Source organism: Anguilla anguilla, chromosome 6 (assembly GCF_013347855.1).
Source record: "Anguilla anguilla isolate fAngAng1 chromosome 6, fAngAng1.pri, whole genome shotgun sequence".
In the NCBI taxonomy this organism is placed as follows: domain Eukaryota; kingdom Metazoa; phylum Chordata; class Actinopteri; order Anguilliformes; family Anguillidae; genus Anguilla; species Anguilla anguilla.
Window position 1 is genome coordinate 47,141,472 of NC_049206.1, and position 282,110 is coordinate 47,423,581.

Here is a 282,110-nt window from a genome sequence, read left to right on the forward strand (position 1 = left end):
AACATGCAAGTGAAAGTCTGAAGTTTTCAGCAAATGTTTGAAGTCTTTCTTTACTCTGAAAATAGGATTAAAATAAACCAGATATCTGAAGAATTTTTATTAGTTGGAATAACAATGCTTATATAACCAGGCAATTTAGAGCCTGGTTCATCTGGAACTCATTAGAGGTAATAGGTTGCGCTCGCTGTTCTCTCTTTAATGCCATGTTCATACAAGATTGTAAAGCTATATGCCCAGTTCTAGTGTAACACCGAGTAAGAAACTAAGATTTAGAATATGCAGTTGTAGAAATTTAATCAAGGTCACTAAATCAAAAATCTACATATATAGAATTTACCATTTATATTCGGCAGATGCTGGCCAAAGCACCAGTCCACCAAGTTTTTTGATCATTATTAAGTGTCTCTGGAATAATTTCAGTGGAACTGAAAGGAAAGGATGAACACATTTTCTATACGTTTTTTGGTGTATTAATTTCGGTTATGTTCATGTTATGTAAAAGCTGTATGTATTTTACTACTTTCCTTATGTATCATAGGTGAAAATGTCAAACGACTTAGGACTTACATACACGCATATATATGCACACACTTGAATATGAGAGAAAATAATGCTACAAGCAAGGATCACTAGCCTACATCAGATTCGTTGTTTAAGGACTGCTTTGAAGTTCTTGTGTGCCTCGGGTGGATTCAGCCTTTTAAAATGCAAAGAAAGGAAACCGCATATTTTAAGACGGTGAAACAAATGAACGCGTTAAAGGTGAACGTTTCAACATCTCATAGGCTAGGTTCGCGGAGCTGGATATAGATGACTTATCTGGAGTGAGTTACAGCGACGAATCACGTGAAACAGTGTTGCAGCCAGTAATGAATCAGAACGTTACGCGCTTTATACGACCCCTCGGCTAGAACAGTGCCTGAGCGAGGAGCCTGGACACCTCAGCTGCGCTCTTAAATCATCAAGTGCGGGAGAATATAAATGACCTTATTACTCCCGGTGGATAGCAATGAAAAGCATTCTTTACTGTTGCCTGTCAATAGTGGAGGGTGCTCGGCTCTTTTAGTAGTATATTTAAAAAAAGAGTGCCTGCTTCCACAATAGAAATGAAGAGAAAAAAAAGACGAACCGTCCACTCGCAGGTTTCGAAGAGCGATTGATGGCGAAATGGATTTTAACACAAGCGTGGTCTGATGCGATTGATGTGATTGAATGAATTCTGTGTTATAGGTCCTGTCACGGTTATTCTTTTCTGCCCCTTTTTCTATGGTAATCTCCACTGCGCTGAAAGCCTATCCAATGTTCCGATAAGAGGTTCCCTTTCGCCGACGGATTCCAGTCATCCCTGCGTGGTCAGGAAAGCGGCATGCCCTGACACTACGGTCGCGCTACAGCCTCTTTCTGGCAGCATAAATCCTACGCCGCGGCAGCGCCAGCAAAGCAGGGAAAATACAGATCAAGGCAAAAGGCAAGTGCTCTGGACATTTGATTTACCTACACATATAATGTATTGTGCAGTTTCACTGATATTCATTGCACTGCTAGATACGGACTGGAATGAGGAACCATGAAAGTACCACATGACCCATGAACCTCTGGTTCAGCGTTGAGTGCTCCAGTAGCCTAATTACACCACATCCCACTGCTCTCCCAAATCCCAACATGTCAAATTCAACAATGAAAACAGCACAGTTTAGCATTTCACAGACACGTACACACATGCACACATACATTCTACTTGCTGTAGGACCTGCTCTACCTCACAGCACCTACCTGAGTACTGCCTGGCCCTCGTCCCTCTGTCCCACTGTGTGTTGCCGGGAGATGCTGCAGCCGGGACAGAAACTCTCTCTTCCTCCTCCCCTCTGTGTGTGCGTGTGTGTATGAGAGAGAGAGAGAGAGAAAGAGAGAGTGAGAGAGAGAGAGAGAGCCTGTGTGTAATGGGTTTCCTTGTGTGTGTGTCTGTCTGTGGAACCTGTGAGAGCCGGAGCTGGACCTGTCTTCCAGGAGCACGCAGGGCCGGAACGCGGGCGCGACACTCACCGGGCGCCCGCGGGTCGAACGCGGCGAGGTCCACGGGCGGGAGACCCCCCGGCGGGCGGGCGAGCGTTTCCCCGAGCTGCGCGGCGGCCGGGCTCCGCTGTAGGTCTGCGTGCGGGAGATCCTGGCAGCCGGGCGCAGATGGAGAGACAGCTGTGGGGCTCCTGTTTTGTGTTGTGCGGACCCTTTTGTTGCGCGCAAATCCCTTTATTACCCAAAGTGAAAGGGAGAGAGAGGTGGAGGAGGAGGAGGAGGAGGAGGCGAAGGCTGCGAGGAGAGTCTCAGCGGCGGGCGGCGAGGGGTTCTGTGAGCGTGGGGGGGAGGAGGTGGGGGGAGGGAGGAACTAGGCTCAGCTGGGTCTGGCACAATTACTACTTCAACAGTTTGTCAGATTAGCCTAGCGCTGAAAGTAGAGGGAGGGTGGGTGGTAAAATGGAAACAGGACCCAGCGTTCAGTCAGGGGAAGGAAACCAGGCCTGTCCAGCCGTGCCCTGACCATAGCATCCTATTCCAGCAGCCCCACAGTCTGCAGGGTCCTCCTCGCGCTCAGAGACAGATGCTCTATCACTGAAGAGCTACAACGTGGTGCTGTTTGACTGTTTCTTCTACTGCCATAGTGCTGTTTGCACTGCTGTAGTAGTGCTTGACTGTTTCTCAGTACTGCTGTAAGACTGTTTCTCTGTACTGCAGTAGTACTGTTTGACCGTTTCCCAGTACTGCTGTAAGACTGTTTCTCTGTACTGCAGTTGTACTGTTTCACTGTTTCTCAGTACTGCTGTAAGACTGTTTCTCTGTACTGCAGTTGTACTGTTTCACTGTTTCTCAGTACTGCTGTAAGACTGTTTCTCTGTGCAGCTGTAGTGCTGTAATACTGTTTCTCAGTACGGCTGGAGCGACTGTTTCTCTGTAGTGTCGTAACGCTGCAGTGCTGTTCTCCCTGTAGGGTTGAGCGTTTTTGCTCTGTGTCGCTGTACTGCAGGGTCACCTCTTACTCCAGAGGGGTAATCTGCTGTGTGAATGCGTGGTATTGGTCTAATTTCACCCGTGGAAGCCAGATAAGAACACAGGGCTTGTTTAGTGGTGCTCTCGTATGAAGGGGGGGGGGGGGGCTGCCTTTATGGTCCTTCGCAGACCGGTTACTGTGGCAACCAGAACTGGCTTGCCATCGCATGTTGCGTCACCTTTCTTTTTTCTCCCCGGAAAATCCACTTAAACCCAGTTCTACATACTAGCCGTAACCACCTGCTGACGTTCTCCTGCGCAATGTGTCTGTCTTAGTCAGTCTGCGAAAATAGGCACGCGTGTTTTGTAACCGTTGTTCGAGGGTGTATGTGCTTTTTTTTTTTGGTGGACGGGGCTGTATGTGCATTCCAGCCGTGTGTGCGTACGTGCGTTTGTGCCTGGTTTATTTTGGTGTGTGCGTTTGTGTGTATCTATTCACGCGTGCGCCTAAGTGTTTAGGAAGAATCACCTGACTGGGGTCAATCCACGAGGCAGCAGTATCATACGCAGTGCTGCACGCTCTCTGAAGAAAGGGCTGCAGACTATGGATTCATTAGCATTTGTCCTCCACACACATCATTCTCATTATGTCCTTTGTGTTTCGAGGGGTAACCTTCGGTATGGCCCCGCAGCCCTCACTGACACACACACACACACACTGACAAACACACACACACACACACACACACAAAGACACACACACACACACACACACACACAAAGACACGCACACACACGCACACGTGCACAGAACATGATTGCCTAGATGACAATAAGGACCGGGATAAAAAAAAAAAAAAGCAGCAACTGTGACTCATGCTGGAGAGAAGTACTGAAGAGAGAGAGAACCAACCTGTGCCGCTGCAGTGGCTACACTGCTACCGTTTGCATTCGTGATGACAATCCAGAGGAAGTCTCCGGAACAAGAGGCTCAGATCCTCGCACTGCACGAGCCGGCAGCCAGGGCGACATTAGCCCGCTGTGCTCAAGGACCGGGGATTAGGGTGTTCAGGTGTGTTTCCTGTCCGTTGCTCCGCAGTCAGAAATGGCAGTGCGTTCAGGCACGATTCCTGTACTTGCAATCAACTTCAGTGATCAGTTATATTACACTCAAATAAGAAACGAGACATTGCATCAATACTCTCTCAAATATGCACAATATGCGGTGAAGTAATCTTCATATCTTCATCTTCATTCGGTCAAATATGAAATATTAAAAGAAAAATTCTCATTAGACAATATACATATCAAAACGTATTACATTTCCCCCAAGAAATTCCAGTGAACAAATGTATGTATTTTTTTCTATGAAGACAATATACTTGAAGAAAGAAATTGAGATCAGATTAAGACAAAAAGATTGCCCTATAACTTCCCCATTCCGGAACATTCTGTTGCATTCTATGAAGTGCCACCTGGGGAATATACAGTAAATACATCAGCAAGCACTTTATTCCTGAAGCGTTCTGGTTGGCCCAAGGCGCAGAACCAGTGTAGAGTCTGGTGAGGAATCTGATGAGACAGCCACAAAAGACAAGCAGTAACATTCTCTGCAAGCTACTCCAGCACTTCAGCACAACCAAATTACAGTGCCGTTCATCTGAACTGCTTTGAGTGCCTTTTTATCAGAGCTGTGGGCAAATATTTAGAAGAAAATGCCCTTTATGAAATTGAATATACTGCAAAAAAAACTATCGAAGCATTTCAACAATTCACAAAATATGAGCAAATATACAAATATGAAACATGTAATACAGCACATATACTGCCATAAAACAGCAATTTATTTTTAAAAAATGGATCATTATATTCTTGTCCTCCACATACATGCTTACAGAGCACAAATGTATTCATAATAATATTCAATAAAAAAGAAATTTAAAATAAATAAAAAGGGACATTCACATTCATTGGTATGCTAGCTTTAAAGGCAGTTTTACAGTGAGAAAAGCACAAAGCAGTAAAAAAAGGAAACATTATTTTATCTGTACATTAAGTGTCTAAATAATATGAAATGCTGGTATTAAGTTACAGTACAGTACAGTTAAATATACACTTTATCCTTCATTTTTGAAGAAAGATGAATAAATCCTTATCCTTCACCCTAAAAGAGGTTGTACTCCTTCGCCAAGCAGAACAGAAATTTCAATCATGTTGCTTTGAAAAAGCAATGCCTCGGAAATATTGAGAATGTGTGAAAACAACACAAAATGCTATACAAATTCTTTTTTATCAAATTCTCCTATTTTTTTCCCCCACCTCAATGTCTCCTCAGACAATCGGAGTGTAACACTTTCTTCTCTAAGTAAATAACAAATATACCTATCAATAAATAAAAAGACCTTGAAAAAAATCTGAATATATATATAAAAAAAATGGATGTTAAAAAATGCAGGCAGATAATGCACAAGGTGCAACAAGGCAGAGTCTAGGGAAGAGCAATGTGCTTCCTTCAGTTCAAAAGCAGAGAAGCTTCCAGCCCTGGCCCATCTGCGAATACGCTGGAGTCCACAGAGCCAAGGTGCGTCAACGCTGTCCAGCACAGGTGCCTCCTGGGATAGGTGACCGGTTGAGTCTCTGAGCGTCGTGACGGCAGCCCCTGCGGTGTTCAGCCCTATAGGGTGGGGATGGTGGCCCTCTCCAAGCTCTCGGCCGTGCTAAAGAAGCAGTCCTCGTTGATGACGGACGCCAGGCTCTGAACGCTGAAGTCCCTCTCCAGCAGCGCGTTCAGGTCCGCGTAGGGGGCGTCGTCCTGGCCCCCTACGCACGGGCTGCTGCTCCGCCTGACGCCCCCCGGTTCGGTCCGTGCGTTAGCCGGCTGCGGCGGCGGCGGCGGCGGCTCCTTCTCCGCGATCTGCAGTCTCTGGAGCAGCGCCTCGATGGCGTCCGCCTCCTCCTCGTCCGCCTCCTTCGGGCCCCGTTCCGAGGCCGGGCTGCGCCGGGGGCCGCCGGGGTCGTCTCCCGGGTGACCGCCGCTGCCCAGGCTGCCCTCGTCGGAGTCCCGCTGGCCCCCCTTCGCCGCGTCCGTGTGGGAGGGGTTGCCGGGAGACGACTGCTTGGACAGCCAGGAGGACCGGGAGGAACCTGAAACGGCACAGAGGAGCATGGCTGTACCACACTGCCAAGTGTAACCTGGCTACTCAAATACGGCAATGTGACCGTATGGTTGCAGGTTTAAATCCTTTCGGTACACCTCATGTTGTGTACTTTTACAAGGCATAGCAATCAATCAGTCAATTACATTTCATTTATATGGCCCATTTTACAAAGAATTTGTCAATATATGGTTCATAGTACACCGCACAATCTGGCCTCTCAGATCTTTCTCTAGTGGCATTTTGACACAGATAGTACACTCCATAATTTCCCTGAATGTATATCCAGTGGTATAAACGGGTGAAAATATCTAAAGTAACCTGAATGTCTAAGAATGTCTAAATAACTTGATAAATAATATAGCTTTGTATGAATACACATCTGAGCAGCGTCCCGGGTGGCTGATGTGAGGGGAAAGCGAAAGTCTCGCGGGATTGGCCGACCCGGGTCAGCGCGGCAGCGGCGAGGCGGACTCACCTATCCTGGCGGACGTGGGCACGCCGCCCCGCGGGGGCGCGAAGCGCTCCCTGCACGCCCGCTCGGCCGGGACGCTCCTCCGGGCGCTGTCGCGGAGGAGGCCGCGGATCACCCTGACGATGTTGGCCTTCGATTCGGGGGCGCTGCGCGGAGGACACAAAGACGTCACGGCGGAGAAGGAAGGAGAGGTGGAGCCTGCTCACGCACTACAGTCACACCAGACCTGGGTCAAATACGTATTAGTTTTACTTTTCTACGCTTTACTGATCTTGTCTGGTGTATTGGAACCAATGAAATACTCTCAAAAAGTACAAACCCCGCCTTCTAGTCATATTGGCAGGCTCAATTACACCAGGCAAGATCAAAAGAGCACAGAAAAGCATTTGAATACAAAACAAATACGTATTTGACCCAGGTCTGAGTCATACTGAAGCACGCTCAGTGACTGTGGGCCTCTGTAAATGGCGATTGCTGGAAGAGAGAATCACTATCTGGGCTCATGTACGAGGTGAACCTTCACTGTGTTGACGCTGACTCAGGGGACTTGAAACCTGGTTCATAATTCCAACAATAAATTGCAATTCCTGAAAAGTTACAAGCAGTTAATTATTCTTAACGAGACACTTCTGATGTCTAATTAGGGCTGATTTGCCCTCTTAAGACCACATTAGGACAGAGATAGAAACGCATGCGTGCATCATATTCATCATATGCAAGCGTGCATTTTAATTAGATGAGTTCTCTGATAACTATTTCGGAAACATGCCCAGCAGTACATTCCTTCAGTTACGGTTTTTTAAACAGAAAGAATCAGGAGACCGGCAGGTGAAATTGTACTGGCCCTATCAGCCTGGAAAGCTAGGACACGTGATTACAGAAACTAACAAACTAGTGGAGTTCAAAAAGGACACAAATGACAAAGGTAAACCTGAACCGAGTTAGCATCAGGTTGAGGACAAAATTGCGGAACTACGTTAAACACCTGTTTTCAATAAACCTGTTTTCTAAAGCGATTGGCTGAAACGAAACCCAGCGCACATGGGTAGGCCCCGGAACCTGTCAATCAGCTCACTGGGAGTCGAACAGCCCCTTTCCCTCACCTGCTCATCAGCTGGAATGTGGTCTCCGGCCTGCCCTCCAGCTCCGACTTGGTGTGGATCAGCTCCCACATGCAGTTGCCCTCCGTCCCTGCAGCAGTGGAGGAAAAGCGCTTCACTCAACAGAGATACGCGAGGATGAAACACAACCAGCAGTTAGCGGTCGGCTTTGAGCCAGTTTTAATATGGCTCGTGGACTCCGGGTTCTCCCAGGCCAGAGGCTAACTGTTCGCGGGAGCACTGACCTGTGGCGTTCCCCAGTCGAACCTGCAGCGCGGACTGGGGTATGAGCCAGCGGAACTTGAAGGGGTCGAGGTCGCCGTTGGAGAAGGCGGATCGCGTGGTGGCCTGCGCGTGGTCATACGGAGAGGAGACTTTAGCATTGGAACAGGTGGCGAAGGGGGCACAGCGAAAGAGGAAGAATGCAAGCGAAAGAGAAGTGCAGGCTCACCATCTTCTTCTTGAGCTTGTTGCTCTCCCGGTACACCAGTATCACGGCTTTCTTGAACACTGAGGGGAGAGATGGCCGAGGTGAGCTCTTTCACACTTACTGCAAACTATGAGGAGCTCTGTTATAGGCTAGGGATCATCAACTCTGGCCCTCGAATCCAAATCCGGCCCTGGTTTTCTTTTCTCCCGGGTAATTAGCGCTACTGATTGGCCAGACTGTCTTCACACCTGACTCCCAGGCAAAGGGAGGGTGGAAAACCAGCAGTTCTCGGCCCTCGAAGGACCGTGAGTTGCTGATCCCTGTTATAGGCTGCATTAGTCTCACAGGAAGACCCTGGAAATTGGCCAGAACTTCCAGGACTCCTGTAATAATTTCAGAGAAAGGCTGGCAACCCTATTACTGGAGTGCAAGTGGTGATTCTGGTTTTACTGCGTTCAGCCACTTAACGACAAAACGGAATAAATTATTCAGATAAACGAGTGGACACGTGCTTACAGACTCACCAAAGTGCAAGACAATCTGCTGCTTTAGCACTCCAAGGAGCTGCCATTAAATCTTTTGTAACACCAGTATCACCGCTACAAACGGAGCAACAACTGCTATCGGAAAACGACATTCATCGACATGCCACAGCATTGTGGACCAGCTACGCAAGAGGCTCGGAAGGCACACAGAAATGAGTTAATACTGGGATCTCTTGCGCAACCGCGCAATCTGGCCCCTCAGATCTTCCGCTAGCCGAATTTTGACACGGATCCAGGTTACCGCCACTAAATAAAGCCAGCCCTTCTGCGCCGAGCGGTCCTGTAGTAGTGGGCACGGTGCCCCGCTGGCAGCCGCTGTGGCTGCGTTCCATTTCCCATGATGCCTCTGGGGGGCCTCGTCGTACTCACCGAACACGGTGAGCTCCGGATCCTTCCTCATGCGGCCCAGCGAGGGGAGGGGGTTCAGCCAGACCACGGAGGAGTGCAGGAGGAACTCTCCCATGGAGATCTCCGTCACCTGGAGGGGGGCAAGGGTGGGGGACAGAGACAGACCAGGACCAGAGTGAGACCAGCACTACCTGTACCTGTGGCTGGCTGGGTGGGGGGACAGAGACAGACCAGGGCCAGAGTGAGACCAGCACTACCTGTGGCTGGCAGACCTGACTTTCCCTAAAGCTGGCCCAGAGTCCCCACGGATGCCCTCAGAGCAACAGACTGGGTCGTCGGGGATGCTAATCCTTCTTGCTCAAGAGTTTCTCTTTTTGGGGGGGGGCGTGTGAGGCGCATGGGTGATTTAAGAGGATCATAGGGGCGAGCGGCGTACCTCCTTCTCCGCCCCGCTCTGCTCCGCCACCAGCTGGTCGAACACCGTGCCGTAGTCCTCGTAAATCTTCTGCATCTCGTTGATGTGGCTGGCCACCTTCTCCATGGCCTTCAGGGCTTCTGTGGGTGAGAGGGATGCCTCAGTGTGTGTTGAGTGTGTGTGTGTGTGTGTGTGTAAGTGGGCTTCTGTGTGCACATGATTATGTTTCTGTGAGTGAGGTGTGTGTGTGTGGTTATGGTTCTCTGAGTGTGTGTGTGTAAGTGTGTTTCTGTGTGCACGTGATTATGTTTCTGTGAGAGAGGTGTGTGTGTGTGGTTATGGTTCTGTGAGTGTGTGTGTGTAAGCGTGTTTGTGTGTGCACATGATTATGTTTCTGTGAGTGAGGTGTGTGTGTGTGTGGTTATGTTTCTGTGAGTGAGGTGTGTGTGTGTGGTTATGGTTCTGTGAGTGTGTGTGGGTGTTTGTGTGTATGTTTCTGTGTGCTGTGAGTGCGAATGGCTATGTTTCAGTGAGTGAGGTGTGTGTGTGGTTATGGTTCTGTGAGTGTGTGTGGGTGTTTGTGTGTATGTTTCTGTGTGTTGTGTGTGCGCATGGCTATGTTTCAGTGAGTGGCGTGTGGGTGGCTATGTGGGCATTTCTACTTGTGGTGGTATGTTCTTCTGGTTATGTTTCTGTGAGTGTGTGTGGGCAGTTATGTGTATGTTTCTGCACGTAGTGTGTAAACCTGGTTATGTTTCTGTGAGTGTTTTTTTTTGTGCATGTTTCTGTCTGTGTGTGTGTTTCTGTGAGTGGTGTGTGCGCGTGCTTATGTTTCTGTGTGTGGTTTGTCTGAATGTTTCTGTGTGTGGTTTGTTTGCATGTTTCTGTGTGCGGTTTGTGTGTATGTTTCTGAGTGAATGTGTAAGTGCTCGTGTGTATGTTACTGCGTGAATGTTTACGCATGCGGTTTGTACGTGCGTGGCTGTGCGTACCTGTCAGGTGGTAATGCTCCTCGCTGTCGCTGTCAGTCAGGGACACCAGCTCTCTCAGCAGGAGGGGGTACTTCAGCACTCTCTGGACGGGCTTGATCAGGTACGACTCCAGAGTGGAGGAGTGCTGCTTCGTCGGGTTCTTCGCTTCCAGGAACTCCTTGAAGGCCCTGTCCGTCTTGGCTTCAGACGCGAAGAGACGAAAAATTAATGCGTCTGAGTCATTCTCAGCGACTGTTACTCTTACTCTTACATCACAGCCGCGGTCTCAGAGCAGCAAATTTCGACATCCCCCTCGAGCGCTCTCTGGAGGTACGATTCGCTGCGCGTCCGCTGGCGGCGGGCCTTCACGGGCCCCTTGAAGTTTTCGAGGCCGAAGAATCGCTCGGAAGACTTAATGCTGCTCATTAAAACCTTGGCCGCGTTCCAAAGCTCTCCCTCGCGCCCTCAATCCACAACACCAGAGACACGCTGAGCACTGATTAGACATTATTAGCGAGGGTAGCGGGGAGTACGGTTCACAGGGCCAGTCTCTGTATTATGTTACTTCAGTTCCAGTTTCCACGACCATTGGCACAGACGCGGACGTAAATAATGAATGCTGGCGGGGGTATTCCCTCTGCAGGGAAACTTTTCAGTCAGTGCAGACAAAACAAAATGTCTGAAAGTGGGAAGCGAGGCCACCGAGAGGCGGACTGAATGAAGGTCAATGTTTACAGCCAATAATATTCTCATTGTACAGATGATTACCCTGCCATGTTTAAGTGCTTTGCCCTTTACAGGCTGACAACTCTGCTAGAGCTGTTGGACAGCCAGGTGCTTTATCGTGACCGACGATGGTGTTTTAGGTGATATGGCAAAGATGCTCAACCTACAGAACATCTGAACATCTCAAATGCAAAAGTGTCTCCAGCAGTAAGGGTCAGCTTATCTGAAGAAAGCCATTAAAAAAGTAAGAATCTGAAACAAATGTTGCCACAGTTTCCATAAGTCAAGACTCAAAGTTCTCCACGTTCTTCCCATTTCCCATTCTGTTGACAGAGATCTGTAGGTTAAGATGTACACTGAGGCGAAAGAAATTAACCAAGGTTTGGAAGAGGAAAGGCAAATGGTGACTCTGTACAAACCAATACAACAGAACCTAGACTAAAGAGATTTGCGCCTGTTCTATTGCAGCACTGTCCGTACCTCTCTCCAGAACTTTCTGGACCTTGATGTGGTTGGCACAAAACCCGCTGTAGAGTTTGAAATGATCCGCGTAGTAGAGAAATGATCCGCCCAATGAGAAAAGCAGTTTCTGGAGAGGGAGAAATAAAGACAGACGGAGAGGAAGTGAGACACAGAATATCAAATCCTGCTGAGAACATGCTCACATGTAGATAGGATGCTCAGATAAAATGTGAGGGGAACCTGTTAGTTTAAATGTACTGTTCATGACACACAACTTAATTTTTTCTGTAATCTTTAACAGAGAACAACATTTTTATTCTGGCCTTCAACCTTCACACATCGACGAACCTTCAGTAGCTCTAGCATACAGCACGGATAACACACGATCAGATGTAGCTTTTAAGAATGAATCATCCACGTGTGCTGTACAGACAGAAGTCTCTGGAAGGCAGGAGCTCCACAGCGGCCGGTACCTTGAACTGGCCGGGGGTCTCCAGGGTGCTGAAGTCCGGGGACGAGGCGATGCGCTCCTCCAGCGTCTGCAGGAAGACCCTCTGGAACTCCAGCATTTCGGGCAGGCTGCCGAAAAGAGACTCCATCTGGGGAGGGGGAGATCGCAGCTGACTCACAATCCACCACAGAACCACAATGTGGAAATGTGTGCCCACAATCCCACAAGTCTTCTGGCTGGTATATCTCAATGTACCACAGAGTGCTTTCAGTGCGATTTTATTTCCTAAATGCGCAACTGAGCAGTTCAGATTGGCTTTTATGCCCGCTGCTGTGTGGTACCTCATTGAGGGAGATCTCTCATCTGTACATTTTTTTTTTTTTTTAATCCATTATTACATGCTGTGTTTGGGAATGTACAAGTCAGACTATGATGAGTCCGTATCTATGCAGATGTGTTGTGTTTGGGTTCTTATGGTTACGTCTGTCCTTGGATGTCTGTCAGTGACTTCAATTCCTCCACTTAGAAATGAATTATTTCTGTCTTTCTAAATCACTTACTGGTCTCAGAGGAAGTAATTTATTTTTATGTAAGTTTTTTTAGATCTGGGTTTTTTTTTTTCATTTATGTAACTTCATTAGAACAGCACAGGTTAGCTGAATCTCGTACAATTCATGGCAACAGTGTAGCTAAATGTGTTCAGAGAGTCACAGATGAAAATGAACATTCGAGCTAACTATGGTGCAATGTCCCGCATGCACCAGCACCCCTGCTGAAAGCTACATATTTGTCCCTATCAAACAAGCACACAAAAATGACTAAATGAAAGGCAGAAAGACACACCTCATCCAGGCTGAGAAAGGGCTCTTCTTGCAGGGGCTTCAGGTAGACCTCAAACAGGCAGCTCAGGTCCTGAGAGACAGAGGAAAGAGGAGAGAGGCGGAGTCATCACTCACAGACGGACGGACAATGCAACCGGGTGACCGTTTCGCCGCTCAGTTCCACGCGCCCTCCGGGGACGAACCGAGACCCCGTGCCACGCGTGCCCATTATCTCCGTTCAAACAAAGCGGCACACTCGCGAGGAGAGATAGCCGCCTCGGGGCCAGAGAGGCCCCGTTTCAATTAAAGCGCAGTGCGTCTCCGGGGTCTCAATAGAGCGCCGTTTCTCAGCGGGACAGGGCCGGGTTCGGCTGCCAGGGAGCCGTCTGAAGACGGCAGCCGGCCGCCGCTGATAGCCCTCATTTACGCTCCGATTCTCTCGTTAGGCTGATTAGCGCCGTTAGCGAAGCTAAAAAAAACTGACGCGGCGGCGGCGGCGCGAACTGTCAGCAGGTACGCGGTGTGCGGAGAGCTCTCCTCCCGCCCCGCACGGACGCGGACGCGGACGCCTCGCACAAAAGCCGTCAGCCGAAGAGCGCTTAGAGGAAGAACCGGCCTCTTCTTCCACGGCTACTTAGCACGACTAGCGACGATCGCGTCGTCGATCGAGAGGGTGCTGTGTAACCAAAGTAGCCCACGGATCCACACACGCCTCTTATCACAAAAACGCTAGACACCGTTTGTGCTGAGACAGAGCGGGACGGGGGCAGGGGAGGACACGGAACGGGGTTTGGAAGGGACGATACACAGGACAGCCAGGCGGCGTTAGCCGTGGCCGACGCCTCACCTTGACGTAGGACTTCTCGGTATCCACCAGCTCCTGGATGACCTTGCGCAGCCTCTCGGTGACGGACATGTGGCGGGGGCAGGGCCGCGGCGGGTCCGGGGGGGCCCCCTGGGCCTCGGCTGCGCCCGCTGCGCCCGCTGCGCCCGCTGTGCCCTCCTGGAACGTGTGGTACAGGGTGCAGGCGGTCTCGACGGTCTGCGGGCGGAGAACAGCACGACGGGCACGGTTACTGCGGGTCACTCTCCGGAACGTTCCAGCACGACAGGCACGGTTACTGCGGGTCACTCTCCGGAACGTTCCAGCACCCTGCTGCTGCGTGTGATTTCAACAACAGCAGCTCACATTTTTACGCTACGCAACACAGCATTCACTTGCGGTTCACGCGGCTTTGAAATGGCTTCACGGTTCTCAAACACTCCCTCCGCAGCAGAACCCACACAGAAGTTATGTACTAATATTTCGAGGGCTTGAACTGCAATTGATCTGTGACAGTTTAACGGCCAGCAGTGGAGCAGCAGAGTAGAGTAACAGGGGTGAGACCAAACCTGGCACGCTACGACCAGCTAACGAGCGTAATCGCTCTGGCTGTCCCAGGCTTCAATCCCTGTTTATGCGGGCAAACAAACCAAACCACGGCAAACAAATCCAGTTACAGCAGCTGAAAGCACCTTAGCTGAGCCCAGGCAGGAAATGACACGGCGTGCGTGTGGAGAGGGTGAGCACAGGCTACAGGGAAACTCACACCCTCTGACTGAAGACCAACGTGTGACCTATTAGCTCACATTTAAACAGCCAGCTAATTAAGAATGACAAGACTATCTGTCAGAACAGAGATACGATGAAAAAAAAAACTAAAATATTTTGAACTGTCTGGCAAAAAGAGACTTCCCCCAACATCCAGCTAACACACAAGGACGTGAACTTACGTGATTCCATAATACTTAGAGGAATCTTTGGACAAAGCAATATGATTTATAACAAGCTATTTCTCAGGAAACCAATGGAAAAATGATTAATATTGATCTCTAGTCAGAGATACATCAGAAACTGACAAGTATTGAAAACACCCAGCAAGACAAATGGTACCGAGAGACCTTTGCTTCACTAAAGAGTATAGCTTCAGATATAGAAAATAAATAAATAAATAAATTTTAAAAAAGCCAAAATGCAAAAACTCTTAACTCTTAAACATTTTTAAGAGTGTATGACTAATGTGGCATGCTACTGTTCTGTTTTCAGTGCCCGAATGAATAAAGGTTACTTCAAGCAAAACACAGACCACGCCATGCAAAAGTAAGCTATTTTTACAGTCCAGCTTATTATTCTCCAAAAATAGCAAGTATTCCTCCTGTCAGTGTCAGAGGCGCACTGAAGTATGTGTCTGTTCCAATAACAAAGCTCTCAGGTTTAGCATCCACTCAAGCCGGAACACTAATGGAGCATTACACCGCTAACAGCAGCAACAACAACAAGACGGACACGCCGAAACGCAGGCCCGGTCCTAGCCCTGTAAGACGCCTCCGAATCGCGGCGCCTCGTCCCCCGGGCCCGAGCGTTACCAGGAGAACGGTCCCCTCCGAGGCGGTCTGCTCGGCCACGCAGTCGGAAACGTCGCCCAGGAGACGCGCCAGCTTGTCCTTCAGCCGCCCGAGGAAGAGGACGGCGAAGCCGAAGAGTTCCTCAGCGCCTTCCTCGCCCCCCTCCTCCTCTTCCTCGCACCAGAGCCAGCACATGGCTGGGGGATGGGGGGATGGGGCGGGGGTTGAGGGGTGGTGGTGGTTGATGCCCCTCGGTAGGACCGCGGTTCGGGACGGCGGTCTGTTTCGGGAGCGAGCGCGAGCGATCGAGCAAAGCCGGTCTCCTTCGGTCCCCGCTGCCCCTTAATCCAGGCCCAATCCCCCCCCTGCATGGGCGGTTCCCACGCCGCCTCTCTCTCCCCTCCCCCGCCCCCCCCGCCAGTCGCGTGGCTGTAAGCCCGGATTACACGCACGCTAAAGGCCATATGCTCGATCCAGCGATTTAGGCCACCTGACCTCGATGCGCGAGCCTTACTGGGCGGGGCCCGAAAAGGGTGTCAGGAGCTTCTTTTGGGAGCCGGCGGCCAATCATAACGGAGGAGAGATCTAGAGGAGCCTAGAGGGTTGAGGCTTTCAATGAAAGGCAGGGCACTGTATTAAGATCTGCTATGCCTGTCCTGGCATATAATGAGCCAGGAAGTTCAGAGATAGCAGCTTCAAAATGACCAACTTTGTTTCTGAGCGATTTCTCATTATTATCAAGAGCTTTGAAGATCTGGGTTTCACGTGATGCCGCAAAAATAATGTTTTGGGAGTTGAAGCCGTGAGGTTTTAGGCCACCGTTTTTTAAACACCGTTCAGACAAAGGAGGGGGGGGCTGATTTGTTTTTTTTTTGTTGTCAGAACTTGACAGAAAAGTCTCCCCCGACGTGGGTATCTTATCCTCTTCGACAGGCCATTTCAGAAGCCCTCTTCCAGGAACGTCCTCTTTCAACTCTTTCAGTCCACCATGGAGGGACTGACTGGCCCGATAACAAACACAGCCCCAGAACGGGGCCTGTACAGTGGGGGGGGGGGGGGGGGGGTGGGGGGGGGAAGCAGAGCCTTTCCCCCTGACGCCTCCGCTTCCTCCAGCTCTGGCCGTCGGCTCCGTCTGGCCCCGCTACGCCCAGCCCGGGGAGCCCAACAGGAAGTGATGTAAGCGCTCTGCTCCATGTCACTGCTCCTGCGCTCTGTGCAACACTAGGGCTGAGCCGCAGAGCGGCGGCATGTGTTTTACTCCAAGGGTGAGAAACTGAAAGTGCCACCGCCCCTGCTTTTAGATGTGTGGCATGGTTTGGACCGCCCTGCGTTTGGGTGCACTGCCTTGTTGTAGCTCTGCTGCGGTTTGGTCATACGCCACTGTTAAATTAGTTTTAAAAAAGCTAACAAAAGATCAAAAACTGAAATTTTTTTACGTTCGTTTCCTAAGAATGCTGGCAGACACGCAAACAAATATGCACACACACACATGCAAGCTAATACTCACACGTACACACTCAAAATCCCACTCAAACTCACACGCAAGCCCACGCATCACTCTGAGGAAGTGATATTTCACACGGTTATGATTAGCCCTGCTCAGACCTGTACTTTGTATCCAGATATATCTAGATTGTGTCTATATTCAGTCAGGATGGATGTCAGTTCACACCTGGCATCAGAATGCGTCTCCAGTGACCACTTGCGATCGGACCTCACTTCCCCGCTAAGTACGCAAATAAACTCGTACGTCATTTCCGTTTGCAAAGACCAAATGCGTTGTTGTTTTTAAAAGGCAGGAGGCAGCAATGCACTACCTGTGCCTAGTCTGCCGGAAATTAAAAGAAGTCGTCTTGAGGTGTTTGATTTTACGTTGGCATTGCTGCCATTTCCCCTCCATCTTTTTCGAAAATCTCCTCATGAATCGCCCCGGTTGCGATATGAATCATCCAGTTTCCGTCGTACTGACTCTTCGGCCCGAACGGAAATCAGACGACGTGTTTCGTGCGTACTCATCCATTTTGACTGTTGTTGTGGCTTCTTTTTCTTGTTTCGCACTTTAATATAACGCCGTTGGCGAAACGAATGAGTACGTACTTCCGCTTACTCAGAGGACATCGGTTGACTAGGCGGTCCTTCAATGTGGCCCAGGATGCATTCGTGTACACACCGCTAAAAGAATGTGGCCATATGCGACCCAGACCACCTCCGAATGTGCTCTGAGTGATCGGCTCTCATTGCGTCCTCAATGCGTCTTGGGCGCATTCACACCTGTAGTAAGAGCTGTGATCGGATCACCCAAGACGCATTTTAATGCCAGGTCTGAACAGGGCCATTGATGCTGTTCTCTACGGACAGAGCAGTGCTGATTTCGGTCTCATCTCCCTCGTACCTTCTTGTTGGGGTCTGTCCCGTTACCGGGTCGAGGATTCAGCTGGCCGTCCTCAAAGCTGGGCCCGACCGATCCGCTAGGGACGTCTGTGACACGAGCCATATCTGGAGCGAGAAAACCAAAAGACGCAGTTTATTTACCATACTTTTACCTCTCTTAGCTGTGAAGACCAGAGGAAAAAAACCATACAGGAAACGTATAATACATAGGCTGCACCAATAAATGACCAAAAACCATCTTTCGAACCCCCCTTCCTAATGCAACGCGGGGTCATGTTTGCGCTACTGAGCTAACGTAACACTAGAGCGCCTACTGGAATGTCGAGCTAAAATGGCTGGCTACCAGTCGGTTCTCTTTCTTTCCTAATTTGGTCGCGAGCCGTACGCAGTGTAAACGAGCAGCGCGAGGAGTTCAAACGCGGTGTTGAGGCGCGTCGCGCGGAGCGCTACCAGTGGCAGCAAGCACAGGGACGTACAGCGCTGTGGGACAGATTGCAGAGGAGGCACTGACACACAGAGCACACTTTGGGAAAACAGACACATCGGTGGTACAGTGCACCACCAGTCCGGATTAAACGAGCACAGATCTAATTACACAGACTGCCCCCTGCATGTGGGAGTCCTTCATCGGCCTTTTCCCCTCTCCTCGGGGCCTGGAGAGAGAACGGAGCCTCACGCCTACACGACAAGAATCTGTGGACAACTCTATTCACTCCGTACCAACAGCACACTGCGACGTCTTTAACACACGAAACAATGAGTGATTAACACTTTGCGGTCAACAGCCAGAAATGCGAAACCACGGCGCAGTATGAGACCGTGACCGAAAAGCTCGCCGAAATCCAATTTTGGAGCACAGCGTGATAAACGTGGAAATGCTTCGGTCTCATTGTTTAACACAACTGTTAAACTCCCACTGCTTTTGCACGACACTGAAGAGGCAGTACCGCGGTTCTACACAGACCACGGAGACAGAGCGCACGTACTGCCCGCTTCTGCGATTAGCATGAATATGTTGAGGTCTGATTAGTTTATCGTATTAATCCCATATTCTAAACAGAAAAATTCCCCGGGCAATATTTTGTTTCCAGACCGAACTGTCTAGCTTTCCGTCCCAAGGTCCTATGAATAGCCACATCCCTCGAAAGGCCATTTTGGCAAAATGATCCAGCGGTGTTCGCGAGAGAAGCACGCCGTCCGTCATTTCCTCCTCATAATTAAAACAGCGGGAGCAATTACATTCTGCTCATCCAACCCTAGCCAATCACAAGCTGCTCATTTTGCTGTTACAGCCCAATGAATCTCTGGCTGCTACATGGACGAGGTGTGCAGTGCAGCTGTAACATGCCCTCTGGTGGCCAAATAGATACACTACAGGCATATAACACAGGTACATGACATTTAACACAAATATAACCGTAAAAGGGGTGAAACAAAGGCAACCTGTTCCACCATATTTTACTACAAGGAGTACGACAGGCAGACAAGGATTGGTCACTGGCTTTTCTGTCTATCTCTGTCTGTCTCTGAATGTGAAGGTGGCATAAGACATCACACTAGCTGGTCAAGCGTCCACCTAATGGAGGATTTTAAAACAAATTGTTCTAAGTACCATCTAAGGAGTGTGGAAACCTGTCCCTTATATCCCACTTCCGCAGTAATAACAGCAGAGTCCTTACATAGGACAACTTGCATCGCTTGCCTTAATTTAATACAATCTCGCTCTCTCTTTCCCCCATACACTCCTTCCATCTCTCCCCCTCCCTCTCTCCCTCCGGTACATTTAGTACTTTGTCCAAAAGTACAACAGTGGTACACCAACTAAGAATCAAATCTACCATTTTTAGTTTAGATGGCAGGGAAAGCCAGCTGTTTAACCACTGTGCAATACTGCATCAAGACTATAATTACCATGACATGCACAATTCACTTCATTAATTATTCGTCTGAATCTTTCAGATGGTGTCTGCAACATACTGATACTTTCATATGCTATGACTGTGAATTAAAAAAATTGCTTTTCATGTTGTTTGCATATGCCATTGCAATAAGCAGACATTGTAAGCATGCAAAAAACTGACACTTTCCTTTTTTTAAGAGTTAATTTAAAAGATGAAGGCCAGTGTTTAAAATAAGACGTTTCAAATAACATATTTTTGAAGCATTTTAAGTTTTCATCAGCCATCCTTTCACCATCATGCCAAACTGGGCACTGAACAATGCAAAACAGCTCTTACCTTCAGTATAAATGAAATCTGTCCTCTTAAATCATGTATTTTCATAAGAAACCTATGTCCTTTTAGCTTTTACTCCCTGCAAAAAGCTGACAGTACATTACTGTTCCCGAAAAGAAAAGAGTTGCCAGTTTGTGGAGGTTTGGACTCAAACACCACGCGGATCCGACCTCTCAGGTCTCACAAAGCAGTAGGTTATCAAGTCAGTCCACAGCCGGAATTCCCAGACACCAGGGAACTATGACTCATACTTCAGACAACGAATCCTGCACATTATGATAAATAATTACTGTGTCAAATGAGCAACTCTCAATGCATCACACACGCCGGTCCACATCAGTGTGGAAGAGACTGATGAAATGTTTTCACTTTTAGATACGCAGTGTGTGCGTATGTGACGGGAAGGAAGTGGGCGGCAACTCGTCTGTTTCCAGTGAATGTTCATAGAGTGACAATGTCCATCCAGGTTCTTTATCTCTCGCCCGCTCGTAGTTACCATTATCTTTGCCACAAGGAGTGAATTCAAATGACCATAAATATTAAAGTAACTGTATTAAAGTAACTTGTCTACATAGAAATGTTATTTTTAATTATTTACTTTCATTTTGTCTAAAAGCTATTTTCCAAAGAAAAAGAGGAACTAAAACACCGCTGAAATAAACAGTACTGTGGTGAGCTGGAACCATCAAACGAGACAGGAGAAGTAGAACGTCAAGCAGAGCAGGTTTACCACATGAGCAGCTTTTAATACACTGGAACTCATTCGCTGAAACCTCTCAAAACTACGTCATGTTGGTTTTAACAAGGCTGAGTTTGAGTCACTGACTGGAGACTACACAGACCTTTTTGTACCAATTTCCATGAACAGGAAAGTAAAAGGATTCCATTTTTCTGTAAACTCACAATGATTATTGTAACAATACAACTGCAAAAAGGGGGAAATATTGGGCTGCGTTTTTATAACCAGTAACTGCAGGACTGCGTTATGAACAGTGCGTAGCTGCACGGCTACATTATGAACAGTGCGTAGCTGCCTGGCTACATTATGAACAGTGCGTAACAGCACCAGGGTCAGAGAGTCTAATGGCGGAGCCCCTGTCGTACCTGAGGGTGTGTGGTTGCCGTGGTGCTGGTCCAGGAACTCCTCCAGGAGCTGGGATTGGCTGGGGGGCGGGGCCGGCGGACAGAGGTCACCGGGGTCGGAGCCCCGCCCCCCGGGGACCGGGTCTTCCCGACGGAGGGTCAAGTCGAGCGTCCGCTCGCCGAAGAGCGCCTGCATCAGGCCCAGGTCCAGCGTGGACACGCCCTTTCCGTTCAGGACCGTGACCTCATCTCCCGCTCGCAGTCCTGCAGAGGAGGACGTGCTCAATACCATGTAAAAACAACACCACCAACCCACCACCCAACAACACCACCACCACCACCCAGGCCCAGCGCCGAGGTCTAAAGCCACATCCCCCTCTCTTTACACCATCAGTGCACTCTTGTGCTCAGGATATTGCGTAACTGCCGGTCTGCATCTCTAGTGTCAACAGGCCGTAACATTTAAACCCAATATAAAATAATAACATTATAAAACAATTTGGAATAAAATGGAAAAAGAACGATTCCATTCATCGGCTGGAACATACATTCCACTTATTGGCTGAACATACGTTGCATACACGCTAAGGTCAGAGATCTCAAATTTTTCAAATGGCGGACCCCTGACGAATCCCTCCATACACAGGAAATCGGGATTTCAGCGCGGAATCCAAAGGGGAAATGAACGCGAAGGCAAGACGTACCCTCGGCGAAGGCCAGGCCCTCCGGGAGGACCTCGCTGACAAAGACGCGGCTGTTCCCGAATCCGTCCACGTGGCCGGTGACGGCAAACCCTGCCACACAGAGCGCGGGACGGGTGAGGTCAAAAGTCAAAGGTCAAATGACATCACTTCATCTGTTACACTACACTCTTTATATGCTAAGCAGAAAACGACCGTGTTGGATTAAAACCCCTACAACCACGCTGGATTAAATATACACATTCACTAGCTTTAACTGGTGCACGCTGGAAACAAGCCTAAACCCCAGGCACACACGCATTCCCTAACACAAAGTGACCTCACAATGTTACTGGAACGTTTCGTCAATGTTATAACATTGCCGCTACATGGCAGCAACATTGTGAAAACGTTTTGTGTTAGCTGGGCACCCGGTCGATCCCGTTGACTCACCAAAATCAGCTGCGCCGTCCTGTCGCGACATGTATAAGGTGCACACGTTCAGGGGCAGGACCTCCAGCTCGTCATACAGCTACAAACAGGAAGTAGTCAGCGGGTGAGGGGGTTCACGGGTGAAAGAGCACTCATCAAGGCTTTGCCAGGAAGTGAATTGCATAGGAAGGGCGGAGACTCCTCACCAGCTCTTGCACGAGGTCCTTGGGCGCAGGCGTGCTGACTTCCGTGTTCTGACCCACCCGTCTGCGCAGTCGGAGGCAGTGCTGGCTGGGGTCCAGCTGCTTCAGCTGCAAAAGGGGACAGCACCTGGGTTTAGCCTGGTCTCGTGACACACAGTAACTGAGAGCTCTTACCGGGTTGAGCTAAAGGTAGCAATATCCACCCCGGTAGGGACTGCTGAAGTTACACTACAGAGAAGAGACCTTCATGACATACACAGCCTGACCTTTGTGGTCCTGTGAGGCACAGGAAGTGACACGTATGGTTATACTGAGACAGTGACTGCAGAATATAAAATTAATGATATAATAATAATAATAATAAAGCTTTATTTATATAGCACCTTTTATACATAAAATGTAGCTCAAAGTGCTTTACATTCAGCACTAAGATCAAAGAAATTACAAAGAATGATATGAACCCATAAAAATGGAGGCAGAACAAGCACTGTACTGGGGATGTGTGCGCGCGTGTGTGTGTGTGTGTGTGTGCGTGCACGTGAGTGTGTTTCTGAATTACAGCTGGAACAAAGCAGCACTTTTTCCATTTCACTCGGCACAGACAGGTGATGAGGGACAGCCTGCTGCTGGGTGAGTCATCACAGCCATTGTGCCCGAAGACACCTGAGCTGTCAATCAAGCACACAGCTGCTGTGCCTCCGGAGGGTGGCAGGGTGATGAAAGGTGCGGGGGTGGGGGCGGGACTTCTGTACATGTCATCCTGTCCGATCAATCGCCTCAACAGCACAAAGAGGACTGGCACAATGACACAGTGTTCTCTTTCTCCCACAAGGACTAATGGGCCAACTGCGTCAAAACGAAGCACGCTGCACGTACCAACAAAAAAATAACCAATCACAGAAATTAGCCAAATTAAAAAAGGAGCAATGTTTTCTGGGAATTTTTCAATAGCGACGGGAACGACAATCAGAAAAACAATACCAATTTGTCACAGTGGGAGCAGTAATGAGACGCATAAGTGAGCTTGAGAACAAGCCTCATGATTAATGGTCTAATTAGGACCCATTTCTAATAAGTCTCCATCTCGCCGGTCATACCTTGCAGGCCAAGGACAGCACATCCTCCACGCTGTGCTCCTGCTTCACGGCCACGGACAGGATCTGCTGGTCCGGCGTTAGCACGCAGGCCTGGGTCTCCGAACTGATGTCCCAGTGGCTGCCATCGGGTGGTGCTGTTGAGCACTGGTCGGCCAAGCCGTCCAATCTCTGCATCCCAGGGAGAACGAGACCGCAGACCCATTCAGCGATGTTAAAACGTCACATAAATCCACTTATGACCTGCGTGCCTCACAAGGGTTACTGAACATTACTAATCACGCAATCTTTTAATTTGCTGAGTGAGGTCATGGTCTGTGTAATAATTTACTAATTTTTGACAGTCAGCTTTTATTAGAAAGGTTGAGGATAATGTTCAGAAAGCCACATTCAGCAACCTAATTTGTGAGCACTTCAACGCCATCTTCCTCTGGGAATTTGAACAGTATCTATTCTCAGGTACATAAAATGTTTCCAAACAAAGCCTTTCCACTCCGGGAAGGACTACAACAATGGAGCCCATGCGAGCGGCCATGTAATCCGGGGACATCGGTAATTTCAGACTGCTCCTATAAATATCTGTGTAATGGAACTTGGTTTTTGTTTGGGGTTCAATGGCTCAGAACGCTTAACAAAGGGAGCACTTTTCAGGCTTTTGATACTAAGGGAACACAAAAGTGTGCTATGGAACAAATATATATTCAAACCATCTAGCAATGAACCCATACAGAAACAAGAGAAAATAATGCAATGAATATCATTTAAACAGATATACCAAATATTACCATCGTTTTTAAAAAAGATGGCTTTTTTTAATAGTCATTAAAGGAGTATATATTCTTCAAAGCAGAGTATGTTCCTTTGCATAGCGTGAAGCCAGCTTGTCTGTATAAGTCACAGCCATAAGTAGCCTAAGAGGATTTTGGATTTGGCAGGGGTGAGGGGCGGGTGGGTGGGCGGGGTGGGGACGGGGGTGCGCACATAGAGGCCACTGTTCCTGGGGTTCCTCCTGGAAACCATTTGTGGGAGCAGTGCCCAGGACTGCCCAAATTCACTCCTGTGCAGATCGGTGTTGTACCACATCTATAGCAGCTCTTTGATTTTGGCCAGAAACTATTGGGCACAACAATCTTAACAGGTACTGCAGGTAGACCAGGGTACTCCCCCCCCCCTGTGAGAGAAGGCCTCTGGATTGGTCCCGTGGTTTTCAGGAGCCATCCTGACTCATTAACTGGCAAGAAAAACGAAGCCGTAAAACGAAGGAGTTGAACAAACTCCATAAAACAGACGTTCGGCTCTCGTGACATCTGTGCCGACGAGGTAAAAAAAATAACCCTGAGAGACTAGCGCTCTGTGAACGCCGCTGCTGTTCGGCCGAGAGCGTCTAAACAACCGCTCCAGATACAGACAGAAGGCAGTTCATTCTGCTCGTTAATTTCCACGCGCCTGCTTTCTGAGGTAATGGGCTTTTTCGTAGCGCCGTTGCGAGGGGTTTCCCTGGGAGAGGTTACGCAATGGGCAGCACGTGCCGCCGCGCCCCGTCCCTTTTCCGACACGCCCCGGCGCGGAGCATCCGGAACGTTCCGTCGCTACCGTCGACCCCCCCCCCCCTCCGTCTCCAGCGGCGGCCAGGGATACCGTGCGCTCATTCATTCACGGCGCCGTTTTTCCGCCGGGCCCCGCCAAGCCCCTCCCACCCCGGCCCCAGGTGTGCGCGCGTCACATCCGGCGAAGAACCCGATTGGAGGATTCGAAGCCTAAACCTCATCCAGCCTCGGTCCCTTCCCCTCGCCGGATGAGAGGGGCCGGTTTCCAAACGTTCGCTTCGGTTTTTCTCCTTACGGAGGGAAAGAAAACATTTCGGGAAGATTTAACCGCCGGTCCCTCGGGACGCTGGCTAACGGGCCCGTGAGGAGCGCCTGTTCTTCGCGAGCGCGGGGAAAGGGGGGATACGCGGGGGGGGATACGCGCAGAGAAAGTGAGGAATCCCAGTGACATAACAACCCCCCCGCCACCCCCCCCCCGCACCCCTCACCCCAAAACCCCTGTAACCCCTCGAACCCCAGCCCGTACACGTGGCTGCCTTGTGCCTTTATCCCCTGAACACCGTCAACAAATCACTCGCCTTTCGAAACAGCTGCGGGGGGGCTTATTCGCTCCATACCTAGGCCCCACTAAGTGCGCCCCCCCCCCTCCCCACACACACACACATCAGAAAACAGGGGACCCACAAGATAATTAACTTAACTATAATCTCCCTGACACCTGGGCCCTTGGAACAGAGCAGTAAAAAAAACATGCCCTTGGAGCGAGGAGGAGTTCTCTAACGAGAGAGGACGGGGGGGAACAGTCGGGCTTTAAAAACGGCCGCAATCATCGACTGATCAACCGCCGCCTTTTCATCCGGGGCGGAGAGACGCTCGCTGGGGCGACCGTTAAGATCTAGCGGGAAAATCACAAGCTTTTCATTATGCCTGAAGGAAGACCTCATCCCGGGAGAGTTAGAATCACCTCCAGGAAAAAAACAAACAAACAGGGGCCCGCCTCTGCATCGCAGGCAGTTTAACAGGCCATAACTGCATTACAGCCGGTTTGTATGAAAGGCAAGCCTTGTGCTCGCGGTAATGCCTGTTTGTACTCAGCGTGAATCGGGTTTAGAGACTGGACACCCTCTCCGTATGCCGAACCCAGGGCACCAGCCTACCTGCTAGGGCAGCCCCGTGTGGTGATGCCCTGACTACTACTACAGCCTGAGCTACTATCAACATAACATAACATACACGTCTCTCTGCCTTGAGAAAAAAAAGAACACATTCTACACAGAGCCACCACCAATTACGTAAGGGCAATGTTTTACAAGGGAACATGCTGTGCCTCATGCAGCGTGCTGCAATAATGCCTAGGGACACGAGTTCAAATCCCTACTACGCATATGACCCCTGAATGGAGGTACGACCCTCAGACCCTGTCAGTCAATGGCTGGCCCGGTGTTAGGGACAACAACAGCCGATAATCCTGGTATACGCTGTTGCAGAGTTCTAATTCTTCACCACACGGGTGACTCCTGTGATTCTAGATCTCAAAAGGACACAGTGGATGGGAAAGGTCCTGTGCAACTATAGATCCCAAAAGGACACAGTGGATGGGAAAAGTCTCTTTGGACTGTAGATCTCAAAAGGACACAGTAGTCCCATAGTAGGGATGTAGTAGTTCCTGCAGGAAGTCCGACTCACCTCTGAGCTGCTGGGGGGAAGATGGCCGAGCTGTCCCCCGCCGGTACCCTCGAAAATCTGCAACACAGGAGGGGAGAAAAAAAAACCACGCTCAAGACCCATAAAACCCTTCAACCCGGGACAGCGCCGTAAATAGACGCCAGTTCCTATTCTCTGCGCTTAATTAAAAACCGTCCATGTCAGCCGCCAAGCTTTGATACTATTCTCATCCGGACTGAAGTAAAAAATAGCGTCCGGGGTTTTGCTGGATGTAATAAGCGGCGCGGCGAGGGTCGAAATTACAGCTCCTGGCGACGGGCGGATGAAACTGGCGGTTGGGGTAACGACGGCGGGGTTTGGCCGACCGGGGCCTTCCCCCAGCTCGGGGCCGCCGTCCGTCCCGCTGCGGTGGGCACGCGCGCAGACGTTTAGCCTCCGGCGCGGGTGACCGAGCCGATAAAACTGGCGCTAACTCGGGGCTCCGCGGTCGCCGAGCTTTCGTTTTTTTCGGCGTGACGGAAAGCGCGAGGGGGGAACCCCCCGCTGCAGCCCCTTCAGGGCTACGCCTCCCCCCCCTGCGCCCCCGCCCCTGAGAGCTGCCAATCCAGCGTCGCCGCGGAAACAGCTACGGCGGGGAAACGAATTAGAGCAGAAACGTGCGCCGCGGAAGCTGATGGAAAGTAGCGCAAAAGCATGTCATGTCTGAACCGCAGTGGACACAGAACGAGAGAACCACCCCTGAGAGAAGAAGTGAGAAAGTTCCCCTCACTGCTAATACAAGCCCCTCTTTTTTAAAAGCAGGGAATTTTCAGGAGCAAATCGTCGACGTGCGGAACTGCGCGCCGCCAAGACTCGCTGGACCGTGCGTCTGGATGGAAAGAGGGGAGGCGCAGCCAGCGCGGAGGCGCGGGTTCGAGCGGGTCTCTTGTTCCACTGGCACGCGCGCGCACGCGGCGGTACGCGTGCTCTGAGGTATTCTGTGTGGGAGCGCTAAGTCCGCGGGGGGGCTTTCCCGGGGACTGTGGCAGATTTCCCAGAGGGCAGGATCGGCTCATCGCCCGAGGGTCGAGTTTCAGGAGCGCGTGCGGCTCAGCGCGGCCGAGCGGACGCCCCGAGACGAAGAGCGGCATGATGGGAAGGAGCGGCTTTTGTTCGGTCGTTGTACCCACCATCAGGAGAGCACACCTCCCCTACTACACCCCTCCCTGAAAGGAAATAAAATATTTCCATTTAAACTTTTCCTATCACAGTTATGCAAATGCATAAACAAAGCCCTCCTGACGGAAAAGCGGAAACGTGTTCCGAGGCTCTGATTGGGCGAACAGGCAGCGCGGTCCGCGCGGATCGTCGGCTCGCTCCTGAGCGGAGACGCAGGCGGTGGCGGCGAGCGCGTTTCCTTTACCCCGCTGCGTTCGGTCACGAGCCGTCGAAGCGGGCCGGGGGGGGAGTCCCCCTCCCTCACTCAACGTCAGAGGAAACAAAACGGCGTAAGACTCCCAGACGGGCCTGTCCTGAAGCCCAACGCTCCTCCAAACACTTTTTACAGACGCCCAGACAGGAAGCGGGCCTCCCGGTACGGGCGTCACCTCCTCCGCTCACGTCCACCCCCCCCCCCCCCCCCCCCGAAGGTGATCAAAAGGTATTTTTATTTTTAGTTCCGCTGTGTCAGAAACCACCCGGACGCGGAAAACCGGAGCTCCAGGCCCCTGGCCCCGCAAAGCGAGGGTCCCTTTGATAATTAGCGGACACGGCGGCCTGCGCAAACCATCTGCCGGTCCCCGCGGAGACCGACGCAGCTTTCCGCAATTTGCCGCACGCGGCTCTTAATAATTCATCTTCAATTTCTGTTTGCTTTCCCATCGCCGGCTCCGCGCGCGGCGTGAAATTATGCGGCGGCTAACCGGGTCTCATTACGAAGGGTCACAGCTACCGAGGGATCTCTAATCACCCGGCATATGCCAGGAAGCAATGCCGCATGCATTTTTAAAGTGGGGGGGGGGGGGGGGGGGGGGGGGGGGGGGGGAAGGGGGGATTCGGAGGTGGGCGAAGAACATTTTGTGCGTTTCTGGATTTTGGCCAGTCATCTCTTGGCCACCGGAGACGGGACTGTTTTGTTTTGTTTCCGTTTGTTTTTTTTTTGTTGTTTTTTTTTTTTACATTTCTTTTTCAAATCCACAGCAGAAAAAAGCCGGTTTTCATTGGACGGGAAACGGGTGACACGCTAGGGAGGGAATGACAGCGCGCGCCAGCGTTTCGTTTGAGAGACGGACGCAGCGAAGCAAAAGCTGGCTACTCCACATCCTCTCGCTGGAGCGAGAGAGAGAGAGAGAGAGAGAGAGAGCGAGAGAGAGAGATCTGGGAAGCGGACGGTAAAGACGACAACGCTGACCATCTATCTCCGGGACTGTAACACAGAGGCATTAACAGGGATACCATATGCTCCCTCGGATCCAAAAATAGACACCCTAGAGCCTGCGAGGAAAATGCTGTAGAAGGCAGAGGAGAAGGAGGAGGAGGAGGAGGAGGAGGAGGAGGTGGAGGTGGAGGAGTAAAGAGGGAGGCTGGAAAACACATCAATAACAGACGATGGCCCTCGCAAAAAAAACCCGACTGGAAAAACAAGTCTCTCTCCCCATGCGCCGTTTGGAGCTTCTGCCACTTCGCGTGAATGATGGCTTTACAACTGCCCCCTGCTCTCAGCAATCAAAAAAGGGCCCAGGCTGGGTAACTGCCGGGCCACGGCTCTCGTGAGCCATTCACCGCAGCACAGGGAGCGGTTAAAAATAAAAGTTTATCAAATGGCTTCTGTCCACAACGCAAGACTCTCAACTACAAAACCGCCTTCAGGTGGAATTGCCTAATGCGGAACACAGACGTTCTCAAACTAGGCACGGGCTTACCCCTTCGGGGTACGTAGGATACCCCTCGGAGGTACTTAAAATACACTTTGTAATGGCATTTTAGGACAAGCTGTTCTCCAACTTAACCCACTGAAATATATGTTTATTTTATTTTACATGAAAAAACAAACAGGAGGCCAGGTTACAACTAAAATACATGCAACTAAATAGCGGTCGGTGTGGATTTAGCAGTTTGGTCTCGCACGATTGCAGAGAAGCTATTGCATTCAGCAGCAGCAGTGGTGGTAAAAAAATAACTTTAAAAAAAACTGGTGACTAAAACTTACAATGTTTTTTTTAAACAACACAGTGCCTCTCTACATACTGATGGAAGTAATAACATATGCTTGCATATGCTCCACTAAGCAACCTCATCCATGTTATTATTATACTTATTATTATGATGTTATTATGGCAGAATATGCATCACTCCGCTGCTGCTCTGAGCGTGTGCAGAGGGCAGGTCCCGTACCTGTGAGACGGGCTGCCTCTTGTCCCGGCCTCGCCTGGTCAGGCTGTCCAGCCCCTTCAGTGAGGAGAACAGCCGCCTTTTGTTCCGAACCCCCTGGGAGACGGAGCGGGAAGGCTTCCGCAGCGTGGCCTCGTCCCGGGAGCAGATCTGAGAGCACGGACACACACACAGATAGACACACACACACACACACACCACATAGACACACACACACACACACACACACATAGACACACACACACACAGGCACACACACACACACAGATAGACACACACACACACACACACGCACGCACACACACACATACACACACACACGCACACACACACACACACACACACACACATACACACACGCACACACACATACACACACGCATGCACATGCACACACACACACACACACGCACGCACACACACACACACACACACACACACACGCACGCACACACACATAGACACACACACACACACACACACACACACACACACACACACACACACCACATAGACACACGCACACACACACACACCACATAGACACACACACACACACACACACAGGCACACACACGCACGCACATGCACACACATAGACACGCGCACACACACAGACACACACACACACATGCACACATGCACACACACATACACACACACATCCGAACAGAGTGAGAACAGGATTCACCATTGTGCAAGAGTAACACTTTTTCCTTCAGAGGTACAACACGAACACCATGACCTAACTAAATAATGTCACATCCCATTTAAACGTCACAGCTACATAAACACAAAGGTTTTCTGTACGAACTCCTTCACTGAGAGCCAGGGGGATGTATTCCTCTTAAAGGGCGGGCCAGGACTCACCAGGGCGTGGAAGGACGACACCGAGAAGATCCCCAGACGGCCCAGGGCCATCTTGGAGGGCCGCCCGGCGGCGGCCAGGAGGCTCTTGGGGTTGGGGAGCTCGCCGCCCTGCAGGCTGGACAGGTAACAGCGCAGGCGGAACAGGTCCACGTTGAACTTCTCCAGGTTCTGCTCCCACTGCTGGATCTGTGGGCACGGGGGAGGGGCTGTAATGGCTTTCAGATGTGCCCCTGAGCCTGGCTGCGATGTAAGGGGTGGGGACGTGGGGGAGGGGATATGGAGATGGGGGAGGGGCAGATGGGGGGGGGAGGGGTTCTGAACCCTTCCTGACATGTCTAAGAAGGAGGAGGACAAGGAACAGGAACGGCAGCAGAGCCCAGCTCAAACCCAGTAAAAACCCGGGAAGTCCGGGAACTCGCTCGCACGACGTAAATTAACTCAAGGGGGCTTACGGTCCTGACTGGGCTCTGTTTTATGAGAGAAACTCACATTTTTTCCCAAGCAGGAGTACATCCATTACTATTGTTCTTCATTACTCATTTATGGAGTATGTATGAACCTCCCTACCTTTTCTACATAAACTCCATCAGACATAACCTCCGGGCCCGTCCGCATTCGAAGTGCAGTTCGGCTGAGAACGCTTGACAAACGCCAGTACAACGCAGATGGCGCGATCCCAACTCAGGACCCCGGCATATCAGGTGAGCTTTGCCGTTAGTCATGTTTCACGATGACAGTGACCTCATTACTAAGCATGGCAGACTTTATTTAGAATTGACCACATCCTGGCTTCGTGCCTCTAATTTCCCCACTGAATCGCTGAGCAACGATCAAAATCGAGGTAACCTAAAGGATGCGAGCGCAGGGAAATACGGTAAGATAACACCGGGAAAGGCACCGGACCGAACTCGACAAACGCCCGCCTCAGGCCAACCGATGCCAGCGTTGTTACTGCGAGAGGGCTGAGAATGTCACCTGGTAACCGTAGGATTTGGGTGCCCCCGGGCGCGCTGGTGATCACGCCAGCGCAGCTCAGACATGATGGATCATGAACCGCGAGCGCTTCCTGTAACTGGACCTTTTCCCGCTTCTCTTAATGATTCATGGTTTTTCATCGGCCATTTAAGAGCTCATGAAACAGCTTTGTGGCACAGCACAACATCTCTCTCTTCCTCTCTCTCTCTCCGCCCTTCCTGCTCTCTCTCTCTCCGCCCTTCCTGCTCTCTCTCTCCCCCTCTCTCGCCTGCTCTCTCTCTCTCTCTCCTATTAGCTCACGCTTTTACCTCTTAAGCCCTTTTTCTTCTCCTCCCACAGAGGACGAATTGTTTCAAATGCAAAGCGATGAAAATTTAATTCGCCAGACGGGGCAGAGGTTGACTTCAAGCAGACCCCCGATGCGGACGGGACTGCAAAGTGTCAGAGGGGGGTGGGGGGTGAATCCTCACTTCCTCCTCCCCCCCCCTGCCGCCCCCCGATTTAAAAAAAGCAGTAGCAGTCACCAAATGGGAAGGAGGATTGTGACTAGGCGGGGATCTGGCAACCCATGTGGAACGTTGCCAGTTTGGGAAGAATTCTCCTTCTCGGGTTTTGATCTCGCTCTTTGCCCTGGAAGCTAACATGACAGGGTTCCAGGCCTTTAATGTGGAAGAAAGGGACAGATGAACCTCCCGCCATGTCCCTTCCTCCGTACCCTGCCTTTGTTTTCGCTGCTTTAGGAAGAACTGTTGATACACGGGCTTCAGAGCCCCTCTCTGGCACAGACACACAGGGAAAAAAAAAACTCCCTTCTCACTGCGCAGATCCATGACTTCATCTGGTTTTCTCGTCAGGCTGGAACGCTATGAAAGTGGATAATGTGCAGCAAGAGCCCATTACCACAAACATCTGGAATACAAACTCAGTGCAACGTGTAGTGGCTCTGTGCCTGTGTGTGTGCGTGCCTGTGTGTGTGTGCGTGTGTCTGTGTGCGTGTCAGCATGTGTGCCTTCATTTGCATCTGTGTGTGCATCCGAGTGTGTTTTTTGTGCATGTGTTCATGCGTGAGTGTATGCATGTGTGTATTGTTCGCATGTCTATACGTGTGTGTGCTTTGTCTGTGTGTGTTGAGTGTGTGTAGGAGAGAGGGAGAGAGACGGACAGACAAACCTCCACTCGAAATCTTGCCTCAACACTCAAAACAAACCGGTATTGTATTTCTTATTTTATTCCATAAAAATTTAAGTTTAATCCAGAAAGCCTCATGAAAGCATGCAGTGCCGGATGGTCCTGCAATCAAAAGCGTACTGGGCATGAAACAGAGAGGGAGCACGGCACCAGACCTAAACCAAACCGTAATGTCCCTTCCCACACTCATCACATGAAAAACCCTGGACCTTCTCTGAGGGCGGGGGATCTAAAAGGAATGGGCGAGGGGTGGGGTGGGGTGGGGTGGGGTGGGGTGGGGTGAGGGGGGAGTTTGGGCCCCATGCGCGAAAGCCGCCGGTCCCCTCACCTGGCTCTCGATGGCCTTCCTGTTCTTGTGGTCGCTGACGACGGACAGCTGCAGCTCGGCCATCTTCTTCATCTTGCCGTCCATGTCGATCTTCTGCAGCAGGCCCTGCGTCTGGCTCCGCAGGAGGCGCACCGTGTCCTCCTTCCCGTGCCGCTTGGCGAAGAGCGAGGCGCTGGCCGAGTGGAGCGCCGTCACCCAGTTCTCCAGGTCCGTCTGGCTGGTGGCCTGGTGAGGGGTGAGGGGTGGGGGGAGGGGGAGGAACCGGGAACCAGCGCGTCAGAACAAGGGAGAAGGAGCAGGACGTGTTTCAGCTGAGGGTTTGTCGAGTTCTGAGGGTCTGGGTAAGACTGTGGCTCAGTGTGTAGGGGAGCTGACTCTCCTGACCCCGCATCCGAATTCCCCGCGTGGTTGGAGGTTCGAGTCCTGACTGTGACAGATTCAGCACTGCAAAGCTGTCTCCTATCTGTAACCCCTTCTGATTTTCCCCGTCTGAGAAAATACGAAAGGTGGACGGACTGCCTGCTCTTCGTAAAAAACATTTTTTGAGGATCTAAAAAAAGCATCAATAATTTCACACTCTCACAAAAATACACGGCCTGGTTCAATTTCCTGTACAGGAGGCCGATGGTAAAGCTATTAAAGCACATCGGACAGGCACTACTTATTTCCCCGTCTTGCGTGCGGCGAAGCTAAACTGACAGCGTGGCCAATGTTGGAAGGTTTTCATGCTGTTTTGTATACAGAGAGCAGAAATGAGATCAGCCACCAAAGAGCCAAGAAACAGATAAACATCCCAAAACAAAACAGAAAGCTGATCCCTGACGATGCTGCCGCTCGGCTGGGAATGAAGAACAGCTTTATTAACGCCCCGACAGTCGTTATCCACCTATAGCTACCAACTCATAAAAATGAGAATGAAGACAATGCATGAGATTGCACGCGTGTGGGTGTATGCGTGTGCGCGTGTGTGCATGTGCGTGGGGGTGTGTGCATGTGCGTGTATGCGTGTGTGCGTGTGCGTGTGTGCATGTGCGTGTGTGCGTGTGTGCGCGTGTGCATGTGCGTGGGGGCGTGTGTATCCCGCACACCTGGAACAGGTACACGTCCCCGTAGGCGTTGCTCAGGCAGAAGACGTGCTCCTTTTTGGGGTGCTCGGGGACGGCCTGCACGACGCTGTCCTCGGCGAACAGGGCGTACGACGGGGAGAGCTCCTGCTCCGCGGACGTCTTCCCGTAAGTCTCGTAAAACAGGAGCGTGCAGCCTGCAGGGGCGGGGAGAGAGAGACGCAGCGCACGCAAAGACTCAATTACACTCATTAACAGCTTCATTTAACCAGTCACAAATGACACACATAATCCTGTAACAACACCAACGTATGAGGCTGGTTCTCGAAATATTTTAGGATATTTATGGTTGTAAAGCATTAGGAGAATCTCTTGTGAATGCAGCATTGTGGTCTGCGTAACAATTGGACATACTTTAGTTATGGAAAACATTTTGCACTCTCTCCACACTTACTTATTCTGGTGGGATCTCACACATCAAAGGTCAATACATAATCACTAGTCAGGAAAACCACTTTCTAAATGTGAGATACAGGCCTGGATTCAGTCAATAAGTGACTTAACACTGACTCACGAGCAAACGCCAGTGAGCTAAAGCATGTAGCTTTCATTCGCAAGTCCGAGTTAAGGACAAATGGCCTTGCGCTGTAAGATGCAGAGACCCCCCCTCTCTGACAAAGTGAAACTCGAGAGGCTGCTTTGACGGCCGTGCTCGGCCTAGGAAGCGCTGCCTGGGTTTTATGGGGCTATTGTGTCTGGGCCAGCTGCGGTGGCTGTGTGAGCAGCCCCGCGGCGAAGCGCTGGTGACTAACGTTTCCACAGCGGCGTCCAGGAGCAGCGCTGTAGGTGGGACGGCCTCTTTTGGCGGCTCAGCCTCCCGCAGCCAGACGCGCCTGTGGGCGACGCGCTCAACTCCGGGGGGGTGAGCCAGGCCGGCCGCCTCCCGCCTCGCTGACAGCTCACGGCATTCGCAAAGACAGGGACGCAACCCAAACCGCAGGCGTGGCACAAACTCCCCCCCCCCCCCCGGCGCCCCGCGACAGACGCTTCCCAGGCACCGCCCGCATCGCGTTACCGGATTTAGACCCGGATTCGCGTCCGGAGCGATAGGATGTCCGCACAGTTCGGAACGGACGGATACAAACCGACATTCTTTTATCGCCGCCCCTGTCGTTTTTAATTAACTCCCATAAAGCCGCGGAACATTTTCTTTTTGGCTTCGGCGAATTTTCAAAGGGGAAGAACGACGGCTTCGGGGACGAACGTAATCCCGCGAAACGTAAGGGGCGCGGGGTCGCCGTTTCGAGATTCACGGCGTAACCGTACAGGCGAGCACGTAATTCCCAGAGGGGCTTTTAGGATATGAGATCACAGTACGCTGTAAATGTAACGCACTGAGCAGGCCTGACCTTGGATAGAGTTTATCACTGCGCCCCCCCCCCCCTCGGCCTTCAGAACAGGCTCCTATCAGCTCTCTCACGGAGAGAGAGAGCTCTTCTCCAGTTACACTGCTACATACACTGTGAGCAACGCATGACTCAACGTCTGCATTAAGTCACTGGAACCGAGACGCCGATGCCGACCTTTGAAGCGAGCGATCTGCGTTAGCTTAAACAAAAATACTGTCTGTTTATTATTTTGCAGCGCTAACAACATAATATGCATTTCTAGGATTGTTTGATGGGAACATAGCATTATGAACACACGGCCAACACACAGTCATCCAATGGCTATGACTCACTGCGTATGACACATCGTGTATCACGCAAGTCATCAACTGCACTTTTATAAGCAGTAGTTTCCACAAACAACAACGTTGCACCATTATTCAACATTAAAATTTTTGAAAATTTAAGCACCTAAGTGCCCAGATCCTGTGTATAAAATCTGTCATTGGTTGCACTAGGTTTACTTAACTGTTATACTACTAAGGCTACCATATCACAAATATGATAGCTATCCATGGGCTCTAAAATACAGTCTGGGAACTGAAAACCAAGTGTCGACTTTCATGCCTGTAGAGCAGTGACTCCCAAACCTGTTCTGGGATACCGTCCTGTAGGTTTCCACTCCAAGCCTAACAAAGCACACCTCATTAAACAGCTAGAGATATCGTTGAGTTACTAATCAGTAGAATCAGATGCGCCAGATCAGGGTTGAACATATAGACCTACAGGAGTTCGGAGAACAGGTTGGGAGGCGCTACCATAGAGCTACTGTGTCCCCAGCTTCCCTACCTTTGAGCGTGACCCAGTACTGCTTCCACTTGCGCCGGGCGACCAGCTCCAGCTTCCTGTCCTTGCTCAGGGTGAGGAGGGGTTTGAAGGACAGCCAGCCGGCCCGCCGGACCACGCCCTGCTCCTTCTCCAGCAGCAGGTCCAGCTGCTCCAGGGAGCCGCGCGACTCGCCGCTGGACCCCTCCGCCGTGCCCCCCTCGGAGGGCTCCGCCCGCTCCTCCGCCCCCGGGCCCGCCTCCAGCTCCCGCATGAAGCTCTCGTAGATGTTCTGCCGCAGGGCGTCGCCGCTGCCGAGGCTGGCCGCCGGCCCGTTGGACGACCTGCGGCGGGTGGGCGGGGCGGGGGCGGGGCCGGGGCCCGGGTGCCACAGCAGGCTGGACATCTGGGAGACGGAGCAGGTGTCCGCCGTCAGCCCGTCCACCCCGCTGTCGAAACAGTCGCCGGCCTCGCTGCCCCTGGGCTCCTGGGAGAAAAGGGGGAGGGGCAAAGGGAAATGGTCAGGGAGCTTCCAGCTGGCCTTCTCAGGTAAACGTATTTCATTGTAGTCTGTCCAACAGCCAAAGCATTCACGATACCCTAAAATAATTAGCCAAAGGTAATTATAGGGAGAAAGTGTACACTGAGCACCACTAGCATGAATATTGTTATTGTCGAGATTCAAAATAAGCCATTTGGGATGTTTACTCAGGGTGCTGTGGAATTCTTAACACAGTACAGGCCTGTAATTAATCAGCTCAACACAAACAATTCGCTGAACTATCGCTGACCCCGGGCCTGTTCCTAATCCAGAGTAAGAAACACGCTTGTCAAGTCTTTGAATTTAAGAAGCTCAGTGCACACTTGGGGGTTGAAAAGGTAGTTCAATGTTTTTCAATGAAGATCTGCAGGCATTCACAGAACAGTAAATACCTGCACTAAAAGCACAGTTCAGCCATTAGTCTGTTCTTTAAGCTCAGTGGAGCTTAGCTAGTGACTAATGCAAAAGATCACTTGACATATTGTACTGATTTGACTTCATCGCCCCAGTATGTGAACTGAGCTGGCTGAGGAGACAGCAGTTTAGGCTGAGCAGACAGCAATTTAGTGTAGTGTCATGGTTGGTAGTATGATCACAGCAGGTAAATAGGACGCGTTGAAGGGGCACAGGTTATTTTGTTCTTTACCGACACAGTACATAGTGTGCATAGAGTGCCCACACCAGAGAGCTGCATCAGACAGCAGCTCAAATACAAAGTTTTAATCACAGGAGCATCCTTCAGAGCACTCTATGCCTCCAACCACAGTATAAACCGATAAGCAGCCTTTGCTTTTAGTGTCCATTTTACACGGAGGAACTCCTTATTCTAACTGTAATACATTTGGCCGTGGAAAGTTGGCACTCCTCACCTGCAGCTTCCTCCTCTTCCTGCTGAGACTTCCTGTCCAGTCGCTGATGCGCCTGATGCGGCTCTTGAGCGCGTCCTTCCTGCTGTTGCCCTCGACGACGGGCCGGGCCTTGCGGCAGGGCAGGGTGTAGGAGGCGTAGCGCCGGGCCCCGTGGCAGTCCTCCTCCGGGAGCTCGTCCGGGATGGACGCCACCGAGGAGCGCTGCTGGGCGTACGCGGCGCCCAGGGCCTGAGCCGACTTGGAGGCGGGGAAGGTGGAGCTCGAACCCGAGCCCCCGTGGAGGTGGGAGCGGGAGGCCGGCGTGGACGCGCACTTGTGGAGCCCCCTCAGCTCCTCCTGCAGGCCCGCAGAGTTCCCCGCGCCGGGTTCCTCGTGGCGGAGGGAGGATTGGGCGCCGCCCCCGCCGCCGCCGCCGCCGCCACTGTGGTCCGCGGCCTGCCCGGAGGAGCCGGTGTTGTCGGCGTCGCTGAGCTCCGCCCCGTTCCCCCAGGGCGAGTCGTACCAGGAGCCGTCCGAGCTCAGGGAGCTGCCCTGGCTGGTCCGGAGGGCGGAGTCGGTGGGGGCCTCGGGGCGCCCGGGCGCGGCCGCCATCTCCAGGGCGGGGGAGTACTTGAGCAGCTGCACCGGCCCGCCCGACTCCTCCGAGCCCTCGGAGCCGCCCCAGCCGCAGAAGCCGTCCGGCGCCGGCTTGGAGCCGCCGCTGGTGGTGAACTCCACCCGCAGGCTGCCGTCCTCGCTCAGGAGCACTTTGGGGCTGCTCTCGTCCTCCGCGGGCTCCCACGCGCAGCCCGGGCCGCCCCTCCGCTCCGGCGTCCCGTACCCGTTCAGGGCGTGGCCGTTGACCGCCGCCTTGTACCCGTTTCCTTGGGACAGCTGGTCGCAGCCGTGGCGGTAGCCGTTCTCGGGACGCAGCTGAGAGCCGCGCCCTTGGGTGCAGCCGGCCCACGGCCTGCCATTGGCTGCGGCCTTGCTCCCATTGCTTACGTATTCGTAGTGGTGGGAGGCGTAGGGCTGGCTGTTCTTGTGTTGGGTTAGGCAGCCCCTCCCCGCGGCCCGGGACTTGTAACCTTCCCTGGTCTTCCACCAGCTGTGGGGGGACAGGGCCTCCTCTTTGGCTGAGCGGAACCTTAAGGAGCAGGACTTCTGCTTCCCGGGGAAGATTAAACTGTTACCCTTAGGCCCCGGAATGCTGTATATGCTATCAGAGTTTCCCATCTCAATCTGTAAAGGAAAATGGAGACTTACTGACATTTCACATATTTTCTGGGGAACATTATGATTTTAATCAACTGCAACTGTGGAGAGGAAAAAATTTAATGCAGACGTTTTGAGGGTTGTGCTTTTACATGACTAAAAGGATGAAGATACAGAGAGGGACTGAAATCTTTAAATATTCACAGGTGTTATGACTGCAGCATTAAATGACTTCCAGACAAAGAAAGAAAAAACGTCTGTCAATAATTATGCGCTTTAAGTTCAAAGAACACATTCAACTGAACACTGGAAATGGAGGTTCAGAAGGCTGGTAAAACAGTGTGTTTTGTTGTCAAACTCGTTCGCTCTCGTCCGAGTGTAAGAACTCAAAAATGTTTTTCTGTGTCTGCGATGTAACCCCAGGCTTCTAATGAGCAGAGCAAACGCAAACAAAAGAAGCCGGACGCGGATGCTAACGGCTACTCCCCGCTGCGCGTGTGGGAGTTCTGCTCCTGGCTACGGCGGTTAGCCACGCTCGGGTACGGCGCGGTACGGTGCGGTACGGTGCGGTACGGCGTGGCGGCGGTCCCTTACCAGTTTCCACGCTTTTCCTGAGTGAGAACGCCAGCGGTATGCATGGTCTTCCTCCCTTCCCTCGGCTCACCTGCAGGGACACAGAAGGGCGAAGGCCAGGTATCAGACACTCGGCCAGTGCGGCGCCGGTGGGGTGGGCTGGAGTCCGACTCCCCGTCCGTACCCTGCCCAACTGCCGGCGCACGAGCCTAAACGTTAACAACGGCTTTCCCTGCTCCGCCGCACGTCGCAGTCTTCAGCTGGTATGCTGTTTATTTTTAAACTCAAGAATTCCATTACAAGTTTCCTTTTTTATCTTTTTTTTCCCCAGGACTGCTAAATTTAGCCAACAGTGAGGACTAAGGAAAGTGTTTCCCATAAAAAGTGACACCCCTTATTCCAACGACCTCGGTCAACAAGTACTACCGCTCCCTACACGTGCGATTGGGTCTCTCTGAGAAAGACCACTAATTATCTGAACAGCCCTACAAAAGTAGCTGGGCTCTTGTCACCCACAGAACTGAAGTTAATGCCACACAGTCTCCCCGATAGAGTAGGTCTTCCAAAAAAAAAGTACACCAAAAAAAAAAGCCTCAGCCCCCAAAACCCTTTCTCTCTCTTGACCTAGAGACTTTCAGATTACAACTGGTCGCTCTCAGAACCACATTAGTCCTAAAACACTGAGCGGGCCGGTCGAGTGCATTCACACGCACGTCACTCTCTCCAAGTTTCTGGAGGGTTTTTTCGAGAGGCCAAACAAACGGGCCTGTCATACGCTGGCCGGGGACGGCTCACAAAAAGGCCGCGGGACGGCCGTGTCATTACCGCGAGCGGCCCTTTCGGGGGGGCAGGGGCGGGGCGGGGGCGGGGTTTAAACCCGCGGCCCGACGGGCCGCCGCCTCTTCAGCCCCAGACAGCCGGCTCCTGCCGGGGGGCGGGGCTGCTTTTTTGTCACACGTTTGTCGCCTTTGCGCTCGGACAAGCTGTAGTGAAAGGCCGAGGTGCGATTTGAACCCCCCAAACCCTCACGCATGCATGCGCACACTGACACACACACACACACACACACACACACACACGCACAAACATCTGCAGCCGACTTTTGTGTGTCTCTCCTATAGGCCATCTGCTCCCTGTGAGGGGGGCCCCCTATCCCGGCTTTCTTCGGCCGTACACAGACTCCCACAATGCTTCAGGGCAGCAGAGAGGTCACACTTCGGGGACCAGAATGCATTTGTTTAGCGGGGGCGGTGGGGGGGGGGGGGGTGCTGCGGCTCTCCTGCCTTCAATACCGACATGTCTATGGTGCATTTGCGCATACAATTGGAGCACTGTGGCAAGAGTGTGTGTGTGTGTGTGTGACCATATATCCAAACACTTGTTGAATTAGCCATTTCTGAGTAACAGACGCTAGTCCTTGAACTTCAACTTGAGGAACCACATCTTTAAAAAAACAAATCATTGATGAGGCTGAGGACAAGCCCTTCTTCTCTTTGTTTGGGAGGACACTGGCCTGCTATTCTGAACTTTTTAAAATAAATAAATATAATAATAAATAAATATGCTTTTGTCTCAGGCTGAAAACAGACTGCTTGACAGGTAATGCCCTTCAGTCAGGACCTACCGCTCTCTCTCTCTCTCGCATCATTCCAAAGCGGCTCTCCTCAATCCCCACCTGTTTACACCACCATTAGCACCGCCGCGATCTTGATTAACAGCTTTTACGAGGGGCTTTTATGAGTCAGAGCCAGCGCTCTCCTGTCAGCATTCTTCCTAATCAGGAGAAGTACAGTAACGCCGTAAATCATTGCGCTTTCCTGCAGCATTAAAAGCAGGCAACGGACTGTAATCGCGGCCATACACAGAGCAAGTACAGGACCTCATCAAAAGGAGCTTAGTCTGTGAAATTATGAACTGGATCAAGTTTATGACAAACTGAACTATAAAAAAAACGAGGTGGAGGAACGGTGGACTTAATTATTATAAGACTGATGCACTTGTTTATTACGTGTGACATGGAATCCATTTAAACAGCTGGACGTTCAATAAAGCAAAATCTGTTTAAAGCGCCTTACTTGAGAGTGCTGTGCATCAGCATTTTCCCACCTGAAATTCAAACCTGCAGCCACCTCAATACTGCTGTGTCTGTTTAGGGAAACACATACATGCAAAATGTGACATTTATGGGGTAAAGCCAATATACTTATATCCTCATTTTTGATCACTGTAGCCATTCATAAGAAACTGCAACGCTTGCTAAACAAAAGACTGTGTTGTGTGTCCGCACAGAAGTTACCCAGAAGCAATAGCACATTTCTGCCAACACAAACTCAGCTAAATGTTTTTTTTTCCCCCGCTGAGAATGAAAATAGTGTGCTCCACGATGGCGACATTACTACACAATCACATGACGCCACCGTCCCCGGTTACGATTTCCTTACCCCCCCCCCCCCCCACCGGCTTTCCTGTTTCGCCTGGCCGGTGTTTCTTAAAGGAGCGCGCGGCGCGATCGCACCGCCGCGCCTTTCTAACCGCACAAAGACCGAGGCGAGAGGTGGCGTGCGTCAACGACCCAGACAGACCACCGCCGCCGCCGCCGACACAGACAGAGGCCCCTGTTTGGGTTAACTTCTGTCTCGAGCGTTTCGTTTAGGAGACTGCGGCCAAGTCAAAAAAGTTTACGTTTAAAACCTGGACCGAGGCGGTGAGTTTTCTATGCCGCCAAATTCGACCCAGCGTCAGTCTAAAACCCCGCTTCAGAATTATGTCCCTCTCAAAAGAATCTGGAAGTCTCCTGGGCATAAAGTCATTAATCCTAATCTCTCTTCAGCCGAATACAAAAAGCACCGCAGTAATGCTGAACTTTGAGCAAAATAATACATAAATAACGCTAATGCTAATAAATAAATTAGCAGGGCGTGTATCAAATCTGTCTCTCTTCCCCGTCACCTTCAACTTTCAAAGCAGCAAACAACCAAAAATACCATGCAAGTGTCAGACTGTTCGATCTAAAGCAGCATAAAAATATTGAAAAATTCCACACACTGTGAACTGGCAGTAACTAATGCCCTCATGACACATTCAAATAAATAACCACAAAATCAGTTTGGTCTGGACTGATTCATTGAGAAGATACGTCTAGCTGCACAATAAATTCCACAGACAGTAATAAAGCAGGCTTGGAAGAGGATATTAGAGTGTGATAATTCACAAAATGGCTGTCATTTGCTAAGGAGCAATGCATATTGGAGACTGAAATATGCAAACAAAGACATAACTTGATAGTCTGAAACCAAGAAGCCATGTAAAGGTATCAGTTCCCTACCTGTAGTCTTGAATAAAACAAACACATTGTATCCTTCTCCCTGCTACACTATCCGACAAAGAGAGAGAGCGAGAGAGCGATAAAGAGAGAAAGACAGAGACAGACAGACGGACAGAGAGAGAGAGAGAGAGGGAAAGAGAGAGAGATCCTCACCTTACAACAGAGCTTTCATCTGCCATGTGTCAGAAGCGCATGCATGGAGAGTGCGCTGGCCTCTAATCTCACACTGCACTCTAAGAGCTCGAGCGCAGCGCGGACACACAGTCAGACACACACACACACACACACACACACACATGCATACACACACACACTGCCACATGCACAGACCTGTACATGCAGACTCACACACATAGTGTCACATGCAGACACATGCAAACAAGCACGCACACACCCAGACTTAATTGGAGGCTGAAACACACACACACACACAAATTGGCACAGTCAATGCTCCTGGGGGAAGCACATCTCACCAATCCGGACGCCGGGTTAGCGACTGCCCTCGTGTGAAGCTTAGAGACGGATGGTGTAGGATAAGAGACAGGTCGAAAAGTCAAAGCTTCGCTCGTTTCTTGCGCTTTCTGGCTACACCCTCAGGATAAGCTGGCTGGACTAAGCAACTCCACACTTCCTGCATGACTACTCTGTTATGATGTCACTAGCGAAAGTTCCCCATGCTGTGTGTTTTGTTTGTGACCTACACCCTCAGAGTCCTTTTTTTGTATTTATGTAATCCACACCCTTAGAATTCAGTGCTTGTGACCTTTACAATTTCCTTCCATTGGTTAAAACAGGACTGTGACAGCCTAGCCAATGTGGTTTTCCACAGGGGGAAATGATGGAACGACTGGGCCAGACTAGGAGCCGTAATGGCGGCAGACCACCGGGGAGATGCACTCAGACTGCTGCTCTCCTTTGACACTGCATGCCACCATAGAGCCAGGAGCAAGACTACCGCACCACACAGCATGCTCATGGCGGGGGGGGCACAGTCGGCAGAAAAAGTCAAGGGAGGGAAAGAATGCAGAGAAAAAGAAGGAGAAAGGGAGAAGAGAGAAAGAGAGAGAGAGAGAGAGAGGGGAGATAGTATTGTCAGCCACAGTGGCACTGCGGTGTTCAGCCCTCAGCCAAGAAATCTAATTACGGAGGGAAGGAGGCAGAGGACATTCTGTGGTACTGACGTCCCTCACGCGGCAACCAAATGTTATGGTTTCCATGCCTCCCTTCCCCCCCCCCACACACACACGTTCCTGCCATGCGCATATTTGAGGTTTGAGAGGGAACCGTGTCCGCGGCGTGCCTCCCTGACGCCACGGCCCGGGGTGCGCCGCCGCCGCACGCGATCGAAGAGCGCCAGACAGCGAGGAAACTCCTTCCCCCTCAGCCCTGCCGCTGCGCATTTACCTCTCTCTAAATCCTCTCCGGCCATCAGGAGGAGGCCCGGGGTTCTACGGTTGCCAGGGGACGGGCCAAATCCCCCCGAGGAGGAGGGAGGGAGGAAAAGGGGGAATAACAGAGCAGGTGTCTGCCTGTTCCGCAAACCCTCCGCCAGTGACAACCGCAATTAATGGTGTCGGGGGGGGCCCGGGAACAATCTTCTTTTCACACAATCCTATGGCCCGACTTAGGAGTCCTACAGTATGTGCTCTGGTTTTATATTACATCTTATCACCTCCCGGAGTTTCTGAACGACCGCTGATTACTTCATTAAACCAGGACCTTTGATATGCCGGCGTCTGGCTCGAAATGCAGCCGGAGATTAAGCATCACGGAAGGGGGAGGGGTCAGACCCCACATCGTGCCGTCCCTCCCTAATTACCCCCTGCCCCGCCCTGGTAATGACCCCCCGCGTCCTCTGTCCTCTTTTTCATCTCCGACGTGCAGGGCCTGTGCGGCAGCCTTGGCACTCTCTCCTGCTCCTTCGCACCTGCTCTGACGTTACAGGCCCGAGGTAAAAAAGCCGCCATTTTCCCCCTCGCGTCGACTCCGTAACATTACAGGCATTTACATTACAGGCATTTAGCAGACGCTGTTATCCAGAGCGACTTACACAACTTTTACATAGCATTTTTACATTGTATCCATTTATACAGCTGGATATATACTGAAGCAATGCAGGTTAAGTACCTTGCTCAAGGGTACAACGGCAGTGTCCTTACCCGGGAATCGAACCTGCGACCTTTCGGTTACAAGCCCAATTCCTTACCCACTGTGCTACACTGCGTAACGGCGAGTGCGGGAGGAACGGGGCTGTCCCAACGAGGGAGGTTAGGAGAGGGCGGCGTGCAGCCAGGCCTGGATGAAGAGACGGCCCAACAGCCACCGATCTGGCAGCGCACTTCTGCCAAGTCACTGGGTCGTTACTACTTTGTGTGTCGGTGATGTCATTCTGCTCTCTGTGTTCCGGTATATTCCGCCCCCCAGAAGAGCCCGCTCGGAATGTTTACCCTCCCCGACTCGCTGCGCGAACCCAGACGGCGCAAGGAGGGCCGCGCAGCGCGTCCGACGGCCCCCGGTTCGAGCGCGTTCCCACACGCTCGACGCGTGAGGACGATAGCCAGACAGAAAGGGCGCTCTCTGCCGCTCTGAGGAGTGACTGGGGTTGGCGGAGGTCGAAGGAGAAGGACGTGGGTAAGGGGGGGGGGGGGGCAGGGGGGGGGAGTCGCTTCTCATGGGAAAGCAGCGGGGAAGCAGAGATTACAGAGCGCAGCAGAAACATTAGCGAGAGGGGGGGGGGGAAAAAACAGAGCCGGGCGCCAAGGAGCGGAGAGAGAGAGACTCGCTTTCTGCGCGAGGAAGCCGCCGGTCCACACCTAGCAGCGCCGCGGCTCCGGGACCAGGAAGCCTGACCCGCTTCCTCCCCGGGACAGAGGAGGGCCTTGTGCTCGCTCGGGGCGGGGCCCCCCGATCTGGCGGAGCCCAAAAAAAAAGAGAACGCGCCCGGGAGACATTCCAGAGAGAGACGAGACGCCCTTTTCATCCACGCGGCTGCGCTCGTCTGCTCTGGTCTGGCTCTCTCCGCTCTCTTTCGCCTTGACGCGACAAACAAAATTCGGTCGGGTTTGTTTAAAAACCAGGAGCTACAGTAGGTCTCTCCCTGCGCTCGCCCGCTCTGGTCCGGCTCATTTATAACGCCTGACAGGAAGGGCACGGACAGGAGCACAAATGCGTTATCTGCGCCGTAATTGAATAAGGTCGACTCCCTTCTGTCTCCGTCGCCACCGGTGAAAGTGTAATGATTAATAAAATTAGTGTTTGGCTCACTTGTTACCATATGGCAGGGTTTTGTTGGGGAATAATTAGAGCGCCCTCTTCGCAATCCATCAGTGAAATTGACCAGTTAGTATGTAGAGGAGCAGAGAGGGGAGGAGGCTAAAAGAAAGGTTGGGACAGCAGGTTTAACATATTCCCCCACACACACCTCCGACCTTCAGCTGCATTAGCACTGCTGTAAGAGAGATCCAGAACTAAAGCCATAAGTTAGCATTTGTGTTTTTGCTCTTTGTGAGTTTGGACTTTGTTTGAAAATTAGCTACGTGCCACTAAGCGTAGCAGTGATATTCCAACTTAGAAAAGTGAAGAGCAAGAGAGAAAGAGAGAGAGAGAGTGTGTCTGAGTGTGTATGTGTGCGTCTGTTGCGTATGTGTGTGTGCGTGCGTGCGCCAGTTGCGTATGTGTGCGTGTGTCTGTTGCGTGTGTGGGTGTGTGTGTGTGTGGCAGTTGCATATGTGTGTGTCTGTTGCGTGTGTGTGCGCCAGCTGCGTATGTGTGTGTCTGTTGCGTGTGTGTGTGCCAGCTGCATATGTGTGTGTCTGTTGCATATGTGTGCGAGTATGAGTGTGCGGTTGTATTGGGGGGGGGGGGGGGGGGTCCTCTTCATTCACGCTCAGTCGCCTTCATTAACCATCTCACTGGGAGACCTCTTGCCAGGAGCCGCACACCCCCGGCCCTCTTCTTCTGGCCGAGTGGGGCGCACAAAACATCAAATTATGCGCCATTGTCCCGGGGGACACAAAGGCAGCGCGAGTGCCTAGCTCTGGCCATTATACTCTGCGTCCAGATGCTGCCGCACCCCACCCCAAACCCCCACCGTCCCCCTCCCCCGGGGGCTGGGCCCATCCATCACAGCCCATAAGAACCATTACACACAGAATTCCATCAGGAAGGGCCTGACACACTCAGACACCCCAGACATGAACCCAACAGCGCTAATAACAGAGCGACGTGGCTGTGTGTGTGTGTGAGTGTGTGTGTGTTTGGGGGGGGGGGGGGGGGTGGGGGTACGGCTGATGTGTGGTCACATAAGCACAGATGACATTAATGAGGTTCAAGTCATTCCTCTGCCTCTTTCAGACTACAGAAAGCATATGGTGAAAATGTTTGGAGTGTCTCTGCCATGCTTACATCTGACAAGCACATTGAGAATTAAACTCCATAGAACACTTAAACACATAAACTATCCAGCGCAGAATAAGAAAACTGATTTCAATTGAAGTGGATTAATGAATTCTGTTACACACTACACCATATGATTCGTCTAATGTCTCCCCATGTGCCAAGTCATTGTGTTATTTAGACAATATTCTAATATTTTGTGGACAGTTTTCGTCACTGTGCGACACAGACTCGGTTGTACTTCGCGCCCCTTTTTCCTACTGCACTGTCTCTGGCTCCAATTTGCACAAGATGGCGGCGCCATCAACGGATGATGTCACAGTGACTTGGTTCATAGATTTTCTACAGTCTATGGTAGATTTCCAGTGGTTGTCCCAATGCCTGTCTTCAGAAACTGGACTGTCTCTCAGTGCGGACGCTCATTCCCGACACGCCCGGCTGAGAGCGCGGTCCGCGGGCTTTCCGTTGGCCGTATTCGGCACAGTGGGTCAGCACCGCATTCTCTGGCGGTCACAGAACAGTGTGTCGCCTTCCTCCGACGACCGCCAGCTAGCTCCATTTCGGTTCAGTTCCGTTTCCATTTGGTAAACAACCCCAGGGAGACGCCGGGTACAACCGCCATATTCACGGCCGTCCTTTAAACCCCCCGCTTACTTTTCCCCCCAAAAAAACGGGCGAGGTCCTCCCATTTTTCTGGGGCGCACCTGGTTAATGTGCATGTGCGCAAACATTACACACAGGCAGTATGCGCACTAATGGGCAGGATGTGGTGGTCGCGGCTAAGCCTGTGTAAACACGCCCAGCTCCTCCGCGCAAACCTTGGAGAGCTCAAATCAATCCGCCCTCTCTTCTTCCTTTAAGTCCCGCCTCCTCCAGGGACCCCAACCGTTCATTCGAACTAACCCCCATCCTGGGTACAAATGCACTGCTTTAACGCGGCAGTGGGATTTTAAAGGAATAAAACAGGTGTTTTCACTCAAGGAACTGTAGTCGCCATTTTATCAAAAAATGTAAAACCGAGGGCAAAAGTGCATTTGTAATAAAATGTTTTGTATAATCGAAGGAAAGTGCAAATGCACTGTATAACAATTACTGAATGAAAGAGCACTGAAGATCACTGAAGTACCTATGGCCTACAACACCTGGAAAACACGTCGCTCTCATCGCTGACTTTTCGCTGATGTGGTATCTCTTTACCGTTCGCTTATCTTGGCTCTCCTGAACAGGATCAATCCATCACTGATTCAGATGCCAGCGATAATATACACTGCTAGGTTCAGGAAACATAAGGTTGCCACCGCAGAACTTTGTTGGTCTTTGTTGCACCGTGTTAACATTGCTTCCTGCATGGCTTTAGCACTTCCCTTCTCTTAGCGAGTTATTGTGTTACTTGCCGATGACCTCTCATCGTTTACATTTTGTCAGTTTAATTATGTATTTTGCATAACGAAGCAACCTCGCTCAACCTTGCCAAATAAGGATGGACGTAAAAGACACTTGGCATTGTGTCCTTAACATTACCATGTCCCCCACAATCAGACCAGGTCCACACCAAATGTTGGGTTTCTATTTTATCGTCATTTTTTGATTGTACCATATTCTCTCAGCAGGCCTAGACTGAAGTCAGCGGGTCAGTGCCGTTTTAACGACGCGGGTCTAAAAAAAGAAGGATCGCTCGGTCGGTCGTTCAGTCAGTCGTTCAGTCGGCCGCGATTAAACATTTATAACGCGTCCCCGCGGAGCCGAGGGTTTTCGGGGTGGCTCGGCGCCAGAGGCGGAGCCCAGAAAAAGAAACTCAGGAATTCTGCTGACGAGCTCCTTCTCCTGGAAGCGAGAGGCCGCCCCGACGAAGGACTCCACACACGTGCGCGCCGCCGCATGCACACACACACACGGCCGCGCCGAACACAGTCCCTCTCTGTGTGTGCGCGGCAGGGCGGGGCCCGCGAGAGAACGGGCGGAGCCTCGTTTTTTTTCTTTTTTTTTTTTTTTTTTTTTTTTAAATCGCCAGCCGCTTCCCATCAGCTGACCCGTCGCCCCGCTTGAAAGGTTCGCTTCTTACGGGGGTGTGGGAGTAAAAGCGTTGGATGTTACGCGTGTATTTTTTTTAAAGTTTCCGCGGGGGGGGAGAGACTCTGCAACACAATGAGGTCACACATGGCCACCGTGCCTCGAGAGTCAGCGCGCTGCACTGGGAGCATTAAAAGAGCCTTAAACGGGACAGGGGGGGGAGAGGGGGGTCAGGAAACAGGCCCCGTTTCCTCTGGAGGACAGAGAGGGGGCCCTTGTCTTCCCCCCCCCCCCCCCTGCTGTTGGGGAGGGCGGGGCGCGTTCCGTGCTCGCCGTGGGCCCCCAGACCGCTCGCTTCCTTCTCTCGACCCCGTTGCGGGCTTCGACTACCAAGCCGCTTCCTGGCCAAAGAAACAGGAAAGACCCCACTGAATACAGACGAGAATCTGGTTTCTACCAGGTGACAAACCATGTGACCGCTGTTGGCCTGAAAACACACACGGTGTTCCAAGCATACCACTGCAGGACAAGAGACTGGCTCTGCAAAGCAGCAGGCGTCCATTTTGGGTCCAACTGCAGGGGCCCCACAACATTAACTTCAGACACAGCGCATGGCCTGAGTTGATGTCATTGCAACTAGATTTCCCATAACTGAATTCTAAATTCGTATGTTTTTAAGAGCTACAAAAACTTCGACAAATGCGATCTCCAAAGGCAACCAGCTGGCAGTTTCGATTTCAAGCCAACAAAAGCTGGAAATGGAGAAGTGGACGTACCTGACCGACAGGCTCCTAAGCAACAAAGACAACCACGATCAGTTTGTTTACCTTTTTCTGAGTGTAGAAATGCATTTCTGTTGCTGGGAATGTTACGATGGCAGACAAGAAACCCAAACCTGCCATTTTATCTCATTGTAAGCCCGATGCAAAGTTAAAAAGCTATAAAACATTTCGCAACATATTTCGAAAGCAAAACAGCTGTTGCAGAGTGTCCATGACTGAGAGAGTAAAATACATCCCAAACAAGCCCCTCTTGCTTATATAATATTATATAAGGAGTAAGGGAGTCTGAGGCCAAAGAGCGTATTTCACTGGGGACCACAAGGAATTTTGGAGGGGAAAAAAAAAAACACACCAGCCTTGTGTTACACAACATATTGGGCAAGACTGAAAAATGGCAGGAGGAATGTTCTGGATCAAGCGAGCGATTCAGCCAGCCCGGGCCAGGATAAAAGAGAGGGGCTGCTGATGGCTGTTTGACATATTCGTAATAGAATCTCAGTGATGTCCGGACTGAACGATTCGATAAAAGCGGGTTCAGAGCCGGTGCCGTTTCCAGGAAGAGCGGGGAGAGACAGACCGCCATCCGCAGACTGCAGGAGGAAAGGAATCTGAGGGCAGACCCACATAAGTGGTTACGTAACAGGGAACTGCAAAGCGATGTCATAGAAGGATCGGGAACGGAGAGCATAATGGAAACAAAACGTTTTGGGGGAAATGTCGCAACCGAAGGAAATCGGATCCCCATCCAAAGGGAGTCCGGGAAGCCACAACAGCAGCTCTTATGCAACCCGAGAGAGAGAGAGGGAGTGAGAGAGGAAGGGGGAAGAAGGGAGGAAGAATCAAAAGGGAAAAGAAGAGTGAAGAGAAAGGAAACTTTGGGGGGAAGGGAGAGGAAAGGAAAAATGTAGGGAGAAGGGAGAAAGAGGGATGGGATAGGAACCATCGTCTCATAAGAGCAAGGCTTTGTTTTAATCACAAAGGCTTGAGTAGCATATCGGACTACAGTGCTATGGGGAGGGCATACAGAATGCACACACACACACACGCATGCACGTGCACAAACACACACAGACACACACACACACACTACCACTGCCTCCCCGTTACAACTTGGCCTGCACCGAGCCTGGAATCCGCCAGAAACAACAGACAAATCCCAACGAAAACCAAAGTTCTGGGGTCAGAAGAGGTCGCATTGATCCTACGCAGGGGTAGAGGAGCCCAATTTTCTCTGTATAAGTTCCTTAATCTTTAAGGATTTTAGGGACTGGGGCTCTGCCATTTTTACCCCCGCGGGCTCGACGGAAACAAAGGCCAGCTCTGTCTGGAGCGACTACACGGGGCGCGGGCCGGGGGCCAGAGCCGTCCTCTCCCCCACAACAAGGAAACGCGACCGGGGCCCCCGCCACCGCCACCTGCTCCTCATTTCTACTGTTCCCGCTCTCAGAGCCGGGAACGTCCTTCTGAAAAACAAAGAGCACAAAAAAGAAAAAAGGAGAAGGACCGTTTAGCCACGGAGAAGGGCTGCCAGAAGTCTCCCCCAAGAGTTTCCTCTCAGCCGGCCGGCCTGCGTGCGTGTGTGTGTGTGTGTGTGTGTGTGTGTGTTTGTACGCACGCAAGTCCGCGGCCGTGCCTGTCCACGTGCGGGTCTGTCTGTGCGTATGCGTGCACACGTGCGCTCGCTTCCCTGCCCCAAGTCCGCCCTACTGCTGAGTGTCTGAGCATGTCTGAGTGTCTTTTGTGTGTGTGTGTTTGTGTATGCATGTGAGTGAATAGGTGCGTATGAATGTGTGTGTATATGGGTATACGTGCTTGTGTGTGTTTATGCAAATGTGTGTGTAAACATGCGCATAGGAATGTGTGTAAGTGTGCGTGTGAATGTGTGTGTGTGTGTGTGTATGCATGTGAGTGAATAGGTGCATATGAATGTGTGTGTATATGAGTATACGTGCTTGTGTGTGTTTATGCAAATGTGTGTGTAAACATGCGCGTAGGAATGTGTGTAAGTGTGCGTGTGAATGTGTGTGTCTGTGTTTGTGAGTGTGTGTGTGTGTGGGGTGGGGTGTTAAGGGGCTGATCATTATTTTAAAAAAGGCAGGGAGGGGGAATAGGGTGGGGGGGGGGGGGGCTTGCAGAATATAAGACTCTGTAATTAAAGGAAGCTCTGGCACAGCATGTCACAGGCTAAGATGTCATTCCCTACTATGGTATGGAAATGGGGGATGGGCCTCGAGCAGAGCAGGGCCTCTGCTAGTCAAGGGATGCCTGTGAAAAAGCAGCGGGTTTGACGGGATTATAGCTCAGGGAGGGGGCCCGCGCTCTACACACAACCGTGCTCTTAAAACAGTCCGCCGCTCCTTAGCATTGTTTCTCTCCAGCGCGCGACCATAGCCGCATAGCTGACACGGGGATACGCAACTGCTAACAACCACCTTATAACTGCAGCTCTTTGTCCGCAAATTAGCAACCGAGCGAGACAGACTGTATTTAGGAGACTGTGTTTTCAACGTCTCGGGGCGGGGGGGGAAGACGAGCTTCCCTCGTGTTTTTCTTGCGTTGATTAACCGCTGGAACTGTCATGATGTCATTCTGGCTAACTGCGACCATAAATGCACAGCGGTCACCAGGAACACCGACCGCACAAAGGGCTCATTAATGGTTATCATATACAAAACTATACAAACTCAATCTTTTGGCGAACAGTTCTGAACGAGAATCCATAGCGTTAGCAGGAAATGGAGCGGGCCACCATTTAATTCCGCCATAACGTCATCCGAAATGGACGACGCGCTGGCGCACAGGTTTTTGCTGGGTGGTCATTATCCTAAACGGGACCACCGATGCCATCAGATTTACTGTAAAGCATCATTATTAGACCCCGGGGCCCCCGCTGTGGTTTCCCCTCGCCGGTCGGTCGGGCAGACCATAGGGCGCCTAACCGGGCCTTCTCACTCCCTCAGCTCCGCAGGGAAAGCCGCTCTCTCCGCACGCGAAGATGGACGGCTTCGCAAATTACACCCGCGGGCAAATAATAATCGGCATTATCAAAAGCCGCGTGGTAAACATTTCCTATGTGGAAATATCGGGCAATATGTAGGGGGTGCACGTCCTGCGCTGACAGGACGGAACCGACCAATAGAGCCACGTGGCCGGGCCTGGATGACAAAATGGCCGCCCGTCAGGTCTTGATCACCTCATTCAACCTTTTTTCCGGTTTTTGAAAAGTCTGAATGTCCTGTTTCTTGTTTGCCTGGTTTGCCTTGAGTTCTGGCAGTTCAGGGGCATGAGCGTGAAAGAAGAACGGTGATGCAGTGACTGCTGCGGAATTGTGGGATTGGGTGGGCTGGACATCATTGTCATGCGACGGAAAAAACGTAAACGCAAAAATGTCCGTTAGGCCACAATGTGCACAAGGCTAACGTACTGTAGCGCTGTTGCGCAAAAATAAACTGAAACCATGTCATGGTTGGCGTGGTTATAATTATGAGTCATTCCTGGCAGCTCTATTCTCAGTCATTAACGTGCCCACATACTGAGAGCAAGACATGACAGTGGTGCTATGCTATCGGACGCTAACAGAGCACTCTGTGTCCAACAGCACCTAGGATGTCTTTCTTATTTCAATAAAGTAGCTGATTGCTTCCAAGTCAGACATTATCTGAGCACAAAACACCGTAGCTCAATCATCTTACAAGCTATTGGTGCAGCTCAGACACAACAAAATATAAATAGATAAAGAGTACAATTACTATTTTTCTGTCAATGTAATTTATAGGTATATTAGTTGTGCGTTAATTTCAGGATGAGAAATTGCCTGATGTTACTTTTTTGGTGTTACAGCTGAAAGGGGAAACCACACAAGATATAGGGCAAATTCACAATATGACACTGTTAAAAACCTTAAGACATTTAGGCTGCTGGTCAATGACAAGAAACACTTCAGCAGTTCTAAGCAAATGGCTGAGAAGCAAATGGCAGAAGTCATTCAGACGCCTTTTGGTTTCCCCTGGGAGTCTTTGAACCTATAGCTGCCGGTCCCTTATGATAATGGAGTACTGCAATACTCTGTAAATATGTGGAAAATGTATACTGGTAAATACACTTCACAACAATGCATTTTTAAAAAAAATGCAGTATCGGAAAGCAGAAATATTTTGCCTATTTACCTACCTATTGTGAAATGTTGATAATGCATGTTATTTCAGTATACTGGCAGCACACTATTTTTGTAGGGACAGCGCCATCTTGAATTTCTCAATATTGAGCACTTTCAGACTGTACCTGAGAGGCATTACACAAATAACATGCGTTATAATTAATATGGACATAATTGCCCTTCAGCAGCTGAAAAATGACGGCCTTCCGCTCTTAATCTATGACTCTCTGGAGGTCATGGTAACACACCATCACCAGTGTAACAAAGATGCTCACTGGAGACATGATGTTCCGCTCTCTCAACCTCGTGTGCAAAGGCACCCTGACTGACCGCCATGTGACTGCAGGTCAAATTGCGTGTCTATGTGTGACCCGGTCACGTATAGACAGGGGATCTTCACACAAAGTTTTCTGAAGGAGGCAACAAGGAAGCAGGCCATTACGAAAGAACGAAGAGTAAACTCCGCCCACATTTCTCAGACGCGGGAAATCCGTGAAGATTCATCTCGGCCCGGTAACACTGACACTGTTCTCCTCATTGAACAAGACGGAAAAACGGAAGCTTTCAGCATTCTCCATACTCAATTGCACCTCCATACTCAATATGAGGCAGATTCAGCGACAGGCGGATTCTGTGGAGGAAAACCTGGGTGTAATCACCAAAACCTTACCGTACCAGGACGTTCTGAACAGAGCGGCCAGTCGTATGAGAGGCTGCTCTGGGCAGGAATAACCCGCGGAGACCGTATCAGCGCCGCGCCGACTTTCTCGGCGGCGTTGGCTCCTCGGCGACTCTAATCGAGCGTACTTTCGCCCGTTCGGGCTACACGTTTTCTTTGACCCAAAAACAATCAATGGCCCCCCCCCCCTCCCCCCTCCCTCGTCAGACGCCGGGCGTGAGCCTGGCTGGCTGAGAGCTACAAAAGCCAAGACGGCCAAGCCTATCGCATTCCTAGATCAAAAAACGGGGGGGTGGGGAGTGAGGGGGGGGGGTGGGTGGGTGGAAAAGCCTGCTTGCACGAGAAAATGAAGGTTAATTGGGTGGAAAATCTCACAGACATTCCACACCGCGGCGGCTGCGCCAAACAGAGAGCCCTTCTTCTCCGCCGACCCTACAAAGACTCCAGGGCTCTTTCAATCTGGTGTGCGTTCTGCAGCTGGCCTACGAACCTGTGGCCACATCCACTACACGAGAGGAACAAAGCAGGTTTAACCCTTTCGATTCCGCAAACTGCTCCAGTCCTTCTTCGCCCCCCAACAGTTTTTGCTCTATGCAGAAAAAATGATAGATGCGTTAATCTGCTGGAAAAAAATGGCCACCTTATAGCGACATAGCAAACAAATGATTGGCTACAGGTAGAGCGAGGATTGTACTGTATTGTATACAATAGATCATTGTATCTCAGAACAACCACACGTCTCGTCACACCAAATCGGACAAAAATACAGTCTTCTCATAATGTTACTGGGAAGTTTCTGTAACGTCGCAGCAATGTTCTCACGTTACAAAAACTCCCCAGCGACGTAGCGAGAACGTAGTAAGAGCGCTGTCGGCGGGTTCCACAGCAGCTGCTGCTCCCCCCGCAGCTGTGTTTGCTTTTCCAATGGGCTTTTGCTGGAGATGGATTAACTACATCAGGCTGGAGGCAGGAGACCATGGTATGGACACTCTAGTCCAGTTCTGGACAGAGCCGAGTGAATCAATCACGCTTTCTGCAGGCGTGGCCACTAGCGAGATGCTAACTCATTCAACAAACACCAGCAAGAAACACAGGTGCACAGCCCTGACCCGTGACCTGACCGCTTCCACTTCCTCTTACCCATCCCCATCCCCATCTGAAGATACATGCCCACACACACAAACACACACACACACGCACACACACGTATGCCCACACACACAAACACACACACACACCCACAAGCACACACAAGCAAGCGCACACGACACAACTGTCCTACGCTTCCTGTGTCTGAGCGATAACAAATTTAGCAGCGGCAGAGTCTGGAACTCGGCGTTCGAACGTTCAGAACGACTCCAGCTGCGCCCGCATTACCTGCCACTCGGAGCCCGCGGGACGACGGGGCATTTTCACGGATAAGGCCGGATGTACGAGCAAGCGGATGCAGACACAGCACAGGGCTAATTTTACATCGCCGGGATAAAAATACACCTGTAATCACCCGGCTGCTTGACCAAAGAGCTGCAGAACTGCGAGGGCCAGTCATCTCTGCTCAACACAGGGGGCGAGGAGGAGGAGGAGAAAATTGGCCTCTTTCAGGGAAAAAAAACCATCCTGAAAATCATACACTAATACCGATCACACAAGCTGGCATCCTGCAAAGCTCAGTACTAGCAGTATAAAACCACTCCAGTCCTCATGACCATAAACCTAAAGTTTTATCTACGCCTAGTACGTGACAAATCGCATAAACCGGCCTACCTGCTGCAAGCTGTCACTACTAAGTTTACACACTGTTTACAGATGAAGAAACGGCAAGCTATACAGACCTGGGATCTCGCCCCCGACTCCCTCTGACAGGGTCCTGAAGCATTGTGGAGACCGGACTGCCTTCAGCGAGGTGTTCGAGCGCAGTAAACAAACGGTAGGCGAACAGAACACCTCGCCGAAATTGGCCCGGAGCGTATCCATGGCAACGGCCGGCCGCTGTGAGGTCAACGGTCGCCAGAAGGCTAAATGAGAGAGAGAGACACCCTCCGCTCGCACGGGCGACTCCCATGCTCATACAAATCTGAGATATTTATCACCCGGATTCATAATCTAATAACCGGCTCATTAGCACCTGTCAGCTGCATTCGCCTTTTTCATGAACAAATCAATTGAAAGCCAATAATACATCATTGTCTAAGTAGGTACATCACATTCAAACAGTACTTGGATGAATATAGGTCAGTAGGGACCAATTTTAATTCTTAATAAATAAATAGATTCCATAAAAATAGATCACTAAATCCTGTGTGAATGCTTGTACAAGACCACACGTCTTCGTGGGAACAATGAGCCTTATGCCAATTAAGTGCAGGCAAAAGAGATCCTTTGATTTGCCGAGATGGCCACCGCACACCTGACAGTCCGCTTCCTCTCGGCCTTCATGCCCCGGTAAAGAAGGTCGCCGCCCCCTCACTGGCAACGTGGAGCGGGAGCATTGTCCAGAGCCGAAGGCATATCAGGGGTTCCTGCAGCCCTCTCCCCCGTTTCATCCCGGCCCTCTGAACACAAAGAGCAGCTGGCGCATGCAGGAGGCGCCCCGCATCGCCGGGGAAACCTCGTTACCGCGATCGTTACTGTCACCGAGCAACCGGGGGAGAAATCGCCCGCTCCTTTCACAGGCGGCACGTGTCCGCGAGGCAAAACTTCCTCTGCTTTCGGACCTTGCGGCGAACCTTTTATGAAAGCGGCAACGGCGTGTTTTGGATTAAAGAAAGAGAAGGCTGCGCGTTCGTCTGTTCTCTGCGGTTCTGTAGCGGTTGAACGCAAACAGGGAGGCCATGGAAGGAACCAGAAAAGGAGCAAAGCCCTAATCTACTGCTGGCTGGGGGTCATGTAAGGAGACTATAGAGAACAATATTGTATAGGAGAGTTTCCATGGTGAACCAAAAAAGCAGAGAGAAGGCCCAATATTGACTCTGACTCTCTCTGAGAAAAAAAATGTAACTAGTAAAAACAAAGGAGCATATTGCTCTGTGTAGACAAGCATTTTACAGCAGCCCGCAGAAACCAGTGCATCTGTATCACATTTTTCCAGCTTGGTTTACGATGCAGTGTGAGAAATAATAAAAAGGCTCCCTCGTTCTTACACAGAAAATAAATAACAAAGTTCCATAAGCCCCTTCTTCTGTAAAATGAATTCAGACGCAAGAAAAAGACTGACTCTCAGTCAAACTTCGAAAATTTGAAATAACTCAGCCATGCAACGTAAACAAGGTTGAACGGCCCTGGACGACAGTCAAACACTACCGAAATATGAACCGCGCTCCTGCGCTATTGCGGCGCAATGCTTGCCCGCAATCTTACAATAATAACAGTCACGATCAAGCGAGCTGATGTCAGTGACCGAAAGTGAGATTTCAGGTCGAATGAGCTACATTTCCGTGATTGCCAGATTTCAATAGCCAGCAAAAGTTCACGCTCAATCTGAGCCAAACAACAGTCAGATTGGCCGCACTCAAGAGATAGCATCGACCGCCTCGCAAGGGAAATTTCCTGTGCTGAAAATAATGGAGGAGCTGGAATGCTCCACTGCTTACTCATTCCAAGAAAATAGTACATTGCAGCTTAAGAGGTACCTGCCAGAACACACGCTTGCCAGTGAGTGAAGTATCTTTGAATTATCTTTGTAGATCAGAACCCTGCGGCTAACGCAGGGTCCAGTACGAAGCTCAGGCCTGAAGCAGTCGCGTCAGTGAGGCTGTACCACGGAGCTCCGTTTCCATGGCAGAGCGTGCTCCGTGCCCAATGGCATGCCCGGGCCCTCCCGCCGCACTGCACTGTTTGCTCTGGCCACTTCCACCCTCCACGGCTCCAGAGGTCCTTTTGTGCACACTTTATGCCTCTGGCACCCCCACACTCGCCCTGACGGCTGCACCGTTTCCACAACAACAAAGAAAGGAGGGACGCGGGGCTGTTAAATCACTTAAAAACAAGACGGCCACAAAGATGGGCGCTTACTGGGAGAATTAGAAGGATTTCTTGCACCATAAATTAGTGGAAAGAAACAAAAAAACTGTAATAAAAGTCTCGGAAAACCAATATTGTCGAGAGGATACACACCTCATAATGCCCTCCAGACTGAATACTCACTCCACCATTGAACACACTCCCATCGAGCTGCAGTGTAATTGTATACATTGAACAGGGGGCAGTCCTGTCATAATGAATTTATAAAAAGTACTGAACAGTCCTTAGGGGTATTCGCCATTGTTGGCAGAAACAAATGGCCTCACGCATTCTGACTAGGAAAAGTCCCCAGCCGAACTTGTAGCTTCATCTGAATGAAATTAAACTGTAATGTGCGTCTGAGACACCAATTTACATTTAGGCTAATTCAAAGCACTAGGCTATAGTCAGTGCATTCAATACGAAAATTAATTTGACTTCCATTCCAGTTTTCCCTCTTTGGGCAAGTATATAAATTATGTTTTCTTTTAATATGGTCTCTGCTCATGACTGTGAAAGTAAGGCATACCGATTCATTCATGAAATGTGGTGCCTTTGCTGGGAAAGTAAACAATTTTAAACAGCCTTAAACAGTTTAAAAAGTTTAAAAGTGTTTGATCAGCAGATGGTGAACTAGTGTGTGCTCAGAAAATCTGACCATAAAATGAGCTAGACAGAGCTGCTGTTCCCTGAGAAAAATATATTATCTTAGTCACTCCAGAAAAAAATTGGGATAAAGATACAAATTGGTCAGTGATATTTGTAAGACACCTTCTTCTCATAATATTATGCAATATCATAGCAAAAGAAAGACTCTTTAGGAAAATTTTGGTCAACACCATGAATATTTTTGAATTTTTTACATTACAAATCATTCCTGCTGCACCCTCATGTGACTCACAGCTTCCGTGACAATACTACACTAAAACACCAAGAGAAAAACAGGGAGGGAAGCATCAGACAAGCTCTACTTTGACCAAATCACAAAGAGAGACTAAGAAAGCAGAGACATTTTTGGAGAAGAACAAGACCAAGGGGCAGGTGGTGGAAATGCTGAATCAGTTAGTTGCTTGCAGGGAAGGAAGTTGCATTCCATAGTCATACAACAAGGTGTACTTCCTTTTATCGGGAGGGCATTCACAAGTTTTTTTGTTGGCCTACATTGTTACCAAGCAATGCTGGATAACCGCATCACGATTTTAAGTAAATATCACCCACGAAAATAAGCATAATTGCGAAAACTCACAAGCATTAAATGAGAAAAATATACATTATTGTCATCCTTCAAAAACTCAAAATTACCAAACAAAACCATTTGCCATTTCAGAGTTCTGTTTTTCTTTAAGAATACACAGGTGACATGTATTTTTCCCTCAGAACTCACAGCCATGATCCAGTAAGTATAAACACAGATTAGAGATGGTTCACACCATGTCAAACCATGTTGCCTTTTCAGTAACAGAAAGGCTCTTGGGCAAGCATCTAAGCAACAACACACCTTTCAAGTGGCCTATTTTGTATTATGCAAAAAGTCAATTGCACAATTAATGGTTCTGACTGATAATCTCTGTATTGTCTTCATCCATCCTCCACTGGTATGGCAACAATTAACTGACAGAAAGGGTTTCAGCCAAGAGCAGCTGTGTATGTAATTAATGGGGATGTTTTACAAGCCTGGAGAAAGAACGAACAGAAACCTTTCCTACAAGTCTTCATACCCTTCCGTCTTGAGGAAGCCTAGTGTTGCTAGTAGTTGTGCTCTTGGAAAGCATTATTAAACTGAATTTAATCAATCCCAAAGCCTATTTCCAACACAATGCTTTACTCTCACTTTTCTCATTTTTGTGATAATTTGCTACAAGTTTGCAAGATGTGAACGTGTGAGCTCACTATGCTTAGGCGTCAAATTATCAACGTTGGAGTCTAAATCGAGAACAAAAGCATGCGGTAATTTCCCTTTCCAGACGAAATATACAGACTTTTAAAAAATCATGTCTGGGTACAGTCTTTTTCCTCAAAAGGCAGTTTCACATATCCACAAGTCTTGTCCAAAGCGCTTTGCTCTATAATTACAATCCAAAAAGCCCTGCACTGAAAATGCCGTGGAGCCGAGTCGAGTCAAGACAAACACTGCGCATATGTTTGGCAGAGTGCGACCATACATCGAACTGCAGGCTATACTCAGGAGACTACCAGTTAGAACAATCATAAACCTTATAAACAACTGTCATTAGAACACACCCGAATCATTGTTTTTTCCGGACGCAAGCCCTGTGTTCAAAGTGCGAGTAGCGTTAGCAATAGTAACTTGGACATGAAAACGCTATTTCGCAACAAATACTAACTCGGCGTCTTGATTTTACTGAAATGTATTAGTGCAATTTCTCCGAACATAAAGTCGCTAAGTTGCAATAACTCATTCGGCACACAGGTGGCTTTTCAATCTCGCAAGTGCGCCTCCCATTCATCATCAGTTTTGACAACAGAAGTCAAGCAAAATGCTTTTCCTAAAAGTTTTTAATATGGGTATGGGTAGGCTACTTGTAAATATAATGTTGCATGTTATAATATTAAACGTTAAGCTTTTCAGAAATTTCTAGTCAGGCTAACTTCGGCTAAATAAGTAAAAACTTCTCTGCCAAGCAAAGAGATTGGATTATTAGCTATTGATATGCTAATGTTATTGTTTGGGAAGAGACGCAACAGCTGTGATACTGAGATGCAAAATCCGGCAGACTTGCAACAGCCTAGTACGAAAACATTACTGGCATCGTAATTCCACATAGGCTAGCCTACATCACATAAAAGTACGATTAACGTAGAAAAGTGTTAGATAAGCATGAGCGAAAAGTTTACAAGTTCTAGCTAAATACCTAAGCAGGACGTTTGCAGCTATAACCTATGTGCTCTCACTGCTAAATTATCTCTACTTGCATATCCTTATAACAGCAAACCAGCCGTTTCCCAAACTTACCAGCGGTTTCAGACAATTATCCTGAAGAATACTCTAAATGGTGATCGGTGACGTAGCCTACACTTGTGTAATTCCATTCACTTCTAAAAAGTATTTCGCTTTGTTGTTTCAGCAGAAGTCTATCTTCGTTTTGCTCCAGATCACTCTCTACAGTTTCATGCGTTCTGTTCTGGACGACGATGCTCAACAATTTCTTAACTAAGCAAGCTCTACTACCATGTCAACTCCTCTCAGACAATGCTGCTCTGCTGGTAGCCACACCTCTATGTGACAGACATCTCTATCCATCTATCACAAGAGCGCGAGCATGATCTAATTTGAATATGTATTTAAAACCATTGATCGTAGCTTATGGGCCATTCTTTCGGAACACTTGTGTTACTTCAGGTCCCGTACGAAGTCAGGGGGAACTTGAAACATAGCGCTATGATTGTTATTCATGGTGATTTTTTTTGGCAGTAAATGGACATACACATTCTTTTGCTACTTTCTTCATACAAACAATTTAGCAATTAAATTTTTCCAAGAACATTAGGGATATTTTCAGGTTTTCTCTGGTGTGAGTTAGTCAGTCACAACAAAATGATTGTGAATGAAATCGCTAGAGAATCGTTATAAGTTCCTAAAAGTACACTAGTGACATACGTTTTCTTGTTGAAGACACAGAGTAAGTAAAGATAAAATAGATTTTATGTTATTGTTGGATGATTCTGAAACTGGAGTCGAATTGAAACTGACATGGGGAAAGATCAGAAATTCAGTCCTTTACCATTGCATACTTCCCCCCGAGGGGTTAATTAAATGCTCTGTTAATTCCATTAACAGGGTAATATTTCTCTAGGGGTTTATTGCTTGGTAGAAAAAAGTGCTATGCAACCTTTTAAACACGCAAACAACCTGCCATCACTGCAACAACAGGGGGGTTAAACATGCCATTGTCAGGCAAATTTGTTGACAAATGTTGTTTTCATTTACTACCCACAATATTGTTGACAAATGCTGTTCTTATTTTTTTTACTTTAAACTAACAAACAACTGTTTTAACTTACTTTATGTTTTAACCTACCAGTCAAAACATGAGTGTAACTTTTGAAATTGCGAGAGAATATATTCTATTTTGAATGAATGGTGTTACTCCTTAATGACTTTCAATCTTATAGCTACTTGTTGCGCTGGTGTAATAATGTAGGCATTCTCACAAAGAAAAATAAAACAAAAACTATCACTAACGTATGCCATCTTAACCCTGAAGCGTACCATTAACCAGTGGTTGAAGTAACAGCATTTGTGGAGGAGGTTTTTTGTTGTTGTCAAGGAACTAATGCATTATATGGAAATGTTTTTGATGAAAATGTAAACACATTCTATAAGGGCGGGGCTCTAAAGAGCTCTGAAGAGTATTTAGCTGGCTCCTGTACTGAGATCAAAATAACCAGAGAGAACAACGTAAGCGAGCATAAGCTGGTCTTTGTTTACCATGTGGCTGTTCTTGGGGTGGCCAGTTAGCCTGCAATTATCCCATGTTTGAACATACTACACCCGCCCCCCCCCCCCAAAAAAAAAAATGTCTTGGGCAGTTGTGGGTGGGAATGAGGAAACGTCATTTGACACCACACATTAGCTCTGCCTTGAATCCCGAGATTCATAACAGAGTTTCACAATGCTTTCTTTAAGCCCTTCACTCGATTTGCAGTGATTAATGACCAATTTCATCAGCGTGTGGTAATATTATGGTATATTTAATTAGAAGAAGAAATAGTATTTTTAAAGGATTTTCTGCATTTGCTGGTTTTGAAATACCACTGCCGTTACAGACTGTCCTGTAACTGCTTTATGAAACAGGGTCATAGTCAAAATGATCACTATCATGCCATTCAAATATCTAATCATTATAATAGAGCCCACGGACTGCATCTCCTCTAATATCTCACATTTACACTGCCGGTGTAATCTGCAATGATTGCTCCTTTAATATTAAGGGTGGGGGGTAATTACAGTCAAGCCGATTTGCAGGTGGGGATGAGATGTGCGTAAGGGACAGTCTGTGAAACCGAGGTTGAACTCGATGGGTCCCAGGTTCAGTCATAAGGCAAGGCACTGAGTCCACGTCAAAAGGCTACTTAACCTGAATTGTATCCAATAATATCCAGCTGTACAGATGGATAATGCGTTTTAAAAAAAACCTCAGCTTTGTGAGTCAGCTTTGATAAGGATGCTTCTCGAACAAAAATAATAAAAAAATCCCCGTGGCAGCTATTGTACAGTACGGCCTAGCCATTATCACACGGCACTGTTCATCACACTCTGTCACTGAGAGGGAGAGAGAGTCCTTTCACTCGGGGTAATAGCTGTGGTAATTTGGTCATGTGGAGCATAATGGGGGCAGATACGCTGGGCTTTTGTCTGCTGGGGGAGTGGAGGAGCCTTGTGCAGAATATTTGTGCTGTTGCACAGGGTAGCAAAGGCCAGGGTGACAGAGGAAGCCAAGCACAAGAACCTGTGTACCTGTGTGTAGGGTTACCTGTGTGTAATATTACAACCTGTGTTACCACAGCTAGTAATATTATAAATAACCACACAAAGAAGAAGAACATGGTCATTTATGACTTTATTTGAAATTTTCCATTCAGGGTTTGGCAGCAGATTTATCCATAGCAATTTACAGTAAACAATGAGATTCAAGCATTGCATGAAACTCTGCAAAATACCAAATACAAATAAACCCCACACTATGCCTAAAAAACACCAAAAGCTCAGAAAGCAGCATTTTATTTCAGTTCAAAGCACAATACAGCATTTTTGTGTTTGTCAAAAAGAGCACATTTAAAATAGCAGCTGCACAATGTAAAATCACACAGTGTAGCTCTCGCTAAGACTGTGATAAACAGGCAACATAAAAACAGGAACAATGTTTGCAGGGAAACCGTTTGTACAGTCATGGTATAAACATGTGAAACTCCTCCTTGGACCAGAACTTAATCAAAACCCTGTTTCATTTCCTGCCATCTCAAAGCACATTACATTCCAAGTACCAATGTGGTGTGGTCCGGCCTTGGAGGTAAATCTGCTCTGACCATTAAAAATGTATAACGTTTCCAGTTGGAGGACACTGCTAGTCTCGCTACTGGTCTCTGGCAGTACAGAAATGGCCGCAGGGCCAAGAAGGATGTTAACTTGCCTGGTTTGTGGCAGCAAAATGGCATAATGACACAATATATAAAACCCTGTGGACACATTCAGGTCTCTGTCCAAAAAAAAAAGTTCTGGGCATTCAAACCAGCTGTCAAACAAAGGTTTTTATTTTATGGAAAATATTGCACAGTGTGCGTGTAGTATAATTTTGCACACCGACTGACTGGTACTGTTGAAATGATTCAAAAATGAAGATGACATTTTGAGGTAGGAAAAGCTAAGCCCCCACATTCTGTCTTCAACTGAACTCAAAAGACTGATTTTCCATTGTATATTTTGACCATAATTCCATAAGGATGCCATTTTGCCGGTGGGGGAATGACCTTCAAATCATAACGCATGAAGCGTTTAAACGCTAATTTGAGGCGGCTTGTGTCTGCCATTTCTCGATCTTGTGATTCAAGCACAAAGGATTACAATTCATTTAAACGGGACTCCATAGTTCACAGCACGGCGAAACAAGTTAAGTATATTACATGAGGAATTCATGCATAGCTTCTTGTCTTCGTACAGAGGAAAGTCCCCATCACCAATTAAGAAATTCTATATCATTACGTTGTAACAAGAAAGACCTGATTTCTATTAACTGAACATGAGTGGTCTATTATACCGTACACATATGAATCTTAAAGTCTAAAGTGAAAGAAAACTATTGCACCTGCCGGTGTCTGGTTAAAAATAATTCGCATTAAACATTAGTATTAGTATTAAACACAGGATGGAATCATTTGGCTCATTATCTAGGCATGCAGGTTTCATTCATGCTACACAAAATGCATTCCAACAGCCATTATGAAGCATGTATAACAATTTCAAAATAACAGCACATCTTTATAAATTGTTCACAAAGCTCAGGAGGTAAGAGCGGTTATCTGGCAGTCCGAGGGTTGCCGGTTCGATCCCCCGCCCTGGGCATGTCAAAGTGTCTCTGAGCAAGACACCTAATTGCTCCCAACGAGCTGATTGGTACCTTGCATGGCAGCCTTTCACCGTTGACGTGTGAGTGTGTGTGTGAATGGGTGAATGAGAGGCATCAATTGTAATTGTAAAGCGCTTTGGATAAAAGTGCTATATAAATGCAGTCCATTTACCATTCAAATTTGAATGCATTTTGAGCAGAGTTGACTCATGTGTTATACCAGCATTTAACTTGACATAAGTCATTTTTCATACAGCATTGTATTTTGTTATAAATGATTTATTAAATTGTTACCTCATGTTAATGAAGGTGTTATATGTAAGGCATGATGGCTTTAAGGAATACACTGAATAAGATTTGACCCAATGTTCAGCTGCAATCTTCTTCTTCCCACATAAATCAAAGACAAATCACAGCTTTTAAGTTCATAACAGTAGGTGCCTCAAGGGCAGTTGGTGTGTCAAGTAAGCTAAGGACTAAGTATTTCAATGTATGTGTGCTCATAATATTATGTGATCTGTTCCCACGGGTTGTAAAATAACCAGTACCGACAGTATGTTGACTTTGGGATTTTTACATCCAATTTGGATGATGTAGTTTCAGAAACACAAGCCCAAGAGCTTTGGGTCAAAATTAATTGTTTTGGAGCACAGACTAACGCACACATACTTAGTTGCAAAGGACTTGCACATAATTGCTGATCATCAGGGTAATGAAGCCACATTAATTAGCTGAGCTTATTCATTCAAAAGAAGTGCAGTAGAGATCCATCATGTACAAAACACCATAAAAAGAATAACACACTTAATTGTGCTTTCTGTTTTCCACAAGGCAATAAAAACAGCATGAACATCTTAATGTTCGAAGAATAACAGGTCATGTGCTTTGGCTTATTTTGTTAAATTTTACAGGCTAGCCTGACATGACTGGTATTTGAATAAATCTGGAGGGGGTTGCTACGTTCATGCTGAATGTTCGGTATGCGACAAAGACAAACAGAGAGAGGTATCCTTGATAAAACAGCAGTCTCCTCCAAAACTTACCCGCCCTTTTTTTTAAAAACAACCAAATTCACAGGGGCCGATATCGAGTGCACATCGGAACAATATCTCGCCGGGGCAGACCGAAGCCTCGTCTCGTCAGCTGGCCAGGTAACACAATGTCCCCTCTGTGAGCTCTCTGGCACGGAGCCACGTCTCTCCGGCTGCTCTTCACACGCGGCTAAAGCTGTTCTCGCTTGCGTTTAGTTGTGAAATTCAATCTCGGGGAGCGCTCCGCCGGGTTCATGTTTCTCATTTTCTGCGGCGTCCCCGAGGACGCGAGCCGCGCGTGCGGTCAGACAGAACGCTTGTGCACATAAATCCCCTCCGCCTCCCCCCGTTTTCGGCTCAAAGCGAGAGACGCAGTCCAGCAGAGTGCAGTTTCGGGAATCGTTGGGCAGAGCGTTCTAGACAATTGGCCTACTGGGCCGCGTGTATGGGTCTTGAGGGGGTAATTGTAGTTTGTGGCGCATCATGCCTTTTTTTGGAGGGGGAGGGTGCTATGTTATTGCAGGGGTACACGTTTGGGGCCCTCTTTACCTGAGGCACTTTGCTCCACCTCATTGTTCAGTACATCTCGTCCTCAGCGTGTTTTCAACCATATTTCTCTCTTCTAAATTCTCCTCTAACCCCACGGCGTGAGCGGCGGTGTCACAGATGCTAGCCCAGCGCTGTCTCATTACCGCTGTCCCTCTGAGAGTTTGGCACCGGCCCTCAGCGGTTTGGCTTTTCCCCTATCAAGCCCCCTTTTCCATCTTGAGCCATTTAATCTCATTGCACATGGAAATGGGTTTTAGCAGCCTAAATTAACGAGAAATACAATTATTCAAAACTATAAGAAGATGAGGGAGGGAAGACAGCAATGGGTAGGCACACAGGGGACCAAACTGCCTGTCGGCAGTTGATATGCATGATCATTAATATTTATTCTCCCTCATCAAAGCAGAACAATATTGACAATATAGATTAGGCCAGATTGAAGCAATGTACGGTGGGTGGTTTCTGAGGAAGCTGAGGATTGTGGGATACGCCTTTTTCCACCTGCCTTATTGTCAAATATTTGTAGTTATTTGCGATTTCAGTGATTTTTCATGCCATTTTAACTGCAGACTTTGACAGCTGAGTTCACAGTTAGGTTTAGAGTTTTTATATTTGGCAAATATTTTCGCAACTAATTTGACAGTCATGGATACCTAGGACACAATGCCGATATGGCCGCACATTGTCCCCATGTCAGTAGTCCTAATGTAGTGCAGATTCCCCAGCCAAAATGCATATTCTGTATATCAGATAAGCAGGAAGGTAATGGATACCATTTTTAAACCCTGTTATGACTGCTGTTTAGGGCTGGAACCCACTATGAGGAAATATGGTCCTTAACCTGATGATTGCTAAGCCAGTCACTTGCCTGTTTGACAAAAAGAAAATGACACGCATTCTCGGTTCAAACAACAAAAATAAGAGCCTTTCGGTCAAAGACTGAGTTGAGTTCTTTGTCTGGAAAATACATAGCAAAACTAGAACTGGTTCATCCACAAAGGGTTTTTGACAGATTTGTCTTTGTGCTGACAATCAATCATGCAAGTTACCCAAAGTGCATCTGCGTGAGAAGACAGACTGACATTTTCCTAGAGAATCCTTTTGAGATGGTCACATCTCAGAGTGTTGTGCTATTCTCACCCTCCCCCCCCCCCCCCATCCCCCGCTCCCATTAATTGTGTGTGAGAAGAAGAAAGAGAGAAGATAACTGGTGTGTCATCTAGCATTTCGTTGGCATCCTCTGTAAATGTGATAACACTTTCCTGAACCACAGACGCTCCACGGAATGTGTGTGTGAGTGTCACCTGACGCCAACAGCGATTCCAGTTCCATTTTAGCAGTAAGGCTAGCAGCTGCCCTCTGCAGAAAACAGCAGAGTTTTTGTTTCGAAACGGTTTCACTCCCTTCGGCCCTTTCACACGACATGCAGCGGTTTGGCTGGCAGGAATTATGAACTTATTTTGGACATTTTCTCATCATCGACCATTAAATTATGCGGTATCCTTCATTAAAGGTTATTTATGTGTCATTGGACATGGCAATAATACAGCGAAAGGCATTTTGTTGAACCTTAAAACCAGTTTTCTCCTAGATATTTTTTTTATTATTATTGAGCCTTATTAATTGAGCCACAATGCAGATGCTTTATGTTCAGTGGCATTTATTGACTGCAGTTCATTTTGTGAGGGAGCGATATAAAATAGTGACAAAAGGGGTAAGGCAGGAGGGCAGAAATTCATGATACATTAAATCATTTTCTCCTGGGTGCTTTTTCATGCCTGACTGTTCTGAAGTGCAAGCGTGCATACTACATAGAGCGCTTCACGACAGATGCCTGTGGCAGCAAGATTCCCCCGATTAATTCTCATGTCCTTGGAAGGACAAAACTTGTAGTGTGATCTACTGTGTACTTTATCCATACTTGCCCTTCCCAAAGACAGAGTTACGAGAGACTACTTGTATTCCATAAAACCAATTAAGCATTTTTTTTATAAATGTAATTAATCAAGAAGTATTCCATACCTGTCAAGAAATTATACTAGAGATTAATGGCCTCATTTGAATTCCATCAGGATGTTCAATAAAAGTAGCTTTCTCAAGATATACGCACATGAACAGCCAGTGATGATGAGATAATGCATTTTAAATTGAAGCACCTTTGCTCATACTGCACACAATAAAATGTTCAGTGTTAAAACAACTCTTAAAGAGCACTTGTGGTCCCTTCTGGACACATACGTACTTTGTTAGAGTCAAATGAACACTGGACATGTTACTGAGCGTTTTCTTACTTAATGATGTATATGTGCTACAGTACATACAACACAGAGCATGAGCATGTAGTTTGTCTACTTGCTTTTGAAGACACAGCCTCTGTTTGCTGCTAAGTGGGCTCGCAAAGGGGGGAGTGGGGGGTGCGTGTTGTAACCATCAAAGCGAATCCAATTCTAACTCGAAGTGGCATCACACAGATATACTTGTATGGAGATGCTCCGGGACTCTGTCCCAGCCAACTATGGGTAAGTCCCCCAAGAAAGAGTTTCTCTCTCAGATGTATCCAAGCACCAGAAAATTGATTAAATTAGGATGCACAAAATTTGTTCCAGCATACCTTCCGGCATGGTGGATTTGAGATATTTGCTTTGGATCCTCCAATACATTTTAGGACCTCATTGCCCCTCTTATCAGAGAGTAGCAGAAAGAAAAAGTGGTGTAAACTTCTTGCTCAGTATGTGGTTGTTCTGGCGTTATGCACCTTAGCCTGCACTAATGCAGGGTTCAAACTAAGATCACATCTTGGACGTGCTCGGCTAAATGTAATGTTTGTGATGTGAGAAGTCTTATCAGCGGGCCGAGATTGGGATGACTCATCCTGTCCACCGGTGATGCCTGCCTTGCCGTGTGCCCGCCTGTGCCCGCCTGTGTTGAGGAGATAACTGCACCCCTGCCAGTGTAGTTAAGCCCCAGTGTGAGCACACAACACGTAAAGCGGCCTGACCTTTTTACCTGACATTTCTTCATGAAAATTCCTTTTCGCTGCGTGGTACGTTTACACAAAGAGATCATTCCAGCTCTTCAAAGTCTTCAGTGTGTACCTCAAATCTTCCTACATTCTCAGCATATGAGACAGAGATGGAGATTCGGTGTCCCGCTTCTTGACTCTCAAGTTGTCCTATGGGTCTTTCCCGTATGGAAAACAGCAGACAACGGGACACGCTCTGCCCTGGCTTGGCACAGCCTTCGCAGCATTGTAATTGTCCTCCGGGCGGCATCTGCGTCTGGCACTTTGACAGGCTCGAAACGTTTACACCTCCTCCTTAGCTTAATCTCCGCTGTAAGGAGGTGGGAACGGTTCCCTTTCAGCGATGGGCTCCCATTCAATTCAACTGCGCGTATTCAGCCATGCGTACACAAAGATGCTCATACACGCACACACAGGCGTTCACACACAGGCACACCCGGCATGCACACGCACATTTACTGTTAGCTTAACAGTGTAACTGTCAGTTTGGAAACACTTGCATCTGGCTATTGAAGTTTTTGTTGGAGATTATATCTAATCTCAGCGAGCTCGTCTTTATCTACACTTTTGCTTTGAAGCTTTTCCCATAAACCCTCCAAGTGACTTTAGTTAACATAATGGTGCGTTATTCCTGAAAATGTTTGTACAGATGGTATAACATTCCTGCTTTCTCTGTAATTTCTTTTTAAACTTTAGATACAGAACAGTAGTGCAACTCAAAAGGTGAGAGCAACAGACATAAAAACACAAGGCATTACACTAACAGCTCCACACTGGCATCTTGTGGACAGCCACAGAACTTCATCTACTTCCCCCAATCTCCATACAAACACGCCATCACTTAATTTAATGGCATTACACAGAGCATCTGCTAGACACAAACACAAAAGATCAGGGATCGAAGCTAATTAATTCACCAGCACATAATCCCAAAGGAGGCAGCAAGAGCAATAAGTGTAGGCTCAATTCACAACTTGTCAACAACCCCACTGAACATTAAACTAAGTCGTATAAACAAGAATAAAACCATCCTAAAATGCATTAAACAACACTATACACACAATAGCAAAAAAACATAGGATGAAAACAGCCAATACATGAGACCTAATAAGATGTTAGGGATGGGTAAAAGTACTAGAGGGTCAGGGTGGAGGAACCCAGGTTCAGTCTGAATAGGTGAGTTGTCTGTGTAAGAAGATGGCCAACATCTCGGCTGTTCTTACCACCATGGGAAGGACACTCCACCATGAGGGCCCAGAACAGACAGCACACGTGACCGTGAAGCGTGGGCTCGGAGAGGGTGAGGAGCCAGAAATGCCTAGGCCAGGACTGCCCAACCCTGTTCCTGGTGATCAATCGTCTTGTAGGTTTTCACTTCAACCCTAATTTGGCACACCTAATTCTACTAATTAGCAACTCAATGAGATCTTTAGCTGTTGAATGAGGCGTGCTTTGTTAGGGTTGAAGTGAAAAGCTACAGGATGGTAGATCTGGGTTGAATGGCCTAGGCTTTGGAACAGGGGAGGGGGCTGGCTAAAGTGTGCTAGCATGTATGGTCTGAAGATCTTCAGAAGGCATTAAGGGGTATTTCTCTTGGTAGGCTAACACCAAGGTTTTAAATTTGAGGTGAATGGGTACGGGTAGTCAGTGGAGGGCAGTGAGGAGCAGGGTTACGTGGGAGTGTTTCCAGAGGTTGTAGACTACACAAGGGGCTGCATTCTGGACTAGCAGCAGAGGCCTGTTTGTGGAGGCAAGGAGGGCAGAAAGAAGAATAAAGGGACCAAAGGCCTATTTACAGTAGAGAAGTTAAGAGACCAGCGCTCACACCATCATACCCATCGAAAGAAATTAGGTCAAATAATTCAAATAATTCATAAATGGCCTGCTTCACACAACTACAATGTACCATTCACTAAGAGGGACTGGAGGTACAGGGGGGAGGCCGCTTTTCATGGCTTTGTAAAGAGCACTTACGGTGCAGTCAGTCTCAACGACCAGGTGGGGAAAAGAGCCGAAGAGCCATGCCTTTTAATTTAATCACGCTCTTCATTTCACAGAACAGCCAGTTCCTCGGCGGGAACATTTTCGCGATAGGAGCTCGTCTCGCGGCCGCACGGCAAGCGGAACCGCGGCGCTAAGGGTGACGCGGGCCGCGGCGATGACGCCTCTGAACAGCGTGCGCTAAAATAGCTCTGAGCCCCAGTGCCACGTCACGCAGGGCGCTCTCATCCAAAACGCGCTGGGAAACGATCTTGGCGCCCCCTCGTGGGCAACCAGTGCATTTGCTCACCATATCGTTGAGTAATTCACTTCAGATAAAAGCGGCAAAATAAGGTGTGTGTGTGTGTGTGCGCGGTGTTTATGTGAGTGCCTTTGTGTGTTCACGCATGCGTAGGTAGCCTGGGATTGTCAATGAGGACAACAGGGAAGTCCAGTTCTTTGTGTGACTGGACACAGAGGCACAGACAGACAGCTGGATTAGCTGCACCTGTAAGCGTCTCTTTGTGAATGCCTTTCCTTCGAGTGATGGAATTACACAGTATTTACCACAAGAACACCAGAGACAACATGACACTCACATTTTTCACACTTGTGCATTTCTGGAACATCACATAAAGGAGAGACTCTGTTGTTGGATATTAAGAGTCATTTGCAGTTTGTGAGGGGCACTGTCAAGATTTCTGCCAAATTATTTTAATGCCGTGCAGCAGTCATACATCTGTCATGTAGTTCTAGGCACATTTAAGTGGTCTCAAATAGCAGCTATCATTGTATTCTAAAAACCTCCCAGAAAAAAATGGTGTCAAAAACCATTTGATATGCTCAAGATACATCATTCTATAAAGATTAAATGTATTTTGCACTGACGACAAATTTGTTTTAATGGTAACTTTAATAAGTTACTATTAACTTATTGAAGTCTTTAAGTTCCACGCACATCTATTCAACACAAGTCACCAAAATTATTTTAGCCCATGGAGTTTACTAATTAACTCCATTTCAGCGACAGTCCTCATTATTTGAAGGCACATAGTCACGTAAAGGTAGTGTCGAGTAGTGGCCTTAAGGAGAAACCAATAAGTCATAATCTTCCAAAGAATGATGGAATACAGAATTCTGTACATTTAAACAGGATTTAATGATACAGCGACAGGATAAGAACAAGGGGATTCCAGACCACTGCTGTTTATGAATGTTGTTGCATGTATAGGTTATGCTAGATGCCATCGGGTCCTGTTCAACCAAACGAAACGGTTCTAAGAATACCAACCAGGCCAACCACACGGCCTCACGGACGCAGCACAACACTCGCTTTTCATTGGTTACCAAAGAGCCACCCTTACCATACACAACAGCCTACAGTGGTTGGCTAGATTTGATGCGTTCCACCTAAATTCCCTCGAACAGAACGCATGGCTAGCGTAGAATGCAATTTCAGGAAGCGTCCAGATAATGCTCGATCAGCTATAACTGCCTCGGACAGGGCCAGGGGATAAGGCGCTAACAAAGTCTGAAATAAACAGACGTCCCAGTAATTCAGTCTAGTGCAGCTGGCCAAAGCCCTTAAGAAGAATGGATCTCAAGCACGATTTTCCCACTCGACACAGCCGGCTTTGAAAGCAGCAGTAAATCAGTGTGTACAGATTGGAAGGCTCAATTAAACACCAGACAACATTAATGAAGCCAGAGTTTCGCTCTCTGCGGCCCTCTACGGCGACATCCTGTTAGTGCGGTGTCTACGCTCAGCTCTCCTGCTCAATTTTGTGGAGAGGAAATTTTTTAAGAAGACCCCCATTTTAAATTAAGGGGGACCGCAGGGTCTTTACAGCCAGGGAGGTACCACACAGGCCCGGCTCATCCCTGACTCGGCAGGCGGTGCCGACGGGGGGCTCCATACGGTACCAGCTGGGTCTGCAGGTGCTCCAGCAGCTGCTTCTGGCGCCGCTCCAGGTTCTGCTGCTGCAGCTGCTCAGCCAGCTGGTGGAAGATGGAGCGGTCGATGGAGTCAGAGACCATGGGCCTGGGCGAGGGTCCCCGCCCTCTCCATGTACGCTAGAGTCCCCGCGCTTTCCCAACACACTCGAGTCCCCGCACTTTCCCAACACACTCGAGTCCCCGCTCTTTCCCAACACGACAGAGTCTCTGCGCTTTCCCAACACACTCAAATCCCCGCGCTTTCACAACGCACTCGAGTCCCCGCACGTTATTTCGACATGCTTGAGTACCTGCTTTCCCATCACACTTGAGTCCCTGCTTTCACAGCATGTTCAAGTCCCCGCACTTTCCCAGCATGCTCGAGTCCCCACGCTCTCCCAACACCCCGAAGCACGAAATCCACAATCAAAGCAAATGAACCCTCAATTCTCTGTTTAATGACCGCTTCAACATGTGTCCATTCAGTAACTGAAAGTGACTATTGCCATGGTTCCTGCAGATGTGCTGAAATACAGCGCTGTGAGCGTGAGCTGGTTTCAACAGTAATGGTAAAACTGTAATTACACACGATTCAAACTATTATGACACTTCCACTGATAATTACCACAAGTACTAATGGTATAATGGAGTGAGCAGCACTACTGGAACGACTGCTAGAAGTGCTTTTTAGGTCTGAATTCATCAGGGTGCTCAGGGGCTGTGAAAAACGTGACTCTCATTATGTCAGCTGATGGTGTTTTCCTGAACTAGGACTGACTGCCACACAGACAGTAATTGGATTGTAGTGTAGAGGCAGATGAAACTCTCACAGCTAAACAGCTGAAACAAAGGCTGTTTTTCACATCCTGTTTTTGAATCCTTCCTGAAGTCAAACTAGTCCAGAAGGTTCTGGAAAACTTGGTGGAGAATGGAAACGGGTGATGGGAAAGTGCTTGTGGCCCACCTGGACACTAAACGTTGCGACTTGTCGTGAAACTTGTGCATCCCTTCGTGACCCTGCTCCTCCGCGCCTTGTCGGAGGAGGACAGCCTCTGGTCCAGGGGGCTGAGGGTGATGGGTGCTGCGGAGGCCACAGTCAGCTGGGCAAGGAGGGCTGGCAGCTGGACCACCAGTTTCCGGAGTCTGCAGGAGAGAGGACAGGGACGTCTGCTGCTCCTTCTTCTGCTGCTGCTGCAGGCTCCGCACCAGCTGCTGCAAAACGCACGCCACTCATATTTCCAGTATTACAAATGTCAAAGTATGAAAAGTGTTTGGTTGAGCGTACACTGTAAAGAACACCCTGCGAAGACTGACTAATAAAGGCTGGTAACATCCAACCAATCACTTTCCCCAGGTTTTAACAGCTCAGGGAATGGTACCCATGGTGCCTTTGACCGAAAGAATGTTGTGGCATGGTCCCGTGCCCACCCGTCGGCCTTGAGGGTCTGTGCCACGGTTGCCAACGTGTCTGCGCTATCTGGGAGGCCCAGTCTGGTAAGCTAATCCGCGCACGGCGTTGGCCGGGGTGGTGAGCATCGCTGGAGTTCCTGAAAAGAGCGGAAGGCATCTGCAAAAAAACGAAGCAAAACTAAGCACAGCGAAACGAGCGCGATGCTGCAAATAGGACGCCTGCGGTCTGAAAGAGAGAAGCAAGTCCCGACTGGTCGTTTCGAACCAAAAGGAGAAGTCCAATCGCTCAATATTGGCACAACATCAAATGAATAAAAGGACCTGAAATGAAATCGCCTCTGTACTCCAGTGCTTCTGAAAAACACACACTAGCAGAGCACCACAGGGTTACAGCATGTAAAACTACACATGCAGAATATATGGAGTAAAAATGAACAGAGCTGAGTGGAGAGTGAACACTCTCTTTATTGCTATTTTATTAGTGCTAATAAGTAATGTGTCAGTGCAGGCAGATTAGCAGGTTGTTGCACAAAGAACAGTCAGCTTTTCAGCCACAGATTCAGAACTCTCACAGTAAATGTAAATGTACTGCATTTACATAGCGCTTTTATCTAAAGCGCTTTACAATTGATGCCTCTCATTCACCCACACACTCACACACCAACGGTGAAAGGCTGCCATGCAAGATACCAATCAGAGCTCTCACAGTATTACTGTGTAACAGACACACACATGCACGCACACACGCCACACACCATCCACGCACGCACGCACACATGCAGCCTTCTGTTAGCCTCTCATTCAGGAAAGCTGGCACAGGCATCATAGTGGTTTAGACACAGGGTGATTACAACCAGAGCAGTGGATTAGCATTTTCCCATCAGGCTGTTAATGAGGTTATTGATCTCATTAGCATTGATCTAAGTAGCCCTTACATTATTTCACATTCAGTCAGCCCATATGATCACCTCTCACAGGTGTTACAGGTCACAAATGTTAACTGGCAGAAACTGTGATTATAGCCTGAAAAAGCCACCAGTGTTTAACATATTCCCGTGATGAAGATAAGTGTTTGAAATTCACAGGGGCAGACATTACAAAACAAAATCGACAAGAATATCGGTAATTAATGCACAAACAGCCAGAAATATGACAGTAATGCAAGAGAGTCTATTTACAAAAAGGTAAAACTGTAACTGCATCTCCCTCTAGTGTGGTTACAGAAAATTTAGTATTTAGCATTTTTGTAGACATTTGTATTTATAGATCTTGATAAATCATACATATTCCCCCAAGACAAGGCAGAAAATTTTTTAATATTTACATTTTTTTTGATACAACACAAAAATAAGTTTTTATTATTTTTATTATTGCTGAATGGCCCTTGTGTAGGATTCGGCATCATAGGGCGATTTGGTTCTTGCAATTAAGACCAGAGACATACGCCCCCTATGGGACAAAATTAACTCCCATAGGGGGCGTATGTCGTATGTCGTATGCGTATATTAACTGCTCTTAAATGCAAAAATTTAGAAAATAATAAGACTGCCAATCGACAGCCAATTCTGAATTATGCACTTTTCTGCAAAATCAGTCCGGGCAAGTCAGAGAGAAACACGGCCTTTATGGTACCCCAGGATACATAGAATGAATTCACTCAGGAAACAATTAAGCTACTTGTCATGTGTTCATCTGAGACAGGGGGGAAAACAGCAAATATATTTCTGTTTCTACAAACTCTTCTGGAATTTGCTGTGTCAGAACTGGAAGAAGTGATTACGGAAGTAGATTGTTCGCTGTGGGAATGTGCTTTTGAGCTGTCTAAAATGAATTCCGATAAGCCTCGGGGAGCTGTTTTATTCATCTTAATTCCCAAAACCTGTAATATCATCAGTGGTGATGACTTGAATGCTGAAACATCTGCTAGCCTCCTTCGGCTTTGCACTGTTATCAATAAATGAACAAATATTAGCAAAAGCAAAAAATGATTTTTACACATCTGTGCACCTGACTGCAAACATGGTTATTTGATGATAAATGTGTGTAATAATATCATGAAACCCAGCTCATGCGGGGTTTATTCTGGAATGGGAAGTGTTTGCCACATCCTCAAAACACCACAACTTACATACAGTGCAACAACTGATATAACTGAAATATTTTTCATTTTCATTAATTAGTCAAGAGTTATGGAGTTCATTAATATTTGCTTAAATGGATCATTTTTACTATTTTTTCTCAGCGTGAGCCCAGTGGAGTGATTTAGTGCATTATTTCACCTCATTGTTATTACATGGAAAATAAGATTGTTGCGTAAGATTGTTGTTATGGAGTCTGCTTACAGCAAATCATGCATTGTACCCTAATTCTCTTCCTCTTGTAAACAGTAAACATAGACAAGAGTTTATCGGCTGAACAGATTACAATACAGACCAGCATACTTGGGAGTTACAGCCAAGATAAGCCACTGACTGGCAGCTGTGACTCAGAAACAAACAAAACAGGCTGTTTCTCCAGCAAGTTAAGGACCACAACCATCTATCTCTCTGCAGACATGCTTGTCTGGAAGAACTTCATAGTGTCTGACTGGAAATACCATGTATTTCCCCAAAAACGGTAAAGGCACTGTTTCATTTACTTTCAGTGTGGAATTAACACAATTCCAAACACACCCCTGCATTTGCTTGATGTCAAACCCCACCGATCAACATCCACCCCCTGACCCCAGCCTGCATCCTGCAGTCCGATGTACTTGTTGCATATGGGCTGGCGTTGCCCTGCTACAATTAACTGACACCCCACAGTCAAACGTGTTGATACAGATGAGGGGAGAACAGGCTGGACGAAGCGCGTGCAGAGCAGGAATGTGAAATGGTGACCATTATCACCTTTTTGTTCTTGCCTTTATACAGGTTGCTATGGAAACACAGCATATGGAATTCAAAGCAGAACAGGAGTCACCCAAGGACACGGCGTGAGCTTGTTGAGAATGCCAAGCTATATGGCCTGGCCTGAACCTAATGAATATACATAATACCATGCCTCACATTTGAACATGAAGGTTTGTGTTTCCAATTCCTGTCCCCTAACATTACACATAATAATAATAATAATAATAACAATAATAATAATAATAATAATAATAATAATAATAATCATCATCATCATCATCAGTGAATTCCAAAACTGGCTTTAAATCACAGGAGGAGTTCTTTCTTTAAATATTGTAACACACAAAAAATTATAACAAATAATTAAATAATAAATAATAAATGGCTTAGGAGTTGTGCAGTCAAGTTGGTAAAAAAAAACACAGAAACGAAAAGAACCACTATTGTAAAAAACAGCTAAATTAACCATACCATTTCCAAGACCTTCTGAATGCTTTTTCTCCAAACAATTTTCAATTTCATCAGTATAAAAGAATATAATTTCCCCTTTTAGTTGAGCATTAAATATAGCTCATTACCGTTATTTCATACAGCCTTTTATGCTCATAAGTAGAATTCTTGACCCCACTGTAGCAACTATAGGGAGTTATTTAAGGACATGAAGCACAGACCGAAATGTGGAAATATACTAACCATACGGAAGTTCAGTTGGCTGCATGTCCCTAGCCTTGTTCTGGAGGGAGTAGGTGTGGTTTCTTATAGTTTCTTCTAAAAGTGAAAGGAAAAACCAAAAGCATAATGGTTAACTAACACGGTTAACTGCGTAATAAATGGAATAACGCCACGATGCGATGTATCGTTTCACTTACCTTGTATTTCTACTGTGGGTGGAGGGGCAAGAACAACAGGCACAGTCTTCATCTAAATCTTTACATGTTTCTCCTGTTTCACCTATGAAGACATCGTTACAGCATTTTTTTTTTCCAATTACAGGTTTGATTGGCCATGTCACCAAGGGAGGGAGGGATTCAATAGATGTGATCGTCTTCATCTCATTGCACATCAGAGTCTCCTCTTGCAGATTTGCACAGTCTGCTCCAACTGGACATTAATTAGAGTTTTCAGAAACAATGACTGAGCATCTTCGCTGGTGGACAGTAGGGTACATAAAATGGAAGCTGGCGGAATTTGAGTTGGTGCTTGTCCCGTCCACGAAAATAACAGATGACTTGGCAGCAGTGAGCCGGGTCTTAATACAACTGGATATTACAAATTTGGAAGAAAAACATTTCAGATCAAAACTGGATCAAACAAATAAAATACAACAGATTTGTTTTTTCCCCTTTTTCCTTAGAGCTCACCCTCTGAGGCCAAGTTTGAAGTGCAAATTCCTGGTTCAACTGAATTCCTCAATATGAAATATGTCCAAGAAGCAGGCTCAAATACTGCATGACTCAAGCAAGGACCCTGAAATGCTACTTTTATTGTTTTAAATATAGAAAGTTCTAAACAATTATTGTATATTTATATTTATACAAGTACTTGCATTCTTACAAATGAAATGGAAATAAATACAACTATTTTACAGTACCACACGTTCAAAAGACATCTACAGTAGCATTTAGATCAGACATCTACAATGAAGCTACAATTAAAATCATGTTTCATGCATTTAAAACAGTACTGTTATTAAATTAAAAGGTTAAAACAAAGACTTTCATTCACTGTTCATCGATCAATATTTTTGTATTATATTCAACTGAATTCATATACAAGTCAAAAAGAAGGGAGGTCCATTTAGTTTGAGAGGCAAGAGCACTGCTTTTTACACAGTAAAGATATTCTTATTTAGGCAAACTTTAAATTTTAAAGAAAGGAGTCAGTAGTGCGATATTTAATGACAAGTGCATACGTGTGTGGGAGAGTGAATTTTGGAACTGTGAATTCCCATTTTTTAAAAACAAAAAACAAAAGCACAAGGACAAAATAATACACTACCAGTGTGAAGGTGCATGATGAACCAACATGGGGAAAAAACCATCAAATGACAAAAAGCATTTTCTTCAAAGCAGAAGATGAAAAAAGACACCATCACTCCTGCAACTTCATCCACTCCAGTTCCATTTGTTGTAATAAAAATATCTGTCCAATTAAGTGTTCAGTCCTGTAAACCTACCTGGCATAAGGCAAAAAGCCATGTTAAGAAAAAAGTTAAAATCAGTGTGTGAAACAGCTCCAAATAGGATGTCCTTTTCAGCTGGGTATTAGGCAGACAGCCAACATCCTTAACTTGAGCAGGGAAACTATGGTCACATTATGGACGCTGAAGCTTTTGAGGGGGGGATATCATATCTGGCAGGGGTTTTATGGGTAAACGTCCCGTCGCCATGCCCCAAAGCAGCACTGTTCAAACGCTGGTCTCGGTGTAGAGGATTGTGGGGCCAGCTGCGGCAGGCTGCTCCCCGTCTTCCCCACAGAGCCCATGGCAGATCTCTTGAAGCAGCAGCACGTTGGCCTCCTTCCACTGCCTGTATCTGAGCGCGTTCAGGCCGGGATCAGCCAGCAGCTGCTCAATGGTCAACAGGTCTGCCTCCTTAGCCTATCACAGGAGACAGAAGGTCTGCAGTCACACAAATCTACACAAGAACTTTGATTCATTTATGTATTTACTTTACATAAGTAAAAGAGCATTTCCATTATTTTCAGATAAGTCATTAAAGATATATAAGGTGGACAAACCAGACTGATTAGCTCTCAGATTTGCTATGTCATCTCACAACCTGCAATACAATACCCTAATATTTGCCAATGAATATTTACAGATGTGTGAAGACATGGATTGATGCTCCCCTCTAGTGGCCAACTCAGAAATAACGTCAGTGATAACAGCCATCAAAACTCACCTTCAGAGTGCTGTTCAAAGTCCTTACGAGGTGTAACTTCTCATTAATGGTGTGGTTTTTACAACGTTTAATAAAAGAACTTCTGAAATCCTTTTTGGTGGAAGGCTTGTGTTCCCCAGTCGGAGACAGGCTCGCTTGCTTTAGATGTATGTACAGTTGTTCCATTTCGTCAGAAGTGACTTCTTGATTCTCTAAATAGACATACAACACACCATTACTACTTTAACTAAGGACTGCTACAGTGGAATGGTACATACACCAGCGTTTCCCAACCTTTTCCTTCCACAGCACACTTTCCAAATGTACAGAATCTCATGGCACACCACTCTCAAAAGCAAGCCACGTGCTGACGTTGATGTGTCCTGTCAACAGCAGGACTGAATGTCCTATTGGGGGTTTTAATTGTGCCATATGCATTTTAATGACTCTTATTTTGGCCTTTGTGAATGGGATTGGTTTATTTCAGTTTTTTAAAAATTTGAACTTTTAAATTATTTTAAAAGGATTACTCGCGCGGCCGCCAGGCGGCAGACCAGAGTGTCACGGCACACCGGTTGGGAAACTGTGAAATATACCATTACATTACATTACATTACATTACAGGCATTTAGCAGACGCTCTTATCCAGAGCGACTTACATAACTTTTTACATAGCACTTTACATTGTATCCATTTATACAGCTGGATATATACTGAAGCAATGCAGGTTAAGTACCTTGCTCAAGGGTACAACGGCAGTGTCCTTACCCGGGAATCGAACCTGCGACTTTTCGGTTACAAGCGCAGTTCCTTACCCACTGTGCCACACTCCGTCCATGCACAAGGCATTTTACAATCGTAGTGGACATACATTTACCAAGAGCCATTCAGCATATAACTCATGGTTATGGCTATATTTTTTTTTAGTGAACAAGAACAAATGGACGCATGTATTTTTATGCATAAAACTGCACACAAATCAGGTTTCATTATCATACATTAAAAATACCACCAAAACAAGGTGAAATATTAAGGGAGTACATTTTTCTGAACTGAAAAATTTGTGTGTGCACTCCTTTATGTTCCTGTAACTGTTGCTGTAACTAAAGCCACCTGATCTTTATGGTGGTTCCTGATCACTGGCATATCCTGGGAGGATGGAGGATTCTGGGAACCCTCTTCACTGCAAGTCTCACTGGCTGCCTGTAGGGGGAACTCACTGGCATCTTGAGAAGAGCTCTCCGAATTCTCAGGGGAGGTGTTTATGGAGATTTCCAGCCAGGACTGGCTGTGATTGGCCAAGGAGTTCTGTGATGTCATGCCGTCATTTACAGGGGACGGACCGGGGTCTCCAGTCTCATTGTGGGAAGGCGAAGAGGAAGGCGGTTGGGGACTCACCTAATTGAACAAAATTGAGTCAAAAGTCATAAAAATGTATTGAGATCTAGTGGTTACAACATGAGCACTGAAATATCAACAAATGAATTCATCTCTGTTCTCCTTGACAGTGTCTTTATTATGCAAGTACAGGAGCTCACAGTCACAACTAAAATGGAATATAACAGGACTTAAATTATCTATTAAATATCTAGAAATGAAAGCAGCTGTTGGTCAAACATAGGTTTACTTATTTCCTTTCAACCTTTTTTATTTCACTAAGTGCTACTTATGTGTGCGGTATTTACCAGAGAAAAAAGGAGGTCATTATGTCAGGAAAACAGCCTGGTAAGCAAATGTGCTGTTAAGCACACAAGACACTAAAACAAGTCTTCTTTTGACAGTTATGCAATGCAAACCCCATAAATAATGTTTCTCATTCCTGATTTGTGTTAATCCTCATAATCAGCCTATGATGGAATCATCAATGGACAGAATAGAAACCAAAAGACAAATCCGTTCTTACTGGATGTAAAAACAAAAACAATGGACCAGTACTACAGCTACAAACAGCCTTTCTTCTCACTAATATCTTTCATGTGGTCTGTATCTTGTGATACCAGAAAAGACAGTTACTTGCAGCATTAGTTGTGGCAAGTAAAAAACGGACACTAAAGGTTATAAGAAGACCCTGAACTCATTAATAGTGCACATTTAGACAGAACACACTATTTGTTCAAAAAATCAATAATAGGGTATTCTTCTAAAAATTATAAATATTTCTTTCAACTCCGAGTTGATCAGTACAACGTTTTCAATGCTGAGATGTTTAATTAGGTCTTGGCGCAGGCTGTAATTACGGGGTCTAATCTGGGAAAAGAGTGGCTCGGGGTGACACACTCACCGAGGGTGTGTTCTGTTCCGCATTTGAAGAAGAGATTGCGTCTGTCAGCTCAGCCTCCTCATTATCACTGGCTTCACTGTAACACTCTTTATTAAGACACACGCAAGCACGCATGCACACACACACAAACAAACATACCCACACGTAAACACACAAACACGTACACACACGCAAACACATACACAATTTGTAGGTTCTGAGAAAATGGGAAATGTCTGATTTACAAATATACTGTGAATGAGTTTTACACATAAAAACACATTAAAAAATGATTTAATAAAAAAAAAAACGAACCTCCAGAGCTTCTTTCTAATGGCTCGTTCTGTGTCGAAATTATCTTAAGTTTATTCAGCCACCTGAAACAGCAAAATTGTTACCGTCATACTCCAAATGTCCTATTTCGGACAGAAATGGTATGCACCCTGTATGATGATTTTGTGGGGGGCGGGGGGACTCAGGATGTTGAAGAAGATTGTGCTGAATGTTTAATGTCACACTGTAGCATCGTCCCTGCAGCAGAAGAACCTTCAAAAGTCCCACAGCCGTGATTGGAGCACAGCTGTGTTTTAACAGCACGTGTCTCTTCATTTTCAGCCGAGCTTGAAGCACATCCGTTCCCAGCACGCCTACCGTAGACCACACCGCCCCCTCCCCCCCCTCCCCCGCCGGGCCCCTGCCTCACCTGCTCATCTCCGCGGTGTTCTCTGCCGCAAAGTAGAACGTCATGATCTGAGGGTGGCAGGCCTTCATCGCGCTGCGAGAGACCAGGGGGGGCGGACAGTGAGACGGGGGTACGTGTGAGACAGACCCGGGTCAAATACATATTCGTTTTGGGTTCAAATGCGTTTCTGCGCTTTACTGATCTTGTCCGGTGTATTGGAACCAATGAAACACTCTCAAAAAGTGCAAACCCCTCCTTGTGGTCATATTGGCGGGCTCAATTACACCAGGCAGGATCAACAGAGCCCAGAAAAGTATTTGAATACTGGTGTGAGAAGAGTCACCACTGTCAGACAGTGAGATGGGCGGAGAGGTTAAAAAGGGACAGATAGAGGGGGAAGAGATGTGAAAGAGGCCGAGACAGAGATGGGAGACAGGAAGCCAGACACAGACTAAAGTAAGACGTGTGAGAGATACAGCGGCTAAAAGACACCAGAATCGAGCTGTGAAACTGTTCATGGTGCTGCTCCGAATTATGCATTGGCGTTAGCTCCAGAAAACCAATTGCTACTGCACAGCTAGTGTACCCTTGAGCAATGTATTCAACCACAGATGCTTCAGTAAATATATAAGCTGTAAAACGTTTCATTCAAATGTCTACATTCAAACAGCCATACAAAGAAAGCAAACTGTTCTTTGTAGTAAAGGTTTGCTAAAAAAAATCACAAGAACACATCACAAGACTTTGGCAGGCTCGCTACTTCCTGTGACAGGGAGGAAGTCACCATGCTGTGGTGTACTGTAAGCAACAAACTGTAGGTATGCCTGTGAGAAAAAGCACTTCAACAATCTGCAGTACATACTCCTTAATATAGTACTAGGCTTTAATCAAAACACCAATGTAACTCAATTCATATTTAAGGAAGTATCACTTTTAGATATAAGGTACACAACCTTTTAATAATACTAAGTGGCAAGAAATTATCCTTCATTATTAGTCTTCCACATCGCTATTAAATAAAGCCCATGTAAGTCAAGTGTGGCTAAAGTAAAACATACCCAAAATTCAGTGGGAGAACAGCAGCCTTTTTGAAAGAGCTACAAGCATGACTTTTGCCCCTCCCCCATCATTGTCAGACATACACAACTATGCCTATAAACTTTTTATTATGATTTGAGTATATGAATTTATAAAATGCTTACTACTTCCTCTTGCACTCCACAGCCTGCTCAATTGTGAACTCTGCAAGGTTTATGTACCCTTCTGCTTTCTCAGCCTGTAAAAAAAGGGTACATGGAAATTCAGGTGGACACATAAACATTCAATATTTTCTGTGTGCATACTAGCTGAGGGAGAACTTTTACAGTCAGAAGCATCACTTCCTTGGTGGTTGTCAAAAAAGAACTACTTTCAGCAGTACAATTCAGATTTTGAATAAATGTCAATTCCTACCCTCAAATGCAAATTCAATTGCCCCCCTGCTTCACACCCCCTCCACCATCAAGTTTTGTATGAAAATGTATCATAGCCCACAACCACACCCCCTCGGACTCTGCGACAGGGGCGGACACCTTATCAGGACAGCTGCAATAAGTGCTGTGTCAATCTACTAGTTTCTTTGCGGCTAATTTAGCCCTGACCGGCAGCGTTAGTAGCGAGAGTCATTTTCTTCACAGCATGACTCACCATTTGACCGGCGTACCAGTAGAGAGACGCCCTCTTAAGCACAAACCAGTACTTCTTCCATTTGATCCCGAGGAAAGCTTTGCCCTCCTTCTTCCTGTAGAGCCAGCCCTCGTAGTCCACCTGCCCCAGTTCCTTCACAGAGACCCGCCTCCGGCTCATCCTCACATTGCCTGCCAAACAGAGGCTCTCTTTGAAAAAGACCAGTGAGGAGTGTTTACCTTTGCCCTACCAAAATGTCTTATAAATACAGTAATCTACACAAATCCTTGAAGTACACAAATAACGACAGGTCCGCTACCATTAAACCAGTGGTGGAGTGCAGACCACTGTATCCAATATGTGACCATGGTCTGATAGAGACCAAAACCAAGATTATTTCAGCAGAGGCACCATTGCTTCCACCATTGTATTTTATGACACTTTGCTGGAACTAATATCTAAACAACAACTGAAACCGAAATTAAACATTTGCAAGATTGAGGTTTGTGGCTAAAACCTAGAACAAGAATACATCTGAAAATCCCAATATGCAAATTCTAGAGCAGGTTTTTAACATTACAAGTTAACGAGCAACTGACAGTCAATCTATTACATTATTTGAGTGGGTTTCTGCAGAGTACCCCACTCAGCGTATCTATCATTCTATAAGAGTAATGCTTTTATAGAGTAATAGATTAAAATGTTATGCAGACTATAACAAAATTTAAACGACACACTCAGTGACATGCGTACCAATCTGATCGCTATCAATGGATTCCTTAATAGTGCTACTATCGACGTATGCTGTTTGACTGTTTGCACAATACTGCACACTATGAACATCAGAATTTCAACAAGAGATACAGCTGCGAGAACTCTCGTTAGCACACGCATTACTGAACATACGGAATGAACAGAGACGTATACAAGAAAAAGCACACAGTAAAATGCCTTTTATCTTTTTCTCTGTGGGATTTAGACGAAACAATAATAGAGTTCACTGCTGGATTCGATTCCTCTCTTCTTGAATAACCATATACATCAAAAGAGTATAAATGACTATCAGGAGCTTGCTAGCAGCAAGTATTAATAAAATCTGATACATGCTATTGTCTGAACAAATTCCACTTTGCCAATCTCCTGTCCATATTTCACATGTGAAATGTGATCAGTCTTACTGGACTTGATCTGACTCGTGTTACAGTTCAACCATCACTAAACAACTCAAATACGTTTTGTGCAAGAAACCCTCCAGAAACACACACATGAAAGCATGCATGAATGCACATAAACAAATACATGCATCGCGTAAAAACACATCATTCACAGAGATAAAAGGTTACCCACCATGACCCATACACAGCTTGTTGCCAAGCTGAGCAGCATCTGGTCAAGCATCTCTTTCTATGGGCACATATCTTTGGCTAAAATTATACTTCAGAGCAAAGCCACAGATGCCCGCATGACGTCCGGTGCTGGGTAGCAGAAAAAAAAAAGCACAAACCGTCTTACCTCGGGGTTTCTTCCTGGACTTCTGACGAAAGCACACCTTTGGAGAAGGGGAGGGGAGAGACAGCAGAGGGTGAGATTTAGGAAACAAGCAAGTCCAAACAGGAAGGGTGCAACTGTCCTAGGACGGAGAAGTCACCGACACAGTGCTCGGAGTGACAGCTCAATCACACACCCCCCCTCCCCCCCAAAACGGTACTGCCGAGCATCGATCGACTGGAACATCCTGTTTCACACCACATTTCTCCCCCACCAACTCTCCTCTGCATGTGACATTTCTCTTGTGCGTTCTTTCTCTTTCTCTCTCTGTCTCTCTCTTTCACACACACTCTCTCTCTCTCAGGCTATCATGCAATTACAGATCTGGTTTATTGTTCCTACAAACTACAAAACTACAGCTGTGCACAACATTTGATACTGCCGTTTCCACATGATGCTGTTACAAATGCAGAAGTTGAAGTACAACTCCAGTGCACAAACATACAGATACTGAAATTTTATTTGTACACAGAGGTTGCCATTGAAACAGCATGGCCACTTAGCACATCTCAGTACAACAAGCATCAATGTTGAACGACTCCACATTAGATACGTCTATGAGTTTGTTCAAGTCTCCACATTATCAAGCTAATTAGGCACATGGAGATCGGAGGACAAATTCTACTTCTAATACTTAAATTTAGTACTAGAAATTAATAAGGGCTAGACTGCACATCATTGCAGAAAGAGCAGTTACTGAAGTCAGTGTTCTGGCATAAACTCATTCAACCATTGCTAAAAATTATATTTAAAGAGATTAATGCAGATTGTAAAATGTGCAATAATCTGTAAGCTCCAAAGAGATGTGCAGATTCCTGCAGTTTATGCACAAAAATAAAAATACTTATTTGAATTATTAAATGTGACTGCACTCCCTTGGGGACTTTGCACTAAGTCAGTAATGAAGTAAACAGACTTAAAACAGAAGCTCTGGTGAATGCAACTGCGCCGTTTTACACGGTTTTATGCGTTGACAACTTCCCTTTAAGGAATACTTATATTTAGTGTCAGCATGCCCTGCAAAGCAGTATCATTCAGTCAACAAAATAACACTGCTTGTTTGTCAATATTTAGTTCATGACGTTTGTTCAGCTCAGTTTAATAAAAATGTGCTTTCTTACAATAAATGAGTATTGTGACATTTATTGAGCCATAAAGAAACCCACCTCACAGTCCTGCAAGGAAAGGGCATATACTTACAGAGTGATAGTCACTAGCTGCCAAGGGATGTGCTAGCAGAACAGGGAAAGCAGCCTGTAAATACATGAACCATAAGCAATGAGTGCACCACTGTTACTGGAGACATGACAGTGGATTATTATTTAAGCACAACTCCAAGGCAAACAAACTGCAGTTCATAATTTCAACAAAACGTCCCCAACAACAGAGGAACACATCCGGCAAGCAGATTTAAGGGATACAGCCATAGTTTTAGTGAGCGGTGTGAAGCTAGCGACAGTAAGGACTTTCGCGCGGGTCTGTACTGTTTTAGTGACCCATTATTTACCCTTCTAGGTCTGCGACTGCGTAATGCTGTATCATATGTCAAAAAACAAAAAAAAAAACGGCGGTTGTGGTGGATGTCTGGCAAACCAGATCCGTACCTAAATAAATGTAATGGAGTTAATTGATCACCACCCTCTGCATATAATCTGCTTGCATTCTTCGAAAAACTCTATTTAAACAAATCAAAGATTGCTGGTTAAGTGACAAAAAGCAATATCAACAACATTCAAATTAAAATTCATAGGTTGGCTACATCGAAAGCGAACGTCAGTCTTTACAAAAACAAGTCTAAATTAAACTAGCCTAACAGCACTGACGTCTATTTGTTGAATTCGACGATTTGCCGATTCGTGATTTTTTAAAACACATGTAAACACGTCTGTCCCATGCATCAGTTGCAAAATAAAGTCAAACCTACCATAATCCACGATTTTAGACTTCGCATTTTGCTGTGCAATACTAGAGGCCACGTTTATAAAAAGCGTACAAAATACCACCTTCGGTGTTTTGGGAAGCAAATTAAGTAAATGGTCCCGTTTAATCTTCTGGGAAAAACACAAAGCAGAATCAGAAATCCAGGTACAACCTTTCAGCATAACATTTAATATCACACTTGACCTTTGTCGGCGAATTTGGCCTGTTTCCTGTCGCATTGCATGGTGACTTGTGATTTATTCAATGGCCATTGATAGCTGTGCAGACGTTCTATGATGGAATAATATATTTATCGCCTTTAAAAAACGAAGTAAATTGCAACCTTTTTTGGTTAAAAATTTTTCATTGTTCTTTTTTACATTCTCGTGCATATATTGACCACTGAGGGTCGCTCTATCACCTCGACCGTCACCAGTGCACTCACTTCCACTGTTTACTAATCATCAGTAGAGCTTTCCCAAAATATTACATGGAAAATGGTGAATGAACAACTTCAGCGTTAATGTTCGCGGCCACCCGAAGTGGTGCAGATTTTGTTCATACCGCTTACTAGGGAACCGTGGTTGTAGTCTTACATTCAGACAAAGGCCCCTGCCTTTATCCTACGGGGCAGCAATAATCGTGTTTGGGGGATCATAAATGGCACCTCACTCCCACTCAGCACAAAACACAGCGGGCCAGGAGCAACTCACTCTGTTTTTCACTTTTTAAATAAATCATTTTAAACTAGAAGGGAATGTGCACAGTTTAATCAGCTTGTATTGACATGCTGACATGAAGCAAGAACAGCCACATTACGATTTATGAAAAACAAAAAGGATGGATGCAAGTCCAGAATGCGTATACCTTCACTGGATCATTGAAGCTACGAGAATTCATCACACCGCCTTATAGCTCTGTACTCTTGTGAAAATGTTTGCTTTTTGGCCCAGATATGACTAATTGGAGCCTGTTGGAAAAAAAACCCTTATAATCTCCCTTGTTATTCCACATTGCCCTGGATTGTCACTTTGAATGTTGCCTTAGAGAGTGAACGCTGAGGCACACACTGACGTCTTTCTTTCTTTACAGAGATTCAGACAGTGCCAGGAGTCTGAGCTACAGATAGGGTCAGGTTATTACTCTGATCTCCATTGTGAGTCTAGGAGATTGGCACTGGAAGACTGTGATAATTACGGTAATCTGCCCCGTAGCTGGGTGTTACCCTCTGTAGTGGCAAACACAGCTGACAAGTGATGGTAACTCTGAATGTACTGATTGTGCTGGTGCATGCGCACGCACACACACACACAAGCAGGCATGCATGCACAGGCATACTCTCTCACACCCGTAGGCCTGCAAACACATGTTCATGTATGGACATACCCACACGCACACACATGCACTCACATACCCACACGCACACACATGCACACACACACATACACACACACAAACACACACACAAAGTTAAGAAACATTGGGAAGTGATTCAGATGAGTCATCCTTCGTTCTCTGTCTCCGACAGTCTTCTCATAAAATGAGGTTTAATTTGATTTGATTATAATATATAACTATAAAAAGGTGATGCAGAAATATACTGCTGTACTAAACACATATTAGGTAATCTCGGCTGGGCGTGAGAGTGCTCATAATTTTGGTTTCTCAACCCAATAAATACAGCACTTCACAGATGTAGTTATGTATTCAGTGAATTTAATTTGGTACACCAATTCAGTTTATGCTTTACTCTGAATAACCCTTCCAGGAATTGCACCTTACACAGCAGAGATGTTATTGTCGACAAGCAAACAGACAGCCACTTCACTGCGCTCTGCACTACTGTATGTACTGCCATGTGGTAACATGTTTGTCGTAATTAGGACTTGTATTTATTATTATGCTTGTCCCCCCCGCTCTTCTGATTGGGTTAGAACGGCCTATGGTGCGACGCCACCATTGTTGATTCGGCAGAGCGCAGACAAGCGTGCGCTGTTCACCGAAAGCACCTGACCTTCCTGCCGCTTCTTTTCAACTCTGTGGTCGACAAGTCGCACCAAGAAAATGGCTACTCCGTTCTCTTACCAATGTCCTTTCCAATGACCTTCTAGTGCCGGAGTTGGTGCTGTGTTGGCACAGACTTACCATCTGAAGTAGGGAGTCAATATTTGGGTACAAATGAATAAAAAATTAAAACTAAATGCTGAGTTAAAAAGGTAAAAAAAAGAGAGAAGTGATTATAGTACTTGTCCTGTAGGAGACTGATTCAAGATAGAGAATTGAATGAAAACAGATCGGTCTTTGTACAGCGCTCTCTTCATGTGAGAGAAGTAACCAGGATCTTCTGCTCTGACAGCTGTGTCTGTGGGTGGTGGTGGGGGGGTGGGGGGGAGGGGGGTGAGGGAGATAAAGAGAGAGAGAGAGAGAGAGAGATGGGGGGGGGGGGGGGGGGTGTTATGCAGTCAAACAGGGCAGCTGCAGTCCCAAGCAAGCGCTCGCAGTCATTAGCATTCAGACATGTCTTTCTGACACTGCGGTGGTGAATTTCCAGCAAGTGAATTAGCCAAGATAAGTACCTTATCCCTCTTTTCCCCTCATTCCTTTTCTTGGCGTGTTCAATCCCCCTTTAATATTTCCTTTCCCCCCCCCTCAGTCTTTTTAACAGGCTCTCACATAAACGTGAAATGGAACATTCATGCCAGTCATACGTTGTAAGCTGCTTAGGTATTCTGCACAACATAATCTTTATCAGCCTGTACACAGACTTGCAATTACTGCAGATTTACTTAAAGCTCAATATGCCTTTACACTCATCTGACGACTTGCAGGTGTTAAATGATGACAACGTTTAACTTAAGAATGACCTTGTCCACCCCAGTACGAAGTTTCACATAAACCGACGTGCAATTTCCAAATAAATTTTTTGTGGTGTGTCTGGAATTAAGATATTTATGCGGTTAGTTAAGGACAGACTTGACAAGCGACTGTGATTTTATCCCAGGATAATGCCACCCAAATAAATATATTTTCTTAGTTTAAGACACAGAGACTGCAAAGGCTAATGTCAACACTCATCACTGTCTCACCCTACAATTTGAGAGAATTAGCAACGTTGGACTCGTGCCTCATCAGCATTCATTTCTCACGCTATCCGCTCCTCTTTTTCGGGTGTCTGGGGAGACCGGGGAAATGCACTGCCTGCTGGGATCTTTTGCCCCTCAGTGACATGAAAGTGAGATTTACTGCCAGCGGCTCCATAACTAATCTGTCTGTGAGCGTGATGCATTCTGTGTTTTAACGGGGACGCTGATCCCTCTTAATTATGTGCCGGAATTCGCTCGATTCGGCCCAGGCCGAAAGTGAACTTTGCGTAAACTCTGTGGGAAAGCTGGAGCGGACGGCTCGGTCCCGAAGCCCGGACAGGTCCGTAAAGATTGGCTGAGCGTGGTGAGCCCCAGAAGCTTTCCGCCCACACAAGCGGATCCAAGATCAGCTTGTGGTCCCAATTTTCAAGGCTGTGCAAGCAGTGGCAATGTCCTCACTTACTGGTAAACACACATTGTTATATACTCAGCTGGTATGTGAGTAAACCCATGAACAAACCCATTATTTCTCAGTCACATTTTTGAGATCTTAACTGGACTTTCTCACACCTTGATTGCAGCCTCTTTCCACTACTCAGATGCTAAAAGTGCGCAAGCCATCATTGTAATAAAATCAATCACATGACAAAAAGTGCTTTGAATCAATTGCACTTTTATTTTAATATACTATTTTCAACAGCATTATAAAGGCAGTTTGTGATACAACACATTAACGTACAAGTTTCTCAATATGAATATTTAATACTGTCCTCTCGTAAGACTTAACATCAAGCTATCTGTGGCCTCGGTCTGTGTGTTTCACAGGGCAACCTGTCCCACGATTCCTAGGGAGGCCAACAACCCCTGAGGTTTACAAGGCTAGTCTGCTTCAAAGAGCTCAAACAAACGTAACTTTCTCACAACATTTCTGAAATGTTATGAGAGTTATCGGTTAGGTGCATCTATGCATGTGTGTGGGTGTGTTGTGTGTTGTGTGCATGTGTGGGTGTGTTATGTGTGTGTGTGTGTGTGTGTGTGCATATGTGCAAACTACTGACAGTAATGAATGCATAGTGCTCTTTCCCCTCCCTCCTAACTGCTGGTGATCTGAAGCACAGTGATTTGGAGCAGCACAGCTCTTAAGACACAGTGAGTGAGGGCACAGGCAGAGGGGCTGCCTGTGTCCGAGCCCCAGAGAGCGCTGGGCTGATAAGGCCATGATCTGACTGCTGTGCCCTAACGACAGGGTGACCAGGACCGTAACCGGGTTCGGTCACACGTAAGGTCGAGGGTAAAAGCAGCACGTGTAACAGTACTGAGTAAAGGCACCCTTACTGCATAGCTAGAGAGAGGCCACCGCTGGCAGTGTGTGCATTCTCAACAAAAATGTAACAGGCAACAACATGAAATACACAACTATATCTGAAATAGAAAAATGAGCAACCGTTCTTTTTCTTTCTAGTGTTAACTTGCTTGAGGTACATTTGCTAAGAAATGCATAGCATGGGGGGTGGGGGGGGGCATAATTGAAACGGGTCCCAATACTTTGGCATGTCAAAATCTACACAACTGTACAGATAATATTTAAACAAAAAATAAAATAAAAAATAAAAAAAACCAAAATGAATAACTTAAACATCACACATAAGAGAGTTTATTCCCAGAAAAAAAAGGCAAAGTGTTTTCTAGACCTGAATTATTATTTTTTCTTTCCTTTTCCTTTCGGAGAAGTGAAAAGTAAGACGTGGCAGACCCGCCGCTGCCTCCTGTAAGGCCCTCCGCGCTTGCGTAACCCGCAGAACAGTGACTTTATTCAGCCGCCCTTCCACCGTCTTCACAAAGGGGCTTCTGTGGGACCCCGCAAGCGCTCCAAAAGGAGCTGAAATGCACCGAAAAGGGTTCTAACGGAAACGGCCCGGCTCTGCTTGGGAGTCCGAGAGCGGTCCGGCGTTCCCCGTGCCAGACCGCCGGGGGATGTGGGGGGGGGGGGGGGGGCAGGAGGGTAGAGGCACCGCGTGTGGGGATGAGGAGGGATGGGGGATTGGGGGGGGGATCAGGGGACCCCGCGCGAGCCGCGCGTTAATGGGTCAGCAGCTTGAGGCGGCTGATCAAGTTGCCCAGGACCGAGGACTCCGTGGCCTGCGGTTTGGGGGCCGGGGCCGGGGCGGGGGGGTTCTTTTTGGCGGAGTCCTCCTGGTAGGGGATGGTGGCGCTGTTGTGCAGGTCGACGAGGCAGCGGCTGCCCCGGATGTGGTCCACCCCCCGCGACGCCGGCCTGTAAGGGGGCTGCAAGGGCGGGGCTTCCTCGGCGATGGCGGGAATGCGCTCGCTGCTCAGGTACCTGTGCAGGCCGTCCTCTCCTGCAGAGGACACAAGCGGCCATCTTAGCTTTCGGACGCACAGAGTACAGACTGAAGAGTACACAGCTACCAACCCCAACACATGGGGACTGCAATTACTGCTATTAGCTTTTACCTGACTTCCCATATCCAAGATGGCATACAATTAACTTGTGATAAACAAGAGCTGTCCAACCCATAGCATACGACTACCTAAAAGCAAAACCTACATACTGTAACATGAAGAAATTACGTCTAACATAGAACAAAAAAGAAGAATCTTCTAACGGCTATGTTATCTGGTCATATACTGGCTCAAAGTACTGGACACCACTCAAAATATCACTGATGTCCTCAGTGAATCTGGAGATTCTTTACAAGCACTGCTAGCACTGGGTAAAGGAATCTCAGAAACTGAACATAACGCTGTTGTAAAGCCCTCAATTGGGGCAGTAAAAACACAAAGAAGGAGATTACCAGTATGTGTGCAGGCTTTAAATGGATAATCCAATTGTGACCAATTTCATGTTCTTAGCTTAGCTGCAGTGTTCTATAGGCTGTGTTAAAACTATATATTACCTTTCCTTCCTTGCGACCAGGGCCTGGAAAATGGGTCTGTGACGGTTATACAGGTATCCGCTGGCATGGACAGGGGGCGGGGCTTACCTGCACAGGTACAAAACAGGCACAGAGTTATACATGCAAAGGTACAGTCACCTCCTATTGGCTAATTTCTTCTTACCCAAGTAGAACAGGGCCCTATCAAAATGATTCAGTAAATCAACTACATTGGGGTTCATAAAATGTAGACCCGCCCATGAGGACGTGCGGACTTTGGCCAGACTGACCACGGGAGGAGGTCTGGTCCCTCAGGCGCGGCTGCAGCACGTTGACCTCGATGGGGTGGACGGCCAGCTTGTTCTCGTAGTCGGCGATGGTGAAGCGCCGCCGGTTCTCCAGGTCCAGGAAGGAGTTGGGCGACTCCGAGCCTTTCGGCCTCCTGCTGGCGCCCGAGCACAAGCTGGCCTTTCCGTCTCTGCGAGGAGAAAAGCACGATCGAGAGATGAGAAGAAAAAAAAACGCCAAGCGAAAAAAAGCAAACAGGAGTCAAGTAGCACTTTAAAAATAGGGCATGATGCTAAACCTCATAGCAGAGCAAACATTTACTTCTAAACATAGTTTGGTGGGGCACCGAAATGATTTGCAGGCACTTATTTCCACAGGAATGGGCAACTCTTCAGAGGAGTGCAATTGCAAATTGGGCCATTCAGCATAAGCTTTCAGCCCAAGCGACTAACAGAAGGCAATTGAACATTGTATTTCATTTTACGACCCATTTAACATGGCCAAAAAAGCACAGCTAGAGCCATGTTCACAGCTCTGGTCACAATGTACAATGTGTTTGTGAGCTTAGGGGAAATATTAAGAAACCAAGCACTAATCAGAGCTCCTAGGAAGGTGAGCAGGTGGTCATGTGACCTCACCTGGGCATGTAGGGCATGGCGGGGGGAGGCGGGATGTACAGGTCCAGGATGGCAGGCTTCTCCTTCTTGGAGCAAGAGTCCGTCGAGCTTTCCGGAGACTGGGCTTTGGGCAGACAGGGGGTGCTCTGGAACGCAAAACGTCACGCGCGCGCTCTTACCAAGGCTCGGGAAACACTGACTGTAAACGTGGCTCTGCTAATTTAAAAACTCGTTTCGGAAGGCACAGCGCTGACACTAAAGCAGGACTGCCGTTTGCGACAGGTCGACATTTCCTATTTATGGGCCATCTCCCCCCCCCCCCCCACATCCCCCCCATCCCCCACCCATCCAGGGCCCAACAGCTCGAGGCTACGATAGGTACAGTTAAGATCTTGTTTGAAGTATCGAGGCCCTCTTATCATAAAAAAATAAAGACCGGGCTCTTTGATTCCTGTCTAAAACAAACAGACGGCAGAATGGGGCCTTTGTCAGGCCGGGCCTTGTGTCTGGGGAAACCTGCGCTGGGCGGGGTGCATCGGTCCACGTGTTCGCGAAACGGGAAGCCGTCAGCTGACGGCTGACATCACAGGTTCCTTTTGTACTTAATGGGACCCTGGCCGTTTCGGTAGCGCTGAGTTCCAGTTAGATCAATCTGATGGCCTAACATTTACCGTTGCATAGGAATACTGCAGATTCAGATTAGGATTGGATTACCGCTATTGCGTAAACAGGCGGAATGGACAAAACAAGCCCTTTGGAATCTGCTTGATCTTTGTGCAGCGGCTTTTTAGCTCCATCTCTGGAGGAGCGGGTGGGTCGCGGTCTTTGTCTTGCAGTGGGCGGTTCAGAATTACGCCAGGTTGAGATTTAAGAATAGAATGGATCCAATAAAGTAAGTCTGGCCTATTAAGACTCTTATTCAGCACTTAAAAGCCATCAGTCTAATGTCACTGGAAATATCTATACAATGTTTTAAAAAACACATCCTGATCCCATTTCTATGAAAAAAGGGCAGTGCTTTTTTCCCATTCATGGATACCTTTGTCTGTATCCAATAGCAACCTGTGCCCATTGTATGACATCACAATGTTTCTGTTTGTTTTTAAGGTTATTTTATCAAAGAGCACGGTTGCTGTATTGTTCCAACTCCTACACCTCTCTCCCCACCCTCCGGTGCTGCCTGGGTGGGCCGCACGCTTGCCTCGGCCTGCTGCACCCATGACATCACAGCCTCCGCTTGCAAACAAACACCACAGCCTAACCAACGTGGAACACACAGCCGCCGAATCGGTGACTATGACTAAAACAGAGGCGGAAAGGGGGGGGCGGGGGGGGGAGCCTGTACCTGGGGGGGCTTCCAGCGCATGTTTTTCAGGGGGGCGGGGGCAAAGCTGGAGGTGCCGGTGGGCCTCTTCTTCAGGATCAGCACCACGCCCAAAGGGTCTTCCCTCAGCTTCCCCACCAGGTTCTTCAGCTGCCAGCCCACCTGCACCCGATACGAGGACCACAGTCAGCCTCTCTCTTTCCACCAATCACAACTCGTTTCATTCAACATTCGGGGCACATTAAATTAACTTATCACAGTCTCTCTCAGGTCACATTGCATTCTCTCGCTCAACCAATCATGGCACGTTAAACGCCCACCCTTTGCCATGTTAAGTCAGATTCTGCCACTCGTTGTAGTACTGGTGTGGGGGAGTAGCAGAGAGTGACGGACAGGGGAAAGGTGGGTTTGCTCACCACTGTCTGCTTGTTGACCTGAATGACTTCGTCCCCGGCGTGGATCTTGTGAGTCCTGTCTGCTGGAGACTGAAAAACGAGAGAGATGATGAGCACATGATTTTTATTATTTATTACCTGCTCAGAGGCTGGCTTTTTGCAACACACAGCCTGTACCTGCTCTTTATTTCACACCTCACAGATTCTACAGCTCGTACACACGCCTGAATGATGATGTCTACTGAAGTAAAATAAGTACCTTGCTGTTTTTTTTTTTTTTTTTTAAATCAAGATTTTCTCAACGGTGAGGTCTTGCAAAGTTCACAAGTTATTATCATGGTGGAATTTCCATATCAAGAAATGTAATGTCTATGTGAGAACGCCACCGTTTTGTTCAGTTCTGAAACACCCACGGCAGTGTGAATTTGTTAAAGCCCGTTCAAAGGGGTCCTACATAGGTTTCATTCAGAGGGGACGAGTGGGTGGAATCCAAGAGAGGACCTCATAAAAACTCAGATGTGCCCTCCTCAGAAACAGCAGCCAAAAGAATGAAAAAAAAAAACCCCACTTGTGAACACTTGCAAACAAACAGGCTATTGTTTTCTCTCAGAGAGAGGATTTAACAGAACCAGAATGACAAACAGGCTGACTAATGTATTCAGGTACACACAGACGCAGGACGGAAACATCATAACAGTAATTATTTGTTTCTGTTTCAGATGTCGCCTTTATTTCGCTCGGTTTTGGGTCCACCTCGTGTCAAACGTGCGCACGTCACGCAAGGAGCCCACAAACATCTGCCGGCGTCAAAAGGCTTCCGTTTACCGTCGCTCGTAACGGCGATGAAAATAAACACCGTGACGGAACACGGTTGTAAACGTTAAAGACTAGGAAGCAGGAAGACCATTCCTCCGTTCCACCCGTCCCCATTTTCCAGACAGCCCAACCCAGACAGGAGACAGGAGAGCCCAGTACGAGCATAAAGGCGGGAATCAAACTCACATGTTCTGTAGTGCCGGTGATGATGTGTAGCCCGTCGTAAGTGGATTTTATATACATGCCCTGGAAAATGAGAGGGAACGTAAATTCTTTGCGGTCACAGGGTCTGTATGGAGGCTCTGGTCTATGCATGTTCGGGATGCACAATGTGTATCCCATGAATGCCGTGAATTACTACGGTAATGCTACGTTTTCATTGCTGTTCATAACACGTGTCGCAGGTTACAAAAAAGAAACTCAGGGAAAGTGGTTGGTTGCACGTCTACATACACGAGCCTTGAATTTATTTGACTCCACCATCACTTGGCCTGAGTTTAAGCTTGTAACACTAACTTTTCACTGTAGTTTTGATCTCCTGTTTAATTTATCTATTACGTGATAATAACAAATTAGACTCCGATAAGTAAACAGCACTAATATTCTTCAATATTTGCTTTGTTTTCAATCAGTCACTCAGTTTACTTAGGCGATGGATTGGTAGAATAAATCCATGTATTTATTTAGCTTGGCTCAGTCATCGGGGAGAGCCAATCTCACCAGTCCTTCTCCGGCTTTGACGTCCTGGATCTTCACCTCCTCCAGGCAGGCCGGGTGGCTCATCATGGGGTCAGAGGTGGTCCTCACAGTCTGGTCACAGATGCTGCTCAAAACCTTCGACTAAAATAAACAGGAAGACCCTCTCTGAGAACAAACACTTAGCAGCTAATTTCTGAAACAAAGTAAATGTGCTCCAATATCTCATTGCATTGGACACTTGGGAATAATTGTGGCTGCTATGTAGATATTCACTTTTAAAGCTTTTTAAAACGCTTTTAAAGCGTTCTTTGTCCTGCTCACTTTTATGCTGTTCTAGCGTTGGCCCCTTGAGTACGGTATTTCTGTTGTGTTGTAACTATTTCAGCACCTCTGGTGTAACAACAGTGGCAGCGAGAAGGGATCCTTCAGCACTCAACGGAAAGAACTCAGCTAATCTACGAATGTATCAGACGGAGAGGGAGGGGGGTGGGTGGGGGTCGGGGAACCGGTTAAATTTAGACTAGGCAAATTCGCGTCTGAACCGCCGACTCGTTCTCGTTTCGCATTCTCGGGGTCGGGGGGACTGTCACCGGCCTGTCAGCGTCAACGAGAGCCAGCCGTGGCCTCCGAGGCTCGACCGCGCCGCGGAAGGTCAAAGGTCAGAGGGTGACGGCAATGGTTAAACCAACCTGACCGCGTTCAGCGTTATCGCCCAGAGCGCGGAATGCCAACAAAGCATCTTTGGAAATTGGTGTCGGGGAGAAAAAGACAGAACGAGAGAGAGAGAGAGACACGGGAAGTTCTTTTTCAGGGCCTAAGACTGGTTAGTGTCACAGGCAGGAAGCAGCTGAACCCAGGCTGGGCTATTAAAACAGAGAAAGTGTCAGAAGCCCGTTGCCACGCAATCGATTTCCCAAGGATGACTTATTTCCCCGGGGTTTCTGGCACGAAAGAGATCCTTCTCTTTGATGCGATCATCGAAAGCAGTTCAGTTCAAACTCATCACAGCAGCACAATGAGACAGGATGCTTACCACTTCCAGGATCTTTTCTTCCATTTCGTACACAGTACAATCCTGCAGTTAAGGAGAGAACATATTTTAGAGGCCACGTCCTGAGTCATGCATAGTTAAAGGCTTAAAATATACCGTGAAATGCATACAAATACCACGGAATTAAAAAAAATGAAATTCCAGTGCTTGATAAAAGTATGTGAAACCAAACATCCTGAAATGGGGCAGCGGGAACTGGAAACGTCCCTCAAATAAACAGTCTGATAATATTCGGGGTTTTTAAATTACACGTCTATGGATATACGGTGACAAGCTAATGACAGAGCGTGGTGTGGGGTGACCGATAACCACTAAAGACAGTACAGAGGAGAGCATGTCTTCCCCCCACCCCCCCCCCTCCTTAACCAGGGACATTCCAGAGGAAAAAGTGGTACGAACACTGTGCTATCAGTTCTACGGGAGTTTGCCCGAGAGCTTTTTAAAAATGGAGCTCTTAGCTTGAGGTTGCATAGTTACACTGGGCTGTGTCCATCACTGAGAACAGAGGGGCTTGGTGAGCTGAAAGGAGGAACCCTTTTAAACTGCATCTGTTTGCATAATAGAGATGGACACTGCCATCTCTGTCTTCCCCCCCCCCCCCCCCCCCCCCCCCCCAAACCCCCACTTTCCGATTCAAAAAAGTATTACTGGAAAGGCAATCATAGGATATTGTATTATCCTTGCCACTGTTGTCTTAGGCTTGTTCCTGTGGGGGTTTAGGCCAGGATTGCATGTGAAGAGCATTTAGACAATTGTTTGTGAAAGGCGCTATATAAATTAATTTTGATTTGACATAAGCAAATGCATATGAAAATCAATACCAAAAGCGAATGTCAGCAGTACTAATAATAATGACAATCGCAATAATAATAATGATTCTAACAGTAAGCCTTGGTATTAAAATGGCAATGATAATGGCAAGAATAGCTCATTTCTCTTTGGGTCTTGTGATACCTTGGTTTCCTCATTGCCGTTGCTGTGGCCGTTTCCACATACCAGGCAGACACGGTGGCACATGTCGATGCCACAGTGATAATTGTTTTTCATCAGTCTTTTAGTTGAATCTCAGGAGGAAGTTTAAATTTAGGAAATGCAGAGACTTCCCCTTTTCAGCAGCCATAACTTTAAATGTCAGCTTTTCTAGAGGCCAGGCCAGACTGTGGTAACTCTCCTTCACTCCTGTCACTCCCTCGGTCTATATCTGTCTGTCTCACCCACATTCACACTCCCAGCTCCCTGCCACAGCACCGCCACAAAAATGTTAGGACAGGGGTGGGACCTCCATTCCTTACAAATGCACTGGCAGCCCAAATTATGAATTTACTATTAAAATTCAACAAGGATTCCTTTAGTAAAGTGCACCGTTCGATCCCGTCATTTCAGTGCCCAAAAGCCTTGTGTATCAAGCAGAATGTAGCTAAAGTCATAAACATGCGCGTGCAAGTACTTGCAATACCCAAGTGGAACTCTTTATCAAAAACATTCCTCTGGAATACCAGAGCATAGTTTTAATGGGCGTGGGGTTTAATTTACACACAAATTAATAACAGGAACTGAAACTTCCCCAACCTTTCCCCTCCACCTCCCCTCTGAGGTCCCCCAGTGTTGTGATGGATTAATTTAAATTAAAAACACGAGGAGTGGGTAAAACCAACCGAGTCGTGTAGAACTCACACCACCATATCTGGTGTCGTATCTCAGCAAAAGGCAAGATTTGTCAGTGGTTGTGAATCCTCCGGTTTGGACAACGTTGGGGGAGACTGACCTGCCGTGTTCATATTTCCTAGCCTTGCACATTCCACCGGCACAAGAGGGAGGATCGGGTCAGCGAACAGATAAACTTAACATGCCGTTCCATTGTCCGGGCCAAACCGAGAAGATTTGTGGGATTATCTTTGAAAGCCGTTGTGGTGACCGGAGACAGCTGCGTACGTACACAGCGCCACCGAGAACCTCCGCATAAATCTATTTCAAACGGACACCTAGTTACATTCGGTTTTCACGAGCGGCGCACATTGCGCGAGGACTGTTCTTCGTTTCACGCTAGCGTGCGTTTTTTATTAAACATCGGTTTATAATTTTTACTTCACGGGGTACGGTGTCTGGACACATAGCGTAAAATAATGACAAAAACATGAATGGAAAATGTTTTAATACTCGGGACAGCTAAATACTTGCACCTCCGCTCAAATTTCAACTAAGACCATTATTCAGTCAAAAGGTATTTAAGTGCGGTTTAAGCACAAGCTTCCTCTCGCGTCATCCTGTAACACAACGGATTAGCCTAATATATTATTAAATTAAATTCATATTAATGGCTTAAGAGCATTTCACTTAAGCAGTTTGTGAGTATAAGACTACAGAAAAACATTAAAGTCAATGCACCATTTTGTAGGCAAGAACCTTTGACATTACGCTACAGGAGTAGAAGGAAACAAACAAACTGCTGTTCCAGAATAGGGCTGACAACATTGGTCCCTGTGCGCCAGTCGATGTCGTTATCGGTAAAATTGATGCAAAATGGCCTCTGATGTGGAACAGGACTGGACACATGCAAGGATTTACACACTAGCAAAGACGCCACAGAGTGAATCAATATGAATCACACACTTTCTCCACATCTGAAGTGTGTGTAGCCATGTGGAACAGACTGTCTCATGCTTAGATCTCTTCACCAGAAAAAAAAATGTATCATGTGATGAGTTTTCTCATAATAACCGCTTCTTGATGTCTTCCACTTCTAGCCACTTCACACTGTTAATTATACCTTGGTTCGGTGCTCTTATCCCTGAACCCGTAAACAGTCTTAAATGCGTCCAATCTGTGGTCGGACAAGCCCAGATTAACTTGCCTTAATTGCTCAGAAACGTTTCTGCTGCCAAGAAACTTATTGCTAATAAAGAACACCTGCATTGTAAGACTGGATCGCATCCTTGCATTCGTTATTAATGCTCAAGTCATTAATATTTAACAATATCCAGTTTAACAATATCATTTTATTCACCAGCATTTAGCCTCAGCCACGCCTCCTTCATAGGCAAAGAGTAGCTGAATGTAGTAAAATCCTATGTTGCTGTCATGGGATTGAATATCAGTTGGCACACTGCTTTTGTATCCTTGAGCAACGCACTTCACATTGCTGTGGCAAATAATACATTGGATAAACTGGTTTTACAGAATATGTCAAATTAAGAATCGCATTTTAAGTTGCCCTGGATAAGCGTTACTGCAGGTTTGCCAAGAAGTCTCAAGTCTGCGTAAATCATGTAATCTTTTCTTAAACCTACTGTTTGACGTGTGTAGATTACGAGACACGGTTCATGCACGTTGTGGCATATTTTCGGAACATGACAACTTTATAAGCGCAATACACTGTAGGACTACCGTGTGTTCAGATTGCTGAAATAGTCATAGCGATGGATTAACAAGTCACCTGACGACATTTAGTTAAAATTTTACTAACATGACAGACACACATTCTTTTACCTCAGCGTAGGCTATTTCTCTACAGGACGCACGTGAAATCCAGCCCCCCCGCCCCATTTTACAACAAAAAAAAACTGGAAGCAGTTTTTTCAGGAAACAATGTAGTGGAATGTTGGCAGGGCTTTTGTTTTTTAAGACGATCCGCGGTTTTACGGAACGGTAAACTGAGGTTCGCACACCACGGCGGCCCTTCTCGTTAGCGCTGCTGAACGGCGCGGCCTGCATTCTGTTTCTAGTTCAGGTTTGTGAATCAGCTACGCTGCGGAAAACGCTAACGCTTTGGGCGAGTCGGCCCAGACTGGAGTGGAAAAAGTATTAAGAACTATTAAAGAGGGGGGGCAGGGTAGGCATGTAGGCTATTTGGAGATTAGCTCGAAGGCTGAGGAAAACGCAGCAATACTGACCTGCTGAACTGTGGTTGTCAGTTCCAGACACAGCTGAATGATTTTGTTCTTGGTAGCGGTGAAGTCGCTAATTCCAGTCAGGGGAGTTCTGCATTGACATAGAGAACAAAGACGAGGCCATTGGTCGCATTACATAATGGACAGCTAACACCACACAACAGACATATCAAGGATTGGTTCAGGAGACATACAACAGCAAGACAGACCTGGCTATGGATTGAATAAGGAGATAGTCTGAGACATGGCTTCAGACATCTCAAGGGCGACTGAGAGTGTTGAAAACTCAGACTTTGCCTTCGGTACCGTTCTCAAAGGATTAGAAACACATCTTTTACAATGGACAAATAAGATAAGGCTAATCTGGGCAACAACCAAAGAGCAAACACACATTCGAGATCATCCTGTGCACCTTATTGCACACCGTTCTTTCTCCAACGACATCCGCTTTCTTTCAGGACTATTGTTCTACTATTTGTAAATAGAGAGACTAAAAGACAGATTAAAAAATATTAATTATAATTATAACTATTATAAATACTAATTGCACAATCACTGAACTCAGTATGAGCACAGAGTGTCTCTCATAATACGTGTTGCATAAAGTTAAATAATTTAAATTATAAGGAAACTTTATGCAACACGCATTGAGAGACACTTTAACCATACAGTATATGGTGTGATATAGTGCTGCCTATATTTCCTCACTCGAAATGCTGTGCAAGTTTTACTAGACATTGAAACTTCTGGAATTTTAGGAAACAAACCAGACAGTTTCCGGTTTCACAGAAAAATGGACTTTGGGGAGGAAAAATTCAGGAAAGGAATAGGTTTGAAACCACAGATGCACGAATGCCCCTGATGGACATTCTTACTGTGCCTGTCTCCTGACGTCTGGTAGATGTAACATCACATTTCAGAACCACAAATGGTAACCCACTCCCCGCCCCCTACCCCCAAAGACTTACACGCCAGGGGCTCAACACTAATATTTCAGGAAAATGAGTGCAATATATGAAAGGGCCTCTGCACTTTGTTCAGCGGGCTCAACTTTACAGAGTCCCAAGCAAAAGAATCAACAGCTATGCATAAACTGTACATTGCTTTGATATGTGACCCAATACAAAAAAAGTTAGAAAACACCCTGCAATACCATTTAAATAATAATCTGAACAAACAAAAACTTGTATAAATAAATTGACTGATTAGTGCCAGGTGTACTAGAATAAGTGTCAATGCTGGATATGGAGCACTGAACTTAGATACATAATTTGTAATGGATTTCGGAGCATCAGGTGTGCCGTACCTGTCCAACCAGGCCAGCAGGCTCTTGGCTGCTCCAATCAGCTCCACCACAGAGGTGAGGAACTCATTGGGTGGCTTGCCTGAGGCCACTCCCTCGTAGGAGGGGTTCTTCCTGCGTTCCCACGCGCAGTTGTGGAGGTTCTTGGAAGACGACCGCATCCGTGCGACCAGGTTCTTCAAGTTGTCCGTCTCCACTCCGTAGTTCTGGGGGAATAAGCACAGACAGTGCCTTTTTAAATAAATATCAATGTGAAAATAAAGTGAATACGCTCAGGGCGTCAAAATGCTCCTTAACACATACATACACAAATGTATTGTCATATCTATACCTCAGTCATCCAACTTTCAGTCACTGACTGCACATTGATAACGCTTCACCATTATCAAAACTTTTTTCGAGGGTCTGACGCTTATCAGCGTCATTCCTCTAGAATCTCCACAAAGTATTTGAAAACAAACATCAGCGTTTAATTGTAATCTGCAGCGACACACCAGATTATAAACATCTAGGTCAGTCTCACGGCCTCTGCGGTATAAAATCTCCCAGCATTCCAGGGGTCTGGGCCCGTGACCACTGCTGGGCCAGCACTGACACATTCCTCAGACTCCAGCGTACTCTGCTCTGCTCTCACAATTTATAATTTATACATACGCACCAATAATGTCCACTTTCACATGCATGTTTATAATATTGTAAAATTACATGTAACATAAGACCCGACTAACATGGTACAATTTGATATGAAAATAAATATAGCCATGTATCTTTGGATCTCATATTTTACCATATATTGACTTGTAAATGAAGGACTCGAGAGCATATCGTAAAGGATAATCTAAACCACTCAACCACATTCCCAACTTAACACATCGAGTTGCCGGCTGACGCTAGCGTGTGCTAAATATACATTTCTGTTTCTGTGTACCGAGTGTTTCACCTCCTGGGGTACTGTCTGTCTGAGGGAGATTCCTTTAGAGAAGGGGCTAATGAGAGAGGTTAAAAGGTTCCCTAACTTCTTCCTTAGCAGCTTCAGAACTGGTACTCCCACTCCGGACACGGCGCGCACCCTGAGATAAAATCTCCAAAACATTGGTTCTGGGAAATGGGCAGTAGAGTGGTTAGGGAACTAGACGTGTAACTCAGAGGCTGCAAGTTTAAAACCCAAGTGGATCGCCAGAGCTGTACCCTCGAGCGAAGGTATGTCACCAGAATAGAAAATAGTTCTCTGAATTAGTAAATATCCAGCTGTATGAATTAATTGCATGTTCAAAGAAATGTACACTGTGCAAGTCTCTCTGGACAGGAGCATCTGCTAAATGCCAAACAGCCAGGCAGTGAGATGGCGTCTGAAGTTTGCCCTATGCCTGACTTGTCCTCCCTTATCGAGAACCCTCGGCCAGTTCGAACACGTGGCCGAACGTCTGGAGTCCAGCGGCGTCTTTGCGTTTATGAGCTTGCCCCGTCGGCCGCGGCGGATGCCTGCGATGGGATCTGAGGCATCGCTATCAAGGGAAAGTATACATCTGTCCAGACCTGGGCCCCGACCAGGCTGAGCACAGATGATCTGGCAAATCTCAGGACTGCTGAGCTTTCAGACGCGCTACAGACGGCACATGGGCCTTTCTTGGCCGGCGCGTCGGAAGAAGACAGGAAATACGGCAGTCGGACGTGAATCCGAGCAAGCGGCGTTCCTTCTTTGATGTGAAGACTAAAACAAAAAACGGAAGACGTCACCGAGCCAGTCCGGAGGGAGCTGGTGTTCGGACACCAGCGATATGACACGAGCCACAAACCACTCCTGCGAAGAATCGGAGGTAGAGTAGGAAACGGTCCAGAGCGAGTCCCCTCGCACTCGGTTTCCCATGAATCATCAGTCCGACGGACACCAGGGGTGAGAGGGCGCGAGAGAGACGCAGCTAACGACTCCAAATGGCAGCCATTTGGAGACGTTTAGGATCAAACACCCGTCCTCCCTTAATCACTGACAGGGTAATCGGGCCCAGGCGCATGCCGTCGGGCGCACACGTGTTTGTCCCCTCTCTCCGGTCCGCTGTACCCGCCGTTTTTTAAAGCACCGCAGGCCCGAAGGCGCAGAGTTAAGCCCCGAAAAAGATGAGCGGACGGAAGGAGAGAGAGAGAAGGGGGAGGGGGGGGAGAGCGACAGACAAAGGAGTGCACGCGAGGCTGTGGAATGCCCGCGCTGATGGATGGGGGGTGTCAGGTCCGTTTCCTGAGCGCCGTTCCGTTTTCTAAGGAAAGGGGGCACGGGCAGGGCTTCCTCTCGGCGGGACACAGGAAGTGGAGCGCGCATCACCTGCTCGGCGGAAACAACCGGAATGAAACCACGATGGGCCGAGGGGAGAGCGGTGGGGGGACAGGGGGGGAACTGGGAATGGGAGGGCCCATCTGTTTCCTGCTCATCAGTAGATACGTCTCCGGCAAATTCGACTCGGAGAGCTCCGGCAGCGCGAAGCGTGTCTCGTGACCCGCCGTTTCCACCCTGTTCTTTTTGACACCGTGAAGCCGGCTCTGTAATCACCCGGGGAAAAGTTACAGGCTGATTTCCCTTACTTTGGACAGAGCATCTTTTTAAAAACGCTGAGGCGGGAAGTTTCGGTTTACGGGCCGCATGAGAGCAGCCGCGCAGCGGGTCGCAGTTCACAGCCCTTTAGAAAATGGCAGATTTTGAACAGCGGGTTTGTTTATGGCTTTGCCACTGCGCATTTACGTGAAAACACAGGGCCCCCCTCCATAGAGCCGGCCCAGAATCGAGCGCAGTGCCACGGCTCTCCACGAGCACTGGGGCCCTCAGTGCAATTAGACCGTAGGAGCCTCCGGGTGTGACAGCTGTTCCTCTCATCACCTGAAACATGAGCTGCTAGCTGTAGCTAACATACCGAGCACATCCCTCGCACACACGCATGTGCCGAAGCACGCAAGCACATGCTCATACACTGGCGAGCGTGCACGCACATAGGCAGATGAAAAAATGTAACAGGCAAAGAAACTCCAGTTATCACTCGAGTTCCTTTCGAGAAACCCCCATCCAAGACTTTATATCAGTGGTAACCAACCCGGTTCCTGTTTGCGCCATCCATAATGAAGCACACTAACAGCTAGAGATCTTGTTGAGCTGCTAATGAATAAAGTCAGGTGTGTCAAATTAGGGTTGAAATAAAAGCCTACAGGACGGTGAATCTCCAGTGTTGGTTACCACTGCTTTACACTACCAAAAACATAAACGTACAGATGACGGAACTGAAGAGCACTTCAGAGGAGTACTGCATGTTCTCATCCTCTAGAACAGTCTATCTAGTGGGGAGCGCGAGATTGGGCCATCTTGCAATTGTCAACCATTGCCATGGAGGTGAAGCAAGCAAATCTTATCCCACCCCTCCTCTTGTCTCACCAAGCACGACGTTTACGTCACAAGAGCACATCATTGAGACTGAAGACGGGGATATGAACCAGCAGCCGAGGGCCTGTGTTTGTCCGTCGTGAGCCAGGTCCTGCCGACCTTTCGCAGGAACAAAGCCGGCCTCCACGTGACTCTCTCCCGCGGTGCAAGGCCGGCCCTGAAGCTCGGGGGAAGGAGCCTCGGAACGGCAGGAGCCATCGCTTGCCCGTGACCGTTGGCGCGCGCGGTCGCTAGCGCATTAAGGCGCCAGGCTCCCTTCGTGAGCGCCGGATGCCCTCTGGCAGGAGTTTACACAAGGAGCGCGTCGGCGAAACGCATCGCTCCCCTTCCACTGGCGCCGTGCCCGGTCACAGCACCGGCGCTGCCCGCAGGCCCGAAAAAGGAAATGCCGGCGCCACCGTGCAAACCTTTCAAACGGAGGGCGCCCTATCAGCCGATTCGCTCCCTGAAAAGCCCGTCGTCACAGCGGAGTTTATCAGTGGAGGAGGTGTCGGGCCCACACCTGCCCAGACGAGTGCAGGGACAGACGCCCATTTTTCGGATCGATGATAACAGAGCTTGTTCTCAGCGCTATGGTCTGTTTGATAACACGCCTCTCTTAAAAGAGCAAAGACACTCCCTGTGTGTCCAAGGATCAAAAGTCACTTGAATTTTAGAAGTTAGTGAGAGCCGTACTAATGCAAGACAACAGCTGTACTTACACAAGAGCCGTGCCAGCCATCTTGTTTTTCTCTTGCTGTCAGGGAAGATTAACGTGCCTACACTTCCTGTTCTTTGTTACACATAAGGTAGTGCTTGTTAACATTACGCACAACTAACCACTTCAGTTGTCAGTCCCATTTGTAACCATACAGTGTGTGAACCTGACCATTTTAAAAAAGAAAATGGGTTTTATATGATTTAACCCTCAGTGAACCCACGTCTCCACACTCCAAACATAATTGGGGCTGTTACATAGGTTGCACAGAGCGCTGTATAGTACAGGCCTCCTACTCCTGCATGTCGGGCTATCAGAACAAAGCATAGAAGCCAGGGGCGGAGCTAGCCTATCACACATATGAGTGCCAAGGCATGATGAGAAATAGAGAAACACTTAGAACAATGCAAAGGAGTCCATTTTAAATACACAATACATTGCCAATACACACAATACACAATACATGACTGTAGGGGCGACATAACTCAGGAGGTAAGACCGATTGTCTGGCAGTCGGAGGATTGCCGGTTCAAACCCCGCCCTGGGCATGTCGAAGTGTCCTTGAGCAAGACACCTAACCCCTAACTGCTCTGGCGAATGAAAGGCATCAATTGTAAAGCGCTTTGGATAAAAGCGCTATATAAATGCAGTCCATTTACCATTGCAACATCAGCTCTATTTTTTAAATATATATAATCAATTTTTTAATGCAAACGATAGATAATGTTACTTGTGAACATTTGTTAAACCCAGCTTCTCATGAATTAGGCCTAAGATAGTGCCTATGCTTGGGTACTCAGGGAGCCCCCTGTGGCTGCTCATATGGGAGGGCTGCACCCACACCACTCCCACTAATTCTGCTTCTGCTAGAAGCAGTGCATTGGGCTAGCTCAGTGGTAACTAATCCTGTTTCTGGAGATCTACCATCCTGTAGGTGCTCATTTCAACCCTGATTTGACACACCTGACCATGACTAAATACCAGCTTAGCAAAATCTCTAGCCGTTCAATGGTGTGTGCTTTGTTAGGGTTGGAGTGAAAACCTACAGGATGGTAGATCTCCAGGAACAGGTTCGGTAACCACTGGGCTCATACACTCATACAATGGATGTTTCCCTCTTGGTACATATGGTAGGCATAAAAAACAGAAGCAAGGGAAGGTCATGCTCGAGGTCCAGCGGCTCATAATGGGACGGAAATAAGGTCAATTAACACAGTGAATGTAATAACTGTGTCGTTTGTCTTGAGATCGCAGCGCATGCGTTTGAATACAAGCTGAAATACGCCCGGGAATCCGTAACCCTACAATGCTGGACACTGTGTGCATGACCACAGCGTGAGGACTGGAGCTCAGTGTGTTTCTTCCCTTTCCTCCTTTCATGTTTACGACGGGCCTGCGGGCCATAAATTCTGTCCGAGCCGCACTTGTAATTGACCGAAAGGGCCTCTCGCACCGAGAGAGAGACCCCCCCTCTCCCGGCCCTGCCCCCCCCCCCACTCCCCCTTTGCTCCCCAGAGTGCTGCTGGGTCAAAAGAGGGATGCGGGTGTGAACATAGAGAAGGCGACAGCTGATCAGATTTTTCCTCTGTGTGTGTGCGAGTGTGTGTGAGAGAGAGAGGGAGGGAGAGAAAAAAAAGAGGGACCCCTACATCCCTCCCCACTGAATTCATTCTCCTGCTGAGAGGCTCACACCATAAATATGAGGCCTTAGACATGTGCTGGGCTCTGTAGTGTTCATCCCCTAGTAATGTTACACGTTACAGTCTCACAACCTCAGCCTTTATGCAGACTGCAGCTGCAATAAAGCTTTCTTTATTTTTATTTTATTTAACTTTTGCTCATCCGGGGGGAAAAAAAAACTTTGAGACAAGGCCTTGTGTTTGCTTAGAGATTTCCATTTTTTTCAGAGATTTACACACAGGCTCTTTCCTTATTATTAATCCAGTCTCAATGAATAAATAATGATCAAAAAAAGCAGCTGCACTGGAATTGCCTTCATATGATAAAGACTGGAAAAAACCAGGTGGATTACTAATACCAAAAAAACATTGAAAATAAGGTCTCCACATTTAGTCCTTGCCTCTAAGTAAGTCTCCCCCAACTCGGCTGAGTGTATGATTTTTATCTCAGACACCATCCTGCCTTTCAGTATTGGGAGTTTCCTGTGCCCCAGTCCAGTGAGTGACGCGTGACTGATCTTTATTCTGATTAAGAGGTTGGTTAGGATTCCGTGCAAGCGAGAGTAGAAACAATACACCCCCACTACCCACCCACCCAATGAGTGTAGGGAAGGAAACCAGGGACCCTATACTCCTGTGCCTCCACAATGCATGACTGGGAGTCTGAGTACGTGCTTCCTAAATCACTTTCTTTGTCAGGCGTTTTGACAAACAGAGCGTAACCTAACAAACGTCCTCAAATGGCCCTTCCTTAGGGCTCCGTGTTTCTGGTGACTGGGTTTGGTAGCCTATAATAAGGTGAAATCTGCTAAATGCGAGAAAAGCTTCCCTCAATGCACATGTAACAAGGTAATTAACGCTGATTAAGCAGTACTTAAACAAATGTAAGACTATGACACGAGTGTGGTAAAATGACTGCAATCCAACAAATTATCCAGCAAACTGAATGGATTAGGTCAGAGAACTGCATAATGGCTACCCTGCTCTTCTTGAGCTATTTTCCTTCTGGGACAGCAATGTTATAGGTAAAGCTGTGTAAACATTGTCTAGCTGTGAACTGGCATTTACTTTTTATGACAGTACTAATTGCTGGTTTGTATGGCTAATGTTTCATAATTATTGAGTTAATTATCACCAGTTGTCAAAACATATTTTATTTTACTGGTAAAAATGACCACATTACCACATTATTGTGATCACTGTGTGTCAAGAAGCCAAATGGCCAAGTACACCACTCCATGATACAATGATGCAATTTTTTACAATCATAATTAACTGCTGGATTTATGTTCAGACTGTATCTGAGGGTCTGAATTATATCTTAAAAAACCTGGACACCAAGATTACAGGGCCCCACGAAACACAATGCTTGTGGGCAGCAACATTATTTCCCTCCAGCGCTAGAAATGTCAGAGCCTATATTTAAAGGTCAATGTGCAAGTGAATGTTATCAAACAGGCTTGTATCCCACCAATCATTTCACTTCCTGACACCATTGTAAATGCCTCGAAGCAGAACGTATGGACAAATGTAAGGCAAGGACATTTGACTGAATATGAAGCAAAGGCTCACATTCTGAGTGGACAGTGCCCAATATGTATAGTATGTTCGTGTGGATTTAGGCCTTTTCAGTTCTCCAAGTCAAATATAAATTTGTAGTGATTATCGTCAGAATTAGGCATCAGCCCACTCAACTTGTGATTTGGAGAATGTGTGTGTGTTTACAACAGCCAAACAACAGTTATCCGTATAAACAAATGGAAGTACCATTAATGGAAAGACGTAATCTTAATAGATCCTGACAGAATCTGAAACTAATGGGAAGCACATATATCCTCTCACTAGTTTCGAGGTTCTCTCTGTACCTAAAGCTATTATTTTCAAAAATGTAAATACGTATAAATTTGAGATCACAAATTTTCCACAGGGATAAGATTCGTTTCTACGTAATTGTCTATTCATTGTAACGAAGGGAAAGACCCAAAGTACTGACTGAATACGAGGGTAGTGTTCTAACTGGGTATTGGGTTAAGGAGGAAAGACAGACGCAGTGTTTTGTTTGGATATGAAGCTCCGGGATGCCTTTGAATCACACTGACCAGAGCGCACAGCAGGTCCACGGCTTCCAGCACCAGCTCCTGGTGGCCTATCCTGGTGACGCCCAGCTCCTCCAGGTCAGGGTGCGAGATCTTCAGCAGCTGCTCGCCGTTTATCTTCTCCTGCTCAAAGCTGTGGACGTACTGCTGAAGATTGTCATCCAGCCCTGGGGGGGGGAGAGAGAGAGACAGGGAGAGAGAAAGAGAGGAAAAGACAGAGAGAGAGAGACGGTCAGACAAAGAGCCCCTTTCATGGACACGGCGTGACCTGGCCTACATCATGACCGTGTCAGACCACCGGATCAAACAGCCAGTGTGTCAACACAGGAAAAACTCGCATCGCCAGACTGACGCACACCACTGTTTAGGCCTTGCAGGCCAGTGCCGCAGCCACGCGCGGTGAACCCCCTGACCAGAGCGGCCACATGACCGGTTTCTCCAATATCAACCCAACGCTCCTGCACCACGAGGCCAAGAGGTCCATCCTGCATCGTCTCCTCAAAAACCTCTTGGGAAGAAACTTCTCTCTCATGGAGGAGCACCCTCCGGCACACTTGTTTGTGTAAACAGTGAGGACTTAACAAATGCAACAGCTGAGGAGTGGAGGGGGACGGGGGAGGGGGGAGGGGGGGTCATAAACATCACGGCGGTTGAACCCCCACCCACCTCTGTTTGTTTGGAAAGCTAACTGACAGATGGCTGCCGCCGGGCGTGCCCTGGAGAAAGAGGCAGCCGATCCAGCGGCAGACGCCGACAGCGCCGCCCGTATTTACAGAACCCGACGAGGGCAACCGCCGACTTCGTCAGACTCGATCTTCAAAAAAAATAAATAAATAAAGTCTTCAGGAAAAACAAGAGCCAAGAGCAAGCCATCGCTGAGGAGGCGCGACTGAAAAAACGAAGTCCTTTGTAGAGCCCCGTCTCAACTTTACAGCCCAATTAGCACAGAGCTCTCGTGTAATTGGACAAGCTTTAAAGGAGTCTCTGTCAGGACATCTGGTTTAGTCCCGTTGATAATCCACATGCTGAGTAATATGGTGCCTCTGCTATTCTGATTAATGTGTGCTGTGAATTCATCAAAAAGGGACCTTACAAAATGAAAGGCGGCCAACCGCTTTACAGTCATCTAGAACTATACAGAAAGCCGGAGAATATGGACAAAAGCATAAACCGCATGGAACCTGCTTGTATTCATGGTGGTGAATAGTCCACAGCTGTGCAAGGAAACAATGAGGAACACTTCAGTCTACCCTCCCCCAAAACAGACAGATGTGGTTGCTTCCTATCATCACCAGCTCTATAGTGGAGGAAACCACTCTGGACTCCGGGAGGTACAATACTTGATGTGGGGGGTTTACATTCTTTTGGAAGGCAAAGCATGGAACAAGAGACATGTACCAAGGGAACATCCGGAGACACTTAATTGTTCTCCTACTAAGTACGGTTTACAGTCTGTAACAACCTTGGAAATGCTCAAATAATTCTCTCCATAAACGCTCCCTCAGAACCTACCAATAGTGACCATCAGGAAGTATTAGCGCAACTCTAATTGCCAATTGGAGTTATCATCGTACTTGTGTGAGAACTGGGGCCTGTCTGAGGTGTCCTGTTACTCACCATACAAGCTGTAAAAGTGCTTAAGTGACAAACACGATTGAACTGTACCGCATTAGGTTTCAGATACTTGAGAGGGTTAACCTGTTGGCACTCGGGGACAAAAGAAGTGGAAATCACCTGATATTGTGTGAAAAACCATAATTTTCACCCAACAGCACAAAACCACACACACTCATGTGCAAGTACATGTTGCTAGACACAAGCAGGCTAGCCTACACAAAGATTCACAAGAGCACGTGCACAATACCTATCAAAGTATTATCACAACCACAAACAACCATAATGCCTCTCTAGTCCTCATACAGATTTATTCATGCATTTATGCACACGTGCATGTACACACACGCACACACACACAAACAAAAAAAGGCATTATCTTTCTTGTTTTCAGCTGAAGGACATTAACTCAAAACAGTTTCTATAACGTTTGCAAGGAAAACACAAGTTGTATGTCTAATGTTTTGATAATAAATTAACTTTGCCGTTTGCTCTGGTTAGTGACGGAAAAGGCTCATGTATATTTTTCTCCCAAGAATTCCCGGGACCGCTTTCCACAGTTTGTCTTCACTCAGACTTTGAGTGAGTCTGCAAAATCACTTCAAGAGCAAACCAAAGCATGACAGAGACACTTCAGCACACCAAATTCAGCCCTACGCAAACAGAGCTGCGCTAATGGGCCTGCTACAGAGGCACTCAAAAACACACATCAGCCGAAGAGCTTCTTTTTAAAAAAAAAAATCACATTTTTCTGTTTTTGGAACTCAGATCCTCTGGTTGTTTAGCATGTACAAATCTGGGCTGCTGGGGCAGTATGATTGGAGGGCATTTCAGATTACAGGCCTGTTGCCGCCGCTCTTTCTTGACAATTTCCCTTAATTGCCGTGTCGCTCGGCGACACGAGACCGACATTAGCATCTCCGACAGGGCCTAATGGGTGCCAAAGTCCGTCCGAACCTGGCAGCATCAGAAACAAACTGCTTCCCGCCACTGACAGGACACAACAACTCCTTCCATCTGCGCCCAGAAAACAAAGCTTGCGTGTCGTCTGTCGCAGATGTCCGTCACAGCCTCCCCTCCTCCCCTCTCCTCTCCCCTCCCCTCCTCTCCTCTCCTCCCCTTCCCCTTCCCCTTCCCCTTCCGCCCAGAACCAAAAGCCCCACCAGCGGGTCATGCTGAGCCCGATCTGGGGTCTTGGACTCTAATTGGGAATGGATTAATGATCCGGACTTCAAATGACTCCCTCCCCACCCTCCTTTGGCCCACGTCCTATGGAGCTAGGCTAATGGGAGCCCCGTGAGGGGGGGAACACGGGGCTTCCGGTCACAATCAATTACACACAGAGGCCCCGGGGGCCCGGCTCAACCTGTCCCTCCGCACAACGGCACTCCCACACAGCATCGCTGAAACCTTATTAAACATTTACAGCCAGCCACCAGCGACTCGAGCACCGCAAGGAGATCATCTTTCCTTTAGAAGATAACAGCAGAACGAGACACAACAAAAGACGAGACAAAATCCGCCAGTGTACAGTCCTGGGAGGAGCGAACACTGAAGGTCTACACGGCCATCCTGCCAACGAAGGACAGCGGCTTCAATATGAGGACGCCCATCAGACAGGTGAAAGCCAGACAAAATGAAGCCAGAAATCAGAAAATAAATATTCTTAAAAATTCAACATTATAAAGAAATCTCAAAATTGCTATAAAATACAAAAGAAACACCAAACCATTACACTGAAACAGTGAGTTTTCCTGATTCTTCTCACTGAGATTATTTAGTATTTTCGGATTACAGTAATTCCTTTTTATTCCAGGATGAACACTTTCCAACTTTTACTGGATCCGAAACCGTAATAGCTGAACAATGTCTGAGTCTGTTCAAGGCACTACTGCCACAACACAATGACCCCAACAGATTCAGCAAGAAAGATCCTTCTTGCAAGCATGGTTTTCACATTTTACATGTGGTTTTAGGGTCATGCTTGGCATATATGCTGTAACTTAAGGAGCAAAATTCCATTTCAAAGTGTCCTTGTTTTAAAGACTGATTTTTCTCAGGCTTATGGGAAGGACATTATCCTCAACATTGGAGTCCAACCTCAGAGCCCCTGTACTCATTTGACCACCCACTCTCTGGAGGTACCTTTCAAAGGGTCACAACTGGCCGCCTTGTCCAACAGGTTCAGTACACAACAAAAGCCCCGTCCGGAACTGATGGGAACGTTTCAGATGGACAGCAGCATAAGTCCCCACCAGCTCTGCTTCAGACTCAATGACAATCCATCCAGACAAGACAACAGGCTACTGAACAGGAAGCACTTACGAATTAGGCTGCCAAGCATGTAAATACCCAGCAGCATAAATCACGACTCCTGTCTCACTTCAGACGACTCCTTCACAGAATCGAAGCAGAAAAACAGCCTATTGCCATCTCATTTTTCATGTGAATTGTAGTCTGGGAAAAGATTACGGAACGACAAAGAATCCACAATGCACAATCTGACTTTGCGTTTAAAAAAAGAAGAAAAGAAACAAGACTACAGCATACCAGGACAGTATTTTGAATTCAGCAATAGACATATCATGGTTTCACAGCGGAATTGTGCGAGTCAAAACACGAGCCGGGGAAGCAATGTTCAAAGATCCTTCACTAAACAGATATGTAAAACACGCTTATTAAACCATTCAACGTGACCTCCAGCTTCCCTGCACCATTCCCAAGTGAAAAAAACGTGAAGTAATTGCAGAATTAGATGGACCATGCCTTGCCTTGACTCCCCTAAGTGATCCTTGATCTAATCAATGGTGAATTGTACACCATTTGTGGTAATGCGCAACAGCTTTCCGGTGACCTGCACATCTGTTCCAGCCGGGTGAGACCCGACACCGCACTTCCCACATGAAAGTGATGCTAGAACTGACCTCTAAAAACCGGCACAGTCTGTGCACACCCACCCCCCTCCCGATCCCCCTCGAAGACCCGGAGTTGCGAATAGGCCTAGTGTAGAACCAAGAGAAGTCCACCTTCTCAGGGTTTAATTACAGTTGAGAGAATACTTTTTGTCTTTCTTTTACAGAAAGGCCCCCTCCTCTTTCCCCATGGGTGCTCTTACTCTGAGCTCGACACTGGCCCTCCCTCTCCACAGAAAGGACAGTGGGAACACCGCGGAGCACAATAGCAGGGAACTGTAACTCTCCATGGCTTTTAAAACCCACCAACCTGTGGGGAACACTGGAATGCTCATTGTTCTCGGAGTTCTATTGAGGGAATTCCAAGATTCCACAATGGCTCTGTGTCTGCCATTGACAGCGGGAAAAAAACCGAATTCACTGAATGCGCACTTTTGTCTCTTTTTTTCAATGCACAAATTCAGACGGTGAAAACAAAGGAAGTCGCATTATTTCATGCGTGAAAAGGACTGTTCCCCAACAGCTGAAGAGCCCATTTTAGCCATAACTCATCCATTCAGCACGGATGAAAATACACTGCTGTGATAAAAGCACATCCCGTATTACTTCAAATAACCACTGCCCTCGAATAAATGCCACCCATGCACACAGCTAGCACGGAAAATGAGAGCTTTGAAATAAATGTTGGTCCACATTTCTAAGCAGGGTCAATGACATAGGGCTTGCTTGCCGTGACCTCCCTTATCCAGTTGACCGGTCTGCCCCTTGACTAATACCAGCTGAGTAAAGCAAGGATGGGCTTTAGATTGTGCAAGATAATCAAATAGATAGTTAAAGGAAATGGAGAGAGAAAGAGAGGCCGGAGGAAAGGAGATGCTGTTACAACCCTAATGTCTTCACAGACCACAAAGCAGAGTTGGAGGCAGAATAGAAACCACCCAGACAGGTTCATTTTAACCTCACCTAATTTGCATGTCTGCCACACACAGGTTTCAGAAGAGAAGCAGTTCCCGGTCATCGAATTTGACTGTTGCTATAGGCCCCTGGCGGTGAGCAAAACTACACAAAAATTCACCCAATTTAAAGATGAGTTCAGGAATTAAAAAGCAAAGAAAAGTGTTGGTATTTGAGACTGGGAACAATACTTCTCAGAACTTCACAGAAACCCAGTTTACACTTTGATTCTCAACAGCAACCAAGCACAGCCAACAAACATTCACTGTACACAGAAACAAACAAATCCAACGGACAAGTATTTTTGCTCTGGTAAATGCTAGGTTCCAACTGGCCGCAGTCACTCAGAGAAAGAACTGTGGATTGGCTTGCTTCTCCGAAGGATGGGATATTCTGAAGAGGCTAAATGTCACCAGTCACTGCATGTTTTTTCTTCACATTAAATAAGCAGAATGTGGCAGACGAGTGCTGTGATGTCGGAGGAGCCCGTCGAGAAGTCCTCAAAGCCTTGTGCTACAGACGGCTTGCGGAAGTGCGGAAGTCAACATTCGCACGCGCTGCAGCTGAAGCTGAGAATGAAAGATGGCAGGTGAATGGCACCCAGATTCCGTCAATGGCGTCAGTAAAAACTCTGGCCCTCACCAGTGGGAAAAAGAGATTGAACCTTGAGACCTCCCAGCCTATGTGCTCCATATTTCTCTCTGTGTCTGCTGCTATTTGTTTTCTGCCAAAAGCATTTAATCTGGGTCAGCAAGGGGGGGAAATGTAGTCTTTCTCTGTAAGAGAAAGCAAAAAGGAATTCTTCAGCATGATGAACAATGAACCTGACATCTCTCTAACAAATTTCCAAATAATCAGCTCCCCAACTACCCTTCCCTGTCCGAAGTGCAATTGTTTATGTGTTGTGTGTGTGTTTTGCACGCCAAACCCAACATTAATAGTGTCCTTCTCTCTTTTGTGTTGGAACTGGGAGAACACAAAGCCTCTGGCTGCAGTTCTATCGCCATGAGTGAGGGGGACAGGACAGGCTAAACGCGTGGTGTTCCTGAAGCCATGGCAACCTCGCTGATTGATGCAGGTTTGAGATAGAATGGGCAGAGAACAGAGATCCTTCAGCAAAGTGATTTACTGCAGGCTTCAATCCAGGTCAAAAGGCAGTACAAAGGGTCAAAGAGATTCAGCAAAACTTCATTTCCTGTCCATGAAGTCCTCTTCAATTCCAGAAAAATCAAAACAAGTAATGAAACAAGTCCCCCCCCGCTGCCACCCCCATTTCCACTGTGTAAAACTGTGTGCTTTGATAAAAATAGAAAATAATGTGACCACTTTGTGTTCCAGCACTAGTAGAAATTGCTGAGTTTGGTTCAGACAGAAAGCTGAACACACCCCAGTCTACTATCTATAGTGGGGTCCATCGAAACCATGCCCACCGAGGCAAATCCCTGAATGAAAAACAAGTGTGGAAATAAACAACCCGTTTTTCCTCCCACGCACAGGAAACTGGTGACGGGAATGTTGACGGGAAAATGTCAGTCCGCATCACGTCTCCCATTGTGTCAGAATGCCAGGGGCGCTATGACACATTGTGTCATACCCTCCCCGAGGCCTGTGGGTGTCACGGCGATGACGTGCTCCAAGGCAACCTCCAGTTTGAGTGACGAGCACCGACTGACGGTGTCGCAGGGGTGCTCTGCGTGGCCCCCGCTCGATGGACCGCTCGCAAAGCAGCAGCATCTACCTGTAGGCCTGGGAGCAGTCATTCAATAGCCCAAACAGACACTGCCACTACCCAGGGTGGGATTCCTTTGTGTTCCCTCGCATACACACAGGAATTAAGCAAAACGCTCCATTTGTCCCCATAGATTATTAAAGGAGTAATGGCCATTAACAGGGGTTACAAGCAGTTACAAGCAGTCCTACAGATAGTTTTGAATTTCAAGCAATATTTACATTAATATTAGGCTAATATTAACTAACTAATGACACACAGACATCACAGCAGTGGAATTAGAACATTAAGAAATGTTCAGCACTTAGTTTCAATTTTTTTTCCCCCAGTAACTGAACTTTAAGGAATATTATGTGCTTATTCTTTTTCAATTTCTATAGTTGAGTTTTTGATTTCAAACAGGTCAGAGATGACTATTTGTGAGGTAAATCAGGCGAGCATTACACCATGCTGCTGCATTTCAGTCTCTCTCCCCCCCGCCCCCCGCCCCCCCAAGTCCCAGTGTTACACAACAGTCCCGCTGTTAGGGAGTCACACGGTAAACCCCCTGTCCCCTTTCACCACACCCCGTGCGCACAGGTTGCTAACAGGTTTGTTCACAAATTGCACAGACAACACATGGGAGACAATGAGTCAGACTGACACATCTCCACAAACTAACAACATTTTGGGAGTGTCCTTCCCGTCTCAAAAGCCAATGAACTGCATAATTTACTAGAAGGAGCTGATTTTCCATGCTGACGTAACACCGCACCCTAAACCATTTCCGGTTCTAAAAAAAAACAGGAGTGAAATTCCACCGCAGTGATGTTCTTTCTGGTAGGAGATAGGCCAGGTTAATAGAATTAGAAATCACCCATGGGTGGCCAAGTTCTTTTCTCTCTCCTTCACCTGAAACAGCAACCCTAAAGGCTACCAGTAAGGCTGCAGTAGCAGTCTATCCAGATCTACCTGTACCTATGAAATTTATTGCCATGCGATTTCTCCTTAAGTAGGAGTAAATACATTGTTAGCAAGTGTTACTTTTATCCATTTCTCACATTTGCACATTTCAGAAACTACAGAACTCGAACACAGAGAGAGAGAGGGGAAAAATTACGTTTTCTTCATCCACTCAAGTGTAATAGCTAACAAAGACCACAATGGTGAGAAAGGACGTCCAAGACAAACCTAACACCAAAAAACAACAGCAAGCAGGCGGAAAGATCTCAAAAAGAATGTGTGGTGTGATTTAAAATCTATCACTGATCTGCCTCTTCTTTCAATGCCCCGTAACTGCACCTGCTGTAAGCCTTGAAAAATATGTGAACATGTCCAGACACGTTTGAATCCTGGCTCATGGTGATGCATACATTAACTCCACAATTCAGTTAATTTATTTCTAAACGCAAATAGCTTTCTACATGGGTTGTGATGTACAAACCTACAAAAAAAGCTCGCGTTTTCACAAAATATTTTCATATTCATTATGAACATGAAAACAAGTAATTTATTGAAAGTCTTTCCTAGCCCTTTTTAGTCTATTCTGTGTGAACACATAGCACTTTGCTTCAGAAAGGCTAACCTGTAATGTAAGCATGCACAAGCAGGCAGTAATGTCCTAAATGTTTGAGGCAGCTTTTGCCTGTTACTTTTAGCCTAAGCGTGAATTCCATTAAAAGCAACAAGTGCATATAAGGACATCCACTTACATAATTGTCCGCACACCTCCTGCAGTGTAGAGGTTTGAAAGAAAAGCTTAAGCAGCCAAACACAAATTCTACTCATACTTGGCTTCTGACTGAACATACCGGAACCCTCAGAACATCAATGTGGCTTGCCTACAACTGGTGACACTGTGTAAACTTCAGCTTCTACTCACTTTACAGGCACAGGGTAAAGAGACCCCAGAGGAACTGCCACATGGGATAAAGTGTGAAAACCATAAGGTTTCTTTGAACTGGAGAGTAAACACAAAGATGCTGTATCAGTAGCAGCCTGGCCCTTTTCCACATTTCAGGTTCTGGCAATTTCATTGTTGAACCAGAAGTTCCATTACCACAGCCCTTTCATTTCAGAATTTTAAATAGCAACTAGAGCTCATTTAAGTACGTAAGTAAAGTAGGCAGGGTAATTTAAGTAAGTTCAGCAATTTAAGTGAGTTGGGTCTGTCGAGTCAGGCATGCAACTGAGTTCTGAACATTGACACGAGTGTGTGTGAGAGAGTGTGTGAGTGTATTCTTGTCTGTTTCTGAACAACCATAGAACTACTGAAATATATTTGATACACTATGCGCTCAAGCATCCCTCAAAGAAGAGAACACCAGTTTTCTTATGCGTGAAATTTGTGTCAACTGGCATGCTGACTGTGTCCAATCTGGTCCTTCTTCACGCTTTTGGACATTAGGGAGACACGGTGAAGCCTGGGGAGACAGTGTTGTGACCTTTTCACTGGCACAACAGTGCATTTCTGACCTTTGCACCTGGAGTTATTGCCATGGTGCTGAACTTCTGCCCAGCCTATTGTCAACGCTCTGAAAGGGAGGGATTACGGTTTAATAAAAACACAGACGAGTGTCTCCAGTGGTTTGTTCTCACACACATACCCCGTTACAATTTTGACTTAAGAATGGTTGGCATACAAACCTGCTGGCGCAAGCGTGCATTTTTTGATAAGGCACATATTACAGAGGTGAATACATTGCCTGTGTGTGTGAGGGAACAGAAAAGAAAGAACCAGGAGACTGAGTATACATTAAACAATATAAATATGATGTCTGTGAGCCAGGGGATAGACTTACTTGAGATTATGTTTCTTGACACAAACCATTTGGAGATACCGCTTTTAGGATTAGTTGGCAATTGCCTAATAGCTAGCACCACAACCTTCATACCTCACTGCAATGACTATGTTGCCATAGCAGAAAAACAACAAAGACTGACTGACCTATTTGTTTCTAATGCTTAGCAAATGAACCTTGGTGTTCTCAAGTTTGGGTATCTACTGATGCTTACAGTTAAGATTGTTCCATGCTCCAAAAAAATGGCAGCTTATCTGGATCTAGTTCTATCATGCCATCTTCATAGTTCTCTATTGTGACGTAGTTAGCAGTCATCATCTGAAAATCCTGATCACGAGCAGTTGTTCAAGTTCATTATCACATCAAAGCTTCTAAACAACCCGTTTTGCCACCAGCTGTGGTTGCTGCTACCGTTGGTGCCCAGGCCAAGCCTACTTTGAGGAATGGACTATCAACTATATGTGAAGCCATTTGTGATTTGCAATGCACGTGAAAATTTGAGTAAAGGCAAAGTCCTTTTCTCGCATGGTGCAAACATACAATGACCCCCACTCTGACCTTCCTGGCACTGGTGTCACCTTGTGAAAAAAACGGATTCATGCAAATCACAGCTGGCATTCAGCTTACAGCTGAAGACGAGAGAGAAAACAGAACTACAGATAAGCTTACAATGCACTCATGAAAAATACATCTTTGCCCAATGGCAGAAGGGCTTGACTACATGCATGATGGTAAGGTGAACGTAGGATGACTGCATCTAAGCTACACAGCAAACAGCAAGGCGTGCATTCTCTGCAGTGACCCTTCTATGAAGGAAAATCACGCCATTTCCTCTTCAGCAGCAGCGATCTCCATAGCCATTGGTCCTCTGCTTCTCTTTGTGTCAAGAACTGATGAATAGAGGAACACAGCCCCGGTGCGAGATGGGACAGGTCGTACCTACAGATGGAACAGTGCGATACCCCTCTCAGATTTCTCTCACCAGGGACAGCGGTGGCTGTGGGAGTCAGGCGGGCCATTTATATCCATGGTAACCGCAGTGAAAGCCGCCATTCTGCGTCACAGTTTTTTTTTTTTTTTTTTACATGCGTGAACTGATAGCGTCCGAGAGCTAACAGATTGGCTCGATGCATATTACAGTTGTTCGGCTTGCCCCCGGAAATGATCGGGTCGCAGTGACGCAGAGGTTTCTCCTGATGAACGTAGAAACGGCCTGGGTACTGTACCCTGTTTGAGTCCAGGACGCAATGTCTGACAATACTCGCCATGCATCCCTCAACTTGTTCAAGGAAACACACTACAGAGCTTTGTCTGATTGGAACTCAATCAGAGGAGCTGGTCAGGGAAAACAGTAGGAAAGAAAGAACCTAAATATACAAATGAACAGTTTCCTAGCGAGAGGTGAATAATACCACAGAGCGTAAACTAGCTAGCTTGCAAAACTAAATACTGAAATACTTTCTGAAGTTAACAGTGAAAATGTAACACTGTTGTGTATCCTGCTTCTTAGCTGGAAATAACATAGTCAAATCACTCAGCCATGATTCTTGAATAGGCTTATGTTCCCATTCAAGGTACTGTTTTTTCCCCTCACTTCTGACGTGACTGTGAAAACGTTAGCTTTGGAATTCATATTTTTGGTGGATTCACCTCTTTCGACCGACTCTTCTCTTTTGGGTTACTTGAGGATACTTTTTGCTTGTTCCTTTACGGTCAATTTGCCTCTCTGGGTTTGACTACTTTGGGTTGATTCACCTCAAAGCTGTAGCACTGTTTACCCACAATGGATCAATCAAGCATGGAAAAACAATACGATATCTTCTTCCAGAAAATATGAAACCTTTGTCTCAAAAAAAGCAATGTCTGGGCAAGCACCTGTTCTTGGGAGGCCATGTGACGACACACAGGTGTGCAAGTTACAGCAAAGGCCAACAGACATTTTAAAAATGAGGAAGACGTGTCATAAAGCAGGACAAACTTGACAACCACATAGGCGTGAACTCCAGTGCAGTGCAGAGAGACACACGTCACTCACAGGAAGGCAGGGAATATCAGTCTTTCTCATGGTACGTTTTCACACTCCATTTGCTGTCCTCATCGCATTTTTAAAAAAAGCAACCCAGGCCTGGGAATCTTTGATTTACAGCCGCGCGATTGGTCACGCAGACAAACTTGGTCTGGCGAATCACTCAACCACGGTCATCACGCCCATCAGAGCCAAACTCCATGCCAACGTGACATCTCTCTAGACAAAGCCTCTATAGATCCAATGGTTCTGCCATTTATAACTATATAAAACCCAGGGAAAGTATTAGGTTGGACACACAGAACTGTAAAAAGGTACTACTTGCTGTGTTGAGCAATGTCCATTTTCACAATATTCTGTTTAACATCAAGATTTTAGGGTGAATTTTCATTCAGACTGACTGAAACAATGAAGGACATTGGACCCTTTGTACTTTTAAAAGCTTATGCTTTCTTATTAACTGCCTAAAATAAACATTTCATTTCTAAATATAGTTTTTAAAATAACTTCTGAAATTAGTGAATAAATATCTACTATACTTTTCAAATTCAATGTGTCAGTTGTGTCAATCATGTTAAATGAGTATTCAAACCATCTTAGGCCTAATTATTTTTGACAATTCTGAATGACATAACAGATAAACCAGTTATCTTCTTAAAATCTCAAGCTTTCACAGAGATGCAAGTACACATTACACACTATTCTGAAGCACAGCACAGCAAAACAATGTAGTGTAGCTGTGCATGTCTGCATATTTAGAATACCTCAAATGCCTTTTTGAAACAGGAAGCATTTCTCAGCCTAGAAAAATGTTAAGAAGAGAGAGATGAAGAGAGGTAGTTTCTTAGCCAACAAAAAAATATTTAGCCGAGTTTTGACAGATTCTTTAAATAACATCTGTTCAGCTCACCAGAAGGACGATGAGTCATGAACTCAAAACAAGCCTATATTTAGAAAAGGCCTTTCACACCCTTGACCAGCATTAGGAAAAAACAAGCAATTAAATAATGAGGCCATTCATGTAAACTGTAAATGCTAGAAAGTTGCCCTTGGGCTACTTCTGTTGATGAGAAGAAAGCAAGGGCAATGATGCGCTAATTGACACATTACGCTTACGGCAGCTAAACAAGAGGCATATGGCACTAGTATCATGTGACACAAAACTTAGGGGTGGGGGGGTTGGGGGTCTCTCCTTTCAGAACAGTGCCCCAGGACGACCAAGACAATTCCCAATTAAAGAGCTCTATGTTGCTTCTGTACGGACAGGACTCCATTGTGTTGGAGCCAATTGCACATTCATGGGAGCATGGACGCGCCACTCTCCATAATGGGACAAACCGTCACCAGCCCAAGCTACCAGACTATTATCATTCTCAGTTCAACAAAGCAAAGCAATGAATATGTCACACTCACGTAAGTGATCGCAGTGGAAAGTGGCTTGAATGGCATTCCATGCACGTAAGACTGGACACAACCGTTCAACATAAACCAAGCAGGCACATGAAGCCAGCCTAATAGCATCAAGTCTGTGTGTGTATTTGCCTGTGCGTGGTTCACAAACAATATGCTTCTTTACTAAAATTGAGCCAAATGAAGCTTTTTTTCTGTTCCAAATATAACAAGATAAAGTCAAATATAATGAAGCTACTATAGCTACATTACTAAAAAGTAAAAAAAAAAAAAAGTAAATGATACCAAGGACTTATGAAAACAGAAGTATATAAACAAAAATATACATGTGTATATTGGTTTGCGCATTTATATCAGTTTGTGCACTATACAACTCTTGGTCTGACTCTTCTTCAATATTCATATGTCAGTCGGTGACAGTCGATTGGCCCAAGAGAACCTTAATGGGCATGCTCCCAGGGGAGGGAAGACCAATACGCAGGATCTAATCTCGGATCTTCAGTACAGTGAGAGGGTAGTTTTCAATGCAGACACAGGGTGCATCTGCTTGAATATTCAACAATTCCGCACAGACTGATCATTCACACACTTCATTCAGGCAAGGACATGCTCACTGGACAAAGGAATCCATTCACAAAATATGCCAGCATCCATGATCAACACTAGTCTAAATATCCAGTGGAGCATAGAGCATGCTGCAAGCAGTAGATTGGACGTTTGTGAGGGGATCTGATCAGAGGCTTTACAGGATGTAATAGTACTTTAAGAATCTTAAAACTTTCAAGAAAATAAAACTCATCTACAATAATAAAGACATTAACCGACTCAACACTGCACCATTTTGAGAGACTCAGTAGAATATGACCTATGACCTGTGAAACGTGAAAGGAACACGAAAAACAGACAAAATAATATCTTCAGTTATATATAATAATACTACTAACACAAGTCGACACTAATATTCTAATATATTCTTTCTGGCATGCAAACACAAACACAGCAGGATGAAAACACGACAAAGCTAATGAGAGCCAATTAAGAGCTGAAACAAGTGAGAAACTCTTTTTCATCCAAATCTTTTCATGCCACAAACACACTGGTTTTATTTAACATTTTTGAATACATTAAGGACGTCATGCATCAGATTAACTTTTGCCATGAACGACCTCTTGCAATAATTATAAAATCGTAATTTCAGGCTTGACATTCCATGAATAAACAGAACTATGCACAACTGAGCGGATCTCCTTCGCACAATGATGTAAAGAGCATCTGTGGAATTTCTTTTGTGATGTATGTCAAGGAACTAGGCTAACAGGGCCTCTGAAATCCATTGCCAGGACCTTTAAGAAGCACTTTCATTCAAGCCAAAGCAGAGAGATTTGTATCTTGAAGTACCATGAAGAGCAATCCTTTTAAATAATAATGTGACAGGAGAACATTTCTGTAACCATTTGATCTTAGATTTAAGAATTCCCGGTCTATTATCCTGCATGAGACAAGCTTTGTGACTATACACACACACACACGTGTGTGTGTTTGTGTTATATTGTCTATGCAGTTTTAAATATACTGGTGGTATCGCCGATATGCCAGTCGTTTTTAAATTTGTGGTCATTGGGAAGCCAGACCACAAAATGATCTTGGAAAACAGCAACTATCGAACAGCAACAGAACATATTTGAAGTCAACTCTACAGTCTTGGTCGCACGTGCATTCAAAGTAAACAAACTCCTCTTCCCAATTTGAACACATTTTCCAATCCACAAGGTTTTTTTCGTCCACTGCGTACCACAAATATGTCTGTTAAAAGTATCTACCATTAACAGCTCAGCCTCTGTTCACAGCATATTTCTGATGGTTCCCGTGTTAAAAAGGGCGCTATTATTGTTTGCAATTACTGATTAACGTAATTACTTCCACTGGCTTGTTGATGGGACGTAAAACACGCTGGAGACAAAGCCTCAAATGCGGACACTAACTGAAGAATGATATCAAGATATCAAAAACTGACGAAGTTAAACACAAACAACTTGTTAATTTAAGCCACGTGGTTAAAATATTAATAGCCATGAACTGTTTTTTACTTGACAGTAATGGCAACAACCTATAGTTTTATATAGGCTAGTGGTCAAATACAACGCAGTTTCCATTCAACTGAAATGCAAACAATATCACTAGACAACAGGCACAGCCAGCAATATTAGTTAAATATGACATTAACGAAAAGCAAGGTAGCATTCATATATTACATTTAACACGCCCCAAGTTAACACTACACGTTTTTCATAAAAAATAATTAAGGTCTTCAATTCCCACCTTTCATCCAATCGACAACTTGAGTCGGAGACCACTTCGTAATGGGTTCCATGACTTGCATGTTCTGTTAAGTAGATTAAAACACCGTAGCTATCACTCTGGCCTATTTATGATACAATTGTCAATTTGCAAGTTTTACGAATAATCCCATATCGTCACACAAAACTCTCTTTAAAAGCGTCCCGTACGCGACATATCGTCCAACTCACAGACTGAATCCATGTGAACAAGCAGCTGGGTTCCTGTGCTCAGTAGAAGGTTGGGGGCGGGGCGGGATCAGGTTACAGTTTCAGTGCAACTACAACGTTCACCTGAAACTGCTAAAGGGGAAATGTTTATGTTGTCACTGGGGAAACAATGAACAGCAGCAATATGACTTGTTCAAAATGCGATGTCATAAGTGTGTCATTGGCAGTTAGTGCAGGAGTTGATGCAAAACACCACACGTTGCTCTGTAATGTTCTGAAAACATCGCAACGACTTGGGCAATAGGTCCCTGCCTACTTTGTTTTCAGTTTAATTCATATTTATTTATTTATTTATTTATTTTACATTAGCGGTATTTGTAAACTGAATTACCTAACTTAAATATAGGCTAACATGAAATTCAGTCTAAGGTGGCATAAAACCAGTGGCAGGCGATTAATATGTATAATACTTGAAACATAAAATAGTAAGTATATTATATATTTCGGGGTGGTTCAGAAATGATTAGAATTGGCGTAATAAAAGAAAAACTCCTTCATAAAACTTTGTTCATGTTCGCGCAAAAGTTGTCGCTCTATCGTTTATGTGCTACTCGCTAGTGGGCTCTATTGGCAAGATTGTGTATTGACACGAATCGGAACAATCCGTTTCGCTCCAACTCTTCAGGAGCACACATCAGTAATTAAATACCTTTGAACCAATTGACAATTAATTATTTTGTTGAATTTTACCATGTATGGGTCTTGTTCTTATTTAACGAAAACGTGATGCATCGCAGGATACCAGGATGATCAGGCCATACTTGTTGTTGAAACACGATGAAATAGCTTGTTTGCAAGAACTTTGCAGCCTAAATAAAGTACATTTGCTCCATGTCAGTTTTCTCATTGCCAATGCCACAGTGTGTCTGTGTGTGTGTGTGTGTGTGTGTGTTTGCTTATTTGTTCATGTTTATAGTTACATCGAATAACATTCAATACTAAGTCCTTAAACATAAAATAATGTAGGATTAGAGCCCTGTAATATATGTTGCTTGTTATACAAATATTTATTACATTCTTATTTGTAAAAAAGAAAACTCCATGAGAATTGTGAACAGTTTTTATTTTTTAATTTTTGTGGCAAACTGATGAATATCAATAGAAGTTTCAGGTTAAAGGCAAACAATTTAGTTCCCTGTTGTGACATCTACTTCTTGCTGTTTAATTAGATGTTTACTGCCAGAGTTATACAGCAGCTTTGATGATCTTTTCAATCATGTCAGAAAAAACCATTTGTGTGTGCTTAATATTAAGGAGAGAAACAGTACTTCACTTGGATGAAAACAAGCTCTTTTTGTTGATTCAGTACAACATAGTTGAGGCCGAAGACACTCTATTTTTCCACGAGAAACAGACACGGTATTCATTGCATGTAAATTTGTCCATTCACAATGTCCATTGTGGAAAATGTTATACATAACATGACAACACAACCATTGGTGAAGGAATAGACTGTTGAATTACATGTTCTGTCCTAAATGATAATAGGATGAGGAGTATTTTTCTTCTGTTACTACACAATGGTGAAAACACAGATATGGTCCATTGTGTTCATTCTGTACCACTCTGATAAAGCATCATGAGTCACATTACATAATGACAATTGAATGGATTTTAAATTGAAGCAATTTTAATGAAACTTATCATACTGTATATATGTTTTATGCATCATTCATTTGTTTGGTGCGCTATATGATTTCCATAAAATGTGGCAACTCTGGAAAACCATTCAATGACCGCTTGATGTTGATGGAAGTTAATTTCATGCTCTGAGGGCTAGATATCCTGAAGAGCCAGTCCTCCATTCATAATAAGTGAAAGGTTACTTGTAAGAAGAATACTATTGTTGCAGTGACTTTTACTTCTACTAGTAGTACTAAGGCACAACTAATACTTCTGTTATTAATTCTATGAATACTACCATAACCATCACCACTACTCGCACTATCATTGCTGTTTGTTCTCTTGTATTGCCACCGCCACACCACCACCGCCAACAGCTATAACTACCGAGTAAGCAGCCTGTTTACGTAATGTCTCTTGCGTAATCAATTGACAAATTCATTACAGGTTCTCAGTGAATTCTCAGCCCTCACTGTTATAACCAAAGTGCCATCATCGGCCTCACCAAGGCCCACAGGAGCAATTAGTCTGCCTGCCTAATTAGATCCTTTATGTTCAGATGGGCATGAGCTGTTTCTATTCATGTGCTGGGTGTTGCCGGTCTTTTCAAAAATTCCCAGAGGAAGAGGGAGGCTGCAGCAACAACGCTACTCTTTACTGAGAGTGGTGTGGTTGGGGTTGGAGTGCAGCAGTTCACCAGTAAAAAAAAAAAAAATGTAAAAAAACTTTCCTTTTGCATATCATAAATGATAGATTATACTATTATTTGAAAATATAGGCCGTTATTTATAATAGCCAGGGGCGGTTGGTGAGCTGAAAATTGGTGGGGCTGAAAATTTCCCCTTAAACTGATTATTGATCTCGACCTGTTTTCAATCATTTTCCTTGACTATCAATGCAGCGTTTAAATTCATAAAACACTCAGTACCATTGGCTATAGCCAGCTCTCCTCAATTAGGCCATTTAGCGAGTTGTAAAATTATTTTTATTTGCATTGCAAAATTTTTTATCTCAGCAACCGCTCCTGGCTATTATAAATATTACAGCTACAACAGAATAAAGGAAGTTAATCCAGTTTTGTTACTTTAAAAGTTGCCTACAGTTGTCAAGAATGGGAGTCTCCATTTCTAATTCTTTATATTGCCAGACTGAATAACATGGAAATGTTAGCCTGACAGACTGAAAACCCCACTTGCATTTTTAAAATGGCATGCATGACAAAATCCACTGTAACTAAGGATGGGATATATTTTTGATAGAAGTGTTTTATTATTTTTGTTATTTTATTAAAAATAAAAATAAAAATGGGGTTTTGCTTTTTATTGCAAACTAAAAGAAATACACCAGACTATATCACCCACTTGATGTTTATTCATCCATTACACACAATCTATCTTGAGCAATAGCTGCCGAATGACTGTTACTTGGACAGTTTCATGAAAACCTTTGTTTCACATTGGAGTTTGAGGCACTTGTTTGCAGAAGTCAAGGATTATTGTTTCAGAAGCTTTAAAAAAGATACAAAACATTCTGACAACATGAGATGGAAACACCCATAAGCACCCATCCTGATATCAATTTCCATGAAAATAAAGCATTTTTAAAACATGTTCCTCTAAATAAGGAAACCTTCCTTTGTCATCGACCTCTTGCCATAACGACGCACATGGTTTTGGTTTGTCTCTGCGGAACTCGTATCTCCCAAGGGTACCCTCAACTGCTCTCGGAGGCAGTGAGTAACAATTTTGATGCGTTTGGTATGAGCTGGGTATATAATCCACAGCTCGTAGGGTTAGGGCAGAAACTAACCACAAGGTCACCAAACAAATGACTCCAATTCCGCCCCATTTTTCAGCTTTCTTTGGCACAGACATGGATTACGATCCAGAATGAGTTTCCTTGTGTTCTATGCTACTTCTCCAGGGCAATATTTGTTCTTAATTATGGTTAGGAATAGTTAGGATAATGAGTCCATTCACTAGGTAAGAGGGGGGTTCTTAAAATGACCCCACAGACTTCCGTTAGAAAACAGCTTCCCTTAATGTGGAAACAAAGACCTGAATGGAATGCCCTGCTAATCTAAAAATATTACCCACACAAGAACAACAAATGCAACCTTATGCAACTTTTGGGGAAGTACAGATATTTGTGGGGCAGCACTACTTTGCAGGAAGAAGTGGGATGGAGGCTTACTTCCCAAAGCAGCCCAGCTTGTTTGTGCAGCCTCTTTAACCCACACTAAAAATGGAACATTCCAACATAAACAAAAACAACATGGCCGCCCTTTCCTCTGGCTTAAAGTTAACGTAAAAAGTTAGGGACTGTGGTGAGATGTATAAACAGATGGTCTGTCAACTTCAGCAGTCCACTGTGCAGTTCGTCTCCAAATAAACAGGCCAGAGCCAAAAAGCAGAAAATAGGTTTTTATGGAGTTTAAAAAATCCAGTCTTTAAGAACAAGTTGTTCTCTAGTGTGTGCAATAAGAAGTTTTCGGGGTTCAGTCTGTAGATCCACCAGGTGTGAAAAAGAGATCTGGAATATTGTTTTTGGCCTTTAATTTTGTACTTTGGTAGCAGTATCAAGGTCTCTGGTTACCTTTGTGAGACAAGGAAAGAAAATGCAAAGCAGGAAAACAACATAAAACATTTTCACGTGTACCATTCAGAAAAATCATTTAGAGAGCTAATGAAAGACATATGAGTTTACTCCATTATAAACCATGGGTATGAGAGAATACAGGAGGAAAACAGCAACAGACATGGTTACGGTAACAGAGACAATCAAATATGTCAACATTTATTTAACTATCACATTGCTCCAGCCTAAATTTATATCCATTAGATTTTTTAGCTATATTTTATAAAGGATATTATATTTCGACCAACCAACCAACATAGAAACATGTCAAAGAAATAAATGAACAAATCAAAACAAGGAAATTGGTTCTGTGTGACTCAGACTAACAGTCTGAAAATATTGATGTTGATTAAAAAAATTATTGACGCAAACATACTTTCTTAGTTATACTTTCTGATGAGCTGTGCTGATCTATGCTCTTAACAAACTAAGCAACCCCAGGAAAGTAGTTATTTTAGCTTACATGAGTTCACTTCTGAAACTAAACTGCTAAGAATGTACAGATATAAAAAAATTTTGGAACAGGTTTGTACTTGTACACCCATTAATGCATCATCGCTGTCTGTTTTAATTTGTTCAACATTCATTATGGATGTTTTCATATTTTTGCCTTGAGAGAGCAAGTACACACACGCACACACATACGGGCACATACATGTGTGCACGCACACACACACACACACACACACACACATAAACACCGGCGTTTTGACTAAGGAATCCCAGTAGTATGCATTATATCTGAATATAAACAGTTCAAACATGTTCTGTGATATTCTATATTAATTCTTGAAACATAAAACCTCTTTAACAATTATATAGAGTACAGCTATTTTCTTTCCAGGAATGAACTTCTGTAGAATGGTTTGTATTTCAGCCGTTTGATTTGGGGGTCCCCGGAGCCTCCTAAACTTACGTTTGACATGTCCTGCATGCCCTCAAAGTTGCACCCCTAGACAGCAAAGCACAGAAAATTGATGGTACCATTGGCGAACCTAAATAGCACTAGTACCAGCGCACATATGGAGTTGATACACTGTTTCCACGCAAACATATGTTAACAGAAACATACTGAGTAAAGATGGAAGAGATGATGACAGGGGGAAGAAACGAGTTAAGAAAAACCGATGTGTGAATTTGATACCCATGCGCAGAACACACACGCACGCATGCACACACACACACACACACACACGTACACACACGCGTCATATGGGCGGGGGAGGTACTGCCCAGGTTATTGTATATAATCATTGCATGCAACAAGCTGTGTGCATTGAGCTGAAGATATATTTGCTCTATTTTGAGTAAATATTGGTCTGGATTTTGGCCTAGCTTTTGAGCTTTGGCAAATATTGACCCTGAACATACAAGCTTTTATTAAAGGTGTCCATGAACTGTGCCACCGAAATTCAGGCTAGGGTCACTTACACACTAACCCAGTTAAGATAGGGGAATCCAGTTAGCCTCTTACTGGTCATTAAATTTGGGTTGAACGCAACAGTTTGGAAACATATGAGAAGACCGCCCTCTTCTGACAACAACAGGAAACTGCATGACACGGCATGTTTTGGAAAGAGATCAAACTGCTCCCTTATAGGTTCAGGACAAATATGTACAGGTTCAGGATACTTTTCCAGCCAGTTTTTCCACTGCTTCAGATTTTTCAAAAACATAACATACACAGACATGATGCTATAGATAGTTTTGTTCCATTACTGGAAAAACTGTTCAGACAAATGTAATGTCCTGACCCAATAAGGCATCAATGCACCATAACTGATTAATTGAATGTAATACCTCTCATATACAAATCACAGTATGGGATCATTTAGCTCATCTACACTAAATCTCAGGAAAAAGGTATTTGAATAAATTGTAGCTCATTATTTTTGCATTAATTGCCTGTCACAATTAATTCTCCATAAAAGTGAACTCACTCTTTTGGTCAGGCTCTTGTAAACCGCTGTAGAGAATTTAAATAGTCATTTAAAGGGAGAGAAGTGGAAAGCACATTAACTGAATTTGTTTTCCCGTAAAACCTTTTTTCATATGCACTTCAGAAGAATGGGTGGGGACAAATACTGCACTGATATCTAGCAGATCACCAATTGTGCCTAATGAGACATTAAAATAAAACCCATCTACATTAAGACCAATTTTGGTCATTTTGTCCTAGGCAGGAGGGAGTGCACTAGACTAAATAAGTCAGATGGAAACTTTCTGGAAACAGTGCTGCACTGTGTCCCCAGACTGTACTCTTGTAGCACAAACAAGCCTGTCTCAGAACTACCACGAATTCACAAAGCACACTCATCATCTGTGAAAGTGCGTATATAGAAACGGTGAGCTCCATAATGTCTGGGACAATTTCTACACGGTGAAACCAAACTGCAAATCATAGCCTTAAATACAAGCTGAAAATTGTGGAGTACAGAGCCAAATCAAGAAAAAATAAACATATATTTGTGTGTGTGTGTAGACATACATGTCACTTAATTTGAAGCCTAACATTGAAAAGTATGCCATATTGTATACTTAATAATAAAATAATTATAAAATAGATCGCAATTATGCAGCACCGTTTATCACGATCATGATGTCACTTTACAGTGAAGGAGAGAAACTCACTTCAACTACCCCCGATGTGTAGTGCTTCCCTGGGTGATAGACAGCTACCATTCCAACATACAAGCAAATTAAATGAGCTGTGTGCTTCAGTAATGCATTGCTACGGCTACCCTTCTCATATCCGTCTCTAGAATATCAGTAAGAGCAGATATTATGATCCTAGCAGATAAAATCTTTTTTTTTTTGGATATACAAAGTATCATGTGCAAGGCTGCTATTCCCACCGGGTACTTAAAAGCATAGGGAGCATTTTTTACGTGCCCCGTGTGTTTGTGAAACTGGTTGCCATGGTATTTGTGTGGGTGAGGTCAGGGCTCTGCGGCGAATGCTTTAGTCCAGTGCTCAGCAGCAGGTGCTATCTGTTTGCTGTCCCCTCAGCCCACCCCCCACATTTTCTACACAGCACCACAGTAGAATAACCTCTCATACACACTTCTACTGTGTCAGACTACCACACTATGACTGATGCAATGTGTTAACCTAGAAGTGTACTTTTGGCCAGCATGCTTTTGCTGGCTGGTTTTAAAGTGCATGTCTTGCGAGAGCGCATGTTTAACTGCGCGTTGTGGGTTTTCTCGCAACCTCTGAGACCGAGAGTCGTCTTTCTGACCTATCTTATCGATCGCAACTCTTCCCATTGCGACATGAATAATGGACACTGGCCACTGGCCGATGGCCTTCTAAAATACCCCACCCAAGACTGCAGATTCCAGTTTTATCTGCTTTGATTGCTTGATCCACACTGTGAGCAGCTGCTGACATTTAACGGATAAACCCTGTTATCCCTCTCTCAGCGCCATCTGAGAAAGATGCTGACCTTGCTAGCATCTAAACATCGTCAGTGTTTTCATTCGTTGGTGGCAGTGGAGAATAACGTTATGCTTTACCTTTTTAGTTCCATGCACAAATTGCCAATGGGGGTGCGGCAGTGTAGTATATTGGGTAAGGAACTGGGCTTAGTTGTAACCTAAAGGTCATAGGTTCAATTCCCAGGTTGGACACTGGCGTCTTACCCTTGAGCAAGGTACTTAACCTGATTTGCTTCAGAATATATGCGGCTGTATAAATGGATGCAATGTAAATGCTATGTAAAAGTTGGGTAAGTCGCTCTGGATAAGAGCGCCTGCTAAATGCCTGTAATCCAACGTCAATCCAGTCGCCTTATGAAAATCAGGGCCTGTTGTGACTGGTAAGATATTTCATAATCTGTAGCTTCTTCTTTTCAGATCAGATCTACTTCAAATTTCACACATTCATCACTTTCAGCCCCCACATGACTTGTGTTGTTATAATGTCACAGGCCGGAGATACCCTGGCATCGCACACACGCGCATTTCCCATCACTGTACGAGGAGAACAGGAACTCTTTGTTACTTTTTAAAACAAGTTTCACTTCAGTACGGCGAACTTACAGGACGACAAGGCTTTGGCTGAAACTTTCCAAGGTTGTCGCAGAGAGGCGCAATAAAACCTGAAATGACACTCATTTTGATTTATAGCCCATCAGTGACCTGAAAGCTCCTGTAATCTGCCAAAATCTTATTGGCTGAAAAATAGACGCAACATCACAAAAAAGGACACTGCAGCTCTGTGTCATTAAAATAGGCATGTTACAACGGAGGTTGTCTAAATGACGAAATGAGCGGAGCAATTTTTGTTTTAGGCTTTACATATGAATGGCTTATGTACTTTGAAGGGATGTGAGCTTGTGCACACATTGTCAGGACGTTTGTTGTTATGGTCCGATGTATCACCTTACTTGAGCAGAGCAATACACAGGGCATATATAACAGAACTCATTTCAAAAAGCTTCAGCACCATTCTGTCAAACTGATGGGGTACGGTAGGGGCCCGTTTTTGTTTGCTAAGGTACAATTACCACTAATTTTTCATCACCTGGCCTTATTTGTACCTTAGAACACTAATCTAAAAGGGTAAAGGGTACAATGGGTATTTCCTTGAGGGTACTGTCCCAGTTACAAGCCACCGAACCCCCATAGGTGCAATTCTTGCATTTTTTCTGACAGTGTAAATGTCTGACCTGGCTGTGGAAATCTTGACCATATAGAGGGATGCTGCAGAACTGACAGCAAACAACAGGCTATTTTCCAATATAAATAGTTCTGTCTGAGCACTTATTTTCAGGTAATTTCATTTCATTTGTGTTTTGACACCTCCGTCCCTTCTTCTTCCCTTTAATTATTCTACGTCAATTTATTAATGTCCATTTACTTTCGTGTTCTTGTTTTGAGGACCTTTTCATTTCCACCAAATTACAAGATTTACATATTACTACAATCCATCCGGTCCAAACCAGGACATCTCTGGGAGGCACCATACATACCATGGCAATTGTCAATATTTACAGGCCTGGTCTCTTAATAGTGTGATTATGTGTGTGGCTGGTAATAAAAGGATTGGGTCTGTACAACCCATTTCATTTGGGAAAATGTTTTGCAAAACAATATATTCAAAAGACAACAGATATTTAAACCTAAGCTTTTTTTCTTTCTTTAAAACTAGCCTATTCTGCCTATATTTCGTTCCAATTTCCATGCATTTGGTCTGACTGGCAGACGGCCTAATTATGCATACAATTATATCAGTGTTGTGTGCACTGACCTCTGAAGGGTCTAGCAAACGAAACAAGAAACACGTTTGGCGGTTAAAAACATGAATGATGGCGCCATCAGTTTGAATACAGTTTTTCTATGGAAAATAACGAAAGCAAAGACCACTAAAAGAAATTACTCCACAAATTATAATTTACGTTTCCCTGAGTAGGCCTATAAAATATATAGTAAAAATGACTAATTTTACTTATCAAAACTAAATTTTACTTATCAAAACTAGACGTACAAATACTGTGTTTTGCTAGCCATGTTCTACAGTTCATAAAAATAGAAAATATTGACATTTGAAGTCTCTGTTTTATGCATGACCCAATAAAAAAGTACCGGGGAAGGGGAAAATGTAGCGGTGTGCAAAACTATCCCGATCAGAAAAACTGAAGCACAGAAATAGTGCGAAGTGAGTATTGCCCATCCACCAGCTACTGCACCACGCAAGCATTTGAGGCATGTTCTCTCGAGTTTAGCTGAGCTTCGCATATTGCAAGCATCCAACCCTGTTGTTCCGCTTCACTGCTAGCCCGCAGGAAGAAGGTCCGTCTGCTGTCTTTCGGGGTAATTGTCCAGCCGAAAGCACCGTCTCCCTCCGACACCTCTACCTCCGCACCTATGAGGTTAATAGTCTTCCGGGGACCCTAGTCAATATAAAATTTGTGTCAGATATTAAAGTGATAAAGTGCCTGAAAACATTTACATCATCTATAGTTCCATTTGTTAGCTACGCCACAATTGCAACACTACTACGACTATTTATTTTCTGGATGGTTACGTAAACAGATGTAGCCGAAATGTAGCCTCCTGGCGCAAACCAGATAGCTAGCTACAGCTATCAAGTTAATAAAATTAACCAACATGTATAAACATCTCAGCATAACAAAAAATAACAATCAGTAAGTGGGCCAATGTTATATTTGAACCATTCTATAAAAGTCTATCATAGACTGTCTATGTCACTAAAGGCTCTAGGTAAGTTAACGTTAGTCAGCTAGTCCAGCTCATCGATACATTCATGTGTAGTCTACTCTAGATGTTTGTTTAGGCTTTACATTAACTGAACTGCGATCATCAGCAATCTAAAGCGTAGCTGGCGATCCATCGTATATCCTCACTTTTACAATTCACAATTATTATAAGTTAGCTTAATTTTAAGTTAATTTATAATGTTGCGCTAATTTCCGTCCCACCTTTTTTGTGTCAGATAAGAACTGCAGGTTGCCATAGCGACGTAACAGCAATGTAATGGGGGGGGGGGGGGGGGGGGGGGGGGGGGGGTCGCACGAGGTAATTATTCAACAGTTACATAACCCGAAAATTAGCATTTTACACATTTTTTAATCGAAGTGCTGAGGATAAAATGTTCAGAGTTGCGGTGCTTGTCTACAAAACAAGGAAGGGAACTATAAGCTTGCTTTGTTGCCATGGAAACGTAATCATGTAACCTACAGTAGCTGCTGCAGTTGGCTACTCCGATTTTCAAGCACCTCACAGGACAGTGTATTTATTACTAGGCCTATTCTGTATGACAAACAAGGTGCTGTAATGTAACGATAATCCTGTATCTTACCTCTTCATTTTCACCATACAAGAGTTTTGTTTCTGTCACCTCAAACCACGCAGGCTTCCAAAGATACGTGAAATGTGTACGCTTTGATAACCATCCCTTTTTGTTCTCTTTTGTTTCTGTTGTATTTTCAACCAGACCGTTAGAGGTCGCAGATACCACAGCCATCATTACAGTTTGTAATGCCAGAAAAAAAAGATGGTAATAGGCATGCGCACCAACTATGCGAACGCTGCGGCGTCCAACAATACTATGGGGACTGTAGTTTATTTGTTCAAGACTGCCTTTACTTTAGCATGTGGAAAGAACATTACTAAACTACATAGCCCACAATCCATTTGTGCTATTCTTGTGTTATTGTAGGAGGGGGATCATTACAGCTGGAGGGATAATAAGATGCGCATGAACTAGCTGCGAACTGGCAGCGAGAAGAGGAAAGTTTTCCAAGAGGGGGGAAGGAGGAAATGAAACTTGGTGCTCGCCAAAGCTTACTCACTCTGGTGAATTTTATGCAGTGAAAAAATCATAGCACTACTCTGTTTCACAACAACGCTGTGAATCGACTCCTCGTGTTTTCTGTAAGGTTTTTCTGGAATTAGAACTTTGTGGAGCCCTCCACCAGGGAGACAAAACCGCCCTTTGGATGAAGGTAAATACTTTTCAAAGTGATGTTTTTATGTGTTAATAAAATAGAATTAAGTGAACGCTACATACATTACTGCGCATAATAAATGTTTGCAATGTCAGGAAGAAGAAAGAAGTTACCAAGATATAGTTATTGTTTAAACATATTTGGGTAGTATGCGGGAATTAAACGAGTTTCACGAAGTCCGCTATCCACTTAGAAGTGGGAGGGTCCAGATGTGAAAGTTGTGGCTCCAGATGTGTAACATTTGAAAAGTGCATAGCCACGCTGTGCCATTATCTTTGCATTGACTGTTTGCAGTAATGAATCTGCAATTATAGCGGTTCTATCCTTTATTGTTGTGTGTTTGCAATTACAACTTTTGTAATCGTAGACAATATTGATGTTATTTTTATTACAGGGTATCGTAACTCTTAGTCTGTTAGAACTGGTCAGTAGTCTCATTTCATTATAAATATTGATTAATTCCCTATTAGATACTATGGAGTTGTCATGTAGCCTATTTTATAAACCATGAAATCGCTTGTTCAAGAGCTACGGTTTTGGCTCCACTTAAGAAGAACGGGGCAAGAAAGGTGTAGCTAATGCCTAGAATTAATAGGCTAATTCGACTAGCCTATTCTGTTCTTCAAATTCTTTCATGCATTTTGAAATGAAAGAAATGTGGGCAATGACAAAAACGCTTCTCTGCCGAAGTAGTATTGCCCGATTTAGTAAAGACAGCTTTAAATGTAGCCTATTTGATTAAAGCAGACATTCCGCGTTATTATAGTAAGCTGCAATAATCCGCCATCTGAAAATATTTGAAAATAGGGTAAATGTGTCTGTCCTCTGATCTCACATTTTGCGCTCTTTATTTATGCAATCCCGATCTATGATATTTTGCCTGTTTATGACGGACTGTATTCAACTAATTACCGTAATCAATAAAATAGGCTATAGTTATATATCGTGCAAAATAGTGTGTTGCTGTTGGCTATTATTTGAAGTGTAGACTATGCATTGTTAAATAGGTTGGATTGGAAGGCTATGATCAACATAAGCAATGTGGTGAACGGGTGCGAAACATTCATGAGCCACTGTGCAACCTGTTACGTAGGTCAACACATTCATCGTAACGAGCTGTCTGACAGTTGATTTGTGTCCATATTAGGGTTTTGCTTTTTTCGTTTCTAGATTTCCGGTGGTTGACAGACAGGACGTCGGACAAGAACAGGCAACGACGGAGGAAAATGCCCGTCCACCAGTAATCCTCTTGGACTGGGACAGCCCAGGCGTAACCCAGAGTTTGGACAGGTCTTTGGTCAGCGCTTAACCGAACTGCAACAGTTAGCAAGGATGTTGTCGGAAACAACAGACCTATCTCAGTGACTTGAGTTAAAACTCATACATTTTGTTTGTGCAGTCTTATGGAACAGTACAACATTAAGTGCTTGGAAAACTCAATGTCTGCATTTCTTGAATATTTTATTTTATGGATAAATAGGAAAACAATATATGGACGATAACGCAGCTACTGAAATTGATTTTTAACCGATGACTGTTTCATCAGTGAAGCTCCAACAGTCTGAACAAACATGCAGGATCTACCGAAGTGTTGTTCTTGAACATTTTTAGAGCTGTTGGGTTTCTGAACATTTCAAACCGTACACAGTTTTCTTTTTTGATACATAAGAGGAAGAAAGCCAATGTCTACCGGCAGCAGCCCGTCTCCTCCGTCCTTACCAAGAGTTTCCCCCCTCTCTCAGCATCCTGCTGCTCCGCCAACTCCTTCGCCGTCCCCCAGCCCGCCGGCGCCGCTGTATAGTCGCCTTTCGAACGGGAGTGCGAGCGCTCCAAGCCCTACCAACTCCCGTGGCTCTTTCCACGGAGTGTCATTCCTTCTTCAGATTGGCCTGACCAGGGAAACGGTGAACCTCGAGGCGAATGATCTGTCCCTTTCTGCAGTTAAAGACCTGGTCTGTTCAATAGTCGACCAAAAGGTAATTAACCTTTTCCTGCCAGTAGTGATCGCTTTTTTGTTGTTGTTCTGATTACAGTACATTTTAGATTTTAGTGGTTGGTATAGTGACCATATATCCACCTGTATTTGCATGGAAATGTTCCCTAATTCAATTTAGAACTGAGAAAACGTATATTTTCATATACTTGAAAAGATGTTTGGCTACTTATTATCTTATGAACTTTTGAGTTGCCAATTTTTAACCTGCCTTAGAATTCCAACTCAAATTATTGCTGATTGATGAATGATGAGTGAAAATTCATATCGGTTTTTATCTTTTATGTTTTGAAATGTTTTTGAAATTGTTGCAGACAAAAACAGATTTTAGTTCAAAGAGGGGTTATTTTTGTGTTACATTCTGATGAATATAACATGTGTACGTTTTTAAACACAATGTAAATAACAGTCCACAGTGCTACATCTTATTCAGTCTTTAATATATAGAATGTGCGTTTAAGGCTCAAAAATTCCTGGTTGAGGCCATGACATTGAAAAGTAGTTACGTGATGACATTTTTGACTGGCAAGCACAGGCCACTCAGCATTTATTTGTTCAGAACAGATAGTAGAGAAATCGTTGGCCTGGTGGAAAATTAGCATTTCTTTGTTGGAAAGAAACCCGGGGTTGTTTTGATGTTAAAAGAAGGAAACGAAGAAACGGTTGCAGTTCGTTCCACGGCAGCGCTTTGAGTTGCAGATGGTTGCGGTTTTGCATCTCCCTGTTATCTGCTGCTTTGTTCCTTGCCGTGAAGGTGGCACCTGCATTTTGAAAGAGTCAAATCAGTGAAGTTCAACAGCAGTGGAGGTGGAAGGAGACTATTGACCCCATCCTAACTGCTGTGTTAGGAAGGAGCACAGTCTATTAACAGATGGAGTTCTCAACCACATCCCCCTGCTTCTTCCCATGTGCACCCATGCACGCACACACACACACGCTCACACGCACACACACATGTCCTTTACTGTTAAGACTGCTGAACCAGGACGTTACATAACAAGGTCCCATTTGTGTCGTTCTTTTAGCTGTGTACGGCATTGCCTTACCATATGTTCTCACGTTCAAGCAAATAGATGCAATGTCGATGAGAGAATGTGATCCGTCTGGCCAGTTGGTTTGGCCAGGCATTATCTGCAAGCCACAGTGGAAGTATGAGGTTGCACTGGGCTGGTTCTGATAACAGTTATGTTATGTTTGTGCATTTTCTTCTTCATCGCTGAAGTTTTTCCTCAAAGTTTAGTTGTGTGGACCTTATTTTAGAGCCTTCCATCCTTGCTTTTGCCCTTTTTTTGTATTTTGTGTTATATTTCCCTGTGTTTGTTTGTGCAGAATGTAAAAAAAGGTCATTCAGATTGTTCGCAAAAAAGAGAGGCAAGTGTGTGGTGGGATTAGAGCTCGCCCTCATCTTGTTCAATTACATTGGGTGTTCCAAATGCAATTTATCTGATGGGCATGAACGCCTGCTTTGCAGATTGACTATTTGGAATGAGCATGGGAAACCAACCGATATTTGGGACTGAAATCGTAATAGTAATCCAAACAACATTATACAAACAATTACTCTTCAGCATATGTTATTGCATTTACCTCTGTTTAACTGCGTTTCATTTGTATTGAGTCAATTTTCCTCTTTAAAATACTTTTTTTATGGGAAGAATCACATGAAACCAATTATTCCTTATGTTTGACCCCTTTATGTTCCGCATCTGAAAGGAAACGATTGCCGTGAAGGTCTGAATTGTGGAACACATTAGTCTTGGCCGCGTGTAAGCAACCCTAGAAACGGTAGTGACGCTCGTCCGGTGGCTGAGAGAGAGAGAGAGAGACCGGTTCCCCCAAAGTAATGACATTACATTCGTTTTGCCGGTAGAATGACAAAAGGGCAATAATAAGCAAAGTGGTCTCTGGCCTTGAACAGTGGTGTTCTGTTCCGTTCTCATTTCGAATGTAATTGCTTACGGGCTCTTTTCATGGTGCACTATCGCAGTACATTTAACCAGGCATGTACAAATGGGGAGGCCAGAAGGGTTTCAGGCTGCAAGACCTTTTTTGCTTTGATGACCCAAGTGCCCCTCTTAGGTAATTATTATTATGTTTATATTTTTATTGCTGTTTTCCCAGAATCAAATGATCACCATCAGCGATCAATGATTTAGGCTATGTTCCCCCATCCTTTTTATTCGGTTGAAACCGTGCGCTTGGGGAAGCTACTGCACTTTCTGTAGGCACGAGACTACGGAAAATCGAGGCCCGTTCCCACACGCTTTTGTGTGGCCATATTGAGTATGGGCTTGGTGACTGACTGAAAGTAATGTTAATCAATTAAGCTTCAATAAAAAAAATAAAATAATAATTTTTAGTACTCTGCATCTGTCCTGTGCTGAGTGAGTTTGCTGATATTAATCAATAAGCATACTTTAACTTAGAAGTGAATTGAGTTTGTTTTTATATGACATATTACAAATGAATTTTTAAAACCTAATTCATTGTTCTATATTGCCTTAAACTTAGTATCCAGTTGCTTCACTCTGTATTGCAATGCCTTCAAAGGGAAGGCAGAAAAACAAAGAGGGAGCTGGAGGAGGCAGCTAGTGGCAGTGTCACGTAAAGCAATTGGATCCGGCCATGTAGCAGCAGGTGCTTGTCAGCCATTTTGGTCTGCATATTACATTGTAATATGCAAGTGTAAAAATATCCCCAAAATAAGTCTGCTTGAGGTTTGTTGAAAAGCTAGTGTTTTCCGTCCCAGGCCTTTAGAATTGAACGAGGGCTGAATGTCTTCACAAATGTGAAAACTAAATTCAAGTTAAGGGAACAACCACATAAGTATCGGTGCCTGTTTGTATTGTACCAGTGCTGTTGCATACTTTTATAAAGCTTTAATAAAGCAGAAATAACGGACATAATAGCACACACGTGAAACATTTATAATGTATGACTGATTGTGAGTGAAACAGGAATTCGCCTTTTTCCTTCAGTCCCCCTGCCCATCAATAGTCTGTTCACAACCCTGCATTCAACATCTTTTGTTTTATCTCTCAGTTCCAATCAGATTATCAGGACTGAATTTGTATTGGAACCAGGTGTTATGGTCAGATGAGGTCAAAATTGAGCTTTTTGGCCAGGCACACCAGTGGCGGGTTTGTCATCGGAAGAAGCAGGCCTATGTTGAAAAGGCACTCATAGCTATGGTGAAATGTGGTGGTGGATCTTTGAGTTAATATGGGGTTGTTTTGCCTCTATGGGTCCTGGGGTCCTGTGGCCCCCCCAGGGAGCTCAAACGCAAGTGGATCTTTATGCAATGACCCCAAGCATACCTCAAATTAACCAAGAAATACTAACTGACCACAAAGTTACTGTTTTACAGTGACCACCTCAGTCTCCAGACTTGAACCAACCACTTGTAATTTGAATTGAAGAGGGCAGTCCAGTGCAGACAAGTATCTGAATGATCTTTAAAGATCCTATATGGGGGAATAGTCACAAATTCCCCCACAAATATGTCCACCAAACTATATAAAACATAGAAGATGATTCCACGGTTTCATCCTTCTGAAGGGAGAGTGCACAAGGTACTGAAAACATTGGTGCAAATAATTTTGATGCTAGTCTTTCTGGGTAATAAAATTATTGCTTTTTCTCTGAGCAGTCGGATTAGTATAAAAGAATGCAAACTTACAATAAGCTTACCTGTGCTATTATGAATTCTTTCTGCTCATCTTTATCAAGGGTGTCAAACATGCACAGGCCACCGTGTATGAGGTTATCAACAGATAGACTGACAGTGTTTGTGCACTATATGTGATCTCCTATTCTCAATGTCTTTATAATGTATTGCTGCAGTAACATAGGCTTGGTGAAGGAAAATGAAGTGTTGGGCAACTCTTGCTTGTACAGAACACCTGGATTTCTTTGTGCCTTGTTGAAAGCCTGTTTATACTGCACCTGATGTTCACCATTGTATTGTGACGCTGAATCTTCCTTTATTAATTACAATGGTCTCTCCGTGAACTAGAATGAATGATTGTTTTTTTGACAGATACCACAAAGCCATGACATTTGAATAACATCTGAGTATTTTTTTGTCATTTTGGTAAATTAAAAGGCAGTTGGAGTTTGTGTGTGTGTGTGTGTGTGTTTGTTTGTGTATGTGAGTGGTATTATATACTGTGTTTTCACTGTGTTTGAATGACACAGGTAAAGTAGGCACATGCTCATTCTTAAAAGTAGAGTAAACCATGGCAACATTGGCCTAGTCTTGAGGAGTCAGCGATTCAGTTCAGGTGGGATGAGGGGCCGTCCCCAAGATGCCCTAGGAGATTTGGGGGGGAGGTCCCCTCCTCTTCAGGCCGTCTGTCCCGCCCCCCCCCCCCCACCCACCTTCTGTTCCCATAGTGCCCGAAACCGTCTTTAGCGCGCGTGTAGGCTGTTTTACGAAACCACTTGAACATCCATGTGATAGTTCACCTTAGTGATAAGAGATTTTCTTCACAAAGAGATAATGATTTTTAAAAATCGTTCCTTTTTGCTGGGTAAAAAAAGCAATGTGCATGAATATTGCAGGTGAGGATTTCGCTTGCAGATTAAAAGAAGAGAACAAGTCAGCGGTAATAGTTACATAAGCTGATGGTAAACAAACGGGGCGAGTAGATATTTTTTGCGAGAAGTGTGATCGAGCGTCAGACGTGCAGTGGCTCCCGTTAGAGTTCGCTGGTCAACGGCTCGCCTCGCTGCACGCGATAAAAATATTTTTAATCATTTGCGTCATTATCTGGGGGCAAATAACGAGATGGCGGAAACATGCGGGGCTGAAAGGTAGCGGCTTTCGCTACTGATTAAAAAAACACATTCTTATGCCATCAGGCTGACCGGTAATTGTTCTGAGCGGTAATAGGTGAGAACGTCCTGGAGGATGTGTTCTGTGGCGCGTGAAGGAGGAAGGAAGAGAGCCTTGTCATGTTATGCATGACCCAACGTCTGTGCAACCTCTGCACGATTTTTGAATTTGTATCACACGCTCATTTTGTTAATGTTAAATCCATTCAAAGTTAGTATTTACAACAGTAGTAATTTTCATAATTAAAAATAAATTGTAGCATGACTTTAGTTTGCAGTTGTAAAAATGAGCAGGAATGTACAGCGAATTGAAAATTAAGGTTAAAATAGAGAAAAGTTGGATAGCTCAGTAGAAAAGCTAAAATAGAAAATAAAAATGTAGAACTGCAAGTTTTCAATATTTTGAGGGAACTGAAGCCATTTTCCAGCCCTCATAGCAAAGGTATATGGTGAGAGCAGGCAGCCTCTCAGAATACACACAAAGCAGTCCTCCAGTACATAGCTATACTGCATCTCAACTTGGAGCAAAGCCATAGTATTATTCCTTTACAGATACATGTTTTTTTAAATTTTATTTATGGAAGTATCCACGGCACCCCCAAGCCTGGCCTATTAATCTTTAAAGTCGTTGCCACTTCGTGACCCCTGACGGTGTAAAGTTTCAGGAAGCCGACGTTAAGCGGCTGTGAATAATGCAACATGTTGTGTTTAGCCTTAAAGCGCCACGGTGAGACTTTGCCGTTTGCCGGTGTGCGTTCTCAGCGTGACCCAGCTGTGCTCTCATGCATAGGGGAAGGTGATTGGCCTGGTGGTTCAGGAAGTGACAGGAGAACTGCGGGTTCAAATCCCGGATCTTATGTTGCTCTTGTACTTCTGTGCACTTGTGTGTCTTTTGTTTACTTTACTTTTTTTCCTCAGTATGTATTATCTTCATCTCAATTCCAAACAGTGTAAACAATATTTATGGCTAATGGCGGCCATTTACCTCTGCTAGGTCACATTTTTTCATGTTTACTTTACAGTAAAAAATTAACCATTTAAATAGATAACATGTGTAGTAAGTTCTAAATAAACTATAAATTGCCCATGCTGAGATGCAAGATTATCTAAAATGACGAATTAAGAATATTTACATTAATATTTTTTAAATGTAAACTTAACGGCTTTGTACAGTAAAATGCTTGCATTTTGGTTTTACTGTCAGCTAATATGATAATGTCTTTATCCTTGTTTGGCTGCTGGTTTTTTCTCTCGTCTGAAACAGGTGGTGTCTGTCGCTTTTAACTAAAGGAATGCAGATTGCGCAGGCCTTCTGGTGAATATGCAGAGCTTTAAAGATTATTTTCGTATTAATGTCTGACAAAATGCACTTTGCCCTAATAAATCGGATGTTCCGGCAAATTATTAAACCATTTTGCCATGGCTGCTGTTAAATTGTTAGTCAAGTTAATCAAGTAAGTAATAACATGGATGGAGGTTCCATGAAGGCTATCGTCTCAGTGAGAATTGATAAATGATATATAAGCTCTAACCACTATTTAGTCGTGACTCAGGACTACTGAAATTACATCCTGCTAGTTTAGATTATCACCTTCGCAAGCTCATTTGTCAATGACTAGGCCTATAATATTAGACGAATGGAGACCAGCTTCATTACCAGTTATTTGTCCATCCAGCACCCGGTCTTCCAGTTGTCTTTATGTTCTGTGACTTTGTTCAATATTTTCATCCATATATTTCTCATGGGAGGGAGACTTCAGCCCCTTAATTTTGGAATGATAAAAAGTTAATCACAAGTGACAAGTGCAGAACCTGCACTGGCATTATAAGAATTTGAATAATGGTTTGCACGTCAAGAATTTGAACAATGTTGAAAAACAGTGCAGTGAGTTTTCTTAGGCACAATATCTGATAATATCTTCTTTGTAGGATGGCAGTGTTTTTCCTGTTTTCACGTTACGAATTTGGTGTTCTGGCTCTCGTTGGAGAAGGCAAACGAAGGGGAACGTTTTTCCGGACAATTCTCCATTGTCTTCTGTCTGTCAAAAGGCTATTTCTCCTCATATCTGCTTGAAGATTAATGACAAAGTCTGAGTTTGTGGGATTGGGGAAAGCTGGATTTAGCCTTTCAGATTGTATTGCAGGAGAAATTCATGCAAGGCTTTGAGATATAGTAATACTGGGATTTGCTGTTTGTCCCCTGAATTGACCCTATCATTGAGTTGAAAATGGATGGGTAATAAATTAATGGTGTGCCCTAATACACCGGTCTGCGATCCTGCTCTTTCGTGGATTTGAGCTGTTTGTTCCTGGAGCGCTAAGGACGTGGCACAGCTCTCGCAAAGCTGCCCGCCTCGCCTCGCGTTTGGCGTACGTTGAATCAAAGACCGAACATCTGGACGGTGGACGCGGTGCAGAACGCGGTTCCTCGTCCGTCGTTTTTCGGGGAAGAGTCCGTCTTCACACACCATTTGCCTGGGAAAGCAAAGCCTGACAGCATTGTCGGTTTAAAGAATAAATAAATAAAGGCCTCGCTCTTTGTTGCCCAGGCATTCCCCCTCTCTCTCGCCGCTTGTGAGAGTCTCTGCTTGGCAGGCAAAAGAGCCTCAGAAGCACTGGAGCAGAATGGGCAGGCGGAGCGTTTAACGTTTGTGTCAATAACTCCTGCTACGCTGTACCGTTGGACCCTGCCTTGTTGTTTTTTGGATGAGAGAAGTGCCTCGGGGTATTGCACGTTCTGCGTCTTTACAAATTGATCCCCGCTCTTCAAAGAGTTACAGGGCTGTTTTTGTGATAGGAGAGTAATCTTGGCAGGCAGAAGTCAAGTGCGGCAAAGTGTTTGTCTCATATGAATGGCTTTCAGCACATTGTCATCCGCGCGATTAGCCGCATATGTATGCCATACGTCAAAGTTTACATGTATGTTCTTATAAATATATTTCCCATATGTTTCAAGGTCCTGACTGGTTTTCATTTTTTTGCTACCATGCCATTGCTAAGCTACAGCACTGGAATGCTACACACTTATCAATGGTTCCGTCTCCTAAGGTTCAAATACCATGATTCCTTTTCATTTTCTTTTTAGCGGTTGTAGAAGACCTCTTAAAACGTTCGGAGAAAATGTTAATGTTTTATGTTCAAGGGCTGTTTCGTGTGAAGCCCTGGCAGCCTTTGTAAAACGGGACAAACGCTAACTTCTTCCTCAGTGAATAACTGTACTCTGTAGCGCTCGGATAGCGCTGGCTTGCGGACTCTTTATTGGACAATGGAGAGTCATAATCACATTCCTGTGGAATGTGTTAAGCTTTTAGTGCTCGGATTCCAAGATGAATGTTCGGTTGCGTAACATCTCCAGACCTGGATAATGGATAAAAGATTCGGTGGGAGGGCTCGGAGGACGTCTGAAATCCCCTGCTATTCAGAAAATGTAATGCAAACCTTGTGTTCTGCTGGACACTACAGTTTCTCTGAGAAATATGCCCCGTTTAAATTGGCTAACTGTTTATGACGGTTGTTTTGCAATACAAAAAGTCAGTGATACATAATATTGAATGAATGATGTTTGTAACAGAGGGGAAAAGAACACATTTTACAGTTTTAAGGGATGGAATTTCAATCTGTCACATGTCTTTCATTCTAAATGAGTACAAATATAACATATTCCAGTAACATTTTTACCACACGGACATAGCTGCTTTAGAAATGGAACAGTGGCCATTTCACTGTGTATTCTGTGATGTAAATGAGAATGCCTGTTCGTGCATATTTTGATATCCAAACACTGGGAAATAATACCTCAGAATCACAAGGGTCGTTTGCTCACTGTTTGCATCTAATGTACATTGTGTCCTTTTCCTGTGACCGTTATCATTTCTGTTCACAATTAAATAAGAATTGTTTGCCATAACCAATATTCCATTTGCACACAAAAGCACAAGCAAAATCGACGTAGCGCCAATTGTTTCTGAATGTGAAAATGGCTTTTTTTTCCCAGTTCCCTTCTTCAAAGAGGACTTCCTATTATTCAGTGCCCTGTCCTCCAGTATTTGTGGAATGGAGGAAAATTAGGTTTGTTTTCTGCATTGTTCGGGCCAGCCGGAGCTGGGTGTAACGTTTGCATTGTGCGGGTTGTGCAAAGGGCAGGGACCAAGTGTGAAAACTCTCATCTTCTTCTGTGGTTACTGGGCATCGGGAGGACTGGAGAATACACAATGGGAGTCCTCCCATTGTGAAAAAAAAGAACAAAACATTTTTAAACATTTAGGTGTTTTTAATATGGAAAGAAAAGTATTAATACATGATTGAATGTCAAAGGCCTTGAATGTTGAAGGCCTTTAAAAGGGGCGTGTGGAGAACACTGCCCTTGATTCATTCTACATGGTCCATTTTTATACACAAACAGCTTTGCAAGTTGTGCAATCACTCAAATTAACTTGGGGGGAAGAAACCAACATTTACCTTATTTGTAAGTCTTAGTCAAGGAATAATGTTGACTGAATCCAGACTTGTGTACATCTTTTGTATTCTTAAAGGAAGCCTTTTTTGGCAAGAATACAGTGAGGTATTTCTGCTTCAGTGAATCATGTCTCAAAAACGATAGAAGCTACAAAATTAAAATACCTCATTTAAAAATGTCCTCATAGCGCAATACAGCGTCATATTTGGCAATAGCAGCCGTGTGTGGGTACTGTTTTTCCTTACCGTAAAGACCGTGAATGTGAAATTAAGAACCTGAGTGGGTCACGGCAGACTGTGCCCGATTTCACACGGAATGACCCGCTCTCTCCCCTCCCCTGCATTCCGCTCTGGTTAAAGATTTTCAGCCCCGGAGCGGTGAACCCAGACCTCCGTCTCCTTTCCGTCTTCTTCCACCGGGCGCAGCACTCTTCAAAACAGCCGCGTTAAAGCGCGCTACTCTTCTGAAGCAAACAAACAAACCCTAGCTAAGTGTTTGGGCTCGTGTGTGGCCCCAATATGTATGGAGGGGCCCTTCATGGTTCACCTGAATGGTGTGCACATGGCACAGCCATCCAAGCAATCCAGGTTTAGCATTTCAAAAACTTTCAGTATTTTACATACTTATGCTTATGGAGAATTTTAAATGTATTTACAGCTCTGTGTCCTGACAAGTGCGATCTGAAAATATTTTTTGTATCTCCTCGACCAACAGTTTCGACAAAGACTTTTCGACAGAGAGAATGTACCCGGGAAATACTGTGACGATAACCGTTCTCCCTTACTGAAATTTGCGAATGCAGCTTGTTGCTATGTTACGAGTCCATGTTCAAGCATTCATCGCTGCTGAGATCATCATCAGCAAATGATTTTACAGTATGCTGTATCGCGTTTTCGGCAGTCTGTTCTTGTGCTGCACATAAACTAATAAATGAACTAATGTACATTTATCTTGTTGAAATATGGGCCTGGAAATTATGGGATCGCATACTCCGGCGCTCAAGGCTGGGTGACTACATTCCTAGAGTGCTAGAAGCCTTCAGGATTGAAGGTTTCCTTTTGATTAGCCTCTGATTCATGCCTGAAGTACACAAATTAGGTTAAGTGCTGACTAAGCTAAGAGGAAGAGCGGTGGACCATGTTGCCCCCGTGGCTTACGGCTGTCTGTTCCTGATATAGACAGGAAGGCAGTCGCTTCAGAATGAAGCAAGTCGCTCTGTTTGGGGTGGGCGGAAGGGGGTAGGGGGGGTGTAAGCTGAATGAAAAATGAACCTGCTAAATGCTAACTAAATGTTAATGGTTGACCTACGCATGCAAACTGGGGCACTGTATTGAAGGTAAACATACAAAAGGTTTGTTTGACAAAACGATCATTTCCTGTTTGCAGACACCTTCCTATCCCGTTCAGTGAGCTTGTTGAGTATGCAGTTTGGAGGCCTGGAGAAAACGTCTTTTCATATGTGACCTCATAACTTGCTTTTTTCAACCTTATCATATTGGCCTAATCACACTGCTGTACCCTTACTCTGAATTAGGCTGTAATAACAATATCTTTAAATTACTTGTACTTGTACTTTAGTTTACTTGTAATACCAGTAGTTTACTTGTACTTGCAACAGATTGTGTGCCTTTGTTCATGAAATAATTTTCTGTATATCATTCCATGTAGAATGACCTAGAATGACCACATGTCTGCTCATAAAGGTATTATTGTCCCTCATCTTGTGAAACAATATATTTTTGATTAATCACTTTATACAGAGTGCACACGAACTGCCCGGTTTGTATCGTGCAGACAGATGGCACTCTGTTTATATTGCGGTGATATAAAAGCACATGATTTAGTCAGGGCACATGCAACCTCAGTCAGTAGTTCTTATCAGACCAGTGGAGCCCTGAGATGTTTGATAGCTCTCCAGTATGTGGTGAGGTCATTGAGATGAGGCAATAGGAAATGCAGACTGTTGCGCATGTTTCCAGACTATCTTAAAGATCTCCCAGCTGAAGACTCCAGCCTTCTCTTGAATTCAAGCCAAGCTGACAGTAATATGACAATAGCGCTGTTGAAAGTTTGATATGTGTATGTTTCTGCTTTGTAATCAGAATTATAGATTTGTGTGTTAATTCGTCATTGAGGACCACACAGCCTAAAATACAGCTGTTTTGGAATGAGCTCATGGTTTTTTGTTGTTTTTTTGCCAGTTTAATATATAATTTAGTAGTTGTGTAATGTTTCACAAAATTCCTGAGCCAGTTCGATACAATATAGTGGTTTCACGATTTGATACATTTTTGATGTACTGAAAATGAGAAGGATTGTCTGAGAATGTGCCTTACATTTACATGTTCAATTTATTTATGCAATATTGAAACTCAGTAATGAAAATGACCTACATTCAACATACAGTCCATATTTGATTCATAGGTGACAAGTACACTAACCTGTTTGTAGAATCAATGGTATATGCCGCATGACCTGTGAGTAGAATACAATGTGCACTGTGACTTTTCACTGGAATACAGTGTGTGCACTGTGACCTGTGAGTGGAATACAGTGTGTGCACTGTGACTTTTCACTGGAATACAGTGTGTGCACTGTGACTTTTCACTGGAATACAGTGTGTGCACTGTGACCTGTGAGTGGAATACAGTGTGTGCACTGTGACTTTTCACTGGAATACAGTGTGTATACTGTGACCTGTGAGTGGAATACAGTGTGTGCACTGTGACTTTTCATTGAAATACAGTGTGTATACTGTGACCTGTCACTGGAATACAGTGCCTGCACTGTGACCTGTCACTGGAATACAGTGTGTATACTGTGACCTGTCAGTGGAATACAGTGTGTGCACTGTGACCTGTCAGTGGAATACAGTGTGTGCACTGTGACCTGTCACTGGAATACAGTGTGTGCACTGTGACCTGTCACTGGAATACACTCTGTGCACTATGACCTGTCACTGGAATACAGTGTGTGCACTGTGACCTGTCACTGGAATACAGTGCCTGCACTGTGACCTGTCACTGGAATACAGTGTGTGTACTGTGACCTGTCACTGGAATACACTCTGTGCACTATGACCTGTCACTGGAATAAACTCTGTGCACTGTGACTTGTCAGTGGAATACAGTGTGTGTACTGTGACCTGTCAGTGGAATAGGCAGTGCATACACTGCAACCTGTTAATGGAATATTTAATGGGTTCTTTGCAACCTGACAGCGGAATAAGCACTAGGTGTGAAAGCTCCATCCAGAGAATCCTTTTAACTATTCCACCCTGGCTAATCTAGTGACCTAATCTCCAGCCTGATTTGAGATGTTCATGACTTCTTCTCCATGAGAAACGCTTCCTCTACCCAGAAGTCTTCGTGTTGACCTCTCGGGTCCGAGTCTTTCTGGGTTTTGCAATCAAATGGAAAAGGACACACTTTTAAAACATGAGTGGAGTGATGTCATCAAAGCTTCAATCATTAGTCTGCACCTTGTGTAATACATGCCTGCAGAACAACTTAATACTCTATGCAGCGTCGCAATGAAATGGGTTGCAATTATGGTATGAAATGAAGGTTGGATATTTTTGCTTTCTCCTGTGTTGATGTAGGTCTCAGGTTTTATTGTGTATTTTGGGCTACTAAATGAAGATATTGTAAAAAGGTAATGACTCTTGCTCTCTCTCTTGCTCTCTTTCTGTCGAGGGCATGATTAAGCTCGTAGAGGAGGGAGATTTTCAGCTCTTTGGCACAAGCATTGGAAAAAAACGGTAAACATGTCCTCAAAAGGCATTTTTATGGCCTTCTACCTGACTTGTAGCCCCAGGGATATTTGTTCTCCTGCACCTCCCCAGATTGAACACAGCTGGGGCGGTGTTACCTGCACACGTCTCCTAACCAGGCAGCCCGCGCTCTATTTGAGGCTAATTCTAAGCGAGCTCCAATCTTTTCTCTCCATTGTTACCGTCCCACACTTTAAGGCCTTATTCGTCAATGTCAGTGGCACTGATGACGCACTCATTTTTTTGTAACGCGAGTTAGACGTTACGAACTTTGACACGTTCGTTTTTTCGTATTAGTCAGACGTTAATAGTTCTAACGACCGTCTCATTTGTCGGCACCGTTAAATAGCTCTGGTGCACTTTTTTCGTATTTGATAGGTGGCTACAAATAGGTTTAATGAGACTTATTTTATTGTGGTAGGCAGACGGATGTTAACAGCACAGATGACGCACTCAATTTTTTGAAATATTATTTGAATAGCCGTTGGGGCCAGGATTTATCGTGAGGGGAGAGAAGAGAAGCGAAGAGAAGCAGAGAAAAAGGAGCTGGATACTGCTTAGTAACTGTGGCCTTGGCTTTATCATTCTCCTGCAGGTTCACGTCAGGGATAATTGTCAACTTGTTAAATGTTTCTATGGTAACGGAGGCCCGGTGACAGGTACTGCGCGGAGGACCTGAGGGAGAGGAGAGAGGAGAGAGAGGGGGAGAGACTGAATGAATACTGTACTGTGCCATTCTGCCCTAAACTCCCACTGAAAAGCACAGGAAACCCCCCCTGCCCCACCCCCCCACACCTCCCCTCCCCAACACCCCCCCCCCTTCCCCCCACCGCTCCCTTCCCAAGCCTGGACAGCTCCCGTGGAGCAGCAGTGCTGTATATTTTACCCCGAGGATCATCTCTGTTCAGCAGAGCGAGTGAGGCCCGTGGTGTACTTTCACTCAAAAGACATTTCCTGGCGAACCGTGCTCGTTCCAGGAAAAGTGTGAGTAAAGAAAGAAACCACTTCACTAGCTGTGAAATTGCAGGTTGTAAATCATTTTATGATGCTCGCCGAGTTTCATAACTGCAAAACTAGGTTTCTGTCGGAGTCCCTGAATGTAATTTGCTCTCGTTTCGTTTTTATTTATTTTTTGCTCGTCCAAAATTTGTAAGAAAGCGGAATGGAAATTTTCGGGGTTCTGGAGTCACGCGATGGAGAGCCTGCCGGCCCTGCGAGCCTCCCTGTGCCGTCGCGCGTTCGTCCCGCGGTTCGCCTCGGTCAAAACGAACGGCGGGCTAGAGCAGAGCGGCGGCGGGAGTTAGAGCGGAAAGAACGAACGCAACGCTTTTAGAGCCGGTTGGTTTTTTTGTTTTATTCTTCGGGCCGCTGATCGCCCGGCGGCTGCTCTTGGCGATCCGGAGCGCCGGGCCGGGCCCGCGCGGCCCTCTCTCCCGGCGGCGTGCGCGGAAACGGACGGCCGCCCCCCCGTTCCGAGCGCGTGGCCGGGGGGTTGCGCGGGGGGGGACTAATCCCGCGGCGAGCGAACGGGGCGGTTGCGTAAGTCCCCGTTATTACCGGGCCGAGCCGGTTCCGCTCGGATCGAGGTGATTACGCTGGAGCGCCCGCCGCAGAAGCGATTACTCCTGAGTCGACTGTCATTTTGCAAATGGAGCCATCCTTAAAAGCGTCTTTTTTTTTTTTTTTGCCCGTCGCTAATTCTGTTAGCGGTGGCGGCGGATTACCCGCCGCTGCAGCCTGGGTGCGGCGACGCTCAGGTGAAGGAGCGTGCGGTTGTTGTTACCGGCACGGGGAGGTACACCGATTGCAGGTAGCAAAAGGGAGGATTTTCGGTTTGAAACGGGGCCGGCAGTCGCAGCGTTTATCTGGCAAACCATGCGTTGGCGAGCTCCCGATAACAACAAATGTTGTCTTTGACCGCCCGCCCGACCGACCTGACCTGAGCCGGTGTTTGCCAAAGCTCCGGCTGCTCTTTGCTTTGGGCTGGAAGTGTACCCAGCGCCTCCAGGAACTGTGAATCAGTCACGGCGGCCTGTCGGTGGACGTGACTAACTGCTCGGCCGCCTTTGGCTGCGCTGCGGAAGGGAGCCGCGTTGCCTTCTGAGCACACCGCTTTACCCCGCCTCCTGGCGCTGAGGCGGTTTCCCGGGCACCGGGCCCCGTGTTTAGTCACCGCACGTTTAGTCCCCCCGGCGTCAAACGCCAATCGTGTCCTTGGCTTACCGCCAAGCACCGCGGCGCGTCGTTCCGAGCGAGCTTTCGTCGCTCAGTGGCCGCGGCAGGCTGCGAGGTCACTGCCCGAAGCATCGAGCCCGGCCGCGGTTCATTGGGCACGGGCCGACCGTGAACGCCGCGGTCCCAACGCCGTTCTCCCGGACTACCCTTCTGCGGGCGCGACTTGGGCGGTTCGGGCCGTCCCGTCTTCTTCCTCTTCTTCCTCTTCAGCGGCGTCGTGTCCTCTGGTTCGCCCGCGTGGGACGCACCTGTTAGAGCTCCGCTTCGGGAATCCGGGGGGGGGGGGGGTGGGCCCAGCGGGGCCAAAAAAACCTCCCGCGTGAAATATTACGGAATACGGCCTTCAGGAAACGCACCGCTTAAAAAATGAGTCCCCCGGCAGGGGGATGCGGGGGGGGGGGCGATCGAAGCCTCAGGAACAGGGTCTGTTTCGCATTAGGCGGATCGCTGGCTGAGGCGGCGAGGAGGCCGGGTTCTGCCTCGTGACGACGCGGGCGCTCTGTTCTCCGCCGGCGAGACGCCGGCGCTACGGGGCAGCGCTACGAGAAAAGCCGGCCGCGGAGGTGGAGTCGCCGTCGGCAGGCTACCTCGGGGGCCTCTCCCTTGCGCCGCGTTCGTCGCGGGGGTTTTGTGTGATGAAAACCACATGCGGTCCCGTCGTTTCGAACCCCGTGGAATTTGCGCATTCAATGGTTATGAAATGGCTTTTTTTTTTTTTTTTTTTTTTCTGTCGGGTGTTTTCTCCGCTCTGTTCGTCCTTCCTGTCTGAGCGATCGGCAGATCTGATAACCAGGTGGCAAGGAAGTGAGCGAGGCTGTAAACCGAGTGTCAATCCTACCTCCCCCTTAAGTCTTCCTGCAGACGTGTTCATTAATTAACACAGTTAACGTTCAGCACTAATGTGAGACTCACTTTTGCTTTGCTTTGGTTTGCTTTGGTGGTTGTTTAGTTCTTTGTTTTTGGGGCCCGTATAATTAGGGCATTCGCATGTGATTGTGCTCTCGCACCAGTAAAACCACAGTCGGCCGCTTTACTCTTACAGCAGGAAAGGAAATATAACGAGGGCCAATTTTTATTGTAGCTGTGATTCCTGCGTGAATCAGAACGCAAAATGAGTTCTCTCTCCACATGGCATAAAAAAGGAAGGAGGGTTGGAGGGGGGGGGGAGAAGAATTATCTGTGTGAGGAAATGGTGTTGGGTTTCTCTCCGGTGCTGAGAGCCTCTTGGTCCGGAACTTGTCCTCATTCATCTGCCCTGATGCAAAACAGGGATGGCCCTGAGGCTGCAGTCGGCTCATGTGTGTCGGTGATTTCCTGCAGTCATCAACCTGAGAGCCATAGGCAGAGGAAGGGGCGGAGCCTGCACTGAGCTGTGTGGCATAGTCCAGAGTGGGGGAGGGGCCAGAGCTCTACCAGTGTATTGTGTAGAGGTCTGTGCAATACTATATGGCAAAGGAACATTCTCCCTTTATGCAAATTAGATCTGTATCACTGTAAAGAAGAACCTGGGGTAGTCTCCCTTATGGATCAAAAGTATATTTTTCCATATATGAGATACAATATATTAATGTTTTGGGACATTATGAAGCTGTTCTGGTAATAGTTTCAACTATTAAATACAAATGCAAATGACATAAACACATAATACTTTGTGAAACAATAAAATTAACACTCGGAATGTCAACATATTGCAGTATGTTCAAAGAAATGCGTTGCAAAATATACCAATTTTGGCTCTCAGTGGGATGTGTCTGAAAATGATGTATTATAAAATATATATGGTGTGTCACCATATGTTTAAATCTATTATTCAGTGTATGGCAATATATTTCACACTGTAAGGTTTGGGGGGGGGGGGGGGGGTTGGCATGTGGTCTGTATGAACTCTACCAGAGTGTGTGAAATATCTGTTCAGGGCTATATATCAAGAGTGTGCTATGAATGTATAGCCCAATAAAACTATGTGGACTGAGGGTAGTATGTCAAATTAAAATGGCCGACATATCATCGTATTTGTACTGCAGTATTGTTGTGACTTCAGCATGGAAAATGTGTGTTATCTCCACCAGCTTAAGCCTCCGTCAGCATATTCTTCAGCTGTCTGGTGCACAGACGGAAGTGGCAGTAGTATTTACATTATATTTAGGAAAGTCCACCAGGACAGGAAATGGTGTAGCTGCCCACCTTCACAGGGAGGAAAGGGGAGCAGCCGGCTACAGGAGCTCTGTCACCCCCCCCCCCCCACGCCTCACCTCACTCCCCCGGCTCACACACACACACACACACACACACACGTTCAGCGCTTCCTCAGAGCGCTCCGGCCCCTGGGCTCCTCTCCTCCTTCCTCCCTGTCCGCACTCCGTCATCTCGGAGGAATGCGGGCCTCAGACGGGCCGCCCGCGTCCGAGGATACGGGTCAGGCAGCGGCTGAGCGCGCGGCTGGGCTGAGCCGCCGGGCCAGCGCCCTCCAGCCGACGGAGGGCCGGCTGCACTTCCGTCCGGGACAGCGCCGGATCGGACCGGCACCGGGCTGTCGGAGCTGAAGCATTGCAACACCTAATTGTGACTTGTGCTAAAGGGTAGGCACCCTTCCAGTTGATCCATTAATACTTCTTTTGTATTTAAATGAAAAGGTCTGTAAATATGATTGAGTCATTAGGCCGTCAATTAAGCCAGATCAAAACAGTTCCAGAGCCTAATAAATACTGACCCTGCTAACTTCTCATGGTGTTGTGCTTACTCTCAACAGCCATGGGCTCCTCTAAGCAGCTGACTCAGGGCTTGAAAATAATCGACTCTTTCAAAGCAGGGGAAGGTTATAAGAAGATATCCTAATGCTTCCGGTTTGGAATTTATACATTCAGAAATATAATTAAGAAATGGAAGCTAAGGAGAACTGTTAAAGTCAAGACAAGATCTCGAAGACGGAGAATAATCGCTTCTAGAACTGCTCGTAGACTGTTAGGCATGCAAACCAAAACCCACATGTCACTGCAAGGGACCTGCAGAAAAGTTCAGCGACACCAAAGCAGTTCACTGTGCAGCATTGCTTACAAAGAATGATCTGCATGGAAGAGTTGTCAGAAAGAAACCTCGCGATCTCAACACGAATGTCAACATCTTAAATATGCAACACAACGCTTAGATAAGCCAGAGACTTTTTTTGGAAGAAAGCTCTGTGGACTGATGAAACAAAAACTGAACTCTTGGGCCACAAGCCACCGAGGATACATTTGGAAAATAACTGAAAATATCTGAATAAAAGAAGACATTTCCATCCGTTAGGCACGGGGTGGATCTATTATGCTTTGTGGTTGTGTAGCAGCCGGTGGCACAGGAAATATTGTGCAGGTGGTAGGAAGAACGGATTCAACTTAATATGATTCAACCAATCCTAGAAGCTGATGTTCCAGAGCCAGTGAAGTATCTGTTAAATTCAGCAAATAAAAAGTGGTTATGCATTAAAATTTACAAAGTATGTGCTGTTCAAGTTTGTTCCCTGCAGAGGTTGTGTCAACATTAACAAAACATGCATTTCTACCAGGGGTGCACAAACTTGCATATCACCGTACGTTAGCTGGGTGGGAGGGGGAAGGTATTAAATAGCTTTGAAATACATTTTATTCAGTTAAAAAGCTCATTCCACGAATTTTGAGATTCTTAAATTGTAAGCACTGTATCCACAACGCATGAAAGTAATGGTTCAATTGGTGTTGAGAATAAACATTACAAACTAGTAACAGAGGAGAGTTTAAAAAAAACTTTTAAAAAGTACACAGTTATATATTAGTTGACACCATTAATCTGGCTAATGTGTTAATTATTTATGCACTATAAGTTTGTCAGGAAGGCGTGTTTGTTCGAGGAACAGCATGATAAACAGACTCATTCTGTGAATCAGGAGAACCAAAGCTTTTCATGAGTATTTTCCTATACTACTCCGATGTTGTCTATATGGTGCTCTGGTACACACTGCTGTAGGCTATCGACGAGAGAAATGGTGTGTTTGTGGGGCACTGGGGGAAAATGGGAAAATGGGCTGTGTTTAGCACGGCCTTCTAGTTCACACTTTGATTCCCACAATGCTCTCTTTGTTGTTGCTCTCTGCCCTCCCGTCAGCAGGGCATGTTTACACAGAGCACCGCTCTATAGTCCTCTATGGGAGAAGGAATGTAAAGGAATCGTAGCACAGAGAAAATAGCGAAGGAACAAACAAAGCCCATGTAAGCCTGTTTCGTGTGACCGGGCCGTGGAGGGAGCGGATTCAGCCTGTCAGCGGTCAGCAGTCAGCGTAAAACGCGACCGTGCTTTGAAGGTGGGTAATCAGATGCTGGAGGACGCTGTGTAGTGGTTTCAGTGCGGTCTTCTGAGTGCAGCTCATAGCGTCACTGTTGGGCTGTGTTTGTGTTGATGTGGGCCTGCTCGTGTGTTAAAGAGCGCGTATCTCTGTATTTGCACACGTGTTTAGAGAGGGCAGTTGAGTTCATGGCAGCTGTGTGGTTAGGTTGCATTGTCCGCAGATATTTATCATGTAACTCAAAGGCAAAATATCAGCAATCTAGTGATGTACAATCTACTTTGTACTCTTGAGTAAGGTATTCAAGTAGCCTACTTCACTGAACATCTCTTTATCTGTGATGATACTCAAAATTGTTAGTTATGTAACTTTCCCTATACTTGTGTTTTAAGATGGATTCTGGTCAATAATGTAGCTTCAACTTTGTGGTTGTACACCTCTATGTGCTTGTGTGTTTGTGCTTATGAGACTGGATGAACGCGTCTTTGTATATGCTTCCATATGAATTGGGCCAAAAATGTTAAATTCAATCATTAATGTTTTCATTTCATAAAATTAATTTTATGTTTGTGCAAAACTAACATTAAATGGTGTCTCAATTTCTAAAGCTGAAAGATTGGTTCAATGTTTCTGGACACAACTGTGGTCTGTACTTTGCGATATTGTGTCATCTTTCCGTTGTCCTTTGTCACAGAAAGGAATGTTCAAGGTCAGAGATCCTTTGACAGTTTCAAAATCAAAGGAAACATTTTACACGAAGGTCTTAGTCTTGCCGAAGAACCTTGACCACATCATGTTTTTTTTCTGATAAACAGGGAGTCTTCTGATAAACAAGGGGATTTCAATTCTGCCAGTGAATGGTTGACAGTAGGCCTTCTGTTCATATTGTATGAGTAATAAATATGTAGAAGGGGGTGCTATGTCAGCCTGTTGACCTGAATTGCCTTTGTAGACTGACATGGCTGTCCTTCAAATAAGCTACATTACCTCAGCCTGACCCAACCAGAAGCCTTGAGAACATCTGCACCTGACCAAAACAGTTTGGGTATACCCATTTTGGTTAATTGTCAGATTTATTAAATGACATAGGAGTTTGTCCACACTTATAAACAATGACAGGCACTGTGACACCAGTAAGAGGTTTAACTGAACAGTTTCAGAAGTGCAGTCTATGGCAATGTTATGTATACATCACTGCATGACATAATCCCTTACATGCATATGGGGCCATGTACTTAGTGCTTACTGGGAAGTCACGTTGTATTATAAATACATAATATATGCATGTAATATATTATTACTGTTCAGTTCCAGATTGTCCTGGAGAGTAAGCCTAGCTGATTGATTCCATTTTCTACAGTACAGGCTTTTGGAGATTGCACTGGGGGTGTAAATTCTGATATGGCTGAACTTGGGGCCTGTATGAAATGTGTACCATACGAGCCGTAATGGCTGCATATGGGGATGTGGTCTGTCAGGCTGGCCAACAGTCTTCTTTATATAATGCACTGTTGTGGTAAAAGCCAAAGACCGTGCCATTTCCTGCCGCCCTCTCAGCCGCTTAGCGGAGCTAGTCCTCCAAGCTCCCAGCAGCACTTGAGCTACATTCAGGAGATTAAGGGCTAGCATTACGGCGCTACTGCCCTGATGCTCTGTAAGTAGTTTTGTACCGTCGGCAAAAGGAAGATGTTCTGGTGATTACCACGCTAGTTACACAATCGCAGCCTGAGAGGAATTTAGCTGTGTACTTTTCGAACATTACATATGCATGCCGTGTGTCCCCGTGGATGGCAGCTTAGGGTCATCCATTAGTTAGACAGATGGAGCTCTGCTATTTGCTGCGTCCGTTATGTTGAGTGACAGGCCATGTCTTTTGTTGTAAAATGGCAGGGTAATCTTCGCCTAATGCGGTCCTCTACTCCGGCGTGTGTTTATTGGGAAGATTCACGTCGGCCTGTGTTGAACCTCCGTAATGCAATCCTCAGTGCTTCTGCGCGATGTTGTAACGAGCGTGTAGTCAGCGCTCTCGACCTTCACGCTTTCTAATGCCGTGACCATTAAAAACTTGCCCCCACCCACCCGTGTACTCGTATTAATGAATGCGTCGGACAATGAAGGTTCTATTTCAGGACTCCCGCTGAAAACCAAGCCTACACTCATGTGGGTGAACAGCGTTTCCATTCAGCGGCGTCATCGAAAATAATATCGGGATGAAATGCTGTGTCATTTTGGTCCTGAAATAGTTGGGAGTGTTTTTTTTTTTTGTTTGTTTGTTTAAGTGGGTTGCAGGAAAAATACTCCATTCAAGCTGAATCTGATCAGGGCTGCTTATTCAACAGAGAGGAAGCGTGTCCATGCCCAAAGCTCGTAGGGCCCAATCACTTTCACACCTCGGTCGACTTATCAGTACGGATATCAGTGCTCATATCCGAGACCTAACTAGCTATGCGTGAATGGCGGGTTGGCACAGGTCACAGAAACCCTAACACACTCCTCTTCGTTCAGCTAGTGTGTAAATATTCTTGATTTGATACCCCTTATGTTGTCTCTTATTCTCTGTTTGGGGGTGAAACGGGTAGGAGAGCTGTTATACATGGTCAGTTTACCCAGGACACCCAGTGTCGCTGTTGATGTTGTGGCTGCCGAGGTCACAGAAGCGATTGACCTGTTTGATTACTTGTGCGAGTGGTGACTTTAATAAATACACTCTCAAAACCAAAGATACGTTTGGTTTTGAGATCCACGCTCTGATATCGCGACAGGGCTGGGTGACAAAGGAAATGGAATAGACGGGTAAACACCTCACAGAAAAGAGCACACACACAATGGGTAAAAGAACACAGTGAACCAGTAGTGAAAACACTTTGATTCTCTACCCAGAGTACTCTGATTAAAAAAAAAAAGACAACACCATGATGGATTATGGGAATATGCCCTCAAATATTTATATTTGATCATTTGAAGGTAAAATACACACAATATTTTAAATTAATAATTGAATTATTGATATAGATGAAAATAATTGACCTGAGTACAGTGCTTCAAATTCATTTTGATGTCATGTTTAATATGTTTCTCATCATTATTTTTAGATGCAGGAAAAAAAAAAGCCGATTATGCTAGCGTTTGTAATTACCACCCTTCTGCTCTCCAAAAGCAGGCAGCGATCAGTTATGGCGGCGAATGCAGTCGGTCTCACCTGATCTCCTCTGGTGAAGCTCACCATTTTGCCACACATTCCCTTCAACATTCCATCAACCTAATGACATATGACGCCGAAAAAAGGAAACGTTCGCTAAAAGCCGCGCGGAATGCCCGAGCGCTACACTTGACATCAGCGCCCCCGTGACTCATACCCTGTGGCTAGAAGCTCCGAAATCACTCTCCCTGTCTGAAATATCGGAGGCACTGCGGTAGCTAATTGTAATGGTTAACAGAGATATGGGAAGACATTTAAGAAGTAGCCAAGCCACCTGAGAAAGGGGGGGGGGGGAGGAAACAAAGAAAAGCAGCCATAGGAAAGATAAAAGGCCGTGCTTAAATTGTGCTAAGTGGAAAGCTGCTGATGGCGGTTGCTTCTGATGCTGGTGTGGAAACAATTTCATGTTACTCGTCTGGTTGTGATCGTTTATTACCATGACAAGTTGAGGAATCACAAATGTCCGTTCCATCAGGGGAGAACTTTCACTGATGTCGTATGTGAATGTTCGGACGAGTTATTTAGCTATTTATCTCGCTAGAAATATTTATTTACCCGATAAACACATTGCCTGGTTTTCAAAAGAGAAATATATCTTGCATAGGTCAGTTATAGTGATGTTTATCCATTTTTAGGCTGGGTCATTCTGGTTGCTTTTTTTTAAACAATAACAGAGGATCTGATTTGTTTTTAGGCATTCATTTGTATTTTTTAAGCCTACATGATACAAATCAAATTGAAATTCATTTATGTAACTAACTAGAAGTCGGCTAAATACTGTCATTGTATTTTATGGAACATTAATGTTTATTATTTTCAAGGCTAGCATTGTTTCATATTGGCTGGGGTTGGTTCAGAATGGGGTCCTGTTTGGTCGTGTAATCCAGTCTGGGATGGATAGGGCTTAAATTTCAGACTCAGACATAACTCTTTAAGTGGGCCTCAATCCCTGGAAATGAAGCGCTTATTTTATTGCCGGCAGTTGTCCTTTTATGATCTCATTCGTGAGACGGGTCTCACCACTGGTCCTTTGTGCAAGTGAGCCTTTGGGAGAGCGGTAGGGTTATATGCACGGGGAGCGTGCAGTACAGTAGAGGAAGATCCAAGCCTTAGGCTGCATTCAGACCAGATCAGGCAATGCGGCACCTTCCCGCAGGGCTGTGCGGAGGTGTGGGCGTGTCACTATGGGGCCCATTTGTGTGACGTCATGTTGTGAACTTTAACCCCATGGTAATTTAAGCAAGGCTCTTCTTCCCGTGAGCGTCTTCCACTCTGATCGCCGGCTTACGTGATTGGCCACTGCAGCGTGACGTCGGGTTGCGTTACGGCAAAGGTCGATTCTGGTTCTACTTCTTCCTGCACGGCCGCTGCGTTTTTTTTTTTGTGTGCACCCCATGCGGTCCCCACTGCCGCAGCCTGAACGCACTACCCCCATTTAAATGAATGGGCGGACTGCTGTGTTTCCCGCATTGCCTGATCTGGTCTGAATGCAGCCAAAGTCTTGGCACGGCCAAAGAAAACGAATGGCCTCAGAAGTAATTACATTATCCCTTTGTTTTCCTTGTAGTGAGTCATTGCTTGGTCCAGGTGGACAGGAACCTTAGGCTGTGTGTAAAGCGGTGGTTCTCAAAATGGAGGGGGGGGGGGGGGGGGTGGCGCACAGAGACAACAAGGGGGGCGTGGTGAGGGTCAAAAAGAAAAAAAATGACAATTTGAAGCCAAAGACAAAGATTGCATTCAAGCGGAACCAAAGTTGTCATGAGGCCTTCAAACATTTCCTATTACCAAAGGGGGGCTTGACCAAAAAAGTTTGGGAACCACTGGTGTTGAAGGAAATGTTAATGCTTCTTTGGTGTTGAAGGAATTGTTAAAACTTCAATTGTTTTCAACTACTGGATGGAACATGTCCCCTTTATTACAAAGGATAAGCTCAACGTTGACATTTGAAATGGACTAAGCATGTTTCAAACTATCCTCTGCTTTCATAATTCACTAAGACAGAAATTCCAGTATGCTAAAAGTGGATGGTGGCCATTTTATTTCATGTTTTCCTATAGAATACAGCCCTACTGAGTGTGCTTCAGGTGACTGTCACACTTATAGTCACACTTTTGTCGCTTTCTTTGCCAACTTGCGTGGGTGAAACAGCACCTTTCCAGATTGCGGACTGGGACGTCTTTGGTGTTAGGGCTGATTCTCTCTCGAGACAAAAGAAAAAACATTAATCAAAGTTGAAAGACCAAAAAAAGCCGTTTGGTTTGAAGTATTAAATTTACCTTTGGATAATGAAAGAAGGGAACACTACTTTCTCCAGAAAATGCTGTTAGATTAAAACATGTAACTTTCTGAAATGAATACTGTTTGAACACGGTGGACATCGTAATGTTAATTTGTTTACATTAAAAACACATTGTGTTAACTACACAAAACATTCATCAAACTTTGATTGATAACGTTACTAAATCAGTTCTATTTTATCTTATTAGATATCAGATGTTAGATATCAAACTTTGGGTGGGGTTCCATATGGGTGTGCAAACAAGTGCTCAGTGAAAGGCCTTTGTGTGAACTCTGCAATCTGACAAGCAATGGGTATTTGAACACTAATTAGCCTACTTACGCGCGAATGTAAAGCTAAATTGCAGCGCCCATGCCTTAAATGCATTAGCGGGCGGTTTTAGCAAGCTTCCCTCTATTAAGGTGTGCGGGCAGTCAGAATTTAACTTTGTCATATTCTGAGTCACCCTGATGATGATTCACCGGAAAATGCATCATCATGGGTTTACAGTAATTGGATGTAGGAGGCCGAAGGTACGTGAAACTGAACTTAGTGTGGAATAGCGTAGGCTAATGACAGAGTGCATCACGGTATGCGTTGTTGCTGCGGGTAATTTTCCATATATGCATATCCCATATATGTGCATATGATATGCACATATATGGGATGTACATATATGGAAAATTACCCGCAGCAACAACGCATACCGTGATGCATTCTGTCATTTGCCTACGCTATTCCACACTAAGTTCAGATACATATATATAGATTTATCTGATAATATATGCAGTATTTTTTTTTTGTTTGGAAGTCATTTTATGAAAGTTTATGGAGTTCTGAAGTGTTTTAGATTTTTCACATTTGGTTCACTGTTACAAATGTTTCGATAAAATGTATTTTTAGTGAAATGTATTTGTAACGTGAAGCATGCTGTTGGCGGTTTTTCAAGGTGATATTTTTACTGTAACAATGTAACAGTGTTTGTTTGGTGAGTCTTGGGATTGAACCGACTTGTGAATGCCAATCAGCATGAGCAGATACCCATTACGTTACCATTGTTATTTTTGTTCCTCTGAAGTCACCTATTTGTCTGCAGTGGGAAATCGTCACTTCCTTTTATGGAATTGAACACAGTGTATATGGTCGTGCAGACCAAAAGGAAAAGTTATATTTGGTGCACTGTTGCATTGTTTATGTACCACATTCACAGTGTGATGAATTATCACCAGCATATATGGGACTGATCTCAGCCTAACCTGGGGTAGGCGCTGAAAGTCGACGATCTTATGCAAAGAGGGAGAATCTGTCTCTCTCCTAGTCTCGCCCCTGACCTTGGTTGACCACCTCTGTTTCCAGGGCAACCGCCCTTGCTGTGATGGTCTCATGATCTCACTTGTTCCATGTCATACTTTTAAGTGTTCTCTTCAGTAAAGTGACAGATTGAAAAAAAAACCTAATTATATGGCTTGCTCTCATTTGCAATATAAAGGATTGCCAGGCTCTCTGCTCCACTAAACAAGCACACGAGAGAAATGGTGATGAATGAATGAAGGATGAGACTGAGTTGCTGCGTGTAGCTGAATGAAAGCCGTCTCAGTTATCTAGAGGTCTTCCGACCTTGTGCACTCCATGGTCATTTATTATTCCCTGTCATCACCTTACATAATTTTTCCTCATATTTTAGGCATGTGAATCCTTTTTGGCAGCTTAACTACTTCATTGAGAATCAGTGGATTGTGCTGGCCTGCCATTCCATACTCTGCAATGAGAATAGATTTTTTGATGAAAACGTAGTGTGTGTGATTCCTGGCTCTCGCTGTGCTTGTAGCTGGCTGCTGTGCTCAGCTTTGTCTGTCGTGGGTCTTCCCCTCTCCCCGATTGGTCTTTTCCACCCTTTAAGTTCACTTTTGAGCAGCTTACAGAACACTTGGTCTGTACTAATTATACCACTAAGAGTGAGATGTATGCCACAATTTCACACTTTACCTTTCCTGTTATCGCTGAATCTGCAAATTGGAGCTTGACATTCATTTTGAACTTCCTGGGCAAGTGCCAACTTGCTCAGCTTGCACAAAGCATGATTGCACTGTTATGCAAAGTTTCTGCAATGTTTCTTTTCTCGAAACCATGACTTTCCAGTTATATTGTAAATAGGTCCAAATCATGTCAACGTTTTCTTTCCAAAGTAAAATGCTTTAAGGTTTTTTGTGTTTGTGAGCCAACAAACGTTGCCCCCAAGGTTTTCACTACCAGGAAAAAAGTTATTTAAATGCCAGCAGGCTAGTGGAGTAGAATTTGGAAATGTAAACCTTAAGAGTGTCTGGTCTTGCATACTGTATGCCAAGCATAAAAACATGCACCCCTTTGACCACCTCCCCTTCCCTTAAGTGGCTTTTGTCGCTTGCCAGGCCGCCATTGTAAATAAGAATTTGTTCTTAATGACTTGCCTGGTGAAATACAGGTGAAATAAAAAAAATGAAGACTGATTTTTGTAAAAAGCCCCATCATTTTAGAATCTACATTTATGCGCTGCACATTCTATTGTAAATCCTAATCTCTACCTGCGGTAAGGTTTTTTTTTTTCTTTTCTTATCTGGGATTGAAGAATCACTTCCGATCAATCAGAGAGCTTTTATTTTATTTGTCCTCTCACGTATTCACGCACATGGCGCAAATCGCCCCCCCCCCCCATGCGCCCTCTCGCCTTTTCACCCCTCTAACAGAACAGACGTGGTAGGAGTCCAGGTTAACTGAAATGGCTCTTCCTCACACACAAGTCAGGGTGCCACGCTGAGCGTGACTGGAGGTGACCTCCGCTCGTCGCATCTGGCGCTCGTCGCCCGAGCCGCGCTGCGAGGGAAGCCCGCTTCCGTGCGCTGCCGTGCAGCGGGGTTTTGCATCTGCAGCCCCGCGCACCGCCAACGGCGCTGCACGCGGCCCCGCCCCCCCACCCCCCCACCCCGCCGTCGCCGTTAGAGATACGATCAGCGCTGTTTTAGCGGAGTTATTTCAGAATACGAAAGAAAAAAAAAACATGAATATTCTCTTCAAAAACAAGATGGATGCTGTTTTGAACGATGGTGCCACTTTTTTTTTTTTTTTTTTTTTTGCCTGCTTTTGTTACAGAAATGACTCATGCGCTGTTATTTCATGGGCACCAAGGGTACTTCTGCAAAGCATTATGGGTGCTTTTCTCTCATTGTTATGATGTAACAAACTGTGGTAAGCTAGGCGACTTCAGTGATAAACATCTCTGAGAATGTGAAGGTATTTTGAAGTTGAACCTAGAGACAGTGTGTGGCTGTATCAGTATGTCCACATGAACACTTCCCCATAAACACTTTCCGCATTGCTCTCTGTTTTCTAGAGAGTAATACAGAAAATTAGGTTAACTCAAGTGGTAAAAGAAATGCTGGAAACCTTACAGATAAGACAGGCTAGAAAGTTTACTGACAATCAGTATAGTGTTCACTGTGTGAACTAAACTGTGTTCTTGGCTAGAAATAGCTGTACAAAATAAGTATTGTACCTTACTGAACCTGTGTTTAGCAGTTGTCTATGACCATGAAATGCACTTTTTGTACGTCGCTTTGGATAAAAGCGTCTGCCAAATAAATGTAATGTAATGTAATATAACTTACGTGTTTCCCAGCATTGTTTCTCAAAAGACTATATAACAAAATCTTGTGTTTGGCCTTAAGCACATTTCTAGTTCAAACTAATAAACTAATGGTACTTTCTTGTGCATATACAAATGCAAAATAGTCTCACTAAACATGTAGTTAAATTAATATAGTTGGGTGATTTTAGGAATGTGAAGGTTTTGCCAGTGGTATAGTATAGAAGTGCTTCAGTCTGACTTTTCATTGCAGAAAAAATGAGGTAGATATAGGAACTCCATTATAGTTCCTATGTCTTCTCTGATTTCAACACATAGCTGTTTTACCACCAACTTTCACCCAGAGATCTCTGTGTTTGACTGGTCAATCTTAGCCAGTCTAGCATGTTGCTGCCACCCGCTGGTCGGAGTAGTGTATGTTCTGTTGCATAGCGATATGTTATGCCACGGGGAAGTTACACAGTTGGTTCCAGTTAAAATTCCAATTGAGTACTCACGCAGCATTACTTACCTGCCAGCTTCCTAAATGATGGCCAATTGTCTATTTCAGAACATGACGGCAAAACACATTACCTAAACTAGAACAGTTCATTTTCCAAGGCCAGAGGAAATGTCTGAAGTATGTATAACTTCCTTTTCTCTCTCAAAGCACATGTTCTGTCAGGACCACTGTCATCAAAGTAAAATCTTTATTAACAATAAAGGCAACACAGTTATGTGGTATGGCTCTGTTCTGGGAGCTCTCCCGCCAACCACGCAGCCCGCGTGGATAAGGCCGGGAGGCCAGTAGCCAAACCCCCCTAGAGGGGTAAACACAGAACAGATCCAGCAGCAATGTAAAAAAAACATTTTAACACATAGGGATGGAGCAATGAAATTCTTAAGACATAGGGATGGAGCTGGGGTGGTGGAGGGGATTTACAAAGCAACATGCAGGAAGCTTGCATGCAGGAGGAGCAACCGAATGTGTAGAGGGAGGCTGTTTAAGTAGACCGCCCTGTTAGTGAATGTACTGTGATAGGCGAACATCACTCAGCTGAGCATCAGCTGATTCTGCCGGAGCGGCTTGACTCTCGTGGCCTGCCAGAACTGACGCGATGCTCCATTTGTGCAACATCATTTAAGATCTGGCCTATCCATTTGTATTTGCAGCCTTTAACTGGATTTAGTAGATCAATGACAAGATTACTCAGCCTGACCAAAGATTAGGGGAACTAAGCCCTTTTCTGCAGCTGGTCCAGCTCGATAACTGTCATTCATGAATTTGTCTCCACTTTCCATCTCATTCATCTCATCCACAATGGTAGTATCGAGTAATGCCATTCACAACAGACAGTATACCAGTAAGAGATGATGCTAGAGTGTGGTGTCACTCTGCTATGGGTGAATACTCTCCACATTGTGGTGCTGTACTCCACAAAAGGTTCAGTACTTTGGGTGATACCGATATAACAGTATGTATTTAGGCGGACGAGGAGTTGCTGTGGGCCTCAGTACATTCCTGTCCTCAGTGAGTGCAGTCCACCCATGGGCTGTGTTGAATACACCCGAGCTGCTGTGAGTGTAATCTTAGCTCCCTCGCTCTCCACGCCCTCCTGGAGGCCTTGGGTGTTACCATGGACACGGCCTGCTCGGCACAGACCAGGCCCTCTCTCGTCCCTTTTAGATTATCAGACACTTTGGACCAAAGAACGCCACAGTCAAACGCTGGCTGTGAATGAAGTGTTTCAGAAAGGGCGCTGCTCACTCAGACAGGGAGTAGGTGTTCCTCCCCCAGGTGAAAATTATAGCTCAGAGCCTCCGTGGTGCAAAAATTGACTTGGTGCCGCACTTCGCTAGGCTCAGGGCTAGCAGACGACAGACACGTACGGCCTCCTCATGTAATTATTGTGTATTCTTAGAAGAGGGTGCTGGAGGATGCGTAGCGTTCAGGACTGAGGTAATTCTTGTACCGCCTACAGATTGGCTCCGGTATGATTCCTGTTGCTCAGTTTTATTCCTGTGCTTGACATTCACTTTAACATCCACCTCCCCCCCCCCTCCCCCCCCCAGAGAAGGGAGGAGATTATCTGGTGATGTCGCGTAACCCGAATGCTGTCCATTTTGTTCTTTTCGTCGTCCCTGTTCTGCAGTGTTCCTCTGGTCTCACCCCATCTGTATTTGTAATTTTTTCCCCCCCTCCCACATAAGTACTTTTAGTGCTCTGGAAAGTGCCGGGATTAAAAACGCAGCGGAACGGGGTGTAATCCCAGATCCGCAGAGCGCGAAAACCGCCGGGATCCCGTTTTCCTGGAAGCCGGCGGAAAGATTAAGCGGCCCTGAGCTCTTCCCTGTCTGGCGGCGAATCGCACCCGCTTCACAGCCGTCGTCACCGTCGCCCCCCCCCCCCCCCCCCCCCCCCCCCGGCGACTGCGCGGAGCAGCTTCCCTGCCCGGAGAGCCGTCGTCTCCGCTCGAAATTCACCGGCCTCACCGGGACATTGCCGTTATCTGAGCCACGACAAAAAGAGGCCTTTGCTGTGTGTGCAAGCTGAATGAGTCACTGTCAGTGGAGTGGCCTCAGCCGACAGGGTCTAGATTACATGCACAGGGGGACTGCTATAGATAATGACATGTCATGGGTGTCGATGTTCCAGCTGTTTGGATAAAGTTATGTAATCAGCCAACTGACCCGGGTCTTCACAGTACCTCTTGGTTTGGATGCTTTCACACATTTTGCGAGGCCATTAGCTACCGCAGGGTTTGACAGTGGAGTAGGGAAGGAGAGAGCCAGTTTCACTCTGACCTGTGAGTGAATAGTTTAGCCTGGTTAATGGTAGTAAAACATTGGAAGGGAGTAAGCAGTTGTGTTCCCATTAGGTAAGTCTCCAGTCAACTCCATATTACCCTACAGCTTTCTGTCAGCCTTTTACATTACATTACAGGCATTTGGCAGACGCTCTTATCCAGAGCGACGTACAACAAAGTGTATAACCATAACCAGGAACAAGTATGACGAAACCCCTAGAGAGAAGTACCGGTCCAAGTACAGGGAACAACCGCATAGTTCAACTTGGACCCTGATGGTTAAACTGATTAACACTAACCTTATGACACAAGTAACTTTCTTGACTTAATACCATATAGTTGAACATTAGTAGCATTACTTTAGCATTAGCTTTACATGATCCTCACTTTCTAGGCAGATATGCTGAATTGTGGTGGCATATGAGGTGATGATAATGATGAGGATGGTGATGATAATGATGATGATGATGAGGACCATGATGTGGATTAGTTTGTAATAAGGGCCACTTTTATTATTGTATCACTTGTGTTGATGAAATTTTCCTGCATATCATTGAATTTGACTGCCCAGGATAACGGTGGTTTGTCTGTGGCCAATTGTGCGTAAGCCTGCCAGCCACAGTTGGCATTGACCCTGTCAGAATGTGATTCCAGGCTGTGGTGTGCTTCACTGTGCCTATAGCTTGTGCTTTAGCGGGGAACGCCACTCAAGGGCCTCTCTTTATGTTGTTTTTGACGGAACACATAATCATTCTTGTGATGCTTGTTCTTCCTTTTCTACTCAATCTCGAATGCCCCATCACGCAACATTCATTGCAGCATCTGTTATCAATTCAAGAGAGTTCAGACAAGCACATGATGTCTTCTGTAGCGCACGATGCTGGCTGCCACTTATCACACTGTTGTTTGCAGGTCAGGTTTACACAGGCATGAGTGGGAGGAAGACACTTCATGTACCGTTTTAACACACAGACTTGTGGGTGTGCGATCGACTCGCGGTTAGCGATGAGACGCTGGCTCCAAAGACGGCTGGAATCCTCTCATCCCTGGGTCAGGCTAGAGCCAAGTGTGTGTCACCCTGTGGGAATGCCAGTCACAGTTGGCACCAGCCTGGTCTGGATCCGATACCTGATCGCTGGGCCCATCTGTGCACTAGAACAGTGCCTCCCAGCAATCCCAATCATTATTTTTTACTTTTGTGAACAGCTTGCCCCTCCTCTAGCTTACCCCTCGCCCACCCTCAGCATGCCCCTCGCCCACCCTCAGCTTGCCCCTCCCCCACCCTCAGCTTGCCCCTCCCCCACCCTCAGCATGCCCCTCCCCCTCTCCTCAGCATACCCCTCCCCCTCCCTCAGCATGCCCCTCCCATGCTCAGCTGGGCCCCGTTGGAGTGTCAACATGCAGGTGCAGCCCAGCTGTGGAGCGGCGACATTGATAGCGACGGGCTCGGGCCCAGCCGCTGACGGGGGGGGGGGGCATTGTCCTTGCCGGCTCAGGTGCCCGGGGGTGTTGTTTGGGCCGCCGTTCGCGCTGGCATTGTTCCGCGTGCATTGTGCGCGGGCCCTGTGGGAGAAGCCGCTTCGCGAGATGGACTTTCCAGACCTTTCCAGGCTGTTGGCAGGGAGGCCTAAGCGCTTCCACTGCTCTCCACAGCGGGGCCCAAAACAGGATGGAGCTGACTTTATCTTGGACTCTCTCTCTCTTTCTTTCTCTCTCTCTCGATGTCTCTCTCTCGCTCATCTGATTTCCCAGCTTATAGCTGTCAGTGGAGCCCCATGTGGACTGGGTCACCTCTATCTGAATCGTTGAAGGAAGCTGTCAGGACCATTACTAGCAGATAAGAGCGGGCAAAGTCAGCTCAAAGGAAACGATCCTCAGTGAAGCGTGGAAGACAAGACATGAATGGAAACGTTTGAACACATTTTATGTGCATTTCCATTCAGGGAGAGATGTGTTCATAATATATTTTTGCTGGTTTGCGTCCAGTGGAAGTTGGCCTTCAAACCTGGTAACGGTCCTTGTGTGTGTGTGTGTGTGTGTGTATGTGTGTGCGTGTGCGCTAATGCATGTGTGTGTATGTTATAGAGCTTTGCATCGCAGTACCTGAAATGTCAGGTGGACTGTAATACAGGGCCGAGCCGTGTCAGTGACATGTCCTCTAATGTTCTTGAATGGGAGTCGGCGGTGTGCTGCACGGCTGGAGTGTGTAGCGCTGTTGTGAAAGTCGGCTGTGGAGCGCGTGCAGTGCCGGGGTTAGTCACGCGGCCTCTCCCAACGAGGTGTGTGAGGCTGCTCCCGTACCCGGGCCTGCGGAGCTTGGCGACGGGTCTGCGGGTTGCACTTCCTGCCGTCTGCGCTCGCGTCGAAGAGCCGAAGCCGATTCGCGTTTGTTGTTTTATTTTGTTTGCTCTCGACTTTGGCTCTCGCAAAGCCTTGGTGAGACTTCCTGTTAAAGTGATGGTTTTACGAGAGAAAAATAAACAGGAGGCAAAAAACCACACGTGTGAAACTTGTTTAAATTACCTGTTGTACGAAGACAGGCCCTGAAGCGTGTTAACGACGTGCTTATTTTGAGTGACTAGAAAATTTTTAATTGAGCGGCCCCTCTCGCTTTTTTTCTCCCCCCCCCCCCAGTTCCCGGAGTGCGGTTTCTTCGGCATGTACGACAAGATCCTGCTGTTCCGCCATGACCTGAACTCGGAGAACATCCTCCAGAGGCTGACGTCGGCCGAGGACATCCACGAAGGGGACCTGATCGAGGTCGTCGTCTCTGGTGAGAGCCGAGCCGCGGTCCGGGGTGCCGGGGCGGGGACGGGGAGCGGTTTTCGAGAGTAGCACCCTGCAGTGGTTCCTGGGTGGGTGCCTGCGGGTGCTTTATTTCTGTGCCATCATCTCACGGCGTAATCGAGCCACATTTATAAAGAGCCAAAGGAGAAATTCAGAGGAGGAAAGTGCAATATTATAATAGTGCGGGACTGTCCTGAATGTTTTTTCAGATTCCTAGCCTCGGAGAAGGTCACGGTGAAGTTTGGGTTGTGGGTGGGGTTTCATTTTTGGGTGTAGCCGTGTACAGGGGGGCAGAGCAGTGTTGAATAAACTCCAGTTTGTTTACTTATTCCTGAAGGTGTGTCATAGTCTCTTGGGAATTCTATGTTCTCTTCTGTCTCTACAACAGCAGTATTTCTCTACAACAATTTCTCTCTACAACAGCAGTGTGTATTGGTTGATCACAGGTACAGATATTGAGATGCAGTGCTTGACTCAAGCCACTGAACAGTAAAATATACAGTAAAACTATTGTTGCAAAACCTTTACATTTGACAGTGGCAAGCATCTGACACATTCGAAACTGATGAACACAAACTGCTGTCAGGCTGTTTGTCCATTGAGGTTGACAGGTTGAAAGGGGTTGACAGGCGTCGAAGATAAGTTTAGCTGTCTTCAGTCTGTTTGTGGTTGCATTTCATTTCCGAGGCCGAACAAATGACCCCTGTCCTCCGTGTGACTGGCAGACAATGCCCGGGTCATCCTCGGCAGGAAGTCAAACTGATGTGGACTAAATTGGTCCGGAACTGACACGTTTTAACGTCGCGCTTTGGTTTCTGGTTTCAGTTAGGTGCCGGAGCATAATTAACTCCATGAGCCATGACCCTCCCCTGTGTTGTGGCGTCCTGTCAGCCACAGGAGCGTGCACAAAACCCAGCGAGAGCAGGGATAAATCGAACCCCGGACCACATCCTCAGCCTGTTGCCTGGGCTGTTTTTGTTGACGCAGCCAAAGACCGTCTGTACTTAAGGTAGATGGAGGAACTGGGACTTGAAAACGAACGTAAACACACTCGTCTTTACGGAAGTTGGATTTTGGCTCTTTGTTTTTTTAAGAGCGATGACTTCGTGAATTGTAATGATTTCATAATGTTCCCATTCACTTCCTTCTTTTCGCCTCTTTGAGTCTGAGAGTTCCGCTGATTGGTCTGCAGTGGCTCTTGGATTGAGTGGCAGGAGTGTGGTGTTCTTGGGGAAGGATTTTGCTGTGGTTACAAGGTTGTTGCTGCAGTGTAGTGTTTGCTGCGTGCGGGGTAGGGATTGTTTGTTTGTTTAAAGGGAAGCTGAACCTTCAGCCCTCCGCAGAGGTCAGGCGGTCAGCCCGGGAGAAGCCCGGCTTCGTTTGAGTGCTACGCTCACGTGACACGCTTGATGCACTATCATTTCCCTCAGCCTTCTCAAACTACACAGCTTTATGTAAGTGCATGTCTCTGTTCATATATCTGAGTGTGACTTACTGTCTGTGGTGGAAAAATTAGGAATTGTTCCTTTGACGTACTGAGGAAAATGCCCCTTTATCTGAATTGAATTTTGGATCGTGTAATTTAAAGTTAACATGACTCCTATGGTCTGACTTTATATTTATGTTTTTCTTTAAAAAGAAGTGAACTTTTATTTGAAGTTACAAAGGCAGGTTGAAGAGCGCTATACTCATTCAGTTTTGGTAGCTGATTCCCAGTTTCAAATCCATAATTACGCTGGTAGAGAATTTGTTTTATTTTTTTAAGCGTTTATTTGCCTCCTCTGTGTCTGACTGAGGGCATGTATACCAGCGCTACATCTTGTCGCTGTCGTCTCACTGTCTTAATTACTTCTAATTAGTGATCTAATTACGCCTGTAATTGGGTTCCTCACTCAGATAGTGTGACGTACGTCAGGTGCACTGTAGTCTAACGTTTCTCACACAGTGGGTCATGCTACTTCAGTTACTGAAACTCTTCCCTTTGTGTGTGAGAGTGCGGCCCTGGCTCCATGCAGTCTGCCTGCCTGTCACAGAGCTGAGGGCGACTGCTTTGCGCTGCGCTCGCCTGCTGTAATTACACGTGTGGCGCGGCGATGATGTCATCCCCTCCCTCGCCGAGAGCGCGAGCGGGGCCGTGTCCTCGTCCCGGGCGTCTCTCTCTCTCTCTCTCTCTCTCTCCCGACTGTAACGCAAACATTCGGGGGCGAGCGAGGCGGCGGTCATCTGCTCTGCAGCTGGACCTGCGCTGGTAGCTGGGCGCAGCAGCGGCAGATGTGTGAAGGTGCACACACACACACACACATGAACGCACACATGAAAGCACACACACACGCAAAGAGACACAGGCACAAAGACACACACGCACACACAAACGCACACATGCACAGACACACACACAAAGACACACAGGCACAAGGACATACACACACACACACACACAAAGATACATAGGCACGGACACAAACACATACACACACACGCATACTCACAGGAACGCACACATGCATGCACCCACACACAAAGACACAGGCACACATATACACACACACACACACACACTCACATGCAGGCATGCAAACACACACAAAGATAGACATTCACAAAGACGTGCATATGCACACATATATAAACACACATAGGCATATACAGATGCATATACATACACAACCATAAAAGACAGACACACACAAACATATACACAAGTACTCTGTCACTCACACACACTCACACACACACTAAAGTGCCGTCTTGAGGCAGCGGCCTGGTAACTTGAAGCTGCCATCAAAAGTGTGAGACGCTGGCTGTAGTTGCGTCACCTGCACTTTAATCAGTGTTGTGATGGATTAACCGGTCGTGTGAAAGGCTATTGAAAGTGCTTACATTAGCCCGTTTCAGCAATTGAATCGGTCCGTATTAGTGGATTTTTATATTCCCCTGAAGTGATGAAAAGCAGCCATCATGGAATTGGATTGAACTGTTTAACTGTGAGCTTCATTTAACATGTAAATTATGTCCTCTTTACTGCTGGACTAATCTGCCTTTTAATTCATGTATAGGACATTCAAAGCTTTACAATAAAGGCCAAGCTTTTAGGCTGAAGTCATAATGCATTATTTAGCATTATTTTGAGGGTTCAGATAGATTATTATCATTGTTTTTGATATTGAACGCCTGAGTATGTCGGTTGAGTATGCCGTCCGTTGAGTGAGTCCGTCCTTCTATACGATTCAGTTTCGTTTTGTGTTCATTTTCTTTCCCGTGCGTTTGGATCTGCATGTTTCGTTTTGATCTGCATGTTTCGTTTTGGTTTTCATTAAAAGTTTTGTGTTTGACTTCCAGCTCTCGCCACTGTCGAGGACTTCCAGATCCGGCCCCACACCCTGTACGTTCACTCCTACAAAGCCCCCGCCTTCTGCGATGACTGCGGGGAGATGCTCTGGGGCCTGGTGCGCCAGGGCCTCAAATGCGAAGGTAGGAAGGGCATTGTGGGATGTCTCCTACCCTAAGACCTAATTTCCACTTAAAAACTTATTGATGTTTCAAAAATGGGAACTTAGAAGGTGAGATCTTCTTGAATAGAGGCGTGAATTGATTGTGGTATAATTAGCCACCTGATAGGAGCATTCAGAAGGTGTTCAGGAAACATGCTGTCTGTCTGTCTGTACTCTGATTATTTAAAACATGTTATGTGTTGACCCTAGTTCTTGTTTATCTTACATTATATTCAGATGTGACAGGTTCATGAGGGGTGTCAAGTCCATTTTTATTGTCATGTTTACAAGTTCATCAGAAAATAATGGAAATTATACCTCTCACGGCCTAGTTGAGATGAACAGTGCAACAAACACTGTTGACAGTGAGATTTACCACAATATATAGTTTTTTCCCAATTCTTCAGGGTTCATCATAATTGCTTACATAATTGCCTAAAAGATCTATGGCTGGCAAGATGCTTTAGGTTTTACTGTGGAGGTGACCCTCTGAACCTGTGGACTTATCCTATGCCATTGTGCCCACAGGATGCGGACTAAACTACCACAAGCGCTGCGCTTTTAAGATCCCCAACAACTGCAGCGGGGTGCGGAAGAGGCGCCTGTCCAACGTGTCCCTCCCAGGACCCTCTCTGTCCATCCCTCGCCCCGCCCCCATCGAGCATGTGGTGGTGGCTCTGGAGGAGGTGAGGACCCCACCCATGACTTTCTCCTAGAGTATATGTAGGAACTGGAAAGGCAGGACGAGCCAGGTGTAGCAGAAACCAATATGACATTCAGTGCACTGGATTTCCCCGTAGGCTATTTTGGAGAAACTCCTGCCTTTTTCTATCAAACTACGGGGTTGCAGTCATATTTTTAACCCAGTTATACCCATAATATATATAACAATACAAGACTTTACTTGATGCGATTCAATAAAATTACAGTTAAGCGGTTACGTCTGTTCAATATCTGAGCTTAGTGGTCTTTCTTCTGTAACTTCCTGCTTTTCACACATCTAAGCTCTGACCCTTTATTTTACCGCTGCGATTGTCTGAGGCTGTGTCGAGCACAGCTTGGGGTCATTATTGTCGCGAGTGACTACCCATTAGCCACCATGTCCTTAGTTGTGATGCAGTTCCCCACTCCCCCCCCCCCCCCTCCATCTTTGACTGTGATGTCACCCCCTCGTGTCTCCGCAGCAACGTTCCCACCAGGAGCCCGGGAAGCGGATCCCGTCCTGGAGCGGCCGGCCCATCTGGATGGAAAAGATGGTGTTGGGCCGGGTCAAAGTGCCCCACACCTTCGCCGTGCACTCCTACACCCGTCCCACCATCTGCCAGTACTGCAAGCGCCTGCTCAAGGGTCTGTTTCGGCAGGGCATGCAGTGCAAAGGTAAGGACCCCCCTCCCCTGCTTCCCCAAGCACTTTCTGGTTTTCGGTGGGAGCGTTGACGCTCGTGAACCAGTAGGGGGCGCCATAGACATGAAATGGCAAGGGAACCAAAAGTGAAACTGTCATCTCGTACGCGGCGTCTAGAGTGGAAGGACTACCAGAACATACGTACAGACACACTAGACTCACGGTAGCTTCTGCTCTGAGGAGTTAAATTTTGATTTGGTGTCCAATTAATGCATGTGTTGCATTTGCTAAGTTGACGCTTTCTGTGTATGTGCTTCACATTGCAGTACTGTGTTGTAGAAACTGCAGAAAATTGTTAGAGAAAAGTGTTTTTCAGACTGATCAGAGATGATAAGATTTGTACAGTAATAATTGTACAAATAATTGTACAGTAAAATAATTAACATTATTTTAGCAAGTTACGAGATGCCATTGAAAATTCAGGTTAAAGGTAGATTGTCCGACTTAAGAAATATCCTTTCAAAATTAGTTTTTCATTCCCTGAATTTTGAGGAGGTGGAACTCCTTCGCGTGTATGGTCAGCCGTATTAGTGATCAGAGTCTGGTTGTTATGGTTAATTTAAGTTCATTTCAAATGTTTGTGATTGTGACCATGTTTAGTGTAGAGCACCACTTTAATGTGCACATCGTATTTGTTTATATACAGCACATACAGGATTTTCTGCATTATGAGTGTGTATTTCAGAGACGTATTGTCACTATGATATAATAAATTGCTCTTGTAAAATGGAAGCTGTAACATTAGTTATCTCATTTTTGCACTGTTTATTGGTCATACTGAGAGGAGGGGAGGAGACTTCAGTATCTTCTTTAGCCCTGATGCCACATATCAATGTGATCACCAGATACAGAATCACTTGAAATTGCTTTTTCTCCTTTGATTTCAGATTGTAAATTTAATTGCCACAAGCGATGTGCGTCAAAGGTACCAAGGGATTGTCTCGGCGAGGTAGTTTTCAACGGAGGTAGGTGGCTTTTAAAATGCTTATTATTGGCATTTTTTATTATTGACTGTTCCTCCACTACTCCACCCTGATTCCTATTCCTCTCTTCCACTTCTTTCTGTCTATCCTATATTTCTCAACCGCAATAAAAAAGGCCTCTCCATATTTCCTTCCACAAGTAAATTTTAGTGACAAAGGATGTATTTTCATTAATTGCTACTTGAAATATTACTGATTTGCAGATCTTTGCAGGACTTTTTTTGTGGACTAATTGTAAGTTGCTCTGGAAAAGAGCATCAGCTAAATGCCTAAAATGTGAATGTATACACGCTGTCCTGGGGTTTCATCCATTGTCCTATGCTCAGTATGCAAAAGGTTGTGCTCATTAAATTCAGTTGAGAATCCTGAAGTAGTCATTGAGGGATGCAGAGCCCAGGAGGGTGTATAAGAGCTAGAACATCACAGAACACAGTGACATAGCATTACGGTGTTGATTTGATAAATAGGCGCCCATATCCAGTGGCACTTATATTCTTGCCATTTCACACATTCCACCCCTTACATAACAGGTCTTTACTGAAGCGGTTCAGGTTGTGTAGGTTTTGCTCAATAGCACTGTCCCATCTGTGATTCATTCTTGCAGCTACACTATACGACCAAAAGTATGTCGACCCCTTGGTCTGGGGCTGTTTTTTTATGGTTTGGCCCCTTAGTTGCAATGAGGGCTCATTTTAATGCAATGAGGCAACAGTTTGGGGAAGGCACTTCCCTCTTTCAGCATGACAGTACCCCCTGGCACACAACGAGGTCCGTATAGAAATGGTTTTGTCAAGATTGTGTGTGACTGGCCTGCACACAGCCCTGACCTCAACCCCCATCATGCACCTTTGGGATCAGTTGGGAAGCCAACCTGGAGCCAGGCCTAATCGCCCAATCAGACGTCGGTTGTCCCCTCTCTCCTCAGAACCGGCCAGCCCGGGCCCCGACTTGGACGTCACCATGGAGGTGGACAGCAGTCAGCAGTCTGAGGAGGCCTCCCCTCCCGAGGGATTCTTCATGGATCCCTCCTTCATGGATGGAGAGAAGGATGAGGAGACCAGCAAAGCCATCAGGTAGCATGGGGCCGTGCTTGTGACAGAAGGCCTTCTGTTATAGTCGGTTATAGTCTCACTTCCCTGTTGACCGTCTGTTCAAAGAGTGCGAATGACTTTGCTGCTTTCGACTTCCTTTACACCTCGATAGCATGTGCAATCTGAAACAGGTGTGTTTCACTGTGCCTTTATGGGGCGTTTCCTTCGTTTTGTCTCTGGCCACACCGTCGACAGTAACGGCCCCCTGGCGTGTGTTCTGATTAGCGTGTTTGCGCGATGTCTCCTGTCTCCAGTCCCTGCACCAGCAGTAACATCCCCCTGATGAGAGTGGTTCAGTCCATCAAGCACACTAAGAGGAAGAGCTCCACCATGGTGCGCGAGGGCTGGATGGTGCACTACACCAACAGAGACAACCTGGTAAGAGCCTGGCCCAGTGGGGTACATGAGGAAGTGCCCTTAGTCTAAAACCTAATTGGGTCCTTGTGACAAAGTCCAGCGCTCAACATTAAGTGCTGGACCATTAGACAGACGCCATTAGCTTAAAAATCTTGCAGGGTTCTCTCAGAAAAAAATGGTTCTTTGGCTTGTTTCCATTGGGGAACCCTTTTTAGTTCTTTATGGAACCCTCTATGGTAGGTGTGAAAAGTGTGAAGACTCCCAGATTGAAACATTTAACCTAACAGGGAACACTTGAGCTTAGTAGGGTTCCTCTATGGAGAGACAGAGGAGCCTTTTGGAGCCCTTTCTTCTGAACGTGTACATGAGGTGTTGTGGTTAGAACATAGCACTAGTTAGTACACGACAGCACCAGCACCCTTACATGTTGTCGTTGCTCTTGGTTCTGTAGGTTTGAATAATTTAAAGCAGTCAGGATGTACACTGTGCTCCTGTCTGGGTCTGGAGTGATGCACAGTGATGGAGTGACTCTCTGTGTTCGTCTCTCATTTCCAGAGGAAGAGACATTACTGGAGACTGGACAGCAAGAGCCTGACCTTGTTTCAGAATGACACGGGTGCCAAGTACTACAAGGTGAGACACAAGCTTCTGTCAGAGCCCCAAGAAACCTCACCGGAAAAGCACAGTCACTCCACCGCCTCTCTCTTGGCGTAGGTGATAGGTTTGTGCCCGAGCGCGTTCGTTTTAATAGAGATTAAAATGATGTTTTTTTTTTGTTTTTTAGTGCGTGACACTTTTGGTTTTCAGGGTGATTTTCTTATTGTAATCAGTGGAATAGCAGAAAAGGTCATTCTAATTGGCCGCCCACTCGATGTGTCAATGGCACGATGACTGAATCGGGGGGGCGGGGGGGGGGCGGTGAGCTGGGCTTTTACTGTAACGTCTCTGGGGACATGGCAACAGTGTGGTCACTGACACCAGATTTTTAAAAATCCCCGAAATGCCATTGGTTGGTTTCACTTTCACTGACAATTCTGTGAATTGTAATCCTGTATGTGAGGGTGAAAGGTTTTTTTGTCAGTGAATAGATTATTTTTGTCTGACAGCCAGTTTTGTCAGAGGAAACTCCAGCGTTTAGGAGGCTATTTGCTAAAATGTCAAGCAGTGTATTTGGTTTTGTTGTCTGTGAGCAGACGAGAATCGCATGAATTTTAGGGGAAAAATTAAATGTATTTTTGTGTGGTATAATTTTATTAGTGTATCCTTTCCATGTACGTGAATGTGCTTTAACTGGTTTTGACATAGTTGCTCTCTGAATACAATATCTTTAACACCTGTTAACATAACTGGTCATGTCAGTGTGTACTGCAGTTTGAGATGTATGTCATTACTCCGGCATAACATGTACCACCATCGCTTTGTAAAATCTGCTTTCTGTGTGTCTGTCATCTGGGAGCGGTCTGCATTCAAGAAACCCAGCGTGTACATGTTGGCCCGTGTGGTTTTTTGTACCGGACGGTGTGTTTGTTCACGTACGATGAAGTATTTGCATATTTCCACGTGTTTGTTCGTGCCGGATAGCGCATTTGTTCGAGCAGGAAACAGTGTTTGTTCAGGACAGTGTGTTGCCTGTGCAGTCCCATTCAGAAGAGACCTTTGCCTACAAACGTGTACATGCTTTTTACATTATAGTGATTTGACTGTTACAGTGTTTGCGCAATAGTAATTATCGTGTTCGTATTGCCCAAATTCATCGTTTTACGCGTCTGATGCAGTGTGGTCTGTACCGATGTGTAGCTTGTGTTATGTGTAACTGCGTATATGGGTATCCTGTACAGTTCACTGTAGGTCTTTATAACAGCAGGGAAGAGATCATCAGGTTTCATTTGCTATGATGAGTGAATGAGAGTGTGGAGGATCCCTTGTATGTGTGGGCCCCTTGCAAACAGTATCCCAGTTCTCTGGTACTTTTTACACAACACTATTGTCTTCTGTAAGACATAGTGGGAATCTCCTTACTCCCAATTACGACAGAGACAGTGGGTAGTATTTTTGGGATTTAGTTTTTCGTAAGGAATTTTTTTCTGTGGACATGCAATTATATGGAAATGCTTATTGGAGGCTTAGCTGTCAGTGAATTTTGTTGAATATTACTAATGGGGCCTTCTCTATACTATTCTTTTCTGTTGTGTTTTTTCTACACCACAGATGTCTGTGGTTATTTATTTTGACGCTACTTCTTTTTGCATGGATTTGGATAAGTCCATTGTCACTGAGACTGATTGAGAGTACGATCAGTCAATGCCTTGCCTAAAGAGGGTTTTGGAGTAATCCTCTGTGATGGTGTCTGTCCTCTCTACCCTCTCTTGTACTGTAACTTGCAATTAAGTGTCTAGATGATGTCATCTGACATTCAAAGGCAGGCCTTGTGGCGAGCTTGAAAAGTAGACCGTCCTGAATAAATAGCCATCATTTAGTGGCTTTACGAATTAGGGCCGATGGGTGTGGGGCGTTTTACCTCCCTCTCTCCCCCCCCCCCCCCGCTGCAAGGCTGTCTTTCTTCTCCTCTTTCTTTTCATCATGTCTTTGCACGGTAGCAGAGCCCTGTACTTGTGGTTTCCTCTGCCTCTGTGACAGGGGCCTGGGGGCTTCTCCTCTGTGCCTCTGTGCCCCCGCCCCCCACCCCCACCCCCACCCCCACCCCCTCCCCTCCGAGACTTGTCTCCGTCTGGCTCAGGCCACGGGTCCGGACCCGTACGCGGATCGCGGGTGGTGTTTCGCGTCCCGGCCTGTGATCAGCGCGCGCCCGTCGCCGTAGCGATCGGTGAAGGCGACCGCAGCCCTTCTGTCTGACACCGTCGGCAGGCGCTGGCTGGCTGGCCGGCTGGCTGGCTGAGTGCCTATTGGCCCGGCGGCTGCTGTTTCCTTCTCGTGCGGTTTCTTTTTTTCTTTTCTCTTTCTTGGTGGGCGTGTTCGACCGTGCGGCCGAGGCGAAGGCAGAGCTCTTAAAGGAGCGCTCGGGAACCCCCGTGCCTCACTCCTCTCCTCAGAGGCCCTTCAGCCGAGCCAGAGGGAGGCCGACCACGGCTCACGCGCTGCGGAGGGGGGGGGGGGGCGGAGAGAGCACTGTAGAGGAAAGGGGGGGGGGCGGCGGGGGAAGTCTGAGGCTCAGAGTACAGAGGTCATTTGAGAGATTATATAAAGGGAGCCCCCATCCTGTACCGAACTCGGTTTTTTTTGGAGGGCCGACCCGCGCGGGTGACCATGACGTGACCCCACCCCTTTTGCCGCAGGAGATCCCGCTCTCGGAGATCCTGCAGGTGGACCCGGCGCGGGACTTCAGCAGCCTGGCGCTGGGCGGGAACCCGCACTGCTTCGAGATCATCACCGACACCATGGTCTACTACGTCGGCGAGAACACCGGCGGCAACCACCACAACCCGGCGCTGGCCGCCTCGGGGGTGGGCCTGGAGGTGGCCCAGGGCTGGGAGAAGGCCATCCGCCAGGCGCTGATGCCCGTCACCCCGCAGCCCAGCGTCTGCACCGCCGCGGGACAGGGCAGGGACCACAGTGAGTACTCCCCGTCTCCTAGTTTCAGAACTAGCTGTTTGAACCGCCTGAAGCACAGGTTGTAAGGAGTCACCTCGCAAATGTGGCAGATTTAAGGGGGATTTTCTGATTGCCATTTTAACCATTTAAGGTGTAAGATCACAAACTTAACTGAACCGAACTTCTTAAGTGAACATTCTGATGCTGATGGTAATTGAAAGCAATGGAGTTCTTGAATAGTGACTTATAATTTTTTTTTTAATATTCCAAAAAAACCTCTTCTCTTCAAAGCATTCATTTTGTTTTTTTGCTGGTAAACATGTTATAACCCACTAAAGCAGTCTGTAAGGAGATGGACTACTTTATTTGCTGTACTCTCCACCTCTCTATTTTTTTATGTTGTGAAAGCGAATTCAGGAAGAAACCTGTGGTGTACAATGGAAAACTCCTTCCCAGTTGCTATTGAGTACTTTTGGCAACTCTTTTTTTATTGCAAATTTTTATTATTATAAAGTTGCAGGTCTATAGAAGTGGTTTTCCATTATCTGAATAGAATGAGAACAAAATATATTCAGAATTTGTGTATAATAGCCAGTACATTATTAATGGTTGTACTGGCTGTAAAGGGTTCCAGACCTTAAATGTGGGAGACTAGAAAAATGTAGAAGAACGGATGAAGAATGGTGAAAGACCTGGTTTAGGCAGAGATACCTCTCCTTTGAGCTGTCCTGAGTGATGTAGATGCAGTAGCAGCTTATGTTCAGGCCCGCACTAATGCCAAAGTAACCCCACACTATCATACAACTAGCAAATTAAATTGCGTCAGGTTCAAGGGGATTTGCTGATTCCCATTTTAATTTTGCATTTTTCTACTCAACAGCCCTTGCTTCTAATATCATAACTGCACATCAGGCAAATTGTTCGCGAGCAACAGGATTAGAGAATTTTTGCCCCACAGCCGAAATATCCTGGCGACACTGTAAACACAAGCTCCTGGTTAAGTGCATGTTATCAACTGAGGTTTTCATTTGTATGAATGAATCCTTTAAAAATATAAAATATAAAGATGGGAGTGGCTAAAAATCAAAAGCAGGGTGAGCCCTTCAGCTGGTGCCCTTCTGAATTCAATTTACCCCCCCCTCATCTCCTTCTCTCCTCTCCTCTCCTCTTTTTTCCTCCCTCTCCTCTCCTCTCCTCTCCTGTCCTCTTCTCTCCTCTCCTCTCCTCCTCTTTCTTCTCTTCTCTCCTCTCCTGTGCACGGTGAGGGGAACCAGATGATTCCAGTTTCTGTACGTCAGAAGGTCTTTGATTTGAAGGTCGTCCGTGCAATACAGAAAATAACTCTCTTTGTGAAGCCAGCCTCTTTGGAGGTGATTTTAAAAACAGAAAACGGTAGTTCTCTCAATAATTTGGACAGTTTTTTTAACGTTTTTTTTCAATACTTTCTGACTAATTTTTGCTACCTTACATTTTTTTTTACATTACTGCTCATACAAAATCACCTCTGTTCACCCAGATCTGGACATTGTTTTATGTCCTTGTACGGTTCCAATGAATTCTTTGGTGTTTCTAACATCAGTCCACCGCAGTTTATGGAGTCTTCGGCTCTGTGCATTTCAGAAAAACAGCAACATTTTGTTTTTCTTCTGACTTGTTTATTTCCATGACAACCTTCAGAGCGAGAATATAGCTGCGCTCCATTCTCTTCTATTCTGACGGTCTGTCTAAATATCAACATTGCTGTTGTAACAGGGACTAACAGTCCTGTTGTGACTGGGACATATCACAATGACTGGTGTTCATCTGCTGTGTGGTTACTGTCAAAGACACAGTGGGCTTCCCAACCTTTACTGCACTCACTTTTTCTATGTGTTAGAAAATAATGCAGTTTATAAAAACCTGTATTTGCCTTTTTGTTGCAACTGGCCTTGAAGCCACACATTGGTATGTGCAAAGGGAAAATTCAATTTGTGAGGTCTAGAGGAAGGAAAATGTAGAGTTCTGCTGTATAAGGTATATATGGCCCACTCTAATTTAAGGGACGTCTGACACTTGTATTCCCCGGCATAAACTCTGAGCCTGTGTTTGTTTTTCTGTACTCTTTCCAACAGACGAGCTGTCCATCAGTATATCTGTGTCCAACTCCCAGGTGAAGGAGAATGTGGTGAGTTTGACTACATTTCCCAGCACTCCTTGTTCCTAAATATTGGATTTCCCTGTGGTTTATCATATTGTCAAATGAGTATCTCCAATGCAAGCCACATAGACAGCATTCTTTATCCATTTATGGCCCTACTTGCACAACCGCAAAAATGTTTGTGTTACTGTACTAATTAAATAGATACAGATTAGCGTTAGGTGTTTTTTTTTCAGTGTTGTGATGTTAGTAGCTCTCTAGTATGAACTTACTTGCTAAGTATGCATTTATTTCCTGGTTTTAGGATATTAGCTCAGTCTACCAGATCTTTGCTGATGAGGTCCTGGGTTCGGGACAGTTTGGAATTGTGTATGGAGGTAGGTTCTACCATATGGACATGGCTGTAGAGCTCCTGTTGACCTGTGGTGCTCCCAGGTACCCTATCCAAATAAAGCGGAAGTTGTTTGTCCATCGGTGCAATACTGGAATACTGAATGTGTTACTGCACAGGGCGCCGTTGAATTAGGGAGGGTTTCTGTCACCAGGGCATTCCTGGTTGATTGGTTGCTTGCAAGCTACTTGCCCCAGCTGTGTTTGCTCTGCGGCCCTCCGGGGCAATAACTGCGCAGCTCAACCTGTCAATCACGGAGTGAAAATAAATGGGGGGACGATTTCATGGGATTCAGGGCGTGCTGGCACGATGAGCATGCTGGTATTTGCCCTTTGAAACTGACAGAGGATGTTGCAACCATGTGACGAGCCTGCAATTACAGCATTCAGATTTGAGGAATGAAGATAAATTGGGATGAAAACGTTAAAACACATTGTAATGGGTTTAATGGGATCAGATGAACTGCTTTTTTGTGTACAGAGGTACCGAAGGGATCAGTGTGTGGGTAGTCAGCCTGTTTTGTTAGCACTCTCGTCCTTGTTGAAAACACACAAAATGGACTGTTTGCAATGTCCCACTGTACGTCTCTTCCACTTCTTTAAAGGGAAACACAGGAAAACGGGAAGGGACGTTGCCATCAAAGTCATCGACAAAATGCGCTTCCCCACCAAGCAGGAGAGCCAGCTGAGGAACGAGGTGGCCATTCTCCAGGTATGGAGCCTGGCGGAGACTTTGAAACACCTGCAGAACCATGGGGGGATGTGTGCTTTGTTCAGTGAGCCTCTCATGAATATGTATTTTTACCATCTTAGCTGTAATACAAGGCTATGTCCATAGACATGGATATTCAGTGAATGGTAGCTGTACTGTTGTTTTTGGATTATCCTGTGGCTACTGGATGGTAGGGAGAGCCTTAGTAACCAGTGAATGTGTGAAAGGAGTAAATGACAGTGACAGTGTCTTCTCCCAAATTCTCCTGAGCAGAACCTTCACCACCCTGGAATCGTGAACCTGGAGTGCATGTTCGAGACTCCGGAGCGCGTCTTCGTTGTCATGGAGAAGCTGCACGGCGACATGCTGGAGATGATCCTGTCGAGCGAGAAGAGCAAGCTCCCGGAACGCCTCACCAAGTTCCTGGTCACACAGGTGAGTGTGTGTGTGTGCGTGTGCGTGTACGTGTGCGTGTGCGTGTGGGTGTGTGTGTGTGTGTGTATGCATATGTGCGTTTGTGTATGTGTGTGTGTGCATGTGTTTTGTGTTTGCGTGTTTGTATGTATGTGTATTTGTGTGTGTGCGTGTGCATGAGCTGTATATACAGTACATGTGTGCATTTCATTTTGAGTGTCTTGAGGTTTCATTGTGTATGTGTGCGCGTGAGTGATTGATTGAGTGCATGCGCTGTATATACATGTCCATTTCATTTTGAGTGTCTTGAGGTTTCATTGTGTGTGTGTGTGCATGAGTGATTGATTGAGTGCATGCGCTGTATATACATGTCCATTTCATTTTGAGTCTTGAGGTTTCGTTTTGCGTGTGTGTGTATGCATTTGCGCATGTGTGCTTGCTGTGCGCGTCTCGTTATGTTGATGGTTGACTTACATTTGCCAGAGATCTGTATTTATTTATATGGTTTGAGGGTTTGTTTATGGGCCTCTGGGCTGGATCATGTCAAAGATGGGACCTGCTTGCTCTCTGGCAGTTCCAGCCCGGAGTTTGATGGCATGGCGGTTGGCAGGGTGATTTATAGAAAGAAACCTCATCGGAGTACACAAGCCCTCCACTGGGCCTGGATTAGCTGCTTCTGTGCCACAGCCCTGATGTGGTTTACGGGCTGAGTTCTTGAATCCCGCCACACATCGGGGCCCCTCAGGGAAAAATCACTGGCACATGGCGGAGAAGGAGAGCCAGAGCCGCCCCTCACGCTAGGCTGATCAGGCGCTGCGCCCAGGGGCCCGCCTTCTCGCCCACGGCCCCGCCTTCTCGCCCACGGCCTCGCCTTCTCGCCCACGGCCCCGCCTTTCTCACCCACGGCCCCGCCTTCTCGCCCACGGCCCCACCTTTCTCGCCCACGGCCCCGCCTTTCTCGCCCACGGCCCCACCTTCTTGCCCACGGCTTCTTGACAAACTGTGTTTATGAAGAAAAAAGTCAATGTTAAGTACATGTGTTGATTGAATCGTGGTCATATTGTTTTTATGTAATACATTTGTAATAAATGCACCCTGTAATGTGTCATTCAGACACACATGGAGTTTAGACAATTGTATCTTTTTATCTTAGGCATAGATTCTTAAAAAATGTGGTACAGTAACCTCAAAATCACATACGCAGTTTATTATGTGTGACTCAAATGTTGACTCCTGAAGTCTTAAAGGCCAAATGGAAATGGTTCCATTGATGTATGCTTCGTTCCCACAGATCCTGGTGGCTTTGAGACACCTCCATTTTAAGAACATTGTCCACTGTGATCTGAAGCCTGAGAACGTGCTGCTAGCTTCAGCTGAGCCCTTTCCACAGGTAAATATCAGAGCACAGCTGAATGCACAAGGCTGAAGCCACCCTAGGCCAGGCTGCCTCCTGTTTCAGAAGCCCCTGTGGTTTTAGGGTTTATTGCTCCTCAAAGCTCAATAACCTCATTACAAGTTGTACTTTAGACAGGGGGTCTAGATGTATTGTGCATCAGGTGCTGAGAACCTGCTGGCCACTTAAATGAAGTCACATTCCCCATGAATAGGTGTTGTTATTTCTCCATGTTAGAGTATTCATCCCCATGAGATGTGACTGTTCCATAACACTCATTTTGTGCATGTTTTTATGTGTGTGCGTGCATGTCTTTGTGTCTGTGTGTCTTTGTCTGCATGTGTGTGTGTATGTGTATGTGTGCATGCCTCTGTGTGTGTGTGTATGTACGTGTGGCCTACCTGGCGTGCCTGTTTGTGTGTGTGCGTGTGTGTGTGCGTGTGTGTGTTCGTGTGTGTGTGTGTGCCTGTGTGTGCCTGTGTGTGTGTGTGTGTGTGTGTGTGTCCGCGTGCATGTTCGTGAATGCGCAGGTGAAGCTGTGTGACTTCGGCTTCGCCCGCATCATCGGGGAGAAGTCGTTCCGCCGCTCAGTGGTGGGCACCCCGGCCTACCTGGCTCCCGAGGTCCTGCGGAGCAAAGGCTACAACCGCTCGCTGGACATGTGGTCGGTGGGCGTCATCGTCTACGTCAGCCTGAGCGGCACCTTCCCCTTCAACGAGGACGAGGACATCAACGACCAGATCCAGAACGCCGCCTTCATGTACCCACCCACGCCCTGGAAGGAGATCTCATCGGAAGGTAGCTTAGCTGAGTGTGTGAGAGAGAGAGAGAGAGAGAGATAGATTATATGGAAGTGAAGTATGGGGTCCACTCAGTTCATGACTAAACTAGGACAAGCATCCTGTAGAGGCCTTGCATGCAGAATATTAGCTCAGCAATGCATACAGGGCAGAATTAGGCCAGTACCCTTTGATAATAAACATTTTTTAAATTTTGGATGCATGTCAAATCAAGTCTCCAAGCACTAAAAACCCAAGATCTGAACCCCAAAAAGAGTCCCCTCAGTCAGCTGATCATGAGACTCACTAACCAAACTCAGACCAGCACTGCTTTACCAATTTGGTAGAGATACAAAGCAGAGACAAATCCTGACCAAGTACAGGCTCAGTGACCACACCTTGGCAATGGAAAAAGGAAGGTGCAAAAAGAAACATGCAAAACAAAACTCCCTTACAAATGAACAGAAGCTGCAAGTCCTATTAGGGGCTAAATATAAATGTGTTTTGGCCTGTCACAACCTCAGGGACAGTAAGTAAATATCTAACCAAAAAGGATTTATTGTGAACATAATAGTAAATTGAATGAATAGAGTATAATAGACTAATAGTATTTAGTAGTTAATTTAATAGTTAATCAATGTTATGTGACTGTCATTTATGCTGTTGTTGTTGCTGCTTGCTTTTTATATATTCTTACTCTGATTTTTGTTATCACTACGCTTTGGCAATAAGCATTTTTTAAAATATGTCATGCCACTAAAGCATTTGAATTTGATATACAGAGATAGAGAGAGAGAAAGAGAGAGATAGACAGAGTGAGAGAGATAGCTATTGAGAGAGATAGAGAGAGATAAAGAGAGATAGATAGAGTGAGAGAGATAGAGACAGAGCGAGAAAGAGAGAGGTAATCATCTTTGGCAATACAATTGTGCAAATTTGTCATGCCAATAAAGCGTATTGAGTTAAATTGAGAGAGAGAGAATGAATATATGTATGTGAGCCTGTGTGTGAGGGAGAAGTATATTTAAATATTTAGTCCCATCATGCTGCACATATTATCCTGCCTTCTACAAGCCTTTGCCAACCATACAGCCTTACATAGTTCTGCTAATATCCATCCAGAACCTTCTATTGCAGAAATTACATTGTCGACCTAATAATGTAACAGGGCAGTAAAATTGTTTAAGTTGTTGGAGCCTCTAAAAGGGTACAGTGTAGGTTTTATAAAGCCTGCCCTGAAATATGCAAGTAATATATGCAAAGCATATACAGTCCTCAATATGTATGATTTATTTTTATTTATTGTTTTGAGGGAAAGGAGGGAAAAAGAAGTGTGCAAGGATATGTTCTACACAGCTGAACCTGAGGGTGTAGGTGACCCTCAGTAATATCGGGGAGGCTGCAGAGGAGCTGACTTAAACGCTACGTCTCAAAACGAGACTTTGATTTGTAGCAGGCCAGCCGTCGGACCACCTACGCGTCTGTTTGGTGAGATCACCGCGGTTTCAGATTGGTGGTCCTGACCTTCAGCGAGCGGTTTCTATGAATCACCCCTTCAGCCCGTGCCCTTCCACCCCTCCACACTGAAAGTTCCCCACAAGTATTTTCAACCTTTATCGTTTCACATGCTAATCTCCACTCACCTTTCCCCCCCGCCCCCCCCCTCTCTCTCTCTCTTCTGGCACGTGTTTTCGTAGTACTCGGGCTACCTGCGCTGTTCCACACTGAAATAATGTCCTTCGCTACATTTTATGTAGACTTAGTCAGCCTCTGTACCGGAGCCAGAAATCTGGTTTGCCTCAGTCTGGTTAAAGTGCATTTCTTCTCGTTGGCTTTCCCTCGTGTCTGAGTAAGGCTGTTATGTCAATTCTCTCCTGTAGCGACGGACTTAATAAACAACCTCCTTCAAGTGAAGATGAGGAAACGCTACAGTGTGGATAAGTCCCTCAGCCACCCCTGGCTCCAGGTAATGCGCACTGTGACAGACACATTTCATAGCCTGGCTTTTCAGAGGCGCATGGCGGGTGACCTGGCGACCCCTGCTGCTTTCCCCCCAGGACTATCAGACGTGGCTGGACCTCAGGGAGTTCGAGACGAGGCGAGGGGAGCGCTACATCACCCACGAGAGCGACGACGCCCGCTGGGAGGAGTACGCCGACGAGCGCAGCCTGGCCTACCCCAAGCACTTCATCATGTCTCCCAACCTCGACGACATGGAGGAGGACCCCTAGTGGCCGGGAGGACTTCCTACGCGTGTCGGAGGAGGAGGAGACGGCGCACGGGACGCCTGCTGGACAGAGACCTTGTTAAACGGCTCAAGCCCTGGACTGGTGCACGCGAAGGGCTTACTGTATGTCGCCGTGCGGACTAGAAAGGGGCCGCCACGTGGGTGCCCCTGGACGTGGCGCCATTTTGAAAGTTCATCAGGGGGAAGGCGTTTGAGTTTTCAGGTTTTTTTTATTTTTACTACAGTCACATTTCCGAGATTCTGTGAGGCTCTCAGCTTTATGATATAAAACTGTCCTTTGCTACCAGCCATAGATCGCTGAGCTCTTTGGCCTGATTTCTCGGGTGAAATCTGATTTTATGTGCGTTTGGGAGTGCTCAGTAAGATTAAATGTGATGCACAGCACTTCAACCCAGGGCAGGGTTAAAAGCTTAGACCAAATCCAAGAGGTCATTTAAAATTTCAATAGCATATTTTTCTAAAAGTGATCAGGTGAAAGATGTTTCCTTTTTTTTTTTTACATTTCATTATATCAAATTATTTAGCTCATACTGAGGTGATTGATATTTTTTAGAAAGGATTCTGTTCAATTATAAGGTGTCAAACTGGAACACACGACAAGAATGCTAATGCCTTGAGTATATTTTGATATGTGTTTGTGTTGATTCGGGGATAGAATGTTTTTGCACTGTAGGTCAACTACCCTTCTCTTACCGACCCCATCATTATAGAAGTTTGACATCAACGGCTGCTACGTGTAATTCTGGTTCTCTCTCTAAAAAAACTGTCAACCAAAGTATAGAAGTGACTAAGCAGAAAAAGGGATTGCTGGTATGGCTTATATCTGGAAATTCAAATCATGCTTTATTTATTCAGAAATCTCAATCTTTTGTGGTGAGTGTGTTGTCAGCAGAGTTGGTTTTATTCTTTGCGGACCAGAGTGATAGGGTGGAATTTATGTTGGATTTACGATCGTGTCACGCATTTTAGAAAACGGTGAATTTGTTTCACGAATTGTTATTAAAAAACATACATCTATATGTAATACGAAGTGATAAAAAATGATATAGCCGAGGACCAAATCTGTTTTAACGTACATAGTCAGAAATTGATGTGACCACTTTATGCATTAATGCTTTCGATCCTCTTTCGTTTTTGAATTCTGTGTTAATGTTCGTATCGCTGACTTTCCTGGAGACTCGTAAAAGCAACTGGATCGATGCAAGGACAGTTCACATCTCAGCTGCGCAGTGTTGCTACTCTAACTAAGCTACAAGGTCGAGCCTTTCTACAGAATCAGCCCGGCAAGAGCCCTGTGGGCCACAATACCGAAGGATGGAGACTTGAAGTCGCGCCATTTCTAATGCCGAAAGGCTAAAACCTAGAACTGATGAAAGATGGAACGGCCGTGAAAACCTTAGTTTATGAAACAAAGCTTTTTATTTTCGTATTGTTGTTCTTACCCAAGCACTCGGTGCCAGATCAGGATGCAGAACTCTCTGGTTCAGTTATGAAATGCTTATTACAAGAGTATCTGTTGTTTTTTTCGTTATGCTTTCAGTGTGTTTTTCTATACGTGTGTTCTTTTCTGTTATCAGTTGGTCCGAGGTGTGACAGTGTTTCAGGTATCACGTTATCCAGGGCTGGAGTGTATAATCAGGTGTGTCAGGTCTCTGTGTGCGTTTCCGCGCAGCTCGATTTGTGTGTGTTTGCGTGTGCATGTTCATTCGGGCATCCAGGATACCTATTACATTTTTACAAAGTGCAGTTACTGAAAAGGCTACGCAGCCTTGAAGGTTACAACCTTTTCACAATTATTCTTTGAAAATTTATTTTAAAATTAAATCAGTTGTTTTGGCCTTAATCAAAAAAAAGTCATGAGATGTATAGCAGGCTCATGGAATCAAATAATACATTCTTTTTGTGCCCAAAATGCTTTCATAAAGAAGTATTTTATCCAGCATCCCCAATAATATACTGTAAATTGCATTGTTTATCATGATTGGATGAGCTTTACAAGACATCAGACTTAAAGATGCGCTGCTGGTTTAGTTTTGTTTGTTTTTGTGTTTTACAGCAGATGTTACATCAAGAAAAAGCAGTATTCATGTGTGTGCGTGTTGGTGTGTGTGTGTGTGTGTGAGTGAGTGAGTGAGTAAGAGAGAGAGAGAGAGAGAGAGAGAGAGAGATGTGGGCTAACAAAATCCACATTTGTCTATCATAATCCACCTCATTTACCGAAAAACCTTGAAATTTCAAATTTAAACCATTTACAAACTGCTGTGCAGTTAGATGGAGAGATATAAAAGCACACACAAAAATGAAAAATTCAACACAGAACATGATTGTGGGAGATTTTGCAAATCTCATTGCCTCTTTCATGCGTGGGACTACATCACTTTCAAAAGCACATGCAGCGATCGTGTGTGTGTGTGCGAGTGTCTGATACAGAGATAAAACTTCAATCTGCCGAGGTTGCACTTTGTGCATTTCAGTCCTAGTGTATTTCCTTTTGGTGATAATCCATCTGGTTTGTGTGAAAGGCCCTTGTAGACTGGTCTAGGGCATGTAGAGCAGAAAAAGTCCATGAGAATGGGGTATACGTCATGGTGAATGATACCACATACATGAAGCACAAATTGGAAAGGTGCTGAAGACCTGTCCTGAGAATCCTTTTAATGTCTGTTGCCGCTGGTTTGGCAGATGTTCAGTGTTTTTGTATATTTTAGTATGTACAGATTTAATAAAAACCTGCATCTTAACAGTATTTCAGGCTTTTGTTTTTATTCTGCAGCAGCCACACGGTTTCGGAAATTTTGGAAGGACTTCCTATTTATGTCAGAGGTCTAATCGTGTGTTCTTTAGACCCTTGACTCGGTAGCAATGGTGGCAGCGAGCTCATGACCAATGCGCTTAGGATGTTCAGAAGAGAACTTCATTCACACTTGCAGAAGACTGCTTTCATTCTGAGTGCTGTTGCTTTCAGGTGTGTTCAGGGAATTTACCACTGACTTCTGTGTAGACACAGTGGTTGACATAGGCGAGCCAGGAGCTGACAATCTATTACATGCTTTTTGGTTGTGAAAAATTTTTAAACAAAATTCGCAACCACCACGACGGAGGACTGAAGTGCAAGCACATACAAGCCTTTGGCCCTACTCAGAATTATGTGAGTCATACGTCCCATTGAACCTCAGATGATATTTACTCATAACCCAACAAATCTGACTCACCAAAAATGCTAGTATCTGAAATACTAGTTATTCACTGTTTCATTTCAAATCCAATGTGCTGGGGTACAGAGCCAAAACAAAAAATTTTTTGTCACTGTCCCATTTACATTTAACTGTATTAATTTTATCTATCAAATGTTCAAGATCCATTCAGTATATATACACAATATTTGAGACAGGAGTTTCTTGAAATGTGTTCTTGTTCATGTTAGGTACGAATTAGTAATTATAATTATAATTTTATACTTCATCTTTTTTCATAGTAAGCATTTTAGCATGTTGAGCTATTTATCTAGTATGACATCATTTACATGTCTGAACACTTGAACGTCATTCAATAGGCAAGAACAGTATATGACAAGATTTAATTTCCAGGTTTTGAGAAACTTTTACAGTTTTCTTTTTAAAGGAATGGAAAAATGGTTTAATAATCCAAATCTGGTGTCCTCTCAGATTTTTTTTTTACTATGGTCTGTGGTCCCTGGGAAAGGTGGGTGCAGGGTGGAGGTTAAGGGAAGACAATAACAAATGATGATAACAGTTAACAGTTAATTTATCCATGCTTATTTAGCTAAATTTGCTTTAACATTAGAAAATGTAGAAATTCCTACTGAGACTAAATAGAGGGAAATAAAGCTTATTCTGGGGTTGTCTTGACTGATTGAACTGTACATTAAATGAACAAAACATTTTCACTGAAGAAAAAATCACCAGCTATCTACTACTATCTAAAAGTAGCTGCCAGTGTTGCCAGATTTGAAAACTGTGAACCCGACCAAAGCCATTTTCACTCGCACAATAACATTTAAAAAAATATCCCAATTGGGTAGGAATCGGCCCAATCTGGCAACAATGGTGGCAACTGGTTACAATGGAATATTACAGGGGATGAGTGAATTTTGAAATTCATTAGCGTTACTAAATTCCAACTCTATTCCACATCCAAATAAGCCACTTCACTTTGCAGACAGCGAAAGGTACCAATGAAGCGCCACGGAAATTCATTTTCGTTGTGTCATTTTGGAAATGTCTCAAGCGTGCATTGTGATCCCAGTGTGTGATTTCCTCTTAAATGGTAACAGCAGCGTGGAGTAGAGTACATGTCTCTGGACAAGCGATGGAAACTACATCAGATCAACTGGCTAGAAAATGCTTTCGTTAAGTGCATTTCAGTATCATTGCAGGCTGCACAAACACGCTCAATCAGTGAGATACCTGGTTATTTTGGCAGGCACGACCAGCCTATTGTAATTTTATCTTTTAATTGCCACTGCAGCAGTAAGTCTGAGGCCTCTCGGCTTCATTACAGGGACAAAATAAAGCCTGCTGAGCATGGTCTCCTTCTTCTCCACTTTCACCAAAATGGTTTCAAGATGTACAAGCACCACGTGGCAGATTAATCGTTTCCAACCGAGAGAGAGAGAGAGAGAGAGAGAGAGAGAGAGAGAAAGAGGGAGAAAGAGAGAAAGGCAAACCACTTCATCCAGTCAGTGACAGCTCTATGTGATTTAGTTTTTCCTTTATAAAAATCTTTATTGAAGCACTTAACTGATAAAACTATATGTTTTCAAACAGCATTTTGGCGAGAGAGGGCTAAATTCTGAGAGGTATATTGTATTACATTAGTTACTTGCTTAGGAGATAGTATGATGAATTAAAATGATCCCCATGTAACATTTTTATGAACTCTATAAGTTAAGACAGCTGGATTTTTAAACAGGAGCAAATGAGGTCACTCCTCTCAACAACACCACAGTAGAGTCTAAGCCTCTAACCAAATAACTTGTAAATAAACCACAGTGCAATGCTAAGCATTTATTAGCGCCTGCATGGCCCAGAGTGAAGTGTTTCACTCCTTTGGAGCTCATTCAGATAAGAGAATTTGTGCAGTTTGTACAGTAATGTTTCTAGAGGTTGGATAACATCAACAGATTATTTTTTTGTGTTAATCCACAATTCTAAACGCAAATATAAGTTTTTATGTCATGCCAGTTCTTGTTTTACAGCATTCTCAGGTTGTATATGCCATAGGAAATATTTCCAACAAAAAATGATTAAATGTTTTTTTTTTTGAAGAATAATCACGTACCATACATGTGTACAACCTCAGGAGGCTAACATGATTACATTTCTATACCAGCTACTTTTTGGAGCTCATTGTCTTGGCCAATCAAAAACAGACTAAAATTGAAATAATATCAACAACCCCCAGACAGTGCACTATCCCTTTAAGATGCAAAGTTCTTCAAATTTAAGACCATTTGCTTTCATTCCACAGACTGGCGAAAGTCCACAGATACCGAGAGATCCCAGAACTTTTTTATGTGGTAAATTGGTGGTTGTGGGGCCGTTGACCATTGATCTTCATTTCGGCTGTAAACCGCAACGCCATCACACAAGCCTCTTGATCCTGTTTCCTTGTGTTCACCGCTTTACACCGCGCACTCCTAACCATGTATGCCCAACACTCAGTGCTCAATTACCCACTAATCACCATACGGACTGAGCATCTCTTGATTGCGCTGTGGCTGTGTTACGGAGCCCATCCTTCACAGTCCAGTTGGTCGGCCTCCGAGTGATGACAGTCCGCCGCAAAAAACCTCCTTGTGTTACGGTGCCTTATCTGCCTGTGGGGGAACATGTAAAAAGACAAATGGTTCCACATGCTGCTCTGGGCAGAAGCAGATACACAATGGCTGCTTGGCGCCCCACACACCCCCAATCAGTCAACTGATTGATTTTACTACCACTTCATCCTATTTTGGCACCACTCTATTCCATGGGCAGTTTAGGACAGTGGGATTGCAAGGGGTGGGTGGGAGTGCAATTCTACGAGGTAAAATTCTTCTAGTTTAAAATCCGTGTGCATGTTAAATGCTTACAAAATGCTTCTGAAGAATACTTTTAGATAAAGTAGCTGGCAGTGCTTCAAATGAGATTAAGTAAGCATTCCTGATAGTAAAATGTCCCAACTGAATTCCGGTCAAATACACAGCATGTGAAATTTGAGTATCTAAGGCCTCCAGTCAGGATTCCTGCTTTGGGGCATTACCTTTAAGTTCACCTGTGATGTAAGACTTGGCAGTGCAGTCAAAATGTGAAAGCCTCTTCAAGATCAAACTGATGTGTGTGTGTGTGTGTGTAAGATTTAAACCAGATATCATACACTGTGTAGAGGCTGGGCAGCTGTTATATAAATGACAGCATTGTGGTCTGCTAATTCCTAAAAAGCAACAAAAGGAATTTTTCATGATAGTCATTGCTTTGTTGTTAATCTCGGTTGGAAAATAAATTACCTAGAAGAGGATTGTGGAAAAACTAGAACAAAATCTATATGATAGAGATATTATGAATTCCCAATCACTGTACAAGCAGCTGGAATATTATAAACCTAAGCATGTTACTTCTTGGTGGTCGACCATCACATACACTTGGCAGGATTGCTGTTTTTTTGGTCCATCCAAAATGGATGGTGCACAACCAACATTAAACATATTGAAGTAATGTAACTCAGAGTCTGTATCTTGCAGATTTGTTTTTTAAATTTATTTTATTGATATGGCCCAGTAAAAAAATATATATCTGCAATTTGTGGATTGGCAGGAAATCAAAAAGCTTATGAATATGGTAGGTACTGGAGCCCAGAACAGGCACAACATTTATTCCATGCCAGGGTGTCTGTTTTCCATCTTTGTAGAATCACAGTTTATTGATGATAATGACGATGGTCAAAACAGTTAATATACTGTCACTCATAGGCAATGAGAAGGTCAGAAACTAAGCAGGGTGAGCTACTGAAAAGAAAGTCGTTTTAACGACAAATAGGAGAAACAGCACCCTCGCCTGGCCTCATGTCGAACCACAACAATTGTTTTTAAAAATTCTGAAAACTTGCTATAAGCTTTTATCCCATGAACAGTGCATTTTATAATTACATTATTTTATAATGGAATGGACATGGAACATATGAATTTCCATTTTAAAAGTAACGTATGCCTGATTGATATTTTATTTAATTCTCATGAGCAACTATGCACACTATGCAAAGCTGTTTATAACAGTAACATGTCAGACTAAATTAAATTACTTTAAAATGTTTACATATCAGATATGATGCATTTGCAGAGGCTCGGAACGTTTGCCTGGTCTCAAATATCAATCTGTAGAATGCGCTACTACTTATCAGTAGATATACTGTGACACACGAATGCACTCGTAAATGTATTTGATTTTGGTTTATCTGTGATGATCTATGCTACATGGTGTATCGCACCTACATAAAGGTATTAGGCTACACTGTCCACCTAGAAACAATTTGTAAAATATTACGACTTCCACATGTAGAAATACATCTGGGAGGTCTCACAATCACGTGGTGAACCTTTCCTGTCGACCTTTTACAGCTTCTCGGTCCTAGTAGCTCAAATAACGCTAAAACAATACTAAACAAATGCATAGAATAGTATATTTTCAGTTCCGAATAGGTGCAATAAAATAAATACATTTAAATAAAATATCGTCGTCTTTCGTGTTTATTAACTAATCTTTTTTTAAAAAAATGAAACGGTAATTCATACAATTTACTTCCAGGATCTTAGTTCGCTTCCGCTCGTTCATGTTGTTACCAAGCATGGCCGTTTTACGCAAGCAAGGGAAAATGGGAATGGAAATGGAGCAGAGTTATGACAACGACGAAGAAGAGCATGAAAATGAAGAAGACGAGGAACAATCAACATCGAAGGGAGTATCTGGAAAAAAAGTCGATGAATTTAATTTGGACGAAGTGCTGCGTTTGGGAGGCACCAAAGTAAGTCTAGTTCTGAGCTACGTTAGCAGACCCGTTGGATATGCACGTGTCGTTGAAAAAAATACAGCGTTAACGAACAACATGTCAGGTTCTTTTCGGACATCGCAGTTACCATAGCTACTTAATAGCAATTCACTTGTTTGTATATAGTCTAATATAAGTATAATATAATACGATAATGCGTTTAGCTTTGTATAGCCTGAATTGCTAGCGAGGTGTATTCACATGTGTTCAGATGGTTGTTCTGCTGAATGCTAACTAAACTTTCCTGACAAATTGACGCGTTTTAGGTTATTTGTTACCTTTACCTACAGGTCATAGCTAGTGAGCTACTATTGTTTCGCACTTGGTTGGTATTGTGTCTTTTTTGCCATGAGTAGTGGGCTACTGTTATTTCACGTTTCTTTGGTATTTTCTTTACCTTACAAATACAAAACAACAAATACAAAATCGATGGAACTGTAAATATCTGAAGTTTAGTTAACTACGACACGCACATCACACAGCCAAGATTATAGCACCATATAGAATTATATGAGACAGGCCAACATGCTAATTAACGTCAGTTAGTTATTTAGTTAGTTAATGGTTAACTGGTCAGATTTTTTCAACTCGTTCTTGCCAGGTTCACGGACCACTGACGTGCATGCTTTGTTTATTTCCTCCATTAGGCAGATTATGTTATGCTGGCCTCTATAAACGATTCCCAAGAGCTTGTTGACGGTGGAAAGAAAGATATCATTGATGATCTGAAAAAGGGGGAGCTGCAGGACTTCATCACCAAGCTCGGCATCCGCGCATACTCTGAGCAATTCCAAATCATAGCCGATGATTCTGCTGAGCTGGAGGACTCTACGAATACTCATACAAAAAATAAATTAACAGAAGAAAAAAAGGGGAAACCAGAGAAAGTAAAAGGGCCCCAGAAAGATAAAGAGCAGCAAGGTGCTGAGGGGAAGAAGAAGACAAAAAAAGCCAAAGAGCAGGTCAGTGCTACTGTTCGGGGGAAGAAGGAAAAGCAGAATGCTGACCTATTTGAGTTCCACAAAAGGCAGCTGCTGCTCATAAAACCAGGTGGGAAGTGGTTTGAGCAGGAGTACACCAACGAGAAAGACTTCGCCCCTCAGGAAGAGGCTCTGGTTGCCCAGTACAAGGCCCTGGCCCAGAAGCTGCTGGAGGCCGATGCCGACCTCTTCAAAAACAAGAAGAACGCTCAGAAGGGCGCCAACTCGGGGTGGATGAAGACGGTGGTCTCCACGGGGACGCTGGCCGACAGGATGGCGGCCATGACACTGCTGATCCAGGACGCTCCGGTCCACAGCCTGCAGTTCGTGGAGAACCTGGTCTCGCTGGTCAAGAAGAAGGGCGGCCGCCGGCAGAGCCTGATGGCCCTGGACACCCTGCGGGAGCTCCTGCTGTCCGACCTGCTCCCGGAGCACCGCAAGCTGAGGACCTTCTCCCAGCGGCCCTTCGACAGGCTGGAGGAGCTGGCCAGCGGGAACCGCGACGCCCGCGACCGGCGGCTCATCCTCTGGTACTACGAGCACCTCCTCAAGCACCAGGTGGCCGAGTTCGTGGTGGCGCTGGACGCCCTGGCCCACGACACGGTGCCCGCCACCAAAGCCCGCGCCCTGACCACCGCCCACGAGCTGCTCTGCAGCCGGCCCGAGCAGGAGAGGGCCCTGCTCGCCCAGGTGGTGAACAAGCTGGGCGACCCCGAGTACAAGATGGCCTCCAAGGCCTCCTACCTGCTGGAGACCCTGCTGCACTCGCACCCCAACATGAAGGTGGTGGTGTGCGGCGAGGTGGAGCGCCTGATGTTCAGGCCCAACGTCCACGCCAAGGCGCAGTACTACGCCGTCTGCTTCCTCAACCAGGTCCTGCTGAGCCACGAGGAGGCCGACCTGGCCGGCAAGCTCATCACCATCTACTTCTCCTTCTTCCGCGCCTGCATCAAGAACAAGGACGTGGAGTCCAAGATGCTGAGCGCGCTGCTGTCGGGTGTGAACAGGGCCTACCCCTACGCCCGGACGGGGGACGACAAGATCAAGGAGCAGCTGGACACGCTGTTTAAAGTGGTGCACATAGTCAAATTTAACACTGCTGTTCAAGCACTTATGCTGCTCTTCCAGGTAATGGACTCTCAACAGACCATCTCTGACCGGTACTATGTCGCGCTGTACAGGTGAGTGGGTCTAACCAGGCTTCTGTGTGACTTTGGAAAGACTGTTACCCATAAAGTAGCTTGTTGCATATATTATGTTATGATGGTACAATTAGTCTTGTTTTAGTATTTAAACTGTATCATATTATAATATTGACTATAGACATACATTGATGAACACAGCTCTTGGTGTATTTATTTCTTCCAAGCATTTGAATGAGCTCGCTACCTCTTCAAATAATTTAATTATTCAGGGAGTAAGTTACTGTTGTTCCACGATACGCCATTGCATTTGTGACTTGTGTTTATTTTGTACGATTTTGACGGAACTTAATACTTTATGCCTCTGTCTGTAATTGTTCCCTACAGGAAGCTTATGGACCCTGGGCTCCACATGTGCTCGAAGCAGGGCATGTTCCTCAACCTGCTGTACAAGTCTCTGAAGGTGGACATCGTCCTGCGCCGCGTCAAGGCCTTCGTGAAGAGGCTGCTGCAGGTCTGCTGCGAGCAGAACCCCACCTTCGCCTGCGGGGCCCTCTTCCTGGTGTCAGAGGTGATGAAGGCCAAGCCGGGCCTCAGGCTCCTGCTGCAGGAGAACCAGGTGAGTCCCGTCATTGCTGGAGGTCAATACTGGTTTATTCATTACATTACATTACATTATAGGCATTTAGCAGACGCTCTTATCCAGAGCGACGTACAACAAGTGCATAGGTTCATGATGTAGAGGTGCAAAAGAAACACTAGAGTGAAGTAAGGATCGTAGTGCCAGAAGTGACCACATCGATCAGGACTCCAACCCTGTAGAGTAAGCTTGTTCAGCAAGCAAGAATCCTACCAAGTACAAACTAGCACTGGAATCACATCTAATCACACCTAATCAGACAAAAACAATCCTGCCAGATACACTAACATAATCATATTATCCTAACTAGGTACAGTGAGCTGAACTATAGGCTAGGGAGCCCCACGTTTTAACTAAATGCCATTTCTCTTTTTCAGGATAGCGAGGAGGAGAAGTTCAAAGACCTTGACGAGGATGATGACGAAGAAGAGCGGTTTACGGATGCCGATAAGGTGGAGGAAGGGAAGGAGCAGGAACCGAAAGCGCCGAGTCAGGCCGTGTCCTGGGTGCATCACCAAAACATGGACGGTGAGATGATTTATTGCTATTAATGATATTTTTATGGTTTAATTTTTTTAATCTATCTCATTTTATATTCATGAACTCAGACTAATATTCATGTGTATTCAGGATATGTATTTGTTCTTGGTTAGCATAATTAGCTTGCATTAGTGATTTAGCGATGTATAATTATTTGTTGGTCTGGGAATGTTATTGATGAGGTCTCTGACCTTATTGCTCACATAGATCAGATGGATGCACTTTGTTCTTTTAGACTGCGAGTTGCTTTGCTAAATAAATGTAACATAATGTAATGTCCTCTGATTCATGTATTATATAACTTTTTGCGAACCCATTCATTCATCCTCAGTTGAGCATGAAAATTATTTCTCTTTGAAGTAGACAAATCTGTCGACTCGTTCATTGTAATTCCTGTAGATATGATTTTTATTTGATAAAAGTAAGCACTAAGCACAAGATTTCTGTGAATCATCTTTTGTCTCCGTAAAAGTCACTTCACAAATAAAATTAAATAGAATTTAATTGAATTTAAGATGAAAAGCTTTCTCTTTGAAGGGAAATCTTTGAGCTAGCACTTTTGCAAACTTTTTGGTCTGTTGTGTTCTTTGAGGCCGCCATTCAGCTCTGTCTACGGAAAAGACATTTGCCTCAGGTGTACTACAATTCTTGAAGCTTCTTCAAAACTTCTATGGTTTCTTATCCCACATCCAAAATCGTATGTTCATATACATCGGGGTCCGCCCTCTAACGTCATCTGTTTCTGTCAGGTGGGAAAAAAATGGAGGCCTATGACCCCTGGCACAGAAACCCCTTGTTTTGTGGGGCGGACCATGCCATTCTGTGGGAGCTGAAGAAGGTAAGGGCTTGGCATGTCTTTGAAGTGGTGAGGTGTAAAACAGTGTAGTCTTCAATCAGTTCTAACCCTGACCTCTCCGTCTTCCAATCAGCTTTCGGCTCATTTCCATCCGTCGGTAGCCCTATTTGCCAAGACCATTTTACAGGTGAGTGTTCATTCAGATATCATGTATTGTTGGAAACTTTGAAATTGGTTGACGGCTCAAGCTTGTAACATAAGTCGGTGTAAATTTCAAAGCTAAATGTTATTCAAGGGTTGAACGAACTCAAAACACTGCTTCCACTGCTGTTATTTAAGTAAGCGTTTGTTGATTTTCCCTCAGGGTGAGTTCATCACGTACACAGGGGACCCTCTCCAGGACTTCACTCTGATCAGGTTCCTTGATCGATTCGTCTTCAGGAATCCCAAACAGAAGAAATCTAGAGGTAAGACCTGGGCAATATGCATATTTATTAATAATACAGTGTTTACATACTGAGGTGGACTGCTTTGTGACCACTCTATTTTCACTGTCCATTTACTCGAACAGTGTGCATTTACTTGAAGTATGCATTGCGGTCTTATTTTTGTCAACTTGTTGATTTTACATTCATTTCTACGTGGATTTCATGATTTGTACTTTTCACAGAAAATACAGACAGCTCTGTTATGCAGCCCAAACTGAAGCTGTCCATGAACAACGTCCGAGCTTTGCCAGGTGAGTGCCAGATGGTTTCAGAACACGCTCGTACACGCCCGAGTACCTTGCACCTCTCTTTGGCTGAAATGTTGAGCGTTATGCCCATGCAAGAAAAGGCAACCGCCCCTTCCCTTGTCTTTTAGTCAACTGTGAGGCGTTCCTGGCCAAGGAGGAAAGCCAGATTCCTGTGGATGAGGTGTTCTTCTATCGGTGAGTCAATCGGCTTTCAGGCTCACCTTAGGTACTTGCTTGCGTTGTAGATGTATATTGATATTCTGTATATGAGATAAGCGTGGCCTCTTGAAAGCTTGTGCGAAATCAGCTGAAGTACCTCTGTCTCATCGCTGCGTGGGTGTCGCCAGGTTCTTCAAAAAACGGGAGTCGGAGAAGCAGCTCCGTCGGCCGCGGGGCGACGGGGACAACGAGAGCGTAGAGGACGTCGACGACGACGAGTTCGAGAAGGCGCTCGGTGAGCATGCCGACTGTCTTGTGCTTTGGCATGGGGAAAAGTGGTCTGCCTCTGTTGGAAGACCTGGGCGGTGTCTAAACTGTCAATAATCCCTCGGTAACAAAAGCTTTTAGACCTGTTATGCTATTGACAACTTGTACAAATTTATGGACAGAGCAGACTATAGCACCTCTAGTTTCCATGGTCTGCTTGTATTTGCTCTAACTTCTGTTACCTCTGAACGCGCTGTAATGATTTACCCTTCCGATGTCTTTATTCTCCAGATTCATTTGAAGGGGACAGTTACTTCACGGACCTTAAGGATGACAGTCTGGACTTTGCTGGGTACGCTTAGGTTCAAACCTGCCCTTTTCATGGTGATATGTATTTCTCTGATAATTAAGGAAATGCAACAGTATTGAGGTCGTGATGGCCGAGGCTCCGTGGGAGGAGTTAGGATAATTCTCAGGGCCCTGAATGACTGGAGTCATCAAAAAAATGGGTTGTAATTGTGCTACATCACATTAATGGTTAATAGTGGATATTGCTGTCATGTGTGGTTCCATAGCAACGTTAAGGGCAAGTCCCAAAAGGACAGGAAGGGTGATGACCTCTCTGATGACTCTGACGACCTGGATGAAGATGACCTGGACGATGAGGAGGTGTCTCTGGGCAGCATGGATCAGGAGGACTTCGGGGACGTGCTGGAGGAGGAGGGAGGGGCCTTCATGGACGTAGGAGGAGAGGATGAGGAGGAAGAAGTGGCAGGTACTGCAATCGCATTGATTTACTTGAGGCTGCAGATCAGTTCAGTGGGAAGTGACCACTGAGCCTCTCGAAATTGGTGTCTTTGAATAATGGTGTTTCAGTAGGTTATGTGTATGTGTATACTGATTAATTCAGTTGGGTTACACAATGCGATGAGTCACACATGTTTGTCCTTATAGATTCAGGTGAGGAGATGGAGGAAGTCATGGAAACAAGTTCAATTTCCAAAAAAGGCAAGAGGAAGAAGTCTGGGGACTTGGACTTTGTTGCCTCTATGGGTAAGCTATGCATTTTAGCTTGGACTCTCATATCTTCTTCCCTTTTTTAACTCAGTTCTGCTGTCTCCCCCCAGTATACTAAATAAATATAGACATTATGGGAGGCTTTAAGTAATAATGTTAAACTTTTTGATGTAGGATCAAAACAAGGACGGAAGAAGACGAAAACCATGAAGGAAGATGGTGGCATGTTTGCTTCTGCTGAGGAGGTAATGTAATGCATATGGGAATATTGTTATTATATTATTGTAGAAGCTTGAATAATCATGTGTAAGATGGGAAATTTAACTCTGTGCTCACCAGCATGTTATAATAGCACAGGAGCAATAGGGAACTACAAAAGGAAGAACTTAATCGCAATCTAGCTCTATTGATGAATGCGGTATGCCTCCCCTAAATTATGCAGCACCTCCCCCAATGTTAAGGGAAAAACACAGAAATAGGCACTTTCTGCATTTTATTATAAAAGATTAAAAATTGGCTTACAGTTAAATTTACGATGCAACAACGACACACCAGCTTTTAAAAACACTTAATTTTTTTAATCAATCGGTAGCCTAATCACTGCATTATAAGCCAGTATCTAACATAGCAAATACGGTACCTGTAGCACACTATTGCATGCAATTCGAATGTCTAGGAATCAACATTTTGAAGAAAACACAATAATACCCACCTAGCTAAATATGTTCCACTGCTGTCTTATTGTAATTAATACTGAAGAAGACCACATCAGTTAAACAAACCAGAAAATAATTATTTAGAATCAACTGAGAGGGGAACTCTTCAGTTGTAATGGAATAACTTAACTAACATGGGACAAAAACAGGAATTTTGAATAACATAGTTGATAGCACTTCAGCTATGTCAGTCTTGTGAGAAGGTCTGATTAAACAAGTGGTCTAAAATGGGTATTAAAGTATGTTTTTCTTACCATTTTGCACAACCCCAGTTCCTCCAGTCTTCGATGCCATCTTCAGGTGGTTCTTGGGCAAGACTAGAATCACATATCCTGTTTCAGCTAAACGCTTTCACAACAAACTGATATTGTAGCTACCAATGTAAAATGTTAACTTTATAGACGGCTAACGGCTAAATTAAATAGCCTGTCGTTAAAGGACACTGGGTGGATGCTAACCATGTCAAACGAGTGTGAATTTGATTACTATAATAAAATTATGGAAATCGGAGACTTATGTGGTGATTGATCTCTAGCATTGCCTCTAACAGAGCCTAAAACAGCAATATACTCTAGCGTTGATAAAACGTGATAGATATGCATTTGGACCACTAATTTTTGCTGAAATAAGTCCTGAATTAATGTGATTGGATAATAATAAACAAGTAAAATACTTCTACTAGGTGGTGTGTCAGAATCTCATGGATTGGGAAGAATAAAATTCCAAGTGTAAATGTGATGTGGTATTATGTTGCTTAAATGGAAAGCATTTACAGTCACTGTATCAGTGTGTGTCATAGTTTGCCCTGTTGAACTAGTCTTTTTTTCCTCCCTGTATGTGCGTACACAAACACTTCAGTATTGTGAAAGCAAACCATTAAATGCTTTTTGCCATTTGTATGCTAATAGATTTATGAAAGTGCTTTTGTATCTGTGATAAGCCTTTGTCACGCTGGTAAATAATGCTTTTTCTTTTGCAGTTTGGGTATCTGCTGGATGAACATGTAGGATCCAAGTTTGACAACGTTGGCATCAACGCCATGGCAAACCGAGACAAAGCAGGTGAGTTCTGGCACAGGGAGTATGCGCGTTTTGTATTCCAAGTGTATTGTGAGAATTCAAAGGAAGAATCAATTGAATAAAATGCAAACAAAGGCATGGACTGGTCAAAAGATGGAACAAAATGTAAAAGAAGGGAACAGCCTCCCCTGCAAGTACAAGTAGATATAACTTAAGATTGTTGTCCATCTGTGTGGAGCACTTCTTGCAGATTGCGTGTTGTGTCTAGCATTGTATGAGAAATAAACAGATGGCATTCTTGCTTAGTACTGGAATAAAAGTACAGACAACATGGCAAATAGAATTTGACTTTATTCTCCTGGCTAGATGCTAGCCAAAATCAACATGTTCCTTCCACTGCGATCCAGTCGGTCATTTCAAAGGAGGGCTATTGTACATCCAGATGTGAAACACCATAATGGCTCTTCCCTGTGATAAAAAGAATCCGTATTCTGCACAAATCCAACAGTTGCAGTTGTTTTTCATTTCAGACACTCATGAAGCTCTCACTTTGTTTTGACGGTTATAATTAAAGCGTAGCGGAGAAGTCCAGAGCTATATTTGTAACCCCATATGCTTCGAGCTCACACACCCCCTCCCTGTCGCTCCTCTTTAGGCATCAAACAGCTGAAATGGGAGGCGCGCAGGGACGACTGGATCCGAGGAAGAGACGTGAAGACCCTGCGGAGGAAGAAGGCCGCGTTTAACAAACGGACGCAGTTCGGCAAGTTCAAGGGCAGCAAAAAGAATACCAAGAAATAACATTTGCACGTCCTGCCGCAGAGGGGCCGTTGTGACCCGCTCTCCGGGTTCCTCTCGCCTCCGCCAAGCTCACCCCTAGGACTTCTTGGCAGACCACGCCTCCTGGTCGCCCTCCCGAATTCCGTAGACTCCCGCCCACTCGTTGGACTTGTAATAGACTGAAAGGAGGGGCGGGTGTCGAAAGATGAGAGACTGAGACTACACAAAAAAAACATTTCATCACGAGAAGCACATGGATATTGTTTGTGGTTCGACAAACCCTGGACGGATGCAACGCTCGATCACCCCAGACCATCCGTGTGAAAGGCCCGAGCCAGTTGGCTATTTTTGCTGAAAAATAAATATTACCCACATATTTCTGTGGCTGAAATTAAGCGTGCCCCAGTAAAAAATATCTGATGGCGTTGGTCATGGCAAAGGTAATCTTTAAGGAATGATTGTGTTGCTGTCAATGTTTTATATTTAAAGTTGTATTAAAAAAAACCTTAGAACAGCTTGTTGAATTTTTTTAAGCTCATGGGGATATTCAACCAGCACACACGCACACATATTTAAGGGTTTGCCAAGTTAAGCAGTCTACTTTGAGTACCCTGTGTATAAACTGGCTAAATTACCAGGCATCCTTTTAAGGGTTTAGTACTCCCATTAACTCAGTGACTGCTGATATTCAACCTTTAAACTATGCAGGTGAAAACAGAAGGGTTCAGAAATCCAAAGTTCATTTAGCCTACTTCTCACCTTCTAGAACAGATGGAAGGTTTCTACTCATGGTACTCCTGAAATCTAGGGAAAGGGAAAATGGAAAAACGTGTCAATGATTAGATGGGCTGCAGCAACACCTGACAGGTGTTAAACGCACAAATACTTACCTCTGCTCGTGTTCATCTTTTGAAAAAGGAAGTAAGCACCAAACACGCCGGCAACTTCTAAAACGACTATCGCTTTGAAGGCTTTCCGAGCAAACGGTTCCATGGTCTTGGGAGCCATCTGTGCGGAGGGAGAAAAAACTGGGGTGAACATATCTGTTGTTGAACATAATCTTGTTTTGGATTCAAATACTTTTCTATGCTTTACTGATCTTGTCTGGTGTATTGGAACCAATGAAATACTCTCAAAAAGTGCAAACCCTGCCTTCTGGTCATAGTGGCAGGCTCAATTACACCAGTCAAGATCAATAGAGCACAGAAAAGTATTTGACCCAGGTCTGTATCTGTCATATACTTAAGTGTATTTTGATGTTCCGTGTATTTAATTGTCACTAATTAATACTGAAAAGCATATTGTATGATTTCCCTTTCCTAGCATGTAAACGAGGGGCTTTGTGACAAACAATACAGAAACTAACCCGTAACGTAACACTACACTAAGTCTAAAATTCATGTTCACTTAAAACATTAGGTCTTTTTTTCACATTAAAATAATTCAAATTACTGCAATGGCCTGCACAGTCCCCAGATCTCGATGGCACCTTTAGAATGAGGTGGAATGGGAGGTTTGCAGCATGATTGTATGGCCGAAAAATCTGCGGGAACTGCATGATGCTATCAAGTCAACATAGACCGAAGGAATGTTTTCAGCACCTTGTCGAATCCATGCCGGGAATAATTCAGGCTGTTCTGGAGGCAAAAGGGGGTTCTACCTTTTCCACGAGTATGTGGAATTTTTATTTATCATGGCATACATAGATGTTTATGACACAACATCATGTCAAGAGGTTAAATATTCTTCAGTAGATTCTTTAGACTTTAAGTGTATAAGAGCAACTGACAGCTCATTACTATTCAGAGCTTGCAATTAGGATAGAAACAAAAGTCAACATACAGGTCCCCAGACTCGAGCTTGGTTTTCAACCCACGTAAATTTATTCCTAAGAATTCTCAGATAGCTAAAAGGCCTGATCGAGATTACGAAGTTTAGGTGTGATACGCCCTGAACGTGTAAGACTCTAAAAATGCACTCATAACATTTTAAAATTTGTTTTCCTGAACATGTGTCTTACCGTTCTCGTTGCCCTTGTTACAAGTGACTTCCGTATTACGGCTACTCGGGAGGTTCAAACAAGGCATTGAAATGCGACAGGGTTGTAAAACGGGGCAAAAATGAAAAAATAATAAAATAGACATCGCAGCGTGTAAATCACAAGATAAAGTAGTAAAACGAACTTCCGAATAAAAAGAATCCTAAAACATTATTATTATTTTTTACTTTCTTGACTGTTTTTGTTCTGCGATAGCCTATATAAGTGAGATTCTCATTTTATTAACCTTGCAGATTTTAAAAGACGGAAACAGCAGGTGTCGCTCTAAACAAAACAATATCTAGCAAGCAGGACGCTTTTCTCATAATCATGCTATGTCCATAAATCAAGATGTATGAACACATTATGTTCATTTATGAGCTTTGTAAACATATCTAGATTTTTCAGAACACTTTTTCAAAGTAGGCCATTGAGGTTTCACATTGCAATTCAAGTAGTAATTGGAAATATAGTAATTCTGTGAATTATAACTTTGAATAGTAACAACCATGTTCTATAATCATTACAAAATATTGCTTTAAAGTCTTGTAAAATGAAAACAAGTTTTTCAGGTGAGGCTGTTTGATTAAACTAAATTATCTTCAGCATCAATTGGCCTAAATTTCATGCCTTGTTGTGCCAAGGATCAAATATTGTCCTTGATACTATAAGCTATCACATTTATAACTCAGTTTATTGCACTTATAAATTGTTATGATCATATAAACAAGACCTAATTCCTTTTCTGCAAGCTGTGAAAATCAATCTGGACGCAAATTCAATGTGACAGCCGGTGTTTGCCGATAGCTCAACTAGCGTATTAGCTGCCAGCCATTCTTACGTTACATTAAGGGATGGATAATTTTCTGTGTCTCAGTTCTGCTCTGCTCTGTCGTCTCAATGCAAGGCTGTCTCAGGTATGAGTCCAAGCAAACAAGCCATTCCAGAAACGCCCGAGGCAGGCAACATTTATCTGGACTTGGGGGGTGGGGGGTGGGGGGAATAGGATCAGGAGTGATCTTGTTTGTTCTGCAGCCTGGCTCCATTTCGCTGAGCTGATGACGTGAGACCACCCACAGGACTACCCAAGGCAGGCTGTTGCTATTTGTAGTTTATAGGCCGGAGTCCTGAGCCACTCATAGCCAAACCTTCACATTGTAATTAATTATCAGTTTGCTTTTTTGGGGGGATGACTTCAACTACTTACAGCTCACATTCTGCCTATTTAAATTACAAAAAAAATGTATCTTCTTTTTTTACTGGCGCAATGAAACACATAGACTTACAGGGTATCTTGCGCTGTCTCAGCAGATTGCATGATGTGATCCATGTATGCATAGTATATGCCGGCTGAATGTTTTTTTTCATATAGCAGGCATTTAGCTTTTCAAACATTGACAGCAAAAATAGTAATGAGGCAATAGAGAATACAACATTAATCTTGAACACAATCACACATCATGTATGCTTTTACCCTATATGTCTGTCACATTCATGCCTTGGCGTTACTTTATCACAATGGACAAAGCTGTTGGTGCTGCCTCTGTGTATTGGGGACATGCACGCGACTGTTAACTCACTGACAAAATCAACTTTCAAGTCCCTAACCTGTTTACTGTTTGATCCTTAATATCACCTTAATGGCAGGAAGTGACTTGACTTAGTGAAAACTTGATGTGTGCTTATTTAGTGAGGGTAAATAGGTAAGTCCAGTGAGGACATGAGGGAATCCACTTATTTGAATACGTCTAAGTTGGTGTAACACTATCAAAGCAACATAGGCGTTAAATAGGAACGGCTCTAGCCTTTCAGCTGTCCTAGGCAAGATTTTGGACCGGGAGGGAGAGGTGAATAGCCAACTCTCATGCTGCCAACTTTCAAGCAACTGACTGTCATTGAAGCAACACATGGATTTTTTCTCCTTTGTTTTGGTGCGCCCGGGATGAATGGCACCCTAGACGACCACCTTTGTCGGCTATGCCTAGAACCAGCCCTGGTGTTAACAGGTGACTGACTCTCTTATCCGTGCAAAACATGATTGCCTATTTTCAATATCTGCAAGGGATTTCTCCTTGGCATGAGGTGAACATGGACTCCCTTTCAAGAATCAAAATTAAAAGTGAATCCAACTCTTCCATTGCTCATCCTCAGCTGTGAGCCTTGTGAGATGGCATTGGCCTGTTTGGCTTAGTATGGAGGCCACACACACATCCTGTAAGCCAGGGGGAAGTGCAATGTCTGAAAGAAGTGGCCATTGAACTCCAATGCAAGTGGCAATATTTGCTCACCTGAAACACACACGTTGGGGTCTGACCGGCCCAAGGAAGCCTAGCACAGCTGCCCCGGTGCAAAAAAGAAGAGAGGATGCCAGGAAGTTTTGGAAGACCCCCCTCCCTTGCCAGGCAGCTGTTTATCACAGAACAGTAGTGTTGCCTTTTATGTGCGAGGAGGCCATGTTTGTCCGAAGCTGCAGGAGGCTGATGAGGTGCTAATCTGTTGAGTGGTCCTGACCATTGGTATCATTTGCCAATAGTCTGTTAGCTGTCAGTGCCTATAAAGGCCTCATTCATTTCACCTCTTGAGAAGCCGCAGAGCGACCCCTCAAATTGGATACCGATGTTGTTGTGTCAGCAGGGAGCTTCGTATGCAATCCAGAGGAACTTGTAGCCTCTGTCAGACTCATTGATTTGCTACGGGACCCCATGCCGCTTCTCGGCAAACACTACAAATTGACCTTTTGCATATGAATGCACGCAGGAAGGAAATGGCAACCAAACACACATACGTCTTCGCTATATATAGGTTTACTTCGTCGCATTTTCTTTTCCTCTTTCTTCCTAGTTCTTAGCAGGGAATGCAAATGTACTAGCTGAGGAATTCTATTCTGTCAGTGAACGAGAGAGAAAGAGAGATAGAGAGAGTGAGAGAGAGAGAGAGAGAGAGAGAGACTTAGAAAAAAGGGGATTGATATCTGTATGCACTCTGGTATGCTGTCTTAAATTCTATTCATATGGAATATAACAGGATATTTTCCCTGATTTATGGGAAACTTCTCACACCTGGATCAACATTTTCCCAATATATGCATTGGAAGGAGGTTTCTGCATATGCCTGTCAACACTAAGTTTATGGCTCATCCACACCCCATGTGTCCACACATTGTCTTGTCCTGAAGTCTCTCACCTTCAGTTTTTGATGCATTTGAAAGTGCCGTGGAGTACTGCCAGCATCATGCAACGTAAGAAGAGCAAACCTTGGAATGATAGATTAATCAGAATTATTTTTACTCATTAGTTACCTTGTGTGGGGCCGAGTGTATGAATGATGATAGTCTGTGTCTTATATCTTTTTATGCATGGTCATTTAGTAAGAGGCTATTTAATAAACTATATAGCAATAGTAGGCATCGGCCAATCATAGTATGTAGGGTAATCACCTCTATGTCCTGCATTAACCTTCTTAAAATCAACTTTTTGTCATAAACCTATTCAGCCTGTGAACCATGCTAGTCATTAAATGTTGCTGGGAAATCATGTCGCACTATGTTATAAACAAGTAGTGATTTCCTGAATGGATCTTCTAGGAAGATTGATATTGGTTTTAGGAATAGTGCGTAAAATCTCAACACGAGCCCATGTTTCTTGGTTGCCTCTTTTGAGAGCAGCAGTCTCTTTATTGAATTCCAGTCACTTTTTTTATTTCTCTTGACCATATTTTCCAACTATTCTATGACCTAGAAGCCTTTTCCCACATTGAATAAAAAGGACCAGATTCCAAAACCCTCTCATTACATTTCTTTTCAGTTTCTGAGTAAATTTGCTTCTCATTTCCTTTTAAAGCTCCTGTCAGCTCCCTCTGTGGTCCAATCGTGCCATTTTTTTGTGCGTCTTATTTGATTATTCTAATCTATTGTTACATGGGGTACAGTTGTTTTGCATTAGAAGAGCAATGTCATGGAATCGGAAGACCTTGGCAACAGAGTACGCAAAAACGTTTAGCATTTCATCCCCAACATCCCAAATTCTCCCCCATTTCAAAAGGCAGGGCCTGTTTGTGGAAATCCTTAGCCCATTTAAAGTCCTGTTTGTGCCCAGGCACAGTTTCTTCCGAAGTAATAACTGTGCTCCACCTCCGCTCCGCGGCGCCTGGCCCCTCCGTTTCATTCTGTCCGGCCCCTGCTGTGTGCGTTCCCAGTAACACTGCCCTTTCAGATTCATCTCCAGGTAAACACACTGTGGCAGGCCGCAAACCTGGAGCCGGGCGCCGTTATCACAGCTGCGGGAGACAATGGCCCGCTCAAACCCCAGCCCCGCTCTGGAATGTTTACTGTCTCTACAGGCACTTTCCAGCAAACATAATTCCATAGCTTTCCGAAGAAAGGACCTCTCACTATTAATTTTGATTTGATGAATTACCAGCTTAACCTATTGCCCCCGGGATTTTTTCTGGAGTGATGATCGTTGAGAAAGGCAGCGAATGCATACTTGAGCTGATCTGTGAATTGTTTTAGACACTGGAGAAATCCTGCAGTGAAAGTGAAGCTCAGAGTGACATGTTTCTGCTGACACTTGCTGGGTGTCTTGAGGGAATGTTATGTGCTTCTGGTGTTCTCATTCGGAGAATAAATCTATTGCACCTTATCTATTTGTTTTCATTTCTTTATCTCTAACCCACAAGCTGTCATGAAAGGACTGTAAGCCAGTGAAATTACAATGACATTGCAGACACTGTGATACTTTTAAATGATACAATAAAACTACCCAGGAAACATTTTTGTGGAGAAAAGGCAGTGAAACACCATCTAGGCATTCAGGTGAAAACCCTGCTACATTTGGTTAAAAAGTGAAAGTGTTCTAGTCAACTAGAACATAGCCAAGCCATATGCAGGTAAAACCTGAGGTATATTGGGGGTTGAGCTGGACTATTTATGTCTCTCAACCTAGATTTTTACCCTTCTTGATGTCTAGATTCCGTTTTTTGCTCATTCGCTAACAGCCAGCCACAGCAGCTATGTCAGAAGAACATATTGGATTTGAACTTCAAATTACAAATAGCAAATATAAGTGCATATAACTCGCATGTGTACATATGTGTATCAATTACAAAACTTTTAAAATAAAAATCTTGTTGGAAAAAGTACAAATCTGGGAATTTAGGGGATTCTTCTGATTAGATAACACTCAGTTTCAGGAATTTAGTGGACACCTGCCCATTGACATTTCAATGTAAATGCACTTTACATTCTATGTATAATGATATTTATCAGCTTTATCCAAATATGAACGTTGAATTGAATATATTTTTAAAAACAATATTTTTCATGGTAAAGTATTTGCTTTCAGGGATTCAATGAAAATGAATTCAAAATCATGTTGCGTTAAAACCATTGCGTCCTTTTGTATTTTATTTTTGAGCTTATGTCAAGACCACCCTCCGGGTACATCTTGATTCAGACTACTGCAGTGGTGATATGAGATCAGGTCAACGCTCCTGAGTTCAACCTTGATGGGCCCACGGAGAGGACAAAATGTCCAGAACATAAGCTACACGAAGAAATCTGGGGATCTTTAAACCGACACGGTGGAGGAAAGACACGTGGAACAAAACAACAACTACAGGTTTGGTCTGACATGAGCCCTTATGTTCTCTATTTAATACACTGCATGATCTCCCTAAAGCAATCAAATGGCTAACAAGATTTTTAAAATACAGCTTTGTCAGTGAAGAACTCGTTGATCTGCTCCATGTACTTCCAATATTTACGTTATTTCCCGATGAATAAGTCTTATTTGTTCAAATATATATTCTACAAACATGGGTAAATCAATATTTTGCCGACATACTCAGTGAAAGTTTTTTTCGGATGGAAGTGACATTTTACTGCCACCAAAAGAGGGCGCATTCAAGTATAAAGCCGTAGAATATTTTGTTATTTTAAAACTGCATTATTGCCTGTAGTAACTGAAATAATAATAATAATAATAATAATAATAATAATAATAATAATAATAATATATTGTTTATTTTTATCGCTGTTGTATTGTCATCGTTGTCATCTTCGATTCAACATCAAACGAAAAGTCAATGCCATTTTCATTATCGTTTACAAATAGTTTCGCCACTATTAGGTGCGCTCACAGACCAGTCTAATCATGAGGCTTAGACACGTTTTATTGAGTAGTTTTCATTTAACCACACCTTGCAAAATGTGCATTTCACAGGCAGATATACTAAAAGCGGTTTATTTATTTTTCTCTAGACTGGAGTCTTTCCGTTTTATCATGGCCAGTTTTCCTGAATTTGCCGATGGGGTCTGTAAAATCTCTCACAATCAAATAAAAAATGTAATAACCTACATAGCAAACAGAACGCATTCCGTCCACGATAAAAAAAAAACGGTTGCCAGGTAACACAATTTCTCATTTTAAGAACTCATATTTTACTATTATTTAAAAAAGCTAAATTAATAACAAGACAGCGGATGGGGGAAAATTAACATGACAAGACAATTATTGTACATCCTCAAAAATAAACAATTTCCAGGTTTTTGAAAGGTTTTTGTTTGTTCCATCTGTTACTAGGCGCGTAGGCCTGCCCTATTTCGATTTTTTCGTTTTAATTGCAGTTACAATGTCCTTTTACGTTTCTCTGTTTTATATGACCACCTGATTAGCTGGGCTGAACTACAATAACAGCACGACATGGACAACATAGTGAAACTAAATACATTGACAATGAACCGCGAGGCATATTCAGACATGATCAAAGATTATATTTTGTAGCAAAACGTGTATTTTACAATATATGTAAAAAATATATTCGCCTGATATGCACTCAGAATTATGACGAGCAAGACGAGGTGAAACATGTTTTTTTTGTTCGAGCTTTTTACGAAGATGTGAAATAAAAAATGCTATATAAAATGTCTGTATTTAATCATTTAAATATAGCCTCTATGGATTTTTCGATGTCATCCCCACATGTGTGTCAATAAGCATAGCCTACATAAACCCAAACAACCCACGCATGCTATGTATTCATACAATTGTGTTTTCAAGTCTGCACAGAGTAGTAGACATATTGATTTGTTGTAAGGAAAATACAGACCTATGAGTGCATAACCGACCATACTCAGGTAGGCTACAATTTCTCTTGGAGTGTTTTATATATTCCTGCTTTTTATTAAACTTTAGAATGCCAAATGTTTTTGAAAGTGAAGAATATGTGGATGCAATTACAATAATTTTTGAACGCAAACGACTGTCTGTATTCTAAAACATTAAAAACGCCATAGAAAAGCGGAAGAAACGCGAGATAAAAAGCCCTTTTGGAACAAAAGTTTTAATGCATTCTTTTTTCTGGGACAAAACAAAACGAATGGATTGTAACCAAATCTTTTCAAATGGAATTGTTCTTTTTAAATACAGCAGGTGTACAATAGAGAGCCAAACCAAGGAGGCTCGCGGCTAGGTGTGAGCAGATTATTCAAATAGGGCTTCGAAGCAGTAGGGATTGGAGGCTCACTTGGCGCAGAGAGCTATAACACTGCATTAACGGGCAGAAGCTAACGTCATTTCAACTCCTGCCATCGTCAGAGGCTTTATAGCGTCTGGTGGCAGCGCGGACTGAAAGATACACATGCGCCAGTCCTTCACTTGATAGCAGACCAAAGAAGTGGAATCTCTATACTCTCTTCCTTTTTAAGGGAATTCTTCTCTTGACAGTCGTCCACAGAGAAGGTTTGGGGATAAATTGTTCGGCGGCTTTCACGATGCTGGGTGCAGTTAAAATGGAGGGACACGAACATTCAGACTGGAGCACCTATTACGCAGAGCCAGAGGTTGGTAGTGCTTATATATATATTTTCCGTCTATACAGCTCAATATTAGCCCTGAGATAATATTAACTTTGTGATCAAATATTGACTTGAGGCGCCTTCCAAATCCTCCCCGATCTCTACGGCACTATCCTAACAAAGTTGGGGTAGGCATGTAGGCAAGGAGAAACTTTTTTCTTCAGCTGTTACTACCTCTGTATACTTATTACTTAATTCCCAAATGTGCAGCTGCGTCTCATTTTGACATTTATGCGCTTAGGTGGCCGACAGTCAGTTTATTTATTTACATTCGCTTTGCTTTTCATTCATGTATCTTTCAATGTTGCATGGATTTGTGGTTTTGCGTAAAACGTGCATTTTACACGTAACAATCGAATAGAGAATACAAAGATTTCTGCCGCTTTACGCCTTTTCACCATTGGCTGCACTATAGTTACCCTATGTAAGTTGGTTCGTTGCATGTGGCCTATTTTAAGGATTCACGACACTGAATTACACCACGTTTTTATTTCGAACATTAAACATTAAACATGTTTGAGACATGCCATTGGCAATCGGTTTTGATACACATTTGAACAATTTGAAAGTTTGAAATGAATCAATTTTTCGGATTTGTGAAAAGACAACGATATAGCCTAGTGATATCTTTGCATGGTTTTATGCCATTTTAAACATATCAAACTATCACTCTGTATAGTAATGGAATTACTAGATGGAGAAACGTCTGAATGACTGATTCTCGCTGTCTGTACTTTCAGTGTTACACCTCTGTTGGAAATATGAACCCGGGGCTGGGGATGAACTCCATGAACACGTACATGAGTATGTCAGGAATGAGTTCTGGCAACATGACCGCCAGCTCTATGAACATGTCCTACGTGAACACAGGAATGAGCCCGTCCGTAACGGGCATGTCACCGGGTGCTGGGGCCATGAATGGCATGGGCGCAGGGATGGCGAGCATGAGCGCGGCGCTCAGCCCGAGTATCAGCCCCATGGCCGCACAACCTCCGTCTATGAACGCCTTGAGCTACACCAACATGAACGCCATGAGCCCCATGTATGGACAATCTAACATTAGATCACGGGACCCGAAAACATACCGGAGAAGCTACACGCACGCCAAGCCCCCTTATTCGTACATTTCCCTCATCACCATGGCCATTCAACAGTCGTCCAACAAGATGCTCACGCTGAGTGAGATCTACCAGTGGATCATGGACCTTTTCCCGTTTTACCGTCAGAACCAGCAGCGCTGGCAGAACTCTATCCGCCACTCCTTGTCTTTCAATGACTGCTTCCTTAAAGTGCCCAGGTCCCCGGACAAACCGGGCAAAGGCTCATTCTGGACTCTTCACCCCGACTCCGGGAACATGTTTGAAAACGGCTGCTATCTCAGGAGGCAAAAGCGATTTAAATGCGATAAAATGCACTGTAAAGAGTCCAACAGGAAGGCATCAGAGGGCGGATCTAACAGTAGTTCTGAAAGCTGCAACGGACACGATTCACCGCATTCTAATTCATCCTCTAAGGACCCCAAAAGGTCTGCGTCTGATGCGAAGTCCAGGCAAGACCTGAGCCCCGAACACGCGGCCTCACCCGCCTCCCAGGCGCACCACCTGATGTCACAGCATCACTCGGTCCTCGTGCACGAAGCTCACCTGAAGCCGGACCACCACTTTTCCTTTAACCATCCTTTCTCTATTAACAATCTCATGTCTTCGGAGCAACAGCACCATAAAATGGACCTAAAGACATACGAGCAGGTGATGCATTACTCTGGGTATGGTTCTGCAATGACAGGTGCGCTATCCATGAGTTCAATGGCGAGCAAAACGGGCTTAGAATCCTCACCAATATCCGCTGACACGTCCTACTACCAAGGTGTGTATTCCAGACCGATAATGAACTCTTCTTGAATATTCTACGACAGATGGACTTTACCGGAAATTTGTACATTTGTAAATTGATAATTTGTGCGCACTACAAAGTATTTTTGATGTTTCCCACTGATCCTATAGTTGTCAAGGTTGTTAAACATTTTTGTAAAGGGGTGTTAAAATGTGATAATATCTGTTTGTTGTTTTCATTATCGAGTTTTAATATGGACCGAAAATGGGTTAGTGTTGTAAAATAAAAATGAAGATTCTATGGTAATTACATAAGATGCAATTTTGGAAACTGAAGTTTTTCAGACGAGTAACTTATCGTTTGTGTATTCCTTATTTATGGCTTGTTATTGTGATATTCTTGTAGTTGACAAGAACATAATGTATATTAAAGTGTTATTTGGATTGTTTATGAACACGATCGTCTGGGTTTACTTTTTTTCCTCAAAATACAGATGATGCAAAACAACCTAAGTTGACTTTATTATTATTATTATTATTATTATTATTATTATTATTATTATTATTATTATTATTATTATTAGGCTATTGTTGTTGTTGTTGTTGTTGTTGTGGATAGTAGTAGCCTAGTACTGGTGATATTTGCTGAATATTACCGAAGCTATCACTAAAGATAATGTTCCGATTTCCCACTAAAATAAGTTATGACTTGCCCTCTTACAAGCTTACAATATAAAACTACGTCATAATTATTTGTAAAAAAAAAAAAAAAAACATTATTTGAAGCTTTGTGGAGATGTTACGACTACACATTTGTTAGTCGTTGTACGACCTGCTGATTTACATGGCAACAAGCCTTTGGTATTGACATTTGAAAGCGCACCAGTTTGTTTCCTTCTATCTAATCTTTTCTCACCAAATTGAGGTTGATGTCGTTGTACTATGCACACTTCTAATATTATGGAGTAAGCCTACTGATGCATGCAGCTCTTCAGATATAGAGTGTCTGCATTGAAAAACACCATTGGGGACTCATGTATTAATTTTTTTAACAACATCTCGCACAATATCCACTCCTGCAACAAAACGAATGGAATAATACACAGGCTACGTATTACAATAGCGTTACATGTAAGTACTAACGACAGAATTTAATAATAATATAATACAATGTCAACACAGTATCATACAATGAAAAAACGGTGTTCAAAATGGTAAATGCCAAAAATAATGCAACGAAGACAACAAATCACTTCCAAAAACACGTTTCATAAATAAAACAGTGGTGCAAAACATTACTTCTTTATTCTAACAACGTGACACGAATAAAAGAAAATATATCCACCAATCTACTATTACGTAGTGTTAAATCTACTCTTAAAGAGTACATATGGTCCCAACTGGACTCATATGTACACTGTTAAGAGATGAATTAAACTGGGCATTTTACTGTGTACTGCTAGGCTAATACTACTACTACTACTACTACTACTACTACTACTACTACTACTACTAATAATAATAATAATAATAATGCATAGCATTTTAAAAGGGTGAGCCAAATCAAGAAGTTACATTGTTCAGTTATTTATTAGGCCAAGCCGGAAAATTCAGCAGGGGGTTTGAAATCAATTCTTCTCTCTCAAGTATCTGTATCAGGATTGCCTCGCCTGCAAAAGGACATGCCAGTGGTGATCAGGTCATGGAACTGATTTCATTTTTACAAAAAGGCTTTGGCTTGGGAGAATATTATGTAGACATTCAAGCAACTTTGAGGATAAGAGCGCAGGAAAATAATTCTTGAACCCGTTGCAATCAGCTCTGCCCGGCTATCTATGCCTTGAACCTGCCGAGTTACACATAAGGAGATAAGATGGAGTAGAAATAATATTTCACAATAACAATATCAATACGAAAACTGCCTGCAAAAAAGAAACGGTTTTTGGACTGTGCAGTTGAATTGTGAGCATGCAATCCGGCAACAGTCTCTTTTGCCCTTCCGCAATTCGAGGTGTAATGTGTTAAACGTGGCTGCATTTAGTCGACAAATAACCAATGCAAATGCACTTGGCTTTATAAAACTAAGCATGTCATTAGAATGTCCAAAAGATAAATCGAAATTCCAGTAAACCTAAGCTATTGTAAACGCTAAACGTAAACACGTGCCTCGGTAAATGCGGAGGAATACTCAATGTTAGTCATGATACTCAGAAGTGCTTTTAATAGCACACTCATCGATGTCTTTGTAGAATAATTATTTTTGAAAGTGTCGCCGCTATAAAATCTTTGCACTCTGCTAAAGTCAACAATGGCGCAGTTAGAGCTGAAATAAATGCCTTGATGACTCCAACCGTCCGCAGAAGCACTCTCGGAAAACATGCTAATGGTTCTCGTCGCTATCCAGAATGAGCTACAGCAACGGCATCGGGTAGGACATTGCGAAGACGTATGCATGTTACTCCCTCATTTAAATGTAAAGGGCGAAACCAACCGAAAATGTGCAATAGGCTATAGACTTTACTTTTCAATATAGCAAAAATTATCCAACGGACAAGGAAGAATTGCGCATTTCCTCTGGCAGGAGGATAATTTGTATTCAAACAGTCAGCCTGTGAGCGATGGTAATTGACTGATAGCTATGACATTGCCAACCAGTGCGCTCAACCTAAACGGAACTTTATTTTAAAAAGAGCTGTGTGTGAACTATCCCCTGCTTTTTCAATAAGCATAATGGTGTAATGCCAATAGGCTATTTTTTTCTCTAACAGTTGAACTGCTCTTTCCCCCATCCAGTCAATTACATAGCACAGAACTGTTTGGTAATTCAACTTTACATTTCCAAGGACATTTTATTTATATTCAAGTTACTCATTCTTAAATTGCATGCTTATGCACATCTAAGTTACTTATTCCTTAAATTGCATGCTTATTTTACACAAATAACAATTGTCGTATTTTTTTGGTTTGTTAAACGATTTTTTTGTGTGATGATTTTCATTTTCCAATGTGTTTTTCACTGGATAATATTTCTCTGTATCTTATGAAGAGATTGGAATGCGTGCAATTTCATGTAAAATTACACAAAAGCAGACTCGCCTACTTAATATAATAATAACAACAATAATAATAATAATAATAATAATAATAATAACAACAACAATTTTATAATAATAATAATAATAATAATATTTGTTGTTGTCGTTGTTGTTGGGCATACTGTGTATTGTTTGTATGCGCTAGCACGTTCCCTTACCGGCATGGTGCATATTGTTGACTTATCTTACCATAGCAAAACTCCTTTGACTTTGAATATATTTCCAATAGAAGATGGGTTATACGAGGAACATACGGAGAGGATAATCGTTTTTAAATAATTAATTCTCTTCCCATTCCATTGGTAATGCAAACCCTCGGATTTGTCAATTACTTGTCATTAAATGAGTGTATACCCACGTATTCCATTCCAAATATTTTGATGGGGGATAACCTCTGACAATCGCACTCATACTGAATTAAATAGGAATTGCATTTTGATATCTAGGTTCAAAGCTACCGAGTTCTCGGGTCTTCTGCCACAGACCATTGGATCTGTCAGCAATAAGCTCAGATAGTTCTGTTATATGAATATAGCTGATGTCGGTGTCTTCCCGTTCATTCTTAGACCTAAATTGCCTTTGTAGAATTTTCGAATGAATAAATAAGCAGTTCATCGCTAAAATAAAATGATCCATCCGTTAATTTTCCCCACTTCAAGCATCTTGATTGAAACATCGACGCTTTCAAAATAACTGATTGAGAAACATTTCTGCAATTTTTTGGATTTGGATGAATAATTTGAAATTGACATATAGTACAGGTTTGAATAAAGCAAACTCGTTTTCGCACACGCGCGCGCGCGCGCACACACACAGGCACAGACAGTCAAGTGTCACAATAAAGAGAGGCCTTTGCCAAAGCCTGCAGCTGAATATAATATCACAGGCAGCCCATGGGCAACTGTTGTTATAGCAACAAGATCAGCAGCGGTCTGTAAGCAGTTTGTTGATCTGTTTACTTTGGTAAACCATTTAATTACATTTCTTGCCAGTCACTGTACTTGCATAATTCTTGACAAATAGAGTCTGACTTCCACAAAATAATAATATGGAGCTACATGAAAGGCCAGGCAGGGCATTGCTTAGTTTCATCAGATTTTGGACGTTAATTATGCCTACCAAACGAGGTTAAGCCAAGCTGAAAGATTGAGAAGAAACAGTCAGAAACTGCTTCTTCATATGCACCTGGTCTTCAACATTACCTACAAATAGTTAGGAGTGGCCGGTGTCGAAGACAGAATCCGTCACGACTGGCAAAATTTACAGGAGTGGCAAAACTCTGATTTCATTTTTTGAGGTAATGTGCTGATGTAGGTTGCACCATGGCTGCCAGCTCAGTGATTTGATTGTAGTCTACAATTTCTAGAAAATTCTATCATTGATGTTGATAGCCTAAGTAGGCTACACAGGCTATACATGAATCTCGCAAAGGTTTGATCGATTGGTTTATGCTTCTTTTTGTCTGGCAATAATCTCGCAGTTTATGTCAAACAATTTAAAACAATTTTATATTTTGTCTTCGTGTTCGTGCCAAAGTAAAAAGAAATCACATACTTAAAGATTCTATCCCAGTAATCCATGTTTCTGGTGTAACTTCCAGCACTTGGAACACCCAAGTAGAGCGGTCTCCGGGGTGATCGCCAAAGATCAATCTTACAAGCTGTTATTCTGCGTTAGCCTATAGTTGGGGTGTGACGGTTCACACAATCCCGATTTAACCCCTTTTTCAGTGAACGTGCTCCTAATCCTATATCTTAGCAGGGTAAACTGCATCCCATAATATATTAAAGGAAAACAAAGTTAGAATTCAAAGCTGTTCGAAAGTTCACAGTTGTACCCTTTAAGACGGCATGATTATTTTCCAGGACAAACAGGACGCTCATCTGTCACAACCGCTATGTTAACAAACTAGTCGATTTTTTGGATTTAGATGGTTCATTGTATATTTAAGGAACATTATTTCTAACATAACCAACAGGCCTATATCTTTGCAAAACGTTGCAACGCTAAACCTTAAACGAAAACTCAATCGATTGAAATCGATCACGCATCTACCAAAACGAGAAATGCTATTTTTGTTTCACAGGAAAATTGGCCTACATGTAATTCTTTGATATTTTTAAACTGAAACCAACTTGTTAAAAATAATAATTCTGCAATGAAATAATTACAATACAAATTAAATATACTTTGAAGCCTCATTTAAAAGCTGGTCTGTTCATAATTCTTGCATAAATATATTTAAAGATAAATGTATCCTAACACACTCAAATTCGCTGAGCACATGTGGACGAATAATGCATTATAAACTTGAAATGATAAAATGAAGAGTTGTAAAAACATTTATAGGAGGCCCATGGACAACAACACCACACCAGCATCATCATCACTACCACCAATAAAAAAATAAATAAAATAAAAATAGTAATAATAAAATATATTTCATTCTGGTGTAACAATTGTGGTGTTATAATAGATTATAGTATTTGTTGTTTTTTCAATATTTCAGCCGCTATTTAATAATATTGTTATTACTATTGATCCTCTTGCATGACCTAGTTGATGTAGGAATGATTTGCAACAGTGCAATACTACGACTACAACAAAATATGTACGAATGAAAATGGCCTTGATCGTCGTCGTCGTCATCATCACCATTCTCTTCATCACCATCGTCATCGTCATCATCATGACCAGAAACCAAATTCAGACTCCTCAAGTATAAATGGATACAACTCAATATAGATTCATTTGGGTTAAAATAAATTGCTCTAGAATATAAAATATATTTAAAAAAACTAGCTATAAAATATGCGTCACTTTAACAAGTTATTTAACAAGAGTCACTTTCAGTGTATATGTCATATAAAATGTTAGTGGATACTATTTAGTATACCTTGATATAAAAAAAACAAGAAAATAAAATATATGTGTATATTATGACATATGGAAAGAGTTTCCTGGGCTTGCAGCGTTATAGATATCAGTGTCATGCTAAGTCATACTGGATGTACTCTATTGTTATGGACTTTCAAGGCCTAATTGAAAAAGCCGGATATCTGTGGAAATTCATTTGTAAGTCAATTACAATTTACAATTCAATAATTTAACAGACACTTTCAGCCAACTTAGAGAAGTGAATTTCAGAAGTAAGTAAACCATATAAGAGCTAGAGACAGGTACACTTATGATTATAAAAGTGGCACCATCGGGGTAATTGAAACAGTGGGATAAACAGAACAATTGTGGTGTAATTTAAAATGGTACTTAGTTCTCAATGGCCATTTGAGGCAATTAAAATGACATGTAAAGTCTGTCCAAGGAAATGCCAGGCGCACTATCTGTTTGTGCATCTGAGTTCTAGATTACAGTGAAACTTCCAGCTCCATTAGAGGAGATGGCCCGTGTAGCGCAATCTGATTGCGGAGACTGGGCAGGTTAATGGCCAGTGTTCCCACCTCTGACGATAAGGAACACGGGGATTAGAGGGACCACGTGGTGCGGTGTGTATCTCTCTCTTCTGCACATTGATCGTTTCCCTTGTGTATCGTCACACCTGCAGGGATCCGTGGAGGGGATGCGTGATGTGCAGTCTTGACCCACCGAACGACGTTGCGCTCCTCAACTTTCTGTGATAAATCAGATCTGGCTTTAAGGGGTCAATATCGCAGAAAATCTCATGCCTAGCTGTCAAGTTCATTTTTAAAAGAGGTTTATCTGAGTGAAACCAATCAGAGTAGTTAAATAAAAAAACTGCAATATCTGATCATTTTTACATTGTTCTCTCATATGAACATTATATTTAATCTTGTCCATATTTTAAATAATATCATAGTACACTAGTATACATAGGCATCTTCCAAACTGCACTTCACGTAACCACATAAACATCTGATTTGAAAATGGGTGCAGAATTATTTTTTATTTTAATTTTTTTCCACTAATTTCCGTGACTGTGAAAATTATTTTGTCAAATTAACTGAAAAAGTAACCATTATTACAATAAAAATAATTCTGAATTGAATTGAATCTGAATTGAGCCATGATTTGACCCACTGGTACTTTGAAGTGGGAATGGCAAACTCATTTTGACTCGAATGAGATGCAATGATTTGAGCCGTGACAAGGGATCACCAAAGCTTCTTCACAGTCTGAAAATTCTTGCAAAAACACAGGAGGACTGTGAGTATCTCAGAGTGATAAAAACACACTCATTCTACACATACCCGTAAGATCCTGTTAGACGTTGGGGTTGTTAGAAACAGAGCAGGCAGTGACAGTTGCTGGGGAGTTACTTTAAACACGGTGGGGTATCTTGTTCGTCCAAAAACGGTTCCTCTGAAAATTTGACGTGCTGCCTCTTGAGTTGAGCTTTTAAGGCATTTCAATGTTTTTAAGTGGCAGTAAAACAAAATGAAGAAAACATTTGAACAGGAACAACCCATAAAAGTGTCATTTTATAATAGATCTCAAACAGTTAAACATCTGTTTCCATAGCCCTGAAACTGAAGGCAAGCCTGTTAACTATATTTATATTTACATCTACATGGAACAAACTTCTGTGCTTTAAATGCTCATGGAATGCTTTGGAATCTTGCAACAGTCATCTTAAAATATTTTGCCGCTTAGTTGGTGTCCTTCTATTCATAACACTACCCCAGGATATAACAGACAATGGATACATACCTTTTTGGTTATTTACATAAGTATTAGGTCATTTGATGTTTCATTATCCTACTCTCACCTGAACTATGGATCTGTTTTATGGGATAACTGGTATGAGGAGATTCGGAACCACTTCCTGCAGTAAAAGGGACATGTCTCCATCTGCTTTGGATTTTTTCGAATGTGGCCAGGAAAGAGCCCCCAGAAAAAAACCCATGAAATGGAGAAAAGGGAAAAGTGAAAAGGGCAGGAATGAGGGAATGAGGGAAGAGGGGTGGGAATGAGGCTGAAGTCACTCTCGCAGCTGGGTGTGAAATTCCTGCCTTTCACTCTCTGACAGGTGGGTGCATCGGCCTGTACACACTGGGACACAGCCCCATTAGAATGCTGCATGTCAACACTGATCCAGCTCTGGATAGACATCCTGCGAGTTTTGTTAAAGACATAAAAGCACATAGGCAGACTTCTAGCGATGCATTTAGAGTACGGTAGAGAAAATATCTTTCATTATCTGCGGGAAAACTAAACTATGCTGCTAATTAACTGCTGATTAGACCCTGGAAGTGAAAAAATATTAATCAAAGGCAGAGATGGAAAGTACCGTGGTCAGAAAGTCCTGCCATGTGTTTTTTCCACCCTTAAACTCAGCCAGCTGATTTCACTAATTAATTCCACCTCCTGGCTGAAGAATTGTACTAATTGGATTGGAAAAAAATACTTTACCGTCTGAACCTGGATTTTCCACCTCCGATCAAAGGTGTATTTTTAAGAGTAGGCCTATTGTACTGACATGATGGTAGACATCAGCCATCACATGTAAACCTTGCAACCCAGAGAAAAACGCTGGACTCACGTTATGGCCCAAAGGTCAAGACAAAGACAAAGGTCAATGAAGGCTGCTCTTCATTACAAAATGTGAGGAGCAGAGAAGAGGGAAAAAAAGGAGAAGAGACACCATTAAATTATATATATTAGTTATTGTATTTCATTTGTTCAACAAAATTTGTTGTTTATCATGCCAATAGAGGAAACTGAGTTGTTGAATAATAGAGCTCTTCTGCATTTTTCTCACACAGAGGACAGAAGCACTTGCACTTAGAAGAAGAACTTGTCCAGTTATCAGATCATTTGAATGACCAATTGATCAATAAAACGACATAATCACATTTCATTTGAAAAGTGCCCCAATGATCCTGTATGATTGACTTGTGTGTTGATCATATTCAAGGAATCATATCTGGGTATGATGTACGGGATACTACAGTGAAGACAGATTAAACAGAAGTATGAAAATGATGGCATTTATTAAATAGGGGACAAAAATGTGACATTTTCCTGCATGGATCTGCAGCAATGCAACAATTTTTGTAGTGTTTATGACAGAAGTGTTTTAGTTTGGTAAAAAAAAAGACAGACCATTTCACAGCACAGAGATACAGGCGATGGAAATTGGGGTGGTCTCTGGTGTAGTGCTGTGCGGATAAAGCACTTACTGAGCCACAGTGAGGAGGGTGGATTATTGTCACGCACAGATCCCATGGAGTCAGAGATACAGAGCCTGATAATGGGCCAGATCAGCCAGGGAGCAGGAGGCTGTATAAAATCTAGACTGTGAAAGCCAAAATATAGATTGAAGCATTACTGGGAAATTAAAATGGAGCAATTGTTTGTGTGCATGTTTCCGTGTGTGTGCATGTGTGTGTGTGTATGTGTGTGTTTGTGTGTGTGTTTGTGGGCTTTATTTCAAGATGTGCGAAAGAACCTAAACTAAACTGAAGAGTCCCAGCTCATTTTCTGCGCAGAAATGTATTTGATGCACATTTGAGATGAAACTGCGCAGACTAAACCGCAGAGGACTGACGCGTTAGTCCGTTTCACCAGACTGAGTTCCTCCCAGGCATTGAGCCCTCCGGCTCCTGTACTTCTGCTTTCCAACCGAAGGCTCTGAAATCAACAGTCACATCTGAAGCCGGCGGGAAAAGCCAAAAAAATAATATTTGCATACCCTTCATCTTTTTCTTGCTGTTACAATAACACGGTTGATGCTTCCAATAAAAATTCTGCATCTGTAAGTAAACCTGGTGAAATTATACAGATGAACATATTAGGCATATATGCAGCTTATACTCTATGTCTATAAAGTGACACGTCCAACCAACCCCTTTATTATGACATTTTCAGTAAACCACCACATATAGCATTTTTTAACATTGACTACTGTCGGACAAACCTATCTTTATTGGCTGTGTCTCGCTTTGCTTTCTTTCACACAATCATGGAGTCTAGACTCCTAATGTGACCCAGGACACTTCTCATGTGCCTGTAGACCCCTGAATCCAGCACTATTCTCACACAGAACTATGCTTGAATCGCTTCAATAAACATCACATGGTATATCTGTGGTTGTGTAAATTGTGATATTTGCAGGTGGTCACTGTGTATATCAGTCTCTGCTAACCAAATAAATGGCAGTGTATTCCTATATCCCAATACCTTGGTATAATCAATTTATTGCACATTTTTACAGAAAATGTTTATTTACATTATATATGTAACATCAGATATGAATGCTGAAATATATTTTGTAATGATATGTATACAACACACAAACACACACACACAGTATGCATATAAATAATTTCTGTTTGGAGTGAATGTGTGAAAACATTGCGTTACTTATTTGTGAGGGGTGCCACATCACATCTCTGCAGTCTCATAAGACGAAGGTCTAATTGATTGGCATATCATTCAGCCAATTGGCAGGTGAAATGTATGCCTGACCATAAATTTCCAATAGGGCTACCTGGGTCAAATCAGAGTATGCCTCACTAAACTGCATTTTCACCTCAGTTTAATACCAGCTGATTAACAGTTAACAAGAGGAAGAAAGTTAATTAAAAACCTCAACACCTCCCAACCCCTCCTCACTCCACCCCCATTTGCTGCTCAGGCATCAAATTAAATTCCCTCCACGCATTTGAGCTGCCATTAAGGCTTTCATTAATTCAGATAGGCTATCCTCGAACAAAATGAATCCTCCGTTTAATCCCGTACAAATGGCTGTGGCATTTATCAAACGCAGATTGATGCGCGTTTGAACCGTGCTCTTAAACCTGGTAGGGGTTTATGGCACAGTTGAGCAGATTACGCTTAAACGGCGTTAAAGCTGCGACGTCCCCCCTGGACCGCTCTCGCGATGCCGACGGCTTTCCCGGCACCGGTTCACCGGTGACAATGACGGAACATCTAACGTAATTTAATTTTCGGTCAGATTAAGGACGAGGGCCATTGTAAAGGATGCCCCCCTCCATCAACACAGATGTATGTGCCATGATTGGATCAACTTGTTCCCCGATTAACAAAAGAAAGACCCCCAGAAGAGACGTTGAACGAACGACAAGGATGGGCAGATCAGTTCGGGAGATAATGGTCTTTCCCATATTGGGAAGCTCCTACTCTCCATCAACGGTCAACCAACCTTTCACATTCCAGTGTACCGAAGTTAACTTCCCCTTATTTTGTGCTAAATAATAACAGTGGAATACATTTAAGAATTTGGTAGATAGGTCGATTTCTGTTATATTTGTAGCTATACTTGTTTGAAATATTGCTAAAGTAATTTTAAACAATGTGCAACATACTAATTTATTTATTAAAAATGCAGTATTAATACATCAATAATAAATAAGGTAATACAGGGCTACACCAGATTTTAGGCTTCTATAAAAAAAAAACATATTCTTTCATTAAAAAAAATGTGTTTACATCAGGATTACCAGGTATTTTTAGAGTGTGGGAGTAGCTGAGGGACAGTTAATTGTATTTTCAGGTGACAGTTCAAGGTCGGCCCTGGGTTCACCATTTGCGTCATTCATGCGTGAAACAGCTGGCAGGTAAGTACATATATGCAAATCATTAGCCATCAATTCAGCGACATGCAAACTAGATCATCATTCTGAACCAACATAGCTGAGTGAGGCTGACACACAGTAAAATGTACAGTGTTGGAGCCACTCTGTTAGTGTTGAATTAACACTGGACATTTTACTGTGTGGTCTGTGGTGGAAGTACAGAACAAACAGCATTACCTTACATTATACCGTCAGGGAAGTCCAATGATTAAAACTGGCCTTGTGGCTTGGGAACCTCAGGTCTTGGCATATATTTTTTATGTTCTTAATAAGCAATACTGTAAATATCAGCGTGTCTGGAGGACTGTAAGCTGAATGTAGAGATATTGAATGTGATTATAGAAACAGATTTAAATAGTTTTGCTTATTTCATTTTTTATGAAATATAGTTATCATCCCTTTGTGAAGGTGGATGTGTGTGTGTATATACTGTGAGTGTGTAGGGGGATTGGGAGGATTGAAGATGTGAAAACCCTGAAGGATGTGACCTGCCTCTGGAAGAAGAGGTCAAGCCAATGTGTCTTAGGCCCGCTGTTGGGTTAAACCATTAGTATGTACTAATTAAAAGAGAACAGAATCAATATTTTTCTGATGGACTCAAATTCAACCAGCTTTTTCCTTTTTTTAACATTATTTCCTGGGCATTAAATTGTTCTCTTAAATTAAATAATAAATAATCTCTTAACCGATAACATTTGGTCCCATATTCCAGAGTGGGGCCAAATGTTATCTGTTAAGAGTTGAATTAACACTCTTAGAGTTGAATTAACAGTGGATGTTTTACTGTGCATTTAACGCAGTTGCACATATTAAATTATGCTGAAAATTATGATGTAGCCTTTGCTGTTTATGCCTGGCCTTCAGCTCAGTGTATGGTCAATGTTTTGTTGTGAAGTCATTATTCCTTTGTATATTCAGAGACCTAATCTACAAAAAGACAAAAACAGCCAAAACATTTTTAGGTTCCAATCAAATTACTGCTATTTTGCAGAAGGACCCTTCATACTATACTTTAGGATTTCATATAACACATAACAGCATGTGGAATCCAACTAAAGTTTGCATCCAGATGATCCACTGATGTGCAGCGTGGCATAATTGTGTGGGGTGGCATGTTCATAGGAGGCAAACGAATAACAATATCTTGGCGACGCAGGGCGGTCATCATTATTCATGATGCAGCACTGCTCTGCTGACTAAATGCATAATTTGCAATGCGGAAAATCCTCCTGCATGTATCCAATAACAAATGTTTGTTGACTGGAAACCATGAGGTGGGACTGAGGGGTTGTGTGTTGTTTGTGCATGTGTGTGTGTGTGTGTGTGTGTGCGTGTGTGTGTGTGTTTGGTAGGGGATGGGGGGTTGCTATAATCGCTAGGAAACATTTTACTGAACATTTGGTGATAAAGGTGGACTACCCCTGGGATTAAAGAGATTAATTCAGCATCCTGACACAAACTCTCCAGTCCTTTGACAGCTTGGAGCTGAAGCAGAAATGCCAGTTCTCCTGGGAACAGAGGGAGATAGCTGGCTCTTTTTCCGGACTGTTTGCTCACTGGCCCTGAGAGCAATCTCCCTCGCAAAATGAAATGCAGGGACACAGACAATGTACCGAGGAGAGAATGGGAGAGAATGGGAGACAGGGAATGAGCAGTTTGGGCTGTTTGCTCAGCAGAAGGAGAGCCACAATGGAGGGCCAATGACTTTCCCATGCATCAAGCGGAGCGTCTTAGACTCGCCTTTGTTGTGGGGGGTCCGTGTCTGTTCCCTGTCTCTCACACTCCCTCTCCATCTCTCCATCTCTCTCTCTTCCTCTCTCTTTCTCCCACTCTGTCCCTCTCTCTCTCTCTCTCTCTCACTCTCTGGTCAGGGATAAGAAGCACAGCTGCCCTTTACTTTTGATTCCCATTGATCCTGCTACTGTATGCTCATTTATCCAGCTTAAACCTTTGCATCATCTGCTCCATGTTTCCTGCTCCACGGCATCACCTCTCTGTGCTGTCTGTAGTTTGCATGTGCTTAGGTTTGCAAGCATAGCCTTTAACCCTTTGTAGAGTAGGTTTTTTTGGAATGTTCACCATTTTAAGTCAGTGTTCTAGAACTCCATTGATTTCAGTTAAAGTTACCAGTCGCGATTGTTACCTCAGCATTAGAATATTCAGTTAAGAACATTCTTATCACATATTTGTGATCTTAATCCAGATGAATAAGGTTTGTCGATGGGGGCAGAGGGGCATCACATGATCTTAGAAGTCATCTGCAGTGTTCAGAAATCAAGTGTGAACGCAATCATGATACTCAGCTATTCCTTTGTTACCATGCTACCTCATTTTCGCTAAATTGCAAAAGAACAATGCACTGCTATTGTCATTTGTTTGATTTATTTTACTCATTTGTGTATCTTAGTGATGTGATAGATATGTTAAAATACATCCTTCACGTCAAACTAATATACATAATTGGAAAACTGCAATAAAATATTTTGGTTAAAATGAAATGTTGCAATACATGGAGTACAATTGTTTATTTTTTTATTGCTGAATAATAAGGGCAGTGTGGAGAAATTAAACCAGGTGGTCAATGTTATTTGAGAAAGAAAATAATACCAATGACTATTCACAGCAATGTGCTCTATCTAGTTTTTTATTTTTGTATGAGTCTTTTTATGTTTAAGATGCATACCAATGTCGATCACCAACCCTCTCACACACAGACACAGACACAGACACAGACACAGACAGACAGACAGACAGACAGACACACACACACACACACACGTGCATGAATACACACACACACAAACACTATCTCCCCCTGGCTCTCTTGCTTTCTCTAAAGTTGACATGCAGTCTTTCCCCCCCCCATGTAATGTGCAAGCACCCCCCCCCCCCATTCTACACTGTGTTGCAGCATCTATGATTCAAATGAACCAGGCCTGACTTTCCTGACTGATCCAGAACCCCAGTATTCATTAAGATATCGTCAGGAAGGGGGTCCGATAAGGAGCTACTTCAAACACAATAGCAGGCTGATTAACAAAGTGCAAGAATAGGCCATTAATCCTTATCACGCTTCAGAGGAAAATGTGTTAAAGCTGTACTGCGTAATGGGCTTTGCAAGATAGTGGTCTACGTGTAAAATGACGATCCAGGACGTGAGCCGCCATGGTGGCGGACTGTGAATTTTCATTACAATTGCACAGTAATATATGACCACTGTAAATAGTTACCACATTTTATTATGATGATGATGATGATGATGATGAGGATTATTATTATTATCTATGCACACATACAATACATGTGGATGTATATATATATGAATGTACATGCATACATATTCTACACCTTTGGTTTATATTTGTCTCTGATCATCTAAAAGACCTTGGTATAAATATGCTTGCATCACCTTGATGAAGTAAGGTCCTATTGAATGGACCTAAATTCCAGTGTCACCTGTCTTTATTTCCAAGCCCTCTGGAACATCTTAAGATCAGTCAAAGCAGGATTGTACATTAATTATCATTTAGTTATTTACAGTCATTTTCATTATTATTGATGTGCGTTTTCAATTATTTGGAGAATTTTATTGCACTTCTAGAAAGCTGAGGCAATTCCAGGTCAAAATGATCCAGGCTGACATGAAACTTCAATACCAAAAAGCAATAAAAACAGACGTGAGCAGTGAAGTTATTTTTCAGTTTGTTCTTTCATTTTCACAATTCACAAGCCTACAGCTCTTGCATGTCGCATGAAATACATATATCCAAAATGAAATGGCAATGCCAGTGGCAATCATATGAGGAAAAATATCCTGCACACAGTTTAATTCACCTAAGAGAGAAACTGTATTGACCAGATAGGTCTTAAGTTTCATCAAGATGGTTCAACAAATAATCCCAAATAGAGAGAAGCCCTGGATATCATCCTCATGAAATTTAATTCTCATATTTGCCTCACCACCACTTCAAATTGATGTTGGGTCTAGGAAAGATTTCACTTATCAATGATCTGTTTTATTAACATTTTTGTTGACTTTGCCATACTGAAAAGCCCTTTAAGTTTTCTCAAGTGCCTATGACAGTTTCCATACAAAGCAGTATCTCAGCGACATGCGTTTAAAGGGACAATAGAAAACATTGCATGCAATTTATGTACTTAATACTGTTGACTAAATGGCAAATAGCCCATAAATGGCTCCAAGGCACCCTTTTACTCAGGCACTAGTTTTTCTTTGATTTTTCAAAGGGAATCAGAGCACAAAGAAGCTGGAGTTCAGATGTGATTATAGCCTACACTACAAATCTGAAGATTGATTATGAGCTTTTTGGGATCACATGGTTTTAGAAGATGTATTGTGCAATAAAAACAGGAGAACAAAAAGATTGATTTGTATTACTTGAAAGAACGCACTGGTGAGGCATTTGGGACATTTTCCAAGGTGCACTCTGTACTGAAGGTGAACTGTTCATAGGTATTCTCCGAGGCAGCAAAGTCAGGCATGTTGCAATTAATAAAGTGGATATGATTTTGAAAAGATGTAGCAGGTTATTACCATATTCTCGCATAAAAGTCTGAGAGTTGGTCCCTTGTCAGAGTTTCCAATTTTTTCATCATTTCCTTCATCTGCAACTTCTTCTTCTTCTTCTACTCTCAGATGGGCACAGTTTCAGTGAACATTCTGTATTACTCATTGGCACTCCCAAGACGTATTTTCCTGAGGAGGTTTGAACATATTCTTCCCTCTGAGTTCCTAATCTGCATCCCAGAATCACCTCTGTCGCAATGTTTTGAGGCTATGATTATCTGCGCTACCTTACATAAATCTATGATATGCACTCTGCAGACACAAATCTGCAGATACACTAAGCTGGGTCCTCAAGCAATCTCACAACTTACAAACCTGGAGTAATAGCAACTGTTGGATACGTTTTTACACAGTTACCTTTGATTTCTGTGATAAATAATATCTTACAGTAAACATTAAAGCATTATAGCTATGCTTCTGATAGCGAGAGCTAACACACACCTCTATTGTTACTGAGGACAAGTTTCACCAGATAATATTTTTAAAATAAAATTTGTTTGTGGGAAAAATATTTTGATCATTTTATTGATGCTCTAATTCTCAGTTTATAAAAAAGTCCTCTGCAGCAAGCCTTTTAAGCTGACTGATGCTGGTCTGCTTGTAAGATGGCCAACACTTTCCTTGGTCATCTTATAAACAGACCAGCACCAGATAGGTTTATATGGATAATTCCATCGGAAATTCACACAGAACTTCCAAGCTTTGCATTGAAAAATGTTTATTAGTCACTGACTGTATCCATTCGATTTGCGCCAGCCAGGTTCTGCTGGTAATGTTTAATGAGCAATCAATCTTCTACCTGTTTATTCTGAAATGTGGACCTTTGCTTGAACCATACGCTCATTCTTGGGATCGTTTTTGCTCTATTGTTGAAGTGGGTTTACCCTACCTTTTGAACTCTTCTGCAACTCAGGGATTTGGAGTGTATTTCTCTGGAATAGGAGACAAGTTATTTCATGGAAAAGGTCACAGGGTTTATGCGCAGTCTGAGGTACAATAGTGGGTTGCTTTCTTTTTCTTGGAGGGATTTGTGTGTTAAGGTGAATTATTGGGGTGTCAGTATCTGTGGTACGACACGTAGCGCAAAGTTTTCAGGTACATTTTAATAAATTTACTCGTGAAGTGACATGTAAAAATAATTTATCTAAAATTACTCACACTCCTGATGAAGAAAAAAGGCTGTACAAAACATAGGTTATGAGCTATACTGTATTCCTAAAAATAGGAAAATGATTTGTTTTATTCAGATGCAAGAACAAAAATATTACTTGTTAAGCAAGAATATTACAAAGATGTCTCACAAATATTCACAGTCCAATTTTCAGTACTTTGAGAACCCTGCCTTCACAGTGACCAATGAGTCATCTGCAGTTTTCTATGACACAGTGAACATATTGGGGAGATATTTTACCATTAACATCTACATAGAATCTTTGAAGAACCATCGGATCCCTCAGTCTGTGCTTGTGGGCTGCCCTCTTCAATTCAAACCACAAACTCTCAGTTGGATTCATGTCCGGAGACTGAGATGGCCATTGCAGAACAGTGATCGTATGGCCTGTTAACTATTTCTTGGTTGATTTTGAGGTATGCATTGTCTTTCTGAAAAACCCATTTGTGGTCAGGTTTGAGCTTCCTTGTAGGGAATACCAGATTTTTGATCAAAATGTCTGGGAACTTACTGTTCAAGATTCCATTGACCGCAACAACTTAACAGCAATACTGAACTTTGATTGGAACTTGTTTAATGGCCAGATGTGACCAAAACTGAACTTTTTTGGTCACACACAACAGTGGTGAATTTGGCATCAGAAGAAGGAAGCACATATTGAAAATGCCATATACTATGAAATATGCAGGCAGCTCTTTGATGTCATTGGGTTGATGTCAATGTTGTTGTGAATGGAATCATGAACTTCAGCACGACTTGCAGGCTTGTAAAAATACTTTCATTGATACAAAAACCAGAACGCCTCCTTCTCTGAATCAACAATGTCACAATATATGTGTTTTAAGGTACACTTAAAAGTCCGACAAACCTTTTCAAGTCACGATAACCACAACAATGCAGTCTCCTACAGCATGTGAACAGTGATATGAACCTATTTGTTACCTCTGTTAAGTTTTGCAAATTTTTTCACATCCATGGAATGGCATATTGTGTATGCAAGCCTTTGTTCTTAACACACTTGGTCTTTGCCAATATCAATGTTCAAAGTCAACAGCAAAGCACATTGTAGTTTGACTGAATAGTGGCCAGAGCTGTTCTAAACTGGCAACACTTTACCAAATAATAGGTACAATATTTGCCATAGTCATTAAAAGTAATGCGCTGTTTCACTTCCATGATTGATGATATAAGCTTTTGGTCCGTGGGTTAATCATATTTGAGTTCACGGGGTGGAAAAGGTTGTTTGTTTCATATCAAGGTCCAAACATGAATCAGGCCATGTTTTCAGGCAATGTTTTTTTATCTGAGCACAGAACACACTGACAAAAAATAACAGCAATGTTTATGTCACTACCTCTCCTCTGAAGGATCCTGTGTTCATGCCTGACTGCTCAGCAGTATTGTCTGGGCGTAAACCTCTCAGCATAGGCATTCCATGAATGATTGACCCACTGCTCCTCTTCACAACTGTCCTCCACTGTTTTGAAAGCATTGTTTGTTCTAGAAGGTTCTGTCATACCTTTCTAGGTTCTTTTCTACCAGTTGGCTCTTGAGACTCCACAATACGTTTCTCACTCTCCCTACGTTGGGGCAGACAAAACGCTCTTTAGAGAAAAACATCGGCAAGTTCAGGCAAAAGAGAAATGAGGCTTGCTTTAGTGCCCTATGCATACACGCACACACATTCACACACACCTTCACATGCACACACACGCACAGACATGCACACACAGACAGACACACACACACACACTAGACACACAAAGAATGAAGCCTTGTAGATTCATGTGTGGTTGTGTGGTTCCGTCAAGATAAACAAGTTTGTAAGTTTGTTCTGAAAGCCTTGACAGCCAAGCAGAGGGCATTGGGGTTCTTGTTCACTTTATGATCCAAGGAGACCAAGCACTTTGGGGCCTCTTTGAATGAACTACAGCAGAGTGCAGTGAGACGAGACCATGAATGAAATGTGTCTGCTGAGATATGTTCTTTTACATTTAGAGAACTGAGCTCTATCATAGACCTAAAACAAGTTTCAGCTGAACTGATTTCTCTGTGTTTATTTGAACTTCTCTTTTTCTGCGATATATTCTGTAATATTTGACAGATTAAAGATTAGCCAACCAAATACTGTATGTCAGGTGACTCATATTTATCGAGAAGACAGAGTCATGTCTGTGCTAGAGATGCAACACATTAGCAGAGGGACCTGCTATCCTTTCACAGAATCTCCTCTGAACACAAGATTTCTTTCCTCTCCATATGTTACTGGAGTCGACGAGGAGACAAAACAATTATCCTTGAAGCAGCAAAAATAACTTTCCCTGTTGACACCCCCACATGTAGACAATTTTGGCTGTATTATAGAGTTCCTTGAGGCAAGTCAGACAAATAGCAACGTCGGACTTGTTATTATAAATAGGTTAAGTCATATGTGTGTCTCAAGCTTTACATCTGTCTGTAAAAAGGCAAGCATCTGAAAAAAACAATTCAGCAAAAAGTGGATGTACCAAACATGTACTACGCAGATTAGCAAACTAAGCACGCCCAGGGACCATTCGCATCATTCCCTGAACGCTCTAGAGACTGTAGCATGCAAAAATCCATTCTGAGACGCTGGAACCACCGCGTCTGAAACCAACAATCATACATTGGTCTAAGTTGCTTAGATCACGTGTCCTTCCCATTCTGTTTGCTCAAACAACAACTAAACCTCTTCACCATGTCTGCATAATTATTATAGTGAGTTTCAGCCGCATGATTACCTGTTTAGAGGAGCAGGCTATTTGCGTTAACAAGCAGGTATACCTAATGAGGTGGCCACTGAGTATGTATGTATGTATATATATATATATATGAAAGCTATTCTTTGGAACTCATTATAGAAATATTGCCCTCGCTCACCTGTACCTGGTTATGACAGTGCTCAAGCTGGTGCGTATGTAATATCAGATCACCTGTCAGCGGCGCTGACTGGGACAAAGGGAAAAGGGAAAGGGGCCGATTAATCATTAACTGTACTAAAAGCCTGGGCTTTTGTATTCCCATGGAGCCTGCGCTATCTGGCCGCCGTGTGACGTGCCGGCCCGATTTCCAGCAGAGGGAGGAAAGCCGGTGAGCAAACACAGGTGCAGCGGAGTCAGCGCCGCTGTCAGGGGCAACCGCAAACACGAGCCGCAATGCGCGCCTAAACGAGGTGCTCTGTTTGCCTCCGCTTCCTGGAGATCCCACATTTCAGGCCCGGCGGCTTTTTGCCCCCCGTTTGCAACTATTCACAAAACAAAACGAAAGGAAAGGGGGAAAAAAAAAACCAGAAAAAAAAAAAAAAAACACAGTGGAAGGCTGGGTCAGATAGCCGGCTCTTTTGAAACGACGGCATTTGATGGCCTAATGTGGAGACAGAGCAAACGTATTAATGGTGTTCGAAAGTTCGCTTTTGAAAACAAAGCAAATTTATTTTTCTCAAGTGGGGCTATTTCCACGACGCCCCCTCTCGTGTCAGAATGCTACGAGCTGAAAAATATTGCCGCCTCGACCCGGACACATGTTCGTGACAGGACGGGGGTATTCAAAACATTACCGCCGTACCGAAGCAAACAAATTAGCACATAAAAGTAATAAAGGAAGTTGGCCGGTTTCCAGCCTGCACATTCTGTTCATTTATGCCTTGACTGATACCCGAAGTGACAAAGAAAGGAGAGCAAGTAAATAACGCTCCACGCCCAAGCCCCGCCTCCCTGTCGCCGGCAAGTGTGATTAAACTGTTCTTTAAATTCTCTGCATGGCCAAAATCAGGAAGCCTGTCTATTATTGTTCAAATATTTGAATAAGTGCTTTTCCTCCCTCCACTTTCAAATCCACTGCAATCACACCGTGGCAGTAAAGTGCAGCACTATCAGTTGAAGGAAAGATAGCTAACAAATGCCCGAAATTGAATGGGGTAGGAAATGAAGCAGTAAAATTGAGCGGAAGAGAGAATATGGGATGCGGGTGGCGGAGAGCGGAAAGAGATTCTCTGCGAATGGGACACGGTGTAATTCGAGCTCATCGTTTTTTTTTTTCCAAACGGCGCCTCGTGGCACCTCGTCTATCGGAAGCGGGAAATGAATGGCCAGAGCTCTGCCGACGCACATTCAAACAGTGCTTTCGTAAGGTGGCCGAAGACCTTTCCCTCACACGTCTCCTTTGCTCGGACACCAGGGCCCGTGTGTCTCAGACCACGAGGTGCTGATTTCGGATCAGGTTCTCCTGGTCCATGTCATAGCCTTATCCATTACGAGCTAAACGGCATCTGATCCTAGATCAGCACCTCTAGTCTGTGATGCTTTATACATATCCAGGTGTGTCACTTAGTTCGCCGTGTGAATGGGCCAGTCTTCAAAGGCTTCATTCGTACAATGAATCTGCTTGGAAAAGCAGACAATAATAGATATGACAATGATAGCCTGTCTCAAAAAACGAAAACCCAATACATGTAAGTCACCAACATCATCCACCATAAGCAATTATAAATCTTTATTAACAGTGCAAGAAATGCAAATGAAACAGTACAACCATAGAAAAGCTGGTGTGTGTCATTAGAAATCACAGCTGCCAGAAAGTGTCCATGGCTACCGGTTTATCCATCCATTCAACACGTAAATGTATACAAGTGTTTTCAAAGAGTCATTTTCAGTTATTTAATGCTGGATTTTAACCCTTAACAATGTTCCCATGAATGTAAGAAGCCAAATCTATTGTAGCGCGAGTACTTAGAGGCTTGTGTGAAAGCTCACCTCTGCATTAAAGTCTAGAGCTCATTCAGCGGTCGCGTCAGAAGTCCAAATCCCTCGTCGTCAGAAGCCATGTTGTACTGTATTGTTGCGAGTGCCGTAAAGCCTCTGGCCAGTCACCGCGGCACAGAGGTGGGACGGTACGCCGCAGCATTGTGGCGCGTCCATTGTGTCGTGCGAAAAAAAGACGTCTGCCCCATTGTTCTGGGATACGTAGCCATCAAAGCAAGTTTTCAGTTATAAGCGAAAGAGAGCATGAAAGACCAATGGGAATGGTAACACTCTTGAAGTCCGTTTGAAGTTTTGTTTGAGTCAGAGCAACAATGCTAAATGTGAAAGGAGCAAAGCGCACTCTTAGTGGCAATGTACTGAGTTAAGCCTGGCCACTCTTTGCATGCAAACCTGCTATTAGCCAATTCTGGGTTGCATGGATGCCATGCTATGACAGTTGAGTTCTTCTTGGTTCCCTATTGCATGTTGGGGAGGGGTCACTCAGTTTTGCGATTTGCTATTCAGGGTCAGTCGATCATCGATCATTCATCGATCAGTAAAACAGAAAGCAGGCCCTTCCCTGTTTCTTAAAATGACATTGTCAATATCTGGCCTGATGACAACATGCAGAACAATGTGAACAAAGACTATACAATCAAAGGCTTCAGATATTTCAGTAGAGAGTAACCACGGTGGAGAGGAATTAAAAAGAGAATGATGCTGGCACATAATGACATGATGAAGCATACAATTATGCAGCCAGGTAAGATCATTCACATGCAATAGCATAAAAGCTATTTTGAAGTCAGCCCTATTTGTGTTTTCACCCCACAATGCACCCATTTTATAATACCTGATAAAGCTGCCCTTACCATGTTCTCCTCACGCAGAAGGACATGATTAATGATTAGCTTTGCTAGCGCAGTAAGAATAAAAATAAATAAATAAATAATTAAAAAAAAAACTATACATTTATTTATATAACACCTTTCCAGATCCCAAGGTCACTTAACAAAGTTAAAATGATAAAAAATACAGAAAGCAAAACATATACATAGGAAAGTAATGCAGAACAGAAGGCAGTACAAGATAATGTATAGATACAAACAACAATGTACGAAGCGAGGCAATAGAGAAGCTAAGGGTAACTTATGCTGAAGAGTTGGGATTTAGGAGCAGGGATTTAAAAATTTCTTTAAAAGCATTTCTCTGAGAAGGAGCAGCCACAGAGAAAGCCTTGTCACCAAGCTTACGTAGATGGGTCTTTGGGTTGGTGAGTAGAGTGCCTGTATTACAGGAGCGGAGGGTGAGAGGGGGAGTGTACGCAGTTGGCACATGAGTGAGGTAGGGAGGTGCAGTACAGTGCAGTCTCACTATTTTTGTCTTCACTAACCTCAGAACACATAACAACCAGCCGGCCCAGTGGCCCTTCTCAAAAGGCCAACAGTGCCCAGCGGTGCTGCGGTGATGATTTCCCTGGCTGGTGGGTAATATTGGTGTAATAAAGCTCAGCAAATTCCCGAGACACCCAAAGCACAGAAAAAAGGGCTTGCGTGGTATCTGGACTGGAAAACCTATCCGTACTGAAGCTACACTTCGTGTGTACGAGATGTCTTATTGGTTTTTTCTTTAATGGTGAGTATTCCCTGGTTCTGGCAGGTGCAGGTGGTGGTGCTGTGGGTGTGGAGGGGTGTGGGTCTTCACCACCCTATGCCCGTCAGCTGGCTCTAGCGATAGATAGCCTATTAGTGTCCATTCTTTTTTCCAGGATTCGCGTGGGTGGTGGCACAGCGAGCCTCATGCCAAACAACTGAGCTGACATGCATCTGCACTGATAAAAAGGCAGAGAGGTAATAAACAGGGCCAGGGGAGAGGCAGCGGGCTCCGCTCATGCGGTTAGCATGCTAGAATTCTTTTAAATGATGGGTGGAGTGTGGCAACACGCTGGTGATGACAACTAGCCTAAAGCTCGCTTTTCAGCCAGAGAGGCAAGACAGCTTATCCTCAGCTAACTGACTGAACATGACCCTTCGTATAGATACACACAGTATATGTGTGTGTGTGTGTGTGTGATAAAGAGAAAGAGAATACTTTCCAGTATCACAAGAATACTTTTTACATTCCTTCTGTTTGTTAGCATGTGTGTGTCGGTTCAGTCAGCTGGATTCAGTCAACATGCTGTACGTCTATGTTAACTATGTTAAAGACCAACCTTGGTGTGCGTGCGTGTCTATGAAAATAAAAATGAAAAAAAAACTCCTATACCTCCTATTTCAGAGGTATGTGTGCAAATTATCGTTCTGATTAAATGCTAACGTTAATAACCTAATGGTGGGTGGAAATAAGATTTTGTCTGTCGTCAGTTTTCTATGGCCGCTCAGATGTGTTGGCGAAGCCGCCGGTGAGAGAGTCGGCGGTTATTCGGCGAGGGAAGCGCAGGTAGAGGCAGCTGGTCCGCATCACCTGTCGCCCAGGTAAACACGTCTGCTCATCTCCCTTCAGCAGCTGTGCGGCCGGGGGTGGGGCGGGGGGGGAGAGAGAGAGGGCGAGCCGGGGAAGGCCGAACAAAGGGCGCGAGCGGTCGCCTAAGCCCCGTCAGAGAAGGGCCGCCCGCCCGCGCTGTGTTTGCGCTCGACGCCGTTAGGGACAGGTGCCCGTCGTCTCTCTCGCCGAGAGCCTCAAAGGCCTCGCTCCCCCCCCCCCCCCCGGCACGTGCAAAACGCTCGCGGGGTTCGTCCGAGCGTGACGGCACAAAGGGAAAAAAAAGCGTCTCCGAGCAAAATAACAAGGTAAACAAAAATCTGACTTCAAGACTATTCATATGAATGGAATTTCTGGTGATACTTCGCGATATGGCACGTGTACGGGCAAAAAGGCCACAGAGGAACAGAGGAAATGGTGGTCATCTCTTAGCCTCTAGCATTAAAGCCTCAGGATTAATAGAGATGGAGATGACCAGGAGATGACCAGGCGGTCAGACAAGACAGGTAGGCAAGTGAGGCGCGCAGACCTGGATTCAAGCATCATTGGTACTTAAATGTGCCTAACAACTTAATTCAGGTGCTAGTTTTAGCTTTACAGACACAATTTTGCAAGTACTGAAACGACTTGGCAAAGGGTGTTTAGGAATACACACGTACATCAAAAAGTTGAGTCATCACCACTGTGAGTCATTGCCAGTCACATGGGTGGAAGATGATAGGTGTGGCCCGTGAATGCTTCATCACCTGGTTCTGTGGACCAAAGGGTAACAAAGCCAGTGATGTACACACAGGTTCCCTACTCCTCTATATCATTAAAGGGCACCTTTTAAATCTTCAATGCTTGGTCTTTGATTTGATCCTTTAATCCGGGCAGGTTTTCAGCTCTTTGTATTCTAAATTTTTTAAATTTGCAACCTAAAAAATTATGTAAGTGGACCTAGTGTATGGCCTAACAAGGGTGAATGAAAAATAGCTCAACCAAATACGGTCACAGCATTTTTATTTTTGTTCTTAGGACCGTCCTTGAAGTCAAAGACTAGGCATAAAGATTCTGCTAGAGTGCGACTCATAGCGAACAAAGTCAAATTGCTACTATTTGAGAAAAATTTCAGTATCATTAAAAATAAAAATAGACGTCGCCAACATTATAAATCACTTTTGAGAACAATAGATCTAAATATCTGCCTGGTTCCTTAGTGCTCGTTAGCGAATAGGGAATAGAGAGAACGGCAAACTGCGATGGAGAGACGAATAAACAGAAGCGGTGGTAGATAAACACGGGAGATAGGGGAGGCTGTCTCAGTTAATTGCCGACTAATGCGTTGAAAGGAAGCTCCTTTTATGGCCGCCGCGCCGCTGGCGGTATCGCCGCGGTGCAGACAGGGGACAAAGCCCTGCTGTAAAAAAGGCCGGCCGCGGGGGGGGAACCGCGGCGCACAATGAGAGAGTAAAGTTTGGCGAGAGCCGGGAGGAGGCAGGAGTCGTCGGGCCCAGCTGTTTTTAACGGCGGCCCATTCACGAGGAGAGGAGGAGGAGGAGGAGGGCTGTTTCCAGCCGCCTGGCCGGGGCCATTCAGACGCGCACAAAGCCTCCTTTTCAAGAGGCCGCCCGCGTCAGGGACCTGTGCTGACCTGCCCTCGGAGCCGCGACGGGGTTCCCGGTGCGGAGGTGTCATCGAGGGAGGCCCGGGGGACGCCCGCTCACGTCAGGCAGGGGAGACACGCGCGGACGTAGGCGGAGGTCAGGATTTAATCAAGATACGTAGTTTACCTTGACGTAGTTAGCACAGACACACAGCATGTTGACTGAATCCAGTTGACTGAAACGACACAAACATGCTAACAAACAGAAGGAAGGTAAAAAGGTGACACTGAAAGGTACTCTCTCTCTCTCTCTTTCTCTCTCTCTCTCTCTCTCTCTCTCTCTCTCTCACACGCACGCACACACGCATGCACGCACACACAAAACAAAGGGATTGTGTAACAGAGCCAGGAGACTAAATGAAAAATTCAAACATTAAATTCAAGAAGTCAACAGTAGATGCACTCATAGTGAGGACCCCTACAAACAGATGGAGTAACTTAACACGCACTTCAGCCTCTCAGCATAATGATGGCGGTAGTTGTTTTCTCTTCTGTGGGGCTTTCAAACTGATGCAAGGAACCAACACTTCTTTAATGGCTGTGTGTGTGTGTGTGTGTGCCTGTATATCTGTGCAGTGATGGTGATATCCACAAGCTAATCCACAATTTCCTTCAGCGCAGGATGCGTGGCCAAAGAAAATCACACACACACACACACACAGTATTCACAGGGAGTGCACACAATGGTGTCATGATAAGGGTGTCGGAACTGTGCATCAGTGCTTCTCTGGTGTCTTTGTCTGACACCCAGTAGCCCAGTAGTGCAGATGTAGCCATCGCTGTTACGAGGCTCAATGTGTGGGCAAGACTAGACAGTTAAGATGAAGCAACGTGTTTCCCAGGGAACTGTGCATGGCTGCAGTCATGAATCAAGTCCAGAAGAGGAGTTGGGTGTGGTCGACACTAAGGCCTGGAGAATGATGGGAAGATTAATCAATACAAGCAAAAAAAAAAACTTTCAAAATAGACCAGGTACTTATCATACTACTCCCAAAGAAACTGTCAGCCACTTTCACAGCTGGACAGAGGGTTTTTACAGGCAGTTATCAAAATATGGAACATCAATATGTACATCAATAAGTACAATGTCATATCTTGTATTACAGTTGTAGCTTTGCAATACAAGACTAAATGAACCTTGTTTCCCTGACCATGTAACGTGAAGAAGGGACTTATGAGTCCTTGTTGACCACTTCTCATAATTCTCAGAACCAAACCAAAATTCTTGTCCACCCCTATTTCATTTCCACTGTGCCCTGTCCAATCTTTAGCTAATGTAAACGCAACAACGCAAATTTAAGGCTCCTTCAGTGTCTTAGCTGTAATTAATCATTAATTTAATGAAAGGCCAATAGAAAGTGGCCTGAACACATTGGATTTGACGATCAGCCAAAAAATACGACCCAGTGACACGCAAAACAAGAATTAAGTAAACATTGTATCTGAAGCAGTACAGGCAGTATATTCAGCATTCTATGTTAACAAGACCAGGTCAAAACCTAGTATATGGCTGGACCTAACACACTTCATCCAGCCGATGGTGTAACTTCATCACTCAGTCACAGGCATTCGCGTTTATAGGGCTGGCCCCGCTGTTGTGGTCCAGCCAAAAATGTCAGGGAGTAACTTTAGAAGATGTTCTAAAATATTCAGCAAAGCTACCATGTATTTGCAGGAGGACTCAGAGAAAACCCTTTGAATACAAACACAAATTCCCAGGTTAGGCTCCTTTTTACTTTCTGTAAGACATCTGTTCCAGCTAAAGCCACCGGTGCCTTTCGTTCCATAATGACGTCACGTGCTTTTGCTGAGCTTGAAGGATTGATTAAGTTTGACGATAACTTGCTTATTTACCCTCCGTTGTGATGACTGCAGCAAACAAACGAAAAATACAACACTGCATTGCTGTCAGGACGATTTATATCATTCTTTCTGCATTCTTTTCTGGAAAGGAAAATATCTTTCCTGTTGTTTATTTTGTAAAATGCGCTGTAAGAAAGGCAATTAATTTCCAAGGATTGCCAATCTTGGGTAGTGAGAGTGGTGTGGAGAAGCTATTCCAGGCCTGAAACATTATATTAAGGCTCGAGGTTATTGGTATTGACTTTATGTGTTGTCAGTGATAACCTCACATCTGTGGAAATAGCACAGTTCCTTAAAATGTCACCAGTGGTCAACACGGGGATCTGACCTCCAGAGGAACAGTGTGTGTCCGTTTCCATGACATCGAGGGGTGGAAAAGGTTAGGATGAGATCCACTGGGTATTTGTGAGGGCTGAGGGACGATGCAATCAAAATCCAAATAGTTTGGACAGAACATAAGTTCAAATTTTATGCATTGTCACTACTATGCTACTATTCTTGCTTGAAACAAAAAATCTTTTTATGGCAAGGTGAAATTAATAGGAAAGTGAATATGACTCAACATTTTAATATATGAAGATAAATACAGAAAGTATATACTGTATGTAGGTCATATATTATGCCATCTGTAGGTCACTTGCGGTGATTCTTCAGCTCATTCTTCTATACGCTTACACAAGTAAAAAGCCCCGGTCACCGCAATCAAATTTACCGATGTTTGAATACATGTTTGGTTTAACATTTGTTTCAGGCAAACATGGCAGGTCCCCTGGTCTGTCATTGACAGACATCTACAAATACACACTGCTGTGACAGTGACACTGTTTATTAGGCCATACTCCTTGGATTTTGTTTGAGGCCCTTCTTCAAACAGCGAATGGAAATGAAACAGTGCTTCGTTTTTCATTTAATTTCCCTATTTGTTGCTGCGAGAGCGTAGCCTCTCAGCCGATCCCTGCCCTTCGCATGTTTGGCGAAGGGACCGTCTGTAAACTTGCTGATGATATCGGGGAAGGATTTCGCAAACAGTAAAGTTACACTGTCGGCCGCCATCTGATAACGAAACGTCGGTAACGAGCGAAGAACGCTCCGGAAGGCTGACAAACACGGCGGCGCGCGGATCGCCTCCGCTCGCTGTTTGTGAAACCTTTAGCGCCCGTCCTCCGCAGGCGCTGTTTAGCGCTCATCAGTTTAAGAGAGCCTTGGTAAAACAGCGCCGCCGCGTCCATGCAAATACGCCGCGGGCGAAAAGCTAGCCGGGTCTGTTGGCTCACACACTGTTGGCGATGTTTTCTTTTCCTAAGGTTTGCTCTGGAAACTAATCAGGGGCCTGATAAAGCCCATTGCAAATATGAGAGGGATCGACATCCACCTGTCAAGGTTTACATAGTCCCGCCGAGTGTACATATGGACAGAGAGAGACCGGGCCTGGCCTGGCCTGGCCTGAGCAGGGCTGAGAGAGAGAGAGAGAGAGAGAGAGGGGAGCGAGAGAGAGAGAGAGAGAGAGAGAGAGAGAGAGAGAGGAGAGAGAGAGAAAGTGAGAAAGAAAGAGAGGGAGAGAGAAAGAGAGAGTGGGAGAGGGAGAGAGAAAGAGAGAGAGGGGTGCAAAGGACAGGTCATGTACCATTGCACTGGGTTTCTTACTGACAAGGATGTCAGTGAAGCCTGGACTGAAACCTGTATCATTTACAAAAGCGGTAAAATAGGGGAAAAAAAGAAGAAAAAAAAAGAAATGTTAATGTTATTTACAATTTAATCTGTTTACCAGGCTTTTTGCGTGGAACCAGCGTTGATTCCCGGATGTTCTGGAATTATTTACTTAAAGCAAACATGGTTGTAAATATTTTACAACTTTTAGCCAATTGGCCAAATTTGCTTTGACCTTGACACTTGTGTTTCCTTGAAAATACCATTTAGCGGTCCATGACACTTTTAGGTTGCAAAACACTGTATTATGATAAACATTTATTAGGTAGAGAATGTTCATAGCTATTGTTCATTTTTAGCGTCCATATTAAAATTATCTACAAAATATGTCATATATAAAGATGTTTTAATCAAACTAAAACATCAGAAAATCAACAGCATCTTTCTCTCTGTTACTCTCTCCTGTACTCTGCAGTGGCATCAAGTTTACTTGCATAAATAGCTTACTTACCTGTGGCATATTTTTCCTGTAAACAGGGAATATGCGTGAATATTCCTGGGATTTCTGACCATGAATTACCGGAAAGAAATTAGCATCTAAGTTTCTTTGTTCCTATTTTGTTCCTGCTTGTTTTTCAAGGATACTCATTTCTTTCCAAAAGAATAACGTTATCCATAACATGTGTCAAGAAGTGCTTTAAGCCTGGTGTGGCATGCAAATGACAATGTTGTCACAGACTTTTTTTTCTGGTCATTCTATTAGGGATAAATAAACTCTCCGTTTTGTCAATGAAGAAGATATTACATAGTGTCTACTGGGAAAGAAAACCTGTTTTTAAAGCAGAAATGCACAATGTAGAACTGGCGCCAAACATGGCAGGACCGATGACAGGCATCTAGTGTCATGGTGATAATTTTACGTTTGAACGATAATTTTAAATTTGAATGGAATTATATATTTTAAACCTATGTTGATATGTGTCTGTCTAATTTTGTATTTTTTATTTTGACCTGAATGATCCAGTTCAATATTTCCAGATTATGGGATTATGGGATGCAATTTAAAGTTACAATATTAGAAAGCAGTGGTGATGATTTTTGTAATTTGTCTCAGTGTCTACCATTGAAATTCATCATCATCAAACTAATTCACAAATCAGCCATTTCCAACACAGTGAAAGAAGAACACAAAAACATAGAAGGTTCATGCCGATGTATGTATGTATGTATGTATGCATGAAAAGAACCACTGGCATTGATTTGTCTTGTTCCGAAGCTGTCCAGCTTTACTGTGGTGATCTTTTGGAGATTATTGGCATAATCATGATAAAGGTCTTGTTTATTGTTCTCCCCCCTCCCACCGATGCAGAAAATCTTGCTGTGTGTGTCCAAACTGAGATCAATCAGAGAGAGTGAGAGCAGCTTTGCCAAACACAACACTGATGGAGCAACACTCTGCAAAGCCTTCTCATCACCTCCACGGCATGCCACTATTCAATTAGTCTTAGAGGGTGGCATTATTATTCAGAAATGAGCCATCGTTTGTCGTGATATTGGAGGAACTGGGAGCCGGGGGGATCGTACCCCCATGTGTTTGCACATCCTTGAGCATCTGCACACACACACGCAAATATGCACATGCACACACACACGTGCATGTACACACACACACACATACACACATATATGCACACGTGTATGCACACCTACACACACGCACACACATACACACACATGCACATATGCACACACACATACACTCACATACGCACGCACACACACACACACACTCACATACGCACACACAAACAGAAGGGGGCCAGAGTAGACACCAGTGGGCCTCATGTTATGAATGCTGATCCTAGGCCCTGCTGCTCAGCATAGCCCTGTGAGATAAAGTGGCCTTCTCTGCATACAAATATGACCCCCTCCGCACCCCTCCAAAACAAACGGCACTACGCTCATAGCAGCCCTCTGCCTCCGACCGCATGATCACACCAGACAAGAAAGCTCATAACTTTAACCGCAACGGTAGATCAGCGCAATCAAATCTATCACATTTCATCTGTTGGAGTACGTCCAAGTCCTTTTTACCAGTCAACAACAAAGACAGGAGGCTGACACCAGCACGCGGACCTGCAAGTTACATGTCAAGAAATCCTAAGAGTTATTATCATCACAAAGAGAGCAAAGTTCTCTGGAGCGGATTCAGCCCACCAGTGGCAAATTGGTAACTATCCACCTACGCGGTCATGTGCCACCTATCAAGAGCCTGTCCTGCTATACGCGCGGCGTACGATTCCTCATCTACTTATGCTTCTGGTTGCGTCATGAACACCTGGGTGGTCACAGCTACCTTACACACCCTCTCTCATTGCTCCATAAAGAATGCATTTACCGAAGCAAGTCAGCTATAGCCAGGCTCCCCGCTACTTTTAATCTCGCGCAAACAGACCTCTTTGTTCAAATAAAACATAGCAAGCGCAAACTCGGTTTAATGACAGCGATATGTCACTCGAGAAATGCATGACTGATGAATCCACATTGCAGCGAAAACAGCGTTCAGCCCGGGGATGACTTCCCACACCTTTATCCAAAACCAACAGCGCTTCTCGGGTTCTCTTTGAAACCTGTTTACGTGAGACGAGTTTCGTGTCGTTTTACCTGACACGCGGCTAATCTAGGTAACCTCTCGCACCTGCACTAGCTTTTTATTTGCCAAATGAGCATCCCTCTGGCGTAGGGCGGAGGGCGTAACAATGAATTTCTTAAATGTTTTGATTTTCACTCTCCACAGTCCCGCCTTTTTTGAGTAGCATGTAAATGATCCGTCAAGTAAGCAAACACTGATAAAGAAAAATCAATCGACCCGTAAGCTGCAATGCAGATTGCTTGCTTTAAGTGATACTGCTGTTTCACTCGAACGGCATTTGTTTGCTTAAATTTAAAAAACGTAGGGCGGTTGACTCTTAGCTCGTATTCGAATACCTTCTGCACTGTGACCTCATCTCTGTAACCCTTTCGGATTTCCATTGTCTGAGTACACTTAAAAAAATGCATGAGGAGTATGAACTGTCCACTCGCCTTTGAAAATTTGAAGTGTTTCCACAGTGTCAGTCAGCAGTGTATTCCCTGCATTATTGTAGAATAGCGACTCCATTTTGGAGGCCGCTGCCTGCAGTATCACTAGCATATCATAGCATGGGGCAGTTACTGCACAGTTACACAGCTCAGCTGGTTGAGAAAGAGGGTGGTTGGGATCACATTTCTGGAGGATGAACAAGCTGGTACTCTCACTTGGTGATATCCTATTCCAGTTTGGGTAATGAAAAAAATGAAACTACAATATAGTATGGCTCAGATTTTATATTATTGATGATATACTATTGGATTTTATGTTACTTGGATATTACATTGTTATATTATTGTCCTAGAGAAAATTAACGTGCTTCACCTAACAGAATGAAGCACATTCATTTGTGCTTCATTCAGTGCAGTGTGCACCTGCAGGTGAGGTTGCTTAGTTGCATGTAAATGACTTTTAAATCTTATGTAATGTCTCCTTTCGCAACCTGTTTAAGGGGATGCCCGTGTGACATGCTGCAATAATGCAAATAATTGTTCGCAAACAAAGAAAATGGGGATAAAAGTGTTTTAAAATAAAACAGTTTGTCCACGCTGTGAATGCCTTTGTCTTCTGTTATGGTGGATGCATTCACTTCTGTTCCCCCTAGAGACTGACCATGGCATTAACATATGCTAGAATTAACAATAAAAAAGGCAAAGAAGTTGCAGTTGAAATGGTTTTAAATCTATAAATCCAAAAAGAGACTCTTGCTCTACAAAACAAAAAATAAAATAAAAAATAAATAAAAATAATAATTCAGGTCCCCAAACTGAACGAGGGTTTGAAATACAGAGCAGATTTAAATTTTGTCGATACAAACACACACAAACGGCAGACTCCAGTTACACGGGCGCGTATCGTACGCTCGGTCGCTGGAATCCAGCATGTGGACGGCTTTCATTCATCCGCACCGTGTGTATTTATTTTAGCAAGCCACTCTAGGCTTTGTGATTGTTGAGACATCTGCAAACACACTGAGTGCTCTCGAGAAGATTCACATTGCCTCCCTCTCAGAAATCATTGCCATCTGTAGTGTGGAGCAAAATAACAAAAGGCACACCTTCAGAACCACTGCTGTTATATTCCTGGACAGTGGGTAGCCCAGGGCAACATCTAGAAATGCATGATTTTCAACAGCGCACTGTTTATTTAAAAAAAAAAAAATCATATTTTGATTGTTGAAAGTATTTCTATGAAGTTTTAGGTTTGGAGAATAGGGTTCAGTGATTATATCTCTGCTTAAAATACTGGAATGAACTCATTCTCCTTTAGTTTTAACAAAATTAAATGATTGTCATCCCTGGAGCCAGATACATGCACAATAAAATGTTCAGTGTTAAATCAACTCTTACAGAGTACTTTTAAGCCTAATAGAGTACAGGTGCTTTCTGTTGGGCTCATATAAACTCTATTAGTGTTGAATTAACACTGGATATTCTACTGTGTAGATTCCAAATACAGCCTGGGCAGAGCACCAACCTTTGCATACATAAAACCGGATTGATGACCTGCCCATCAGGAACTGTAGGATCAAACATTAACCTGTACTCTGAGAAAGACTTCCAGTGTTTAACTTGGAATTAGTTACACAATATAGCATTGGCTCTCTGGGTGCGGAGGAACTTGAGCACCCCCAATATTTGAGGGGCACCGTTTTGAATAAAAATGCTTTTAATAAAAGTAACTATGTGTGCAAAAATAAGATATTATTCTCTTGCCTAAACATGTGTATTATTCAAGCTTTAACCTGTTGGGGGTGCAATGTGAATTTTTTTGTTACCATAACACATGCAGTATGTCACTAGGTGCACAGCAGTGAGAAGGAGGAACTAGTATGGGGGGGCTGGGTGACTCATTCTGCTGAGGCACCGTGCAAACACGCGATCTGGGTCTGATTCCGGATTGTGCCGGGGCCAACTCTTCCTCCATTTCCAGGAGTTTGTCGATGCTGGCCATGTGTTTTGAAATAGGAAAGTCATGGGTCTGTTCTGCGTGTCATGTTCAGTGAGTGTTCCATGAACGCAGTTGGGGAGACAGTTTAACATTCCAAATTCCAAATAATAAAAAAAAACTAATATGGAGCCCGGATCAGTTAAAGTGTGGAATATTGAAAAAGAATGGAAAAATTTGTCATTTAAATTTTTTTAAACATAGGCTACTGTAGCCTATGTACGCTGCTGATGTGAAAATATTCATGATAACAACAACATAAAGTGACTTGTTTTGTGCCAAGTGAAAGGATTTTAGCTGGGGTTTATGGAATGACTGGTATTTAAGACAGTGGCTGTTAGGTTGGTCAGTGTGGATTAATAACTGGTGAAATATGGGCTTGTTATCTTGAAGCTGTTGCCTACTGTTATAAAAAAAAGAATTCTCTAGAAAATGGGAGAAATGATTTTTAACTTTTAACTTGAACAATTTTTGTGCATTCAAATATGTGTGTATGTGCAGTTTCACTGATTGCTGTTTAGTGGAACAAGCCCTGCCAACTTGTGTTGTACAGTTTTGCATGATATAGTCATCTGCGGTCATATAGTTTTTTTCTCTATATGCTTTCTGTCAGAAACGATGACTAAGTTAATCTGTAGAGGCTTGAACATAAACACAAACACTATGAGGACACATAGGCCTTTACAGGAGGTTAGTACTATAGTACTATAGTCTGGCATTTTTCTGTCAGTCTGAAATTTGTGTGTCATCAAATGAGCACCTCCAATTGTTTTCATAAGTTGGGGCCTATGCTATATAGGCGCATATACTGTAACTATAATTATAGCATAGAAATAGTACATGACAGATAAATTCTAATACCTATTTACCCATATTCTTAAGCATAGCAATCAGGCAGAAATAATGATTTTTTAAATCAACTTTATTGTAATATTTTGTATACAGGTCATTTTCCAGTATTAAAATTCCTGTATTTATTCAGCTACAGAATACAGATGACTGACAATGTGACAGATGACAACAATGCAAGGTGCCAGTGTGCATTAAAGAAAATTTATTCACAGAATACATTTAAAAATATGCCCATCTATATACCATTTTCTAACTGACCCATGCCATTGACCCTGAAAGATAACGTAACATATTTAGAAAAATAGAACAGGACATAGCGTGTAATAGTAAGTAAGTAAGTAAAAGTAAAAGATATTTACATTTCTTGAACTATACCAACAGCACATATAATGTTTGGGAGACCAGTCTGACTTTTAAAAAAACAAAAACAATGTCTGTACAATGCCTTTTGATAAATAAATAAATAAAAATTGTTTTCATACATCTTTTTTAATGTGTGTAAAATAAGTATATTAATACAGTGTATCTATATTGTTATTTACAACAATCTGTGGCAAAGAAAATCAAGTAGAAAATAACAATACAATACAATTACCATGTGTGCATTGCTTCAGTATGAACTAAGAGTACTTGAGTCATTTTTCTCTTATATTTATATTTAATCCCAGGTCTAATCTGTGATGGCATGTGATATATTTATGCCAAATTTACGCAGACAGACGTGAAAATATTCATAATTTTAAGACCACCAAATTTGTCAGAATCCAGAAGATATTTTGGTTCTTTTGCAAAACATGGGACTTTTCGCAAAACATGGGGAAATTTTGAAATAATCTTTTGCCAGTATGCAGAGTGTTGCTCAAACAGGTGAAGAAAGGATTCTGCTCAAAGCTCTTCCAAAGAACATGCTGTGCAATGTTCAAGGTCAAATGCCTTGTCCTATTACGAAAATTAGAATTCTTCCTGGAGTTTGTGTTCTGCTTAAATCCATTTTCCACCATTCAGGCAGCAGACCGAAAAGCCACAATTCCCAGAATGAAAGCTGTGTCATGCCTGTGCAATACCTGACCCTTCTGTTTGCTTTGTGTAACCAGTGAGTCTGACCCCTTCCGCACGTGTACCCGAGTTTGCATTTGCGTTTTACTGCCTAACTAGCTAGCTGTGTCATACACCTGCCGAATATATATTTACCGTTCTTGCACAGTTCATAACTATCATTTCATGTGAAAATGTGCCTCTTTTCAGCTGTAGTTTTTGTATAGTGCATGGGATTTGACATTCCGCTCATTCGTGTTCATAATATTTTACGTCAGGGAGGTGGATCATAGCTGTCAATAAATCAGAACATTCTCATTAAAGTAAATTTTTTTATGTCTTGTTCTCAGGCATTGAGCTGTATAGCTTCCTCAAAAAGATTCCATTACCCATCAGCTGTGAACATGCAGAATGAATCTGATAGGTTATGCAGCTGAAAGTTAACATAGTACTCAAGTGATTTCTGATCATTTATACCCCCCATAAAAATGTATAATTTATCTTGATTTCAGTAAGGTTTAAATATGGAACAGCTTGAAAATATGAATCAGGAAGTTAAGTGAGTTTTCTTTCATTGATATGAAGCTGCACTCTAAATAATCTGTCCTGATGTGCCTATAGTTGTAGGATTTCACACAAGTCTCTATTACTTTCATTTTCATTAGTTAATTTTTTCCCCAATCACTCGTTGACTGCAACATGCATATTGGCTGTAACATGCATGACCTTGATCATATATGCTAAGTTGAAGGAATGCCACCTCAAATGAGCAGTCATGCTGTCACAAAATCAGTGGCTGTGTATTCAATTGACAAAAAATATGCACACAGATATCTTCCTTTTTATAAACATTTCATGGAATTAACAAACAGCTACCACATTTTAAAAACAGCTGGGTTCAATGACTGACTAGCATGGGGTCCCGTTCTGAAGCGTCGTGCTGATATATCTCACTTGGAGCGACGGTTCGGAGGTAAATCCCTCGTGTGAAGATCTGCTGGATCTTCATCACCATGGTACTCCCTTGCAGAGAGAGGAGTGGTGATGCAAATCCACATCTCTCTATACCCATGAGGGAAATGAGAAGGGAACTGTGCTCAGAGAAGAAAGGTTTATAGTTTGGGGAAATGGCTGATTTATTTGTGCTTTATATTATGATAGCAAATATAATATAGTTACAATAATATCAAAGTACGGCAGTTGTATATCTGAGATCCCTGTTTGGGAAGTGATAGAGGACACACTGAAACCTCAAATCATTGACAGACTGTATTTGAGCATCACTGTACCAAAAATATGTATTTAATGACAGTCGAAATGACCTGCCAAGAAGATATGCTCCAAGCTACCAGTCACCAGATTTCTGAAAAAGAATTAATCAGTTGCAGTTACATTTTTGGTCTGTATTAATCATGTCTTTCACATCTTCTTCCTCACCTCTGTTTGAATAATTCAGCGTTGCTAATTTGCAAATTTCGACAAATAAATTTCAGTTGTGCTTTTCAAAGTTTACAAGTACAAAAAATATTTGGGAAGGATATTGTATACATTTGCAGATATGCCGCAAAGATAAAAAATGTAAGTGCATTTCGCTGAACAAGTTACACTTGTTGCTCATATGCATTTGACACATAATGCCCCTAACTAGCTATCATGCATACATAAATGTTTCCTGATGAAAGTAAAACATAAAGCCCTCCCATCAAGATCAAACGAAGGCACAATAAAGAAACTGTGTATACTTCAAGACTTAAATCTCTCAAGTTCCCTAATCCCTCTGAAGTCTACACTAGACCTTTTGCCTCCATGGCAACTGCAAGGCATTCAGCCGAGTGATTGCCTGCAATGAATTTCAGATAAGATGGAATGGGAGTGAACTGATGTGATTTTAATGCAGACAGGAGCCGTGGAAGGGGAGGTCTGCTCGGTTCATATTTGAATAAAGCAAACAATGACAGACAAAAGGCTGACAGCTGTAAATGACATTGTCAGTGCAAAAATTATCGGCCAGTTTACAATCTGTTTGCTCATGCAGAACAAACAGAATGTGTGTGGCATCCCTCTGGTTTCTGACTGGCAGGAGTACTGGCAGGATTCTGGGGGGGGGGGTGGGGGGGTGTGTGGGGGGTGAAGAGTACTTACGCTCTCCGCGGCTCTGCCGTGATGAGATAGCTGTTTGACAGACACACTCGAATGGACGATTTTTAAGAGAACACCTAAGGAAAGTAAGAAACGGGTATTGAAAACTTTAAAAAGCACGACAATTCCCGTAAGTGACGGACAGAGGACTGAGGAAGGGTGCTAGAGGGAGTAGGCCCCACAGTCAGAACAAAGGAAAGCTCATGGTTAAGTCAACAGTGAGGATCCAAGTCAATGTCTCCTCGCTCCAACCCTATTACTAGTTACTTTGTCTGGCATTCTCTACTGCTGCTGTGGACTTGCATCTCATATAATTTCTTACTGATATTTTATTTTTGTATTGTGATTTTCCACGTTCCTCCATGTTGTGTACAGATATCGAAATCTGAATTGTATGTATTTGTATTTATATCAGAAAAAAGGAATATAAAACCTTTATACTAGAGTCGAGTTGAATCCTCACAAAATATGGTAGTGAGTCTTCACAGGCTTTCTCACCATCTCCAATGTCATTTGTTGTCCCTTTTTGTCTCAGTAGCAGGCACTGGTGCAGCAGCTAGCTTCCTAGCTTCTTCCAGCTTTAATGTGTGAATCTTAACAGAGGGCAAGATAGAGAAATAGATGGCACATGCTTTTGACAGCATCTTGACCTTTTCATTAATGCGATATCATCACTTCCTGGTGTTGCAGAAATGACAATATAATCTATTTACTATATCTATCACAATGAACATAGCCTTGGTAACAAGAGCACACTCTTAAGTAAGAGTGAATGCTGTCTGAAGGCATTCAGAAAAACCACTCCCCATTTTGCATGCATTTGTGTGCAATTTTTGGAAGCTGAACTGTGCTACTGCACACTTCAACTATGGTGTTGATTCAGTCTTCAACCTATGCTATTTTCCCCCTTGTACAGTGCATTTAAATGTGTCACAATTTACAGAGATCATGCAATCAGAGCTGTATTAACTAATAGTTATGTCTATACATCTATGTAGTGTTTACTATTACAGCATACTGTAAAAATTTCTGAACATGACATGTATATTATTTTCTATAAGTGTGCTTTGGAGCAGAAATCAACTTTTAAGGATAGGAAATCTTAACATATTTCAGGAAATTGTTAATTATTTTCTGCAAGAACATATATAAATATAAAATATATTGTCTATACGAATGATTCACTGATAAAAACAGCTTTAACAAACTTGAGGTCTGACATGAATAACAAATCTAAGGATTTTTCTTTTGTTATTTTATGAATATCATTTTACTATTTCAATTAAATGACTTGAGAAAATACTGAGATGTGGTTATTAATTAAAGAATGGACTGATGAGGAGAATACGATTATAATACGGTGATGACTTTACCGCGGCATAGTCAGGTTTGTGACCCCTTCAAAGTCAAAAGAGCCAGTCACGGTAATGGGTTGTCAAAAGTGGGTATCTCACCAACTGGCGCGCGAATGAATTGACATTCAGCTCCGCAATCCAGTTCTGCAGCGGGGGCCGGAGATTGTCCCCGAAGCTGCCGAGACGCTGTTTAGTCATATTAAAGTTGTTTGATTAGCGGGGCCTGGAACGTCAGCCGCAGATGAGGACCGGCCTGGCGGCGGAAGATAAAATAATAAATAAGCGAAAGCTGCGCCATTCCTCGTCAGGCATTGGAGCATCAAAACAGCCATTTCAGTGAAAAGTTGATCCAATCATTGTTAACCGGCGTGCTTAACTCTTCTTACCGCAATCTAAATTGCTCTGTCCCGTTTCCCGATACAGCAATCGGTCATAAAGGGGTGACCATCAAGTTGTTTGACTTGGAGCCCTGTGGTGTTTGGTTAAGAGGTTAAATGCAAATTTCATGAAAGAAAAAGACAGAATTTACATATCAGCTTCAGCTCACGCGGAGAGTGTAAACATTCTGTTTATCTCGGGTGTCATTTCATGATTTCAGTAGAATATAGAACCGACCTTCGCCCATCAGTGAAAAAGACCTCAATGAAATATACTGTTGTCTAAACAAAATTTGCTCAAGTAGACCTTGTCAGTAAATCCTCTGTAACTTGACAAACAGATACACGGATTGCTGGAACGGAAATGCGCCAATAAACCACAATTCAGAACGGGTAGTTTTACCATTATGAATTTATTTATTCTTGAAATCACCACTTAAATGGTGTTAATGATCGACACATCCCGACCCTTATTTTTTTTTAGATTCCTTTGATCGGGGATTGGGTGTATTCCACTTCAAGATTTTAGATGATAGCCTATTCGTTTTATAAATGTCTTGAATACTAACTCTACCGTGAATCTTCAAATGCCACATCAATTCCGAACTATTCTTTGAATCACAATAGCTAAAACTCAGAATGAGAATCGATATGTTTTAATGTTTAACCTGATACTTCATGTCAGAAAACATCAGTTTAAATAACCTAGAGGACCTATTTGAGGACTTTATTTGAAGGGCGTGATATAGCCTACCATATAAATTCGAGCATTGTATAATTAATGTTTTGTAATTTATCATTCCTAACAAATGGCTATTTCTTGATTAAAAAAAAAAAAAAAAATCGTAATAACACGTAATAATTCGTTTTCCTCTTCTTCTTCGACTACTACTATAACTACTACTACTAATGCAATGATAATAATAATAATAATAATAATAATAATAATAATAGCCTAATAACAATAACAATATAATAATAATACTATGATTTTTTATTGTCATTATTATTATTATTATTATTATTATTATTAACAATATAACTTTAATACGAACAATAGTATAATAATAATAATAATAATAATAATAATAAGAAGAAGAAGAAGAAGAAGAAGAAACAAATGAATTGAACAGGAAATTTTCCTTTAAAATACCTGTCAAAAAGAAGATGATAAAATTTTGACGATTTGACAGTCCGATATAAACATGGGCAGTATTGCAAGTATTCTAACTGTAGCGGCATCACAAGATACTATTTCCATAAGCTAATCAGGTCGAAATATTTCTCTATTCGTCTCAATAGATGCGAGCTATTTACGTTTAAATATCAATTCCAGCTAAATAAATTAATGGGTACAAGCTACTGATAATACATTTAAATTATAAAAACCGAATTAGTTGATGCAATCTGGGAATTATAATTTTCCTTTAACAAATGAAAATCTTAGATCTACTACCATCTAGTTTTTGGTGTTGGTCTCATTATGTGAGTCTATCTAATCACGTAAAAACATAAATTACCTAACCGGTACCGAACTTGAAAAAAGGCAAAACATTAATTTTCTACAACTCAGAGACATAATTCAACATAATTAGCCTATATAACCTATTCAATTGTGCGAAATATTCCCTCTCAGTCCTGGTCCCTCGTTAAGAATTGTTTTTTCCTTCAACTTAATAGGCGCGGACGTCGATGATTCAGTCTTTCTTTCAAGCCGATATATATATATATATATATATATATATATATATATATATATATATGAGGAATCTTATTTGTCGACAGTTCAACCTCTATGCTATTCGTAATTTGCAGTTTGCTATAGTTTGTTATATTTATTGTTTTATACAGACTACACGCTATAAGACCCACGTCTATAGGCTAAACGTTGTGGGAAGGTTCATTGCTTGTGACTGACACTGCGTCTCCAGGGCAACGGGTTGGAAGACACTGCATTTGCCTGGGTATTAAGTTTTAAATCGCCTATATGTAAAACCTCATTAAATCTATCATTTCAATTTTGCGTTTCGTTATATAAAATATACGACATCAATACACCTGTGCGTTGCCAGTTCGGCTGAACAATCTGATTCTGATAAAGATTCGAGTATGGAATGCGTAAAATCTCTGAGACACTGTCATAAACAAGCCATTTGTATCCACAAACCATAAACTAACACAAGTGCTGCTGTTTGGTGTGCAGTTTGGGTCTGAAAAGGTACACACTATACGTAGAATATTTGTTGAAGGTTGTGAATCGCTGACGCCTCTCAAAGGTAGGAAATCACACTGGACTTGTGGTTGTGCCAACAGCAACTGGGCATACAACAAAATGCTGCCCTCTATGGATTGGTTTTAAGTAATGCGGTAATCTGGAAACAAACTACTGAACCACTGACGGCGCACCTCGTCGTATATCGACAGTTGAAACTGTGGCCAATTTGACAAACTGCCGACGTAAAACATCTGATTATTTCCTTTCTTCAACCCTCTCCCAGTAAATGAAAATAGGAAGGGAAGAAGTGCATAGAATATACATTAGTAGTTGACACTTTGTTGGTATTGAAGTTGAAATAATTATTGCATCCAGAGCTGATCACTTTTATGATGCTGCTGTGTTTACGTGTTTTCAGAAACTAAACAGAATATTTTAAGGGGTTTCATCGATGTTAACACGGGTGTCTAAAAACAGGCATAACTACAGGTATTTACTCTGAACCGTTCCCATACAGTCTTTCTCATTCCTCGGTCTTGAATATAAGCAAGTGCTATTGTTGCCATTTGTATCATTGGTGTGTGAATTAATGTTTTTCAGAACAACCTAAATAACCGACCAAAACGGGTTGTGCTGGTAGCCTATACCACATCGATTGAAAAAACAAACAAACAAACAAAAAAAAAAGCAAGCAAACAGACAAAAAATATTTTTTAAAAATCTCAGTCTGTTCAGAATATATTTTTAGATGTGTTTTTATGTGGGATCCTATGGATTTTTATATAATGTGAAATGGGAGAAATATGATAGACTGTCTCTGAGTTGTGTTTTTATTTGTATGGCAGCTTGGGTTTGGAGGAGTAAAGAGGTAGCCAGAGGAACATGACACACCTATGTGGACCACCCGTGGGAACAGTCTTTCCACCGAAAACACCATCAATCATTTCCACGAAACTTTCTCTTCGACTCATTCCCTCCCTCAACACCTTCGAATGCGGTGTTTTATGTATTTCTCTGTGTGAGCTGCAGGTTGTGAAAACAAAATATAAAATGCACAAAATGCTTAATCCTTCAGTAAAGCTGAAGGCTACATGTGCATACGAGTCAAACTCTAGTTGTGTTTTCAAACAGTTCTTCAAAATGAGGTCGAAAATAACAATGAAACCAACCTGTTACAGAAAAACACACGATGGATATTTTATGACATCTAATGCCTTGTTATATGCAAAGTATAACAGAAAAATCCATACGAACTAACTTCTGTTTGGAAATGTTGTGAATGCGGTATTATTGTTGCTCTCTTCTCGACTACAATATACAAAAATGGCTGATCAGTCAACCATGAACTTAAATGAGAATGTACTTCCTGTGTCATTGCCACTGATATGTAAAACAAATTGCATGTAAGAATCAAATGCTCTCGGTGATAAATTAAATTATTCGTCATTCCATAAATATAATGACAACTTAAATTTGGTTATTACATGACAGTACATTTTGAACAATGTATAAATATATGAAATACTCAACTTTTAGCTTGCGTATTTCTACTCACTACCATGTGCCAGAACACAATTCGTTTTTGATTTGTGTGTTCGTTCTAAATCAGGAAAACTGGAAACCTTTTTCTGTTTCTTCCAAATGGACATGTGGCGGCATTATTCTTTAAGTAAGGAAACACTGCTGTGATTATCAAGGGTTTGAGCGAGCTTCTCTCGCCACCTGCTAGCCAGCCATCCAAATTGTGCCGCTATGTTCAAACAACCCCATTTCTAAAATCTTTCGTCAAGATTGTGTACGGACAAAAATAGGAAAGTGCAGTCCGTAAGTGTTTTGACAGTGACAGACTGTGTTGTTTTGCCTCTGTACTCCAGCACATTGGATTTTAAATTAAATAATGAATATGAGGTTAAAGTGTGGACTGTCAGCTTTAGTTTAAATGTATTTACACCCACATCCAATGATCAATGTAGGAATTACAGCCCTTTTTATACACAGTCCCCCCATTTTAGGGGAGAAAATGTACTTGGACAAATCAACATAATCTTAAATTAAAACATCTTAAATTAAAACATCATATTTGGTACTTGGTTGCAAATCTTTTGCATTCAATGACTGCCTGAAGTCTGTAACCCACAGACATCACCAGATGCTGGGTATCTTCCCTGGTGATGCTCTGCCAGGCCTGTACTGCAGCCATCTTCTGTTCCTGTTAGTTTCGAGGGATTTTTTCCGTCTTATCTTCAGCAAGTGATGCACATTTTGAATGCAATTCAGGTCAGGTGATTGGCTTTGCCATTCAAGAACATTCCACTTTTTGACCCTGAAAAACATCTTGGTTTCTTCTTGCAGTGCATCTTGAGCATCTTGCGGTGAGCTCTGAGAAGTTATGCTGACGTAGCCTTCTCTTTATTTTAATCCTTGGCACATCTATGTCTACATCCTGAAGAGTGTTGATCTGTTCGACAGTTGAAGAGGGTTTTTTTCATTGCAGTTTAACATATTCTTTGGTCATTCAGTACAGTGGTCTTCCACATTCTACCAGGTTGTTTGCTCATGCCAAGCTTGTTAACAATAATCTAACAGCTGATTTTCACACATCCAAGGATTTGGTTATGTCTCTGATTAATATATTAAGATTTTTCAGCCCCATGATGCCCTGCTTTACTGGCATTGATGCTTATTTTGTCCTCATGTTTAGAGACAACATGAACAGACACCAAATGGAAGTGCTGCACCTAAAATCAACTCTAGACCCTTTCTTAGCTTTCATTTTCATGAACTAATGATGCAACAAGTCCAGAGTCAGAACTACAAAAACTGTGTCACATTTGTATTTACGGTCTGCACTGCTTATTGAACCATGCTTATTATTGCTTAATTGGTACTATTAGCCGAAGCCAAACCAGTTCAGACCAGAAGCCAGTGTACCTAATAACCTGACTAATAACTTGAACAGAATAATAAATAAAAATTGATCATAATAAAAATATCAGCTTGTACTTCTCAAGATGTGGACAAGCAGCCCTCTATTTCATCACACACACACGGAACATCCTATCATTACTGTAATCTCTCCATTTGCAGCTTTTTCTGGGAACAGATTGACTCACACACTGCAAACAAGCTGATGCTGGAAAATGATGGATCACAGATGAAGCAGAGTTGTACATTCAACACGAAGTCCTTCCTCTGCATTAGGCACATAAAGGTCTTTTACAGTTTGGTCCTGGGCAAGTAGTTTGCCAATCGCTATGTAAAATTGCATACTAATATCATCAGTGGACAGTGGCAATTCAGAAGTTGCTGTCAGCATGTTGGTATTTGCCAAGTCAGTCAATTTTGGCAGTTGCAGTTTAACTTTGTTGAGCAAACACTGGCAACTGATACACCCCTAGTCCACAGAATATTGTAACAGCACACTATCTACCCAAGGCTTCAATGTTATAACTGTTAAGTTAAAATTCTGTCATCCATTACAGGTTCAAAATTGTTTGTCTCAAAAATGATGAGTAAATTTTGAAGTTCACAGGCAAACAAAATTTGGAACTGCACTGTTGTAAAGTTTCCTCAAATAGGTTTTGGCAACTGATATATGACCACTATATGACCCCCCCCCCCCCCCCCCCCGATACTCAGTTGATCCCCCCGGTGGCAGCCCTGCTCATAATGCACAATTCTTTTATTGAGATTTATTGACCACTGATGGCTGCTACTGGGTAATATGAAAGCATCTAGGACCAATAATGTCAGCAGACAAATTAGAGATTGTTAGCCAATTACAGTGTATTCGACTGCATTCAAAAGCTGGCTGTTGATATTAGGCTAATTTGACCATCAGTCTGCCAACATTGGCTGTTGAATGATTGGCAGTTTGTGAAATTTAATGTGGCATTCCTGGACCAAGACTGACTGATGATACTTTAGAAATAGTTGGTTGATTACAACATAATCAGCGATATGCCAGAACTAGCCTAAGATGGAGATTGTAACCCATTATGTTAAGCAATGGAATACACCAGTCACACTAAGCCATGTAAACAGAGTCATTCGATTTTACATATACCTGTGTGTGTCAGAAATTGTTATGGATGCACTTAAGAACAGAAAATGGAAACTGGAAAGTGAAATTAGCTTTTTCAATTTACTTCACCATCTCAAACCCAACATCTTTGAGAAGTAATTTTAGTGTGTGTTTGTCAACAGCAGCAGTTTGATAAATCATAATTTCAACAATTCACCGACATAAATTAATTCTTAAACTAAATAAATGTAGAAGTGATCTGCTTGTTATTTTAATAGTAAATTATAGCAGAGTATCACACTAAAGCACAGTCAGTCTATTTGGCGATTGACACAACGTTGAGCAGTGTGAAGCTTTGTTTTGGCTTGCGTCCTCTAAAGCAGCATAGTTTTACCTTGAGTAAGAGAACCCATACAAATGAAGCATTACATTCTGTGGTTTTTGTGTGTTGAACAGAGTGAGTCATCAGCTATACAGCTCTAGCATGTTCATGTTCTTTTTCGTTTTAGAGCACAGCTTATCAGAACATTGAATATTGAAATTCAGGCAAATTTTGACATGCAGTCATTTTGTGCAGTGCCTGAACAGTCACCGTGAACTTGACACTACAGGGGCTGAAAATCAGGTGAAAATACTGAACCTCAACTTATTTGCAATATGCCGACTGAGTCTTCTTTCAGGGGGGCCAGAATTCCTGGCTACTGCCCCCACGATTCTATTCATTTCCCTGCAACGTACATACAATGTATCAATGAAAAATAATCATCATCACAAGGCCATTAATTCAAACATGACTCCCTCCATTATCTGTAATGTTTTGTTTCATCCCATTTTTAATAAGATTCTGTTATTATTTGTGTCATACTTTTACGTTCTTAAAGTGATTAGACATTTCAAACTTGATGCCATCGTGTTTATCATTTTAGTATTGATTCCATTACTACTTTTCCCGAAAGTAGGATTCTCAAGGTCAGATTTGCGAAGAAATTGTCAATCTGGATAAAATAATCCCTGAGTATCATACGGTTTATGTTGAGACTGGTGGGTGGGTGGAGGGATTACTTGGTGTGAACTCCAAGCATTCTCCTGAGAAAATGTGCTTTGAACTGCTCATGATTTTCAATGCTGTGATATTGACTTTTATTTCAGATAAGCTGCTTCATTTTCACCTAACTTAAGGGTCCAGGCATTCTTAAATATCAGTCTCAGCAGGTGTATCTTTAGCATGAAACATACTACCCTAAATATTTTCCTCAAAATTTATTGGTTAAAAGTATTGTTGTTCAGTAAATGAACAGGTTATTATATTGAATGGGCAGTTTCATTCCCAACACTCTCTGGAAGCATTTTGCAATTAATGTTTCTTCTGTTTTAGAGTTCATCAATTGGTTTGTTGGTTTTATTGGTTATGATTCATTAGTATCATCTACCCTGTAATTCCAGTTCAGAGAAAGTGTATACAGTACAGCTGTATAAATTATGAGTCATATCAACTACAATCCGAATGAGTCCACGAAAAAGAAAAATCCTCAAAGGCATACTTGTTCTACAACATCCTAAGAAAAATAAACACGGAGGAACACTGTTATTGGACTTATCAAGGCATGATGACAAGATGGATCAAATGCAGGTGTCCATTGTAAGGAAACTGGATAGCAAGCAATTCCTTGGTTCACAACAATTGGTGATATGGAAGACTGTTAGTGAAGGAAGAGGACTGAATGTCCCATATGTATTCCATGCCATATAAAGGCTCTTCTTCACTAATGAAGGGATATTAAGTTCAGGCCTGAAAGCACACCTATGAGGTATGGCCAACATCACGCCCCGCTACATTGAGGGAAACAATTACAAGCCAAAAACGTGACAAAGAACACCATGAGCCTAGCATTGATCAGTGAGTGGTTTAAGATTTGACTAAACTCTTCACGTGGCTGCTAAGCACCACCGGGTTTTGCCGACAACCAAATTAGGCGTGACAATGTAAAACCGACCCATTTCAATCTCTCATCCATTTACATTTTCAGACGTTCTCATAAGATCCAGTATCCAGTCTCAGAAGGTGTTGAAAAAGGCTGTCAAAGAAACAACCTTCTCTTGGAATAGTGTCAACCTGTCCACGAGTAGTCAAAACTTGGCAGGTGTCAGAAAAAGTGAATGTCTAAGCAGGGAGTAGTCACACAAAGGTGACAATGTTTATTTTGGTGCCTTGCTTATGATGGTATTTTTATACAAGTGGGCAAGAGTTTATGAAAACATATTAAATCCATGCTACCCACGGCAAGACCCGAAGAGTTTAAAAACAGATAGTCCCGGGCTACACCGTGCAAGACTGTCTCACAGATACCGCGAGCACAGTCTCTCTCTGCTCTCATGTCATGTGAACAGGGAATCCCATTCTTTGGAGCGTACTTGCATTATCCTGTCGGCGATCACATTTTTCCAGCAGTTCAACATAAACAGTTTATAATAGTTCATTTTTAAATTAAGCACTCCAATTAATAAGGAGAATATTTACTTTGTTGAAGTGGTGAACTATGACTATGTAGTTATTTCTTTGGGAAGCCCTATTACACATTGTGACATACCAGGTCCATATTTTATACAGAGTATTAAAGTCTACTTATAATGTTGGAACATTTATTGAAGCAATGTGATTTAAGAAGTGCCTTGACCAAACCTATAGAAATAGTGCTGCACCCAGAATTGAAGACTCCACCACCATAGATCTGCGTCTAGTTTCATGAAAATCACGCCACATCACTGCTGGGTATTTCCCTTCACAGAAGTTAATCCTCATTTGACTCTACATTTGTTTAAGTAGTGTGCAATGAGGCATAGATTTATACATTTGCTTAATCGCAAAGGCCTGACTCTATTATAAACCCATATAACCCCTGTGCTACACCTTGGTGGTGAACGAGTAACATGTTAGCATCTACTGTAAGTCATCAATAGGTTCAGGCCAGGATTCATTATTCATCACAATGGTCATTCTAAAAACATTTCTGCCACTTTTATCCAATTTGATAACACAGAATAATGCCTTGCACATTAATGTTGTCCCTCTTACTTATATGTTCCCACTGAAGAAATTCTAGATGTATTTAGGAAAATATTATGGATACAAATTTTCTTTTTGTACAAGTTCTGTAGTGTCCCTCTCTTTCATATTGTAACAAGATTGATCGACCTTTCCTGGAGTAAGTATATATGGATGTAACATTGGATTATTGGACACTGCATCAGTTGGCAAAAAACACCACTCATTGCAGTTGAGTTATTGTGGATCAGCAACATTGCAATTCATTAGAACCTGAGTTTCAGAGCTGATTTCATTCAGACTACACTGAAGATACTGCGGCTAGAATATAACCAATCCAGGACTCTGTGAAGTCTTTAGCAATCCTTTCATTTTCATGCACCGCACCAGATACAATTACCATCCACTGTGACCGCAAGCAAATGTGAGTCTTACAGATGGCCAACATGTTTGCATGCAGTGTGTGAAGGCAGGTGAACAAAAAGGTCGGTAAACAAAGCAGCGAGGGTCAGTTCTGAGGCTTTTAGTGTACTAAAGGTGTGACCGCTGCCATAATGTCTACATTCGAAAAGCCAGTTCATGTGCATATAGACAGAGTTGCGCAGTTGTTGTGGTATAATTGTTGATTCATGTGCAAAGAATGCAATGCAATGGAAAGTTACTAGTGCCCCCTGGTGATAAAATGGAGGCACTTACATATAGTGCTTTCAGGGCTGGGGTCAGCTCCATTGCGGTTCAGTAATTCAGGAAATATATTGAAACTCAGTTAATTCATTGAAAAATTCCCATTGATAAAGGGCAAAGGGCAAATTAGAATTTTCTGAATTTACTTGTGGTTCAGTTTTCATGCTGTGGAAAAATAAAAATCACAGGCTTAATATGAGGCTGCTTTCATGCATCTCTTGCAAAGTTGGGGTCAATTCCATTACAGACCAGGTAATAAGGAAACATATTGAAATTGAGTTGATTCGTTATAAAATCCCAGTTGAAAATTAGGGGCATTCTTGAATTCATGAATTGAATTTCATTCCATTTTTGAATTTATTTGTGATTCAGTTTTTGTGTAGAGTGATTTTAAAAAACGCTGAAGTAAAATAGAATGAAAGAGGAAACAAATGCATTAGAGGTGATGAAAGTGTGAAAGGAATAAGGTTCTGCGTCCCTTGCGTTCAGTCAATGAAGGGGCTCATCGCGAATTGAGCGTCGGTTATGTCATCAGTGAACTCTGACAGGGAGTCTGTAGCAGCAGCCAGAGACAGATGGCCCGTCTTGCCAGGAGAATGGCTGCTTTAAGTCAGTCAGGGATTCTCAGATCTTCGCTGCATTAGTTTATCCCAGTGACACACCAGGTGCTCAAGTGCCAACAGCTGTCATCAGTAAGAGAAACTCCTCTCCACCAAATGGCACTAACTCTCTCCTATAATAGGGTATTAAACTATGATGGGAGGGGAGGGATTGAACCAGGTCCTGGGATACATAAGGAATAATAACAGACTGTACTATATATTACACTTTTCTGTAATATTTAGAGCAGTCACTGTGAGAACCCATATCACTTGTCAGTTTATCCAAAATAATTCCAGTTTCTTGACACAGCCAACAACTGTGAATGCAATTAATTTTAGTATGGGTCATGGCAAACTCAAATTTGAATAACTTCTAGACATAGTCAATAGTGCTGGTGTTGGATTTGTATGTATACATAACCAGCATGCATCTCCTCCTGAAAGCAAATTGTACCAATTTACCATCTTTTGGATCTATGTAGAGTATCATACCAGAAAATATATTTTAATGTAAAACATGTAGTGTTGTCTTATAAATTGTGACTGTATTCAAAGTCAGAAGGATGAGATGACTATCCTCAGTAGCTTGTTATCTGCTCATTTATACATCCATGCCTACCATAATCTTACCAAGACTGAGCTTAATCCTTTCTGAAAATGACCCATAAATCTCAGTCATGGTTAAAAGTCATAAATCAAGGTTTTATACATGATAAAAGGCTATAAAACACTGCATGGAAAGAGACTTATCATGGCTAAGGGTGTGCTCTTTGGAGAATAAGAATGTGAATGCATTGGGCTGTATTTCACGAGAACATGATACAGTATATCATTAGCTGGCATTATTCACCACATACAATTATGTGATTGGACGTGTCGAAAGACTGGAGTGATTGATTGAAGGAACTGAAAGCATATCCTGCCAACTCACAAGTTCCATAATCAGATAGTGAGTGTTAGGATTAAAATAATGAAAGTTGAAAGGATAACAAGAGCTACGATAGCCTGGCAACATCCCCGATAAAAAAATGAGCGCTCGCTTTAATACGTAATTGGAGTCTGACTGATTGAACACGTCTTCAGACTGCCCACGTCTTCAGGTGGCGGTGTTGAAAAGCCTTAAAGCCTCTCTGTTAATCTGCCAGCCCCACCCTCTCTGTAAACACTTTCCGATGGCTCAATGACTGAGCACTACACGGGAAATGGGGCTTCTCATAGTGGACTACAGAGAGCTCCAAACAGCACCACAGTGTCTTACAATGCTGTATTCTGTTCTGTCAGTCAATTTTATGTGGGTGCGGCATCCAGTATAATATTTAGACAATGGACAATTCTGGAGGCAATATTCTTGGAACTGGTACTGTTTGTACAAGTGACTAAAGAGGGTATATTTACACATGTTCCTTTATATGACCATATTTGACCTTGCTCTTCCATGCATTGCATTTCTGGAAGAGATATTTTTCAAACTTTTGAAGGCGTAGCTGAACAGCACACATTTTTAACCAAAGACAGAGGAGGTGGGTTAAAAGGGAGTTTACATCTGGCTTATCAAGAAAGAAATCTAACATTTTATGAGAAAATTCCACCCACTCCACCCTGAACAACAACCAACCAATGAATGTGTGGGAAGAGATAATTAGACTGGATGTTGCAAACCAACGGAAGGTTTTAGCTTAACTCACCGAGCCTAAGGATATTTCATTCAGTATCAAAAACAATCGAATCCCTTCTTATAAAACAATGCAATGATGTATAAAATGAATTTATATGTCCATGAATCTTCCATGAAATCTAAAACTATTTTTATAGCCTAATGCTTACGTGCTTCTGCATCACAATACAAGCATGCATAAAAATAAAATGTAAAATGCAGTCTAAAGGCAATCCTATTTAACTACCTAATGTAAATACACTATCTTTAAAAGACGAGCAAACTATTCAGGTCTGGCAAATCTGGTTGTCATAAAAGTTTACATGAAAGTTCATTAAAAGTTTATGGGAAGAGGTCCCATTTAAAAAGCATGGTTATTTCCACGAACTAGATTGAACTGCTGTAATTTCCGCTGAAAAACATAGTGCTCCACTTAAATTCATAATTATATATTTCAGCAGACTAGCAGTTTCAACTGCAGTCTTATCAAAACTGCTAAAATAGGTGATGCACTATGATTAAAATCGATTATTATTATATCCTCAGTAAAATGTATACAAAAACCGAGAGATAAAATGCATAGTAAATCATAAAAAAATGAATAAATGTTTTGAATTAAGGAAACATATTTTAGTATCCTAAGAATGAAACATTTTTAACCACACATTTACAATATAAAGTCACTTTCAGTTAAGGAAAGTTGAGTGGAAAACTTTCTAATGACTCATACGTTGGGACTGGAACCTAATGTTCCTGAACCTTATGCAGTATGCAACAGTGCATACTGAACAAAGAACATACAGCAAGTCAGGATTTCATATAATTAGTCCTGTTAAGAGCCATGAAAACAGATCAAGACAAATACAGTTATTTTTTACAGAAATAATAATATACTTAGCTGTTTTTGCTGGAGTCCCTGTCAGTCTTTGAATATGACACACACTGTCAGATATAGAGTCTGATCAGTTTCAAAGGAAATCCAATTAACCAAGACCTTTCAATCTCCTGCCATAGGCCCATATAGTGATAATGAGCCAGCCATACATGGGCTGAATGGAAGTCACTATTTAGTTTGCCAAATGCCAAATCTGGAATTCTTGTGTGTGATAGAACAGCGCCATCTGGTGATTTGTGTGTAGAATCACAATGATGCTACAGATGATTCTTAATTATTTGTAATACATTAAAGTGAAGTTGAGTCCTATATACTGTATGCATAATATTGGGTTATGCACTACATACGTTATCCAATATTTGCTATCATTGTAGCCTTTATTTGGCCAAGTGTGGATTTAATTTCCATTATGTTACTGAAAATGCCCACTCATTTTCACTACTCGTGTAAGTTTTTAAATTTAAATCTGAAAAAGCAACTTCACCTTAGGTTATCAACATGATGTGATTTGGCAGACAAATGAATATGCTAGCAGATGACGTATTTATCTTTGGTATAATACCCCAGTCCAGCCCCAGCTCTTTAGAATCATAATAGATGAGAGCTAATTAAAGTTCCCATTCATTTTCTTTTTTAGTTTTACCCGCACAATGTCCCACTAATGGCTTCTGATTGCCGCTAAGCCCCGCTGAAAATGAGGCTTAATCCAGCCCGCCTGCGTTCGTTTACCTGGGGGAAATCCGTCTGTCCTGCCCCTGCTTTCACAAAGCACGCCGAGGTTTTTCTAATATGCAGGCCTATTAATCCGGTCATTTATCCCTGTCAAAGGGGAACAAAAAAAATAATATGTCGAGGAGAGTAAATAAGAGGGAGAGAAAAAAAATTAAATGGCAAATGGCAGGTGCTCTCCACATCGAGCCTGCCCTTATTGAGAGAAGCCATTTAATGCTGGGCATAGCAGATGAGGCCATGATCCATTTCCTCATTAATATTTCAGGGTTCTGGAGATTCTCTGCGGCAGGAGCGCAGAATGAGAACTGGCAGGCCTCAGAAATATACCCCCTCTGAAATATTTACGTGAACACAGGAACTTATCTCCATATCGGCGTGTTTGCTCATTTAAGGTCATGGGAAGGCTTCGGAAATTCGACGTACATCTCAAAATAATAAATGCCAGAGTGTGTAGATATTAGAGGAGACTGCAGGGGAAAATTCAAATAAAATGGATGATCACCCTGTAGGCAAAACACACCTTGACACTGAGAACAAGCAGTTATTTTTATAACCATTACTACTTTATAGTCCCAACACATCCTCCCAACATTAGGCATTCAAATTGTTGTAGTATCGGGAAAACTGACCTGGTTATCACTTAAGAACTTCACCCATGGTCTCCACTTTGCCATTTTACTTTGCAAATTCAGGGCATGAAATGCATTCATCCAAAGAAGTCACTTACTTGACAGGAATGTTTTTATGCTAAAAAAAAACTATTGGAGCTATGGTAATCAGACATTGATTTACCATATTTACCTAACTTAAGCCATGCATGTTTGTAAGATGGTCATAATTGTACAAGGACTCAGTAATGCTAAAAAAAACATTATTTTGAATTATGAGATGCAATACTATCTCAGTAAAATTTCCAGTGTTAATTCAAGTCTAAGAGAGTACAAATGAATCCAGTAAAGACCATATGTGCTCTGCACTAGTTGAATTAAAACTGGATATTTAACTGTATACTTATAGTGAAAACAAAATATCAGTGAGACAGACTATAGCATGCTCCCATATAATTCCCATCAATAATAAATATTAACTTACCATTAAGAAACAACAAAGACATTCTTCAAAATAAAACCACTTCCGCATAAACACATATACCGCTACTTGAGACTGAAACTACTTGGTGGATTAGAGCGCAGACCAACAGGAGATGGGGGATCATGGGAATTAACAGGATCTCTTTTTGGAAATGTGGATGATGAATGTATTTTGCTTAGTTTACATTTCTAAACCTTCATTTCAGTTTCAAAAGCTGTTTGGCTGCTGCAAAATGGAATTCAGCAGTACCAAGAATGTGAGAGTATTAGGCTCTATATTCATTAGTGCTAGACATAAAAAACATTTTAAAATTTTCAATCTTATCCTAGATTTAGCGTCAGAGTATTGAATATTCATTGCATCGAACATTTTCCCTTAACATTTAGAATAAAAGGATCTTATTTCTTAATATGATCCTGTTAGCATGACTGGAATGACCCTTATTATATGGACTGACCATCACAGATTATATGAGTTTGTAGTGCACAGGATTGATTCAGAGGACCACATAAAGGAGAAAGTGTGTCTAACAGGGAAAATGTGGGGTATATTTTTTTGCATGTATAAATGTGCCAGAAGATACAAAGTTTTCCTGCAGTGCTTACACTACAGCACCGGGTCCCTGTCATCTGAGCCTTTTAGGCTTCATAAGTATCTTTTCCAAGCACAGACATGCCTTTTACACCCATGCTTTTTCATGTAGAAAATCAAATGGCACTAATTTTGACCTAACTACTTCACCATAGCTGCTGAGGGGAACAGAAAACTCTAGTTTCTT

The 282,110-nt window shown here is 44.2% G+C and overlaps 6 protein-coding genes and 2 long non-coding RNA genes across 17 annotated transcripts in view; 3 read left to right on the forward strand and 5 right to left on the reverse strand.

Annotated features, from left to right (window-relative positions):
* LOC118230229 overlaps positions 1 to 2,340 on the reverse strand; it is a 5,948-nt gene extending 3,608 nt beyond the window's left edge. Inside the window, exons 1-2 of one of the 3 annotated variants that reach the window (XR_004765810.1) lie at positions 1,997 to 2,340; positions 1,774 to 1,865 (exon numbers count right to left, since the gene is read on the reverse strand). This is a non-coding gene — a long non-coding RNA (uncharacterized LOC118230229). Of the gene's footprint in view, positions 1 to 1,773 lie in introns of all 3 variants that reach the window. The other 2 variants (XR_004765809.1, XR_004765808.1) reach the window with 2 other exon arrangements.
* Positions 2,341 to 4,794: 2,454 nt separating this feature from the next.
* LOC118230226 (T-lymphoma invasion and metastasis-inducing protein 2-like) lies at positions 4,795 to 62,347 on the reverse strand. 2 transcript variants are annotated; one of them, XM_035423045.1, is made up of 27 exons: positions 62,100 to 62,347; positions 39,801 to 39,870; positions 38,013 to 39,233; positions 36,627 to 37,089; positions 34,414 to 34,586; positions 33,326 to 33,550; positions 30,835 to 31,020; positions 29,968 to 30,114; positions 26,617 to 26,673; positions 23,387 to 23,554; positions 22,293 to 22,397; positions 22,108 to 22,186; positions 21,679 to 21,768; positions 20,996 to 21,238; positions 17,659 to 17,762; positions 13,729 to 13,923; positions 12,904 to 12,972; positions 12,083 to 12,208; positions 11,628 to 11,736; positions 10,443 to 10,622; positions 9,472 to 9,590; positions 9,057 to 9,165; positions 8,164 to 8,222; positions 7,958 to 8,060; positions 7,716 to 7,803; positions 6,616 to 6,758; positions 4,795 to 6,126 (listed from the first exon to the last, which is right to left on the reverse strand). In XM_035423045.1, exons 3-27 carry the CDS (start codon positions 39,225 to 39,227, stop codon positions 5,657 to 5,659), a joined length of 5,025 nt encoding a protein of 1,674 aa, XP_035278936.1. In that variant the 5' UTR covers positions 39,228 to 39,233; positions 39,801 to 39,870; positions 62,100 to 62,347; the 3' UTR covers positions 4,795 to 5,656. The 2 variants fall into 2 exon arrangements, with proteins under 2 accessions (XP_035278936.1, XP_035278937.1); XM_035423046.1 differs by lacking the exon at positions 62,100 to 62,347 and adding an exon at positions 43,578 to 43,718.
* Positions 62,348 to 80,755: 18,408 nt separating this feature from the next.
* On the reverse strand, positions 80,756 to 130,300 carry cnksr3 (cnksr family member 3). Of its 2 annotated transcripts, XM_035423085.1 has the most exons (25): positions 129,983 to 130,218; positions 114,242 to 114,405; positions 106,349 to 106,551; positions 105,046 to 105,133; positions 101,138 to 101,179; positions 100,126 to 100,245; positions 99,592 to 99,651; positions 98,611 to 98,679; positions 98,216 to 98,356; positions 96,892 to 97,016; positions 96,256 to 96,443; positions 95,987 to 96,073; positions 95,193 to 95,428; positions 92,641 to 92,701; positions 92,518 to 92,537; positions 89,266 to 89,319; positions 88,022 to 88,066; positions 86,539 to 86,724; positions 86,055 to 86,128; positions 84,874 to 84,945; positions 84,486 to 84,547; positions 84,192 to 84,277; positions 83,131 to 83,308; positions 81,932 to 82,122; positions 80,756 to 81,627 (listed from the first exon to the last, which is right to left on the reverse strand). In XM_035423085.1, exons 1-25 carry the CDS (start codon positions 130,041 to 130,043, stop codon positions 81,436 to 81,438), a joined length of 2,805 nt encoding a protein of 934 aa, XP_035278976.1. In that variant the 5' UTR covers positions 130,044 to 130,218; the 3' UTR covers positions 80,756 to 81,435. The 2 variants fall into 2 exon arrangements, with proteins under 2 accessions (XP_035278976.1, XP_035278975.1); XM_035423084.1 differs by lacking the exons at positions 80,756 to 81,627; positions 81,932 to 82,122; positions 83,131 to 83,308; ... (7 more) ...; positions 92,518 to 92,537; positions 92,641 to 92,701 and having other exon boundaries at positions 93,722 to 95,428; positions 129,983 to 130,046; positions 130,192 to 130,300.
* A 1,198-nt stretch (positions 130,301 to 131,498) lies between these two features.
* On the reverse strand, positions 131,499 to 141,488 carry LOC118229736. 2 transcript variants are annotated; one of them, XR_004765718.1, is made up of 3 exons: positions 141,316 to 141,488; positions 138,534 to 140,386; positions 131,499 to 134,448 (listed from the first exon to the last, which is right to left on the reverse strand). It is a non-coding gene; the product is annotated as an uncharacterized LOC118229736 (long non-coding RNA). The 2 variants fall into 2 exon arrangements; XR_004765717.1 differs by lacking the exon at positions 131,499 to 134,448 and having other exon boundaries at positions 138,335 to 140,386.
* Positions 141,489 to 141,687: 199 nt separating this feature from the next.
* Positions 141,688 to 199,916, forward strand: LOC118229735 (serine/threonine-protein kinase D3). Of its 3 annotated transcripts, XM_035422032.1 has the most exons (19): positions 141,688 to 141,961; positions 143,135 to 143,940; positions 178,070 to 178,208; positions 181,562 to 181,693; positions 182,242 to 182,399; positions 182,898 to 183,090; positions 184,005 to 184,082; positions 185,026 to 185,173; positions 185,446 to 185,569; positions 186,104 to 186,181; positions 188,842 to 189,118; positions 191,209 to 191,261; positions 191,539 to 191,611; positions 192,230 to 192,336; positions 192,610 to 192,771; positions 194,042 to 194,140; positions 194,674 to 194,941; positions 196,803 to 196,888; positions 196,980 to 199,916. In XM_035422032.1, the coding sequence occupies exons 2-19, from the start codon at positions 143,647 to 143,649 to the stop codon at positions 197,151 to 197,153; spliced, it is 2,643 nt and encodes an 880-aa protein (XP_035277923.1). In that variant the 5' UTR covers positions 141,688 to 141,961; positions 143,135 to 143,646; the 3' UTR covers positions 197,154 to 199,916. The 3 variants fall into 3 exon arrangements, with proteins under 3 accessions (XP_035277923.1, XP_035277924.1, XP_035277925.1); XM_035422033.1 differs by lacking the exons at positions 141,688 to 141,961; positions 143,135 to 143,940 and adding an exon at positions 163,399 to 163,571; XM_035422034.1 differs by lacking the exons at positions 141,688 to 141,961; positions 143,135 to 143,940; positions 178,070 to 178,208 and adding an exon at positions 179,381 to 179,676.
* A 5,044-nt stretch (positions 199,917 to 204,960) lies between these two features.
* Positions 204,961 to 214,519, forward strand: cebpz (CCAAT enhancer binding protein zeta). Its single transcript, XM_035423333.1, has 16 exons — positions 204,961 to 205,189; positions 205,861 to 207,374; positions 207,723 to 207,954; positions 208,353 to 208,503; positions 209,265 to 209,353; positions 209,445 to 209,498; positions 209,676 to 209,778; positions 209,982 to 210,050; positions 210,176 to 210,242; positions 210,395 to 210,501; positions 210,765 to 210,825; positions 211,049 to 211,248; positions 211,428 to 211,526; positions 211,665 to 211,735; positions 213,186 to 213,267; positions 213,881 to 214,519. The coding sequence occupies exons 1-16, from the start codon at positions 204,998 to 205,000 to the stop codon at positions 214,024 to 214,026; spliced, it is 3,237 nt and encodes a 1,078-aa protein (XP_035279224.1). The 5' UTR covers positions 204,961 to 204,997; the 3' UTR covers positions 214,027 to 214,519.
* On the reverse strand, positions 213,559 to 216,116 carry LOC118230369 (protein CEBPZOS-like). 2 transcript variants are annotated; one of them, XM_035423335.1, is made up of 5 exons: positions 216,026 to 216,116; positions 214,896 to 215,013; positions 214,765 to 214,809; positions 214,100 to 214,184; positions 213,559 to 213,945 (listed from the first exon to the last, which is right to left on the reverse strand). In XM_035423335.1, the coding sequence occupies exons 2-4, from the start codon at positions 215,011 to 215,013 to the stop codon at positions 214,102 to 214,104; spliced, it is 246 nt and encodes an 81-aa protein (XP_035279226.1). In that variant the 5' UTR covers positions 216,026 to 216,116; the 3' UTR covers positions 213,559 to 213,945; positions 214,100 to 214,101. The 2 variants fall into 2 exon arrangements, with proteins under 2 accessions (XP_035279226.1, XP_035279225.1); XM_035423334.1 differs by having other exon boundaries at positions 213,559 to 214,184.
* Positions 216,117 to 221,513: 5,397 nt separating this feature from the next.
* On the forward strand, positions 221,514 to 226,185 carry LOC118229308 (hepatocyte nuclear factor 3-beta-like). Of its 2 annotated transcripts, none has more exons than XM_035421165.1 (3): positions 221,514 to 221,661; positions 223,768 to 223,883; positions 224,639 to 226,185. In XM_035421165.1, exons 2-3 carry the CDS (start codon positions 223,815 to 223,817, stop codon positions 225,797 to 225,799), a joined length of 1,230 nt encoding a protein of 409 aa, XP_035277056.1. In that variant the 5' UTR covers positions 221,514 to 221,661; positions 223,768 to 223,814; the 3' UTR covers positions 225,800 to 226,185. The 2 variants fall into 2 exon arrangements, with proteins under 2 accessions (XP_035277056.1, XP_035277057.1); XM_035421166.1 differs by lacking the exon at positions 221,514 to 221,661 and adding an exon at positions 221,683 to 223,178.
* Positions 226,186 to 282,110: the final 55,925 nt, after the last annotated feature.

Coding starts and splice junctions, on each gene's coding strand:
- LOC118230226 (XM_035423045.1), bottom strand. CDS start 39,227: ATGGGAAACTCTGATAGCATATACAGCATTCCGGGGCCTAAGGGTAAC. Junction 31,021..33,325: donor GGAAGGCCATCGAGAGCCAG/GTGAGGGGACCG, acceptor CCGTGCCCACAG/ATCCAGCAGTGGGAGCAGAA. Junction 9,166..9,471: donor AGAGCGGGGCGGAGAAGGAG/GTACGCCGCTCG, acceptor GCCCCCCTCCAG/GTGACGGAGATCTCCATGGG.
- LOC118229735 (XM_035422032.1), top strand. CDS start 143,647: ATGTCTACCGGCAGCAGCCCGTCTCCTCCGTCCTTACCAAGAGTTTCC. Junction 183,091..184,004: donor GCAGGGCATGCAGTGCAAAG/GTAAGGACCCCC, acceptor CTTTGATTTCAG/ATTGTAAATTTAATTGCCAC. Junction 186,182..188,841: donor CGGGTGCCAAGTACTACAAG/GTGAGACACAAG, acceptor CTTTTGCCGCAG/GAGATCCCGCTCTCGGAGAT.
- cnksr3 (XM_035423085.1), bottom strand. CDS start 130,043: ATGCAAGTCATGGAACCCATTACGAAGTGGTCTCCGACTCAAGTTGTC. Junction 97,017..98,215: donor TGCGCTGGAAGCCCCCCCAG/GTACAGGCTCCC, acceptor TTTGCGTTCCAG/AGCACCCCCTGTCTGCCCAA. Junction 96,444..96,891: donor GCCATGCCCTACATGCCCAG/GTGAGGTCACAT, acceptor TTCTCCTCGCAG/AGACGGAAAGGCCAGCTTGT.
- cebpz (XM_035423333.1), top strand. CDS start 204,998: ATGTTGTTACCAAGCATGGCCGTTTTACGCAAGCAAGGGAAAATGGGA. Junction 207,375..207,722: donor TACTATGTCGCGCTGTACAG/GTGAGTGGGTCT, acceptor TGTTCCCTACAG/GAAGCTTATGGACCCTGGGC. Junction 209,779..209,981: donor CAAACAGAAGAAATCTAGAG/GTAAGACCTGGG, acceptor TACTTTTCACAG/AAAATACAGACAGCTCTGTT.
- LOC118230369 (XM_035423335.1), bottom strand. CDS start 215,013: ATGGCTCCCAAGACCATGGAACCGTTTGCTCGGAAAGCCTTCAAAGCG. Junction 214,810..214,895: donor AAAGATGAACACGAGCAGAG/GTAAGTATTTGT, acceptor CCCTTTCCCTAG/ATTTCAGGAGTACCATGAGT. Junction 214,185..214,764: donor CCTTCCATCTGTTCTAGAAG/GTGAGAAGTAGG, acceptor CCCTCCTTTCAG/TCTATTACAAGTCCAACGAG.
- LOC118229308 (XM_035421165.1), top strand. CDS start 223,815: ATGCTGGGTGCAGTTAAAATGGAGGGACACGAACATTCAGACTGGAGC. Junction 223,884..224,638: donor CCTATTACGCAGAGCCAGAG/GTTGGTAGTGCT, acceptor CTGTACTTTCAG/TGTTACACCTCTGTTGGAAA.